Source organism: Eubalaena glacialis, chromosome 2, assembly GCF_028564815.1.
Source record: "Eubalaena glacialis isolate mEubGla1 chromosome 2, mEubGla1.1.hap2.+ XY, whole genome shotgun sequence".
Classification (NCBI taxonomy): domain Eukaryota; kingdom Metazoa; phylum Chordata; class Mammalia; order Artiodactyla; family Balaenidae; genus Eubalaena; species Eubalaena glacialis.
The window spans coordinates 34,389,199-34,676,812 of NC_083717.1; the positions used below are offsets into that span (position 1 = coordinate 34,389,199).

Here is a 287,614-nt window from a genome sequence, read left to right on the forward strand (position 1 = left end):
GGAATCCAAATAGAGAGGGCAATGGATTCTGGCTATGAAACAAGAATGATGAAGGCAATCTCACTGTGACCTGGCTAGGAGGGAGAACAGGCCTGTTTCTTTGGAAAACCTGAGCTGAGTCTTTTCAGTCCTTTGATCACTGACTAGAAAAAGAGCAACTGAGGGATGCTTGTTTTCAACTCTCAGAACACCCCTTCTGGGCACGCAGGAAGAGAAATGGTGGTGGAGGGAAGGTGTAAGGGCGTGAGCTATGCTCCCGTGAGTGTGTGTCCCAGCACATTGCAGGCTACTTCCTGGTCTTAGATCAGTACCTGTAATGGGGGACCTTGGAAGGATGGGGCCCTGCTCACCTAGGGGAGTCATCAGTGAAGCTACAGAGGTGGTACTGTCCCAGAGGTCCAGGAGACCTAGAAGGGAAAGAAGGATATCCAACAGCCTGCCTTTAGGGTGTGAGAGCAGCTAACCTAGGTTTCCAGAGACGTGATTTCTGATCCTGTTTGTCTGCTGTTTGCATCTTCTGTAACCAGTTCCCCCCTTTTTCCCTCCTGAACTATTTAATAAACTTACTTTTGTCCGCCAAATTTCAGCAGTTAATGGGAAACGATAATAAGATTGACAATTACAGAAGCTAAGGTGGCAAAGCCCTTTCAGTTCAGTTTTTATAACTTGATGTAGGTGGTTTATATCTGCTGGAAGCAGCTCATGTTTTCTGACTCCTGACTCTTTCCCCAAAACCGGGGAGGGGGTTTTGTCTACTCTTTCGCAGAGTTTGACGTGGGGACAGCCTTTCTCTGAGGATGGCGTGTGTGATGACAGTGGGAATCCCAAGAGAGACCCCATTCATGACAGTTTCAGATTACAAAACATACTTAGTACTGAACCTGAAAGATTGGCCACTTCTGTTTTCTGCTGTAAGATGGACTTGGGGTGAGGACCAACTCTCCTTGTGGGGGAAAAAAAAAAAAAAAGCAAAAACAAACTAGCACTACTAAATAAAATGGAAAAATCTTAGACACATGAACTGGTAAGAAAATAAAGACTATGTAGGCCAAACACTAGGTAAAGATGAGGAGCTTTGAAGCCAGTTTTCTCTTGGAAGGAATTTCCTGGACTAGGTTAACCTGAGCATTGGTTTTCCAGTCTGGTGGAGCTCAGGGGACAGTAAACAAACCCTACAGCGCCCTCCACGGTGGGGAGACTAATTGGAAGCTTCCCTTTTTAGAGGAAAATCATATGATCATCTCAATAGACACAGACAAAACATTCGATGGAATTCAATATCCCATTCATGATTAAAAACCAAACCAAACTCTTATCAAACTAGGGCTAGAAAGCAACTTTATGAACAGATTATCTCAAAACAAACTGAAAAAACAAGCATTGTACTGAGTGGTAAAACAGTGGAAGCATTATTCCATTTTAGATTGGAAATTAGCCATAGTACTATTCTCACTTCTGCTCAAAATTACACAAAGCCCCTAGCAAATGCAGTAGAGTCAAATAAATAAAAAAGGTATAAGACATGGAAAAATAAAAAGGATGAATATGTTCTAAAGGCAGATTATTGTGGCTGCACAACTCACTAAATTTACCAAAAATCATTGAAATGTACACTTAAAAGGGGTAGATTTTATGATATGTAGATTATACCATAATAAAAAATGTTTAAAGAAATGAAAAATAAATAAAACTCAGATTATGATGTCTGGATGAAACACCAGACAGCTACACCAGAAAGTATCTACAAATTATTAGATGTAATAAGAATTTAGTTAGGTTGCTGGACACAAAAATCAATATAGAAAAGTCAATCTTATTTCTATAAATCAGTTAAAAATGTTTTAAATTCAATTAAAAACAAAGATACCATTTACAATAGCTTTTAAAAATATTGAGTAACTGGGAATAATCTAACACACATGTTAGACATACTCGAGAAAATCATAAAACTTTTTTGAAGGACATTAAAGAAAACCTAAATTAATGAGGGCCATACCATGTTAATGAATAAGAAGGTTCATTTTTAATATATTCTTCCCAAATAGACCTATAGGATTAATAATGATTCCAGTAAAAATCCCAACAGGATTTTTTTGTCAGGAAACTGACAAGGTGATCCTAAAATTTGTATGGGAGAACAAAGTGCCAAGAATAGCCAGGGCAACTGAAGATGAAAAAGATGCAGACACGTGCTTTACCAGATAGAAGAATTCCAGGTGGGAAGTCTTAAGACTGAAAAGGCTCAGTCCTTCAGATTCTAGAGTCTAGAAAACTTTTCATGACCCTGACTGTAGCCCCGGCCAACAGCTGCTTCAGTATTCTGTACTCACCTGACCATAGCTATATCATTACTGCTTGAAACCACAAAGGAATACATTTCTAGGTTTGATTTATTAAAAATAAAAAGCTTTCATAGTAAAAGAAAAAATAGCATAACCTAGTGACAAACTGGGGCGACATTATAAAGCATAGGACATATAATGTAAAAATATATTTAATAATCAAATGATGAGGCACTCTTTATCAAAGAGCACAGGATGTGAAGAGACTATCATAAGAGATTATTGTCCATAATAATCACATATAGATTCAATCAAATAATCAAATGACTATATCAAATATATATACATTTAAACAATGAAATGCCATTTTAAATTATAAACTTGGTACAAATATTTATTTGAAGAGGTTGCTCAATATTTATTTGAAGAGATTATTGCCCAAAATAATCACTTACAGATTTAATCAAATAATCTAATAGATATATTTTAAAATACATTTAAATAATTAAATGCCATTTAAATTATAAGCTGGTATAAATATTTGAATTATAATACCCATTGGTGGTAAAGGTTTGGATAAATAGTTACTTTAAAATTATATTGCTAATTTTACACACCAAGTTGGTAAAAATGTTCTAAAGTATACTTTGAATCAAAGGCCTAATCTAGCAATTTGGCTTCTAGGAATTTATCCTTAGGAAATAATCAAGGAGTTGACGTGGGCTTATATGGGATAATCACTGCTACACTGTTAGTAAAAGTGAAAACTTGCAAACAATCTAAGTTTCCAGCAACAGGGATTTCGTTTTTATTATGTCTGTACAATTCATTATTCTGTAACCATCATAAACGATGCTATAGAACAATATTTAGTGGCATGACAAAACTGCCAAAATACGTTATATGGTAAAACTGATCACTAAATAGCTCCCGTGTATGATTCTCCTCTTCACTCCCCCCGACACATTCAAACTTGGACAAAGAGCTGGATATGCACTGAAATGCTAATAGATGGACATCTTTGTTGTTGATGTTTAATTATATTGTCAATAAATCCTTATAAAGAGGAAAGCCCAAACCTTCTTTCAGAATTCATGCGAAGTGGTTATAAAACATATCATCAGTAGGATCTTCTGTTAAAATAATTTGTTTTGGAATCCATTGGATGGCACTGTCTTACTCCCCAAGCTAGAAAGAACAAGTCATCCTCAGTAGATCTCATTCCCTCATGTGTGAGGGTTACTAAGCCAATAGACGAAGTTCATATAAATATCACGTCCCATGCCGTCCAGCTCTGATGCCTCCTCTTCCCTGAGGCCTTGCCTACCAGGATTTCTGCAAAGAAGACATAGTCGTGCCTGCAGGAGCTTGCACAGAGCTTGCCCAGGCAGAGGGCCTGGGACGCAGCCCTTGGAACAAGGAGGCCTGGCCCTATTCCTTCCCAGCCAGAGGAAAATATATGTAACATAAAATTCACCATTTTAACCAGTTTTAGGTGTACAGTTCAGTGGCATTAAGTACATTCACACTGTTGGGCAGCCATCACCACCATCCATCCCCAGAAAATTTTCACCTTCCCAAACTGAAACTCTGTACCCATTAAACACTAACCCCTCATTTCCCCTCCCCTGGACCCTGGAAACCACCATTCTACTTTCTGTCTTTGTGAATTTGACTCCTCTAAGTACCTCATAGAAGTGGAATCACACAGTATTTGTCCTTTTGTGACTAGCTTATTTCACTTAATAGAATGTTGTCAAGGCTCATTCATGTAACATTTCATTCCCTTCCTTTTAAGACTGAATAATTTTCTATTGTATGGATAGACCACATTTTGTTCATCTATTCATCCGTTGATGGACATTTGGGTTGTTTCCACCTTTTGGCTATTGTGAATAGTGCTGCTATGAATATGGGTGTGTGTATACAAACACACACACACACACACACACACACATATATATTTGGAGACCCTGCTTTCAATTCTTTTGGATATATACCTAAAGGTGGAATTTCTGGATTGTATGGTAATTCTATTTTTACTTTTTGGAGAAAACACCAAAATTGTAATACTTGATCTGCAATTCTTGACAAGAGTCTTGGGGTCTGTGGCCCCTTTGAGATGTCTGTACCTATGGGCATTTTTCTGGGGAGAAGGTCCACAACTTCAGCAGATTCTCAAAGGTATCAGTGATTCTGAAGGATTAAAATCACTGAACTAGACAGTAATGTCTACAGCTTCTTTTAAAGCCAATATTTTTGAATTCCAGGAACTGTGAGTACGGATTTCGGGGAGGTTAAGGAGCTTGAATGTATTCTGCAGGGAGGGAAGGGCGTGGGCTGGTCAGCGCTCTCTGCGTAAGGAGGGCATCTCTGGATGTGCGGGAGTTGAGTGCAGAAGCATTCACAGACCCAGAAGGGGCTGAGACCATTGGAAGAATCTTGGAGACAGCAGGCCTGGCTGTGAGTTTTTCTGCCATGATACCGTGTGATCTTGGGCAATTCTCTTAACTGCTCTGAGCCTGTTCTTCATCTCTAAAGTGGTAGCAATCCCCACCGCAGTCCTGGTAGGATCAGATGAAACTCTGTAGGTAGAAAAGCTTTGTAAGAGGTAGTGGGGTCTTAGACCCACTCATTAAATGGCTGGCTGAGTTTGGGTTTAGAACAAAACAGAGAACACTTTGAAAACTCTAGTTTAAGACAGTCTACCCTGTCATAGCTTAATCATTACTCTGCTGCTAAATGATTTACCATTTGGCCCGACACAACTTGTTGACACCTGGCCCTGTCTGGCTCTGCTTCAGGGTGGGAGGGTCCAGGGCCTTCCAGACATGTGCAGATACTGTCTCCTGTTTCAGTGCCCTTCAGATCTCCCTTCCCTGGACTTCCAGATGCCCCTTAGATGGGCCTGGGAGGCACATGTAGATCCCGAGCCCGTCCAGAACTTTCTAAGGTGGGACCTGGAGTGGGCCAGGATTTCTGGGATAAAAAAGATCCAGGTGGGTAGAGCAGTGGATCCTCTTGACTCTGACTTCTTAGCAAAGGCAGAGAAAACCAGCTTAGAGGAGAGCAGCAGATGAGGTCTCGGAAAGGGTGGGATGCCTTGAAGAAGGCGGCTCAGAAGAACGGATATGAAAGATGCCCTCTTAAAACATTTTTTAGACTTTAAAATTTTATCCAAAAGAGTGGATAAAACTTATTTTTATAGTTTAAGGGGGAAAAATGAGCACCCATATTTCCATTATTGAACCTAAGATATAGAATATTACCAGGACCTTAGAAACTCACCTTCTCCCTGCGTCTCCTCCAATCACATGCCTTTTCCTCCCTCACCCCACAGAGTAACCACTATCCTGAATTTTCTACTAGTCATTCCTTTGCTTTTCTTTATAGTAAGAATGTGTGTGTGTGTGTGTGTGTGTGCATATGTGTGTGTGCGTGTGTGTGTGATCTACTATTGGTAGACATACTGGTTATCTCCCAGATTTTAGCTATTAAAGATATTTTTGTATTTCTCATGATATGAGAGACGTCTGGTTGCTGCTTCTTAACCCTAGTTACATGTTGAAATTACTCAGAAGCTTTTTTAAGTGCTGATGCCTGGGTCCCACCCTCAGAGATTACAATTTAGCTGGTCTGGGTGCCACCTGGGCATCTGGACTTTTAAAAGCTCCCCAGAGGCCTCCAGTGGGCATCTAAATGCAGATCTTGACTCAGTATGTCCAGGATGGGGCCCCAAATTCTGCATTTCTAAGAGGCTCCCAAGCGATGCTGCTTGCACGGCCCCATTTTGAGTAGGGGATCTGTCTGTTCAGCTTCACTCGGTAATGCCAAGTCATTTCCAAAGTAAGACACTGATTTCCCTCCCATCAACATTGGATAGAAGTTCTAGTCACTCACACTTTTTTTTTTTCAGCTGTGCCGCATGGCATGCAGGATCTTAGTTCCCCAACCAGGGATCGAACCCGCGCCTCCTGCAGTGGAAGTGTGGAGTCTTAACCACTGGACCTCCAGGGAAGTCCCTAGTCATTCACACTTGACATCGTCTGACTTTGTGAATTTTTGCCTAAACAGTGTATGTGAAATATTACATCCCCGATTATGCATGGGAATGAGCAACTTTTCAAAAACACACGGGCCTTTTGTACGTTCTTTCGTGTGAAATGTCTGTGCATGACTCTGGCCCACTTTTCTGATAGAGTTCTCTCTTTTTCAGGTGATTATATATTCTTGATATTCAAACTAATCTTTTATTTTCACGTGCTGCAAATATATTCTCCCAGTTTGTTCCTCGCCTTTTTATTTTCTTCGTGACATGTTTTGCGGAACAGATATTCTCAGTTTTACTTGGGGAAACCCTAATGGGTTTTTGCTTCATTATTACTTTAATAAGTAGACTCAAAATACATTAAACTTTTTTGCAAAACCACAGGAAGAAATCGATAAACACCATCAATTCCAATAACACCAAATATCTAGATTGCCTCAGTATCAAGCTCCTTATACACAAATCATGCTTACTATATCCCTAATGTAGTAAAACTTACATTCTGGTGGCAGTGGGGCAACAGGCAATAATCAGATAAATGTGTAATATGTCCAGTGTTACCAGATGCTCTGAGTGAAAGTCAAGTACGGTGGTCAGCGTAGTTGTTCCTGAGTCTTGCAGATATCCCGACAGATGTTTGTATTTCTAGAAATGCTAAGAAAGGTTTGTTTTTTTAGCTGAGCAATTATCTTATATTCTTTGTATATGCAGAGAACATAGCCGTTGAATAAATTAACAAGATATAGCCAGTGGTTACCTTCCTAGTAGGCAAAAAGAACCCAGTTCTGTTAATTGGTTTCACTAGGTCTCGTTTCTATGGGGGGGAAAAAAACCTATAAGGAATTTAAAATAAATTATTTTAGATCAAGGGTCAGAAAATGTTTTCTATAGAATGTCAGAGAGTAAATATTTTTGGTTTTGTGGACCATATGGTCTCCATACTCAAACTCTGCCACTGTTGTACTAAAGCAACCATAGATAGTATGTAAAGGAAGGGATGTGCTTGTGTTCCAAGAAAACCTGATTTATAAAACAGGTGGCGGAGCAGCCGCATAGCACAGGGAGAGCATAGCACAGGGAGATCAGCTCGGTGCTTTGTGACCACCTAGAGGGGTGGGATGAGGAGGGTGGGAGGGAGACGCAAGAGGGAGGAGATATGGGGACATATGTACGCATATGGCTGATTCACTTTGTTGTACAGCAGAAACTAACACAACATTGTAAAGCAATTCTACTCCAATAAAGATGTTAAAAAAAATTAAATTAAAAAAAAAAAAAAAAAAACAGGTGGTGGGCCAGATTTGGCTCATGGGCTGTAGTTTGCCAATCCCTGCCTTACAAATTCTTCTTTTTATATTGTCTATTGCTTGTGTTTCATTTCAGAAATAACACATGCTTATGGGGGGGAGTGGTGAAATTCAAATAATACAGGAATATTTAAAGTAAAAAGATGAGAGACCTCCTCTTTGCCTCCTCTTTCCTACTTTACTAATCCCACGCACCAGAGATGACCCAGGTGACATAGTAGAAGGAAGCTTGGGACTTCCAATACGGAGCCATGCCACTACCTTCTGGGTCTCAGTGCAACCTAAGGGAAGATGTACATAAAGGGCAGATGGATGTAGCTGGGCAGTGCTTTGTCTCTGCACTGCCTGCTGTCACCTTAAAGATGACCTCTGTTCTTTTCAGTGCAAGACCCAGGTGGGCTTTTCTTTAAAAGCAAGACCGCTCGATGCATAATTAGTGGTCGATAGAAAAAGAATATAACAGGCATTCTTTTCATCAGACCTCATTTATCAAGCTGACTGATACTCAGAATTCCTCCCTCCCTCCCTCCCTCCTTCTTTCCACAAATGTTTATGAGCCCAAACACTTGGTTCTGGGGATGCAGCAGTGAAGAAAGCCCCTATCCTCTTGCAGCTTATATGCTAGGAGGAGAAACAGACACTAAGGTGAACAAATGAAAAAATCAAATCATTATGTGTTCTAAAGGAAACAACACACAAGCCGAGAAAGTGATTAAGGGGATCGAATCTTTAGGCTTTTGAGAGGATTATGACCTAGCGGTTCAACATGCATCTGGGGAGTCCCTCTGCCTGCGCTTGAATCTCAGCTCCACTGGCTACTCCCTGTGTGTCACAGGGACGCAATGTGACCTCTCTGTGCCTCAGTTTCCTCACCTGTAAAATAAGGGTGACTTAGTACTTACCTCATAATACTCAGGTGAGGATTGTATGAGCCTAGAACATACTGAGCTCTCAATAAAAATACTAGCTATTACCACCTGTAGAAATAGAACATTGTGGTCTCTACTGAAAGAATTTTCCAATGAACCCATTAGTAAAAGCCTCTTGGGAAGATATGGGAAAATGGCAGCATTCACTCCCGGCACCGTATCACGCAGAGCCATGGCTTCTGTGTGTCCTAGTATCCCTTGGGGTTTTTTTGTTTAATCAGAATTTTCCTTGTAAAAATTTTCTTCAGAAACACAAAGTGTTTCCATTTCTCTTCCATACATTTACACGCAATGGCCCTACCTCAGATTGTCACAGTAGAAACGCAGGGGCGTGCCAAACTTTCCTTCTGAGGACAGTGTGTGTCCTGCCTGCAACATGGTTTATCTTCAACGGACCACAACAATCTGATATCACCCAGCACTTCCACTGATATAAAGAGGGACAGTTTTCCTTGGTGATATGAAGGAGAATTTCTAAAGTCAGCCAGCCTCTCTCTCTCTCTCTTTCTTCTTCTTCCTCCTCCTCCTCCCCCTCCCCTCCCTCTCCTTCTTCTTCTTCCCCTCCTCCTCCTCCTCCCCCTTCTCTCTTCCTCTCCCAATTGTCTTGTAAACTTCCTTGCCTCCTGTATTTTCAATTTACATCACTTTACTAACATGGCTCATACCTTGACCAGAAGTTCATGTGTTAAACCACGATCTGCCGCAAACATAGAATCACAAACCTGGGAGGTTCCTTGGGAAGTACCTGGTCCAGGATTCCCCAGGACAGGATGCGTCACACATTATGAGGGGGAAGGTGGGAAAGGAGGAGGAGGGGAGGGACAGGACAGAATTACTACAGTATGTCCTGGAATTCATATTTTCTAGTCATGAACTTTAGAAGGAGTATTATCTTTCTCCTATATATTTACCATTATTTTTCAAATGTATATAGATGTGGCTGTGATTAATAACTATTTTACAAAATCATTTACAGAATTCTTAGACTCATCAGTAACTTATCGTGTTAAATATATATATATATATATATTTTTTTTTTTTTTTTTTTTTTTTTTTCCTGGCCACGCTGCACAGCTTGCGGGATCTTAGTTCCCCACCAGGGATTGAACCCAGGCCCCCAGCATTGGAAGCACGGAGTCCTAACCACTGGATCATCAGGGAATTCCCTAAATATTTTCTTAACAGCAAATAATTAACTACAAGTCCTAGGATGCTGGACCAGTAGTTCTCAAAGAGTGGTCCCTGGACCAGGAGCATCTGCATCACCTGGGAACTCATTAGAAGTGCAGATTCTTGGCTCCCATCCCAGACCTACCTAATCAGAAACTCTGCAGGAGAGGGGCCCAATAGTCTGCTCTAACAAGCCCTCCGGGTGATCTGATGTGATTCATGTTAAAGTTTGAAAATCTCTGAGCTGGATTATTTGACATTTAAATAAAAAAGGGATCCTACCGAGAATCGTTCCTATCCTCCCGTTCAAGAAAAGACTCACTGTTCTTTGGCCACTGGAACAAGTAACCAGGAGAACAGGTTTTCAGTCTGTCCCAATTCATCAAGGACAGCTTCCTCTGGTCAGTACACGTGCTTCTGAGGGCCAGCCAATCAGCAACAGCCTTGCTCCAGTGACCAAGCTGCCTCTGCTAAAGGTCACTTAATGCCTGAATACTCCTACTGTTAAGAGTCTACTAATCCCCAGCCCCACACTTCCCAAATACTCTACAGGAGATCCGCAGTCTGCCGTGTTTACTGCCTTGCAAACGATGAATCCAGCTTTTTGCTTCAGATATCGAATAGAGGCCTCTTCCTTCAGCACCCCATGCAGAAAACTGGATTTAGTCCGAGATGACAGCCGCTGACGCCTACGGGGGAAGAGGGCATCGTAAATGCATAAAGTGGGCCAGGTGTGAGGCAGTACTGAGTAAAGAAGTGGTGACATGGAAAGGCAGTCACATTTTTATGACACATACACCACCCCTTCTTTTTTTATACAAGAGGTGATCTAGGTAAAGGAAAATGCCCAAGAACAATTGATTTAGTGGCAGTTTGTTTATTTATTTATTTTTCAAGAAAATGTGTTATTTTATTAATGCAAGCTTAAGAGCAATTATATAACATTATTTTTTTAAACTTTTAAAAAAAATTTTTATTGGAGTATAGTTGCTTTACAATGTTGTGTTAGTTTCTTCTGTACAGCAATGTGAATCAGCTACATGTACACCTATATTCCCTCCTTTTTGGATTTCCTTCCCATTTAGGTCACCACAGAGCACTAAGTAGAGTTCCCTGTGCTACACAGTAAGTTCTCATTAGTTATCTACTTTATACATTAGTGGCAGTTCAAATACAGTTCATTCCCACACTGCTGTACTTTCTATACTTTTGGAAAGAACATTTCATGGCATTACAAAAAAATATCAAATGTGTTTATTATGTTGCCACTGAAACCATGAGGTATCCAGGTTCTGGCTAAGGGTATTGGCAATAAAAACAAAACAAAACCCTTCCTCTTGGCTGTCTAGGAATTTCATGGAGTATGTAAATACCATTTCGCTCATATGTATTTATTTCCCATGCCAGGAGTTTCTCTTTGAGAGTACAGTATAAATCTCAGTGGAGAAATGTTATTTATCCATTAATGCATCTATTGAGCATCTACTCAGTCTCTCATTGTGCTAGGCTGGGGACAGAGAGATGGGTAAGATGCATCTCTGTGCCACAAAGCTCACAGTCGGAGGTGGGTAGGAGGGGGAAGAGAGGGGCGCAAACACACACAGTGCTGTGATTTTACAACAGAATTCTCTACAAGCTTCCATGAGAACTCAGGATGCGGGAGAGCAGAAAAAGTATCCCAATGGCAGCAACATTTGAGTCTTTTTTTAAAAATAAATTATTTCTTTTATTTATTTTTGGCTGCACTGGATCTTTGTTGCTGCGCGCAGGCTTTCTCTAGTTGCGGCGAGCATGCGGGCTTCTCATTGCGGTGGCTTCTCTTGTTGCGGAGCACAGGCTCTAGGCGCGCGGGCTCCACCAGTTGCTGCACGCGGGCTCAGTAGTTGTGGCGCACGGGCTTAGCGGCTCCACGGCATGTGGGATCTTCCCGGACCAGGGCTCGGACCCGTGTCCCCTGCATTGGCAGGTGGATTCTTAACCACTGCATCACAAGGAAGGTCCCATAAACGACTATATTTCTGATCCACTGGCATTTACACTCCAGTGGTATTGGGACAATAGGTAATAAACAACGAATAAAAGAAAAAAAATAAAAGGAAGATAAATCAGGGTAAGGGGATGGGCTAGAGAGTGATGGTGATGGAGACTATGTTTATAGGAAAGATGGGAAAGACCTCTCTGAGTGTGTGATTTTTGAGCAGAGACTTGAATAAAGTCAGGGATGGGGTCATGCAGATAGCTGAAGAGGCATCATTTCAGACAGAAGAAACAGCAAGTATCAACACAAAGGGCCTCAGGCTGGAATATATTTAATGTGTTGAGGAAGCAGCAAGACGCCAAAGGGGGCTAGAGTCAAGCAAGCAAGATGTCTAGTGACTGTGGTTGGAGTGGCAGCAGGTGGGCCCTTGCCCATCACGTCTCCAGATTTTGCTCCGGGTGAGAAGTAAATTGGACGGTTTTGAGTAGAGAAGGATCATGTTTTGACATCTGTGTTGGAAGGAAAACCCTAGTCATAATTCCTTTGTAATGCTTCTTTTTTTTTTTTTTTTGTAATGCTTCTTTTTTTCTTTGTAAGTTGTGGTAAAATTTACCATCTTAACCACTTTAAAGTGTACAGTTTAGTAGTGTTCAGAGTATATTCACACCGTTGTGCAACCAATATCCAGAACTTTTTCATCTTGCAAAAAGGAAACTCTACCTCTGTTCAACAACGGCTCCCTGTCCCCCCAGCCCCTAGCAACCACCATTCTACTTTCTACGCTACGAATCTGACTACGTACTTCATTAAAGAGGAGGCGTATAGGGACTTCCCTGGCGGTCCAGTGGTTAGGACTCTGTGCTTGCACTGCAGGGGGCCTGGGTTCGATCCCTGGTCAGGGAACTAAGATCCTGCAAGCCATGTGGCACGGCCCACCCCCGCAAAAGGAGGCATATAGTATTTGTCTTTTTGTGACTGGCTTATTTCTTTTAGCATAATGTCCTCAAGTTTCATCCAAGTCAGGATTTCATCCCTTTTTTAAGGCTGAATAATATTCTGTTGTATGGATATACCACATTTTGTTTATCTCCTCATCAGTTGATGGACACTCAGGACTTTCTGGCTATTGTGAATAATGCTGCAATCAATATGAGTGTACAAATATCTCTTCAGTACCCTGCTTTCAATTCCTTTGGCTATAGACCCAGAAGTGGGATTGCTGGATCAGATCGTAGTTCTATTTTTAATTTTTTCACAAATGCCATATTGTTTTCCATGGTGCTTACATCATTTTACATTCTCACCAATAGTGTACAATCTCTCCACAGCCTCGCTAACACTTGTGATTTTCTAATTTTGTTTTGTTCTGTTTATAGTGGCTATCCTAATGGGTGTGAAGGAATATTTCATTGAGGTTTTGATTTGTATTTCCCTAATGATTAGTGATGTTGAGCATCTCTGCATGTGCTTGTTGGCCAGTTGTATATCTTTGGAGAAACGAGCAATGCTTCTGTGACCTGCCAGGACACTGTCTAATATCAAGGCAGTTTAGAGCCCTCACTGCAGCAATTCTTCAGTAACATCTACTAAGCTCACAAATGCTTGGTGTGATCGGCCCATGATATATTCTCTTCCGGAGCAGACAACTTCCAGAGGAAGAACTAGAAAAGCTCACATCAAAGTGTTTAACTAGAAGCAATGAAAACTAAAAGTACAATGAAATATAATATTTTTCTACTACGTTGGCAATGGGTTAAAAAAAAAAAAAAGAATACCAGGTATTAAAAAGGATTCAGGGAAAGAGGCCCACTCATGTGTGGATTGTTGGAATGGAGACTGGTCTAACTTTTCTAGAGGGTAAGTTGGCTTTAAGTTGATGCAGGAACTTGCCTGGTGGCCCAGTGGTTAAGAATCTGCCAGCCAATGCAGGGGACACGGGTTTGAGCCCTGGTACGGGAAGATCCCAAATGCTGCAGAGAAACTAAGCTGGCGAGCCACAACTACTGAGCCCACATGCTGCAACTACTGAAGTCTGTGCGCCTAGAGCCCGTGCTCCGCAACATGAGAAGCCACCGCAATGAGAAGCCTGTGCGCCGCAACAAAGAGTAGCCCCCGCTCGCCACAACTAGAGAAAGCCCACATGCAGCAACGAAGACCCAACGCAGCCAAAAATAAAACAAATAAATACATAAATAAATAAGCTGATGCAAATTTAAACTTATCCAGAAGAAATAATGAGAGAGAAGTACAAAGATGTTCAAAATCATAGCCTTATTTAGAATACTGAAACCAGTATTAGGGGATTGATTATATAAATTATGTCCATATTAGGAAACAGTATACCATTTAAAGATAATGTTGAAGGAGATTTAAGACTTGGGGAAATGTTTACGGTATATTATTAAGTGAAAAAAGGCTCATTATTATATATGGCATATTTTTTTTGCCATTTAAAAATTTATTCACTTTTTTTCTAGGTAGCACATTTACTTGGTTCAAAAATGAAAAAGCACAAAAACATACACAAGGAAAAGTCTATTTCTTATTCCTGTCTTATTCCATCATCCTACAACCCCACCAAAACCATCACCAGCAACACACAGGAAATCATGTTATTGGTTTCTTGTATAGCATTCTAGATGATTTCTTATGCATCTATAAGTAAATGCAAATATACATCCTTTTTCCTTTCCCCTTTTGGACAAATGGTAGCTTGCTGTATACATTGATTTACACTTTGATTTTTCATTTTAATATATAAAACTGATCCTTATTCTTTTAAAAAAAATAGCTGCATAGTATTCTATTATGTGAATGTAACATACGTTAGTTAGCCCTACCACTAGGCATTTAAGCTGTTTCTAATTTTTTGTGATTACAAATAGGGCTGCAATGTATAACCCTGCACATGTCATTTCACACATGGTGCAACACTATCTATAGGATAAATTCCTATAAGTGGAACTGCTGAGTCAAATATTATGTACATTCTCAAAAGTCTTTGCAGACTGCCCTCAGAGGTTGTACCAAATGGAAATTTCACCAGCAAGGTATGAGGCAAGGCTCTGTTCTCCAACCTCACGCCATCCCCTAACAAAGGTGGTATCAGCAAATGTTTGGACTTTTGCCAATCTGATAGGGGTTTCAATGTAGCATTAGTTTGTATTTCTTTGTTTATGGGCAAAGTTGAGCCTCTTTTCAAATGTTTATGAACTATTTGAGTCTCTTTTTCCATGAACTTCATGTATATATCATTTTAATTAAAAAATGCTCATCTGGGGAATTCCCTGGTGGTCCAATGGTTAGGACTTGGCTCTTCCACTGCTCTGGCCCGGGTTCAATCCCTGGTCGGGAAATTAAGATCCTGCAAGCCATGCGGCGCAGCCAAAAAAAATGCTCTATCTGTGTATTCATTTATTTATCATGTAAACGCTTCCTACACACCAACTCTCTGTTGGACATTATAGGCGCTACTGTAGGTAAAGGGGTGAACTTGGGAGACTCTGCCCCTGCTCTCCCAAAATGTGCGAGCTGGTGGAAGAGAAGGATTTTGAGCTAAACATTGAACTACTTATGGAATACTTACATACATGTACATATTTGTGCATCTGTATATGTAATTTATACATGGAAAAATACTTGGTTATACACTATGAGTTAACAGAGATGATCTTGAGTAGAAGTGATATTTTTCCTTTGTGCTTTTCTATATTTTCTGAGCTTTTTGTAATGTACATACATTATGTTTGCAGTTAGTTGATTTCTCCTTTGTTCATTTTCTGAATTTTCGAAGTTTTTTTTGTTTTTGCAAAGAACACGTATGATTTTTGCATTTAGGAAAAAGAACAAAGTGATATGAAAACATCATGTACAGGCACACAAGTTTACATGTATTTTAGACAGAAAAAACACACGAAAGAACGTTCTTTCTGTATGGTAATGAGGACACTGCAGAGAAAGATGTAGAAATCTATTTTCAGAGCTCCTAAGTGGCTGGCCAGTGTTCTAGGACTTCCCGTCCCAAATTCCAGTGCAGACCTCCACTCACCAGAAAAACTGAGGACTTGTCTCTCCTCAGTTGGGCAACCTCATCTGCATCCAACAAAACAGGAACTGAGCGGTTCTGAGTCTTGGAAATCTGGCCCCAGGGCCCATGGCTGGGAATTTCCCTTTTCCGATGCCAGCTTCAGGCTTGGTGTCCAAGGGCGACCCCTGTTGGTGGAATTGAAATATGCCCATTATTTGCGAGCTGCTATTAGGATTGGCATCCCTGAGGTTTTATTTTTTTGTGGGGTCTGCTGGAAACCTTAAAGCCAACAGCCACTCGCTCCTTACCCCAGCTGCTTCCCAACTTTCCATCCCCCCCCTTGCCCCAGGTTTGCCTGCTGTTTGCCTGGGAAAACCAAGTCTGGGGCTTGAAGGATGAAGCCACAGTTGTGGCCAGCTTTTAAACATCACACAGGCAGGCTACTATAGGGGCAGGGGGCTGGCTTTGCTGGCCAGAGGGTAGAGTGCGGTGACTCTTGCTCTAAGTGACAAACTTGGATCCTGCCAGCCGACTGAAAACACCAGACTTGGGCAGCTTATGGGAGCAGCGAGCAGGTAGGCCATTCTACTACAAGGATGTGGTTGAGGGGGGCAGCAGCTTACCTGAGGAAGACAGGCTGGAGGCAAATTCACATGGAGGAAAAGGGCAGGCTTTCTGGGTGGGGTCACACCATTTAAGAATATTTCCTCTCTATCTGGAGATTCTGCCCAAAACCAGAAAACCCAATGCAGCTTTTCTTGACCAGCTCCTGTGTCTGCATGTATAAGAGCAAGACCCTGGCTTGAGGAAAGTATGGGTAGTAATTATGCCAGAGTCATGTTGCCAACATTCATCCAAAAAAAGAACTACCCACGTACCCCGTCCATCACTGAGTGCTGAGTGGAAGTGCTGAATGGAGCTCTGCCTGAAAAATCTGTTTTTAGACAAGCAGAGCCTGTTTGTAATTCATCAGCATTGCTCTTTTTCCCCGGGACACTGGTCTGTGATAAAGAAAGCTGGACACCAAGGAACGTGCTGGGCATTTCTGTGCTTTGAGAAAACATGACTAAGCACTTCTCAGAGCCCATCAGCAGACAAGAATCCTTCTTTACTATTTCATCTCTCAGACGCCTGTGATGCAGGCTTCTCTCCAGAGACCTCATTCCCTGCAGGCCCCAAATCTACTCTCTCCTGATGGGAGAGAGGAGAATCCCACCTAGCCCTCTCATTGCTCTAAGCAAGGCTAATTCAAGGCTGACCCTTCTCCACCTGTACCAAATGCTCAGCAGCCTCCAAATGCTTGTGGGTCCTGGAATCTGGGGGGTCCTCTTAAGAAAGAAATCAGGAATTAGGGTACGGCGTGGGGCACTTGGGTGGGTTCCTTCTAAATTTGCTGGAAAGGAAAGGCTGGGGAGGGAAACCTACCATAGGACCCAGCTCATTACCTCCCAAGAAGTCAAGAAAGTCAAGAAGTCAAGAAAGAGAATCCCGATAACAGACCTAGTGACGGTCAAGATCAGCTTTCTGAGAAAGGCCTGGAGAGAGAATGCATTGCTTCCCCAGCTTAGCCAGGTAATCAAGGCTTCTGTCCCAGTGCAGAAAACATGGACACAGACTCCAGCAGCTTCTGTCTGACTATGGCCCCAAAGCCCAGACATAGATTCACGAAGCGGTGTGTGCTGCCTAGAATGAGGACTGTCCCCGCCGGGTCGGTTCTCACACGGCACTGGCTGGAAGGGAGAAAGGAATATACCTCCTAGGAGGACTCCAGTTAAACAGGTGAGGGGCTGAGTTGTAAGCTCCAAAAAAATGGGAGGGAATACAACAAACAGAGGAGGAGAGTAGAGGGCTCCAAATCACAAAGTGAGTTAGTGGCGGAGTTGAGAGGAGACTCCACGTGCCCCAGGGACCTGCTATGGGCTCTTTCCACTAGTACTGTTTCCCCAGTCAGGGGAATATCTAGAGCAGTCATGCCTTCTTGCTCTGACCCTTGAGGACCTCAGTCTGTCCAGTTAGAGAGGTACAGAGCTCTCTCCCACGTACGGGAAGGATTCTAACTTACTGAAGACCTGCTGTGTGCTAGGTACCTGTACTATTGTGACCTCACTTAAATCCTACCAGTCTGAAGGAAGCATCAGAGAACGCATTTTCCTGATGAGGAAACTGATGCCCAGGGAGGTTAAGATCCATGTGGGCAGTCACATACCTGGCGTGTCTGACTCTGGTTTCAACCCAAGGCCCCACGCCTTTTCCTCTCGGAGGGAATGCTAGGTCCTAGACCAGGATCTCTTTCTACGGCCACTGTCTCCTTACCAAATGCAAGCTCGTGTACCCCACGCACAGTGAGGCCAAACAAACCGAAATGTGGGAATTTGGAGCAGAGAAAGGTTTATTGCAGGGCTATGTAAGGAGACAGGTGGCTTGTGCCCCACCAAACCCAGAACTCCCCAAAGGGTTCCAGCAAAGCATTTTTAAAGGCAAGGTGAGGGAGGGGCGTGGTTGGTTATTGCAAACTTCTTGGTGTAGGAATCCTTTGTTCCTGCAGCTGTCCACCTAGGTCAGGTCACCATGTTCCTGTAAATCTCCAACAAGACAACTGTTATTCTCTGTTCTGCAACTTTCTATCTCTTTATGCATGAAAGAGTGTCATACTCTTAAAGGTCAGAGGTTTATCACGGGCTATCCTGTGTATTTCAGGATACAGGCAACAATGTTAACTCGAAACAAAAGCAATAGAATAGGTTAAAGTAAAAGAAACATCTAATATTGGGTCAGATTTGTTCTTCCCTATTACAGCCTAAGTTAAAAAAAGACTCTGAGGCTTAATAACCCTGAACCTTATCTCCCCGCGATTCTGCTCCAGACGCGGGACTTTCTCCTCCATAGCCTCTCCTACCACTGGACGCGAGTGGGGTTTTAACCCTGCGCACCGGCGACCCTAAGGCCTCTGAGTCCGGAGAACAGGCTCTGGGCGGCCCGCTACGGCTGCTCCACCCGAGTCCTGGGCTCCAGCGCCCTCACCTGGCTGCTGCCGCTGGACTCCGCGCGCCCGGGTTCCGCAGGCTCGGGTCTGCGTCTCCCAGAGCGGCCGCCAGAGCCCGCCCGGGTCCGGCCGGGGCGCAGGGCCCCCGCCCCACTTGGGCAGGGGGGGAGCTTCAGCGGGGGGCGGGTCGGTGGCGCGCGGGCGTCAGGGGCCCCGGGGAGGAGTCAGCCCGGCGCGGCCGGCTGAAGCGGCAGCTCGCTATAAAAGGCGCCGCTCTGGCCGGCGGCCGGGGAGCGCGGGCGAGCGCAGCGCTTTGCAACCCGGCTGAGCCTGGCGAGCGCAAGTGGCGCGGCGTGCGGCGGCGGCGGGGCGCTCGGGGCCGGAGGAGCTGAGAGCGGTCAGGGGCTGAGCCCTGCTTTCCCAGACGAACTACCACTCCGCTTGCCCACGTCCCGGGAGATCGCAGGGCCCGTCAGTGTGCCACCCACCGCTCCGGCCGCTGCGCTTCTGGCCCGCGAGGCGTGCCACTGTCTTGGCTACCGACCGGGAGGTAAGAGGGCCGGGCTCGGCGCGCCAGGGCTGCGCGTACTGCCCAGCCTCAGAGGGGAGGGCAGATTGGGGGTTCGGCGCCTCCACCAGTGATAGGGAAAACGTTACCCGTCATTGGCTTCTGTTTGTCCACTCAGTGCTGTGCGGTCCGCCTCTGTCTGTCTGTCCACGTGTCTGTTAGGGGCACACGTCCTTGTCTCTGTCCGCTGTGGGATTTCTGTGAGATCGTGTGAGCCTTTGCAAGCAGCAGGTGCCAGGGGCTCCAGTGTCCCCGGAGCGCATCCAGCCGGGGGCAGATACCCGTTTTCCTTAGAGTTCCCCCGTTCTGAATGTCTCGGGGGGGCTTGCGCCCCAAACAGTGTCTTGCCGAGGAGGGACTGCTCCGAGGGTCAGGTCGCGGAGTCCAGCCCACGAGGAGCCGGCTCACACTGTGCATGAGTGGGCATGCATCTGGCAACAGGTCTGCGCCCTGCTGCTCGGCCTTCAGCACGGTCTTCCTTCTGGTTTTCCCCTCCGCCTCCCGCTGCCTACACGCTCGCGCACTCCCCGACGGCGCTAGGCACCCAGCATCGCTCTGGCACGCGACGAGTGGAGGCAATTGAATGTTAGATGACACGACTGCTGTTTAGGCTGAGATCCCCAACCTGCCATCGCTGCAAGAGGGTTCGGCGGTCCCTGGCAAGGGTCGTCAGCTCCAAGAAAGGTCATATTAGGTTGGGAAGAAAGTCAGGGACCTGGTGGAGCGCAGGCCAGGGCCGTGGCCAGGTCTCCAGCTCGCCGCTCTGGGAACCAGGGCCAGAGACATTCTGGAATGGACCCGGCCGGACGCATGTGCTCTTGAGAAAGGAGCTCAGTGCGCCGAGGTCCTCCGCTGCAGACTCGCTGTCCGCGTTCTCAGAGACGGCCGCCGTTCCCCAAGGGTCCAACACTGCTGCCGTCCCCGGCGCGCCGCCAGGAGCCGGGTTTGAGGTCCTGAGTCCTGCTTCATGCAGCCAACGCTGCCCACAGGTGAGAACTCCCTTTTTAAACTAACCTTTTGATGTGTGAGCCAGTGCCTGGCTGCAGCCTGGGAGCGAGTCTCTCTTTCCATTCCGGCGGTCTGGAGCGTTATCCCGGGCGCGCCCGGGGGCGGGAGCCGGCGGCTCTGCGTGCCCAGGCGCGGAGCCACCATGGACAGCTCCCAGCCGCTTCCTCCACTCCCGGTCTGTGGCCCTGGGTCTCCCGGGGAAGTCGCGCGGCTTTCCTCCCAGACTCAGAGTAGGGGCACAGGGCAGGAGGAGAGGGACCACTAGTCTGCGGGAGCCCTCGGTGTCCGGTCCCAAGGAGACGTGAGCCACTCAAAAGGAAGATAAAGGGAGCCCGCGTGGTTTGTGACCGGCTGCTAGATCAGCCTGCAACTGAGCTCTGTACAGGACCTCCGGGATGGTGTCGCGGGTGCGCTTCTCTGGCTTTTCAGCAGCCCCACGGGGCCCTCCGAGGTGTTATGACTGTGTGACGCCTGAGCGCTTGACTGAGGCAGTGACATAATGCCAGACCTAATTGACCTCCCTCAAACTGTTTTCTGCGCATGATATAGGGTCATGTTCCGTTTTATTAAATTATTTAGTAAATATGGTACTGGGAGGCGATATTAGTTTCACAGTTACAGTGACAGAATGGAGAAGAATCAGACAGAACACGTGCACAGAGAATGAGTTTGGATGCATTTGCAAAAGCAACTATGCTGTTTTCCGATCCTAATCATTTCCTCCCAGATCCATAACACTTTTAAGAAGCTTCCATTGGTTCCTCTTTAGCCCAGTAGAGGATTTTTCAAGTTGGTTGCTTGGAAACAGGGTGGAGAGAACCTGTAGGGCTTAATCTGCGTAAATTAAACATCTCCCTTCTCTGATAAGAAATGACATTGGCTGGGGCTCTTCTTTTTGTCATTTTCACCTATACAGATGATGTATCTTCCTTCATTTTAAAATTGCAAGAAATTCAGAAGATCTGCTTCTGTTTGTGACTGGCGAAGGCCCATGGAGAGTAAAAACAATTAAGCATCTTTATTTATTTACTTTTGGAGCAGCATGTGTGACTTTTCGAAAGTCACTTAAGTTCTGTGTCTGTTTCCCCATCTGTAAACTGGGGACAACACAATCTACCTTGCAGAGTTGCTGATGAGAATTAAGTAGCACAGTGTAAAGCACTTATACCGGTGCTGAGCACAGAGAAATCTCTTTAAATGGTAGCGATTATAGGTATATTTTAAAGATGGTTGTGCACTGCTTTTGACTTATGTTCACCAGCCCTCTATTCTCTTTCCTAACCTAGTAATTGTTTGATAGGGACTCCAGCTCCACTTTATATTCATGTTCGAGAACTTGTTGATGGAACTGATGAAAGTGCTGAAGTTGATCACAATGCTGAAACAAACAAAACAAAACAAAACAAACAAAACTTGTTCACCAAAGAAAAATGGAAGAATTTTTGCATGAAACAAATCAGTTGCCTGTTTTTCCCACCTGTACCACTTGGAGAAGAGATAAAGTAAGTAATTTTCAAAATCTTATCACAGCCCTCTCGTTGAAATGATCAATTCTTCCTGATTCTTCTCTCAAAAGAATGCAGGATCTTCCGAGGCGCCTCTTTGTCCTCTTGAAGGTGAAGTTCCCTTGGGTGTTGATGGAGATTGGCCTCCACAGCCCCATTTCTGGATTCCTGCAGGATGAAGTGAGGGGTTGCTGCACTAGGGCAGCACCTGGTCCAGGAAACCCCTGAGTGGTCGTTACCAGGCAGGAAGCGCATTCCCTTGTGCTTGAGCCTTGCTTGGCTGTGAGACCCTGATCAAGACACGCACTCGCTCTGCCTGGTGCATTACCACTTATTTGTTCTCAGATAGATTTGAAAATTTCCTCCAGCTCCACCTTCGGGGGTCTGTGTGGTAGAAATCCCTAATATGTGACACACCACAGAAGTTTGGATAATGGAGTTGTAGTGGGTCCAATCTTACAGTTAGATTTTTTTTTCTTGCACAAAATGTATGTGTGTATGTGTGCGTGGCTGTGTGTGTGTGTTTCTGCCAGTTTCACGTTCTGGGGCTCTTAGATTTTCCGTATTTTTTTTCCTTAGTAGATCAGAAGTAATCTTAGCTCCCTCCATCTGAAAGGAGTGGAACTGAAGGATGCAGTCCGCAGATGCTGGGAATCTTTCTGTGACTTTTGTCTACCCGGTAATGTGAATGGAGCAGGACGACGTGGGCCCTGGCTAACCTTGAAGTCCCGGTTCTCTTCTCTGGACTCCCATGCAGTTCCAGTTTCCAGCACACAAGACTTTCTGGTAGGAAAACTATTGAACTACAGAACACTTTTGGAGTATAGGGGCCAAAGAGGGGAGGGACTGGCGTGAGAGGCAGAAAGGGGCGCTTCACAGATCCTGTGACATTCTGCCTGTTGCAGCAGTGTCTGTGTGGCTGGGATGGACGGATCAAATGGCAAGAGTGGCATTCAGTGGGGAAGGCCGGGGGGATGACAGGGGGTGAATTCAGTTACTCTCAGCCTCCTTTGAAGCCCGCCGCTTAAGTGACCCCCTTTTAGTACCTTCTGTGATATTGACAGAGGAGCACAATTTGATGGGATAAAAACATTTCGCGCTTGTAGTTATAAATCAAAAGAGAAATACAAGCATGTGTGTTGGGTTCCTAAAAGGAACAAAGTTGTGTTTATGGGTTGCATTCACAAGAGCCTATATCCATGATCAGTCTAGGCTACACCTCTCATTCCACACGACGGCAGATACCCAGATGGACCATCTCATCCGAGTAATGCATCAGTTGTCTCCTTTTGATTGGTTTTTATCATTACATGGAGGCAACCCAGTTTCCTCTGAACAGGGAACAGGAAAGGATCGCATTCTTACTCTCGTATCTGGTTAGGTTAGTAGGAGGTTAGGATGGTAATGGGTTGGAGGGAGACTTCTCAGTACTGAGTTCCCTTTTATTGTTTTGCCAGCTGATAGCTGGGCCCTGAGCCTCCTTTCCCAAAAGCCTGGCATGTGGATATTTCGTTAAATTGGATAGGACTCTGGTGCCTATCATAGTGACTCTCATTATCTGCACTTCCAGGGGCCATCCTAGTCTCTCTGGTAGGTTCCCTATCCTTCTTTTTCCTCTGTCTGCTTTGGTGTGAGCCTTCGTTCAAACCTGACTCTTCAGAAGAGAGGCTGCATGCAGAGAAATGTCATCAAATATACATTTGCTTTCTGCTTAGTTCCCTCGGTGCCAGGAAACACACTTCCCCACCCGGAGGGAGAGGAGTTGCTGCTCTCCCCTGCCCCTGTTATTTTCCAGGGCCCCTCTCTAGGCTCAGCTTGGTTCCAGGCATCCGAATCCATCCTGCACTTCCCACCCCCTGCAGGTGTGGGAGCCTTCGGTAGGGGAGGGTGAGTGGGGCGCACGGGCAGCCGGCCTCCCCCACTGGCGCTTTCTCAGAACAGGTTTCCTCTCTCTAGCTCCGGACAGTCTGGCTCCTTGCGTGGGGATATTGCTGAGGCATTATCTTTGAATCTTCTGCAAGGACAGCCACATGATAGATCTAACTCGGGTTTAAAGTGCTTTGACCAGACAACTGCTTTTGAAAACCCTGTGTGTTTCTTTCCCTCAGCTGTCCATAAAAGAGCTTAGCCACGAGGCATTTTGTGTTACAGGGAAGGCACGTCTAGAAACTGGTCCTTCCGGCATGTAAAGTATCTGTGCCAGACTTTTGCCTCTCCTGTTTCTAGACATCACTGGAGGAGGGGGCAGGAGGGCTGCAGACTTCCCCAGGAAGCTGCTGCACTCTGTGGCCTTTTCTGGGGTCAGGAGTTCATGCTGTTGGCCTGAGACTTTATGGCTATAAGGCATGGACCCAGCCCATGGGACTGAGGAAAGTACAGTGGGCAGGACTTTTCAGACTTTCATAGGCAAACAAATCACAGGGGCGCTTGTTAAAATGCGAGTTCTGATCAGGTAGATCTGGGGTGGAGCCTGAGCATCTGCATTTCTCACAGGCTCCCAGGTGATGCTGCTGGTCCGTGGAGCTCCCTTTGGGTCGCCAGGGCTTACATCACTGCTGACCTTCTGTGATGCCAACTCAACTCTTTTTGGTATAATTTAAGTCTATTTCTGATGTCCGAGTAGATGGGGCCCAGCTGGCCTGTGTCCTCCTAATGACCTTCTAACGACCCTTCAAATTCTTGGAGATAATTGTTGTCACTCCTAAGCTGTCTTATCAGTAGACTAAATATCTTGAACCCCTTTGAGTTTCCCCTTTTCCTGGTCATAATAAATTTTCCAAAGCTCTCTGGACCGAGTTACTTTTAAGTGCAAGACCATTGTGCAAATGGCAATTTATCTTTGCCTGGCAGAGGCATTTGAATGTAATTTTGGTGGTATTAAGAGATCACTTGGGGAATTTCATCTCACTCTGGTTCCAGACACTGAGAATGCCTGTTTACATTTAAACAACTTTACTTGACTCTAAAGATCACAACTTTTTTTTTTTTGGAACCTGAAAATGGAATTCAAGGCTCAATTATCTTCCTCAGCTGCCCTCCCTGTAGCCTTCCTGTGGGGATGAGCTGGTAATCAGAGATGCCCCCTGCAGCCCAAGATGCAAGGGTGCAGTTGCATTCAGTCACCCACTGCCGCATCTGGAAGCAGGGAAGAAACTGAGTACAAGGTTTTGAGCATCTTCTACGGGGCAGACCCTGTGTTAGCCACTGGGGAGACAGAGCTGAATAAATGGTCTCTGTCCTCCAGAGCTAACAGTCCCGTGGGGGGGAGCAGACATCAATGTCAGCAGTTGCCATGCAGTGTGACCGAGGCTAGGACAGATGGGTCAGGAGGTGTGGTGGGCAGGGGGCCTGCTGGGGGGAAGGCAAAGCCAGGGGACATCCCAGGAAGCTTCCCTGAGAAGGGGCATGAGAAGAGGTGCGTCTAGAAGGATTAGCAGGAGTTTACAGGGATTTTTCTGGTGAGGCCAATGTGGGGAGTGGAGTTCAGAAGGCATTCTACACAGAGAGGGGGACATGGGGAAAGATCCAGAAGCATAGACAGGCTTAAACCTTTCACCTCTTGCAACCCCTCAGTTGCACAAAGCTCTGTACCTGAACTGCCCAGACCTTGGGCCACACCTGACCAAAGAGAGAGAGTCCTACCGGGCAGCTGTAGGTCTCTGGGGCCTTTTGTTTCTTGGGCCAGTGGTTTAAAATTACTTTAACCATATTTTTTCCATAAAATCTTACCAAATCCTAATGTACAAACCAGAGGAAATGTGGCTGCGGCTGGGAGTAGGGGCTTGGTTTTTGTCTTGAGGTCCCCAAGGGATTCCACGGAGCTCTATGGGCTCCAAGGAACACAGTTTGGAAACCTATGTCCTGGAGCATTTCCTTTTGCTTTTGGCAGTCACATTAAGAGTGTTATCTTAGTCTTATCGTGGTTTGTCTTGCTATGTCTTCTTCACATTCTAGATGTCTTGCTGGTTGTTGTGTCAACAATTTTCAATGAAAAGAAACCAGAAGTATCCTGTGTGACACTCTAACAAACGTTGGGTATATGGGGTACGGGTGGGGAAGGAAACGTGGCAGGTGCTGGTTCAAAAAACTCCAGCCGTAGAGGACCACCGGAGGAGGAAAATGGAGCTGTGAGCTTCTTGCAGAAATGGGCTTTTTATTTTCAACTTGTTACTCAATCTTTTGTAATCTTACAAGGCTTTTCAGATTCTATAAAAGCTGACAAGAAAAAAAAAAGCATATTTCTAGGGTATAAGACTCAACAAATTCTTCCCAGGATCTTGCATCCCTTTTCATTGATGTAGCCAAGGGTGAGTTTTGAAAAGGGACTGTAAGCCAGAAATATAAGAATGGAAAAGTTCCACTGGCCCAGGGTGAGGTGGAAGGTTTCAGTTCGAGCTGGAGCTCCTGTGGGCATCTTACAAAGCTCTCTTAAAGGAGAAAATTGATACTCTAAATGGGACAACGCCCAAAGAGAGCCCCACCCCTCACTGATGGGTGCTCCCAGTCCTTAGAAAGGGATCTGAAGAGCTCCCTCTGTTCACAGAGCCAGCTCCAAAAGCACCATCATATGCCTGACTTAAGGTGATGAAAGTAAGGCATGTTCAGTCTGGAGAGCTCCACTGGGTATGTGAGGAACCCTGATGGAGGGAAGGGGCAAACGAGGGTTCCCTCCAGTACGGGCATCTGTAGTTGTCTGGGGCTTGTTCTGCTGCCAGACCAGCAACCCATGGAACTGGGCAGTGTCAGGAAGGCCGGAGAGCTGGTGATCAGCAGCCTCTGTATCCAGATGGCCTCGTGTCCAGAGGTCTTGGTATCAGCCCCCATTGCCTTGGAAACTGGAACACCCGGAACTATGGGCTTGACTCCCAAACCATGGGGATTCAGCTTCCCCTTGCTTCCTAGGGCGGGACTTAGGCTGGGACGGGTGACCAAAGACACTGGTTCCCTAGATCCCACAGGACTGTCTGATGGGTGGCCAGTGATGAGCCTGAGCTGTCCACTTGGATGCAGAGGCTGCTGCCCGGCTCTCACCACACTGCATGCCCTCCTTCCCTCCACTCCCCTGAGGGGGCAGTGGGGCCTGCATGTGGGCAATGAGGACACTGATGCCCAAGGTACAGAGCTGGTACAGGATGACATCTTGGGTGTCTGTCTAGCTCTTAGTCCAGTGCATCACTCACCCGCCTTCTTTCCAGGGCTCTTGTCCTTGCTGAGTGGTGCGGGCCGTTGTTCCCAGCTTGGTCTCCTCGAGTCCCCCAAATTGCTGGGTCTCCAGAGCCTCCCAGGGGACAGCGGGCATGCCAAACTGTTCTCCTTCCTGTAAAGAACAACAACAATGAACCTCAAAAGGATTGAGCCGGGGAGCAGATTTAGGCAGACTGTTAAATTTTTTCGTTTTAAAAACAAACTGGTGGTTTATGACGAACTGTTGGAAAGCTGACTGTGTTACAGCCCCTGAGTAATTCACTCGTATGCTAATTTTCCAAAGGTTTGGGTTCAGGAAAACCTCAAACATAGTGGCTAAGTACTTTTCCTTTCCTTTAAAAATTGTGTTTATTTTGGGAGGAATTTAATCCATATGTTTCAGATCTATTTCCATGTTACTCAGCAAAAGGTTGTTATTTGCCCAACATTGCTAAGCCATGAGCGTGCTTGGGTCCTTTCTGTCTCCTTCCCACAGCCGTCCCCAGGCTCTACCCAATGGGTGCTCACAGCTGAGCCCCGGGCTTGTGGCTGGTCAATTCTATAGCCTTCTATGAGACACAAGCAAATGTAGGTACTAGAGGCAAAAAGAAAAATCCGTAATACTGGTTCTGTCTTTATTTAACATTTCAATTTTTGATTCACTATAGATTTTTTGCATTAATTTCAATTTGTTAAATATTGCATTACAATATCAGCTATAGTGATGACTGAGTTCTCACCCTTCTCCTGACCGACCCCCTCTAGGGCTCGTTCCTGTTGGGAGGTCAAAGTCCTTACCGTCAGTGCTGGTTCTGTTCTGATATTTTCTGATGCAGACATTGGTGCCAGCGACAGACAAACAAGCTTTGGGGATGCTAAAGGCATCTCTGGCTCTTAACCTACCTGTTGATCTGAACTGGGGGTGTAGAAGTCTTAGGGAAAGTGGAGAAGAGACGTATGTGGGTCCTCTTTAGATGTCCATGTGGTCTGAAGCCGATATTTTCCCTTCTCCATTCCTTACCTTCCTTTTTGGAGAGGGAAGGAATTGTGGTGTTCCCTTGTAGAATGTTTTGCCAGTTATGCTGGGCGGATGTGTCACTATGTCTGTGACTTCTTAAGAAGACACTGAGTTTACCAGATTTCTTAATTCAGTTCCTGGTAACAAAAGAGAAAGCAGTTGTGGGATTTGGGCTTTGGAACTTTCACATGCAAGGATTTCTTCTCATTTAAGTGATTTTGTAAAAATAAAAAGGCACAGCAATCTCGGTGGTGTCGATTTGGTTCACAGCTTTGAAGAAGCTGGGAGTTTCCTTTGGCCACCTAACTGTGGGCTGTGCTTACACTTGAGCTTTCCAGGTGGCTGAGCTGAAATCTGTTTTCAGTTTTAAAATGGTTGGGCAATGTTGTTACAAATGGTAACATATAAACATATCCCAGGATTTTCTGAGAATGACCAGGTAGTGAAGTTCATTTTTACTTTAAACATTCCCCGCATACAGTTACTTTAAACAAGAAGCTATTCTTAACATGGAAAAAAGATGATGCTTCTATTGAATCTTGCTTAATAAGCATGAACTTGAGCTTCTGCTCTGCTGAGGTTGCTTGAGGACATCACCTCTCCAAGGTCAAGGGGAACAGAGAGGGGTAGAGTCACACTTTGAATGGGGAATGTCCGCTTCACACAGGGCCCTTTGGTGGACTTTCTGGGAAACGTGGGGCAAGGCGAGGGTTTCCCCTCAGTGTGGAGCACGGGGCTGGCTCCCATCTCAGCCGCTCCCAGGATAAGGCAGTCATTTCTTCATTCAGGGCTCAGAGGCAGACTCTTTTATGTTCTGTTCTATTCCCAAGGACTAGCACATAGTAGGTACTCAAATGTGAATTAAATGTACAAATGCATGAGCCCTGCCTCTGAGTCCCAACCCGCGTCCCCCACGCTCCTCCCCCCCCCCGCCCCCCCCCCCCACAAGCATATACTTTTCTCGGTGGAATAGAGTTGATGCTGAGTCTTGTGTATTCTGCTCTGGGAATTGAATGAACCCTGAGCCTGCCAATCACCTTCTCGGAAGTCTGTACTCTGGTGGCCCTGTGGTTATTCCCATCATGTTTATTCATATCCAGTGCTTCTTGAGCGCTTACTAAGTTCAGGCACCATGCAGAGAACTTTACATACATCACCTCAGTTAATCCTCCTGACAACTCTGAGGCAACTCAAGGCATCAGGTGGAGGAGACTCTGTGAGATCCACCTGAGGTCACTTGCCTGGATGTCATGGAGTTGACACAGGTCTGTGTGAGTCCAAAAACCCATGCTCTGAATAGTGACTGATGTTGCCTGAGTCTTAAACTTGGAGAAAGCACGTTTACGGGAATATCGTAATTCATAATAAAGCAGTCTGAGAATAAGGGCAACCCAAACACACTTGCCGATTCACCAGTTCTTTCCGGACACCTGGGATTCAGAAACGACTCCGTGGCATCTCCCTGCCATGGAGAAGCTCCCAGTTGAGGAGATGCACAGACAGGCGTTCAGGTACCTACAGTCTGTGCTGTAAGGCAGGTGTGGACAAAGTGGAAGCACTACAGATTGATGAGAAATAACTGCTGGGGAAAGAGACAAGGCATCATGGGGAACTGTTTTTTGATTGGGCCTTTTTTTTTCATTAAAAAATTTTTTTTTTCTTTTATTTTTGGCCGCACCGTGCAGCATGCAGGATCCTAGCTCCCTGACCAGGGATCGAACCCGCTCCCCCTGTGGTGGAAGTGCAGTTTTAACCACTGGACAGCCAGGGAAGTTCTGATGGGGCCTTGAAGGAGTGTACAGTTTGCTGGCCGGAGAAGGGAGGGTTAGGAAGGCAGGAATAACCTGAACTAAATTTAGAGAATCTAGAAAGCAGATATTTGGGGGAAGGTCTAGGAGTTCCCTGGAAATGAGACTGTAAAAGTGGGGGCAGGTGGTGGTGGTCCTTAAAAGCTGAGTCAGGACGTTTGGCCTTTCATGTAAGTGGCTTTGACGAGGGGAGGGGTGTCATCAGTAGTTGGACATTAGACCATTGTTCCTGGTGGCAGGTGGCTTGGGTTGGGCTTGTGTTCCTCAGTCCTAAGGGTGGTCTTGGCAGGAAGTGCATTCCAGAATACCAGTTCTCACTTGAGAATGTAACTCCTAGGACCCAGCAAAGGCAATTAGGAAAACTGCACTGCCTACGGTGAATTATTGGTGCCCGGACAAGAGGGCAAGAGGGAGAACATTAAATTGGAAATATTTCAGGGATCTCGTGGCCCGAGACCCTGCCAATGTGAGGTCTGGTCCTTCTGCAGGTAGAGCTCCAAGCCTTTGAGAAAAATGTTCTGAGACTCATGAGTCTTCGGGATTATCCCTCCAGACTGATGCATGCCTGCTTTCTGTATCCAGTCTCACTGTGGGGTCAGAGTGTTCTAGTCTTCATCCCGTGGCCTTTGTGCTGACTTTTTTGTAAGCACCTTCATAATTCTTCACAAATTCTTGGGCAAATTCCTAACTGCTTTGTTTGACTGACCTGCAGCAGAAGTGGTGGAAGGAATGTGGGCAAAAGGGACAGAATTTTCACGGGAGGCTCACCTTGAGGAAGGAGAGAGCAGTCACTGCGAAAGATGTTAGTTCAGTTCAAATAGTCCAGCTGAAACTGGATGAAACAGATGCTCTGAACGCTGTCTGGCCTGCAGAGGTGCCAGGGTGACCTGTCAGCCTTCATCTCTTTCCTGCCCTGTAGCCGCAATGAGACATTCAGGTGGGTGATTTCAGTGAACTAAACCCATCCACAGATATTCTCTTAGTGTTGCTCCTGTACCCAGGACTGTATTTTGTCCTACAGCAAATCTAAGAGGGCCCATCAAATGACCAGAGGAGAGAGAGGTCACAAGGTCTGGGGCTCTGCCCTCTGACAGAAACATATTAGTTTAGATTCAGATCATCAATATCTCCAAGATGGTTCTAATCAGATGAACGGAGAGAAATATTAAGGAAGTATTTCAGGAAAGACTCCTTTAGATTTTGCTGACTACAGAATTAATTGTTTTTTATATTCCTTCCTCATCATGTTTTCAAGCTCTTTAGCTTATATTTTCCTTGATTATAGGATGTTAGAGATGGTGTCATGAGCTGAAAAGGGGCATGAGCTTTGGAGCCTCACAGACCTAACTGCAAATCTGCCTCCGCCACTGATGAGCTCTGTGAGCTTGGACAAGTTACTTCACCTCTTGGTGCCTTCGTTGTTTATTCACCCCCTAAAACGGGATGATGGTGTATTATTCTGAGAATAATCCATGGCAAATAATAGTGAAATAATACATGGCAAACTTCTTAAGAGTTGTGACCTGGTACGTACGAGGTATATAGAATGGCATTTCTCTTCCATCTGTGGACAGACTTGATTGAATTAGTAGACATTTTAAGTGGAGAGGGCAGTGCTGTAACTTCTGGGGGCATTTTCAAACGTTCAGACTTCAGTAAACTCGGGGAAGTATCCAGTCCTGCAGACACCATCGGAATGGCCCAGGCATGCGCTCCAGAGGTCGAACGCAGAGGAAAAGATTGTGTGCCAAGTTCAGCATCCGTGGGAGCAGGGGACCGGGTCCTCCTGGCTCACCACTGCCTCTCCAGAACTGAGCTGGTGCTTAACACACATGTATGAATGAATGACATTTTAAATAAATTTAAAACATTTTTACTGATGTATAGTTGATTTACAATGTTGTGTTAGTTTCAGGTGTACAGCAAAGTGTCAGTTATATTTATATTCTTTTTCAGATTCTTTTCCATTATAGGTTATTATAAGATATTGAATATAGTTCCCTGTGGTATATAGTAGGTCCTTGTTGTTTATTTTATATATAGTAGTGTATATCTGTTAATCCCAAACTCCTAATTTATCCCTCCCGCCTCTTGCCCCTTTGGTAACCATAAGTGAATGAATGATATTTAAAATTTTTTTTAATTTTTAAAAATTTTATTGAACTATAGTTGTTTACAATGTTGTGCTAATTTCTGCTGTACAGCAAAGTGACTCGGTTATACATATACATATATTCTTTTTCATATTTTTTCATTATGGTTTATCACAGGATGTTGAATATAGTTACCTGTGCTATACAGTAGGACCTTGTTGTTTATCCATCCTATATATAATAGTTTGCATCTGCTAATCCCAAGCTCCCAGTACTTCTCTCCCCTACCCTCCTCCCTCTTGGCAACTACTAGTCTGTTCTCTATGTCTTTGAGTCTGTTCCTGTTTTGTAGATATGTTCATTTGTGTTGTATTTTAGATTCCACATATAAGTGATATATGGTATTTGTCTTTTTCTTTCTGACTTACTTCGCTTAGTATGATAATCTCTAGGTCCATTTCCGTGTTGCTGCAGATGGCATTATTTCATTCTTTTTATGGCTGAGCAATATTCCATTGTATATATGTACCACATCTTCTTTATCCATTCCTATGTTGATGGACATTTAGGTTGCTTCCATGTCCTGGCTATTGTAAATAGTGCTGCAGTGAACATTGGGTGCATGTATCTTTTTGAATTATGGTTTTCTCTGGATATATGCTCAGGAGTGGGATTGCTGGGTCATATGGTAGCTCTATTTTTAGTTATTTTTTTTAAATAATTAATTAATTAATTTTTGGCCGTGTTGGGTCTTCGTTGCTGCGCGCAGGCTTTCTCTAGTTGTGGTGAGCGGGGGCCACTCTTCGTTGTGGTGCGTGGGCTTCTCGCTGCAGTGGCTTCCCTTGTTGCGGAGCACGGGCTCTAGGTGCGCAGGCTTCAGTAGTTGTGGCACACGGGCTCAGTAGTTGTGGCGCACGGGCGTAGTTGCTCCGTGGCGTGTGGGATCTTCCTGGACCAGGGCTCAAACCCGTGTCCCCTGAATTGGCAGGTGGATTCTTAACCACTGCACCACCAGGGAAGTCCCTATTTTTAGTTTTTTAAGGAACCTCCATACTGTTCTCCATAGTGGCTACACCAGTTTACATTCCCACCAACAGTGCAGGAGGGTTCCCTTTTCTCCACACCCTCTCTAGCATTTATTGTTTGTAGATTTTTTGATGATGACCGTTCTGACTGGTGTGACGTGGATGGACCTAGAGATTGTCATACAGAGTGAAGTCAGTCAGAAAGAGAAAAACAAATACATAATATTGCTTATATGTGGAATCTAGAAAAACAGTACAGATGAACTTATTTGCAAAACAGAAATAGAGATACAGAGGTAGAGAACAAACGTATGGATACCAAGGGGGGAAGGGGGATGGGATGAACTGGGAGATTGGGATTGACATATATACACTACTACGTATAAAATAGATAACTAATGAGAACCTACGGTATAGCACAGGGAACTCTGCCCAATGCTCTGTGTGACCTAAATGGGAAAGAAATCCAAAAAAGAGGAGATATATGTATACGTATAGCTGATTCACTTTGCTGTACAGCAGAAACTAACACAACATTGTAAAGTAACTATACGCCAGTTAAAAACAAAAAAGTCGACCAGTTTTTATTCTCAAAGTTCTTCTCAAAGCCTTTATAAACCACTGTGCAGCATGGATCTCCAGGAGGGGAGTGGACTACCCAGCACTTCCCGAGAGCGTTCTCCGTAGAGGACCTGGTGAGACTCACATGCCGGGGAGCACGTGTTGGGGAAATTCTGGGCTCGATATTGATTAGTGGATGAGAATAAAAAACAAAGACTGAGTGTAATTGGGCCCCTCTGCCCCCAAATCCTTAATTGGTACTAATTACAGTTGTTGTTTTTTTTAAAGTATGTGTTTCTTTATTTATTTATGGCTGTGTTGGGTCTTCGTTTCTGTGCGAGGGCTTTCTCTAGTTGCGGCAAGCGGGGGCCACTCTTCATCGCGGCGCGCGGGCCTCTCACTGTCGCGGCCTCTCTTGTTGCGGAGCACAGGCTGCAGACGCGCAGGCTCAGTAATTGTGGCTCATGGGACCAGCTGCTCCGCGGCATGTGGGATCTTCCCAGACCAGGGCTCGAACCCGTGTCCCCTGCATTGGCAGGCAGATTCTCAACCACTACGCCACCAGGGAAGCCCCCCTAATTACAGTTTTATGAACACAGGTGTTACCTTTGAATTTGAGCAGGAGGCTTTTGTCAAGTTATCTTTAGTATCTTTATCGTTTTGTTTTGGGGACAAAATGTTGCCAAGTGGGTTCCTGGCTTGGGGGATTTGAACAATGGTCTAGCCAGGGGTCAAAGACCCTTCAGAAGTTTATCTCTGCTTTTCTGCTATCGGTGACTTTTCTCTGGTTTAACCACTGATGGTCTATTAGCCCTACTTCGCTTTTAAGAGGGGGGTCCTACCTTGTTGTTCCAAACAGTTCCTAATCAGAAATGTCTCCCTCTTATTACCTGACACAAAGTAAGAGCAAGTTTACAGACTTGCCGTAACTACATCCATAGGACTGTCTTTTCAACCACAAGTTTTTTCTTTGCTTACCTGGATTCATTCGCTAGTTTATTCATGCACTTAGCAATTCACTGGAATCAGCTCATACTATTCCAGATGCTGTGCTAGGCCCTGGGGGATGCGGCAGTGAACAGAATGGGCTGAGTTCTGCCTTCACGGAGACTGCAGTCTAGAGCAGTGCTGTCTCCAAAACAAATGTGTCAGGTGAGCCACATGTGGAATTCTAATGTTTCTAGCAGCCCCATCAACACAAAGTCCAAAGAAGCAGGTGAAATTAATTTTAATAACATACTTTATCCCAACACATCCAAACTGTGGTCACTTCCATGGCTAATCAATATAGAAAGTATCAAGGTAGTTTACAGTCTTCTATTCATACCAGGTCTTTGAAACCGGTGTGATTTTACACTTAGAGTGCATCGCCGTTCGGACTAGATGTGTTTGAAGTGCTCATTAGCCTCAGGTGGCCACTGTATTGAACAGCAGAGGTTTAGAGAGACCTATAAGGAAATGCACATGCATATGTGATTTCAAACCATGGTAGGTGATACGAAGCGAAGTTAAAAGGTATCAGGAGAGAAAACAGTCAGGGCATCTGGGGAGCTGGGTGGTGGAGGGGGGAATGGAAGGAGTTGGGGGGGGGAGGAGAGTCTCTTTGAAAGAGCAGCATCTAGGCAGAGCCTAGGAGGATGCTGAGAAGGTTTAGATAGACCGAGAGTGGGGCAGGAATGCCTCTGGCAGCAGGAGTGCGCGGAGGCCCTGGGATGAGACCTGAGAGAGGCCCAGTCTGCCTGGGGCAGGGAAGGAGAGGGGCAAGGCGAGACTGGAGTGGAACGTAGGGGAGAGCAATGGGGCAGAGGGAAGATCGTTGCAGCGTCCTTCAAACCATGTTCAAGACTGTGAACTTCGTTTAAATGCGATGGAGTCATTAAATGGTTTTAAGCAAGGGAGTTACATTGTCTGACACTTGTTTTTCAGAAGGACCCTCTGGCTGCTCTCAGATGACTTCCTGTGGGTAGGGGGTGGCAGTGTGGGGGGCGGTGGGCAGTGGTTGGCAAAAGCAGGAAGAGCACAGAGGAGGCTCTGGTGCTGGGCAAGGGGCGCAGAGATGGTGAGATGGAGGTGGAAGGAGAGCTGCGGGTGGATCCAGCTGGTGTTTAGGAGACACAGTGGACAGAACTGGATGGTGGTTTGGACATAGGGTGAGGGAGAGAGAGGTGTCTAGGGAAACTCCCAGGTTTGGGGGCTGAGTACCTGGGTGGATGCTGGGAAGACTGGAGAAGGTTTGGGTTGGAGATACACAGTCACGACACCAAGGGGCATGGCCAAGCAAGAAACCTTGCATCTTTTCAATAGGGGTTATTCATTGCTTTCAAAAAATCAGTGACTTGTAAATGCTATGGAGTGTTTAATGATTATCTCTGAGGGTAAGTTATGAAATTGCTTCTGTTCTATTTTGCAATTTATTATTGCAGTTATACACAGTTTGCACCAGAAAGTATTTCCATCAAGAGATGCTTTTTTTTCCCCCCTACCACACTTTTAAAACACCTTGGAACAGACCTTAGCAAGGATTTTCAACAGAGATTTGGGTTAGCTTCTCTTTGCTGATTACACTTAGACCACAGAGTGCTTTGCAAATGGATAAGATCTGCAGCAAAATTCAGTGTCACTAATGTGTATCCTCAGTGGGTCCAGTTTTCGTCTTGGATAGCTCTGATTGAGAACTTGAAACCCAAAGTTGTACTCAACAGGAGCCTGCCAGGAAATGAATGAGCAGGCTAAAGGTACTCTGGATGAAATGCTCTTATCACAGGACTTTTGGTGCATGCTCTGTGTCCCACTTACATGGGTGATAAGTCAGCAGTGGTTTTATCAGTCTGACTTTTATCGAAACAGATACCAGGGCCTTGAAGCTTTGAGTCAGTGCCAGGTGAATCAATAAAACCAGGGGATATTGCATTTGCTTAGCCAGTTTACTAAGCAAACACTTATTAATCAACTACTCTACACCAGACACGGAGCGTACAAAACACAATAATTCATGCCCCTACCTTACAATTCAAGGTGGGGTGGTCATGTGAATAAAGGAGAATAGTAAAACATTCTATGTTCGTGCAAGGCACAGAGGGGGCAGAAAAGTGAGAGGACTCCATTATTCCTGGAGGACTTAATGCTTGATTTGAACCCTACGACATAGTGAGAATCTGTCCGTCAGTCAGAGAAGGGCTCTTTGGACACAAGGAGATCAGACAATGTGTTTCATGAAAGGAGCTACCAGCAGTTCAATATGGCGGGAGTGTTTGGACAAAGCCAAATGGGGCGAGAGATGAAGCTTTGGAGTGAGAGATATCCAGAGACAGTTCTCTCTCCCTGTCTTCCTTTTGGGTGATTTTGTAAAATATGTGAAATCTTTTCATGTAGTCCAATCTGTTGATCATTTCCTTCTGGATTTCTTCAGTCAGTGTACAATTCTAGAGTCTTCTGGTGGTCCTGAGGATTGATTTTTAAGCTTCTTGACCTGCGTGGAATTTATTTCAGTTCGTGGTGCAAAGAGAGAGTCTAACTTAGTTTTCCCCTCAATCAACTAACCTGTTATCCAAGCACAGTTTTCTTGAACAAGCTCTCCTTTATCCATTGGTTTGTGCTGCCAGTGAAAGCTTAGCTGATCCAGTTACCAGTGTAGAAGATGGCAGAAATGTGATAAGGCTAGTGTGGCAGGAATTCAGCCAGACATTTGATCTGACCATCTGGGCGGACTTCAGAGATTCCATCTCAGTGGACCAGGCCCATCTATGTCTCCAAAGCTCTGCAGGGACATGGCCAGCTCTGCCGGCTGTTCTGCTCTAAGAATTTAGCCAAATGAGGATCAGTCTGGTGGCACACTGGGCTGCTAGCCGGCGTGCAAGCTCTACATCTGGGCAGTCCCTGGGCAGCGCTGCCTGGGGAGAGGAGCTGGATAATTCCTCCTTGGGTTGGGTGGTCATCTCTGTGCCCCAGTGAGTCAAAGCCTGAGAGAGACCACTCACTGGGGTGCCCATGCTTACCCAGACTATGGAAGCCTGGTCCAGAGGGATGCCAGCATCCTGGGTGCAGTCTCTTCCACGAAATAGAAAGTTTTATGCACAAATAGTGTAAGGAAATTTGTTCCTAGCCTATGTTGAAGAGGCAGCTGAAATCCCCTCACCATCCTCTGGGTGCCCAGAGTATCTCTGTTATGACAGACCCCGTGAGTTATATGGTTGGATGTCCATTCTCCCCCTCTGCCTGGGAGCTCACCTCTTATTTATTTATAGAGCCTCGGGGCCTATTGTAGGTTGTGACAGAGTCACTGCCTGCTACCTCTATAGAATGAATGAATGAATGAATGAATGAATGACTAATAATTGAATGTGGCTGGCTTTTCCATATCTTCCCACAGCTGGGTTAGTTAACATTGGTGGTGGCAACTCCTTTTAAACTTCTGGTCTTTCTCTTTATTAAAGTCCTGGGAAAACCTTGACTGTAATGTCATCGTACTTCAGGACTTCTTCCTCATCCAAGGCTTTATTTTTCATCGAATACATGTGATAGTCACACTCTTGGGGTGTCTTTGCAAACCATATTTTCAAAAAACTTACTTTATATCCAAGTTAGAGAAGAGATTCATATTCTAAAAAGATTTGCAAAGTAATTAAGGCTCCTACTATTTCTGACCCTATTGAAAAGATGTGTAGGGGCAAAGACATTGAGTTTACCTCTCCTTTGAACTTTCCAAAAACCTGTTAGAAAGTGGAGCTGATGGTCTAGAGGTTTGGGGGCCAATGGGGATACAGCTCATCCAGGTGCACGGGACCTTCCATGGCCGGACTGCACCTGCCAGCCAGCTGGCTCATCTGTGTCTCGATTCAACTGGCAGAACGGCTGGAGGCTGGCTGGTCTAGGATGTCCTTGCCCACATGCTTGGCGTTGGCTGACTTTCTTCTGAGGGAATAAGGGGCACTGGACCATGTATCTCTTATCATCCAGCAGGCTAGCCTGGGTGTGTTCTAAGGTGACTGATCCGGTTCTGAGAGACAGAGGGAAAAGCATGCCTGGATCTCAAAACTCAATGGCATACCATCACTTCTGCTTCATTCTGAAGCAAGGCCAGCTCATGTTCAAGGGGAGAAGATTTTGATTCTACCTTGTGATGGGAGAAGCTACAAACCCATATTGCAAAGGACACAGAGAAGAGCAAAGGGGTGGGGGGAATGGGGCCATATTTGTAATCAATCCACGACACTTGCCTTGGATAGAATTGCTTCCTCCATAGTAATATTGCACTCGGATGTACTTATATGGTGACACCTTGCATGATTTCTCTCTGAGCCTTAATTGTGCAAACATGTCCTGGTACTTGCATTCATCTCAGCTGGCACCTGGGTCATCAGTTAATCTTTGGGGGATGTGTTGACCATCCATCCGTCCTCCAAGTACAGTAACAAGGACAGGCCAGCACCTGGGAGTGGGAGTACCCAGGAGGTAGGGGACCCTGTGGTGGGAAGGGGACCATGCAACACAGGATCTTGGCTGCATTTCATGAAGGCTGGCTTAAGCCATCAGCTGCTGCAGGGCAGGTCCCAGAGCCCTTGCCTGATGCCCTTCCTGATGCCCTTGCCTTTAGCCGGGCGTGGGTGGGCAGGTTCTGCCAGCTGAGGTTCCAGCCCTTACCCACCCTGTCAACAATGCAGCCCCCAGAGGACCTCCTCCAGGTCCTGCCCACACACCCGGATGTTGACAGGGGCATGGCTCCAGCACCAGCTTTCATGGATGGTCTCATCGCTTTTAAAATAATGACCATGGGGTGTGGGCTGGCCAGAGTGGTGACATCACTTTGCTGCAATTCTGGGTCAGTTCCTGCTGCTTTTCTCCACATCTTCGAATGACTGAAATAAATCTACTGGTTGGGTACGTGTCCTGGAAGGTTTCTGGCATGTTGACACTTCCATCTTGTGATGTGATCAGGAGGGCGATGGCTTTGAGGTCAGAGGTCCTGGGTTCAAGATTCTGTCACTGGCTGGCCGTGTGAACTTGGACCACCAGCTTCACTTTTCCAGGCCCGAGTTTTCTTATTTGTACAATGATGGATGCACCCCTGCTTTTGTAAAGGAATGGTGAGGTTGAACCGGGATCTTCCATCAGAGCCGCTGGGATGTGTGAACTGCATGAAGGTGCTGGAACAGGGGGGAAATGAGAGCTGAAATTCTCCACCACTCTGCTCACGAAGCTGGGTGCCCTGGTAGGGGGGCTGTGTCTGCTTCGAGGAAGGGGTACGTTTCTCTTGGCACAGAGGTGCTCCCAACTTGCCGGACTGTGTACTCTTGGGGCTGCATCAGCCCAGAGGCGTTGCCTCTTCCAGAAACTCACATAGATGCCCATGAGATGGCCCAGTCCTGCCTGTTTCCCCTCTGGATGTTTTCTCACTGGACCCAGGCTCACTGCTATCAGCTAAAGGTTTTTCTCCCGAGGATAATTTTGGCTTTCAGTTGGTTACTATTTTAACAGACCTTTAAATCCTAAACCTATAAATAGTAAGAAAGGGTCATTCCGGGGTCACAGATTAGGATCATGGAGACTGGAGTTGAGTGTTTCCATCCCTCCCACCTTGATTTTATCTTGAACGATACCTTGTGGGTAAGGGATTGTATCTTCTCAATTACGAAATTCTGTTGAGTTTCCCCGACCTTCCACCCACGAGAGCCAACATTCCAGTCGCCTCTGAGGCCTATGTGGTCCTGGCAGGAAGGAGAAAATCATTTGCACTTGCACTGGGTACAGACTTACCACGCAGAATGGCTTCTCAACACCATTGTTCTCCACTGATGTTTCCCAGAGCCCTAAGAAGAGGGTGATTCCTGAACCCCATCGTGAACCGCCCCTGCCCTGAGAGCTCATTCTGTATTTCCTCACATACCTTCCTTGCCCAGTGCAGAGGTGGATGACTTCACACAGCTATCAGATGACCAGGCAGGAGCGGCACCCTCCCCATAGATGTATGAACAGTATTCAGGTCAATTTTTTAAAAATAAATTTATTTATTTATTTTTGGCTGCATTGGGTCTTCGTTGCTGCATGCGGGCTTTCTCTAGTTGCGGCGAGCAGGGGCTCCTTTTCATTGTGGTGCGCGGGCTTCTCACTGCGGTGGCTTCTCTTGCTGCGGAGCACAGGCTCTAGGCACGTGGGCTTCAGTAGTTGTGGCACACAGGCTCAGTAGTTGTGGCTCGCGGGCTCTAGAGCGCGGGCTCAGTAGTTGTGGTGCACGGGCTTAGTTGCTCCGCGGCATGTGGGATCTTCCCGGACTAGGGCTCGAACCCGTGTCCCCTGCGTTGGCAGGCAGATTCTTAACCACTGCGCCACCAGGGAAGTCCCTTCAGTTCAATTTTGACCCAAACTTTTAGGCCAAATTGGATTAGGAAATGAGCAACCAAAGGGGTTTAATTTTAGGATTTTATGTAAAACAACAAACGCAAAACCAAAAAGAATCTTGCAAGAAGCAAATCTAGTAATGGAAAATGCCCTGGGCTGGGAAGCAAGGCAATGAAGGTGGTGATAATGATGGTTGTGGTTTGTTGAATACCTGCTATCTTCCAGGCACTATGACCAATATTTGCGTGTCTTGCCTCATTTAGGTCTCCCAGCAGCTCCACGAGGTTGGGTCTGTGCTATCCAGACCACCTAGATGAGATAAAAGAGGCCTAGAGAAGTTAAGCAACTGGCCCAAAGACACACAGCGAATCTGTACGCGTGTGCGGTGGGGGGTGGATGGGGAGGCCTGCCGTTTGAGCTCAGGTCTCTTCTTTGCTTCTCACTCATTTTCTGCTGTGGGGAAGTGACTACCTTTGGCCCTCACAGATCCCATCTGGAAAATGAATCCGTTGGACCCCAAGATCTCTTTTCAGCTCTGAATTAGTCTGATCTCTGTGACTTGCGTCTTGCTGAAGATAATGGTGCTTTGGGGATGCTCTGTTTGTAAATGATGTTGCTGCACCACCAGAGAGCATGTGAGACAGCGTCGAGAGCGTAACGGTCATTTTATGGCGAGAGTTCTGGGATAAGGAATAGGAACCCCAAGTTTCATTTTCGGCTTCCACACCAAGTGGCTGTGTGGCCTGAGGCAGGTTGATGCTTCTGAGCCTCAGTTTCCCCACCTGTAGACAAGAAGGTTGAGTGGGATTTTCTCCAGGACCCTAAGAGCCCTGGAGGAGGATGCCAGCCCCTTTCCCCAGCTTCTCCAGACATCCGAGGGCAGATTTTCATTCAGGATCAGACTTTTGAAGCATCTGTGTCTTTCCTAATGGATGACTGGGATTTCTGCACATCAGGTGAACATTTCAAAACTTCTGGAAAGGACTCTGACATGAGAGCAAATGGATCTTCCTTTTGGGATAAAAACCAAGATCTTCGCTCTGGTGAGAACAAGCTGAGACAGATTTCTTGTCCTAGTACCTAAACCATGGGGCAAGCAGAAGGGCCGGGTAGAAAGATTTTTGATGTTGCTTTTGTCGTTGTTGGGAAAAGTTTTAGTTCCTCTCTAACGTGGGAGGTAGCCCAGGCCTGAGTTTCTTGGAGAACCAAGGCCGGGAGCAAGTCACATGGCTGAGCCATCATTGCTGCCCCGCGAGTGTACGTTTGTCCCTGCAGGCGTTCAGCTAGTACGAAAACCCCAATTTCTGTGTCAATACCCATGCCTCCCCAGCTCCCACAACTGCATGAAAGCAGGAGAGGCAGACTGATACCTCAAGAGCCCAAAGAACAAGCTTGGCGCGCTGATAAAATCAGCTGAGAGATCCTATCACCCCGGGAAAAACCGGTCAGCTTCATCCTGACAAAGCTGCTAAAGGCTGTTTGCATTCTGTATGAGTCAGGTCCAGAGCAAAGGAATATACAGAAGATGATGATTATGGGTGTTTTGAAAATCTGCCTCTTCCTGCCCAGCCCAGGACAATATTTACAAAGCAGACATGCAAACAAGAAGCCCTTCTTTTCAGGTTTAGATGGCCTCGTGAGCCAGGCTCTCCCCATGCTGGCGTCCTTGCCCAGCACCAAGGTAAGTGTTTAAAGAGCGCCTCTGCCAGCCCCCTGAGCCCGCCTGCTCTGTGTTGGTTACGGTGTGGTTGGTAAGTCCAGGGCAGTGTTGCGCTTCCTTGAATAAGACACAGACCCCTTTTCAGGAAAAGCATTCTCAAGGATGTCCAGTGTTGACTTAAATCGCCTTTATTATTTTGTTATTTAAATATGTACAAACGTAACACCAGGTATAAATTCCTTCAGCTTAGAGTTCTTATACAACTATAAATCTAAAACAAATTTACAAATGATATGCAAACAAAACTCTAACATGAATGAAATTCAGGTCATCAACATTAACTCGACATGCTGCCTCTCAGTTTCTGATGCTGGGCTTCATAGGAAAAAAGCTTTATCGCTAATGTCTCATATTTCACTTGTTAGTGTCTTGATTTATTTGGTTTTGTGTATAAAGGACCATGGTTGGAGTTATCTTGTGTCATCACCTGCCCCCCCACAATGTGGTAACACTGAACTCATTTGGAGCCACAAAGCCATTATTTTATTAAGCCAGTTTCTGTAAAAGGAAATCAATATCTAACATGGAAAAAAATGTCAAATACTGGTTAATGGATGTTCTTCATGGTGCGTTTATTGACTGCTAACGAACAACTGAATGTTGGCCTGGGCAAAGTCAGGGTCCGAGTAGTGCACCTGCTAGCAGCCTTCACAATATCCTACAATTTGGGGGAGATTGGCATGCCCATACCAACATGTGGGGTGATGACTCACTTCTCCTACCACTTATTCTAATTACTATGAAAACTTCTTAGAGGGCATCTAGACATCGGTTTGGTCATGAGTTGATCCCGGGTAATGCAAATGTTGGCGCTGAGATTGTGTGCAACACTTCATTGTAAGGTACTCATCTGGATGATCCTGAATATACTTACGTTGTAGAGCCCCTGAGATGATGTCCATAGGGGTCTCTGAACCCCAATTTTGAAAAATATTCTTCCGGAGACAAACCCATGGTGCTCATAGAGGGTAAAGATATCTCCCCAACAGTGAAGGATGGTCCAAGAGAAGAGTTTTCTCCCAGGAACCAGGAAAGAGCAAATAGCATGAATTTACCCACTTGATCATTTATTCACTACGTATTTTATGGAACTCCATCTTTTTCATGTACCTAGCATAGGGGATATGAGAAAGGGCAGTGGTAAAATTAAGTACATCTGCTCCCTTAGACAGTGGCTTGGAAGAGTTTGAAGCTCTTTGGAACTGCTCTCTAAACTAGACTATAAGCCCCGGAAGAGAATTCACGTCTAAGCTTTAGAGTTATGGCACTTATTTTGCACAATAGTGTACTGTTTGATCATATTTACTTTCCGCTTCTCTTTTCAAATGATGTCTGGCCATTTCCAGGAATTGAATCCTAAAAAGAGTAAAAATTTGCCACTTTTAAGAAGTGTCGAGAATGTGCTGCAGCCTTCAAAGGCCACTCCCTGAAGAGTGATGTTAGCATAAGTCCCCAGTCCCTTCAGAGGGTGTGTGGGATGAGATAATGACCATCCGGATGTCTAAGTTCTGGTGTGTTTGTTTAAAATAGAAGAGCCTCAGTTTACGACACAAGAAATAGCCCATGGAAGTGAATTGATGATTACTAAGTGACCATCAGAAACACAAAGTACCAGTTTTCGTGAGAGGTTTGGATTGCGGGGTGGACGTGTTCAGGGCAGCTTTAAAGAAGTGATCAACTGATCTGGGACCTTAATCACATCTGCAAAATCCTTTCACAGCAGCACATATGTTAGTGTTTGACTAAATAACTGCGAGCAGGTGCTGGGAATCTTGGTGGGGGAATCGTAGAATCCTGCCTACCACAATTGATAAATTGAGTTCTTTCTTAATAGTGATATGGATGTACAGCATGGTGACTTTGTTGAGACCACCCTTAGTGTCTTATAGTGCAAAAGAAGTCTTACAAATATAGCTTACAACTGGTTTACCTTTTGATTTGGGTAAGATTCGTTTTGGACTCTCCTGAAAAGCAGTTTACCATTTTTTTGAATCATGTGTGCTCTTTGAACTTGTTCTTAAAATGGTTCAGTGACTTGGCTTCTTGGGAACTTGTCTGTTCCTTGTTTATCCACCTACTTTCCTTGCCCATTCATCTACCCATCCACTAGTCTCTCCATCTACCAAATCACTCACCCGTCCGTCTGTCCATTCATCCATCCACCCATCCATCCATCCATCCACCCGTACACCCACCCATCCGTCTGGCCTTCTATCCATCTGGCCACCTCTCCAACAGTCTATTCAATTATACTTCCCCCATCCGTCTGCCTACTCAACCCCCCATCTACCCATTCACCTATCTATCCATCAGCCTACCCATCACCCAGACATCATCTTTGTTATCAATTTGTTAGAGCTGTTTTAACACTAATTACATGCTAGGCCCTGCAGTGGGCACCAGGATACTAGGATTAAAATCTCTTCCTTTAACTGGCTTATACTCTAGTGGGGAAGGGAGACAGAAAAGTAAACGGATAATTCCAATTCAACATGAAAAATCCTTTAATAAAAGAATATGTTAGGTGGTTTAGTAAGCCCAAAGCAGGTAGGAACTAATCAAGTCTGGGGAACTCAGGCAAGGAGAAGACATATGAGTTGGCCTTTGGAGGATGAGTTTTCTCACCCTGAGTGAGAGCCTGTTGCCTGCTTCCCCACGTCACGGAGAATGCAAGTGCTCTAATTCCTTCCGAGTGTGTTGTTTCGCCCAGGGTGATTGATGTCCTGCAGGAATCCCAGAGCACAGCCCTGGAGGGCTAGATCAGTGGCATTTGCTTTACTCTCTCCTGGACACGGTCAAGTGTAGTACTGACATGAACACTTGAGTCATGCCAGAGGCAACCTTGTTAAACCGACAGTGAAGAGTGTCTCATCCTGCATCACACTCTCTGGGAGCCTGATTTAAACACGGCCCACAGACACCTTGATCTCTCTGGCGTAATTTGTCCAGCTGCTTTGAGTGCCAGAGAATTCGTGTCATTGTGCTTGAGGGCTCACAGTCGGCATGGCTTTCACTTTGATTCCACGTCCTCTGTTTTAACACAGGTGGTTTGTGGCCAACTTTGGCAAACCCCTTACTAGTGTATGTCGTTTAGCAGTGTTACGATAACCTGGGTGGCCAGTTCTGGGAACCACTTAGATGCTTTTGTCTTCAGGTCCATCTGAGGCTAATTTTGATTCAAGGTTTCAAGGTCATTTTTTTCCTCTTACCACCCCCGTGCTAGTATTCCAAGCTGGTATAAAAGAGCATGACTTCTGTAGACAGTTAGAGACTCAGATTGAAATCCTAGCTCTGCCACTAGTTAAGTGCATGGCCATGTGTGAGTTACCTTTCCTTCCTGAACCTCAGTTTTCTCACCTGTATAGGGAACCTAGTGACGCCTGCCTGTGGGCTTGTTATGAGGGTTATGCGGGGTAAGGCATGTGAAGTGCAAAGTCCAGAGCATAGGAAAAATACTCAGAGGAGGGGACTTGCTTTTGTCCTCAGTTATTGTGGTTATTTCTAGGGACATTTGATATTTTCCAGTTGTGTTGTGAGAATTCTCATATTTTTCCACAGGCAGACTTGGCTCCCTGATCAGACCAATTAGCTTTATGGTTAACCATCCTCATAAAAAACATTATGTCAGGTTTTGTTTAATGCAGCAGGATAGCAAATTGCTGGGTCTAATTTATTAGGCCGAGAACACACTGAAATGAATCGTGCAGTTAACAAACACTTAGCTTAGGCCAGGGGATAATCATGTGCACTTTATCTTGAAAGGTTAACATGCCCTGTCGTGAACAGGGATGGGGCAGAGGCCAAAAACAGTTCATACAAGACAGAGTTGAGCTCAGAGAAGCTTACACCAGAGCCAAGCTGAAATCGAGGAGGACGGGCTTCAAAAGAAATTCGCTGTTTTACATCCCTACGCGTTTTTCCCTTTACAGCGCATGATGCATTGTAATTTTATGAGTGCTTTTGTCTCTTGGAAATAAAGCTGGACTATGAAGAATAGAAATGAGAGGCGATAATACCTATCCCCACTTGACTTTGAGCAAGTTACTTGACCCTTCTGTGGCCAGAAGCAGGTCACTTCTAGTTCCAGAGGGGTTAATAAAGTGGGAGCAATTTAGCACTTCCTTCAGAAGGTGGTCGTCAAGACTGAATGGGTGAACGCAGATGTTCTTAGGACAGCGGTTGGCACGTCGTGAGTGTTCTGTAAGCGTTAGCCACTATAGCATCATTTGTGATAGGAGCAGTGGTACTGTTTTAAGAGTAGGCACCAGAGGCACCAGAAAGGTGAAGTAACTTGCCCAAGGTCAGACAGCAAGGGGCCCCCATCTGGATTTGAACTTGGGCAGGTGATTTCAAAGCCAGCGCTCTGAAGTATGCGTTTCAGAATAATTTTGCTATCTTACAAATATGAATTACAAATATCTTTCTCAAAGGCCAATCTGATCGTTTTCTCTCTCACTTAAAACCCACTAGTCTCCTGGCTTCTCAAGGAGGGGAGGGTGTGTTTCATTTGCTGGAGTATCTCTAGGACCTGGCTTCTTACCTGGCAGCAGGAAAGGTTTACTGATCAAAGCTGAGACTCTGCCTCTCATCCCTAGCACCGTAAAGCACACTGTCTCTGGCATGGCGGTCAGAGCAACTCAGGGCTTGGCCACTGTTGCCAACCCTGCCTGCTTCCCGCAGTTCCCTCTAGGCTCCAGCCAGGGCGGCACGCTGGCCCTCAACATAATCTCTGGTCATTTAGTCCTTTGCCTTTATTTATTTATTAACATCTTTATTGGAGTATAATTGCTTTACAGTGTTGTGTTAGTTTCTGCTGTATAACAAAGTGAATCAGTTATATGTATACATATATCCCCATATCCTCTCCCTCCCACCCTCCCTAAATCCTTTGCCTTTAAAGGTCCTCTTCAAGTTCCTTATGTCCCTGACAATCTCTTGTTCGTCCTTCAAAACCTGCTCAAGGTCACCACCTCTTACCTCAAGGCAGAACATACGGGTGCCTTAGAAGATGTCCTCACCCACTGAGGCCCTTTGGTTGGACCTCAAATGATCGGCTTTGGGCTTGTGAAGATGGGAAGGGTACCTGAGCCTGAGGGAACAGCATGGCAAAGGTACAGACCTGGAGCGACTTCCCTGGCGGTCCAGTGGTTAAGACTTAGCGCTTCCACTGCAGGGGCTGTGGGTTCGATCCCTGGTCAGGGAAGATTCTGCATGCCACGTGACCAAAAAAACCCACAAAAAACCCAAAAAAACCCAAAAGGCACAGACCTGGAGAAATGCATGGTTCTGAGAGAGCCATCCAATACTTCCTCCAAATCATTATTTTCTCCAGTGTTAATTCTATGATTTTTCCCCTCCCAATGCAGATTTAAATTCTACCATTGCATTTTCAGTTTCCTTATAACTTTACACGGTCCCCCTTTTACCTCTGTTTTCAGTGGCTGCCTTGCTTTTGCTCGCCTTATCACCTTACCTTGGGTTTTTTGTTTCATGAAGCCCATGCGTTCCTTTTTTTTTTTTTGGCTGTGTTGGGTCTTCGTTGTGGTGTGCAGGTTTCTCATTGCGGTAGCTTCTTTTGTTGCAGAACACGGGCTCTAGGCGCATGAGCTTCAGTAGTTGCAGCATGCGGGCTCAGTAGTTGCGGCACACGGGCTCAGTAGTTGTGGCTCGCGGGCTTAGTTGCTCAGCACCATGTGGGATCTTCCCGGACCAGGGCGCGAACCCATGTCCCCTGCATTGGCAGGTGGATTCTTAACCACTGTGCCACCAGGGAAGTCCCTCCATGTGTTCTTAAAATTTGTTGAGGTTGTGAATTAGACGCGTTGTTAAGCTTATCCTTGTGTCTGGCCTCTGGTGAGATATTCATCTTCTTTTATGTTGGCAGAGTTTTTTCATAGGATCCTTTTAAATTTGTCTTGTTTTTCACTCATTTTTAACAATGGGAGGTTTATCTAGGCCTGAATAGCAGTGAGCTGTGCTTTGCCCGCACCTCTCATTGGGTATGGGGTGTGTCCAGTGACTCACAGGCTGCATGGAATGGGAGTCATGGTGCGGGAGCAGCCTCCACCAGGGAAACTTCCCTCTGCAGGGGGGCTCCTACCCTAAGGGACCAGATTTCTGTATCCTGCTTTTGGTTTGGTCCAGCCTCCTTAGCAGGTACAATCTCTGAATGTCAGCCCCTTCTGTCGGGTGCTTATAGTACGTGTCTGTGTTCTACTTGTTGCATGCGTTCAGCCTCCAGGGCCCCTCAGTCCTGTGGATTCTCAGGGTAGATGTTTGGTGCATTATCTTACTTGGACATTATACAGAGGTTTTTAAGAGAATGACAATCATTTGCATGGGGGAAAAAAAGGCAACTCTGGTGGCAGAATTCTAGACTATGAGTGGGGGATAGTCAAAGACAATGGCATTGATTTTCTGTTTCCTTCTCCCCATATGCACACTCATGGGTCTGAACCAAGGGCCACAGGCCCTGCACAGTGGTGAGGTCTGCTTTATACCCTTCCTTTGATAACTGGCAGGTGGTCAGTGCAAGTGGACAGTTCCCCTACTCCTCTCCCTGAGCCCTGAGAGGGTCTTTCCAATGAGATTATAGTAGCAATTCACTTGTTTGGGAGAACGAGGCAGAAAGGGGTTCAAGGAAATATCCAGATAACTCTTCTGCCTCCCTCAAGACTTCTGTGGCTTCAGAGCTTTCCTCTCCCTGGAGAATGGTCAGGGGTATCTGGTCTACCCTCTCCTGCCCCATGGAAGGGAAAATCCACCACCCATAGGCTCATGTGTAGCACTGACGAAAATACAGTGGGCAAATGTTGAGAGAGCTGGGTTCTTATGCAACCTCTGCCACTCACTAACTTCGTGACTATGGGCAACACCCCCGCCCCAGCCTCTCTGCAACTCAGTTTCTTCATTTGTAAAGTGGGAATGATATTGCTGCCTGCTCCATCTCCCAGGGCTGCGGGGATAGCCAGAGGAGCTAAGGGATGGACAGAGCTGATCACTTCGCTCTGCTGTAGGCCATCGTCTCCTGGACAACTCGGTTGCTCCCCAGCCCTGAGCTGGGAGTTCAGGTAAAGACAGCATCTTCAAGCCAAACAAGAATGTTGCTGACTGAGCCTGGCCTTGAAGAACTCATGAATACGCCAGACATTAGAATTTAGACTACATGTCAAGGAGGTTACTTCTCCTTCTTGCTCTGCCCTTATCTAGTTGTGTAACCTTGGGAAAGAAACATGGGGAAACATTGTACCTCAAATTCTTTGATCATGGAAATAAGGCCACGAATACTTTCCAGATAGTTTGGTTATGAGGATGAAATCAGGTACCACGTGGAAAATGCACAGTACAGTGCCTGGAATGGAGGAGAGACTCAACGAGCCTTCTTTCCCTCCTTCTTCCCTCCCTCCCTCCCTCCCTCCCTTCCTTCCTTCCTTCCTTCCTTCCTTCTTCCTTCCTTCCTTCTTTCTCCTTTATTTCTTAGCTGTAAAAATGAGGAGTTATATATTCTCCAATTAAAGAAACTGAGTCTGTCCTGTTTTAAAAGTAAAAGACCATGTTTTATTAGTGAGCTATAACTTAGAAACCTCAAGAAATATGATTTTTTTTCCAAAAGGAGGGGAAAAAGTCCAGATCTTTTCTGCTCTGGGAGCTCCAGGAGTTAAAGGAAAAATGATAAACATGTCAGAATGACTTCTTTATTTCTATTTATAATCTTTGCCATACAGCTCAGTGGAGATTGAGGTGCTTTTTCCAGCATAGAAGCTTTCCTTGGCCAAGGAAAGGCAAGAATAAATACTTTTCCTGGGATGAGTCCATCACTGGTGCCCTCTTTCCAATGTTCTTCCAGATTGAAATTTATGCTTAAAATTCAAGTGAGTTAAGAGAGGATGTGACTTGCTAAAGCAAGTCTTTTCCATTTATATTCCATTCTTTTTCTTTTTTTGGGGGGGGGTGGTGGCCACGTGACACGTGGGATCTTAGTTCCCTAACCAGGGATCAAACATGTGCCTCCTGCAGTGGAATCTCAGAGTCTTAATCACTGGACTGCCAGGGAAGTCCCCTGTAAAGCAAGTCTTTTGCAATGCTATTTTGCAGTGAAAAGTCAGTGCTATTTTTTTTTTAAAGTGTGATGGCTGCATGTGGATTTTGGTACAAAGTGTGCATATGGTCGTCCTGAAGAATTGATCTGATCTAGCTGGCAGGAGAGAGAGAGTGAAAGAATCCTGCCATACTTTCCCATCTCAGCAGGAACCCTTAACCCTGAATGCTTCCCTTCTCCGTATCACCATTCAATGGTGGTGAGGCAAGGTAGGCCAGATAGCCCTCACCGTTCGTTCTCCTGGGAGGGGAAAGCTCTGAAGCCACAGAAGTCTTCAGGGAGGCAAGAGAGTTGTTTGGATATTTCCTTGAACCCCTTTCTACCTCGTTCTCCAGAGGCTCCCTGGAGGAGGCTGAAGTCCATGCCCACCGTCATGGTGTGACTGCCTCCCTCCTCCTAATCTGGTTTCTGCTTCACCTGGGCCAGCCCTCCCACTGCCCCACAGAGAAGTCAGGCTTCGCAGCCCAGTTCAAGCCGCAACTCCTCTGGGATGCCTCCCCCGGTCACTCCAGATGTCAAAATGTCCTTTCCGGACTCCTTCACAGCCTCCACTGCAGCCAACTCTGAGACCTCCTCCAGTGCTCTAACCTGGCCCCATCCACTGGGTTTAAACTCTTCTCATTCTGTTTGTGTGAGGAAGGGAGGGCATGGGTCTTGGGACAGGGCGTTGGGAGAGGAGACGGGGTGAACTGGGGGAGAATATCGTGTCCTGTATCTGACCAGCCCCAAGCGCAGAAGAGTGACCAATTAATACTTGTGATTAGGAACCTGCCACACACCCTGACTCCAGGAGAGGAATTACAAAGCAAGTGAAAGAGATGGCCTCCCCTCCCCATGACTTCACCACATATTATTTATATGATTGAAGAGAGTAAGGAGGAATCTATGATTATTTTTTTATGTTGGTAATATATACTCTGCCTACTTCCAGAAAAGAATGGAGCTGGCTGACGGTAAAGGGTTTACAATAAGCCTATTTATGCAGAGACATAAATTGAAAGCCATGTAAAAGGAGGAAGAGCTAAAATTACGATGCATTAGCTAGTGTAATTATTATGATTATATATAGCTTGGAACTGGGGATGTGGAAGGCCAGGGGGCAGGCTGCCCAGGAACGTGTAGTATCTGCCATTTGAGAGAGATGAAGTGGAGGGAAAGCGGTTTAAAGAATTGGATATTGCTTACAGGAAAATAGGATTTCCATAAATAATGTGTGAACAGAGGCAGGGAGCATTATGGGAACATTCAGGGGTTAGGTGTGGCTGGATAGGAGGATTTGGATGACAGTTGCAAAGATGAGTGAGGTTTATAATTTAAGAGGTTGTGGTGGCAAATTCTTTTTTTTTAAAGACAGAGTTTATTACTATTATTGTTTTTAATATTTATTTATTTGGTTGCGCGGGGTCTTAGTTGCAGCAGGCAGGCTCCTTAGTTGCGGCTCACAGGCTTCTTAGTTGTGGCTCTTGGGCTCCTTAGTTGCAGCATGCGAACGCTTAGTTGTGGCACGCATGTGGGATCTAGTTCCCTGACCGAGGATTGAACCCAGGCCCCCTGCATTGGGAGCATGGAGTCTTAACCACTGCGCCACCAGGGAAGTCCCTGTGGTGGTACATTCTGACTTTATTCTTAAACGGTTGTGTTGGGTCATCTTGGAAATAATTTTGGTGTTTCAGGGTCAATTTTCAGATAATGTTTAATTTTTCAGTGAGATCTATGACTTGCTTACATGCCCCACCTCTTGGGAAATATTCTGAGTAGAGTATATGAATTTCAGCAAGGAGGGACTGCCCATTGCAGTCACCCAGGGCCCCAAGCCGGTAGAAGCTCTATCTCAACACGGGTTTCAACAACCACCAGGCGGAGGGAAGGGAAGATGGTGACCACACACTGGTTCCTAAAACTTCACATGTGTGATGTACGTCACTTCTGCTCACATATGATTGGCCAAATGAAGTCACATGACTAACTTCACAGGGGGCAGGAAAGCCCAAACTTACCCTGGGCCCAAGGAGGGGCAAATCAGGGTGTTTGTGGATGATTTTGTTTGTTTGTTTGTTTTTGTTTTTATTTTTTAATTTTATTGGAGTATAGTTGATTTACAATGTTGCGTTAGTTTCAAGTGTACAGCAAAGTGATTCAGTTATATATATATTCATTCTTTTTTAGATTCTTTTCTCATGTAAGTTATCACAGAATATTGAGTAGAGTTCCCTGTGCTATACAGTAGGTCCTTGTTGGTTATCTGTCTTACTATGTGGATGGTTTTAATTGGCAAAGTGCTTTATACTAGAAAGTACTTATTATTTGACCCCCAGACAAATATGAATGTTTCTATGCTTCAACCTGCTGTGTTTGTATCACAACAGAAACCCTGACCTGTAAGCTGGGGGCAGCATCTCCCTGACGTCAGAATTTCTCAGCTATGTCCACAGGTCAGCCCATACATACAGCGGGGATCCAAATGGAAGCCAGTATGCAGCTCACTAGCTATTGCAGAGAGAGTGAAGGAGTGTCACCTCATGCCCCCTCTTAGTGAGTTCTGGTGGCTTCTGGAAGAGTTGTGTGAAAGGACTGGGTCAGGTGCTCAGAGAGAAGGAGAGCTGGGATTGATTAGTAATGTCTAACATGGGAACAGAAAGTGGGGAGTGGGAAGAATCGCCAGGCCTTTATCATTCTGGATCAGTTGTATCCCTCTGAGGGCTTCACAGTGGCTGGTGAAGACTGTTGCCTGCCGAGATTCACCAGAGGATGGCTTCCAAACTCCACTCCTTAGTGTGAATTCCAGAGCCGGTCCAGAGTTTATAAAGGATCATCCTATGTCTGCCTGGTCCCAATTTAAAATGCCTTTCTCTAATAGTTCAACCCCACGTGGGCATCTTCATTCCTCTTTGGTGACACTGGGTGGCACATCTTTCTAGAGACCCAGAGAGAAAGCCATTTTCTGAGTTTCCACAGGCTATCCAGAAAGGCGACTCTACAACTCAACCAGCCAGTTTTCTCCAAAAATACACACTCTTATTTTTAAAAACAGAGGATTATATAATCCTCAAAGTGTCCTCGCCCATTTCCCCTCTTGCATAGATGCCATGTCACTGTATGGTTAGGATCTCAGGAAGCCATGGAGCAGCACAGGATTTGAACTCTGCAGCCTCGTAAGCCAGGAAGTTGATTCCACTCCTGGCAAAGTTGGGTCCCATCTGGAGTGATGGTCACTCTTAGGGATGGTCCCAGATGTCTTGCTGGGTTCAGCTTGCCTATGATTGCTTTGTTCAGGAGGCCAGTGGCTGCAATTCAGAAATCGCTTTTCATCTGGGATCTTTGCCATACCCGTTTATGTCTTGTTCATGACAGGATGTGACCTGGAATGGGAGCCCTGGTGTGACTCCTCAAATTTATATTCACCAAGGCTGTTGAAACACACCCTGTACATTCCCTCCTTATTGCTCTATAGCATTCATGACAAGAAATTGGGGCATTGAATAATTGAGAATTATTGGCTAGATTTTTTCAGCCTATTTAATTATTTTATGGGGGAGAGAAAAGTATCTCCTCTGACACAGAGGGAGGGGCAGAGAATAAATGAATATTTATTGAGCGCTTACTATGCACTAGGCCTGTGCAAGGCACTTCTTTTACATTATTCACTGAGCCTCACAACAATCCCTGAGGTATAGGTCTCGATTATCCTATTTTGCAGATGAGGAAACTGAGGCTCAGTCAAGTCGAATGACTTGGTCAACTCGGTCACATTAGAGGAGGGTCAGGATTCAAAGGCAAGTCTGGGACCCCTGGGCTTCTGCAGGTAGCCTGAGAATTGGATTGAGGGCATCCCAAACTGCAGAGCATGATGAGGGTGGGAGAGGGAAGCTTAATCAAGCCTTTCTCTTGCTCATTTTTGTTTTTTTTTTTGGGCCACACCACGCAGCTTGCAGCATCTTAGTTCCCTGACCAGGGATTGAACCCATGTCCCCTGCAGTAGAAGCATGGAGTCTTAACCACTGGACCGCCAGGGAAGTCCCTCTTGCTCATTATTCATCCTTCATTCTCCCCTAAAGTCTCAGCTCCTGCTCTGGACCTTTCCAGACATCTTTGGAGCTGTGCAAAAACATGCCACCTTTTCTTCTGCGTGTGTGTATGTGTTTCTTCTTCCTGATTGATTTTCTTTTATTTAACCCGGAATTCTCTTGGGCAGTGGTATTCCATGGTAGTGCTGTTACCCAGACTAGTTGGAGGAAAGTGGGCAGCCTGTTCCTTATAAATACCATGAGTCACGTGTCTCCCCAACTGCCAAAAATATTCATGCAGAACCCAAGTCCTTCTTCCTCTAGCTTGCATAAATTTCCCAAGGGCTGATGGAACAGTGCATCCTTTGTATTCATAGATTCTCATGTTCTCCTATGTTCTCCTGGGGTCTTTTTATCTTAGGAACCTGATTTTCAACTGGTCAAAGTTCTTTCCTCAGTCTACTCAAACCTCAGCTCTGATCACCAGATAGAGGGAGTGGTGGTGGCTCTCAGCAAGGGATATGGAGTCAGGAGGCCTGGCTAGGCCACTTACCAGCCATGTGACCCTAAACAACTCCCTAAACTTTCTGAGCCTCGGTTTCCTCATCTGTAAAATGGGATGATAATTGTTACTAAAGGCATAGGCTATAGAAGCTGATGGCTCTGGATTTGATTCCCAGGGACTTGAAAACTAAGGAACTTTGGGCAAGTCCCTCACCCTTTTGCAAGCTCAGTTTTCCCATCCATAGAGTAGAGATTACAGTAGTACTTAACCCATTGGGTTGTTGCACACGGTAAATGAATTAAAACATAGGAACACTTAGGACAATAGTTGGCACTGGCAATGCTCAATGAATGTTGGATATGACCATTTTATTGTTATTATTACCTAGCTTACAAGGTTGCAGTGAAGTTCAAATAAGCTAATGATGTGAAAGTATCTGATATGGAGTTTGGAATATAAGAGGTGCTTCAAAATAGTTAAATTAGGGAATTCCCTGGCGGTCCAGTGGTTAGGACTCGGTGCTTTCACTGCTATGGCCCGGGTTCAATCCCTGGCCAGGAAACTAAGATCCTGCAAGCCACACGGTGAGGCCAAAAAAGAAAAGTTAAATTAGGTCTTCATTATAAGGATGTGAAACCTTCAAGAAGGCAGCTGTCGGCAAGGACCTGTTCAATTTCCAGAGTTCTGTTCAGCCAACATGTACTGGATGCCTGCTGTGCCCTGGGCTCTGTGCTAGTTGCTCAGAACTTAGAGATGAACTTCACTGATCCCCTGGCCCCTTGGAGCGCATCCTCTCACAGGGAAACAGCCATTGACTGTGTGACGTGAGGATGGAGGTGGCCAGAGCATGGAAGACCATATTCTTCCCTGGCTTATTGTATTCAGGAAGTTTGGTTTCTATTTTATTCCTAGTGGTTTCATTGACTAGTGTTGTGAGTGACCAGAAAGGGGAGCAGAGGCCAGTTTATAAAGGGTCATGCTAACAAGTTATGACCCATAAGCAACTGAGAGCCATGGAAAGAGTTGGAGCAGGAGACAGGCATGGGCACATTTGCATCTTAGAAAGACGACTGTGGCAGCCACATGGGTTGGTTGGGAGAAGGTCGATAATGGTAGGGAGCCCCACTTGGAGGCTTTTTCCACCAACCAGGTAAAAATAACAGGGACCCAAAACAGGGAGACAGATTCAAGAGGTCTATAAGAAATTAAGTTAACAGGTTTTATCCAAGAAGACAGGTGGACCGGGGTGCCACTTAATCAAAGTGTGAGATGGGGAAGTGGGGGGGAGTGAGGATGAGAGCTTGTGGGGAGAAGAGGGGCACTTACATCCCTTTGGGTCTCCTTTCTTTCCATGGAATTTCCTCTCATGGGCTCCCTCTGACATGCCCTTGGGTCATGGAACAGAGTTGGGGCTGAGAGGAGGCGGAGAAATAACTCGAGGTACAGCTCCGGGGTCCCCTGAAGGGGCCTCTGCCAGAAGTCCCCAGGTGGGATTAGAAGGGCTACAAGTCAGGAGGTCCTGATAGCTCTCCAACTTTCTAGAGACCACCATGTTGGAAGACTAATGTCTCTTATTGGGCACAAGAAGAGTGACATAGCTGGTTTCCCTTTCCTCCTGGTTGTTGCAACTTGAGACTCTGGTCCAGTGATTGGATGGTATTTCATCCTCAAGTTGAAAATAAACGAAAGTCTACCAACTTATCCAAATCTTCCCTGTCTCTGATATTTGGTGGGTTTGATATCCCCTGAAGAAGCATCCAGGTGGCTTTGACAGATACTCCCAGACACGGCCGAAAACTTGATGCTCCCTGTACTCGGCTACCCGGCTCCAGGGAGGTCCTTTATAAAGGTGTTTCCCTTCAGTCCCAAAGCCGAGCCCGGGCCTGGCTCCCCGCGGGCTCTCAAGGCATGGTTCCTGGCTGAGTATACGCGGCTCCTTGCTGCCCGCCCCTTGGAGCCTCCACCTCCGAGCCCTTGCAGGAAGTGAGGGTGATTGGTGTTTGTAATGGCCTCATGCTGTTTTGACGGTCTTCTTGTGTGTGCAGGCACAGTTTGGCTTTCCAAGCCAAACCCAGCCTGTGCCAGCCATCAGGTCTCTGAAACGGGGGCCAAGTTCCCCTTGGCGTGGGTATCACGAGCTCCCTTTAAGCTCCCGCTGACCGGTTCTCGTGGCGATTATTTGCACAAGCCCCTGTCTCTATCCTCAGTTTTCCACAGGAAGGACAGAAGAGATTGTGGACAAATCCAGAGCAGAAAGCTCTGACCCAACATTAGCAGAGTCAACACCACGTTTAAAGCAGTCACCTGCTCAGCCACGACGGCCATTACAAGGGGCTCAGTTTCTGCAGAAGGGAGCACAGCTGCTTGGAGAACGGTTTGGTTTATTTCTTCCTGCCTTGTTGTTTGTGGTATAAAGTAAGGACATTCCCAGTTTGATAGTGTCCCTCCCCACAGTGTGGTGCCATTTGCTTTCTGTGCCTTGACTGACTTCCATCTGCCGCCGCACAGGGCACCTCACTCTTCAGCTTTTCAAACAGATGGTCAGGAACCAGAGCCAAGTTTGGGAAATTGTCAAACCCAGAGAGAACATGGTGCCTGGGAGTCAGGGGGCCAGAACCCAGTCTTGGCTGGGCCACCAACTGATGGTGCGATCACGGGAAAATTGCTTACCCTCTCTGGGGCTCCACAATCTTGCATATGAAAATCAACAACAACGACGATGACAAACCACGAGCCTTTCTTGCACACATTTGAATGGGAGACAGCAGGATCCTGGGAAGGGAACTGGAGAAGGCAGTTTGTTTGAGTTCCTTGCTGAAGCGAGAGTATGCCTGTGTTTACGCCCCTGGGGAACGTCAGCCTGTGGGGTTTTCCAGACGTTTGTATGTGTTAATTCCCGCTGAGTTAAATACAAGTCATTCCATCGATGGCAGCCAACTTCAGACGCGGTTGGACTCCCCAGAGGATTGGCCGATAGCAAAGCATCTACCTATATGAGGGCCTTTGGAGAAGATGCCATGAGCCAGGGGAATCCAATCTTGGCATCCCAGGGCCAGGATTACTCAGGATGGGGAAGGGGACTCAGGACCCCGCTGGCAACAACAGAAGGCCCCTCGTGTGGCCCATGCAGGACTTCTCAGTCCCAGGCTGACTCTCCAAGAGGCCCCCTTCCTCCCACGGGCCCTGGAGATTCCGTGCCATGCCCTCTTCTATAATCTGCACACACCCACGCCATCACCTGGGGTCTCCTGTTCTGAGACTAGACGTGAGGAGTCTCAGTTTTTCCATCTCGGCCCTTGTGGGGTGCCCCTGCTAAGCCGTGTCTGGGTAAATCATAGCAGACTTAATAATCATTAAGAGAGGGAGATGATAAGGCTGTTCCATGAACTCTGTATTTGGACTGAGGTCAGGTGAGGGAGCCTCCAGAGGGGACATGATGGATACAAGAAAGGAGACAGCTGACCCTCTTTCAACAGATCCCAGGGGCACGAGCAGCAGGGCAGGTGTGGGGATTCTCACGTGCCCCCGGGATGTACCCTGATCTCAGAGATCGGGAAGGGCCCGGCTGTGAGTGGCAGAGTTGAAATTTAACTCCCAGTGTGCAGACTCCAAGACTCTGGTGTAGGCGTAACACTGATGAGGCTGACATGACCATGGACTTGGCGAGTCCAAAGCATGGAACGCTCCCTCCTGTGAGGTCTTTCCTCTACGCCTGGGGTAGCAATTATGTTTCGTCTTGCCTATTGACTCTAGGGAGGACTGTGATGGTGGGGTCCCTGGGAAAGGGTGTGGTGTTTGATTCGTGATGTCTGCCAGGCGCTTGAGGAGGGAAATGAGGGATGTTTGCTTTACCTCTGGCTGACTCTGGTCTAGCAACCCGGACAGCCCTGTTCACAACTCTGGCTCAGCCACCTCCTCCTGCTGGTGTTTTTTCCTCTTGCGCCCATTCACCTACTCTTGGCCGCTGCAGGCATGAGGCCTTTTCTTGTTTGGGCCTCAGATTCCCATCTCTTAAGCTTCTGGTTGAAACTGCCGCCGGGCAAGGCACCTCCGTCTGACTCAGCTGGCATCCCTGCCGTCTGCCCTCAGAATTCTGTGTGTCACTCTCAGCCTCTCCTCCTAAGACCCGAGTGGACATCCCCAGCATCCTCTGCTCCAGGCCAGCAGCCTCTCCCCGTGGGCACTTGGAGCTGGCTGTGTCCCCAGCCACTACATCTGGAATTGCTGGCTTCTGTTTGTGTTGGGGGCGGGTGAGGTGTCCGCACCAGTCTCCCCCTCCATCCTGTTCTGACATCAGCAGCCTGGCCAGCTTTCCTCGACAGGGCGGCAGGCCCTCTTATCCTGTCTCACTTCACTGATTTATGCTTCATTAATAGTTGAAAGACCATTACTACATAGGAAGGACTCACTGTCTTTTTATTTATTTATTTATTTATTATTTATTTTTTTAATGTATTTTTGGCTGTGTTGGGTCTTCGTTTCTGTGCGAGGGCTTTCTCTAGTTGCGGCAAGCGGGGGCCACTCTTCATCGCGGTGCGCGGGCCTCTCACTATCGCGGCCTCTCTTGCTGCGGAGCACAGGCTCCAGACGCACAGGCTCGGTAGCTGTGGCTCACGGGCCCAGTTGCTCCGCGGCATGTGGGATCTTCCCAGACCAGGGCTCGAACCCGTGTCCCCTGCATTGGCAGGCAGATTCTCAACCACTGTGCCGCCAGGGAAGCCCAGGACTCACTGTCTTTTATCTTTGATTCTTCTGACCTCTTTGAGCTGGGGGTGGGGGCAGTTCCTGTGTGGTAAGCAGACCACGTAGGGCAGATGGAATCAGCCCACCTTTCTCCAGCTCAAAAAGTGACCTCCCTGGACCTGTGGGAGAAGGAGGTTGGTCCTACCTGTGGGCCCAGCTTTCATCCACTTGGGTTGGGACAAGTAGTGTTCTGGAACATTTTCCGAGTAGCTGTTACCAGGTAATCTGAGTGAATTGGACACTTTGACCTCCATTTGGGTTTGCTGTGATATGGGTTTGAGAGGCCTTGGTATCCCCAGTTGCAGATGAAGGCCATCACTGAGTGTCTGCTCTGTACCGTGTAAGTACTGATGGTGTCACCATGCTCTGTGTGTGTGTGTGTGTGTGTGTGTGTGTGTGTGTGAGCTCATTCAGTGACTCTCACAACTAACTCACGGTGGCATTCCCTTCAATCTACATATGAGGAAACTGAGGCTCAGGGAGTTAAATAATGTCCCTAACGACACATGCTAAGGGGACATACCTGAACCAGGATGAAAATGTAAAATTCCTAACTCCAAGGCCTGAGCCCTTTCTCCCACCCTCAGCAAAGCAGGCATTATTTTCTTCTCTTATTCTTGGAAATGTTAATAAGAATTTCCAGGACAGGGCTGGGCTGGGAAGGCCTCTGTCTGACCTGCTGTTTAAACCACTCCAAGTGCTGAGAGCCAGCCAAGCCACAGCATAAATGGCCAGGGTTCAAACAAGTAAGCAAGGCCATCGCGCCTTCTCATTAACATCTGGGAAGGAAACAGAAGTAAGAGAACCCACGTCTCCATCCGCCATTGCATGCTGGAGCCAAGCCACAGGTGTCACTCGGGTCGAAGGTGAAGCAGCAGGACACACGGCTGAACCTTCGGCTTTGAGGGTCAACCTTAAAGCCTCTCCCTGCACTTCGGAGCCTGCAGACCATCCTCCCCCAAAGCCCTGCTGCACTTCCCCACTTCCTGACCCCGCAGGCCACCTGAGGGTGCATCCAAGCCTGTTATTATCCAGGCCACTAAAACATCTGTGATAAAGGCAAAGACGACAGTGACCTGGTCTTCCTCCCTGCTGCTGGGAAAGGCAGAGGCTCACCTCTTAGACTGTCCTGCCTGCGAGTGTGTAAGTCATCACTTGGGAACTCCACGGTCTGCATGTCTTTCCTTTTCCCCAGGAATACCTTTCAATCACTTTCATTCTTCTGCAGTTAACAAGCACCTTCTGTGAGCTCAGGCTGCCTTATGCATGGTAGGAGAATTAAAAGTATACATATGATCCCGCCTTCAAAGAGGGAACTCTTTTTTTTACTTAATAGCACATTTTCTTCAGATGCTACAAATTTTGCGTTATTTACAAAATTCATCTGCCATCAAGTTACCAGTGGGATGTGTTTGTCGTCTCCTTGGGTCGATCTCTGCGGGCGGCTCTTTACTCCCAGCATCTCCACAGCCTTCCTGCTGCACAGTCAGCGTTGGCCAGCCTGGATTCTGTGGTGCTTCCCAGCCTTGTCTTAGGACTTTAGTATGGCCCGGTGAGCACCGAGGTGTGTGTGTGTGTGTGTGTGTGTGTGTGTGTGTGTGTGCTGTAACACTTTATGGTGAGAGTGAGGGTAGTCCCAGGTGATCCGTGTGTAAACTGAGTTGCTGCTTTATGTCCCAACTCATTACCTGCTCGGGGTGAGACTGGCAGAGGACTAAGGCCTGACCTTGAGCTGTGGTCTCTTGGTTTCTGAATTATGTGGATCTCAAGTCACAGAACCTCTACCTTTGGCTAGTATTACTAAAGACATACTGTATGCCAGAGTGGGGGACGGAGGTCACAGTCCCAGGCAAAATCTGGCCAACAGAAATAATACCTTTGGGCTTTGTTATTATAATTTGAATGTCTTTAAGTGTGGCCTTCAAGCTCCAGGGTGCTCTCCTATTGGCCACAGTCCCTACCACTCCTTATTGCCTCTCACCCAGTTTCCCTCCTTGTTTCTTACCTACCTGTTCCCGGATGGGTTTGAGTCTCCACCTCCTGATTAGCATAACATTCTCATTTAGTCCTTTTAATAATTTGATGAAAAATATTTTGTAGATGAGAAAACCGAGGCCCATCTGGAGGTTATGTACCTTACCCAAAGTCCCACAGTAAGAAGCAGGACTGAAGGTGGGCTTGGTTTTCCTGCTGTCACATCCCTGCTCTTCCACACAGCTGTGCTGTTTGCAACCTGTTCATTCATCCATTAGACAGGCTGTTACTACGTATGCACAGTAGTAGTGGGCCAGGTCTGACCTGGAGACAGGGGGATGGAAAGACATGGCCCCAGTGATGAGTTTTTCCCATGACCTGAAGCATATGATAAACTCAGTTCTCTGTAGCTGAGTGAGAGATGAGAGAGAGAGAGAGAGAGAATATGGCCCTGCCTGGCTAAGGCCATCGCTGGAGAGAGGGGAATAACAGAAAGGAAACTGAATATAAACAGAGACCATTGTATAGCCTGACAGTTTTCAGCCTGAAGACAGTGATCTGAGAAGAACTTTAAAAAACTCTCCCTAGAGTTTGGGATTGACATGTACTCACTGCTATATTTAAAATAGATAACCAACAAGGACCTACTGTATAGCACAGGGAGCAGCTGCTCAATATTATGTAACAACCTAACTGGGAAAAGAAGTTGAAAAAGAATACTGTAGATACATGTATACGTATAACTGAATCACTTTGTTGTACAACTGAAATTAATGCAACATTGTTGATCAACTATACTCCAATATAAAATTAAAAGTTAAAAAAAACACCTCTCCCTAGACAAATCCCACTGAAACAACCAAACAAATTATAATGGGAAACATCACTTTGCCACTGAGAATTAAGGTGGCTGTGCACACATACCTGAGACCTGGAGAGATTTTAGTAAGATATAGTGGAGGTCTCCCTCCATCCCCTCCACACAGCTGAATCTCTAAATCTCTAACCTGGCAAAGTTCATTTGCTATCAGTTGAGTGTTGCGCGTTTCTACGATAAATCTAAATGGTCCCCATCTCTTCTTCCCTGTCTCTAAAATGTTTGAACAGAGGTCTACACCATCTCCGTGAGAATCCCAAATAGACGGGACCAGTTGAGATGTTTGAATGTGAGGCATAAAGGAGAAAGGCATTACTGAAGGTTTTTAAAAAAGGATTTCGTGCAAAGAAAAGCACGTTGGTTTGCCCAAGACTTCTTCAGAACACCGAGTACCAGAATCTGGAAATAAATGTTCTGGCCCAAGTATCAAATTGTCCAAAGTAAATAAGGCTATGAACAATTTGAATGATTCAATCACTGAGCTTGCTTTGAAAGACATATCTTGAACACTGGACCTTACTCTTTAAAGGAACCCTATGCTAATCACTGGTAATGTGACTCCCCTTTTTGTATAGGCAAACATTTTCCTGAAAATGTACATATATTCTCCCTAGCTTATTGACGAATTTCACACACGGGGTTTCCTCAAAGCAGGATGTAGCAGAATTGGATCTGCTAAAAATAGTAACAGAAACTTTGAGATGACAGGTGATGGTTTTCTTCCTCTCACTTTCCCCAGCCTGGGTTGCAGGTTCCATAATTACAAATAAGCCTTTGGAGTAGGTGACACCAATGAGTGGGTCTCCGTGGGAGTGGTCTTTGGTAGACTCAAAAAATGGCACCCACGTTTCAGTGCCAGTTCAACCTATGTGAGCCGGGAATTGGGTAGGAATCTAGCATCTGGAATTTCAGTCTGGTTCTTGATTCTTGTTTTACTGGAGAGCAATGACCCAGCCTGCCCTTCTCCGTCCACAGGAAGTGGTTTATGAGATTAAAGTGGAGAATGTCTGTGAGGAGCCCACACTGGGGCCCCACGGAGGAGCCCACACTTTATGCACCCAGAGGGATTCTCAAGCACAGCCCGTGGCTTCTTCTCTGCTCTCCCAGTGCCCTGCCTGCCCCGATGGATGCCTGAGCCATCTGCCCAAGTGCCCTCAAACTTCCACCTTGAAATCCCTGTCATGGCCCATATCCCTGTCCTTCCCTCCGGTCTCAGAAGGACTTGTCCTTCCCACCTGGGCCCCTCCCTCCACCTCCTCTCATCAGGTGGGTTCCTGACATCTGAACACGCTCGTGGGATTCCTCCTCCTTCTCCAGCTGCTGCCCTTTTTACGCTGATGCATTTGGGAATGAGAGGCCTGCATCTGCCACCGTCAATCCCACATCACCCTCATGACCTCCTGCTGTCCCACTTTTACCTTCACTGCCCGACTGAGATGCTTCTTTCAGAAGCCACCAATGTTTTTCATTCTTCTAGACCACCCTGCCAGGTGGGACCCATTTTAGATCAGTTGTTCCGTAGAACCCTAGGGTTGACACACATGTCTCAGGTGTTTTGAGGAGAGGTGTGGCCAGCTGGCTCCCATCCCATTTCATCCGGGACACCTCTGTTCTTACCTGTAAGTACCGGGATTTTGTGAAGAGGTTATGAGAGTTGGGCCTTGCCGCTCGTGCTCACAAATAAAGTTTGAAAACCATGGTTGTGTCCACATGAAATGCTCCTCTCTTTCCCCCAGGTAGACCCACGTGGAAGGCCCGCTCTGGGGCGCTGCACTGCAGATGCAGGGGTTTCTGCAGGTTGACCAAACACCCCAAGGAGTATTAGGTTTTTGTAGGGAGTATGGGAAGGCCGGCAGGCCAGCAGTTCCTTTATGAAATTTCCTCAAATCCTACTGTGCATGAATCCCCTCTCACAAATCTCCAGGCTGTTATCTTTTATTAAGAGCCTCTTGTGAATTAATGCATCCTGACACAGCACAGCAGAAGGGGTGTGTGTATGTGTCTGCGTGAGTGTGTGCCTGTGTGTGTGCATTCTTCCAATGGGTAGCCAGGCTCCAGAGTTCTGGCCACTTCTGAGCTGGTTTTAGTGTTCTGAGGGGATCTGGGGCAGCTCTGCACAGAAGCCTATTTGTCTTACAATCCCACGTGGGCCAGGTTTCCTGGTTTGGGCTGATGGCTGGTCACTTTCACATCCACCCATAAACTTTCTTTGTTCAATATTTCTACTTGTCATTTGCTCCGGATGTGGTAATTTCGTTCTTTCATATTCATCTGTTGGCAACAAATCACAGTTCGGTTTCCTGCAGTAATTACTGCAATCAGCGTGAAGCACCAGCCCATAACTAACTATGATCATGACGCCTGTACTAAACACTTTTTATGTCTTGTTAGTGTCACAGTGTTGGAGCCACACTGCCGGGAGGAAGCCCCTCCTCTTACTTAGGGACCTCCCTCAAGTGTCTTTCTGGTTCTAGAACTGTGACTTTTCTGACGTCCCCATTCTGCCCATGGCTGAGGCCAGTCTTGGGGGCCCTGGAACCTACCAGGACTAACCACTGTCCCCTCCCTCCTGCCTAAAGGGCAGTGCGGACAGGGAAGGGGCCCCATGGAGTTGCCTTATGGATGGATGTCTTTGGTTTCTTTGAGGAGATTCCTTACTGTTTCTTTTTTTTTTTAATAAATTTATTTATTTATGTATTTATTTTTGGCTGCATTGGGTCTTTGTTACTGTGTGTAGGTTTCCTCTAGTTGCGGCGAGCGGGGGCCACTCTTTGTTGCAGTGCGCGGGCTTCTCATTGCAGTGGTTTCTCTTGTTGTGGAGCACGGGCTCTAGGCACGCGGCCTTCAGTAGCTGTGGCTCGCGGGCTCAGTAGTTGTGGTTCGCGGGCTCTAGAGCGCAGGCTCAGTAGTTGTGGCGCACGGGCTTACTTGCTCCGCGGCATGGGGGATCTTCCCCGACCAGGGCTTGAACCCGGAACCCCTGCATTGGCAGGCAGATTCTCAACCACTGCGCCACCAGGGGAGCCCCTTACTGTTTCTTTCTGCCATCTGTGAACTCTTTGGAAGGCTGTGTTAACTGGGAACAAAATTATCTTAATTTTTTTAGCTTCATTATCTAATCAAGACTCTATAGGCTGGGACTTCCCTCGTGGTCCAGTGGTTAAGACTTCGCCTTCCAATGCAGGGGATGCGGGTTCGATCCCTGGTCAGGGGACTAAGATCCCACATGCCTCATGGCCAAAAAACCAAAACATAAAAACAGAAGCAATATTGTAACAAATTCAATAAAGACTTTAAAAATGGTCTACACCAAAAAAGATCCTAAAAAAAAAAGACCCTGTAGGCTGAGTCATGTTACTAGGTAGCAAGGTGGGGTGGATCCTGATGACCTAGTTCAAGCCATGGTTTTGCTCCCTACTACTGTGTGACTAGGCTTGTCTGTTATCTTCTCTGAGGCTCAGTTTCCTCATCTGTAGAATGGGGGCAATGATGTCTGCCTTGTGTTTATTAAGTCATTCAACATTTATGAGTGTTTTATGCATTTTTGTGTGTGTATACTAACCATGTGCGAGGCCCAGAACTGGGCCCTCATGGAGTTCATATCCAGAGGGAAGTAAATCAAGAGGCAGTTACAATACAGGGGGGATTATGTACCATTAGGTTTGAGAATCACTAGTCTAGAGGACAATGACCTCCCCTTCCAACCCAGAGGAATTGGGAGGTGTGAGAAATCGGAGGCCTTTGCTGATGGGGTCTCTGTGTGCTTGGGAAAGAACTTTACATGCTTGGTCCAGGCAGGAGGTGGAAGGAATGTTCTGTGAAGGTGCTGAGGTTTAGGTCAGGTCGTGAATTACAAGATGGAGCTCCAGAAGGCACCACGGGGAGAGGCTCAGAAAAAGCATGAGGCAGCTGGGGGGGGGGGTGCGGTGGGGAGTGGGTGGGAGAGGACAGAAAGCTTACGGGGATGCCTTTCTGGAAATATCCACGGTTGCCAACCAATGAATGAAATGGCGGATTCAGCTGATCACAGCATTTCCAAAACAATCAATACCACTAGTCTCCTGGGGGTACTGGAGTGTGGGTGAGAGGTAAGTCGGGGGGCAGGATGTGTTGGGGGGTGTTGACTCAGGATCTTGGAGAGGAGGCAGCTGTGGCCTGGGCTAATCACGCCACTTTGGGAACCAAGCAGCAGGTGATGGGTAGGGAAAGACCGACCTCTCTGAACGGGGATCCCATGTAGAGATAAAAACGTACGCAACTCTGAACACTCCATGCATTGATGGTTCCAAAGCCCAGGCGGGACTTTCTGGGCTCCCTGATCTCCCTGGTTCTTGATCGCTTTACAGAGACCTGCAGTTCTGGATGTCAAGAGGGTTTCATGCTGGGAAAGCTTGGTGGTGAGGGTCAGGTGTCCCCAGGTTGACCACCAGTTACAGCTTGCTGTCCCTCCTCTCAGAGGGCCTCTGGGCACAGCTGCTGGCCGCAGGACTCTTCCAAGGGCTGCAGTGCCAAATTTCTCCTCCCTGGCCTTCCCCACTCCGCTCTGTATAGAAACGGAGCTCCGGAGGAAAGGTGGATTTAGAAACGGAGTGACCGCAAGGGTGACACAGGTAGAAAGAACCTGTTGCAAACATTTCCCATTGATTGTCATTCAGATGAGTCCTGTTAAGCATCACCTGCTCTGGCCCAAAGGGACAAGAATGTGTTTGCAGAAGCAGCCCTGCGTGCTGGGCGTACACCGGAGCGAGAAGCAGTCTTCCAAGTCGGCCTGCCTGTTTTGCAAAATCATGTTCAAAAACTTTGCCCTTTCCGCATTTAGCAACATTTCAGTGAGTGTGACTCATGATAGTCATAATCGTGAGTAATTCACTCTTTGATCTAAGTTGCCTGAAATTTACCATATCAGACACTCCTTCGGGTTTCTAAAGCATTGGTTTAAAATAAAGCTTGGGGGGTGGGTGGTTGGAGGGGTGCTTCTTATAGTAATGAAGTGTTGTTATTTTTCAAAATAGGGATCTATTTGTGTTTTCAAAGTTTATGTTTTTTGGACCAAAAAATATTCTGAATCCTCACTGCAGAGAGAGAGAGCTTGGCATTCAGTGGGTTTGGCAATCCAGCTCCACCCTTCTGCCTGCCCTTCCTTATCCCACCTATGTATTAATTTTTTTTTTTTTTTCGGTCTTGTGAAGCTACTCTAGATTCCCTCAATTCACCATGCCTTTGCTCAAGCTGTTCCCTCTGCCTGGAATGTCTTTTTTCAAGGTGGCCCCCTGATAAAATCCTGCTTGTATTTCAAGACCGAGGTCAAGTGTTCTGAGCACCCCCATCCCCAAGCAGAATGAATTGCTCCTTCTTCTGTGTCCCCTAGCGTTCTTGTCACACCACCCATCCTTGCGTTTGTCACTGTATGTAGGGGTTGGTGGCGTCCTAGTCTGTCTCCTCCTTCGAGTGTCGGATGGGACTATGTTGGCAAACATTCACACATTCATTCATTCATTCACTAATCGTATTCTGAGTTTCTTCTCAATGCCAGCCCCTGTGCCGGGCTCCTGGGTTATAGAGAAGACTAAGCCATTCACCCCACCCTCAAAGAGCTAGCAAACACACAGAGACAACCCTAGTACATGTGGTACGCCTGGCGATACAGGCGGGCACCGAGGAGGAGCATTTAACGCTGGACGTAGCGTTAGGGCTGCGGTGGGCGGTGTCAGGGAAGGCTTTGAGGAGAACGTGGCACCAGTGCTGAGTCTTGAAGAATGAGTAGGCGTTTCTAGGCAGAGAAATGCCTAGTGTCATCAGCACCTAGCCCGAGCGCAGACAGGGTGGGAGCTCAATCAGTATTGGCTCAACTGTGACATTTGTAATGTCCTGGGTCTGGGTGAAGGCCAGAGCCCTGCATGGCCAGCCTCACCCTCCAGGGACAGCCAGTCTATGCTTGTCTGGCCCACAGAAGGGCCCAATTTGTCTCAAGCATGTGGAATCTACCAGGCTCTCTTTGGGGGTCTGAATCTACAGGGTGTCCACAAATTCTGGGAACAGATCATATTATTTTATTGTTTTATAGATGGGAGATATCGATGAAGACATTGTGCATGTTCCCTTGTGTTTCCAGGGTCTGTGGACACCCTGGATTTCTCTGGCATTCCTCCATCCCAAGGGACCTTGGGCGTGGTGCTACACCCTTTGCTGTCTCCCTTCTCTCTTCCTCTCTGCCTCACCCTTGACCACGGCTAGTCTAGACAGATCAGAGTCTTGCCCCAACTGGAACCATGGAGTTTCTTTTTTTTTTTTTTTCGAAAAAACATAATAAATACCTAGGTGAAAATGGAAATAGCTACATGTTTATTTTTGTGTCCTTTTAAAATGTTAAGTCCCTTTGTTGGTTGGGAAACATCAAAATAGATCAATGTGTAACTTGGTCTGCTCATAAAAAGAGGCTCATACTAATATATTTAGAGAGGAGAGAGAGAGAAGTGATTTTTCACATTGAGTTTTTCTCTATTTTTCTTTTTAAACCAAAGAGAGCTTGGAAAATTTCTCCACCTTCTCCACCGCTTGTGTATTTTCCTGGCTTCACAGTGCTGGTGTGGTCTTTCGTTTCCTGAGCTGAAGAGTTAAAGATGCGGAGCTCTGTTTGACCTTGAGTTCTGCTACTCTCTTTTAAATGGAAAAAGCATCTTTTCGGGGCAGGTGTTAGTCATGAGCTGAAGGCAGGGTGCGGAAGAGCAGGAGAAGGACTTTCTCTGTGGGAAATGAAGGCAGTGGTGAAAAAAAGTGTTTTTCTGACATCTACCTGTCTCTGCAAATCATCTGTTTTTTTTTTTTTTTTTAAAGAGAATTTTCCCTTTTTTTTTTTTTTTTCTTTAAATTTTATTTATTTATTTATTTATGGCTGTGTTGGGTCTTCGTTTCTGTGCGAGGGCTTTCTCTAGTTGCGGCAAGTGGGGGCCACTCTTCATCGCGGTGCGTGGGCCTCTCACTATCGCGGCCTCTCTTGTTGCGGAGCACAGGCTCCAGACGCGCAGGCTCAGCAATTGTGGCTCACGGACCTAGTTGCTCCGCGGCATGTGGGATCTTCCCAGACCAGGGCTCGAACCCGTGTCCCCTGCATTGGCAGGCAGATTCTCAACCACTGCGCCACCAGGGAAGCCCTACCTGTTTTTTTAAAATTTTTATTTTGTATTGGAATATAGTTGATTAACAATGTTGTGTTAGTTTCAGGTGCAAAGCAAAGTGATTCAGTTATACATATACATGTGTCTATTCTTTTTCAAATTCTTTTCCCATTTAAGTTGTTACAGAATACTGAGCACAGTTCCCTGTGCTATACAGTAGGTCCTTGTCGGTTATCCATTTTAAATATAGCAGTGTGTACATGTCAATCCCAAACTCCCTGACTATCCCTCCCCCGACCCCGCCCTTCCCCGCTGGTAACCATAAATTCATTCTCTAAGCCTGTGAGTCTGTTTCTGTTTTGTACAAAAGTTCATTTGTATCATTTTTTTTTAAGATTCCACATATAAGCGATATCATATAATATTTGCCTTTCTCTGTCTGACTTACTTCACTTAGTATGATAATCTCCAGGTCCATCCATATTGCTACAAATGGCATTATTTCATTCTTTTTTATGGCTGAGTAACATTCCATTGTATATATGTACCACATCTTCTTTATCCATTCATCTGTCGGTGGACATTTAGGCTGCTTTCATGTCTTGGGTATTGTAAACAGTGCTGCAGTGAACATTGGGGTGTGCGTATCCTTTCGAACCATGTTTTTCTCTGGATATATGCCCAGGAGTGGGATTGCAGGATTATATGGTAGCTCTATTTTTAGATTTTTAAGGAACCTCCATACTGTTCCCCATAGTGGCTGTACCAATTTACATTCCCACCAACAGTGCAGGAGGGTTCCCTTTTCTCCACATCCTCTCCAGCATTTGTTGTTTATAGATTTTTTTTGATGATGGCCTTTCTGACCAGTGTGAGGTGATACCTCGTTGTAGTTTTGATTTGCATTTCTCTAATAATTAGCGATGTTGAACATCTTTTCATGTGCTTCTTGGCCATCTAAATTAACTGTTTTCATTCACTTACAACAAAAGCATTAGTGAGCGTGGTGGAAATTTTACTGAAGTTTTCGTGGGGAAGGAGGGTTTTATGACACATACTTCATAAAAAACAGCTTGAAAACCGTTCTCCAGCGTGTCTGGATTCCCTAGTTCCTGCTTCCTCATCGTCCCACCCTTTTAAGCCCTTTCTCTTTTCTCTTTCCTCCTGAATATTCTGCCAGCCAATCCCCTTCCCACCTCCCCCATCAAATCCAAAGGCCCCCCTCCTGTATCATGCAGAAAAATTTGGTCTGGTGTCAAATTCCATGCCCAGATGTTCATTTTCCAACCAACAGGGATTTTAGCAAAAGGCCATTACCAGAACCATAGCAGTAGGAAGTTTTAGATAATCTTTTTATAACAAGTCAGAACAATAAGGCAGTACTGGAAAGACTATGCAGAGAAGTCCTAGAAGAATGTCTGAGCCCCTGGCTGCACTGAGCCCTATTCTAGAAAGGTTATTTCCAATTTCTCCCAACCCCCAGCTCCCATCCTGCAGAGCTGGCCTAGGAATCACCCTCCCCTTCTTTGGGGACAGACCCAGCCCAGCAGTCTCTTTCTATCTGCGATCCTCAGCTGAAAGTGGTCTAAGGCAGTGGTCCCCAACCTTTATGGCACCAGGGACCGGTTTCATGGAAGACAATTTTCCCACGGACGGGGCGTTGGGGGGATGGTTTCGGGATGATTCAAGTGCATTACATTTATTTGCACTATTTCTATTATTATTACATTGTAATATGTAATGAAATAATTATACAACTCACAATAATGCTGACAGGAGGCGGAGCTCAGGCAGTAATGCAAGCGATGGGGAGCAGCTGTAAACACAGATGAAGCTTCACTCGCTTGCCTGCCGCTCACCTCCTGCTGTGTGGTCCAGTTCCTAACAGGCCACAGACTGATACCGGTCTGTGGCCCAGGGCTTGGGGACCCCTGGTCTAAGGGATGTGTCTGGCCCTAGCTGGGTCCCGCAGCCTGAGGCGCAGGTGGAGATGCTAAGACCTCAGAGCAGTGCCAGGCCCTCCTGACAGCCTGGGTCCTCAGGGAATCTGTGGCTGTTCAGCAGGATTCGCTTCATAGAAACAGCAGAACTTTCACCAGATACTTCAAGATGCTGCCAGTTGTGAGAGAATGTTGCTGTACCAGATTCCATGCTTGACAGAATGATAGATAGATGTGCAAATGGAATGGACCGAGAGACGTGGGAGGGGTATAGATAACCAGTGGTATCGTCCAGAATCAGGGAAGCAGAGGGTTTCCCAGGTTCCCGGGGAAGAGGCATCCAAAACGGCAAGACTTGAAAAAATCCTTTATACCAAGACTTGAAAGCACTTCTCTATACCAGCCCGGTACAGGGCGCATCCCAGGTACCATCTGTGTCCATCCTCACAGCTTCCCTGAGAGGTCGCTGGAGCCTAGAAAACTAAGGGTTGCCCAAGGTCATGCAGTCAAAACTCAGATGGAATGACAGAGTTCACAGTCCTACACCCCCCGCCATATTGTCTCCAAGAGGTTGCCCCTGGTTGGCTGGAAATCTTGTGCCAGATACTATCTGATAATGTTTTCCTTCTTTCCCATCTGCCTTCCATCAGGAGGAAGTGCCTCGATATTCCAGAGCATCTAAACTGAGCATTCTTGCATTTATCTCGGGGACGTCATTAGCGCTCATTTCATTTCATTCAAGATGCCAGCTGGCGGGAGCAAGGTTGCCCCAGCTGAGCTCATGGTATAGACACAGAGAGTTGCTCATGGGAACCCTCCCCACCTGGAGGTTTCACCTTGCACCCTGTGCAGACCGTGGTCTTCGTGGCCCTTCGCTGTGCCCTGCATCCGGGCATGCCAACTTCTCTGTGTCTAGGTGAGAAGACTCTTTCTCCCACCAAAGTCTACAAATGAGTTTTCCCTTCTGTCCCCTCCCACTGTTCCCAGGGCATCCTCTGTGCTACAGCACCCTCAGGTTTCAACTCTGCTCTCCCCTGCCCCGGACTCTCTGCTTGTCCACACCCTCCTCAGGTTCAAGGCCAGGCCAGTGCCACCTCCCCTCATGCCCAGATGCATTTGGTCGGACTGACTTCCGGGCACATCCCCTGGACCCTCTAAGTAGCCTTCTTTCTTTCTTCTACATTTCTCCATGGTTCTCACCTACCTCACTAGTCAGGAGGTCCTTTAGGGCAGAATCCCCACGTAGCTTATCCTGGTATTCCTAGGATGCATACCAATGTCCTATTCGATGGGAACCTATCTTCCCGCAGCTCTTTAAAATTCACAGAGGACTCCCGCCTCCTTTCTTTGGACATGGGGCAGGAATTCCCATTTTACAGAGGAATACACTGAGGTTCAGATAGGTTGGGCAACTTGCTTTAAATGACTCAGTAAGTAAAGGCCAGAGCGAATGTTGGATTCTGGGCCTGCCTGGCTCCAGGACGTGTGCTCCCTGCTCCTCCCTGCTCTCTTGGGGCATCCAAAGTGGTCTGTGCATCTTTGGTGCCCAGGTATTGGGGCTCCGGTTAAGAGTGTCTGGCACTCAGGAGCTGAGGCATCTTGGTTTGCAGCTGAGCCCTCGGAGGGGGGAGGGAGTGGAGGCTGCAGCGGAGGCTGTGCAAGTGGGAGGAGGCGGAGGGAAGCAGCTGATGGGCGGTGGGGGCAGCCACACCCACTCACACCCACTCAGGTAAGAGGCGCCCTGCCCAGGGGCCCAGATGCCATTTCTCCTCAGTCAGCGGGAACCGCATTCCACAGCACAGGAACCCTCTGTTCAAAGGAGGCCCCGTCAGGAGCCAAGGCTCCTGTGTGTGTGTGTGTGTGTGTGTGTGTGTGTGTCTTCTCTGGAGGCCAGACTTAAGAATGAGTTAAAGGGACTTCCCTGGCGGTCCAGTGGTTAAGACTCTGCGCTTCCACTGCAGGGGGCGCGGGTTCCATCTCTGGTCGGGGAGCTAAGATCCCACATGCTGCGCAGCACGGCCAAAAAATTAAAAGAAAGAAAACTGAAAAAGAAAGAGTGAGTTAAAGAGACAAAGAAGGAAAGAAGGGAAGCTTGTCCCTAACTGAGGGTGAGAGAAGTATGGAGCTGGAGGATGTGAGCGTCTGAAAAAGTCAAGTGCAAATTCACCAGCGGCTCTCTGCACTGCTTCCCATCCCACATCTTTGCCCCAAGCTGGGCCTGCAGGCGGCCAGCTCCTTCTTAGGCTGCAGAGCCGGCCAGACCACGCGGCCTCCCTGGGCAGCAGAGGGCTGTTCCGCAAGGCGTCAGGCTGCTGCAGCCTGTGCAGGGCCGGGAGGGCGGCCAGGGGAGGAACGCTGGCCTTCATGGCTTCTGCAGCGTCTGTGTGGGGTGGAGAAATCAGAGCTTGCCCGTGGGGTGCTCGGGCTGCTCCAGATCACCAGCCTGGGGCTGAGCAAAGGGGGACGAGGATGTAAACTGTAAAAAGAGGGGCGGTGATGGGTCCCAGGTTATGTAGCTGGTAAGGGTGGGGTCTGGATTTGAAGCTGAGTCTTTTGGAATTTCCTCCTCCCAAGGGTTGCCCAGGCCAGCAGGGAAGAGAAAATCATAAACACTCAATTCTGGTAGAAGGTGGAAAGTAGAAAGGCGGGGTTCAGAGCTCAGAGAGACTTCAGAGGGGGTGAGAGGCTGGTTCCAGAGGGCTGGTGTTTCCCAGGGCCCTTGAAGCGGAGGGGATGCCAGGCAGAACCTCTGGGACCGGCCAGACCTATCCCGACCCTCCTCCAGGGCCAGACCCCTCCAGGCACGTTGTCTGTTCACTGTGCCTTTGTGCTGCCTCTAGGACTGTGGAAAGACAGCCATTTCCAAATATTTGTTTGGGTTTTCTGGAAGCTCCTTGAAGTGGAAATGAAATATCTGCCTGGTGGCTCTGAAACGGGCTCCCCCATCAGCAGGCCTGGCTTTGGCATCACTCCCTGAGGAAGCAAACAGGCCAGAGCCCTGGGGAGCTGCACGGACCATACAGCTGGGATTGTTGGGGGGCACCAGCCTGAGGCATGGGGGCCCTGGGCCCTGCAGCCCCTGAGTATTTGCCCAGGTGCCCTGGACAGAGCAGCTGGGGGCATGGGGGCCTGGCTGCCTGAGAGGGAGCTCCAGGGGGTGCAGGCCAGGAAGCCAGAGGTGTTTTAGGTCACATTAGAAATAGCAGCAGGCTTCCTGGAGTGGACTGAGTCCAGTGGTCAAGAAACAGGCAGGCTTGGAGGCGGCCTGGCTCCCCACCGCGTGGCCAGTGTGCCTCAACTCCATTAGCTGACAAAGCCGCTCTCTGTCCTCACCAGCCGCAAGTGCAGGAAGACACAGATTTTGGAAACATTCAAGCTGCTAGCCCAGAGCATGGAGTCATGGCCAAGGGTGGCTTGAGGGCCCCTCCCTTCTCTTCCAAGAAGGGGAGACTGTGCCCGATGTGAAGGGGCGACTGTGCCCGACGTGAAGGGGCAGCTGCAGCTCAGTGCCAGCTGATTGTTGCCATGTGGGAATTTGGACCCGAGTTGCCAGATCTTCCAGGAAAGCTGAAAATCTAGATATTGTGTGAAGTTTCTCAATTTTTGAAATTCTTAAAGATGCTATGCAGGCTGAACTACACATCTGCAGGCCAGACTTGGTCCCTCGGCTGCCAACTAGTGACCTCTGCTCTTGACCTTCAGAATCCAAGGACTGCCTAAGCAAAGGGTCCCCATACAGTTGATGGGATGGAGGTGGGATGGCGAGAAGGTTTGAAGAGGGGACCCAAAGTCCATAGGCGAGAAAGGCATAATCCTGCCCCCACTCCCCAAAAAGGGGAGGAACTGCTCCAATTCTTCTTGGTTCTCATCTGCCATCTTGGTGCAAATATAGGGGCAGGAGGAGAGGGGTATGATTTCCAGAACTTGGACCTTGTTTCTCTCTCAGGCATTTCCAGTTGCACTTGACCTGACCTCATTCTGTTGGCTTAGCTGATAAAGTTTGCCCACGAGGAGGGTCTTTCTCCCACTCTGCTCCCCTCTCTGTCCACGGCTTCCCCCCCATAAGTCCTTGTGGCCACCAGAGCCCTCCCCCTAGGAGGTTTGGCCAATGACGAAGCTGGGAGGCTGGTGGCCAACCAATCAGAGCAGTTGGCAATATTGGTGGGAATTAATGACAGTTTAGCATAGGGGAAGAAAGCACAAAATTTAGGATCAGACAGATCTGGATTCAACTCACAACTCTTTCTCCAACTGGCTCTATGACTTTGAGACTGTTATCCAACCTTCCTGCAACTCTCTTCCACCATCTGTAAAATGGGGATAGTAATTTCTCCCTGGAGGCGATTAAATACAAAGGTTATGGAAAGTGCCTAGCACAGTACCTGGCACATATATTAAGAGCTAATCTATAGCTGTCATTGATCTCCGACTCTTCTTGATTTGAATTTCTAACAGAAGATACAGTGCCAGGTTCTAAGCAACCAACTTATAAACACACTCTTGGAACAGAAGAAACAAGTTGGATACCATCTGCCCATGTTTTGTAGATGTATTTCCATTTCATCTTTTACCTTCATCTCCTCTAAACAAAACCGTGGTGGACCGAAAGGTAATAACTTATGTATAAAGTAGCCTTCCACTTTTCTTCTCTTCCTACTTGGCCTCTCTCCACCCACCAGGACCTTTACTCCAGTCTCCGGTGTTCACTGACTCATCAGCCCACAAATACTTATTGAGCACACATCTTGCTCCCTGCTCTCCTGGGGCCCACAGCCAGTGAGGGTGGCAGGTAGGCAGACGGATGATTGTAGCCAGGATGGGGATAGAGGGAATCTCATGGTGCTGGAGGGGCCAGGGGCAGGGAGGACGTCTGGTGAAATCTGTAGTGAGGCTTCAGAAAGGATCAGAGCTGTGGAGGCAGGAATGGAGAGGAGACGGAGGCCCGAGACCTGCAGAGGGAGGATGGGAAGGAGGTACTGGATACTGAGATGCCAGGGATGAGGCAATGGGAAGAGCCAGGAGGAACCCCTGTTTCTGTTTAGATGGCTGGGTAGATGCCACCAACTGAGAGTGAGAGCGGCAGAGAAAAAGTGTTGCCCTGAGAAGTGTCAAGTTAGACTGTGCAAGGTGGCCTTCGAGATGTTGGTGGGACATTAGGTAGAGCAATTCTGTAAGTGATAATGGTTAACCTGCCATGAGCCAGAATACAAAGTGTCTTCAATGCTCTCTTTTATTTAATCTCCACAATGGCCCCAGGAGGGCCAGATTCACTTTTCTGGTGAATATATATTGAGACTCAGAAATGTTAGGTAATTGGGATTGACATACATACACTACTATGTATAAAATAGATTAACTAATGAGAACCTACTGTATAGCACAGGGAACTCTACTCCATGCTCTGTGGTGACCTAAATGGGAAGGAAATCCAAAAAATAGGGGATATACGTACACGTATAGCTGATTCACTTTGCTGTATAGCAGAAACTAACACAACATTGTAAAGCAACTATGCTGCAATTAAAATTTATTTTAAAAAGTGTTCATGGCTAGTATAAAGTCAGTGATGGCTTTCACTTTTTCCTTAAAAATGGGTATGTTTCTAAAAAATCTAAAATTCTATATAGTCCCCCATCAAGTACACTATGGTTTTTGTTTTGGTCACTCAAGATCTAAAAACACTTAAATTACCAACTTGTAAAACAATTCTTCCTCATAGAGATCTATTTTCTTAAGAACAGCTTATAATAAATATTTTTTAGATTTAAAAAATAAAAAAGAAATGTTAGGTAACCAACTGGTCCAAGGTCACACAGTGAGCCAGTAGTGTGAGTCTGTCTCAGACAGCCTATCTTCCCACCCATTTGTTCATGCATTTGTTCAACTGCCATTTATTGAGCACCTACTATGAGGCTGGCACACTTTTGGTGCTTTGGATTTATCAGTCAAGAATATCTGCCCTTATGTGGGTCCTCTTCTACAGCACACGCTGACTCTGCTCAGAGGCGGCTGGGTGTGCAAGACGGTGTTTCTGGGCTGGAAGAGCAGGCGGGTGCTGTCAGCACACCAGGGACAGCCGATCCTGCAGACTCTCGCCCTGGGTGCTTTCACCCGGCTCCCAGCAGCCCTGCCAGGGCTCAGGAGAGAGGCCTGCCACTCACTAGGGAGAAAATCTACGATGATGGTGGCCTGGCACCTGGGAAAGTAGGAGACCTCCCCTTATTTTACAGAGAGGGAAACTGAGGTAGGGAGGAATCAGGCATGGCCCAAGGCCTCCCAGGGAATCAGGGACAGAGCAGATGGGAACACAGCCCTGTGTTCGCCTGGCTTCCCCTCGTTCAGGTCATTGACTCTCCACGGGGCCTGCCCTGGGGGAGCCGGCCTCACACACTCAAATCCCAGGAAGGCAGGGCCCCAAGGCTCCCACCAATAACCACTGCGGCAGGTCCGAACAGCCCGAGCTGGCCTCCCTGGGACCCACGCCCAACTCAGGAGCAACTGGTCAGTGGGCGTGGACTTCCTGCTCACGTGCCCCCTGCCACCCGTGTGCCACCCTCCCCTTCCTGGGGGTGAGCTGCAGCTGCCTGAGCCCCCAGGTGGCCTGTGCCCCTTCCCTAATGGCTCAGGGTATCCTGGGGAGAAGAGCTAGCAGAGCTGGCCGGGAGCAAAGGCTGTTAAAGAAGCCAGATGCCAGGATGCAGGGGCAGGAGGGGGTGGAAACAGCTGCAGGCCCCTCTTCCAGATTTAGCCGGGCGACTGCTTTGCCCTGCTCCTTCCTCTTTTTGGGTGGCCACTGCCTTCACGTGGGAGTGTGATCCCGAGAGCCACCCCCAGGATGACTCATGGGCTGCAGCGGCCCGGAGAAGAATGCCTGCTCCTGTCGGTGGAGGCTTTTTTAAGCCAGTTGGACCTGAGCAGCTGCTCCGCAGGGGGCTGGGGCTGCCCCTCATTTCCTGTGTCCCCACCTCCCCTTCAGGGCCTCCCAGCCCCAGGGAGCCTACATGATGACAGCAGAGAGCAAGGGATGCCAGAGGCCGCTCTGGGAACGCAGCGAGGCTGGGGCGAGGAGTCGGGCTGGGCCGGCCCTGGGTGGGAGAGCAGGGGAGGTGCCAGACCCAGCTGCCCTGGTCGGCAGCGCCCAGAGCCCCAGAACCATCACATACCACAACCAACTTCTGTTCATTCTTTAAAAAGAATGTCCAAATCAGTTAGTCCACAATGTCCCAAATATGAACGGTTTGTGAAATGATTTCAAACGTGGACAAATTAAAAAAGTTTTTTTGAAGTAATGAGTGATTTGACACTGATTTATTAGAGGATGGAGCTACTATTTGAGGAGGAATACATTTAAGACATATATTAAGCAGGACGTCCCTGGCGGTCCAGTGGTTAAGACTGCGCTTCCACTGCAAGGGCCACGGGTTCAATCCCTGGTCGGGGAACTAAGATTCCACATGCCGCACGGCCCAAAAAAAAAAGAAAAAATAAAGGACATATATTAGGCAAATGTTGTGCTACAGCTAGTATATAATCACGTCATAAAGAAAAACACCTCAGGGATATGTAAATGAGTAAAGATTGGAAATGCTGATTGCCACCTCCTTCTTCATTCTGGTTTTCTGGTCTTTCCCTCCCCTGCTTCCCCTGGTCTCCATCCAGGGAAGACAGGTGTCTGAATGTCTCTATGAATTTGACTTTGGTTTAGTGGGACCAGGATAGCACTTATTACAGCCTTCAAGAGTTCCATGGTGACTTGGGCTGTCACCTGGGATGGGGTAGGTGAACCATCATGAGATAGAAAGTCCTGTTGGTGAGGTAGATCGAGTCACTGGGCGGGGCTGGATTAGAGCCAGGAAAGTGGGAGAAGGTTGTGATCCTGGACGCTCGTGTAGACGCTGATGACTGGGGAAACCAGTAGACGTTCCAGGGCTGGCCCCTCCTGCCTGCACCGTCCAGATCTGGGTGAGCCCTTCTAAAACACTTCATCCCACCCACCCCGGTGACAGCTCAGTCCGACCCTGTCCTGGGTGGGCACGCCCTCGGCTACACCCATCCCACCCCGAAACCACTGCTGGAGGGTAATGGACAGGTGTTTCCTCTCCCCACTCACTGAGTCTGCATCTCCATACAAACCTTGTGCTTTGGGCCAGACCAGGTCCTACAGGTGGAACCAGAAGGATGGGCCTCGGAAAGGACAGCTGATGGAGCATTTTTTGCCTGACCCTTTTGCTGGATCAGTGCATGCCTCCCCGACCCACCAGCTCACGCACACAGTGGGTGTGGGACCCACATTCACATATTCACGTAGTCGCTCAGCCTGCCAGGAGCACCCTTCCCCTGCTTCCTCAGGCAGGTCACATGCATCTTGCAGGTCTGAGTATCCTGAGGCTCTCCCTGCCCACCCCCTTCCCAACCTACATTTACTTCCCCTCTTGTCCTCCTTCATAGCATCCCGTGTTTTCACTGAACGTAACTCATTATGTTGTGCGTCATTATGCATTTGGTTTTGTGACTCTTTGATAAATGTTGATCACACCAATAGATTGTAAACTTCAAGAGGATGAGGAACAAGGTTGTTTTGTTGAGTATTGATTTCCCAGTGCCTGGCTCAGAGCTGGACTGTTGAATGAATGAACGAATGAATGAATGATAGACTGGAGTGAGACAAGTCAAGATTTGAATCTTGATTCAGCTATTTCCTAGGTGAGGGGCCATGAGCATCTTTCTGAGCATCACCTCCCTCTGCACCTGTCAACAGAAGCAAATTGTTCCCCAAGCTGTGCTGTTGAAAGGATTATGATACTGCATGTAAATCATGTAGACCGAGCCCAGCTTCATATTCTGATTCTTATGATAATAATAAGATAATAATAATGATAGTTCTGGTGTTTAATGAGTGCACATATGTGTCCCATGATTTACAAGCATGCTCTAATTTAGAGCATTCTCATCCCTATTTTTAAAAAAATTTTATTTATTTTTGGCTGCATTGGGTCTTTGTTGCTGAACGCCGGCTTTCTCTCCCTGTGGGCTGCTCTTCGTTGCGGTGCGCGGGCTTCTCATTGCTGTGGCTTCTCTTGTTGTGGAGCACGGGCTGTAGGCATGTGGGCTCCAGTAGTTGTAGCTCGAGGGCTCAGTAGTTGCGGCACACGGGCCCTAGAGAACTTGGGCTTCAGTAGTTGTGGCTCTCGGGCTCTAGAGCGCAGGCTCAGTAGTTGTGGCCCATGGGCTTAGTTGCTCCATGGCATGTGGGATCTTCCCGGACCAGGGATCGAACCCGTGTCCCCTGCATTGGCAGACGGATTCTTAACCACTGCGCCACCAGGGAAGTCCCCTCATCACCATTTTATAGATTAGAATATTGAGGCTCAGAGAAGCTGACTTGTCCAAAGGCACATGGAGAGCAAGCGACAGTGGGGTTTTTTTTTTCTAACAGCTTTATTGAGATTTTAATTTACGTACCATAAAATTCATTCTTTTGAAATATACAATTCAGTAGTGTTGACGATATTGACAGAGCTGTGTAACCATCATCACCACCACTATCTATTATTTTCAATTTTTAAATTTTTTGGCCATGTAGCATGTGGGATCTTGGTTCCCCGACAAGGGATCAAACCCGTGACCCCTGCATTGGAAGCGTGGAGCGTTAACAACTGGACCACCAGGGAAGTCCCTCCACCACTATCTATTTTTTAAACATTTGATCACCCCAGTTAGCAGAGACCCTACCCATTAGCAGTCACTTTCCATTCTGCTTCCCCAGCCCCTGGCAACCAGAGAGAGCATCTACTCTGTCTCCGTGGACTTGCCTATTCCGGACATTTAATATATATCTCACATATTGTATGACATCATATAATAAGTGGCCTTCTGTGTCTGGCTTCTTTCACTGAGTGTAATGTTTTCAAGGTTTATCTGTGTTGTAACATATATCAGTATTTCATTCTTTTTATGGCTGAATAATAGTCCGTTGTATGGATAGACCACATTTTGTTTATCCATTCATCAGTTGATGGATATTTGGGTTGTGTCACTTCTTGGCTGTTGTGAATAACATTGCTATGAACGTTCATGTGTAAGTCTTTGTGTGGAATATATTTTCATTTCCCTTAGGTATATACCTAGGAGTGGAATTGCTGGATCATCTGGTAACTCTATGATTAACCATTTGAGGAACAAATAGACTATTTCTCAAAGCTGCCTTACCATTTTACATTCCCAGCAGCTATGAATGAGGGAGCACACAGATTTAAACCTAGCCTGTGCTTTGACTGCTGGGTGGATTACTCTGAGTGGTGCCTTATCCTGCACTAATCATGGCTGTGGGTCAGGGGCCTTTGGAGCAGATATTCATGTGCCTGGCCAGCTGGGCCAATAAAACCGATGTCCAAATAGGATGTGTCCAAACTCGTCTTCTCCTTGGAGTGGTGGTGTTCATGGATACTGGCTCCCCTTCCTCTCCAGTGGTGTTCATGGATACTGAGACCAGCATATTTGGCAAATGCATAATGGCAACAACCAACACACAAGCTAACAATTATTGAGTGTGTACTATGTTCCAGGCAATGAGCTGAGTATTTCATGAAACTACCCTGGCTGGCAAAGTCTCTGTTTGGTGACTATCGGCAGCTTGGAGATCAGCTCATCTTTTTTTTCAGACACTCAGATGGAAATGAGGGAGGCTTGCCTACCAGAGGTTCTGATGCCATTGGCTGGGGAAGGATTGGGGTGGCAAGCTTAAAATCTGAAAGATCACAGGCAGCTGAAATGAAAAGGAAGCTTCCTAAGCATGAGTGTGAAGCCCTGTTTCTTGGTTCAACAACTCAGCTACAAATATTAAACCTAATGATCGTCCTTGTTCTGGTGAAATGATTGGGCAGGGGGATGGGGCTACAGGTAATTCCCATTTTCTGGCTGTGTATCCAAAGCCCTGAAGGCATTTTTTAAAAGATCGATTCCTGGGTCATATCCCAGATGTATAGAATCAAGATCTCCAGGAAAGGGCTCAAGTATTTGTATATTTTAAAGTGCCCGAGGTGGTAATTATGTAGCTTTTGTGAACCAGTGACTAGTGAACTTCAGACTCTGTGCAAATAAAAATACTATCAATAAAGCTAACCTGAGCCAACAGAGGCTTCCTAGGGTGAGGTGGAGCCTGGGCGCTCCAGCATCCCCAGCAGCAACTCAGGACCACTTTATGAGGAGCCAGAGAGCTAAGAAGCCACGGCGGGTAGCGATCAGGTTGGTCACACTGTGAGACCCGGGCGTAGGACCCTCAGCATCAGATAGTTCCTCCCCTTCCTCTCCAGCAAGATGCCTTTGATCATCCACTGCAGTTGGTGGCTGTGTGATGATCCTGGTTGCCAGGGGCAGCGGCCAGCAATGCTACTGAGAAGACAGGTTCTACTCCGTGTGCTCGGAAGACCCACTCAGAGACCATCTTCTCCCAGCGTGGCAAAACCGTGGGCTTGTTCAGAATGTTACAGAGTGACAGGAGGCCGAGGCAGGATGATCGCCGGCCAAGCGGCAGATGCTAATCAGCCTGTCTGCCCAGACAAGAGGGACCCGAAGCAGCAAGTGCGTATCACGAGCCGCAGAGACGCATGACTCTTCCTGGGATGCCCTCCGTGACTTTCCTGAGATGGTGATGCCACAACGCAGAGCTCTCCAGCCTGTGTCCCCACCTCCTGCTGGGACAAAGGGGACTTTATTCCCAAGAGGGGGCCATAGAGCTCTCCAAATGTTGAACAGGATGATCTTCAGACCTTTAAGAAGGAGATGACCGTGGTAAAAGAGAAAGTGGATTATTTAGCAGCAAGTTTGGAAAAAACCTCCGAGAGAGCCCTGTAGGATACTACAGGGTCTGGGAGGGCTGATGGGAAGATCTCTGATTCAAGCCACATGAATTCCTTCTACTTCTGGCCTCGACACCTGGCCTCTGCCAGCCTCTTTCCTCTAGAGAAACCACACATAACAGGGGCTGGATCCATGTATAGGCTGTGGTTCTGGGAAAGGCGCCCATGAGAGATTCGGTTCCCGGGCAGCCGCCCCTCAGCTCTTCCTGCCCTGTGCTCAACACCTTGGTTTGGCCTCACACAACCTGCACGACACCTTGTAACACATTAACAAGCCTGTTGGCTCAGGAACAGCTGGTGGGGAGGCAGAGCCTCAGCCTGTCAAGACCTAAGCCCACGGGGCTGTTTCTCCTGGGCCCCAAGTCACGCGGTGGCTGGCATTCCCAGGGAGAGAGATGAAGTTCAGTTCACACCCCCCGAGCTGTGGAGAATCTCTCCTGGGGTTGCTCTTTCAATGGGCATCAGCAGGAAAGGAAGGAAACCACCTCCTGATGTTCCTGGGGGGGTCTGAAACTCCTCAGAGAGTCCCAGCAGCCTGGGGCCGCTGGGAGCATAGCCGAGTAGAGCTGAGGGGAGGCGGGGCACCTGACCGAGCAGGTGGTGGGCCTGGCTGGCAGCCAGGTGCTGGCAGCTGGACCGCCGGCCCTGCATGCACCAGGTGGGGACTTCAAATCCTCTGACGGCTTTGCTGGCCCAAAGGGCGCAGACTGCCCGTGGGTGGGAAGGGGGGCCTGGGCAGAAGGAAGGGCTGGAGGAAGCTGTTGCACGGAAGCAGGGTTCCCAGCCTCCGAAAGCAAGGCCAGCCCTGCAGTGTGGGCTGCAGCCACCTAAGAGGGGCCCAGGCGGACTTTGCAGGGTCACCCCAGCTGAAGCGCGCTCTCAGGGCTCTCCCAGTCGATGTGTCCCCTGATGAGTTCACACCCACAGCCCTGTGGCTTCGGGGACTTTTTAAAACTGCATCTGCTGCCCATACCGCTCTCCTGATCTCCAGACCCACCCACGCAGCTGCCTGGTGCACATCGACGCTTGGACGTGAGGGCATCTCAAATCCAGCAGGCCCTTCCAGCCAGCGGAGAAATCTGCTCCCCATTCTTTTGGCGGGGGCCCACCCTCCCTCCACCCTCCCTCCACCCTCCCTCCACCCTCCCTCCACCCTCCCTCCCTCCACCCTCCCTCCACCCTCACTCCCTCCACCCTCCCTCCACCCTCCCTCCACCCTCCCTCCACCCCAGCTACAAACCCCTGAGTCATCTTGATCTCCTCCCTCTAGTTCACCCCCTTCATGCAACAGGATGAGTTACCGGCTCTGCCGGTGCCCAGCGTCCGTGCACACCAGAGCCAGATGAATGTGGCGGAAGAAGGTCACGAAGGATGTGTAGGGTGTCTCTTAGTTTGCAAGTCACGTTTGGTTAAGGGGAGTGAGCAACAGAGAGAGAGAGAGAAAGTTTATCAGAAAGCAAGGTGTCAATTAGGCTCACCGGGAAGTCCTCAAAGTCAGGCAGAATGGAAATAGGCGGAAGTAAGCAAGATATGTGAATAGGTGGGGGGACTTCCCTGGCGGTCCAGTGGTTAAAACCCCACGCTTCCACTGCAGGGGGCGCGGGTTCCAGCCCTGGTCGGGGAACTAAGATCCCACGGCCAAAAAAAAAGAATAGGTGGGAAGGGCTTCCAGGCAGGAGGGACTGAGCGAGCAAAGACACAGAGGGAGATGCAGTCAAGGACCACCTAAAGACAGTGTGTGACCCACGAGGCTGCAGATTAATTGGCACAAAGTGTGATGCGTTAGGTTAGGGCTGCGCTCCGCTGAGCCATCGAAAGTTTGTAGGTCGTGTTGGGGTGGCGGATGGGGCAGGACCGGCCGCTTCTGAGCAAGACGGACACATAATAAATATGTGTTCAAGGACGATTCTGGCGGCAAGATGGGCCGGGGAGAGAGGGGCCTGTTGTGGCTGGGCAGAGCGTGGACCGTGTCAGGGTCAGGGGGTCGGCAGGAGTGGGAGGGGCGGGGGAGTTTCGGTGGGCATTTGCGGGGGGAGTGATTCTAAGAGAGAGTGGGGCAACTTCTTCTTTTTTTTAATTTTATTTTTTCAAATCAATTTTCATTGGAGTGTAGTTGCTTTACAAGGCTGTGTTAGTTTCTGCTGTGCAGCAAAGTGAATCAGCTCTACGTATACATATATCCCCTCTTTTTTGGATTTCCTTCCCATTTAGGTCACCACAGAGCACTGAGTAGAGTTCCCTGTGCTATACAGCAGGTTCTGGGGCAGCTTCTTTATCGGTGTCTTCTTTGCAGTCCTCCAAGGAGACAGACAGGTGCTGAAGGGTAGGGTGAGGAGAAGCCATATTTTTAGGAACTTTGCTGATACTAAGGGGCGAGGGAGAGCAGGGGCGGGGAGGGAGGCCCACAGCACCTCAGCGGGGCCATGGTACAGTGCCTCAGCCCAGTTTTCCTCCAGGTCTGTCCGTTCACCTCTTCACTCATCAGGGCTCTGGGGTTGCCAGTGACAGAAACCCAACTTGAAGTAACTTGCACCAAAAGATTCTAGGTAGCATTGAAAGAGCAAATGGTAAAAAGAGTAGTAGGGGGGTCACATCTCAGGGACAGCTGGGAGCAGGGCTGAAATGCTGTCAAGACTTTGACCTGTCCCCCCTCGTTGCCTTTTGGGTCCCTCAGGGTGGACTGATAGGGAACCAGGTCACTGCCAGGGCTGTTGCCTTGTATTGAATAGCTTCCCCCATAGCAGCAAGGTTGTCCTCCATCTCGATTTCTAGCCCCAAGTCCACAATCCCAGGGAAGTGACCTTTTGGGTGGCTTGAGTCAGGTGTTGACTTGTGGACCAGTCAGCTGGGGCCAGCATTGGAGAGGTGCTGACTCATAGGAGTCCCTGTAGTGACCACATGGAAGAGGGAGGGCCAGGTTTTGGAAGAGAAGAGGTGGGCAGACAACTGTGGGGTCCACCACCCCTTCACAAAAAAAACAGGGAGAAATAAGGGAGGATAAAGAAGACAATGAGATGGGCCAGTGATTGGCTGACCGATTTAATCCCTCTCTGGATGAGGTTCTTTTTCAAGTTAAGACATTTGTTCATGGATCTGTTGGTGCATTGATTCTGTTATTCGTCCAACAATCATTGACTGAATCCTTATTCTGTGCCAGACCCTGGACCAGGCATATAGAGGTGAAAAAAAAATAAGATTCCCTTCCCACCAGTAGCTCACATTTTAGCATGGGAGAGACATATGATAAATTCTATAATAATAATAATAATAATAAATAAGTGCTAAACAGAGATGGGAAATAAGGAAGAAAGTAGTGATTAATTCCCTTGGAAATCCAATAAAGGCCCCAGGAAGAGGTGAACTTTAAGTTGCCCTTGATGGGCGGGGTAGGGATTCTCTAGGCAGTGATGCAGAAGGAGTGGTATGAGGAAAGGCACAGACCGTGAGAGTGTGTAGGGCATTGGGAGGGGGGTCTTCTGGTGGTTTAGGATCACCAGAGTGTAGGTTAGAAGGTTGGAGATGGAAAGTGGCAAGAGGTAAGGTTGACTAGGCGGCTAGGGACCACTTCACGAGGGGCCTCAGACATCACAGGTTTTGGAAGGGTGTGAAGTACAAGATGCCATAAGACTATTCTGGCAGCAGAGCAGGGGATGGATTAGAAGGAGGAAGAGACTGGAGACGGCAGGCTGGTCAGGAGGTCACCGTGAGTGTCCAGGAAGGCAATATAGAGGTCTCATGCTCGTGATTGGAGAGAGGAGAAGAGGAAGGAGGTCACTGCAGAACTTCACCGTGGGCGGGGTGACTCCACAAGCAAGACAGGGAGGAGACAAAGTTTGCTGGGGCAGAAGCGCCAGTCTGAGAGTTCCCTGTTATTCTCCTGAGGAACTATCAGCTCCTTATAATAATGGAGCAGCCGGAAGAAAAGCAATGGCTTGCAAGCCAGACAACTTGCACCCTAAAAGAGACGTATCACTTACTGATTATGTGAATTTGGACAAATCGCTTAACCTCTGGGATATGGGGGGGGAGCCAGATAGTGAGTAAATAGCCCAATGTCTGGCACATAAGAGGCGCTCAACATGTGTCATTCGAATCAGAATCGGAACCTTTTGGGATCGATGGCTGTTTTCAATATTGTTTTTTGGAAATTGGAGAGGTACAAATGACAACTAATAGCAGTAATGGAATGAGTTGAGTCTCGAGGACAGCAATTCGTTTTCATGGCACGAGAAACATTCTGACGGGCTTACAGGTCATTTCCTCTGGCACCGTCTTCCTTTGTACTGAAGCATATTTTAAAAAACTCTTTTGCCCCCATTCAAAGAAGGGTCTGACTCCTCTGCTTTCATGTCACGACACACTCTGAGGGATGCTCTCACCCCCTTCCTTTTACCCTTTTATGCCAGGGCCCTGGAGGAGAGACAAACAAGGTGGTGCTTATCTCGTTTGCAGTCCTCAGAGAGAAAGAAGACAAAGCGTGTGCTGTGCTAAGTGTCTGGAAGCTGTTTATTTGATTTTCGGCTTGTTTTTTTTCCAACATGAATTGAATTGTAAGCACACGAGAGCAGCTCCTAATAGGTGCCGAAATAGCCAGGTGGTGAAATGCCCCCAACACCCCTCACTCACGTGTGCAATCTCCATGAGTCCTGCTCAGCTCAATCCTATCCGGTCTCAGGATATGGAGTGAGTCGGGGGCATCACATCCTCTATCCTAACAAAGTCGTAGCTACCAGAGAAGGGACTGTGTAGCCACATAAGAGAGTCAATAAGAATAGGGTAGAAATCCATGAAGAAAAATGTGTTGTGTCTGAAAGTACCAATGCCCATTTAAGACATTAAGAGAGCAAGGCCAGATCACTCTTTTATGGGCTGAAGAGCTAAGACTCTTTTATTGCAAGTAACAGAAACCAAGTTGCGTTAAATTTAGCAAAAATGAAAAAAACATCAGAAGGTTGGATTTATTATAAGGACACAGAGGTTGTCTCTTAGAATAAAAAAGGCAGATATAAAGTCAAGTCTCTGGAAGGGACTGGAACAAGAGAAAAGGAGTCAGCCTAGCTTTGGTCAGTTGTCCCCCCGCCCCGGTCCAACCAGTGTGGCCTAGGATCCAGGACTTCTATTGAACAAGCATGGCTCCAGGAGGGCCCACCCTGTGAAAGGGGATCACGGAGGGTCCGGAGCACAGAGTAGAGACCTTGGCTCAAGACAGAGATTTGGAAGCCTCAGAACATGGGGGTCTTAAAATATGATGAAGTGATGTACTCTGCATATGGTGTTGAATGATTCTGCAGTATTCATTTAGGAGTTTATTCATTTAGGAGTTTATTTATTCATTTAGGAGTTTAATTTTAACATAACAGATATATATGAACTAACAGCTGTTTATCATTTCAAAAGAGATTGTACCCCAATGCTTCATATTCAAACATTCATATTATAAATTGTTGCTGATAAATGTTTTATAGATGATGTAAGATAAAATTGTACATCAAAAAAAAAAAAAGAACATGGGGGTCTTTGAAACTCTGAGAAAGTAATTGACCCAATTTACATGGTGTGGATCTCATTGTAAGAGGTAAGACTACTTAGGAAAGAGATTGCAATGGAGAGTGTAGATTATAGACACCAACATAAACTCTATGGGAAAGCACTGTTGCCTCATCTCTGGGCTCCCTACTCTCACCTCCCCAACTCAAGGACAGCAGTGTACACGTAACAGGGGCTGGATACAAGTATAGGTTGAATCATATGAAACTACTATTTCTAAGGTTCAAAATGGTTGAATAGCAACGATTTCATATTGTTCAACTAAATACACGATACACGTATGTTGAATCGCACGGGGACCTGGCTTTGAATCTTCATTATGGTAACTTGGGCAAATCATGGGCTCCATGGTTTTGAAGGTCCTTCCTTGCTCCAAGGTGCTGGAAATACAACTTCCAGATTTAATCCTAGGGGCAGACTGACAGTCAGAGGCAGGAAAAAGCTGGAGTCAGATAGCTCTGGGTTCACATCCCAGCCAGGCACCACCCCAGCTTCTGCAGGCCCTCGGTGAGTCAGGCAGGCCTGCCCCGAGTTGATAATGCCACCTCCTATCTGAGCCAGCACTCTCCCATTTAATGGTGAAAAGCAAGTAATAACTTTTTCCAGCTGAAGCCTCTGGAAGATCTTAGGCAGTACAGCCAAATTGGGCTGAACCCAGGCCAGCATCCTGGGCCGCAGCTCAGCTCAGCTCAGCTCAGCAGAGGAAGCCAGAGCCTGAGGTGGAGGCTTTGTGAGCTGCCCCGTAGCTATTCCTGGCTGAGAACCAGGTGTGGGCGGTAGCCTCCAGGAGATCAAGGGCCTGGGGGACGCTTCAGGCTCTGTGCAGTCCCTCCTCTTGAATCCCATCTTCAATAGCATCTGTCGGGCAGGAAGCCCAGGGCTGACCTGCACGCATGCCCGGTGTCCTGACTTCTCAGGGCAAGACTTTCTCAAAAGCATTCCTTGAGCATCCGCTGTTTTCAGCAAATATGAATCAGTCGCTGTTCTGCCCTGTCCGAGAGCGAGAGCACGGCTAGTAATGGAAGGTAACTTTTATAGCGTGCTAACTGCATAGCAGGGGCTCTCCTAAGCTCTTTGTGTACATTATCTCTTTCAATTTTCTCAAAATCTCCCTTAGATGGAAGATACTAACAGCTTTGTGTGCTGGAGAGGAATCTTAGCCTACAGTGTTGAAGGGAGGTCGTTTTAAAAAGTTGAATGGGAAAGGGAAAAACAGAAAGAGGAAAAATAAATCCACAGGATACTATCATAAAATATTATTAAGCCACTACTAGGTTAAGAAGAACCTACGGAAATTTCCCAGAATTGCAGAGCCTTTTAGCAGCAAGGTTAAGATTCAAACTCACATCTGAAAATCAGATCTCCTTCTCACCAACACAGAGTAACATTTAGAACACTTACTATTTGTGCCACGGGCTCTGCCCATCCCTCTGCATATCTTGTCGCAGCCGTTTGAGGAAGTTTCCATTATTACCAGCATCTTACAGATGAGGAAGCCTGGAGAACAGGGAACTACCAAAACTTGCCAAATTTCACACAGTTGCTAAGTGGCTAAGTGGGGATTTGACCCAAGGACACCCGCCTCCTGTGCATCTTACTGGGTTTGAGGACAGTGGCAAACATAGCATTGTCTGGCTGTGTTATAGTAGCAAAGTTGTTCCTCCTTTTTTCTCCCAAGCTCCATTTCACTTGGGGTTCCCTAGAACAGAAATATTAAAGCAATTATGGAGACTTCCCTGGTGGCACAGTGGTTAAGAATCCGCCTGCCAATGCAGGGGACACAGGTTCGATCCCTGGTCCGGGAAGATCCCACATGCTGCGGAGCAGCTAAGCCCGTGTGCCACAACTACTGAGCCCGCGTGCCACAACTACTAAAGCCCTTGCTCCTAGAGCCTGTGCTCCACAACAAGAGAAGCCACCGCAGTGAGAAACCTGCGCACCGCAACAAAGAGTAGCTCCCACTCACTGCAAGTAGAGAAAGCCCACGCACAGCAACAAAGACCCAACGCAGCCAAAAACAAATAAATGAATAAATTTATAAAAAATAAATAAATAAGTAAACTCTTAAAGCAATTATGTAGTGTAGTATATTCATGCAATCAATTACCACTCAGCAGTCATAAGAAATGAACTATCGATACAAGTACCAGTATGGATGAATCCCAGAAGCGTGCAGAGGAAAAGAAGCTTGACATAAAAGACTACATACTGGATAATTCCATTTCGATGATGTTCTAGAGCAGGCAAAACGAATCTATGGTATGGTTCTGATATTACTCAGCTAGAATAGTGGTTGCCTCTTGCAAGAGGGAATTAACTGGGAAAGGGCATGAGAGAACTTTCTAGGGTAATGGTAATGTTCTATACCTTGATAGGTGCTTGGGTTACACAGGTATATGCATTTGTCAAAACTCAGCCAACATACACTGGAGGTTTGTGTGTTTCATTACATGTAAATTTTACCTCAAAAGATTTAAAAAATTAAATGAATGTTGAACGTTAGTTAATAATAAGCATGCTGAAGCAGTTAGAGGGAAGGGTACTGGTGCTTACAATTTGCTTGGAAATGCAACCAAAAAATAAGGTTGATTTCTGGATGGATAGAGAGAGAGATGAATAGATAGTTATGTGATAAAGCAAATGCAACAGAATGTTACTGGTTGTGTTTAGGTCGTGGGTATGTTGGTGTTTGCTGTGAAATTCTTTCAACTTGGCTGTATGCTTGAAATTTTTCATAGTAAAGTGTTGGGGGAAACAGTTATGTGGAGCCCTGGGGTCCCCTAGTGGTGAAGCAGGGGGTCCCCAGAGCTCAGAGCTGTTCCAGGAGCTTCTCCCAGCAGGCACCGTCCATCCTTATTCACTTCTGTTACAGCCCTTGTGTGGGACCCAGTTCTGAATAAGCGTGAAAATACATATTTCCCTGGCTCTTCCTTTACAGAAAATAAAAAACAGAGGCCTGGAGGAGCCTTGCTCAAAGTCTCCCAGGATAGCCAGGACTGCTGATTTCTAGTCACTTCTGGTTTATCAGAGACCGTTTTTCCCCCCAAGACCACAGGCTTTTGTTTCATAGCCCAAGGCTGCGAATCACACCTGTGGGCAGGAATACAGGTAACTGATCCCGGGCGCAAGGAGCCAGTGGCACACAGGGCCGTAAAACAAACCTCGGTTGGGACTCTGCCTGGTATTGTTTCCTGTAGGTGTATTTGAAGTAGTAGGAAACCAGAGTGGTTTCTACAAATAAATAACCTGGGAAAAGACAAGCCCCTCAGATCAAAGGCGGACTCTGGCCTAAACCTGAACCAAAATTGAGCCTGCTCTTTCAACTCTGATCTGGCGGGCCGAGGGAGGAGTGGAGAAAGTCTATCTGCTGTGCAAACACTCTCTGTCTCTGCCCTTCCTGGGTTTGTATGAGCCTGAGAACGGGAGTGGGGAGGAAGGCTGCGCTCTCTGAACTTCTGCCAGGCCCTGCCTCATGACATTCCAGCCCGGCTTCCAGACACAGCAGGTGCCAGCATATTGGCTTCTTGTTGTGTCCGAACCCAGGGGGCTCCCCCGTGGGCCACACGCTGGTCTCAGGGCTCTCACGTCAGCCCTCTGGGGCCCCCGGTGCTTTGAGGAACGTTTCACAGTCTACCTCCTTTGTCCTGAGTTTGGTAGCCCTACTGGTTAATGTTAGTGCTCCTGGGGGAAGAGGGAGATGCAAAGGGATGCACAGAAAGCAGCAGGTCTGACTCCGCGTGGCTGACGTGCTCTCGGGTGACGCTGATGATGCTGGTCCCTGGACCGCACTCTGGGAAGCATCACCAATGGTCCCAGTCCCTCCCTGCAGGAAGCTTACGGGCAATAAGCAAACTCACAAGCAAATATATGATTATAAACCGTGGCAAGTGGAGAGAGGACACTGTGAAGGGCACTGTCAGAGGGGACCTTCTTCAGATGGGAAGAAGGTGTCAGGAAAAGCATCTCTAAGAACAGGGCTTTTCATGGATGGTTGTACTGCAAATAGTTGTGATTTTGGTGTGCTCGTGAGAGGAGGTGAACTCAGGGTCTTTGTAGTCTGCCATCTTGGCTGACTCCGTCTGGGCTTTAACTGAGACCCGAGGATGGCTGGAGTGGAGGAAAGCATTCCAGGGACAGCATGTGAAAAGGTCCTGGGGCAGGAAGGAGCTTGATATCTTCAGAGGAGATGATAAAGGGGCCAACGTGGCAGGAGTGGAGACTGGTGTGAGAGGATGCTGGAGAGGAGGCCAGGCTGTGCAGGGCTGGATGAGGAGTTCTCACTTCGTTCTACATGTGATCGGAGCCATTAGAGGGTTTGAAACAAAAATGTGCCATGATCTGGCAGACTGGCTGGTCTGTGGAAGATGGATTGGGGTGGGGATGGGGAGTAGGCCACTAGATGGTTCTTATGGAATCCTACAGGAAAGTCCTAGACCATGGTGGTGGCAGTGACTTTCTTTTTTCCTAATGTGGGTCACCTTTCCAAGGGACACACATGTTTGGGGGACCTGCTACAATTGGAGAAAGGAAGTCTCTTTCCCCAACAAAGTAATTTGAGGCCTCATTGATTGCAATGGACATCTTATGAGAGCAGAAAGACTTGTAAGAACTAACCTCCATCTTGCCCTCCCCTTTTGGTTCCTTATGAGTCAGGATTGTTTCTATAGCAAATGTCAAAGACACAACTCAAATTGGCTTAAACAAAAAGGAACGTTATTGGCTCAGGTAGTTGAAAAGTCCAGGGACAGCACTAGCTTCAGGCAGAGTTGGATCTGGGTGCTCAAGTGTCATCTCTCTCCATCTCTAGGCTCTGCCTTCCTCTGTACAAGCTTCATTGTCAGGCAGGCTCTCCCAGCACAGAGGCCAAGATGGCCCCAGCAACTCCAGGCTTGCCAGCCATGGCAGGACGAGAACCAGCTTTCCCAATAGTTCCATGCCCTCTTTCTTTGTCTTGGGTCACGTGACCATCCCTGAACCAATCACAGCAGCCAGGGAAAGGAACATATTCATTGGCCAGGCAGGGTCACATGTCTACCTCAGGAGCCAAGGTGGGTGAGTCAGCCCCACTTGAAGCAGGGGGACTGAGATTGAGGGAGGATATAGTTCTCTATGCTGTACAGTAGGTCCTTTTTAAGCCAACCCCACCTGATTGGATAATTGATGAAGCACTGAGCCATGTGGGCCCTCCTGTGATGAGAGGCGTGGTTTTTCTCATCACCCCCGCCCCAGCTGTGTGGTCCCCTGCCATCCTCTGCCCTCCCCATTAAGCTCCAGCACCTGGCCTCCTGCTCCCGCCTGGCATCCTTCCCCTGCTGGGTCCCTCTGCCTGGATGTCCTCACAGCACCCCTGCCCTGTCCCTTCAGGTCTCTGCTCATGTGGCACCTTCTCAGTGAGAACTTCCCTGACTGTCCATATAAAATAGCAGCTTCTCCCGGCATTATCTGCTTGACTTTTCTCTATAGCTGTTAACATCATCGGACACATACAGGGTGTGTTTATTTGCTCTTTATTCCTTCTCTATTCCCACCCCACCGCCACCACTAGACTAAGCTCTAACCCAACCCAGGGCAGGGTCTTTACCCGAGTTGTCTCCTCTGTGGCCCAGTGCCTAGAACCAGCGTACAGTAGGCACTCAATAAATATGTGTGGAATTAATCCAACCCCAGCAGAGTCCTCCGGGCTGCACTCCCATTCTTGCCCGTCCCTCCCCTTCGTCCCTGCCAGCAGCATCTTTATAAAATACATGTGTTCCCCTGGCTCCTCCACTCTGCCAGGGGCCCCCCAGGCTTTTAGGATAAAGTCCAAACTCCTTAACTTCACACCGAAGGTGCTTCAGGAACTGGATCCTGCGCTCTGCTCGTCTCTGCCGTTCCTCAGCTCTGGCTGCACCCTCACTCTTATTTAGCTGGGGAAAATGCTCTTTGAAATAAAGCTATTTGTGGGAATGAGCCAGCACCCCTTAGTGTGGAGGATGGGTCAGAGGGGGCCAGCAGAAGACCCCAGGAGGTGGTGAGGAAGGGGCTGGAGCATTTCACAGGAATCTTTCTGGAGCCTCAGACACAAGTGGGCACATATAGGGCAACTTCAGGCCAGGAGAAGTGCCAAGCCAACTGCCGATGCTAGTATTTTCAGTTAAAAAACACAACTGATGAAGTGTTTATTGCTACAATCACCTACCCACTAGCAGATCACACGAAATGAGCGGGGAGGGTGTGTAGCCAATGGTTCGACTTGGGCAGCTCCAAGTTCTGACTCAGTTCCGGGAGAGGCTTCCCTCTGAGGGTCGCTGAACTCTGTGATCAGGCTGCTCTGAGCATCAGTTGATTTTTCAGCTGCCAGCCGCGGGGGGCACGGGGCTCTGATGGCTGGGCTTCACGGCGTTTGCCCAGGACAGGGTGCAAGGGATAAAAGCCCCGTAGCCGGGCAGCATCCCGGGCTCCCTGACAAGCTTTCCCTTGGCAAGGAGAGGAGCGCCAGCCAGTGGGGCTGCTGTGCCCTCTGCAGATCATGCCCCGCAAAGCCAGAGATGGGACCCAGGTCAACTTGTCCTTGAAGTCAGGTGACAGCTCCTGTCCCCAAAGACCTACTTGCGTCCACTGATGTGTAAGGAGGCTAAAGAGGTTGAGGAGGCTGGAGTGGACCGGTGGAACGTACGTACTCTGTCTCTCCAGATGAGGCTCGCTTATCTGTGGACACATCTGATGCACTGGGAAGACCAGACATATGCTCAAAGGCAGGGAAGGGCAGTGAGGCTCCTGGGAGAAAGCATCGTGCACCCTGTAGACTCAATGTTGGGGCCAAAGGAACAGGGTAGAGGGGGACCCAGCTGCCCTAGCAGAGGCCTCAGCCCAGACCTGTGTACATTGAAAGAACCGAATACGTACCTCGGGAGCCTGGTCAGCTGGCTGTGGGAGTGTGACAGGGCGGACTCGTCCTCTCTGTGCAATGAGATGGGCAGCTCCCGTGGTGGGGACTCGCCCCAGCGCCATGCACCAAGCTGGCAGCAATGGGCTCGCCTCCCCTGCGGCAGGGGGGTAGGGGGGCAGTGCAGGGCTCAGCCGGCGGGGGGCAGAGATGTCGCTTGTTGCTCAGCTAAGCCCCGAGCTGAGTGGCTGGGGCATCCCGGGGCAGACAGGACCAATCTGTGGATGCGTGTAGGTGGCCAGGAGGAGTCTCAGGTACCCTGGAGGAAAGAGGATCCAAGCAAGGGGCCAGACTTCCCCTGTGAATAAGGAGGCTCGGGGGTGTTAGGTGTCTAACGCCTGGGACTAAGGGTAGGGGGCACCGGGACACTTGGGTTACCTTGAAGAGTAGGCAGTGCCCTCTCCAGAGAGCGCTGGGGTTGGTGGAAGGGGCCAGGACCCTTCGCGGCAGCCTCTGGTCACCTCAGACAGCGGCAGAGGCAGGCTGGCCTTGGACTTTGTGAGTCTGGGGAGATGCACCCGTATCAGTCATCTGACTTCCCCTCTTCCTTCGTGATCTTGGGGGAGAAAACCAGTTTTAAGAGGGAAGTTACTCTTTTTTCCTCAATTGAGGACTTAAAAGATTTTTTAAAAAAGAGTTATAATGTAAAAACTTATCAGCTTGTTACATGCCTCCAGTTTCTGTTTCCATACTCCCACCTGTTTTTTTCAGAGAGCATTGGACACAGAGACCAAAAGTTGCAGAGCAGGCAAATAGCCAAGTGGGTTGCTCCTCCAGCGATCGTTGGGCAAACCCATTCCCTCATTGTCTACGTCCACTGGGCAGCCACCGTGTGTTGGGCTGCAGGAAAAGACAAATGGGTTTACGTAGAGGCTGCCCTCAAGGAGCCTGCAGCCCAGTGTGGAAAACATTGAGGCGCTCCAAAGAGAGAAGGAGATAGTTCACAGAAAGATTTGATCAGTAAGCTGTGAATGCAGAGGAAGAAGCAATTGCTATAGACTTTAGGGCCACAGGGAATTCCTCAGGGGGATTAGAAATGGAATCTTAAAACAAACTACCAATTTCCAAAGGTCAGACGTGGCAGCTGGGAGGACCGTGGCAGAGAAAGAACGTTTATGTCAAGGAAGCAACAGAGCATGCGGGGGGCCATTGGGGGGCCAGTAGGAAGTTCGTGTAACAGTCTGGGACCAAGAATGGATCTGCTTTCTGGGTACTGTTTCCTTCCCCCATTCATCACCTTTTTAACATCCCCCCTCACCCCACAGGTGGCATGTCTTCATCCGTGGAATCCCCCAGAGAAGTGGTCATTTAATACTGGGGTGTGTCCACGAGTCATCTTTTATTTATTTATTTCTAGCTCCCTCCTCTTCCCTTTTGGGAGCTCTGTTTTGCTTCAACGTTAGGCCAAGGCCAAGCCCTCGTGGAATAAAACAAGGAACCAAATTGCCAACCGAAAGGACTTCCTCCCACCTTCCCCCTGGGCCTCAGAGGTGGCAGCCATCTCCTCCAGCCTCTCTGTACTCTTTCTAATAAGAAAGCTTCCTATTTCAGGACCCAAGACTCTGGCCTGCCGTGTCTGCCACCCTTCACATTATCCAGGCAGGACTTTTTGCCCAGAGCCCAGGGTGGGGCTTCCATTAAGTCATATTTGTGTCTCTTCCCCCACTACAAAAACACATTGTCCCACTGGGCGCAAGTTCCCTGTGTAAAGTCCTCTAGGTCAAGCTTTTGAGAAGGCATCTCTCGTTTTGCGGTACCTCTCAGTGGATGGCATAGCGCTACAAGTCTGTCAGTGAAAGAGGTTAAAAATCCCATGTAGTGAGTGAGGCTGGTGATCGGCTGCATCAGGCAGTGAACAGAAACCAGACAGGGATGATGGTGATAAACCGACATCACGGCACCTTACAGCCCAGCGGACCACTCACTGTGTCACACACACAGCATGCATCTTTCCATCCCATCCAGGAGTCCTAGAAGGCAGCTGGAAGGATTCCGCCATTTTACAGCTGAGGAAACAGAGCCTTGGGCTGTTAAATGAATGGACAAGTTCATACACGGCTCTTTTTTTTTTTAATTTTAAAAAAAATTATTTATTTATTTACTTTTGTCTGCACCAGTTCTTAGTTGTGGCACAAGGGATCTTCATTGTGGCATGTAGGATCTTTAGTTGCAGCATGCGGACTTCTTAGTTGTGGCATGCGGACTCTTAGTTGCAGCATGTGAACTCTTAGGTGTGGCATGCATGCAGGATCTTAGTTCCCCGACCAGGGATCGAACCGGGGCCCCCCTGCATTGGGGGTGCAGAATCTTACCCACTGGACCACCAGGGGAGTCCCCACACATGGCTCTTAAGTGGGAGATCTGAGACTTCAACTTGGATCTTGTGACACAGCCTGCATGCTTAGCCAATGAGCCGTCAAGTATTCATGAGTGACACTTAACTGGTGGTTGACAAGTGTCTCTGGACTGAAGTGACTCTCTGAACTAGTGGTTCTCAGATTTGAGCAACGTCAGAATCACTGGAGGGCTTGTTACAGCACAGGTGGCTGGGCCCACCCCTGGAGGCTGAGTCAGTAAGTCAGTAGGTCTGGAGTGGGACTGAGAATCTGAGTTTCTCACAGGTGGAGTCAGGGACGCCACCATAAGAAACGTTGCTCCGAACTGTCTCGAAGCTCTAGTTTGATCTTCTAAACCACTCTGAGTATTGAGGCTCTAAATCGGAAGTTTCTACAGTGATGGAAATGTTCCAGATCTGTGCGCCCAGCATGGTAGCCACGAGCTACCAATGGCGATCGAGCTCTTAAAATGTGCCTAGTGTGACCGAGGCACTGAGTTTTTAGTTGTATCTGATTTTAATTAAATGTAAATGTCCATAGCCACGTGTGACTAGCAGCTACTGTATTGGACAGGCATAGCTCTAAACAAAAGGGCAAGTTAGATATGTCATTGTCGCTAAACTGTTTACTCCAGTGTTTAACCTCAAGTGAGTAAGTGAGAAACTCTTCCTTAGGAAACAGGTTTGCTGGGAGGGTCAGCCTCATCATTTAGACTGAGATGCCTGATGCAGAGGGCAATGGGACCGGGGGATCTCTTTGGGGACAGGGATCTTACCTTCCTTTTCCACCAGGACCAGCACAGTGCCCACTCATGGGAGGCTAAGACCACGTGTGTTGCATGAACAGGAGGGGAGACTGGTTTCAGAGCTGCCTTCCTCCCAGCTGCAATGGGTGAAGGCTTTGACGCTCCCAGGCCCGGAAGCTGATTCGGTGATGAGATGAGAGATTTGGATTTGATGGCACAGCAGGACCTGACAGGATTTGTTCAAATATGCTTGGGGATGGGAGTGGTCCGTGATGGTGAATTTCTCATATCACGGGGAACTGCAGTGTCTCTCCTCCTTGGCTCTGCAGGTGGCTCCCCACTGGGGATTTCCCCTATCAAAGGAGGTATTTTGTTTGGGGAAGATAATTTAAGGCTCTATGGAAGTATAAAGTGTTCCTGAGGCTATCCAAACTGTGACTTAAACCCTCAGTTGAAACAGGGGCAGGAACAGATGAGCCCAGTCTTCCCCCCTTTTCCCCTTCCTCCCAGGCAAGCAGGTTGGCAGGGAAGGCGACACATGTCCCATAATTTGGAGTCAGATGGCAATTTTCCTATCCATTTACTGCTCCTGATCATGAGCAACAATCTTCTGCCCTGTGGGCCTCATTTTGCCCATCTGTAAAATGGGGAGGGTGGGGTTGCACGAGATCCTTGCTACTCAAAGCATGGCCCACCGCCCAGCAGCAGCAGCCTCACCTGAGAGCTGGTTGGAAATGCAGAATCAGACCCCACCCCAGACCTGTGGGACAAGAATCTGCATTTTAACAAGTTCTCCCACGTGGTTCAGGTGCACAGCCAAGGGCTGGCTGGAAAGGGTCTCCGATTCCCATCAACTCCTGCATTCTGTGAGCCTGACGCTAACTGGGAAGTGGCTTAGTCTTGAGGAATTAGAAGCCCAGTTTCTGGAGAAGAGACCAGGTTTTGGAATGTCCCTGGTCTTTGGGGAAGGTTTTTGATCTTTGCAGCAATGAGAGAGGTCAGGGCAGGTATGTTTCCAAAAGAAAGGAGTAGCTCGTGCCAGCGGAGCACATATCATGGGGTACCCTGGGAGATGCTCTGATTTGCAGAAACCAAGGGTCTTCTAAATGCTTCTCTCTGAGGAGGGGGATGGGGTCCCTGTCCCTGGGGTCCCCAGCATAGCAGCCTCACACTGAGAAAGGGCTCGGGGCTGCCAGGGTTCTCCAGACTTGGGACTCTTCCTGTGTTCCTCTGTGATCCAGAAGGATACTTGGGCTGCCCTGTCTCCTGCCTCCTCCTTCTCCCTGGGGATGCTGCATCAGGACCAGGTGACGAGAGAGGTGCCTTTCTCTGCCGGGGGGAGCTGGGCCTGGGCTGGGATGTGTGGCCGGCAGACCAGGGAGTTGGCTGCCCACTGCTTGGTTCAGGAGAGGAGGGGGGGCCCCTGCTAGGGAATGTTACGAAGGGGTTTCTGCAATTCATCAGGGGAGCTTTCTGTCGAGAGGGAACGAGCTCTTGGGGCTCTGCCTTCCTGTTTCCATGGTTTCTGGTAGCCACTGAGGTGGACCTGTGGTTTCCTATCCAGAGAAGGATCTGAGTCGAGCCTGTGCAGGTGACCCAGCCTGCACCAGCCCCGTTGGGCCCTCCAGGAACCATGGCACGGATTTTAGGGCCTGTGAACAAGAAACCTAGGTCATAGTGAAAGGGAACACCAATGCTTTCCTGACCGCAAGAGAGCTGGAGGGAGATTCTTGCCACCTTCCCCAAACTTCTCCCCGGTTTGCTGTCAGGATCATTAATCTGTCCACACGGCTCAAATCAAACATTGCCTCCTCCCCGTGTGCCTGGCTGGGAGGTAGGTGGGGGTAGTGTTATTGTTCCTTTTTTATGAAGCGTGGACTCTGGAGCCAGACCTCCTGGCTTCAAATCCTGGATGGGCCCCCTGCTAGCTCTGTGACCCTCAACAGAATCCCAGGCCCCGCCACACACCTACTGAATCAGAATCTGCATTCTAGCCTGCTCTCCAGGGGAGGTCTGTGTGCAATAAAGTTGGAGAAGTGCTAGCTGGGTTCTCTCTCACTATCCTACCAGCTCCTACATTCTCTTAGTTTGAGATGACATTGCAAATCATTTAATCTTTAGGAATTGGAAGCACAGTTTCCGAAGGAGAGAGCAGGCTTTGAACTTTGCCACCTGCTAGCTGTGTACCCTGGCTACCAAAAAAAAGTTACACTCTTTGTGCCTCAGTTTCCCCATCCGTAAACTAGGGATTAATAACGACACCTAGCTACGAAAGACTAAATTAGCCAGTAGACGAAAAGTGCATAAAGCAGTGCCTGACACCTAGAAAAGGCTGTGTTAGTGTTTGCTATGATTATCATTATTGGCATTGCTGGTGAGAAAGCTGTGAGCTTCAGACAGATTAACGAATTTACTCAAGGATGCTGTGTTAGCTTCCTGGGGCTACCATAACAGAGTACCACAGGCTGGGTGGCTTAAACTACAGAAATGTATTTTCTCAGTGTTCTGGAGGCCAGAAGTCCAAGATCACAGTTTCAGCGGGCTTGGCTTCTTCTGAGGCCTCTCTCCTTGGCTTGTAGGTGGCATCTTCCTCCAGCATCCTCACATGGTCTTCCCTCCGTGTGTCTGTGTCCTGCTCTCCTCTTCTTATAAGGACACCAGTCATACTGCATTAGGACTCACCCACGTAACTTCATTTTACCTTCATTTCCTCTGTCAAGGCCCCTTCTCCAGATACAGTCCCATGCTGAGGTACTGGGGGTTAAGACTTCTGCATATGACTCTTGAGGGAACACAGTTCAGCCCGTAACAGGTTCAACCATTAAGTGGCATAAAAGTCAATCAAACGATGTCCAAGAGAATTCATGAGGGTGTGTTTGTTCCAAAGCACCGCCCCCCCGTCTCAGCAGGAGACAGAGTGGCCTATATACACGTGTGTCATCATAAGGGAAGTGTCCAGATCCATTAGGCTGAAATCAAATCTATCCCCTGAGCTCCGCTCAGTGAGGCAAAGAGGGAATGTCCAGACTGTTCTGTCTGGACAGTGGTACCATCTCTTTTATCTCCCTTTGCGCAGGAAGTGAGCAGCTGGGCATTTTGGAATATAGTGCCTCGTGTGCTTGCCTCTCTCTCCTCTTGACAGTAGGATATTCCAGGCTTGGGGGTGGGGGGCAGGATTCATATCTGATTCTTTTCTGTATCACCCACAGGACATAATCTGGAGACCAGGATAGATGAGCTGAGGTTTTAGAGCCAGCCGATCTCAGCTGAGCCTCATAACAGTAACTCCTGGTTATGGGTAGTATTATTGTTCCCATTTAAAAAATGAGAAGGCTAAGGCCCAGAGAGTTTGAGTGACTTGTCTAAGGTCACACAGCTGGTGAGGGCCGGAGTTGGAACTCAAACCAGGTTCTCAGATTCCATCTCCCAGGCTCTTTCACCCATCGTGCTGTGCATCCTTCATACCAGCAGCTCCCACAGCTTGAACACTGACCACCGCTCAGGCCCAGAGCTTTACGATCTTTGTATAGAGCATCTCGTTTGATCCTCACAATGACCTTGGAATTTAAGATGCATTATTTCAGGGTTTTTTTAAAAAATTTATTTATTTTTGGCTGTGTCGGGTCCTCGCTGCTGCGCGTGGGCTTTCTCTAGTGGCGGCGAGCGGGGGCTACTCTTCATTGCGGTGTGCGGGCTTCAGTTGTTGTGGCACGTGGGCTCAGTAGTTGCGGCGCACGGGCTTAGTTGCTCCGCGACATGTGGGATGTTCCCGGACCAGGGCTCAAACCCATGTCCCCTGCATTAGCAGGTGGATTCTTAACCACTGCGCCACCAGGGAAGTCCCAATTATTTCAGTTTTACGGATTAAAAAAGCGAGGCCCAAGTGGTCAGACGGTTTTCCCTGATGTGAACTGCATGGCTGGGATAGAAGACTCTGGAGCCTGTGCTCCTGGTCACCACGGTGTCCTGCTGGTCTGAGCCGAGCCTCGTCTAGGTTTGCATGAAATGAGAATTGCCTTAGTGCGGGTGTGACAGGGAGAGTGACGGCTGTCACTGTGCTGTCTCCTCCCCCAAACTGGCTTCCGGATCACCCTGCAGTCCCATCTCACCCCCAGCCTCAGACCTTACACTGACCCTCCCCACTACCCCCTACTCCCTTTCTTTCTTGTTTTTTTTTTTTTTTTCACATCTTTATTGGAGTAAAATTACTTTACAATGGTGTGTTAGTTTCTGCTTTATAACAAAGTGAATCAGCTATACATATACATATATCCCCATATCTCTTCCCTCTTGCATCTCCCTCCCTCCCACCCTCCCTATCCCACCCCTCTAGGTGGTCACAAAGCACGGAGCTGATCTCCCTATGCTATGCGGCTTCTTCCCACTAGCTATCTATTTTACATTGGTAGTTTATGATAATCCCTGAAGAAAGTTCTGGCTTCTGCAGGCTCTGCAGGCATCAAGAACCCGCATCCCCCTGGGGTCGGGGATGCCAGGGGGCGTGTACTTGCTAATGCTGCTGCCCCAGAGATGTAGGGGCCTCTCTGGAGGCTTGAATAACACTGCGCTCCTTTCTCTCTGCAGGTGACAGGTCCTACCGCAGGGCAGCTGAAGGAAGAGCAAAGCCCCAGCCCCTGGTGTGTGATGGCAGCAGCGAGGAGACACAGAGACAGAGGGTAGCAGGCGACGCCTCTTGTCCCTGCTTTTGCTCCTGCCCCTCTGCGCCCCTGTGAGGCCTGGCAAACACGGCATGGAGCTGCAGCTGGACGGGAAGATGCTGAGCTTCTGGAGAACTTTAGCTTGTTCTTGTGAAGCCTTGTGGAGTATCCCGGAGTGCCGGCCCTTCCTCTTCCAAATGGCTCTGCCAAAGGGGTTCACCGCACCCTGTAAGGAAGAGGCCAGCTCAGGACCATTGGGACCCAGCAAGGGCAGCCTTCAGCCAGCCTCCAGCCAACAGCTTCCTGCGGAGCCTTCTAGCGTTGTTAGCCAACCGTGCACTCCTCGCAGGCCTTCAGCAGCTGGGCACCCTTTCAAGACTGTATGTTGCCAGCTGGAGAAGCTGAATCCTAACTTGTGTTGCCAGAGAGCTTTTAGTGGCCAGCTGAGAAAGCTGTCCTCTCTTGGTGAAGAATTCCCAAGTGAAATTTGAGAAGCTTTGGGATTCACAGCAACAGAATGTTTCTCCAGGTTTCTGTACTCAGGCCCTGGAAGCCACTCACGGAGGACCACCCCCAGCAATGTGGGGTCGCGACCTCTTTGGAGCAGGGGGACATCTCTGTATCCAGTGGCACTCAGATACAGCAGGTCTCTCTCTTGAATGTTGGGGAAAAGAGGTTTTGAGCATTATCCTGCCGGGGGGAATTGTTTTTACATCCATCCCGAAAGTGATTACTTTTTTGTCTCTGAAATGGTCAGAAGATGTCAGGGCCACAAATTCCCTGTACCCCAGCCTTCCACTCTGCACACAGGAAGTCGAGGCCCAGAGAAGGGAATGTCTGGATGAGGGTCACCCGGCAATTAAGGCAGGAGGGGTGCCCGCACCCAGATTGCCCCCCGCACCCGGGTACCTCCACCCTGGGTGCCGGCCACATTCCTCTGCCAGCTCACGGCTCAAAGTTCAGGTTCTATTCATGGAGCCCCAGGATGATTTGGGGCTTCTCAGCAGCAAAGAGCAAACTACCTTTGGTTTTTCTAAACGGATGGAGACTCGAGAGCTGGGCTCTGGCTTTCCCCGAGGACCACAGAGCACTCCTGTCCTGGTGTCCCCTTCTTTTTATTGCAAAGAGCGTGAAAGCAGACACTCCTCTTCTGGGGGCCATGGGAAAGGCGCCATTCCCAGATGCTGTGACGCCTGACTTCAGCGGCCCTGCAGAGGCGACTAGAATGGGTCCTGTTGTTCTCGGCATATCAGGCCAGGGCCAGGCAGGGTGCCCGCCAGGAGGACACTGCGGGCATTGACGCTGAGAGTATGGTTTCCTCCCTCCCCCGGCCTCCCCGGCGCACCTGTGCGGGAAGGACCAGGCACAGGGCCAGGGTGCTCTGTTTCAGACCCTCTTGCCGAGCTCGCATAAAGTGCTTCACCAGGAGCTGAAAAGTCAGGAATGATCAGATTTGTCCCTGAGCTCGTTCAAAGGGAGGAGCCTGTGTGGGATGAGAGACATTTGGCCCCTTTCTCAGTGTGGGAGAATATCTGTTTGTTTCCAGGCATGACTACAGTCATGCTCTGGGGAGGACCTGGGGATGTGGGCATGGAAGCTGGAGCTGGCCGCTCCCCAAGCCCCGCCTAAGCACTCTTGTGCGGCACACAGGACTTGGAGACAGAGATGTTTCTCCAAAGACGTTATATTATGAAAGGGGAATTGGGCATCTTTTTTTTAAAGTTCCTTTCTTGAGGTTTATCTAGACAGGTTCCCGTATTCACCTTCTGTCTGAGTACAAGGGGGGAAAAAGTGGCTTTCATAAAATAGAAATGTAATAAAATTAATTTAATTCCGTCACACATAAAAATAAATCCACAGTCTAGGGCTGTTTCAGTTCTCCACAGGGTCAGAGCCTAGGTTCTTACTCTCTGTGTTGCCATCTTCAGCACATGGCTCCCATTACATGGCCAAAGATAGCTGCTGAAGATCCAGGCATCATATCCATATTCCAGCCAGCAGGAAAGAGGGAAGAAAGTCTTCCTGCTTTCCCTAAAGACATATCCTGGAATTCACACACTGTACTTTTGCTATATCGGCCAGAACTTAATTGCAAGACCACAACTAACGTAAGAGAGACTGGAGAAGGTAGCCTTTATTCTAGGTGGCTGTGTGCCCAGATAAAAACCCAGGGGTTCTTTTCCAGGGAAAAATGGATATTAGGGGACAATTAGCTATCTCTGCCCTGCCTCCCTCTTGGATGGGTAATATTAGAAGGGTTTATAACACACAGGCATCATATTTAGGATCTCAATATTATCATCAAGACTTGTTTTAGAAGCACAGACTGACATTAGAAATCAGCTAGTCCACATCCTCATTTTTCAGATTAGGAAACTGAAGCCCAGAGAGGTTAATCAAATCAGCTGAGATCACACAGCAAGTTGGTGGCATCTATTTTCCAGCTCATGTTCAGTGGGAATATTTTTTGTTTTTCTCTGTTTTTTAACTTAAGGGAAAAAAACCCCTTCATTCTGGAGGGTAGTGAGCTCGCGCGCCAAGGATGAAATCCCATCCATCACCGGGTCTCTGAGCTGCAGGACACAGATGGGACAGTGATAGGGCTGTCATGCCCTGATCTGCCCAGCCCTGAGTCATGGCAGCTGAGGACTTTGCACTGGCCGACTGGAGTATGCTCATACTGGCACAGCCTCTGTGTGTGCGTGTGGCCCTGTCTCTGTGTGTGTGTCTGCCCCACACACCGACTCCAGCCTGGGGAGGCTGCAGGTCTGACTCAGTGTGCCTGTTTATTTCAGGGAGCGCTCTGCCAGAATGAGAGCTGCTCACAGTCTGGACGTCTCCTTTAAGGTGATGCTGACAATCGGCTGGTTCGTCCTGGCCCGCTTTCCTGGTGCCACATCCACAGGTGAGCCACTGCAGAGCAGTTGGACCTCTGCATCTCAACGAGGAAGGCCAGGAGAAGGAGCCGCAGGGTGGGGTCAGGGTGGCTGGGCTCTGGCCTGCCCCTGCTAACTCGTTGATCCTGGGCAAGTCTTATCCTGGTCTTCAGTTTCGTCATCCACAAAATGAGGGGGTTAGACTAGGCTCAGGGGTTACAAACTCAGTGTCTACAGGAACCAGGCACATGACACAAAGCAGTGAAGCTGGCCAGGTAGAGATGTGGTCACCTGGGGAGTTCAGGCCCCTCTTCAGGGACACCCACTTCTCAGTCCCGGCCAATTGCTGCCACATGGGGAGGCGGGGCCCCTGTTGCAAGACCTATTGAATTTTTAAGAGAAGTCAGAAATCTAGACTTTCATGTAAAAACTCTCTACTTGTTAAAGGATGGCAACCAACTGAAATTTTACCAAACACTCAGGGTGGTGGTGGAGCAGAGCAAAAAACACATATCTGCCAGCCAGCCTGCCGCCTCCGAGCCACCTGACCTCAGTGTTCTCTTCCTGCTTTGCCATCATAAGATCTGGGTGCATTAAAGTACCTTGTTAGCCATGATGCTCTAGGTGAGGTTTAGATCTGTTTTTCTGATCTCAATATCGTCAACTTTTTCTTTCAGTGATTTTTGAATTAAAATCCAGAAGCACAAGGCAAGTTTGTGTGGGCTACAAAAAAAGCAATCAAATAAACCAAGCTTGGGGTAGAAGTTGAGAGATGGGGACAATTTAAAAATTTTGAATAGAGGTTGAGTAATAATACCATCACCATGGATTGCTTTTTTAAAAATGCTATTATTATCACTTGAGCTGAATGCTTTTCTACAATAAGAATAAAGGACCTTACATTGTATTATGTCTTGTTTTTCTCAACCCACTGGTGCAAGGAAGTCATCTCTAATCATAACTAGTGAAATCCCTTCAATGTGATTCCTTGTAGAATCTTTTTGGTCCTTAGGGGACATAGCAAGCAAGCAATATTTTCACTCTCAATGCAACAATTGTCAATATTACCTGAATTCATTCATTTAGTCCTTCCATCATTTATTCAATTAATAACCACCAAGGGGGCACTGACCCTGTGCCAGGAACTGGGTTTAGGGTTCTCTTTTAAGGTGAATCACCTCGCGGCCTTGGGGAGGTCTCTGGGTATTTCCTCTTACATCCTGGGTCTCTCTCTTCTGTTTGACTATAAACCATTTGGAAAGGAGGCTGTGCCTTTGGTTCCCTCTGGTCCTTGCTTTTCTCTGACATCAGAGGGAGGCAGAAGCCAACCCCCTGCCATTCATGCTCCACGTAGGGCTTACATCCACTCTGAATCCCACTTCCTGCAGCCCCTCCTGGGAAGGGTGGCTGCTGTGGTGATATCTCAGCAAAGACCTTGACCGTTGCCAGCTACTCACTGATTCCTACAAATGAAGAGCCACTGAAACCAACTTTTACCAAGAGCAAAATCTCCAGCTCCAGCGAAGGGGCATTCATCCACGGCCAGTCTTGTAACAGCGGTGCTTATGCTGTGGGGTCAGAGCTGCTGGAGCTCTGGGAATTGTGCTCCTGATGACAGGAGAGCCTACAAGTGTCAGGCTGACCGCCTCCACATCCAGATGCAAAGACTGACGCAAACGCGTGCAGTTGGAGAATAAAGGAGCAGTTGGGATTCTCCTAGGAGATGTGGGCGGTGAGACCCTGGGCTTTGTCCCGTGGAGTTGGAACGATTCCTTCTCGGCACGCTCATGGCTCCACGCCTGGATCACTGGGCTCGCCAGTCACCACATGCGTTCCCCGCATGGCTGAGGAGTCACCACCTTGGAAACAGACACTCCAGGTCCAGAACTAGGTGGAGGGCAGCCCAGGGCCTCTGATTGACCTCTGCTGAAAGCCAGCCAAGTGCTTGACCCATCTGAAGGCAAACCCAGGGTTCGGCATTGGCCCTCAGAAGTCCCTCAGCTGGATGGAGGCTCCAGAGCCCTTGTGATCATCCTTGGCTACTGAGTGCCCAGGCAGAGGCCCCCAGCCCCCGCCCCTACCTCGGCCCATCCTGGCAGCTTGCTGGCAACCCTGCTCTTACATTAAAATGAAAAACCACGGATGAGTACATGCCACATTTTTTCATTGTTTTGCCACTATTTGAGTCCCATGGGGTTTACAGAATCTTGGAAGAGCTGCTTTAGCAAAACTCCAAAAAAATATGAAATTCTCTTCTTAATGAAAAAGATCCAAAACCTGAGTTAGGGCTGACAGTGAGGCAGATGGGGCATAAAGGAGGATGTTATGGAGCAGGGGAGGGGAGGGTGGGGAGTGAGACTCAGGAAACATGCACCAAGTGCCTGCACTGTGCCTTGCAGAGAAGAGAAGGGCCAGCCGCTGCTTTCAGATGGGCCAGGACGATGATGTGATGTGGGCTTCCGGAGTCCACATCTGGCAATGCTGAGTAGATAAAGGAGCAGCGCCCTTCCAGTTCTCTTGAAATATATAAACATGGGATCTTACCCTAAAGACAGCTGCATCGAAATCAAGTCACATTGAGAAGTGACATGCTAGTAATTGCACTGAAGCCAGAATTCCTTCTGGGGTCCCACCCAATGTCATGGATATTGTCCACTGCACCCACCTGGCTCAAGAGACATGGCTTCCCTTAGTGGCCCTTGCTCGGTGCCCAAGGGTGGAATTTGCATCCATTCCTTCCAGTACCTTCCCCAGGGTCTTCACCATCTGAAACCTTGTCCCTGCCGTGGGTTTACTACACCTCACCTTCCTTCTCCTCCATCCCGCTCCAGTTATTTAAAAATCTACTATTTCATGCTTGCTCACAACTTTCTAGTGAGAGAAAAAAAAGGTGGGCATTGGGGCTCCATCTCTGAGGCAAGCCATTCTCATTTTGTTTTGCCCGTTGCCTCTTCCTGTTGCTTTCCCTCTGGGTTTTTCCCTGCTGTCCAGGGAGATTTTCCCAATTTCTGAGACAGTCCTCCTCTGTTCACCATACATGGTACCCCACTGGGGTACAGAGCCTTCTTAGCCATAGGAGGAGAGACTCTTCCCGGTGCTTCTATTTGCATCGGGGAGAAGTCTGCAACACCCACCATGGGGGCTTTGAGTTCAACTAAACATTCAGACTCATGAGGCTACCACAGGCCATGCTTGGCATCAGGATAACTTCAAAGGGCCTAGGACAGAAATACCGCCCACCATCAGAGCAGCGTCAGGCGTTTCTCTTCCGTGAGAGTGGTCTTGGAAGCATTCTACAAGCCTCCAGAAGCTATCTTCTTTTGTTCCCCAGGTGAGACAGCTCCTTAGGTGAGAGGAAACAAGACTGTCATTGGACAGGTGTAGGGATTGCCCCGTCAGAGCCAGTATCTCTTATAGCAACTCCATAGATGTAACTTTCAGAGCTGCTGCGTGGGATTTGCCCAATTACGAGAGTCCCTGCACTCAGGGAAGCCTCCAAGCAAGACATCTCCACCAGGATCATTATAAATTTTGTATAGTTCCTCCCAGTTCAGATGCCATTTACTAATCAGGGGTGACTTTTGTTATAAGATGTTGCTTGGTAACATGCTTTATAGAATACCATCTTTCTCAGGTTTCCAGGGAAACAGAGAAAATTAACTGAAAGTCAAATTCTCAGGCAGAAGGGGAAAAGGCTTTGTCAACTTTTTAAACAATGCTTTCCAGGGGAAAGGATGCCTTGGAATACAAGTAATCTGGGTAAATCATTGCCTAACTTTAGATCTTGGAATGTCTTGAGGAGTCATCTGGTCTACCCTTCATTCTATAAAGGGAAAAACTGAGTCCAGAAGAGGGAAGTGACTTGTTCACAGATAAAGGATGAACTAATGAAGGGCATTCGACTAAATCCCAGGCCTCCTGGCTCCTATGTCAGGGGTTCTCTTTGTTTTCTAGGGCCCTGCTTTGAGCTCTAGTAGGGAGAAGGCAAGGGCCATGAAAATTCATGATAGACTCCCCACCCCACCCTGCTCGTGGTCTGTGGCAGTCCTTGCTTGGGGAGGTTGGTGGGTGGTAGCAGTGACATCTCTCTGTCCTTGGCAGTGGCGGCTGAGTGCCCTGATCAGTGGCCTGAGCTGCAGCCCTGGAATCCTGGCCATGACCCAGACTACTACGTGCACATAGGCCAGGGCAGAACACTGCTGCTCATCTCTTCTGCCACGGTCCATTCCATCCGCATCTCAGAGGGAGGTAAGCCAATCTTCCTCCCCTGCCCCATCTCTCTCTGGTCCGCTGCCTCAGAGCCTAGCAGATGGGATGCAGGTTGCCATAACTGTAGATGGACAGAACAAATGTCACATGCTTTGGGTTCACGTCAGAGCATCTGGTTGTTTGAGATAACCATCAGCTTTGAGCACTTAGGAATGGCTTGTCAGAGGTCCAATCTTAGTGAAAGAAGCATTTATAGAGGAAACTTCTTATTGGTGCTCTGAGCATTCCTGCTTATCTGACCTTCAGATGCTTGCTCATTGAATGCAGCACATGCAGCGATAGCAGTAAACCGAGGAGGCATTATTTACACATCACAAGGCAGAGAGAAAGGTAACCACCGTAAGCACAGCAAGCATAGAAGTATTGGAAAGACACACCTCTCTGCCTGCCTGGATGACATGAGGGGCTTAGGAGGTCTGCCCTTGACTCTGCTGTAATCTCACCACTAAGACTTGTCTTCCTAAACCTCACTCCATTCCTACCTCTTCAGGAAAGCTAGTCATTAAAGACCAAGATGAGGCAATTGTTTTGCGTACCCGGCACATCCTGATTGACAACGGAGGAGAGCTGCATGCTGGGAGTGCCCTCTGCCCTTTCCAGGGCAATTTCAGCATCATTTTGTATGGAAGGTGAGTAGACAGCTTCCATGAGTCACATGATACTCTTGGATCTGACGGGAAGGAGGTTTTTCATGGAAGAGAGGGAGGTAAGACAGCAAGGCTTTAGTGCAAGAAAAGAATTATCATTAGGTCCTGCCAGATGGTAATCATGAACGAGACAGACAGTGGTGATTTGGGTGAGCTGGAGGAGTACATGAGGCATTTTATTTATTGTGGCTCAGGTCCAGACTTAAGTTACAGAAATCCCTGCCAGCCTTTCAGCTGCCTTCTAATCATGTCAGGGCTGAGGGAGTCTCTGTGAATGTTTATTAATAGGTTATGATGGACAAGATAAAGAAAAATTCCATGCAGTATTTGCCTCTGGCTGTGCTCCCTCTTCAAGCAATTGAGAGTTCTCAGAATCAGTAGCCAAGAATACACAAGGGTGTGCAGTCCAGGTCCAGGTGATCCCACATCTGATATGGACCAAAATATAGCATACTTAGAACTGGAAAGAAGTGCCAACATGTTAACTATTGATAAGTATTTCTGCTTGGCCTGTTGGACTCATTTTGGTCTGGTGTGGGACAATGTTGGTTGCCAATGCTATGTCTACTGACCTTGAGCAATCACCAGGTGTAACTGGGTCTAAGGTGGCCACAGTGGGAGTCAAGAGCAGTGCAGTCCCCTCTGGGCTTAGCATCCAGTAAAGAGAGGTGTCGGCCAACCATGGAGAGCTGTTCTCTCTTGTAGGGCTGATGAAGACGTTCAGCCAGACCCTTACTTTGGCCTCAAGTACATCGGCGTCGACAGAGGAGGTACCCTTGAGTTGCATGGACAGAAGAAACTCTCTTGGACATTTCTGAACAAGACTCTTCACCCCGGTGGCATGGAAGAGGGAGGTTATTTTTTTGAAAGGAGCTGGGGTCACCGTGGAGTCATTGTTCATGTCATTGACCCCAAATCAGGGACAGTCATCCATTCTGACCGGTAAGGTTTGCCTTCACGTAAACACATTCATTCATTCAACATACACTTACTGAGCATGTGTCCTAGCCAGACACCGCTCAGGGTGCTGGGAGCACAGCAGTGAGTGAAACAGACAGAAATCCAAGCTGAATTGAACAGGAACAGGCATGTTTGCACACACATACACACATGTAAGCACAGCATAGTTTTAGGCTGTGATCATCGGTAATTATGGGGAAGAGACATAGTGAGAGGGTAGAGGGTAACTAGAGGAGACCACTTTGCATCATGTGGTCTGGAAAGGCCAGTGCAAGAAAGCGGCATTTGAGCTGAGGACCGCTGGGTAAGGCTGAGTCAGGGAAAGAGTTTTCAAGACAGAGCGGCAAGTGCAAAGGGCCAGAGGTGAGAAAGGGCGTGATGTTCTCACAGGGAGGAAGGGCCAGCAGAGATATGGGAGGGCAGAGGGATGGAAATGAGATGCCATAATGCCAGAGTTTTAGGCAGGGGCGGGTGTGGAGACCTTGGAGGCCCAGTGAGGAGGTGGGTTTTATTCTTAGTGGGATGCAAAGCCACCGAAGGGCTTTAAGAAGGGTACGATCTGATTGAAAAGAACTGGCTGCTGTGTAGAGAGTGGTTTGTTTGTGGAGGGCAAAAGTAAAGCCAGCAGAGGTGGTTAGGAGGCTTCTACATGGTCAAGGCAAGCAAGGTCGCTGGCGAGGACTCAGGTAGAAGCAGTGGTGACAGAAGTGGATGAACTTGAGAGATATTTAGGAGGCAGATAGGGCAAGTCTCCCGCTCCCTGCCCCTTGCCCTGGCTCAGGTATCAGCTGGCAGATTCTGCAGAGGCCTGACCTGTCCTGTAGGCTCCCGGGGGCTCTTGCCCTGGCCTTGCAGAGGCTGTCCCAGGCCACTCAGAGAGAAAGATCCACTAGGAAGGGCACAGCTGGAGTAGGCAAGCAGACACAGCTTTCCTGGTGCTGCTGGAGGATGGGGATATGGAACTCCTCAAGAACAGGGCATGAGCCGTGAGCATCCACAGGAAGGCAGCAGGGAATCAGCTGTGATATGGGCCAGGGTGGGCAGAAGCAGGCAGGACAGCCAACCTTGCCCTCTGGTGGATACTAGTAACAATAATACGATCACTGGACTTTGTGCAAAGCCCTGTGTTAACCACTTTATCTGCCATCTATAACTGAATCTTCATAAACCCCGTGTCAGGTGGGTTCTGTTGTTATACAGGTGAGAACACTGAGGTTGGGTGAGGCTAAATTTGCTCAGAGTCACAAGGCTGGGGAGTGTTGGAGCTGCGATTCAAACCCAGATCTGCTCAGGCCCTAAACCACTATATTGTCCCCACGGGGGCTGACAGCCACCTGCTTGGCCTGGGACGGAGCAATCCTCAGACCACAGTTAATGAAGCCAGGCTGACCTTGATTGACACAAAATCTATCAGAGAGCCTCTGCCTTCACAGGAGAGAGAACAGTCTTCTCGATTGTGTTCTGGCTCCTTGGTGCTGCTGCTTTTTTGTTTTGAATTTTATTATATTATATTCAATTGGTTTTTTTTATTATTAATTTTTATTGGAGTATAGTTGCTTTACAATGTTGTGTTAGTTTCTGCTGTGCAGCAAAGCGAATCAGCCACAGGTATACATATATCCACAATTTTTTAGATTTCCTTCCCATTTAGGTCACCACAGAGCACTGAGTAGAGTTCCCTATGCTATACAGCAGGTTCTCGTTAGTTATCTATTTTATACATAGTAGTGTATATATGTCCCAATCTCCCAGTTCATCCCACCACCCCCCTTCCCCCCTTGGTAACCATAAGTTTGTCCTCTACATCTGTGACTCTATTTCTGTTTTGCAAATAAGTTCATCTCTACCATTTTTCTAGATTCCACATGTAAGTGATATTATACGATATTTGTTTTTCTCTTTCTGACTTACTTCACTCTGTATGACAGTCTCTAGGTCCATCCACGTCTCTGCAAATGGCACTATTTTGCTCCTTTTTATGGCTGAGTAATATTCTGTTGTATATCGGTACCACATCTTCTTTATCCATTCATCTGTTGATGGGCATTTAGGTTGCTTCCACGTCCTGGCTATTGTGAATAGTGCTGCAGTGAACATCGGGGTGCATGCATCCTTTTGAATTCTGGTTTTCTCCGGATATGGCGCTGCTTCTTAAGTAGTACAATATGGTTACTTGCAGCAGCCAACCTGAAGTTGAATTCATTACTGAAGTGCATAACGAGATGTTATCCCAATAGCTGATGTGGGGGTTCCAAAGACAGGATGCCTGCTCCTTCCTAACCTCCTTCGGGTAAAGTATGAGTCAGTGGGCTCAAGAATCTGAGAGCTGAATGTGTGTGAGTAAGGATAGTAATAAACCCTGAACACACACAGAAACGCAGGCTGTGGTCACCTGAGACCTGGTTACCTGGAGGTTACCTGGAGAAACAGGAACTTAGGTCGGCTCTTGAACGGTAGTAAGCATTTGATTGGCTGGAGAGAAGGTAAGGATGAATGAGTGAAGGCAGGAGTGGGCATGGCGTATGGTCATGGGACCCTGAGCTGTACTAGCCTCATAGCAGACGATTCCTGGGGCAGGGCAGTGGAGAAGGAGGGGGCCTAGGTGGGGTCAGACCAGGTTATGGGAACAATTAAAAACAAGTTTGAGGACTCAGGAGCATCCATACATTCCCCCCCACTCCCCGTACCACCACTGTTTTCCTTTTCCCAAATCTTGGCTATTCATGCTGGTTTATTTTTCTAGACTCGTTTTGGAATTATTTTGCTTGTGAAGTTCTAAGACAGATTCTTTCAAAATTTCCGTTGTCATTTTACAAAATGTTTATACTTAATAAGTTCACTTTATACTTAGAGTTGGGATCATTACACAACTGGGTCTTTCCTTTGTAAATTCTTGTCACCTGTGATATAGGTTTTTTGAGATCTATATTTCATAGCTATTGTATGTGGATGAGGGTGGGTTATCTTTGTTAAGTTTGAGATGATCGATTTTTGCTGCAATGAAAGCTTTTTTCTTTAAAAATCACAGCCCTTGAGATCTTTGGATGGCGTGTTAGTTGTCATACCACAGGTAGGTGCTTAGAGTTCTCTTTTTGGGCCGCTGTTAGGACTATTAAAATCCCCTCTGTCTGCCCTTTTTAGGTTTGACACCTATAGATCCAAGAAAGAGAGTGAACGTCTGGCCCAGTATTTAAACACAGTGCCCGACGGCAGGATCCTTTCTGTTGCCGTGAATGATGAAGGCTCTCGAAACTTGGACGACGTGGCCAGGAAGGCGATGACCAAATTGGGCAGCAAACACTTCCTACACCTTGGATTTAGGTATCGCCCATCACTTCCACCTCCCCAGGGCTCCAGAACACTGAAGCACGCTACCCCAGGCGGACTTTACCTAACTTCCCTGCTTGTTTCCCCAGGCGACATCACCCTCAGTGGTGACCCTGGGGGATGCAGACACGTGATCCATCCGCATTGGACATGTTAAGGCTTGTTCTTAAAGGGAGCCTGGTTTTCCTTAGAAGCATATTCCACTCTTCAGCTCCACAGGTCTCTGTGCATATGAGCTCATTCATTCAATCGGCCACTTACAAAATATTAATTGAGCATCTACTGTGTGTAAAAGCCGTGCCTCAGATGTACAGCTAATGGTCATTTTCCCTTTCTTTAGCAACGGGGTCAGAACATGCCCGAGGGCGTTGGCAGACATCTGTTTAGAGACCATATAAAGTGCGTCTGCCCAGCCAAGCCCCCCGGCAGAAGGGGCCCTTTGATGTGCTCCAGGGCGTGTTTTGTTTGCCTTGGATTGCAACGTCATGCCTGACTTTGGCATGCTCACCTGTTGGCACCAAGAGGAAGCCGTTTACCCCACAGTAGCCACACCTTTTAATCATGTTGAATCAGATCTCGGTTCAGTGGAAAGTTGAGATCATCTGTCCCGTGGCTATTGGAGATAGGGATGCACCTCCCTCCAGCTCTGTAGACTGTGGGCAAATTGGGGGCAGGCCAGAGCCTTTTCTGGGCGCTGAGCAAAGCAATTTTACTGCCTGGGCAGAGGTTCCCTGGGCAGGGACAGGACTCCGGGTTCCAGGGTGCTTTTTCTGACTGCCCATGGGCTGCTCCTTCTGGAAGGGTTTGGGCAGGAAACTCAAGCAGCCAAAGATGACAGTGACACTTTAGTATTGTAAAACTCCTTTGTTAACAAAAACCAAGGGTGCCGCTATTTCGTTGTGTTATAAGCCAAAAGGCCAGTTAGTTAATTTCCAATAAGAGGCAGAATCACAAAGGGACTGGCTACGTAGGGCCTCAGCAGAAGGAGGTCCAAGATGCTAGCATCCGATTTGGCCTGAATCTGAGTCTGGGCTGCACCTCCTGCTAGGTGACTGCACAAGTGACTCACCATCTCTTTGCGGGCTTCCTATGTCTGTAAAATGGGATATTTGAGGAGCCAGCTCAAAGGACTCTGGGGAGGAGGGTAAATGTGATAATATGAGCAAAATATTTGCCACTGTGTGTAGCACAGAATAAGAACTCAGTAAATGTTAGCAACTATTCTCTCCTTATAAACAAGAGCCACGGAAGGATGGGTGCTATGTTCTGTAAGTAAAGGAGATAGGTAGGCAGGAATTACATTTTTACCCTTCATTTGTATAGACCCACTTTGAATGACAAACTCAAAGCACCTAAAATCAGTAGAAGATCTGAGACTTGGACCCATCATTGGTTCATTCACCCAGGAAGGGCAAATATTGGCATAAGGCACTAGGGCTGGACTAGCTGTACTGAGCTCTCATGGGAAGTTCTGACCTGTCTCGGGAAGTACTGAGCTCTCGCCGGGAGGCAGATATTAAATGGGAATTGATGACGGGGCGTGAAAGTACAAGAACAGGAGGGGTGAGAGATGAAGCTGCCAAGGTGGGCACAGGAGGGCCTCTTGCTTTGGGCCAAGGAGCTTGATTTTTATGCAAATGGGTAGGCACTGAAAGATTTTAAGCAAGGGTGACACAGTCAAATCCCCGACCTCAGTGAAGATTTACTTTCCAAGATAAGAGATCAAAACAAAAATAATCAAAGTTATTGAGGGCCAAGACCTACTGACATCTCACAGTAAGCGAGAGGCTGGGTTAGGTATTAGGGGGAAGACAAAAATGGATAAGAAAACCTTCCCACACTAGAGCAGTGCACGCTTCAATGGAGAAAAGAGGAGTGTATAACTTTCCAAAATGGTACCCCTTCTTCTTCTCCTTTGCTTCTCATTAGGAAGAAGAGGTATTTCTTTCCTTCCCAAGGCCCAATGCCGATTCCTGGGTACTCAGTCACATCTGCCTGTGGCATTTTCCTCGAGATTAACTCATGAGAGAAATAACCTTTCTCCCTTGGAGCATGTTTCCTTGTTTTCCTAAAGGAATCAGAGCACTTGCTTCAGAACCTAATTGAACCTGGCAGGTGGTACGTAGGTCTGTGGGCTTGTTTGTTATTTGTGATTCATACCCTGTCGACTGCCAGCATGGAGTTGCAGAGGTTCACGGTCCACAAACATCAGGCCAGCCGAGTGGTTCGGAAGGCCAGGGCTTACAGAGAAAGGCTCTTTTTCTTCTGGAGAAAGGGAAGCCCAGCCTGGAAACTAATTTCCCCAAACAGCCTCTGTGTGACACTCTGCATCAACTCAACCTCCAGTACAGGCTCAGACGTGTGAAGAACTTTTTTGTTGTTTTTTTTTTTCAGACACCCTTGGAGTTTCCTAACTGTGAAAGGAAATCCCTCTTCTTCTGTTGAAGACCACATTGAGTATCACGGTAATAAATGGCGAGAGGCCAAATTCCCTCCAGTGTCTCTCTGACCAAGAGACTCAGGGGCTTTTTGAACCACCCTCCACCCTCAGAACATGGCTGATCCACCACCCAACACCCTGTTGAGTGACTAGCTGCTTAATGGCCAAGTTACATGAGTGGCAAAAGTCCATACTGATTTAAGGCCAATCGCTAAGATAATATTTACATTTGCAAAGAAATTGTCATTGGTTTAATCCAAAACAAGTGACACAGGAAAGATGAGAACGGGGACAGAACCAGCAAGGGTAATATTTTGAGCTAAAAAGACGCTTGGGGAAATTCCCTGGCGGTCCAGTTGTTAGGACTCCACGCTTTCACTGCCGAGGGCCGGGGTTCGATCCCTGGTCGGGGAACTGAGATCCCACAAGCCTTACGGTGTGGCCAAAAAAAAAAAAAAAGATGCTTTGGATGGGCTGTTAGCACATAGCACCAGCCTCCTCTGCCCAGGGAAGGTTTCGGAAGGTACTGCCGGTTCCAATCCTAGAGAGGAATTCACATGAGAAACGATGGAGTTCCAAAGTATAGCGTTGTTGGAACACTGCAGTTAAGCTTGCAAAACTGAAGCAAAAGAAGGGACAATAAATAATCTGCTCTGGAAAGATTGGCCTGAAACTTTTTTTTTTTAACAAAATGACTCAAGATCCATGTGTGTAGGGGGCTTTCTCTGCATTAGCATCACATCCTTCTGAATTTGGGGGTCGGTCTGGTTGCTGACGCCTCTGATCTCCTCTTTGACAGGACACCATGGCTCAGCTGCTGCCCGGGTATTCAAACTCTTCCGGACGGAGCATGGCGAGCTTTTCAATGTCTCTTCATCCAGCGAGTGGGTTCAAGGTGAGGAGTTTGGGACACCTTGGTAAAATTTCACAGGGGGCTAAAAGGCCAGGGCTTTGCAGAACGAGGACTTTTCTTTTGCACCAATAAAGACCACTTGACTGTGGCAGTGTCGACTTAGTTTGCAACTGAGAGCTGTCTTTAATTAATCAAGGCTCCGTGGTGAATAGCCCAGAGGGATGTTTTCTCTCAGGGAATACGTCTTCTGTGCCAGGCGATGAACAGAGAACACAGGAGGAGTAGGAACCGGCCCTCAAGGAGCCCACACACACGGGGACGGGGGCATGGAAAGCAGCAATCCTCACTGCCATCCTCGGATAATGGGTTCATGGGTGGATTTCATCTTTCTCCTTTTGGCAGTAGTGAAGAATATCTATTGCTTTTATAAAATAAGATAGTCAATAAGAGGCACTTTTAATAGAAAGGTGGGAGAGGTGGGGGAAGTTGACAGATGCTTTAGAAGCCTCTGGTACCCAGCCTGGTGAGAACCTGGACAGATGGTATTCAATTCCCATTGTGCCGAGGCTGCTTGGGGGCTACACCGAGTGTGGCTGGCTCTCCTGCGCCCTGCTCTTCTGACTCTGCTCTTTCCTTTCTTCCCAGATGTGGAATGGACGGAGTGGTTTGAACATGACCAAGTGTCTTACACTAAAGGTGGGGAGAAAATTTCAGACCTCCGGGCCACTCACCCAGGGAAAATCTGCAATCGCCCCATTGATATACAGGTAACCAAATAGTTATAAAGGCTTTGTCTTGAAGAAGACTCTGTAGATCACAGGCTTTCGTGCCATTTGAGTGGTGTGAGTCTCACGGCCCTCCTGTGACGTTGGTAAAGCCAGAGAGGACCGTTCTCATTTTAGAGACTGACGTGGAAGCTATGTATCTGCTCCAGGCCTCCCCACCAGTGAGTTTCAAAGTAAGGCCTCAAATTCTCTCCTGGGTCCTACTGCTGAGTTCCTTTTCCTTCTCCCCAACTGCTTCTTCAGCCACAGCTGAGGGTGCCCAGCGTGGGGTTGGGTTTGCCCTACTCAGCTTCACTGCTCCGTTGGTCTCCTTCGGGGCCTCGAGTGCACAGGATCTGGCCGGGACTTGGGTGCAGGCTGAGCCTGGCCCAGGTGGAGAACACCTGCAGCCTTGTTCTCCACTCAGTTAATGAAAGCCGGCGTTTGCAGAACGGACGGTGTTTGCTCGGGATCTTCACTTGGAGTTAACTCTGTCCATAGGGGACCTAGACTTTCTCAGCTGGCTCCATCATGAAAGTGTGGGGTGAATAGGCCGCCCTCACGATTCAGTGGCTCAGCTGGTGAGCTTCCGAGCTCAAAGGACCATAAGAAAGACAGACACATGGGCAAGGAAATGGAGTTTATTTCCTTATGCCTGGTCTTCTTCCAAAACAAGGTTTGGGGCCACTTAACTGTTTGATAGAGAATTAGGAGTCATTTGAGAACGACCATCCCTGCCCATTGTATCCTCTTTCAGCCAATACAAATAGCAACATTTGTACACCACCTTCTTTCAGATTATCTAACCGCAGGTCCCAGGTCATCTGACTGCTTCCACCCCTCCACCCCCTGACCCCCACCCTGAGGCAGGACTTCTGCCCTCTGCCTTGCATCGTAGAGGGGCTGTGGGACAAAGGACCACTTTTCCGAGAGAGGACACTCTGTTCTGCAGTTAGCAAAGGCCAGGGAAACCTTTCTCATTGTTTGGCTAAGGCTTTCCGTTCACATGGCTCCAACGTTACTGAGAAGGATTTACCCAGATTCAGTTACACGTTGGAGACTCTTCTTGGGTCCAACAGAATCAAAAAGTGCTGACTCCCCCAAAGCACATACTTCCCAGATTTAATTTTAATTTTCTCTTGCAACCCTGAATGTTCCAGCTCTAATTCTGAAAGAGCCATCATTTTTTTCCTCCAGTTCACTTGGCTACAGGAAGTCCAGTCTTGTACCAGCACTCCCTCCCCAAGTATTTCTGGAAATCCTCGAGGAATGCTTCCATGCTCTGCAAATCCCTCCTGGTGTTTGCCCTGCCAGCTGCCTGGCTCCAGATCACTGTAGTTTAGAAGACCACTTCTCCATGCTAGGAAAATAGCTTTCCTTAGGCATTTCCAGCTCTCAGTAACTTTGCTCCCAGCACAGATACGGGCTCTACCCTGAGAGCGTCAAAGCACAACTAATCCCAGGCTAACACAGTGAATGAAACTTTACTAAAGGCTTGGAGATAGCGGAAGAGACTGGAGAAAGTATACATATTTTTCCATATGTTACATATATAATCATATGTGACTGCTCACCAACTCCGTAATCCAAGACCTTCCACGGGGACCCAACCCCAGACTCTGTAACCACCAGTCTGCCGCCATATTGCAGGGCCCAGTTTCCTTCCAACAAAAGGAGTATCCTTGACAATGAATTCCCTGAGTTCAAGGTCTCAACTATTCGAGGTCCAGAGAAGAATAAAAGACCCAACAACAGTTTTCCCCATTACCCAGAAGCTTGGGCCAGCCTTCCCGCAAAAGTGCATTCTTTGACAATATTTTGCTGAGCATTATAACCCCTTATTAGTTCAAAACTCTCAATTCCAGAATAAGATCTTGGCTTTTTTTTGGCAAAACAAAGGTTCCTTGAGGCAGTCATCTGAAAACATGTCACGTGCCTCCAAAAGTGAATCAAAGCTCCACCTCTAAAGGAAAGGAGGAAGTGCTCCATCCTGGAAATGCCAGGTTCACCCCTTTTCTCCTCACCATCAACCTTTAATCAGTAGTGGCCCCAGACTTAGCCAGAACATCTCTTTCTAGTCATAAAAGACAATGAGGTAGAATATACTCCGGGTTTTTCTGAAGTCAGAAAAGCAAAGCCAGGCTTGTCCTATGTTTACCACAGGTGAGAAAAGCAAGATTACATCCTCTTTATAAATAGAGTGCCAGACACATCAGCCAGGAGCTAAATGCCCTACTTAATTAACCCACCAGAGAGACTGAAACAAAACTGAAATGCCCATGTGCCCATTTTTGCCACTATGGGAAATAACAGGTTACTGTGGTCACTAGCCACCTCTGACCACCGTGCAGGCCCCAGTGCACCTGAAGACTCTCCAGGGCTGTGGCCGCCCCACACAAGGGGTCCCCCAGATACCTGCTCTGCCCTGACACGGTCAAATCCTCTGCAGGGGGACGGGGTGTTAAGGACATTTGTCACCTAGGCAGGATGGCGAGTTGGAAAGAAAGGGGAAATAGTTAGGACTAACACAGTTGACCTCAACTCAAGGAAATTTTTTCCAGATCTGATAGCTTGTGATTCTGCAGAATCAAAACCAAAACCACAGTCCCCTGTTCCCATGTCATCACCCTTCTTGAGGTTCTCCTGGATTGAAATCTCCTCTCCTCCCACCTTCTCCCTTAAAACCCACCCGCCCTTCAAGGCCAGTGGGACCTACTGGACTCACACATCCTTGGGGCTGAGACCATATTGGGCAGTCCCCTCTTCCCCCTCATCCCCGGCACAGTGGCTGGAGGTCAGTCTGGTGGTTGGAAGATGTATTTTGAAACCAGATAGCTCCTAGTTTGCATCCTAGCTCTGCCACATGTGAGCTATGGCCTATCAGCAGTGACAGGACTACGGTTAGATGTGTGAGGTGCCCAAGGCACAAAATTTAAGGTGGCACTCGCTCCCAGGTGCCGACTCTTCACTCTCATGGCCCTGAGAGTGAGTGCTGCCTTAAATCTTGCACCCTGGGTCATCCTCACTCGCAATCCTGGCCATAGATATCAGTCAAGTTATTTAATTTAGTGTCTCAATTTCCTCATAAGCAAAAATGGAGATAATAATTGTTCCCTCATGGGATTATTTTGTGGATTTAATGCAACAATACATGAAGTGTCTGACCTATAGTGAGTGCCCATAATTTTTTTTTTAATATTTTTTTAAAATATAAATTTTTAAAATTATTTTCCTATGTTTTTGTTTATTATGATATTGCTAGTTATTTTATAATTATTATCATGAATAACAATCACATTGTGTCTACTTAAAGTGAAGATCAGTTTCACTGGACAGTGGTAAAGCCCTTTTTACTCTTCTTACCCAAAGCTAAGGTCGTTCTTATGGTTAGGAAAAGGAAAAAAAGAAAAGCAGCAAAATTGAGTAGATGTTTTCCTGAAATTTTTATTGGATGTTGCACCTTAAAAAATGTCCAGCTCCATTGGATGATATTTTCAGGCTCAGTTCTCAATATTACGGGGTGTCTTACTGAAAAACATGCTGGCCTCAGGGGAAAAGATCCGGGGGTCAGAGGCATGGGCTTGACAGTCAGGTGACCTTGAGCTTGCTTCTAAAGCCCTCTGAGCCTTAGTGTTTTCCTCTAAGAGCAAGTCTGCAATGCCTGCCTCTCTGCTGCGGAGACCACCCCAGATAATGGCTGTGAGTGTGTTGCTTGCATGAAAGGGCTGAATTTTCATTCTGGCTGGACTCACGTCTCCATAGCTCTCCTTCCAAGCCAAAGACAGCGGCTATCTGCTGGGTTCAAAACAGGGTTTCTTAAAAGTGCCCCCCACCCTGCTTTTTTAGATTGACTATATTTTACCTTCCTATTTGCCCAGCCCTGGTCCCTTTGGTTTCTGTGCCAAAGAGGACAACAGCTGCAGCCCTTGCTCTAAATTGCAAGTCTCTGATGACAGCCACAGTCATGATGCAGACATACCCCGGCCCTGGGATGAGCCCCAGCTGGCAGGGATCATGCCCTTCTCTGAACCCACTCCCTAAATTCTCTACCTGGCCTTGAAGCTTCTCGTCCATCAGCTCTCATCAGCTGAGACTGTGCTCTGTGCCAGGCCCTGGGCTGGATGCTGGGATCAGGGAGAGAGGCAAAACCTGGCCTTTCCAGAACCCACCAGCCACTGGAAGGAGACAGACACTGAACCAAGGGCAGTAGGCAGTAGTGCCTGAGGGCAGCAGTGGGAAGGGCTGCGAAGCACCAGCCATATAATTGGATGCATCCAGATTCAAACGGGCAAGTTACCCAACCTCTCTGAGCGTCAGTTTCCAAATCTGTAAAACCAGCAACAATCTCATAGACCTCATAGCCAAGAAGAGGGAATGAAATAATGTATGTAGCTCCATAACTACAAGAGGGGTTCTCAAACATGACTTCCCATTGGAATCACCTGGGCAGCCGTTAAAAGTTCTGATGCCCAGGCTGCCCCCTGGACACAATCAAATCTGAGACTCCAAGGATGGGGCCTGGGCATGAGTTTTTTTTTTTTTTTTTTTTAATGATTTTTAAATTTATTTATTTATTTATTTAATTTTTGGCTGTATTGTGTCCTCCTTTCTGTGCGAGGGCTTTCTCTAGGTGCGGCAAGCGGGGGCCACCCTTCATCGCGGTGTGCGGGCCTCTCACTGTCGCGGCCTCTCTTGTTGAGGAGCACAGGCTCCAGACGCGCAGGCTCAGTAATTGTGGCTCACAGGCCTAGTTGCTCCGCGGCATGTGGGATCCTCCCAGACCAGGGCTCGAACCCGTGTCACCTGCATTGGCAGGCAGACTCTCAACCACTGCGCCACCAGGGAAGCCCTGGGCATGAGTATTTTTAAGGACTCCCCACAGGATGTGGAGCCACATTTGGGCACCAGTGGATTGATCATAGTGAGTCTTCAATAAATGTTGGCCACTCTTGATGGTGCTGGTGGTGGTGAGTGGTACAAGTTGTAAGAAAGCAGCCAGCTCAGCTCCTAAAAGAGTGTGTGCTTGCTGTAAATGCTCCAGAAAATGTTCACCAGGGCAGTCAATCACTGGTTTGGGTACCAAATACGGTAGGACCCTGGGCAAGATGTTTATCCATCCTGTGACTTCATGCTGTCTTTCTTATACAAAATCGAGAAGGGGAAACGTTAGAATAATAATGTAAGGCCATTGTAAATAAGTTTTGCAGCAGAAACAATTTTAGACTCGTGCGTATATGTTTATAACATTAATCATCACCTTCCTTCTTTACAAAAAGAAATGACTTTGCTCTGTAATTTCCATGCTGTTCCCAGGCCACTACAGTGGATGGAGTTAACCTCACCACCGAGGTTGTCTACAAAAGAGGCCAGGATTATAGGTTTGTGTGCTATGACCAGGGCCAAGACTGCCAGAGCTACCGTGTGCGGTTCCTCTGTGGGAAGCCTGGTAAGCAACTCCTTGCTGGGGACAGAAATGCAACCGTGGCTCGGTTCCTTGAGCTGGCAGCTATGCATTGGGAGTTTTGATGGCTGGGTCAGCTGCCTCTGGGCATCTCAGTGACCCCGTGCTCCTGCAAAGCTCGCGATGGAGAGCACTTCTGTGACACAGGAGCCGTGGGAGGGTCCTCGGAGTTGGCAGGAGCCAGCAGAGCCCCACCCTGCCCAGATGCCTTTCAGGAAGGGGAAGGGCCTGGTCCGAGAAAACCAGGGTGCAGTGGACAGAGCTGACCTTCCTGCAGCCCTCCCCTGCATAGACACGCAGATCATGGCCTCTTTGGGTGCTATTATTTTAAACCCGCTTCTCAAGGTGCTCGTTAGAAGGGATTGGAAATGGTCGGTTTGTTCTCGGGGGCACTTGGCCATCTCCAGAAGGCAGTCATTAGTGATGGAAGTTCTTTGGAGGCGCGGCTTACAGCTACTGAAAATAATAGTTGAGAGGGACTATATTTGTTTCACATCTTTTGCAAAGCGGGTGTGGTGAGGCAGCCACATTTAACTCCAGCTAAGGAGTTAGTGGAAAATTCCCCTGCCCAGAGGTAATGAATGGCTCTTTTCTGGTAGGGTTTTTGTTGACTTCAAAAAACCTGTACCAAGACTGGGATGGGGTGAGCCTGGTGATTTGGGTTTTGGATAGGCAAACCTGGCATTTACTGATTTAGGGAGGGGAAGGGAAGAGGTGGGGAGTCAGAAGTTTGCCAGGAGCAAAGCTTTATCTCTCAGTCTCTCCTGTTTTGGGTTACAGTGAGGCCGAAACTCACCGTCACCATCGACACCAACGTGAACAGCACCATCCTGAATCTGGAAGACAATGTACAATCATGGAAGCCCGGAGATATCCTGGTCGTTGCCAGTACCGATTACTCCATGTACCAGGCAGAAGAGTTCCAGGTGCTCCCCTGCAAAGCCTGTGCCTCCAAGCAGGTCAAAGTAGCAGGTAGGACATTCCTTCACCCCTCCCTAGGCCTGATGAAACTGAAAATTGTTAGGCTTAAAGTTGACTGAAATCAAAACAAATTTGTGTCAGTCAGCTATTGCCATAATAATGCTGCATGACAAAAAAAATCCTTAAAATTCCACGGCAAGCATTTATTTCTTACTCATGCATCTACAGGCTGTCTAGGGTTCAGCTTCTCTACACTAAACTTGGCTCCAGGCTGAGAGTTGGGTTCAGGTCAGCTCCATGTGAGTCTCATTCTTCCCAGGACATACTCTTCTCAGGGGGGAGAAGTGAACTGAAACATAGGAGGACTCTTAAGGCCTTGCGCTCAGAACTAGCACCCTTTCACACCCACTTTCCACGGACCAAAACAGATCACATGGTCCAACTCAACATGAATGGGGAACTCTATTTTTCCCATTAAGATAGAAGGGAGGGAATGAACATTTGCTAGGCAATAATTAACCTACCACAAAATTTTAAATCTCTTCTTTCTGTAACTTTCACATTTTCCTTTTTCTTCTCCTAAATCTTGACTTCGATGCCCTGTCATTTATGTTGTGTGAGGTTACTGGAATTACAGATCGTTAGAGGTAAAAGAGACCTCAAGTATAGTCCAGGTCAGTTATTCTTAGTTGGGGGAGTTATGTATCAGTTAGAGTTCTTTGTTGTAAGCAACAGAATCCAACTTGACTATCTTAAACAAAAAAACGAATTCATTGAGGCTATTCAATTTAGAGAACTAAGTAAAAGCTGCGTGGCCAAGCTGCAATAAAGGACCAGGAACAGGGCAGCTTCAGGGGTCTGGGTAACAGGAACAAATGGGCAGCATCCTTAAGGCATCACTGTTTGCACATCCTGGGACATGGTGCTCAAAATTTACCTTCCAGGGAGATGGCACTGATTGGGCTGGTGTCTCATGTGCTCACCCTCTGGCTAGGGCACCTTCAATGACTGTCCTTCTAAGACTGCACTGCATGGACAGAGTCGCTCCCCAAAGAAAAATTGGGATGTATTACCAGAGAAAGGAGAATCAATACTGGGCATTAAAAATATCAGCTGCTATATGTGGAATCTAAAAAAAAGGGTACAAATGAACTTATCTACAAAACAAAGAGAGTTACAGATATAGAAAACAAACTTCTGGTTACCAGGGGGTAAAGAGGGTAGGGATAAATTGGAAGATTGGAATTAACATATACACACAACTATATATAAAATGGATAACTAATAAAGATCTACTATATAGCACAGGGAACTCTATTAATACTCTGTAGTGGCCTATATGGGAAAAGAATCTAAAAAAGAGTAGATATATGTATATGCATAACTGAACCACTTTGCTGTACACGTGAAACTAACACAACACTGTAAATCAACCATACCCCAATAAAAATTAAAAAAAAAAAATATTGGCTGCCACAGAACCATTGCACCTGGAGAAGTATTAAAATTTGGGGGGTAGAAGGAAGACTATGAATTGAGAAAGCATTACCAATATATTCAGAATATATATTATTTTAGAAATAAAACTACAAAAGGTAAAATTCAACAGAATCTTTTTGGCTAGTGGAAGTGTGCTTGAGAAAGAATTTGGGGGCACAAAGGTTTAAAAAAGTGAGAACCTGTGATGGAGTCTAATGCCATTATTTTATTTCTGGGGATGGGGACCCTGGAGGGCATGTAGCTGAGGTGGTCCACAGGTGCTGCAGCTGTGATCCTGGGGCACCAACTCTAGACTCAGAACTGCAAAAGGAAGGCTGTAAATGTTTCCAGAGATGGTGATGCGGTGGGTGTGGCGAGAGAGAGGGAAGGAGGAAGCAGTTTGTGGGCAGAGGCTGAGATGACCAAATATTTGTTCCTTGACAAGGTAACAGAATGATACCTTAAATGATAATTTGTTTGAAACCCCTACCTTCTTCAAAAAAGGTTTCAGGGTCTCTTAGAATGAACACAAGTCCAGGTAGATCTTCATCCAGGGGGGAAAAAAAAAAACAGAGTGAAAGATACATGTCTAAGTAATGAAAGACTGATGAATGGAGAATAAAGTCAGCAGAAAGGGGGGGGGGGCCGAATGAAGTTAGCAGAAGCTACTGAGATAGACCATAACATGTATCTCTGAGCTTCCTGGCAGCCAGAGCAGAGAAAGGAACTTCACAAATTACTTAACTAATATTGTCTAATAAAAGGAAGGTGACCGGAAGCCAAGAGAGGCAACTTTCCCTTAGATCTGGGCTACTGGGGAATCTGTCATAGGGCCTTTCATGTGATGGATACTGCACAACAATGTGAACCGTCACCCTGGAAACTGTTTGATGCAAAGATGCTCTCTGTGTGTGGCTATTTACGGTTTGATTTATCATGTTAGATGGAGGGTCATGCTGTTTGTCACATTTTCTGAAGACATTTTGAGGAAGACTTTTTTTTTTTTTTTGTAGAGGCAAAATAGTTTAAAGAGAATTCACGTTCTAGGAGTGGCAGTTATTAGCCAAAGGACGTTAGACAATTATGCAACTTCCCTTCGCCTCTGTGTTCTCATGTATAAAATGGAGATAATGATCACAACTACTTCAAAGGGCTGTTGTGACGATTAAAGGAGTTAAAGAGATACTTAAAGAGATACTTAAAATAGTGCCTGGCACGTGGTAAGTGCTCCATCAGTGTTAGCTGTTACTAGTAGTAGTATTAGGTGCAATAGTTTAGCAACTAAACTTAAGGATGGAAAGGAAGGAAGGGGCATGAGCCACAGGCCAGTGGTTGAAACCTGTATATTTTGTAGCTTATCGATTCTGCTCTTTGGGGACATGCAGTTTAAAGGAAGTTATAGAGGGAGAGAAGCAAGCCATTTCTGTCATTATTAGTAACAGACACACGAGGTCTGCCAGGCCTGCAGCTGTCCACGTGTCCCGATGCTTCTGGGTATGGAGGCTCTTCCTGTGAATGTGCATGCCCCGCCCTTCCTCCACCCTCAGACCGGACAGGCATCCTCACTCCTGCATCACAAGGACACCCGCAGGGAGGTGGCAAGGAGCAGGCCATCATGGATTCAACAAACAAAGAGCACATATTCTATGCCAGGCAATGCTCCAGGCTTTGGGAAGCCATGGTGAACCACATAGACAAGTTCTCTGCCCTTAGGCAGCAGTGAAAATGGATATCCAGCAAAGAATCATCCCAATAAAAACGAAATCCCAAATGTGAGAAAGGCTGTGGAAGAGGAAGATGGGGGATTGATGTGAGCATTGGAGAGGGGGGTTTGGCAAAGGCGCAGAAGACTCCCCAGAGGAATTAATGATTGAGCAGAGAGGTAACCAGGAAAGAGGGGAGGGGCAGCAAAGGCCCTGTGCCGGGTAGAGCAGGCAGCGCTCCAGCTCCAGAAGAAGACCCAGGTAGCTTGAGAGGGAAACGGGGGAGCTGCGTGCGGCTGGAGGAAGAGGAGACCCCAAATGGCACCTTGGGGCTTTCTTCTGAGTACAATGGCTTATTAGACTTCCTAGATCCCCACTTACAGGACAGCACCAAGAGAAGCAATTCCTAGTGAGTGTTGGACCCTTGGGTCTTCACTGGGTGACTTCTGTGTCTCCTGAGGACAATACATGTGGACAGGCCTTCTGGGATGCCAGGTGTCCTCTGGGACTCTCGTCAGGAGTGGCATTCAGACCGTTTGAGGTGATGTCACTGCTCACTGTTAAGTGACCCATGGAGCTGGGGCTGCCCTTGTGGCTTCTGGGAGGGTGAAAGCTTGCCTTTAAGGCCTTGCCTGCAGGGAGGTAGAAGGAGGCGCACCCCTGGGAGAGGCACTTTGTTCACACCAGCCCTCATCTGCACCTCAGTGTTGAGCACCCTAGGCCTGGAGGGGAAATTTCATCTTGAGCGGGTCCTAACAGGGCAGCGGTGTGTGCCAAGAGTGACCCTGAGAATGAGGAACCCATGCGATACTGGGGCACGCCCGCCTCGCCCAACGGCGTGGTTTGGGTGTGAATGATGGCGCATTGCTGCAGGTGGCAATGTTTGGCCAACAGCTCCAGGGGCTTCATGAGGGCTGTGCAGGCTGGACAGAGGGTGAGATGGGGCTGCTCTGGGCCCTGACTACCAAGGGAGGAAAGGGTAAGTGGAGAAGATGATGCATCCCCCTCAGGACCCTCCAAACGCCCTTGGTTTAGGACTGCCTGTGTCTGTATCTCCACCAGCCCCGCAACCCTGCCGAGCCCCTCCCTCCTTAAAGTTACTAGGCTCAGAGTGGACCATCTTGCTCAGAAGCTTTAGGGCTTACATGAAAACAGTGCCTCCTGGGGGACAGCATCGGAAAAGCCCCAGGGAGGGGTATCTGGGAGGGGCGTGTGTGTGTCTTTCTGTTTGTCTGTCTGTCCTGGGGAGGCTCACATTTCTCCTCTTCAGCTCCAAGCCCATTCTCTGGCCCTCCATCCCCCATTGACATGGAGCAAGGACTCCACCTGCTTTGTTCTTTTCCAAAACTGTGCCCCCATCCAATTACCAATTAGTGTTCTCCTCCCCAGGCTGGCTGCAGAGAGGGACACAACCTTCCTGGATCCTCCTTCCTCACTGCCCCCAAATTCCAGTAAACAGGCTTTTTTGCATGTTAAGGATTTTCTGACGAGAAACAGATGGGGGTAACAAAGTCATGAAAATGTGTGAATCATCTAAAAAAATATTTCAAAGTTTTGCCAACCACAGTGTGATTTTCAACACCTCCTGACATGGCAATTAGATATCTCCTCTTTATGATTCTTAAGCTGAATCTTATGTAATGGTTTAAAATAAATACATCTTTCGTCAGTAAAAAAAAAAAAAAAAAAGAAATCCCCTCAATTTTCTACCCTATTTTCATTCTCAACTTCCCACTTTGTTTGTAAGCCCCCCATCACACACTTTTAAGTACTACTATTAATTAGTATTAACATTGTTTGCGTTTCCTGTGATACGCTAAAGCACTTTGCGTAAACCATCTTGCTAACTCTTCATGACAACCTAACAAGGTGGGTGCTACTGTTTTCTCCATGACACAGATGAGGAAACTGAAGTCCATGGGAATTAAACGTCTAGACTCATGCTTTCCAATATGGTAGGCAGCAGCCACATGTGGCTGTATAAATTTAATTAAAACTAATAAAATTAAAAATTCCATTCCTCAGCCCTGCAGGCCAGATTTCAAGAGTTCACTGGCCACATGTGGCTAGTGGCTACCATATCGGACAACACTGAATAGAGCATTTCCATCATCTCAGAACTTTCTAGTGAGGGCTGCTGGTATAGACCAAGCAAGTCTACTTGGTCGATCTGAGCCAGGATTCAAACTCAGAGCTCTCTGGCTCGAAGGTGATATGTTCCACTTCGTCCTTCCTCCAGGAAGGACCCTGTTCCCAACATCTTCTCTCAAAGATGACTGGACTGGAGGAGGAATCTGGGAGCTCTGTAGTTTAAATTTGCCTTTCTGGGACCCTCCAGCCTAAATCCCTCTGGGCTTGTCCTCGTGGTCTGAGAAGGGCAGGCCCCACTGCCCCCTCCTGCAGAATCCCTGGGCCCTGCTGGGTCTGAGCCACACGTACAGGGGTCTGTTTCTCCCACTGGAAGATCTTTGATGTTTTACTCTTCTCGACCCCAGAGTGTTTCGTGCCATGCTTGCCCTGTAGAGAGGGCTCGGAAGAGGGCGGATTGTGGAACCGGGCCAGCCGTAGGGTGAGCACTTGGAAAGGTTGATGTTTTATTCCTGTGCGCGGCAACTGTGCAGAGTCCTTCTGCATCCCATGCCTTCCCCACCCCTCATCCGTGCTCATGGCCCTTGTGGATTATTCGGGACAAATCTGGCTTGGCCACATCTGCTTTCCCCTGGTTGGCCTTCCTGTATCAGAGCCTGGAGACAGAAGGGAGGGGTGAAGGCCGCATGGGAGAGTTCCACAGACAGGATGGGATGCTGGGAAAGCGGGGTGCACAGCTTCCCTGGGATAGTGGCCTGGGAGTGGGCTGTAAATGCAGCAGCGGGACAGATAAACTGGCTGTAAGATGTGTAAAATCCTGATAGGGAGCTCCACACAGGGGAAGGAGGCGGTGGGACTGGAATATTCTTTCAGCTCTCAATCTGTCTTACTGAGTCTGCTCCCAGGAGTCTAATCAGCACAGTTCGTCCATCTACCTGGAAGTCACCCCTACCCCCTGGCTGCTTTCCCCCGTGGAACAAAGAAAGCTGTCAAACCTGTTATCTTCCAACTCCCCATCATTATAGGCATGAAGCTAGTGGTGGGACCCCTGGGTTCCAGCCTTCACTTGGGGACAGCTGCATGTGTCACTTCTGTCACACTAGCCCCCTACCGTGCCCTCGGGGCTGTTCCAGGCACATTCCATGGATTAACTCATTTCACAACCATAGCTACCTTTCGAGATATGTGCTATTGTTGTCTCCATTTTAGAGATAAAGGGTCTGAGGTTCAGGAGCTTAAATAATGTGTTCAGGGACTCACGGCTAGGATCTGAGTCAGAGTCGCACCTGGACAGCCTGGCTGCAGAGCCACGGTCCTCCGCATCCACTGTGCCACCGCTCCAGTTGTGTTGAGACTGGATCCCCGAGGAAGGCCCTCTGGCCACCCACAGGAACAGAAGCCTCTGGTCAGCATCCTGCCTGGACACCATTTTTTTTTTTCATGCATTGCACGGCATGTGGGCTCTTAGTCCCCGACCAGGGATCGAACCCACACGCCCTGCATTGGAAGCTCAGTGTCTTAAACACTGGAACCTCCAGGGAAGTCCCTGGACACCATATTTTACGGGGGGATGCTGACAAATTGAGAGGAGCCTCCTGAACTCTGAAATGCATATACTTTGAGGGATGGTTGGAAATCTGGAGATGCATAGCCGAGAGATGGGGAGGTTTGGCCTGGTTTCCTGGCTCTCCCAAGCACTGTGGAGACCCCAAGATGCAAAGGCTAATGCTGAGGGTAGTCAGGGAAGACTTCACTGAGAAGGAGCCATCAGAGCTGGATCTTGAGGGACAAAGTGATCCGCTCCATGGACAAATGGAGGAGGCTCTCCCAACTAGAGAGAGCAGCTTCGATAAAAGGTCTGAGATGTAAACGAGCAGAAGCTTGCTCGGGGAATGATGGGTGGTCGGGTCTGGCTGGAGCGGAAGGGGACGTGTGGGAGTGATGGCGGGTAAGCCCACAAGAGTTTGGGTTTTACTCTGCCCATCCTGCGGGCGGCTAGGCAGCCGCTGTGCTCCCTGGAGCTGCATGGTAAGCTCCTTTCCCGCGCCTCTGGCTGGTAGGACAGAGCTTGGTGCTCCCTGCAACCTCTTCTGTAACGTGCTCAGCCCCGGGTGGCGGGGCTCGGGGGAACATCCCTTTGGGAAGCATGCTCTGTGCTGTGCCTCTCGGGACCAGACCCTCAGGCCCCCATCACTTGCTTTGGCAAGTTCACCTCTGAACTGCCTCTAGGGCACGGGCAGGCCCTTCCTTCTGCACCCCAAGAACAGTCCCAGGTGGCTTTGCTTGGTTGAGGAAGCCTTTGGAAGTTTTTCTGGGCGTTGCCAGGAGAGCTGTTCATTGGGGTGTCCACTAGTGAAGAAGAGGTCTGGGTCCACTGTGCCCAGAGGCATGAGGTCCGGAAGACCAGGAGCCTGCAAGTACTTAGGGAGAGATGCCCAGCTCTGGGAAAAAAGAAGGGTCCATTTCTACTGACCCACTTACCTGCAGGGAGTGTTCTGAGATGGGTGGTTCGGGAGACTAGGGAAAGGGGGGGCCTCCGAGCACAGCCTGCCTCTCAGGGGATCCTGCGTGGGGAAGCAGTGGCCAGGCTCCAGGACCTCGGCTGTGCTTTAGTCACTGGGAGGAGCCCAAGGAGAGCATGACCTTGGAGCAAACACAGGTGGCTCCTGAGCTGGAGGCCGTCTGCTGACTACCCCCTTGCAGGAGGTTCTCCCCGCGAGAGAGGGAAGGCAGTGCACCCCCAGTGGCTATCATGAGACATCACTGCTGCCTGGACGTAGGTGACATGCTCAGCCCTCCAAGTCAGAGTCAAGGGTCCACGGAGAGTAAAGAGGTGCTGGAAAGACAGGTGTCACGTTTCATGTACTTATGGGGAAGGTCCAGCCTCATGGCGCTCACTGGGTCCCAGAGCCGGAGCCTGGTGGTGAAGAGAAAGTGCCCCCAGCACCAGTCATAAGGGCTTGAAAGGGCATCCTTTCCTGGGGGCCGTGTCCCCCCATTCTCGCCCTGTCTCCACCAGGCCGGCCCTGAGCACCGTCTGCCTTCCATTTCCTCAAATGTGAAGTTAGGGAGCTGGCTTAAGTGACGGCAGAAAGCCATTCTGGATCCTTCCGGGTCTGACTGTCTATCCTTAGATACAATTATGATCAATGCTCAGTATATCAGTCACTGGACTTTGGGTGCTCAAAGCTGGCACGCATGGGAGTCTCTTTCCTTATCAGCATCAGACGCTGCTCTGGATGCGGCTTTCTGTCCAGCTGGGGTCACTCAGAACCCAGGGAAAATCTCTTTTTGCAGAAGACCCTAACCTCCCCCCGACCCGAGGGCCTCGTAACTGGCTGCTTGTAAAGGCCCCAGAGCCAATGGGCAGAGGACGAGCCAGGAATGGGAGAGAGGTTCCTGCATGGGTGATAGAGGGGACTCTGCTTCTGGACCTTAAAACTGGACAGACTCGTGGCCCTGTGACCCAAACTAGAAGCCACAGTGGGATGTGCTGGAGGATGAGGCACCAGTATTCTGCAGCACTAACTTGTTTTAAACTCTTTCCACTGGTTGATGTCAGGACCCTGGATGAGACTGAAGGCCTGACAGCCCCTATCCGTGGCATCCCTTTGACAGGGGACACAGACCTTTGGCTCAGGGGATAACAGTAAATTACAGTAAATAGACTCTTTGAAAAATTAATTTTCTTTTATTACCTGAGACTTTTTAAAAGAAGGACTCTGTTATAGACTGACTAACAGTCCTCAAAGGTGTCTATGTGCTAATCCTTGGCAACTGGGAATGTGTTACCTTATGTGGCAAAAGGGACTTTGCAGATGTGATTAAGGCTCACGAGATGGGAGGTGAACCCGGATTATCTGGGTGGGTTCAGTGGAATCAAAAGGGTCCTTAAAAGGAGGGATACAGGAGGGTCAGAGTCAGATGTGATGACATAGCAGATTGGAGGAAGGGGCCACCAGCCGAGGAGTGCTGGCAGCTGCGAGGGTCTGCAAAAGGCCAGGAATGGGTTCTCCCCTGGAGCCCCTGACGGAACCAGCCCTGGCGACTCCCTGACTGCTGACCCGGTGAAACGGATTTTGGACTTCTGACCTCCAGGACTATCAGAATAGAAATTTCTGTTGTTTTAAGCCACTAAGTTTGTGGTAAGTTGTTACAGCAGCCAGAGGAGGCGAATACTGATTCCAAAGGGAATATTTTCTCAGCTTTGCCGTGCACCCGTCTCACATCTTAAACTGAGATGCTTCAAAGAAACCACCGTCTCCCTGAGTCTGCAGAATTCCAAAACAACAAACATCCTTTGAAAGGCTGCAGACCCACCCACGGGATGTAAGCTGGGTGAAGGGGTGGGCAGGGAAGCCAGCCCTCCCCGGGGATGAGAGAGCAGGGTGAGGTCACCATCAGTGGGTGCTGCTCAGGGCTTTTATAACCACAGCCTTTGCACGTGGGCACCAGTGGTGTCACGGGGCTGAGCTGTGCCCTGTTGCTCAAGTCAAGTGAAAGCCAAGTGGTGTTTGTGGTGTGGTTCAGGCTGTGAATCAACATGAGAGGTTGTTGCTCTCTTTACAGTTGCATCCTCAAAAAGAAGAGAAAGCACCTACGAGCCAGGTCAGCAGTCTCAGTGACCAGCTGAATCTAGAGGCAGCCTGAGGTCTCTTTATTCCAGAGAAGAATTTGGGATTGTTGTGGAGGCGACAATCAAAGACAGTTCCAAAGTTCCAAACTCCTGTCACCCTGCACCTTTCTTAAGGTGCATTTGCTGCGCAGGTGGAGGAGGAGGAGGAGACGGGAGGGAAAAGCAAAGTGGATTTGACAAGAGATTGAGTGGAGTGGTGGGTGGGAGAGAGACAGCAGAGAGAAAACAGAGGGGCAGGTACAGACCAAAGTCGAGGGACCCTGGCGATGGCTGGAAGGTGACCGACAGTAACTAGAAGGGGCAGCAGAGTCTGGCAAGAAGGTCTTTGGGGAACTTCCCTGGTGGTCCAGTGGTTAAGACTCCGAGCTGCCAATGCAGGGGGCACAGGTTCGATCCCTGGTCGGGGAACTAAGATCCCCACATGCCGTGCGGTGCAGCCAAAAGATTTAAAAAAAAAAAAAAAGGAAGAAAGTCTTTTGATTGTTAGTTTTTAAAGATAGGAAGGCCTAATTGTAAAGCAGCTATACTCCAATAAAAAAAAAAACTTCAAAAAAATTATAATACCAAGAAAAAAAAATAAAGATAAGAAGGCCTAGACGAGTCTCAAAACAGAACATGAACCCAAATGAGGGATGAAATGAAGCTACTAGAAGGGGAGGGCTATTGGATTCAAGGCTCTTGAGCTTATGGGAAGGGCTGGGGCTGAGGTCAGTGGTACGAGGGAGAGAGAGCATCCTCTCCTCCAAGGCCAGTGGGAGGGAGGGAGGTCGTGGTGAGGTCAACACAGGGTGGGGTGCAAGCTCTCCTTCATTGTTCTATATGCTGCCATAGTGGCATCCAGAGCCCGGCAGTGCTGGACACAGAAGCTCCAATCTAGTTCTTTCTAGAAAATTCAGTTGTAGACACACACTCTACAGGAGGTTGAGGAAAGTAGAACATAGATTTGCCTACTTCAGCAGAATATGGATTTGCACCGCTTTAAAGCGAGGGTTTGTTTTGTGTCTGTAAGACTCCCAACTGGTAGGCGGTCCAGGGCGTGAGCTCTGTGGGATCATCCAGAGACCGGGTTTCTTCTCTCACATTGCTGTGCCATCTTCAGGGTATGTTCACACCCACATGGGCGAGGCTGGCCCACCCACAGCGTCCATATCCCAGCCCTATGGGAGAGCAGGAGCCACCTGAAGGGTGCACACATTCCTTCTGCTATCCTATGACCACACTGACCTGCAGGGAGGCTGGGAAATGTGGTTGTCCCGGGGAGCCTTGTGTCTAGCTAAGATAGAAGATTCTAGTATGGACAAGCAAGAAGAGGGGACAGAAATTGAGGGACAAATAGTCATTTTTGCCATGGGCTTCAGACATAAGCATGCAAGGCTGTGAATCCTGCCTCTTCATTCAGGCAAGTAATTTCACCTCCCTGGGCTTCATTCTTCTATAAAATGGGACTCGGGGCCACGGGGACCACCATGCATCATGTAAGCAGCGGAAGCACCTGGCAGGGCCCTGGAAGACAGTGGGCACACGCAGGACCTCTGATTTCCCACTTTCCCTCCTTTCTGCCCTAGGGAAACCAATGTACCTGCACATTGGGGAGGAGGTAGATGGTGTGGACATGCGGGCCGAGGTTGGGCTCCTGAGCCGGAACATCGTGGTGATGGGGGAGATGGAGGATGAATGCTACCCCTACAGCAACCACATCTGCAACTTCTTTGACTTCGACACCTTTGGGGGCCACATCAAGGTATGCGTCTGCCTGGCTGAGGCCATCAACCCAACCAGGAGGATTCCAGTGATGCCAGCCTATAGGCAGGGATTCTTGGTAGGGAAGGGGATGGAGAGGCAAAGGGTAGGACCAAGGGAAGGGTACCTTTCTGGAAATTGGAGGAGTCTTATGTATTATCCATCTGTGTGCAATTCCATCTGTCAATACTTGGGAACAAGAGAGATGACAGAGGAACGCCTCTTACCCTGCAGTCACATGGTACGTGTCACACTGCCTTCATGCTCCCTGCCTTCATGATTTTCAACTTTCAGTCGTAGCCTTCATTCCCTTTCTTCATTGTTTAACCCTGGCCACTTCCTAAAAGAACGGGCATTTAACTCACAAAAACTTGCATTTGCAATAGATCCATTAAAATACAGATAAGATGGGGACTTCCCTGGCGGTCCAGTGGTTAAGACTCTGTGCTCCCACCACAAGGGACGTGGGTTTGATCCCTGGTTGGGGAACTAGGATCCCGCATGTTTCACGGCGCGGCCAAAGAAAAAAACAAAAACAAAAAAACAGAGAAGATGATAAGCAGGGGAGAAGAACTAGAAGTTCTAGCATTACATTTACCTGTGAGTTTCCTGGTGGAGACTCAAGACAGAGATGATGAGCTGCAGAGTTCTCATTGCGCAGTGAAGGAAAATGGTATCAATTCATTGGAGCTCATGTTTTCCTAGCATTCAACTCAAAGAGGAATTCCTTTTGCATCTCTCTGTAAGGTGCCCTTATCTGGCATATTAAATATCATAAGACACCCCAATGTTCTTCACGAGGCCATTGCTTCCAATGATTTGAGATTAAAGCTGGTAGAATAACAATATTACCTTGGTGTTTTGTAAAGACAGTTCTTTAGAAGTTAAACTCATATGCTTTAAGGATGAGACTTTTTGGTAATCTAACTGAAAGGAATAATTGAGTGAAACTTACGGAGTTCATAATGGGGGCCCTACTGGCATAGGTAAGACCATTTTTTCTGTCATACGGGCCTAATATAAGATTTCTAGCATCCCTGGCCCCTGCTCATTAAATGCTAGCAGTGCTTCCCAGTCATTGCAACCTCCAAAAACACTTCTCCATATTTCCAGTCAGTTTCCAGGGATGAGATGGGGACAGAGGTGGTGGTATAATCTTCAGCTGAGAAACTCATTAGGGAGACTAAAGCAACAATAGCAGGTTTATGTTACTCAAGCTGCTGCAACCCCATTTCCCATTTTGAGAGTAATCCCTAAGTGATCAGAGCGCTCCTTCCCACTTTGCCCAAACTAGGCCTCAGAATCATTCTTAACACAGCTCTCCAGGGCAGCCACTACTGGAGTTGGCATTCCAGCTGACGCCTATTTTTGGAAGGCATGGTTAGCATGTCCTTAAGGCATCCTTCTCTAGTAGAAGTTAGCTGAGCTCAGCTTGGGACAGGAATCATTTTTGAACTGTGCTTTTATGGTGAGCTCCTGGAGTGTAGACACTGAGTGTGATCAGGTGGTTTGTTTGGAATGTGTAGGAATGACTCTGGGTGTACTATGACGTGAGCATGTGGAGCATCCCACAACTCACACGCACGCTGCCAGAGTCACGGGCTGACAAAGACCCCGAGCTCAGCATCCCCTTCTTACAGCCAGGAGAGGGCCTCAGATGGTGGACCAAGCACGGGCTCTTACTGCCCCAAGGTCCAGCCTGTCCTGGATTCCCCAACCGTCCTAGGGCATGCTGTTTGCCAGTCTCCCCCGGATTACCTCAGGGTTATCCCTTTCTCATAACACTCAGTGGCTTAGGAGTCAGGAAAAGAGGGTTGAGGCAAGCCCCAGCCGCTGCACGGTCCCACTGCACCTCTTGATTCCAAGCAGTTCATTGCCTTGCAACATTCCTGTGTTATTAGCAGCAGCCTGTCTCCCTTGAGATGGGAAGAGTCAGGCATCTTAACCCGTTTGCAGAGAATGTCTTTGATTCACTGAGTACCTGAGGTGGGGATCAGCAAAGCACGTTGAAGACAACACGTGTGCATTTCTGGAGTGTGGGCAGCAGCGAGGGGTATCAGGGAGCATCTCATGGACTCCTTCTGACTCTGGGCTCTCCTCTCCCAGTTTGCACTGGGGTTCAAGGCCGCACACCTGGAGGGCGTGGAGCTGAAGAACATGGGCCAGCAGCTGGTGGGTCAGTACCCAATTCACTTTCACCTGGCGGGCGATGTGGATGAAAAGGGAGGCTACGACCTGCCCACGTATGTCAAGGACCTCTCCATCCACCACACGTTCTCTCGCTGCGTCACTGTCCACGGCTCCAATGGCTTGTTGGTGAGCACATCCTTCCCGGGGAAGCCAGGGACCCAGAGCCCCTTCACCCTCTCATCCCTTCCCTGCATGCCAGTCTGCTCACTGCTGGGCCCAGGGACCGTTAGCAATGGCAGTATGCTTAGATCTAGTCACTTGGTCCAGGGCCATTGGTGGTTGAACCATCCTTAGCTCAGATTTTTAGAACAGTATCAATTGAGAACAGGTCACTGACCAAAGAAGAAGGAGAAAATAGGGGTGTATCTTTGCCGAAGGCACCAAGCTACAGAGATGGGTGAGCAATTAGTGGTCACTGGGAGTCTAGCTCTTGCTGCACCTAGGTTTCCCCAAGGATCATTCCATGATTGTGTGCCATGGCAAATCTGTTAACTGCAGACAAGGCAGGGGTCACGCCAAGACTCTGTACTGTGGCATCTGCCTGACAGGCTTGAGGTAGTGGCAGCAGTGGGCCCTTTTCCCTTTTCTTCTGTTGAACCAAGTGTCATCAGAGCAAGCACTGCTGGAAGAAATGCCTTCATTAGTAAATTGGTGTGTGTGTGTGTGTGTGTGTGGCTTGTCTTGATTTGCACAGATAATTTATACACTAAATTGATCCTTCTTTAAATGAATTCAACTTATATCCTCCATAAATTTTTCAAGCTGGACATTACAAAATGTCACCCTGCATGCTGAATCCAGCTTGTGTTTGGTTTGGCTTATATCATGTTTAGAGAAACATTTGATAATTTTACACGAAATGGGACTTTCTTTCAATGCACTAAGCTCATATCCTCTATGAACTTTTAAACTGGATGTCACAAAATGGCACCCAGCAAACTGAACCTGGTGGCCAGATGTGCTTTGTTTGGCTTAAGTGTTTCAAGAAACATTTGAATTAGTTTTCATCATTCAAAAGTGTAGAGATTTCACATAAAACTCTGGATTCTTGGCTTCTCTTGAAAAGTAGATGGAATTGGCAACACTAGACCCACATTCCTGCCTGGCAGCAATGGATTCAGGCAAAGTCATAGCACCCCACCAAGCTGGGCTTATGCTCTCTGGTTTACGCCCTGCCCACCACTTCCTAGTACCCTACAGTAAATGCCCTGGGCAGGGCCACTCACCTCGTTGCCTGTTGGCCTCCGTGGGCATTTGAGTCTGTGACCCCTGCTTTAATCCACACATAAGGAGCCTCCCATCACGCATGCGGGGATAGGAAGAGGAGGAGGCCTGTCAGTGTCTGGCGGGTGAAGACACTTGCAGTTCTCTCCAGTGTGCTCTTACAAAGGAATGCCTGCTGTTTCTGTATTTCCAATGCTCTGACTTAAAACCCACCGAGTATAAAGAAGAGAGCATGGGTTTTGGGGTGCAGTCTAGAAGGGCCTGGTCCACAGGTCATGGGCTGTGGACCTCGGGCAAGTTGCTTACCCTCTCTCAACCTCAGCTCCCTCCTCCATCAGGTTGGGGACATAACACCAAACACATAGGGCTCTGAGGGGCCAGCGCCACGAGGGAGACCCAAGACCCGGGGCCCTGCCCGCTGGGCTCACGTGCGAATGTTGGCTAGGAACCAGGGCCGGTTCCCCCAGCAGGGGGGTAGAGGGTTGCAGCTGGAGTAGTTGCTGGGAGACATGGGATTATTTTTCGGGTCTAAGAAAGAGGCAAAGGAAGATGTTTTCTGGCAAAAGCAGAAAGTTAACAGGATTTCGAATAAACTCGGAAGGTTAGGGATGCAGTAGAAGACACAGGATGGACTTGGGCTCTGGAGCCAGACACTGTGGGTTCCCATCTGGCTGCCACTTCCTAGCTGTGTGACCTGGGTCAGGTCGTCTCCATGCCTCTGTTTCCTCTTCTGTAAAATGGGGAGCAAAGGACATGGACATGCTGCGCCAAGGGCCTGGCCCAGGTTGGGCCCTGGGAGCAGGCGTCTGGTGGTCCCGTTCGCCCGTGCGGTGTGCTGAGTGAATGCACTGAGGGCAGTTGGTGACTAAGCTGAGAACGCGTGCTGAAAAGAGCAATGTAGAATTGGTGAGGAAACATCACAGGGCTGAGTCTTAGGAGCTTGACCTGCTTTAAGCATTTGTTCTAAAGTTTTGTCCTTAAGTTTAACTTAAATTCGACTATGTCTAATGTTCCTCAAGAGAAAAATATGAAGATCACAAGAAGTCTGTAATTCCAGATCTGGGCTGATTTGAGTGGAAGCTTTTCTGAATCTCTGGGCAATCACATACGTGTGCACACACACACGCACACGCACAGACACACACGTACTTGCCCTGTGGACATATGGCTGTGCTTTCCCACCCACTTGCTGTGTGATCTCAGGCAAGCTATTTAGTCACTTAGGTCTCCAGTTTCCTCATACGTGCTGTGCAGAACAGGATGGCAAGCCCCCATGGCTGTTTGGTTAGAAACTATATATGCGACATTTTGGGCCGTCTTAGTAATACAGACCTTCCTCTGAGCAGTGATCCCAGGTCTCAGCCACAAGAACGGGCTCATGTAGGGGGAGGCCGGGCAAGAAACGTGCTGTGGGTGGAGCCAGAGGGCCCGTTCTCGGGGGCACTCATCATGGCAGCGCTAAGAGGGAGCATCTCCGTGGACATGCAGGCTGGGGAGCGGTGGGGAAAGTTAGCACAGGCCAGGCGTCCAAGTTCATGGATATGGGCAGCAGACGGAGAACAGTGTGCGGTGGCATGGAAGGCAGGAGGCGAGGAGTGGCCGCGGAACTGGTGCCTTCGGAACAGCCAGATGGGTGAGTTGTACCCACGGCAGAGAGAGATTTTTGGAGCCAGAGCTTTGGACAACTCAGGACCCGAAGACCCTGCCTACCAAAGCCTTCCTCCTTTCTGGCCGCCAGGGATGCCAGTCACCAGACTGGGAGGGCGCATCCATCAGTTCCCTGGGTGTCATCCAGACGCCAGGTGGCCCAGGTGCTTTGCACAGGCCTTGCCGAGGTGCCAGCACGGCCTTATCTCGATGGCCACACGGGGCTCCAACCACACTCCGCTCAGGCCCACGCTTGACAGCCAAGCTGGTGCTTAGGATTTGGAGCCTGCAGATCTCTGTGGCCTTTCAAGGGGAAACCAAACAGCCGTGGCTTAGAATCTCGACGATGTACAGGCCTCTACATCTCTGAGCCAGAGAGGCAGCAGGATAACGGAGGGCATTCTGTGCGCTTCTCTGAGAGCCGCACCCCTGGACGGGAGTTGGGGTTTTATGGATTAGCACCTCACCCTATAAAGGCTCCATCACTGGGGCAGACAGTTCCAGGTTCAGAAATGCTGCCTTGGCAGCTGCACTCCCTCCACCGGGATTTCACATTTGCTTCCTTCATGTTGGCTCTAAGGATTTACCAACGGCTATGTTTGGAAGGATGTTTTTAGCTGATGGGATGAAAGGAGGCCAACAGCAGACAAAGACTTTATTCTCATTTAGACAGCAGAGGCCACTCAGTAACATCGTGAATGCCTTTTCCCTCACGCCATCCCCAATCTGGAGGTGCCCTAGACCCCAGACAGGCAGTCACTGGCTTGTTGGAAAAAGGGGTTCCTATGTGTGCCCAGCTGGGAGGTGCTGCCCCTCCCTCGCCACTGCTAGACACGCCCTGGTACCCCCATCCTCAGAGAACAGCTTCCCTCATCCCCACCTCCTCCTGGGGCGGCCCACCTTTGGTCTTTCCCTTTCTTCACCACCAACTTTTGGAAGGAGTGGTCTGAACTTAAGATTTCTGCCAGCATCTCTGAACCAACAAAAAGGTGGGCTTCGCAACTTTTGTCGCCCTGAGCCCTGGTGACGGCTCTCAGTAATGTAACTCCACACACTAGCACTCAGCTCTTGCTCTGCAAGCCCACTGCCCCCTGCTCCCTCCTCATCCGACTCCTTACCCTTTCCCATCGTGACAGTGACTGCCGGCATCAGTCAACTAGCGAGGTTAAAAGGATAGAGTCGTAGCAACCTGTGTTCTAATACTGCCAGCGTGAACTTGACTGATGGATACTGTCTGAGCCTGTGTCCTCCTGTGTAAAGTGAGGGTAATGATAGAACCCATCTCAAAGGCTTTGGGGGAAGATTAAAGCAGATAATGCATGTGACATACTTAGCAATGATATTAAATAGTATTGTCACTCTGCCTCTTTCCCTGTGTTCTGTGTAAACCTCACTGGTTCCATGAGATAGTAGTAGGTATCCCTCCCACACACAGAGTAAACCCAATAATTAAATGACCTTGGCAGACATTGAGTATGTGTCTCTCCTCCCCATTTTAGGAATTCACCGTGCATGCTAGCATTGTCAAGGTTGCAGTAAAAATGCACTTAATGCTGAGGATCCTAGCAATGTCAAAACTCATTTCACTGCAGAGCCCTTTCTTCATACAACCTTTGCCTTTCACAGAGTTAGTGTTCTACAGAACAGAGCCTGGAAAATGCCTTTCGTGATACTGACACTGTTGATGGTGTCCTTCTTGAAACTGGGGGGTTTGCACCAAAGCTCCAGGATGCTGGCAGATGGGGGGCAAAGCCTGCCTTCAAAGGAAGGGGCTACTGCACATTATCTGCGGGGTGGACAGCTGTGGGTGTAAGATGGGCTCACGCTACATCTTACTGTGTGTTTCTGAGCTCTGCGGCAGGACACGGGGGTCACCTAAGTGTTCCTTACTGGAAGACAATGAATCCATTCCAGTTGTCTTGAGGTAAAAAAGGTAAAAAAGACTCCGGTATGGATTCTGCCTGTTTTCTCCTCTTTTCCTTTTTTACGGCAGAGTGGATGGGAGAAGTAAACACGTCCTGTCTTTCTTTCTCACCTCATTCACTGCTCCAAATGTGTTACCTTTGCTATAAAGGCCTCCAGTAGCAACCAGGATGTCCTCAACAGGCTGCCACGTTGACTATGCAGGGGGCGCCCTACATTCACTGCAGCCAGCCCTCAAGCCCTCCAGCCTTAGGGAGACACCTTCCCTTTGGCGTTCCACTAAAGAGGACTGGAGCTCCTTTACCTCTTTGGTGGGGAACTCAGTGCCCTCTGTCCCAGTCTCAGAGCTCTGGGGATTGTGGGCGAGGCTTCTGTTTTCCCTGGTTTCCCCTTTTTCCAGTTTCTTGAATTCGGTCTCACTCATTTCTTGCTTCATGAGCTGCTCTCATCTCTCCTTCCCTCTTGAGGCCAAATGAGGAACCCAGACTCCTGGGCTCGTTTTCCCCCAAAGTTTCACTGGCCAGGGCTTCTGCTGGCAGAGTGGGAAAGAGATGGGAAGGAGGTAGGGGTGCATCATAGATCAGCACAGAAATCAACTGGAAATGGAGAAACAGGTCCCTCTTCATAAACCCTCCCCTCCCCTCCCCTCCGCTCCCCTCCCCTCCTCTCCACCTGGCTGCGGGGGTCCTTCCTCCTCCTCCCCCACCGCTCCTGGGCCGCCTTAGAAACTCATTCTCGGGACTTCCCTGGCGGTCCAGTGGTTAGGACTCTGCGCTTCCACTGCAGGGAGCATGAGTTCATCCCTGGTTGGGGAACTAAGATCCCACATGCCATGCAGCGGGGCAAAACAACAACAAAAAACACATTCTTCTCCTTATTAGGCAGAGTGATTGGGTTCTCTGTTTCCTTTTCCAGCTTCTATTTGCATATTCAGAAACTCATTAACACACCCTGCAAAGCAAATTACCACCTACTCCAAGGCTCTTTTCTTTAGCAGCTCAAAAAAAAAAAAAAAAGAAAGAAAAGTAAACAGCAAAAGCTCAGAAGTTACAGTCTTTCTTTTAATAGGATCCTATTTGTAGCCAGGTTTCTCACTAAGATGAATTATATCATACCCACCCTAGAAGGCAGAATCAGAGATATAGTTCATTTCTGTGTGTATTTGTTTTAAACAGTAATTTCTTTTTCGTACTGTGTACAGGTTTCAGGGGGAAGTCATCACTTGGGGTGACTCTATGCCCTGATTTGCAAAGAACAGTTCCATTTTACACCTGCTATCCCAGATTAATGACTAACGGTACCCCCTTTCACTCTCGATAATGTCCTGGTTCAGACAATAAACTAAATAGTCACCCTAATTGAAGCAGTTCCTGAGAGCTGGGGAGTTTCATCCTTCACAATGTCATGCCTAGACTCCACCTAACAACAGCTGAAGACTTAAAACAGCTCTCAGGAATCGCTTTCATGATTGTCAATCATAAGGGAATATGTCCAGAAGAACAAAGGGAAAATACAGTTTGTGCAAGAGAATGGCAGGGAGCTTACACACTGCTTCTGGATAGCATGCATGGGGATTCAGTGGGCACCCGTAAGTCCATACGTATGTGTCTGTTTATCCAGCTACTTACTATCTACCTATCTATCTGTCATCTCTCTCTGTCTGTCCATCTCAAGCTATGTCACAGTTTAAGTACCTAATTCTGGGAAATGTTCTAAGGAAGAACAATCGTACAATGTCAGAGCTGGAAGGGATTTCAGAAGTCTCCCTAAGGACACTCAGGCAAATTACACCGCAAGTTTGTGATGAAACCAATCTTGAACTTGTGTCTTCTACTCCCAGCCCAGGGCTTTCTTCGACCTTATCATGCTTCTCTCTGGACTCTGTATGCCACCTCACCCCACTACTAACAAGAAGAAAGAAATGCAACACAAGATGGGAGGTTTCTTTTCTGGTGCTGTTGAGAATTGATTAGGACACAGGTTTTGGATCAGACAGATGGAGAAGCAAGTCTCAATCCGTCCTTGCAAGAGAAGTGACTCAGGCAACTTTCTAAGTCTCGGTGCCATCAGTAGAAAGGGAATAATAGTTTCGATAAGGATTAAATGACATAATGTATGTAAAACATTTCACACCCAGTAAACAGTAGTTATTTTTATTCCTTTCCAAAAGGGTTTTTCTCTCCAGAGCACAACTCAAGGGGCCTGGAGGGAATTTCTTATTCAGGCATTTGTTAGAATAAGAATGTACCCAATTCATTATTCACTTGCATTCAAAGAGGACACCCAAAGTGTGATCCAGACAGCGGGCAACTGGGTGCGTAGGATTTACGAGGAGCTACGGGCCCGGGTCTGGACATTGCTCCATGTCCCTCCTCTGGCCCTGAATGTCCTCCTCTGTAAAGTGAAGGCATTGAACTTGCTCTTGATGCCCCTGCCAGCACGAGCAGCCCAAGTTTTCTTGCCTCTTCCTCCCATGCTTGTCTTTCCAGGCTATTTGCAACAAACTTTCCTGGCTCACTAGGAGGAAAGGAAGCAGTCCCATTGCATGACCTTGGTATTGACTAAAATGCTAATTGGGGGACTGAGTAGCATTCAAGATCACGCCCTTGCCTATTACCAAAGATTAAGGAAGCGATCCTTGTTTGAGAAAACGAAGAGCTTGCCTGGAATAGGGCAGTTGTGCCTGTGCTCCGTCCTCACGGGTGAATGGACACAGTCAGAAAACTGGGGTTCCAGCCCTGGCTTTGCACACGTGGGTTGTGTGACCTTAGGCAAATCACTCAACCTTTCTGAGTCTCATTTTCCTCATCTCTGAAAAAAATTAGTACAGGATTGTGTAAGATTTCAGCAAGATTAAAAGATATAAGAGCCCAGGCCATTGCTGGGACATAAAGGATCTTAGTTCTGGATGCTGCTAGAGCATGTCTGCCTGGGAGTTGGGGAGTAGGTAAGATTTGTCATAGAAAAGGCTCTGGAGGGAATTGGGGTTTTACCCTCGATTAGTGCTTCTCAGTCAGGGACAGTTTTGTCACCTCCCTTCCCCAATGGAATACTTGGCAATGAATGCCTGGAGACATTTTTGGTTGTCACAACTGAGAAGGTTCTGCTGGCATCTAGTGGGTAGGGGCCAGGGATGTTGCTAAACTTCCTACAATGTACAGGACGCCCCTCGAAATGGTAACAGTGCTGACGGGGGAGTTGTTTGGGGATGATGTATGAATTTTCCAGGGCCTGGTGCAGCAGTGGGTACTTAATAGGTGTGGGTAGAATGATGTCATAGGGGAGCAGGAGCTTCCCTGGTTGGGTGACATCATTGGGCCGTCAGGACCCCGGGGGTGGGCATGAGGATGGAAGATCTCAGACAGCTAGTGAGGTGTTTCTCACCATCCTCATGCCCTGCTGTGGACAGGGCACCTTGGGAGGTAGCGAGCATCTCACCTGTAGGGTGTTCAAGTGAAGCAGGATGCCCGTTTGTCAGGGATGCTCGTGAACAGAGTCCTGCTTGAGAAAGGGAGCTAGGGCTCAGGCCAGAGGCCCTCTACCCACCTTCTCGTTCTCAGATTGATGAGTTCATAGAGATTCAGACCCGGGAGGGGCCTCGGAGATCCTGGACTTGGACTCCTCCATTGTGTGGTGGGGAAAGTGTGTTGGCGAGAGGTTGGCAGACTTGTCTAAGAGCCTGTGATGCTTGTGGGCAGCTAAGTACAGCTAAGACTGTACTCCGCGTCTCTCCATGTCTTCAAGTGGTTTCTCCACTTGGCCCACTGACTCTGTGATTCCAAGAAGAATACTGAAGAGCTGGAGTTTGCAGCATTTTCTGGTTTTCTGCAAGTGTGGCTTGATGTGGTTGCGGGCTTCGAAGCTGGCTTGGATCCACGGAGAGGGCGCAGTGGGGAACCAGTCTTACTAAGAAGCCCCCCTGGCCTGGCTCAGACGGAGCTCTCCCTCCCCCCATTTCTGGTGGGACCTCTTGGTGAAAGCCTCCACCTAAAGTCCTTGTGAGACATGTACTCGCTGTGTCCTCACCAGATTAGGCTCACAAGGCCTTGTCCACGGTCTCCAGTCGGGCCCACTTCTAGCATTTTGTTCTTCTCCCCACCCCATGAAGGCTCAGTTGCAACACCTCCAGCTGGAAAGGACTTTAAAGTCACGGCTCCGTCGTACCCATGTCAGGTCCATCTCCAAACCCCCAGATCCCCTCTCAGAGGCTGGTGCCTGGCTGAGGCTGTCTAATGTTTGTTGAATGGATGAATGAGCCCATGAGTAACGACGCTGGGTGAACTGTCGCCCTGTCTTGACCCCTGCAGGTCAAGGACATTGTGGGCTATAATTCTTTGGGCCACTGCTTCTTCACGGAAGATGGGCCAGAGGAACGCAACACGTTTGAGCACTGTCTCGGCCTCCTTGTCAAGTCTGGAACCCTCCTCCCCTCCGACCGCGACAGCAAGATGTGCAAGATGATCACAGAAGACTCCTACCCGGGGTACATCCCCAAGCCCAGGCAGGACTGCAAGTAAGCACCTCCCTCTCCCTGCCCTGCACCGCGCCGGGCCCGTGTGCATGTGCTCACACGACTGCCCAGCCCAGCATCCGACTTCTCACTCCTGGGCTCCTGAGCGGCTTGGACCTCACGGCCCTTAGGCACCTAAGGCTCTCAGCTGCTCAGACAGAGGGCAGGAGTGTGCTTTCTACTTCTCCCTTCTCAGTGTGCCTCACGGGCATCGTTTTTGGCCAAAGAGAACCACTGCTGTCATCCTCAGGCTTTTCCTGAGGCCACACCGCGCTCCTCTGAGGAGAGGAAGCAGGCTGCCTCCTCGGAGCCCACAGCGTGTACACGTGGGCACCAGCTGCACTGGTCTGTTTCTTGACATGAGAGAGTCAGAGACAGAGAGAGAGAGAGAGAGAGAGGGAGAGAGCAAGAGAGAGAGAGCTTCCTGTACAGTCAACCTTCTGAGTCCAGGGCCTCTCCCTCAGAGACAGCCATTTTTCTGGGTTCTCCTGACTTATATTTCTTCTAGGGTCCATCTCAGATTTAACCCACAAACTTGCTTATACCTTCAAGAGCCATGCCCCATTCAAATTCTGAACGTGTTCAAGGCATAAATGCACCCCAGTTTAATGAGAAAACTGGGTTTCAGATCAACAAATCAAGAGCATCTCAAGTCACTGATAAGAGGCTCATCAAAGCAATGTTAGAGTCCCTGACATGGGCCACCCCTCCGCCCCCGGGCAGCAGGATGGGAACCAGTAGCCCTCTGTCTGACGCCATTCAATCTCTGCCCCCTGCCCACAGTGCTGTGTCCACCTTCTGGATGGCCAATCCCAACAACAACCTCATAAACTGTGCTGCTGCGGGATCCGAGGTGAGCAGAAACATCCCTTTTTTGGGTGGGGCTGGGGGAGAGGAGACGGCTGGGGCCAACCCTGAAAGATGTGTGCCCTGAGCCCCCAGTCTAGGTATCCACGCAGTCAGGCTTAGCGTGAAGAGGGAAAAGCCAGCTTGGGAGGCAGATGGACTTGCTTTTAAGTGATGCCTCTGGCTCTTTGTCACACTGGTGAGCATAGCTAATGAGTAATCAGTAGCATTATTAGATGCCTGGCCCATCAGTGTTCTAAGCTCGAATTTTTTAATTATATTTTTCACACTTTATTTATTTTTTATTTTTTGTGTGTGTTGGTGTGTGCACAAGTTCATTTATTTTTATTTATTTATTTTTGGCCATGCCACGCAGTATGCGGGATCTTAGTTCCCCATCCAGGGATTGAACCTGTGCCCCCTGCTTTGGGAGCATGGAGTCTTAACCCCTGGACTTCCAGGGATGTCCCATAAGCTCCAATAATTTAATTCTTGTGTCAACCCTATGAGGTTTGTACTATGGTGGGGAGGAAAGTAAGGCAGGGACATGCACAGGATACAAACACGGTATTCTGTCTACACAACCCCGTCCTTACCCACCCTTCCGTGCTGCTTACCTTCCTGGGGAGCAGGTCAGGTGTCGTCTCTGGGCCTTAGCTTCCATAGCTGCAGAATGAAAGGGTAAAGCCAAGAACACTCAGGAAATCCTCCCATTATGTGTCAGGAGGGGGAGATTAACCCTGGCAGTGACTCTGAAATCCAGCCATTTGGCGCCCATGGCTGATACAGTAGGACCACTGATACAGTAGGACCACAGATACAGTAGAACCACAGAAGGGTTTTAACAGTCAGGATGGACGCCCACCTCCCAAAATATATTCACCTCAAACTTCTCGCTGTTTCCCGTGGGTGTGTTTGGGAATGGGCGTTGGGGCCATTTGGGTGATAGCGCTAGGCCCATCCCTAGTTTGGGCCATCCAGTCACCCCAGCAAGAAGCTCCCTGGTGCTGAATCCTGTGGCTTTCCCCCCATGTCCTCCTCCACCAGGAAACTGGATTTTGGTTCATTTTCCACCACGTACCGACGGGCCCCTCGGCCGGAATGTACTCTCCAGGTTATTCAGAGCACATCCCACTGGGGAAATTCCTTAACAACCGAGCACACTCCAACTACCGGGTAAGTCCTTCCAGGCCTCCCCGCCCGCCCACTGGTCCTCCTTCCCAGGCCTGCGCATGATTAGAGCCGGAAGAGCCACAGCTCCCCCTGGCAGCCCCGGAGCTGGGCCCCTGAGTTTGATTTCGCAGTTCACTTGGTGGGGATGGGCGCGGTGGTGACTCCAAAAAGCCAGGCCTGATGTGTGAGCTGGGGAAGGTCAGGACCTGGTTCTGCAGGAAGATGCAGGCAGCATCAGCATCCTCTCCTCTGGCTGCTTTTTTTTTTCTGGGAAGCGGGTCCTCCATCCATGCAGTGCCAAGGAGGCAGGTGGAAAACAGAAATTTCTGTCATCTTCGTTTGCTCATCAGTAGTTCTGTGTGTCCAGCACCAAACCAGGTGCTGGGGAAAGGGACCGGGCTCTCGGGCGTGTCAAGGGCCCCCAGTTGAGGACAGCATCCAGACCAGAGTCGTGGGCACGTGGGAATGGAGCTGGGGAGGGAGGCTGAGACCAGAGACGCCGCGCTGGGGACAGAGGTGGTCTTGGGGACTCCGGGGCAGTGTGCAGGTAGAGGCCCGAATGTCAAGGCTGTTCTTCTGGTCCACTCCCTAGTGGTACAGATGAAGAAACAGAGGGTCCTGGAGGAGAATGGATGCATTCAGGGTCAAAACCAAAGAGACTCAACTAGGGAGAAGCCCATAAAGATGAGAAGTAATCTCAGAATAGACCTGTGTATACAGCTAGGGGGTGGGGTGGGCCTGTGACGAGGACTGGGCAGTGTGGGCAGAGGGAGGACCCCAGGCAGTGTCATGTCTTAGAAGCCAAGAAAGAAGAGTCTCATGGGGCAGAGGGTGGAGGCAAGAGGGCAACAGTGTCACCTGGACAGAGGAGAGAGTTAGCGCAGGGCGTACCTGAGGCTGCCGTGGGCCTGGGAGAGCCGTCTCCATGCAGAGCAGGTGCAGAGGCTCTGGGGATGGTGGGGAGCAGGGGGCAGTGCTGCTTGTCGAGATCCCTTCCTTGAGAAGCCTTCCCATGAGCCGCAGGTGGGCCACGCAGTACCCGGACGTTTGGAGAGGTTGGAAAGGGGAGGAATACGTGAGGGAGGATGGTTTCCAACAGGGAAGTAGGCAAGGACTCCTGGCCACACACAGATGGAGGGAGGGGCCCTCGGGGGTGGCAGGGTGGGAAGGGAGCCAAGAGGACCCTCGAGCCGGATGGATTCCGCTGCCTGAGCCAAGGAGGATCCCCGCGCATGGTGTTCACCCCCGGTGAGCCCTGACTCCGTGCCACCGTGTAAGGGTCCTGCTCCCTGGACTCTTCACCTGGCTTCTCTTATTTGGTCCTCACAGCAGGAATTCAGTGTTATCATCCCATCTTACAGAGACTGCAACTGAGGCCCGAGAGGTGAAGGGATTTACCCAAGGGTCCTAGCTCATGAGAGAGAGCTGGGAATCAAGTCCCACTTCTCCTGACTCACATCACCACTGCTTAATTAGAAGTCAGTTGAAGATCACAATAGCCAGTGTCCTCCAGTTCTGTAAAGAAGAGATAAGGAGCCCAAGCCTCCCTAGGAGGCCAAGGGAATCCAGCCCTGAAGGCGGACTGAACGGGGCCTCACTGGGCAGCCTCACTCCCACTCACCCATGGCTGACAAAGTGGACACCTTTGAAGCCAAATAAGAAAGCGAGGGTCTTTCCTTGGGTCAGGCGAAAACCAAGACAAGACTGGGGAAGGATCCCAGACCCCTGCCCCAAGGTAAAGACAGGACTTAAGTTCAGCATTTTCTTTGCATCACTGCAGATACATTTCCCAAGAAAGCATATCTGTCATCCTTAATTTGGGGCCTGGGCTTATAACTGCCCAATGCAGTGTGAGTTTGGGGCATGGACTTCGCTGTGTGGCCTTGGACAAGATACTTAACCCCTCTAAACCTCAGGGTCCGGGGCTTCCCTGGTGGCGCCGTGGTTGAGAATCCGCCTGCCAATGCAGGGGACGCGGGTTCGAGCCCTGGTCTGGGAAGATCCCACATGCCGCGGAGCAACTGGGCCCGTGAGCCACAATTGCTGAGCCTGCGCGTCTGGAGCCCGTGCTCCGCAACAAGAGAGGCCGCGACAGTGAGAGGCCCGCGCACCGCGATGAAGAGTGGCCCCTGCTCGCCGCAGCTGGAGAAAGCCCTCGCACAGAAACAAAGACCCAACACAGCCATAAATAAATAAATAAAAATAAATTTAAACCTCAGGGTTCTCGTCTGCACCTCCGAGAGGACACCTTATTCCAGATTTGACTTGAGCAATGCAGAGCAATGCAGGTTCTTCACCTCCCTCGTTGCAGACCCCCTACTTCTATTAATGCATCCTGAGAGCGAAGCTGGTTTCACTGGAGCATTCAAGAGTATGCAGTGAGGCTGGGTGTGAGAAGATGCCTGCAATCTGCTGTCCAAGCTCATGTGTCCCTGAATGTCCCCTCTCCCCAGGCTGGCATGATCATAGACAACGGAGTCAAAACTACCCAGGCCTCTGCCAAGGACAAGCGGCCCTTCCTCTCCGTTATCTCCGCCAGGTAATTCTATGGGCACGTTCTGTGTGCTGCACATTGAGCTCGTTGCTGTGGGTACCGTGGTGAACATCTGAGCAGGGCCAAATCTGAGTCAGGGTTGAGGCTTCAGCAGTTGAAGGGAAAAATAAATTCCGAGAGGTTTCTAAAAAAATCAGCAGAATCCAATACCTGCTTTTTGATAAGTTGGCAGGACTGGCCAGGGCCACAGCAGGTTGGACCAGGATAAAAAGGTGAAGGGAGGAATTTCGCTATCAATTTAATAGGAAGGAACATTCAGGTTGTACCTATAAGTATATCTGGAGCTCAGCCCAAGGCCAGGAGCTGCTTTTAAGAGATGCTGTCAAAACCTCAAAGTAGTTAGGAAAATCAGTACCCTTTAAGGAGACCAAGTGCTTGGTCTCTGTCAAAAGTGGGTAACACCAATGACATGATCGTGTCCATGGAAGACATGACATGGAAGACTTTTGCTGGCCTGGACATCAGGAGCATCCAGGCTCAGTGCTCCATTTGGTGGCTAAGATGTAGAAGCCCAGGAAAGGCACCAGGTCAAGGTTACCCCCTAGGGGAGTAGAGAGCTGGGCACCTCAGACTCCCCTTCCCGGCCACAGGGCTGCATTGCATGCCAGGTTTGGGACTGGCTGTCTGAACTTCCTTCTGTGATTTGACCCCTCCTTGGGGCGGCGAGGTTCCCCAGTGGTGATGATGAACAAGAGAAGTGACATGTCTGTAGGATGCATGGGGCTGGGCCCTGGGGAAAAGACCTCTGACTTCCGCAGCAAGCTCAGGAAATTCACTGCAGAGCCCAGGGGGTGCAAGTTGGTCGCTGTTTAGCCCGAGTCTTCCGAGCACCATAAGCAGAGAGAAACTCACTGCCCAGAAGGGAGTCAGCTCAGGGGTCCCCGCAACACGGCCACCTGTGCCTCCCCGTGCTGTGTTCCAGATACAGCCCCCACCAGGACGCCGACCCGCTGAAGCCCCGGGAGCCGGCCATCATCAAGCACTTCACCGCCTACAAGAACCAGGACCATGGGGCCTGGCTGCGTGGCGGGGACGTGTGGCTGGACAGCTGCCGGTGAGTGTGGCGTTGGCACAGCGTGGGGACGATGCTCCTCCCCTGGGCAGGGAACAGACACGAGCAAGACAGAGAGAGGAATCCAGACATACCGGTGTTTGACCTTCTGGTCGCCCACCCAGGCAGGAGAATGGAATGGCAGCGGGCAGTGACCCAGAGAACCCCCTAGAAGCAGCATGTGGCTTCAGCCCACCATGCCAGGGGCTGTGGGGCATGACTTGCCCCCAAATAGTCACTGGGCTTGGCTGTAAGTCACATAACCAGTCAGCGAAAGGAAGGAAGGAAGGAGGAAGGAAACCAGCACTTTCTAGGCACCTACCGTGTGCTGGATCCTTGGTTGCATTTATTTCTTACCATGTTTCTTGGAGATATAAATTCTCATCTCCATCTTAGACAATGAGGCTCAGTTGAATGAATTTTCCGAAAGGTGAATAGTTGAACTGGGACTTGAAATGTCAGCACATCAGACTCCAAGGCGCAAAGGAAGAAGACAAGGAACCCCGAGTTCTGATACAAGGTCCCCATGGGGAGCCCCGGCCCACACTGGACGAGGACCAGAGGGCGAGGCAGCTGAGTTGGGACTTCCTCTAAAGGAGCAGCATGGAATGTTCTCCTCATCTGCCTTCGGTGCTAAAAAATGGGAATCAGAAACTCTACATGGGAAATAAGTGTGTTTCTCCATTTTATCATGACCAATTAAAGGAGAAATGAAGGGAGACTTGCTCGTGACAGGAGCAAGAGGAAGTGAGAGTGTGTGAGGAGAGAAACAGAGACAGATTTCACACACACACACACACACACACACACACACACACGCTCACACATGTAAAGGCTTCTCAGAAAAGCAGAGGCCTGGGCAAGACAGACACTGACTCATGGATGGACCCCAGAGAGAGCCAGACACGCACAGGGATGGAAAGGGAATGTTGCTGGGGCGGGTGTTTTTGTGGGGTCAGAGAAGAGAGGAAGGGAAAGAAGAGGATTTTGAGAATTTTGAGGAGAGGGGAAAGGGAAGAAGAGAGCCTCTTCTGGGCTTCTGAAGGGCATTTAGGGTATCAGACGGGAGGCAGGCTTGCTCTGATTGGCTCTAGAGAGCAGAAGTTGCAGATCTGGGCAGATTTCCACTCAGTAGCAGGAAGAACTTTCCCGCAACACAAGACGCTAGTCAATGAGATAAGCTGCTCATCCCTAGAATAGAGGCCCAAGGACACTTGAGAGAGAAGTTATGCAAGAGGTGAGTGAAAGAGAAAACAGATGGGGGTCAAAGCTAAAATTCTCTGCGGTGTTCTGCAGCCAATGAATGTCCAGATTCTGGCTTGTTGGAAGTTCAGGTCCCCATAGAGGGAGTGGATGCCAGACTTGGGGCCGAAAGCCAAATTGTGAAGCACGCCCCTGCCAGTGGGGGTGGATCTTCTAACCCTTCACCAGCCTCCTTCCAAGGTAGCCCAGAATCTGGCTGGTGCAGAGGTTGTCGTCCCATGAGTGGGCACAGCCAGGGGCTGACAGAAGATGGGGATCCCTTGAGAAGCTTTGAGCATTTGGCCATTGTGTCCATTTCTTAGAAAGGTCACTCCAGCAACCACTCCGTGGGTGGAGGCACTCCTAGAAGTGGGAGGGACAACTAATAATACGGCAGTAGTCCAGAGGAGAAGGAATTATGGTGAGAACTTAGGTGAAAATGTGCTTCGGGAGAGTGAACAGGCTTAGGTGGACGATAGCTGTTTTGTTTTATGTGCGTTAAGTTTGAGATGCTTTTGAGATACTCCATGGAAATACACCAAAGTTTGGCAGTGCAGGGGGGAAGAGTGGCTGATTTTAGAGTCACCAGCAGACTGGTAGGGGTGGAGGCTGCGAGTCTTCATGCCGTCCCCAGGGGCACAGTGCAGAAGGAGAGGACCTTGGGCAGAGCACTGGGGGACAGCGGTGGTAAGGAAAAGCCATGAAGAGACTGGGAAACAAAAATCAGGGAGTCCTGGGAGAGAACTAGAGAGCACAGGGCCCTGGAAGATGGGCCTTGAACGGTGAATTTGAACTGGATGGGCTTCAGACAGGGAGAAGTGCACGCGTCCCGGAGGACAGGGAACAGGGTAAGCAGAAGCAAACCGGGAACTAGGGAGACTTCAGGCGGCCGGGACCCTCCCTGGAGCAGAGGGAAAGTGGATTCACTTGGGTCTGAAGCATGAGGGCAAGGATTTGGCTTAGGTTTATGGATGCTATGAAGCCACCAGAGTTTAGGAAGCAGAGAGTGGCACTTCGAGGGGATGTACACCCCTGGGACAAAGGAAGTGAAGGCAGCCGCCATATTTGGACCCACGGTCCACGGCAGCGCAGACCCAAGGCTCGGCTCAGATTCTGTGGGACCCCTTATCACTCACAACCAGACTCCCTCCAGAAATGTGCTCCTCCTGACCCTCAAAATGGACAAAGGCAAAAGGGAGCTGATGAGATCGCTACAGTGTAATTGCAAACTTACTTCTCAGGGCCAACATCTGCCTGACTTCTGGGAAACTTAGAAATCAGCTATTAGTGGTCCTTCCTGCTGTGGCTGAAACAGTAGTGAGGATGGCTACGGGCAATGGAACTGCATCCATGTACCCCCATCATTACCCAGGGCGGGCTGGTCCTGAGGGTAGCAAGACCCTCCACGTCCCCTTGGTCCAGTATCCCACTGAGCCCTGGAATCACAGATGGGGGTGGGCTGGAGAGGGAGGCCCATGGAGTCCAGTCTGAATGCTGCTAATGCAACGTGGCATCAAACGCTGAGAGCCCCTGCATTCACTCTTTTCTCTTTGGAGTCAGACACGGAGTGGGCGGCGATCTAGGCGATCCCATTATTACGCAGAATGTGTGAGCCACAGCTCCCTCAGCAAACCCTGTGCTTATGCAAAGACCCTTCCCCTACACAGGATCCACGGTATGACACCAGGGCAGGGAGGAGTCCTTCCCTCCACGACTTCACTGACTGTCTCCTCTTGTCCCCAGGTTTGCTGACAATGGCATTGGCCTGACCCTGGCCAGGTAAGAGCCAGGTCATTGCCCTTGGCACCCTGTGGGTTGCTGTCTCTGGACATCTCATTCCAGACATCTTCTCCCTACAGTGGTGGGACCTTCCCGTATGATGATGGCTCCAAGCAGGAGATCAAGAACAGCTTGTTTGTTGGCGAGAGTGGCAATGTGGGGACGGAGATGATGGACAACAGGATCTGGGGCCCAGGTGGCTTGGACCACAGCGGAAGGACCCTCCCCATAGGCCAGTAGGTTTGCAAGCATGGCAGCTTCTTTGTTCTGCGTGGCTTAACCTAAACGACAGCAGTGGAAGGAAAGATGCTAGGATGTGATTTCTACCTGTTGACTATGAATTCCTCTGTCCTCTACTGGTCAGAGAAATCACTGAAACAATTGAGATTAACCAGCACGGGGGTGAAATCTAGAATCAGAGAGAGACGTCAAACAACCGTGTTGAATATGAGTCAACAGGGAGACACAGCTGTCAAAACGTATAACGTGGTTCTGAGCTACGTTAACGGGAATTTAGTGTCCAGGATGGGCGACCGTGGCTTCCTCTCTCCTCGGACAGCACACCCACTCGGACCATCTCTTCCACCTGATGGTAGTAGAGTGATAGTCACACACAGATTGGGATCTTCAACCAGAAGCTGGGACCAGACTTGGGGGAACAGCCCGGGAGATGCTGTCACACATTCTCAGGGTTGCTTTGCGCATACAGGATGAAACTCACTCTATGTTAGGGTTAGCATTGGTTTTGTGCAGGAAAGAATTTTCTAGCAGTCAGGTTTGTTAAACAGCAGAATAGCATGCCTGTCCTGGAGGGTCACGGGCTCTCTGTTGCTGGATGATAAGCAGGTGCTTGGAGAGGGAGGGGGTGACTTGGAGAGCTGACGCACCAACAGAGCAAAGGGACTTGGTTAACTCCTCGGAAAGCTGCAGCTTGGGTCAGTGGTGAGGAAGTCTCTCCTTCTCATGGTGTTTCGGCTTAGACAGGAATTCAAGCCAGAGAGCAAGACTCTGAGCCACAAGCAGCAGAGGGCTGAGATTAGCCCTTTCTGCCCCTCTGAGCTTTCTTCTCTTTCTCTAGGAATATGTCCTTCCTGCCTCTACAGGTAGGACATAGGCCTAAACTCCCAGCGCTAGTGGGATGGGTATCTTTGAAAAGATTTTGCAGAGAGAACCACAGTCTCCTTTGGCATGAGTGATCCAGAAGCCCTTGTTTCTGTCTAGCCTAAGTGGTGTAGCAATCCCTTCAGATCATTTTTATGAGCAACTCTGGGTCTGCATATTTGGGTTTCTTCACTGAGGGTTACCAGCCTCCCCAGGGCCAGAATGTTCTGACGACTTCCAGAGGTGAGTTTGTTTATGGAGGCCTGACAGCTTTGTCAGACTCAGGCAGGTCCCTCAAACTGCATTGGTGAGCAGGAGCCCGGGACCGCACGGTCCTGATCGTGAGGGATTCATCCCGTATGGGCCTGAGTCGGGGTCCAAGGGTAAAGTAAGCACACAGTTTAAATATAGAGCTAGTGAGAACGGGCTGTCCCTAAAATACCTTAAATGGAAAAATGCATGGAGCCACTCCATGAGAGCCAGGATTCAAGGCGATGACATTAATCAATTACAAATATAAAAATACAGAAATACCAGAAGCCCTTGGCATACCGTGTGCTGAAGGCGCATTGCCGAGACTGGTGCTACCAGGCCCTTCCTCAGGGAACCGTATCTGATGAGGGGAGCTCAGCGCTGAAGATAGGGACCAGCTGGAATGTGACTTCTCCCCATAGATTGCCTTTTTCTGCTTTCTTGTCCCTCTTTCTGCCCTTTCTTCTTTATGTTCACCATGGAAGGAGAAGGCCCTGACCCAGAAGTAGAGATACCAGTAAAAGCATAAACATTGGGCTTGAAGAATGAGCAAGCCTAGCTTTGGGACCAGGCCCAAAAAGGATCAGCCCAGCCAGCCCCTCCTAGGCCCTTGTTTCCCACGCCCTGCTCGGGAGTCCGTGGCAAAGGAGAGAAGCATCTCGAGCACCCTGCCCCCTTGCTGGGCCGAAGGCAGAATTTCCAAGTCCCCAGTTCTCCTCCAGCCCCTCCTAGCTCCAGCTCCAAGCCTTTTGCCTCTTCCTCCATCTTTCCCTGCCTCTGGGGTATCAGGCCCTTCTTGGGGTCCCCTGGCAGTTCACAGTCTTGCCTCCCAGGGGGGCCTGCCCTCCCTTCTAGGGATGCTTGAAACATCACCGGGCAGCTATTTTTCCATTTCATTATCACCTTCCATTCTGTGTCCTTCCTCTCCCTAGTTTCCCAAACCCAGCATACTGCCAATCGAAAGGCTTACTCACAGAGAGGAAGCTCATCTGGGTCTTAATCTAATTAAATTGTTATAGCAACTGAGACCAAGGCGATACTGAGTAATGGCTCTACTCTCCCAAGGGACATGATACTGGCTCTCTCCAGTAATATTTACAGTATTTATCCAATGACTCTTCACAGGATGGGAATATGTGGGGAAATGTTTGTATAGAGGACCATCTCTCAAACCCCAAGCCAGCAGCTAGACATCCATCTCTCCATCCATCCATCCATCCATCCATCTAATAATTCATCGAGTAATCATTTATTGACATTTACTGTGTCCATAAATGCTTTCTCAGTGAATTAATTAATGCATCAATAATGTTCTGTTATAGGGGGAGTTTTGGGGGTGGGAATCAGGAATGGTTTACCCAGAAGGTCTCTTACCATCCACCTTGGAGGGTGTAAACAATGTGGCGGCACGACATGGCAATCAGCCTGACATCTGGCTTCCTTAACTCCATAGGAATTTCCCGATCCGAGGAATTCAGTTCTACGACGGCCCCATCAACATCCAGAACTGCACTTTCCGCAAGTTTGCAGCCCTGGAGGGCCGGCACACCAGCGCCCTGGCCTTCCGTCTGAACAACGCCTGGCAGAGCTGCCCCCATAACAACGTAACCGGCATTGCCTTTGAGGACGTCCCGGTGAGTCCTCGAGGCGCCAGGGCAAGCTCCCAGCAAACCCAGACTTTGGGCGGTGATTCACAAGTCCCTGGGGGGCCTGGAGTTTGAGCCGTTGCCACCACCGCAGGGGTTGAACATTCTCCTTCAAGCAGGCTGGGCCACGTCCCAGGTCTGTCTGCATCCAAACTGGAAAAGTACAAGTGTAGGCTGCCCCACAGGTCAAGTCTGGGTAAATGCCCCCTTGCCCTCACCCTGCTCAGAACCCACCCAAGCCTCAGAAGGAACTTTCCAGTGCCCTCAAGGTTCTGAGGCTCTGTTCCTCCAAGGCTCTGGGGTTCGACCTACCGAGTCTGGTGACCGGGCCACTTCAGTTAGCACAATTCATCTAAAAAAACCCCCCAGCAATTCCCAAAGGAATCGTCGCTGAAGATGCTCTGTTTAATTTCTCCCACCTAGCCCTCGGCAGCCAACAAGTTAGGAGCCGGGGCTGAGGAGGTCAGGACAAAGGGCTGCGCTTTGAGACGAGGCAGGTCCAGGGCTCCTGGTGCCTTTTGTCTGGGTTACAGCTTTCCCAGACCTCCCCTCCTCCTCCAGCCCTCTGCTCCTGCCCTTTGCCTGTGTGCCCAGTTCCTGGCAGGCTGAGGGAAAAGATGTGAAACTCAAGTTACTGAATTTCTTTACTCAGGCCACGGAGGGCCTGAAAGAGGTCAGCCATGGAAATCTCCAAGGGCTCATGTTGAAAGACTGTCTTCCTGAAACACACCGCACACTCTCACACACGTTCTCTCTCACACGTATCCATGCGACGTGTGTGTGTGCGTTTATTATACATGTATATGTACTTTCTCATACATTCACTGCCACCTCAGCCTCATTCCCTCTCCACATACACACACTCATGCACACACACTCACACCCACTCATGCACACACGCGTGCACACACACGCGTGCACACACTCACGTACACACTCTCACATTCACACACGCACACACGCGTGCACACACATTCACTCGCACACACTCACGCACACACACCCACTCACACACACCCACTCACACACACTCACGTACACACTCACACACACGCGCACGCGCACACACACACACTCTCACACACACACTCTCACACGCACACACTCCTGTGCCTGCCTCCCCATCCCTGCAGTGTTTTGAGCCGCGTATTAGAGCTCTCTCCAGGGTCACACACAGCAGCCAACCCTCCAGTGAGCAGAGGCCAAAAGAACGTGCTGGGTCTGAGAGCTGAGGCACAGAGAACGTTTGGCTGTTTCTCTGGCTCCATCCGAGAGGTCAGCCATGCGCTTTCCTATGCTGCCCCAGAGCATCTTTGGTTTGGCTGGTTTGTAACGTCTGGAAATCGGAAACTTCGCCCTGGCCTGACGACAGCTGCTGCTTCCCCTCACCTTCTGGTCCAGCCTCACATTCCTGGGCTCTGTTTAGATTACTTCCAGAGTGTTCTTCGGAGAGCCTGGGCCTTGGTTCAACCAGCTGGATATGGACGGGGACAAGACATCAGTGTTCCATGACGTGGACGGCTCCGTGTCCGAGTACCCTGGGTCCTACCTCACCAAGGACGACAACTGGCTGGTCCGGCACCCAGACTGCATCAACGTTCCAGACTGGAGAGGCGCCATCTGCAGCGGGCGCTATGCACAGGTGGGGATGCAGGGCATACCTCCTCAGTGTCACCAGTCACTCACTCACGGGACAAGCATGGAGTGAGAGCCTACTGCATGCCTGCCTCTGTGCCATGCCAGAAAGGGACATAGGTTTCTTCTTCATTCTTCTTTCTTTCTTTTTATTTTTTTCTGCTAACCCAGTAGGATTTTCAAAAAGTCCAAGTGAAAACACTTTGTAAGCAGAACGCTTAGAAAAAGAAGTCAGGCTTTGGCACCTACTAACTGTGTGACCTTGGGCAAGTTACCTAAACTCTTGGAGTGTCAATTTCCTCATCTGTAAAATCAGGATAATAGTTGAACCCTTTTAATGGGCACATAGAGTGCTTTACCAGCCCTCTCCACCAGAAATACAATGCAAGCCGTCCGGGTGATCTTAAATGTTCTAGTAGCCACGTTAAAAAGGCAAAAGAAATGGGTGAAATCTATTTTAATAATATACTTTGTTAAACTCAATATATTCAAAATACTATCATCTCAACATGTAATCAGTATAAAAAAATCATTAATGAGGCACTTTACATTCATATTTTTTTCCTGTTCTAAGTCTTCGAAACTCCCTGCATACTTTATACTTATAGCCCACTCAATTTGGATTCGAATTTTCTACAATTAAAGTAAAAGCTAGTCCTACCCAAACAATAAAGCTATGTTTAACTATTTAGCTGGAAAACTATTTTACCCGCTTTGGGTTTGAAATTTAAATTAATTAAAATGAGATTTAAAATTCAGGTCCTCAGCCACACCGGCCGCATTTCCAGTGCCCAGTGGCCACATGGGACAGCAGGCTGAGTCAGAGCTTGGAATGTGAAAACATGAGTTACTGTAGTGTTGTTACTGATGTTATTTGGAAGGATAGCTGAGGACTAGATAAGCAAGGGGAGAGAGCCCCCGAGGAAACGAAGAGCTGTCAGATCAGGAGGGAAGCACATGAGCCCAGTGACCCCCAAAGGGGCAGGAAAACGTAGGAATGAGGAATCCTCACAACCATCCCACAGGCAGGCATTACTCTCACCACTGTGGGCATCAGCATCCCGGGCATTAGAAAAGAGATAAAGGTGGACTTCCCTGGTGGTCCAGTGGTTAAGATTCCATGCTTTCACTGCAGGGGACCTGGGTTCGATCCCTCAGGGAACTAAAATCCCACAAGCCCCGAGGCACGGCCCCCCCAAAAAGAGAAAAGAGCTAAAAGTGATTTCAGGTCTGGGGAGGGATGGGGCAGGGGGCTAGTGCCAGTGAAGGGGAAGGGCCATGGGGGGCAAGGTGGGCCCCTGGAGGCGGGGCCATGCTGGGAGCAGGTGCCAGCGGAGGCGGGAGGGGCCGGCGTTAGCAGGAGGGGGGCACAGAGGAAGGCAGGGGCCAGGGGCAGGGAGGTCCAGGGTATTTCTTTCCACAGTAGAAGGGGAGGTCATGCACTGAGAGGGCAGAGAGTGGGCCTGAGCCGGGGGGCCTGCAAAGAGCGATCAGGTTGGGAAGAGGTGCCGTGGAGACTGGAAAATGCTGACAGAGGCGTGTGGAAGGAGTGCCAGGTGGTGCTGCAAACCCAGTGGAGACTGCAGACGGAGCATGGAAGGGGCACCGTTCTCCCTGGCTGCAGCACTTTCTCAGCCCTGCTCCAGAGCCCTGCAGAGGAGGTGGACCCGTGGAATGATCCAGGCCGAGGCATCTGGATGGGTGGGCAGGGCAAGGGATTTGATGCTATGGGAGCGAGTGGTTGACCTGATGGTCTAGGGCAGATAAGAAGGGAAGGAGAGTCAGAAGGAGCTGACAGATTGGGGTCATGACCTGAATAACTAAAGGCTGACCAAACCCTTAAGGCTTGCAGGCACACTGCGGGCATTATAGCATCCCTGATTCAAGGGCAAGACATCCCATGTGGAGCCTTGATCTTGAGCTTCCCTCCCACCCTTTCTTTCTGATACATTGCTTATTTTCTGCTGAAAAGGGCTGATTGTTAGTTAGAGCTTGGAGGTTACCATACCTGGCTACTGGTGAATTATTATTAATAATCTCCTCCCTCCACTTTGCAGCTTACAAAAGGCTTTACTATACCTTTAAATTCTTATACCCACGACAACGCCATACTAGGACAGGGTTGAAGTTTCTCTTCCCATTTTATATGTGATACAACTAGAGAGGAAGATAACCCCTTCTTTCCAAAGGCACAACATTATTGCATCTTGATGTGATGGTCTCTCTTGGCCACAGCTACCAGGATGTCACCTAATGAAATGGGACAGGTCCTAAAACAGGACACAGTGTTTTATTTTTTTTAACGAATTTTTTATTGAAGTAGAGTTGATTTCCAGTGCTGTGCCAATCTCTGCTGTACAGCAAAATGACTCAGTTATACACATACAGACATTCTTTTTTTAATATTCTTTTCCATTATGGTTTATCACAGGATATTGAATATAGTTCCCCATGCTATACAGTAGGACCTTGTTGTTTATCTATTCTAAATATAATAGTTTGCATTTGCCAACCCCAAACTCCCAGTACATCCCTCTCCCTCCCTCCCTTCCCCTTGGCAACCACAGGTCTGTTCTCTATCAGGACACAGTGTTTTAAACCAAGGGTGGCCCAAATCATCCAGGCTCTTTTGTTTTGTCCCTTGGACTCAGTGGCTGACAGTCTTGCTTTCATATTTGTCTCTGAAATGAGATGCCATTCATCCCCCGATGTGCACTGATAGCCACATGGACTGGCCACACAGGCCAGACACTGAGAATCGGAGGGAGAAGTAGGCAACACATCAGGCTCTTTCTCAAATACAGACAGGATAGCAGCCGGTTAAAGGGGAGTTGCATTTCCAGCAGAAGTGTAATAAAACTCTCTCCCTTCCTCCTCCTTCCTGATACCCCTCCTTTTCCAAAATTCGCTGACTATTAAGCCGACTCCCCTCAAGTTTACACTGGTCTCTCCTCTACACTTTTTTTGAAGATGTACAGAAAGCGTTAGCTGGATTGCACAGTACGGCTCAGGCTGCATTCACCAGCAGAAAGAGATGCCCCCTTATTTGGCCTTCTTTCATTCAAGCTTTCTAAAAAGGGCTCTGTGAAGAGAAAGTGCTTTTGAAAGTGTAGTCTGTAGTCAGATGCTAACCAGACGCTCTTGGAATAATCCCTTGTCATTGCCTCGTTGTGTGTTTCCTCTCTGGGCTTTAAAAGATGTACATTCAGGCCTACAAGACCAGTAATCTGCGAATGAAGATCATCAAGAATGACTTCCCCAGCCACCCTCTCTACCTGGAGGGGGCCCTGACCAGGAGCACCCACTACCAGCAGTACCAGCCAGTCATCACCCTGCGGAAGGGCTACACCATCCACTGGGACCAGACGGCCCCTGCCGAGCTCACCATCTGGCTCATCAACTTCAACAAGTGAGTGGGTGCCTGGCCAGGAGCAGTGTGACATGGGGACAGCTGCTCTGGCTGAGCTCAAAGCAGCAGTGGTAACGATGCCTCGTTGCAAAGCCCCGGGCTTCCCGCTCACAGACCCTCAGGCTCGCCCACGCCATCCCTGCACGAGGGTGGATCTAGATGTGACATCACTCGGTGGTTAAGAATCAGAAGACCTGGGCTGAGCCCTCGTTCTGGGCGTGGGTGACCTCGGGCAGGGCATCTCACCCCTGGGAACCTTAGTTCCTTCATCTAGGAGATGGGGATAGTCTTACTCTGCAGAACTGCAATGGGGATCGAGTGGGACAGTGTTTGGCAGGCGTTTCACCCAGGACCTGGCTTTATGAAGGGCTCAGTATATGGTCAAAAATCCCTGGTGGCTCTTGTTACCATTTTATGGGGGGAAGGGGGTGGGAACAAGGCTCTGCGAGGTAGAGGGATTAAGCTGAGGGCATCTGGAGAGAGCTTCATGTATTTACATTCACATATTTTCTATGCACATCATTAACTTGTCACCGTAGTCCCGTGAGACAGACACTTATCAGTTGCAGAAAATGATACCCAAAGAGTTGAAATGGGCCCCACAGTCAGGCTGGACCAGGAAGGGGCTGAATCCAGGTCTTACAGATCCCAGCTCTTTCACTCCAGCCCTATTGAAAGAACGTTCATTTTTATTCCCCCCCCAGCCAACGATCCACATAGAGCACCCAATGCAGGCCCTGGGGACGCCCCACCGACCCATTGCAATGATCCCTCTCATTCACTGCAGTCACCGTTTCTCCCTCTCTCCTTGAACACTTTGTGACGCAGTCATTACCAACAGCAAGCCTTCTTCCAAAAATTCCCAATGAAAAGTGGAAGTGCCACTTGGTGGAGAATGCTTTGGTCTCTGGCCAAGGCACACCGAGGAGGCCCTGTGGCCTGGACATCCTCGCTTGTAACCTGACTGCACTTCCGGTTCTAGGGGCGACTGGATCCGAGTGGGGCTCTGCTACCCCCGGGGCACCACCTTTTCTATCCTCTCGGATGTTCACAATCGCCTGCTGAAGCAAACGTCCAAGACGGGCATCTTCGTGAGGACCTTGCAGATGGACAAAGTGGAGCAGAGCTACCCCGGCAAGAGCCACTATTACTGGGACGAGGACTCGGGGTGAGGAGCCCCCTCTTGGCTGCAGGAAAGCGGTCATTCTCATGCTGTCCCCCGGCCTTTCCAATAATCCTCAGACCTGCCATGCAGTTGGTGCCGGTTAATGTAGGATCGTTTCCTAGGCACTTCTATTCTCAGGCAGTTTGTGCCATCCACCAATGACATTTTTAAAGCTGTGACGCTTTGGGAGTAAAATAAGCACTCGATTAATATACACATGGATTGTAGTGAATATACCTATTGCAGGGGAAAAAAAAGTGAAAACGGTGAATCTTAGTTAGAACTGAGAAAATGTGGTACAGGACCTCAATTCCATACAACTCAATTGGAGCAGGTGATATTATCCCTAATTTAGAGATGGGCAGGGACTTCCCCGGCGGTCCAGTGGTTGAGACTCCCCACTTCCACTGCAGGGGGCACAGGTTTTGAGCCCCGGTTGGGGAACTAAGATCCCACATGCCGCGCAGTGCGGCCAAAAAAAAAAAAAAAAAAAAAAATTAGAGATGGTCAAGGAAGGCACAGGATAAATAGGAATGACTTGCTCCGGGGACACCGCACAAACTTGGCATGGCTAGTTTTGAGCTCACACCTGTCTGTAACCAAAATCCTCCCCCTTTTGCTGAACTGCACTAGGTTCTATTCAGCAGGGATCTAATGGGGACAGAGTACTGTTCCCAGAGACAGTGAGCTATTTGGTCGCCTCCCCTAAAAAGAGAGTATTCTAACATCTGCAGAATGCCAGCACGTCTCCAAAGCGGTGAAGCTGTTGCTAGCCAGCCCTCCGGGGACTAAGGGTAAAGGATTGTTTTATGGCCATTTTTTCCATTCTTGTAGTGAAATCAAGGATAATGAGATAGATAGAAGATGCTCAGAAATATCTATAAAGGTAGGGCTTTATCGGTTTGATTAAAGGAAAATTCAAATTTGAAAGTCAGAAGCGTAAGTAAAAATGTTGGGGTTAGGGGAAGCAGCAAGTAGCACCCCTCTTCCCACATCAGTTCTAAGCCAGTGGTGGAGCACGACAGCAGGTGAAGAAGGAACTGTCTGTCCTACTGATGATGGAGCTGCTGGGGAACGGAGCTGCTGGGGAATAGATCTTCCCAATGCTGTCCCCGAGTGCACCTACCCAGTCCCAGGCAGCCCTGAGCAACTGGGGGGCTCCCCACTCAGAGCCCAACTCCCAAAACTTAGGGGTGCAGGGGGAGCAGACCAGAGTCCGCCTCTCTGTGGGCTGACCTATGTACCCCCATCCAGCCACCACACGAGTCACTCCACTTCCCCTGGGAAGACGTCAGTGAGGGGATGGGCCGGGTCCAGGGGTGTTTAGAAAAACCCTTCCATGTGAAAACCAGAGGGGGAATTAAATGTCCTTCATACAACAGCAGAAATGATCAACATTATGATTTTAGAAATGGTAATAAGGTAAAAGTCTTCATAGCACCACCTGTGCATAATTTCTTCTTTTATCGATAGGATCGTGAGAATTGGGAGGTTGCAAAGGTGTGAATTTTTCAAACGGAAACGGCCACTAAACAAGTTGAACCTTTTTGATCAACACATTTAAAAATTTGCGATTTTTCCCCTTCAAGCAGATTTTGCTGCTTAATTCAACCTTTTTGTTGGTAGCTTAGTTAATCATCATACCTATTGATTATTATGCTGTGCTTTAATTCAATGATAGCCTTAGGGACTATGAGATGGGTTACAGGATGTCTGTTGCCTGTGCAAAAGCCCAAACTCTTGGGCTTTTTGAATTCTTAGGGCTGTTTTCATGATCTTTCTGCCTTACAAATGTGTTGCTCTTTCTTACATTCAGAGCACCTTCTATTCTGCTATGGCCTAGGACACTTGATAACCAGCTTGTTATAATTGGGGGTAAAATAAAAAGTAAGTAGGCTACAAGTGAAGGGGTCCCGAAGTGTGAAATATATTTCACACCCTGAATCACCTCTGTAAATCCTTCGAGGTTAAAAAAAAAAACACTCAGGTGATTTCATCTGTGTCCTGGAGTTTGCCAGATGCCACCTAAGCGAGGTACTGCTAAACTATACATAAGTGTAGTATTCAGGTGCACGGCCATCAGTAGGGCTACTCTGAAATACTACCTGGTCACAGCCAGGATTTGAGCCCAGGCTTACTGACGCCAGGGCCTCCCACTCCAGCTGACTAGGACACATCTATGTCGAAGGTGAGGGTTAGAGAGGGCAGCTGCTGTCTGGAAAATAAGGAGTGGAAGCTAGATGGTCTTCTAGGGCCCTCCAGTTTGGATAATTTGCTATACCATGGCAGCGGGGAAACCTGAATACTGATAGTCTTGTGCAGAGGCCCTAGGAACAGAGTCTCTGGGTCTCTTTCCGGGATTTTGCTCATGACCTTGTCCCCTGGGGTGGTTTCTGACCTTGTGTGGGAGCCTCTGGTGGAGAAATGACGACAGGCAGCACTGAACTGCCTTCCTCCTAAGCAGCTCAAAGCTTCCCCCGCCCCATGCAGAGCATGGAATGCAGAGGAAGAAGGTCTGTTCTCAGCCAGAGCGATAGATTCCCCCAGCAGTTCTTCCATATGAACACTATTCTATTCAGGGGTTGCTTGATGTCAAGAAACGTAAAGCCACTCAAGTGAACGCAAACAAAGTGGAGGTGTTCCTGAGAGGGAAGCAAGGCATCTTCAGGAAGTCATCCCAGCTGGGCTTCCTGGGCTCCTGTGCTGAAAACAGCCGAGCCCTAGGGACCAGATGGCCCGCCCAGTTCTGCTTCCCTCTTTCTCCTCACATTCACACACATTCCCTTGGTGAGCATTTTCCTCACCAGGCACAGGGTTGGGATGGAAAATCCCAGCTCTGTCCCCTTCGTGCTGTGTGGTCCTGGCAAGTCACTTCACTTCTCTGAGCCATTGGGATCTGAGAAATTGGGATGATAACAGTGCCTGCTGGACTGGACTGTCTGAGGATTAAATGAGATAATATGTCAGTTTACGGCATGTGCATAGCATGGCATAGAGTACGTGCTCAGAAAATGAAAAGTGTCAGTGTTAGCTTTTTCTTCAATGCATTTGTTTTTAATTTCTCCAACCACATAAAACCTTGTGGTAGGACTTCCCTGGTAGCGTAGTGGTTAAGAATCCACCTGCCAATGCAGGGGACATGGGTTCGGGCCCTGGTCTGGGAAGAGCCCACAGGCCGCAGAGTAACTAAGCCCATGAGCCACAACTACTGAGCCCGTGCGCCACAACTACTGAGCCTGGGCCCTAAAGCCCGCGAACCACAACTACTGAGCCCACGTGCCACAACTACTGAAGCCCACGCACCTAGAGCTCGTGCTCTGCAACAAGAGAAGCCACCACAATGAGAAGCCCACGCACTGCAACAAAGAGTAGCCCCCGTTCGCCGCAACTAGAGAAAGCCCATGCGCAGCAACGAAGACCCAACGCAGCCAAAAATAAATAAAATTAAAAACAAACCACAAAAAACCTTGTGGTAGACACAGATCCATTTTGTAGGGCCCACCGGCTCTAATCACTGTGGCCGGCACGTTGTTCTGGGTAAATGCCTTTGGGAGAGGAGGGGTGGGGGAGGAGGGGGAGGAAGAGGAGGACGTGGACACCGAAGGGAACCAGCCCGCTCTGCTCCTGTGCGCAGGCTGCTTTTCCTGAAGCTGAAAGCTCAGAACGAGAGAGAGAAGTTCGCCTTCTGCTCTGTGAAAGGCTGTGAGAGAATAAAGATTAAAGCTCTGATCCCAAAGAACGCTGGTGTCAGCAACTGCGCGGCCACAGCCTACCCCAAGTTCGCAGAGAGGGCCATCGTGGACGTGCCGATGCCCAAGAAGCTCTTTGGTTCTCAGCTGGTGAGTGGCCGACAGTGAGCCCGGGCCTTCCGAGGGGGCCCAGACCCCACCAGGGTCCCCTCCAGGCATCTGCTGTGCTCCTCAGACCGTTTCCCGTGACCGGGGGGTACGGGGCGGTGAGGGGGCTGACCACCCATCGGGCAGTGCACTTGAGTCCACAAACCTGACAACCGCACTGGCTTTTGTTTATTTTCCAGAAGACCAAGGACCACTTCTTGGAGGTGAAGATGGAAAGTGCCAAGCAGCGCTTCTTCCACCTTCTGAACGACTTTGCCTACATCGAAGTAAGCAACCCTCACCCCTGCCCAGAGGGGCTTTGCTCACTGAGACGTGGTGTTAGTTTCCTAGGGCTCTTGTCACAAATGACCGCAAACCCGGTGGCTTAAAACAACAGAAACTTATCCTCTCACAGTTCACAAGCCAGAAGTCCCAAGTCAAGGCGCTGGCGGGGTTGGTTCCCCCTGGAGGCTCTGAGGGAGGGTCCATTCCAGGCCTCTTCTAGCCTCTGGTGCTGCCGGCAGCCCTGGATGTTCCTTGGCTGTAGCTGCGTCCCTCCAACCTCTGCCTCTGTCTCACATGGTCTCTCCCCCATGTGTCTGAGTCTTACACCTCCCTCTGTCTAGTCCTTATAAGGACATCTGCCACTGGATTTAGGGCCCATCTGAAATCCAGGATGACCTCATCTCAAGATCCTTAATTACCTCTGCAAAGGCCCTAGTTCCAAATAAGGTCACTTTCACAGGTTGCAGTAGATGTATCTTTGGGGGAGGCCATCATTCAGCCCACTACAGAGGTTTGCAAGGAACTGACTGAAGTGAGTTTTATGCTTTGAAGAGCCGCGCCGGCGACCTCTGTCTTCAGAGTCTGCGTGGGAACCCCCCGGGGCAGAAGAATCTTGGGGCTCTGCTGCCTTTGGGACCCCCTGCATCACACTGTGTGCTGCTTGTTGTCTGCAGGTGGATGGGAAGAAGTACCTGAGCTCGGAGGATGGCATCCAGGTGGTGGTAATTGACGGGAGACAAGGGCACGTGTTGAGCCAAGCCAGCTTCAGGACCGCCATCCTGCAGGGCATCCCGTGGCAGCTCTTCAATTACGTGCTGGCCATCCCCGACAAGTGAGTGTGCACCTCTGCTTCGGGAACTGGCCGATGGCGCCGCAGACCCCTGCCCGAGTCCCCCTCCCTGTCCCTGAGACCTTCAGCACAGTCCGGTCTGAGAAGGCTTGGGGAGTGTCCACGGTCTGCCCACACATCATGGGTGCTGGCTGGGAAGCTTCCCTGCCTGGTGCCTCTGCCTTTGGAGCCAGGGCCATGGTGAATGTAGGTCAGGCTGAGGCGGACGGTCTACCCAGCTACAAATGGGAAGCCTGCCCTGGCCCTGTGCCCCCATCACGACCCACTCTCGCGGCATGAGCTCATCCCCTCCCACACTTTCAGTATGATCCAAATGCTGGTGGCTCTTGAGAATCTCCAGCCCAGATCTCCCTCTGAAACACCAGATACTTTTAATCCAACTGCTACTTGGACCATGCCACCTGGATGTCTCTTATGGAACTGAATTCTCATCATTTCTTTTTTTTTTTTTTTTAATCCCCCAAACCAGTCACTCCTCTTTTCCACGTTTCAGTGGGAAAAACCCTCGAGTCTGGGCATCATGCTGGGCTCTTGTCTTTCTTCTGTTTCGCCACCACCACGCTCTATAACCACATCCTGTCAACGCTACCTGCATCGTTGCTCTCCTGCTAGTTATCCTGCAGCATCCTCTGCATCGCTGCTCTGTCTGGGGCCTCCCTGTCTGCCACCCACACTGTCGGCAGTCACCCAGCAGGCTCCCTTGTCCAGCCTCCCCCTCTCGAATCCACCCACCATACTGGGGGGTTGAGCTTCTTAAATACATGTATGTCCTGTCCCCTTCCTAGAAATCTTTGGTAATTCCCCCACCACCTTCCAAATCTAACTCACATATCACCTCTTTGGTGAGGTCTCTTCCAATCCAGCCAAAAAGTTCTACCTACCCCCCGCACCCCGTAGGACCAGTGGACATATCTACTCCCCCATCTAGGGTATGGACTTCTTGATGTGGGGACCATATCTAACTCATATTTACATTCCTAGTATAATGGGTGGAGAATTCACTCCAAAGCCACAACCTGGCATAGCAGACAGTCTAAGTGCTTAACGTGGTACCTGTCATATAGGAGGTGCTTGGTAAATATTTATTGACGAAAACAAATGTACTTCCGAGATGCCGCATGATGGGCATGACTTGAACTAGATGCTATGTGAGATTCCAAAGAATGGGGTTTTGCTTAACCCTTTGGTCACCACTCTCTTCCCCCATCACAAGCTTCTTTAGCATGACATTTTCACGTGCAGAGTCATACAGAAGGACCAGATTTGCCAATTTGGGGAAATACATGATCATCTAGAGATTTTTAGTTTTCATGCCTTTTGGGGCCAAAGGACTTTTTCTGGAAATGAAACAGGATGCAGAAGCCTGGAATAAGAAACTGAAATGCGGAGCTGCTCTGTTTAGAACCAGGGGTGAGAGGCGTGGGGCTACCCCATGCAGGGCTGCTTTCAGCCCGGGCTGCAGCCCTGGTGCACCTTGCCAAGTACCTGGTGTGAGCCGTGCCCTGGGTTGGCACTGGGTACCCAGACAGGAATTGGGTACCACCAGACCCCGCTCTGACCTCCGGGAAAGTGGCAGGGGATGGGGCAAGGCAGGTCCTGCCCCACTGTCACCGCAGGCCCAAGCCAGGCCGCACCCCCTTCCCACCCCCTCCACAGGGCCAGCCTTGCCCCAGGGTCCCAGGGAAAGAAGGAGGCCACTGCTCACACCCGAACCTTCAGGGATGGTTCTCAGGGGCTGTCTCTGCCCAGCCACCCCGTGGGGACCTCCGTGCTGTCAGGTCAGGGGCTTGGAGGGCATGAGATGCCCACATGAGACAGAGAGGGACACCTGAAGTGTGCAGGCAGCTTCTGGGTGCTGTCAGGAGGCTGGGCGCACGAGAAGCTCTGTCTCCCTGTCCCGCTCCTGGGAGCCCCGTCTGGAGGGCATGACCTTTGTCTGAGTCCAGCCCAGCAAGAAGGCCTAACTGAGCCAAAGGGATGTTAGCTTTTCTTCTGAACGGGAACAGAGCCCGAATCCAAAGCTGAGGATGTGTTTGCGATGCTCCCTGTCTCCTAACAGCCACCAATCAATCCCTCTGCTTTCCCGAAGAGCCAGATGCAGTCCCAGCTCCCCTCCCCTCTGCCCCTCCTGCACACAAGCTCTTTGCATTTTAAGAGCTTGCCTTCTGCTCCCAATGGGACACAAATGGGGGTAACAACGGCTTCCAGAATCCTATACAGTTTTTCCATGTCTGGACTGTGGTCTGTGGTTACAGGATTCCTCTGAGCTGCAAACTAGAAGCCCCAGTCGGGCCTCTGCCCCTGTTTCTATTCCTGGGGGAGGTGTGCACTTCCTGCCGTCTGGTCCAGCAGGCTGAGTCTGCCCCCACGACGACGGCTGTTTTCCCAGCATTTTGGCCTGAATGCAACCAGGGCAGGGGAATAGAGATTCTCTGCTCCCAAGCTGGGCTTTTGCAAGTCAGGACCTTCAGGCTGGGCACGCCCATTGCTCCAGGCCTCTGCCTCCGCCCAGGCACAGCTTCCCCTTCGGCAGGTCCTCTCAGATACTCGGTAACTGTTTGCCTCCATCACCCCCTTTGTAAAATGGAACAGTTACACGGTCCTGCCTGAGCGGAGACGGAGGATGTGAACCTAAGGTGTTAACCCTCCGCTGAGCACCGGGTGACTCCGCACTCTGGCTTCTTCCGGCACCACGTCTCCATCCAGTCCTGCTCAAACAGGGTTCGCATATTTAAGTTAAGAGATGCGTGCGGCAGTCATTCGTGTGCCCAGCCCCGGCGTAGGCGCTGGCCCCCAGATGGTGTGTTCTGCGTACCTGCTGTGTCCCCTGTGGGGACAGACAGGGAGCAGCAGTGAGCTGAGAGCAGGCGCAGAGAAGGCCATGGGCACCAACTGCAGCCAGATGTGTGGGAGGGTGCGCAGGATGTGGGTCATCCCATGGAAAGAGCCGGTCAGCTCGGCACGCGGGAGAGGCTGCCCTTCCCCAGTCCCCGGCGGGCCTCTGGGCACTGCTCGCTCAAGTCCCACCAGGCACAATCCAGCATCCCTCCCAGGGAACCCCCGACTCCAGCTTGTCGAGTCCTCTCATCCATCCCTTCTTGCTCAGCTCCATAGTTCTCATGGCATCGAAGGGAAGATATGTCTCCAGAGGCCCGTGGACTCGAGTGCTGGAAAAGCTCGGGGCAGACAAGGGCCTCAAACTGAAAGGTAAGGGGTGTGGACGGGGCCTTACCCCGACCGTGAATCCAGATGCCCGGTGCGCAGGCTGCTGCTACCCGCTGCTGAGACCAGACCACTTTCCCCCCAAACCTGGGTGGGGTCTCAGAATCCTCAACACAACTAGTGGTCTGCAGGTGTGTGTGGGCAAGAGGCCACCTCGTCACCATCCCAGCCCCGCAGCAACAGCATTCCAACTTGTGACCAGACACCGGAAGGAAATTGCTCGAGTTGCTCACCTAACGACTCAGCAGGTGGCCCTTTTTTTCCACAAAAGTATCAGCAGAAAAGTGGCTCGGTTTGACCCTCCTACCCAGTTCCTGCTACTCCAATCGGCCAGGGGCCCTACGTCTTCTGCAGCTTTCCAGCTGATGGCCAGCATTTGTACAGCCCTTTGCAGTTGGCAAAGCTCTCATTTGAGAATCTATGTGGCTTGTCCAAGGTCACACAGCTCTTCTGCCATAAAGCCTGGCACAGACCCCTTAGGGAAGAAGCCAGCCAGGACAGAAATGTCAGCATTTCATTATCGTCATTACAGACTGTGTGATGGGAGAGTCCTGGGGGAGGTCGAGAGGGGAGGCCGAGCAACACTCCAGATAATAATGATAATGTCCATTGTAGTTACCATGTAATGCTCAGCCTTGCACCTTGCTGAACATCCAATAATGATCTCAGTTATTCATTAACAACCTGTGTGACAGGTACTGTTATTTCCACTTAAGGTGAGGAAACAGAATTAGTTAAGTAATTTAAGGTTAGAATTTGGATCCTTATTTTTTCTAATCCAAAGCCAGCCATCCTTAGTGGCCATGCCATCCTGACTGCAAAACACATCAAAGCTAGCAGCCTATCATATGGGACGCTTATCCCAGGCAGCTCTCAGAGAAAAATCAGGAACAGTGAAAGTCCTTCAAACGAGCCAAAAGAGAACACAAGGAAAATAGAAGCATCTTCTCCAGCCTGGTCCTGAAAGCATTTGGGGGCCTCTGTCCCTTAAATTCAGACCCTGTTGCCAAAAGTTGATGAACATAAAGGTGACATAAGTCAAGGGACACTTGCCCAGTGGTGATGGGTGTGTGCTGCCTGCCAGGCCGGGCCGTTCCTGAGTGTAGACATGGATCCCCAAGTCCCTCGGACGGGGTCGGGCTCTGAGCTGTGAGACAGAGGGCCCTGCGTGGGGCTCGGGAGTCTAGAGTTCTGGTCTGGGCTGCACCATCTACTCGGTGCCCTTGGGCAAATTCCTCCACTTCTCAGAAATCCCTTCTAAAGCCACAGAATGTTGGAGCTGGGGCAGAAATCTCGTAGATGAATGCCATTATTTGACAGATAAGGACACTGGGCTTCAGAGACTCGCTGCTAATTGTAGGGTGAGCTCAAAGGTGGCTGGGGTTCCTGGGAGGTCTCCTGTGGGAACCAGAGCCAGCACTCTGCACAGGTGGCTGGGAGGCTCAGGTGAGACCCTGTGTGCCCCGTACAAACCAATGCCGGGTACCACCAGTAACCGGCCACAAAGCTCTTCCCGGAGGGGGACAGTCCAGTGTGGCTAGAGGAGGGGGTGCCTGGTGGGGGCAGGGGAATTGCGATGGGGAACCCTGGAAGGTGGTGGCATATAGCCATGCTCTCGTGAAGTTTCTGCTCATGTGACATCACTGCTTTTCAGAGAAAATGGCATTCGTTGGCTTCAAAGGCAGCTTCCGGCCCACCTGGGTGACTCTGGACACCGAGGACCACCATGCCAAAATCTTCCAAGTTGTGCCCGTCCCCGTGGTGAGGAAGAAGAAGCTGTGAGGACCGCTGCCACCTCAGCGCCGCCCCACAGTGGACTCTGACGGTGGACTCCCGGCAGCCGCCTGGGGCAGCCTGGCTGGTCCCCCAGCCCCTGTTCAGCAGCTGCCGGGGAAGGCCACATGTCAGCCCTGATGGGCCAAGGGGAGGGTATCAGAGACCCCCGGTGCTGCCACCTGCCCCCACTCAAGTGTCTACCTGCAGCCCCAGGGGCAGTGTTGGCTGATGCTGGAAACCTTCTCTTTCCTGCAGCCTCTTGGGTGCTTCTCTCCTATCTGTGCCTCTGCGGTGGGGGGGTGTGAGGACCGTACGAGGAGACCTGCGCTGCGCTGGCAGCAAAAGTCCACTTTGGCGGGAGCTCTGCCCCAGCTGGGAGGCAGCCTGGAGGGGGTGCTGGGTCGTCCACAGATCCCCATGCTCTCCAGCACGCACGTTAGGGTGGTCGGTGTAGGAGGAAGAGCCCTGGTCCTAAGGAAATCTTCATAACTGTGAGCAAGAACCGACCTCCGCGGGATTCGGAGCTGGCGTGTAGACCGGGATTCCGTCTTCCGTTCACCAAGATGGAACCGGCTACCCTCGGAGAAGGGCGAGCCTGCCTCCGGAGGGGTTCAACCTCTCAGGAGACTATGGCACCCAGGTTGGGAGTTGGACTAGGTGACTTTTAAAGGTCCTTTCAGTTCTGAGATGCCAGAACTGCGATGCTGTGGCTTTTCACATTGTGCCCGGAACCCAGCAGTAGGTGAGAACGTCCCTTTCAGCCAACATCCATGATGCTGGGTGCTCCGGGCGTACAGGATGGAGCGGGGAGAAGCACTGCCTAAGGCAAGGGGCTCGCAGTCTGGTGGAACAGGTGGTCGGGTGTGTGGACCTCTGATGCCAGGCGGAGAAAGCCAAGAGAGGTAAAGAGGAGGCCAGCGCCAGTTCCCGGAGGGAAAGAGCTTACGCGCTCGGGTGGTCAGGAAGCTTCCTGCAGGAACGAAGTGGGGGGAGCATTTGGGTGGGTGGAGATGAGGCAGCCTCTGGAGTGGTTCCTGCCCACATCTGCTAAAGATGGGTGACTTCAAGGTCGCCCTTTGCCCTCGACTTGCTGGCCACCCTTAATAGAGAAGCGGGCATCAGAGGGGGTGATGGGCTGAGCTCATTATAGCCAGAGCGCTGAGTCAGCCGGCCCACCAACCACTCCAAGAGAGGGCGGAGTCAAGTCGAGAAAGGGGAGCTCCTGCATCGGGGGCCCTGAGAGCCCTCGCGGAGCCCCACACGGACACGCTCACACCTCAGTGAGCCTGGGGTTTCAGAGCTGGAAAGGACCTTAGGAAACACCTAGTCCAAAGCCTTCGTTGTATGGATGGGACACATGAGACCCCAAGCTGGGGAAGAACCACACGGCCAGGGCAGGGCCAGGACGGGAGCCCCACTCCCCGCACTTACTGCCACACCACGCTGCCTCAACAGCCGGCCTGAGTGGCCTCGCGAAACGGGGGCAAGTCCCCTTGAAGGGAAAAAAGATCAGAATAGAAAGATAGTTGGCCGATGACTGTTTCTCTCCTGGTCCTCCGCTCGCACAAGGGCGCCCTCCTCTGGGCTGTGGAGGTCCTGCAGCCTCCGCTTGGCTCCAACTACCTGCCCTCCCGAGCAGCGCCCAGCAGCTGCGGTGACTGCACTGGTGCTACCTGCTTCCGTAGGCCTGCAGGCGCGCTCAGCAGACACGTTTTCGGTGAGCCAGCTAGGTGGCTCCGGGGTCTGAAGAGCTTTGGGTCCACCCCAGGCCCTCTCAGCCACTGCCTAATAACCTGCTCTCTCCCTTGCCCACCTTGGAGAGAGCCAGGAGAGCTTCCAGAGAAAGAAAACTCGTATCTGTGGCTTATACTCCCTCGTGAGACACCAGGGTCGCTCTGGGTCTCGTCCCCTTTCCTGCCCCAACCACAAATTCCTTCCTTCCTTGGCTCCATCTGCCCAGCGGCACCCAATGAGACTCGGCCCAAGAGTCCACTCCCCAGGTTGAGCCAGTTGCCAAAGAGGTCTTCCCCACTAAACAGGTCTTTCGCTGCTAGCAGGTGACAGTGGGACTCTGCCGCTTAAGACTTGGCAGCTTCAAAGGCCCAGGTCCCAGGAAGGACTTCTTCCAGGCAGATCAGAGGCCATGGGGAGGAGAGTTCAATGACCTCATGTTCTTCTTGTCTATAGTTCCGTTGAGTTCTCCTAAACTCTTAATGCAAGGGTCTCATACTGTGAACCACTTAGGATGTGATCACTTCAGATGGCCAGGAATGTTGACTGTCTTTGGTTCAGTTCATGGAAAAAAAAAAAATCTATTTGAAAATCCTCAGAGTTGTACATATGTCTAACAGTGCAGGATCTGTGCATAAAACTTTCCTTCCTAAACCATTCACCAAGAGCCCATGTCTGGGCATGTTCTTGGTAGCACAAATTTTCTTACTGCTTAGAAAACTGTTCTTGTTGTTCTTTCTGTTTGTAAGCCTCAAAATGAGTTAGGCCTTTAAAAAACCAAAAAACAAAAAAAAACACACTCCTCTGAAATGCTTGTCTTTTTCCTGTTGCCGAAATAGCTGGTCCTTTTTCGGGAATTAGATGTATAGTGTGTTTTGTCTGTAAACATTTCTTGTAGGCGTCACCATGAACAAAGATATATTTTCTATTTATTTATTCTGTGTGCACTTCGAGAAGTCATTGTCAGAGAAATGAAGAATTGTCTTAAATGTCATGTTTGGGGATGTCCTTTGGACCACTTGAAAGGGGTGTACCCAGGGCCTTCTGCTTGCAGCAGAGGACATCGGCTCTGGTTTGGAAGATCTTGCTGTACCATACATAGTAAACATACAAAGGATGTCATCCACCTGTCTGCTTGTTTTTTTTTCCATTAAAGTGGGCCTCATTTTAAACCAGAGAGCTAGAGAAAATAAGATTGAGGACATCTCCCTTTGCATCTGCCTCTCACTTCCAAGAACTATTCATGTGTCAGAGTCCTACCTTGTCCTGTCCCAAGGGGGCACCCACGAGAGCAGGTGGAGATGGTCCTAGGAGAGGAAATATGTCGTTCATGTGGCCGGCCGCATCCAGGATGGACTACGTCCTTCTTACTCCTAAGCCATCAGTAAGCTGTCAGGGCAGCACCCTCCCCGAGGGGAAGCCAGGGGTCAGCAGTCTGGACTCAAAGCCAGACTGTTTCTTCCTCATGGGCACAGTTTGGTCAGAGGCCAAACACGGTATCTGAGAAGAATGTGGAGACTGAGGTTGGAGAAATAGGAGAATTTGGAGAAATAGGTCCAAATCAAGCTGCCAGACAACAGGGGCAGAAGCACCTAGGCAGAGGTGAGAGGGGCTCGGGGGGCCTGGAGAGGACAAAGTGAGAAGCTTAGAACGGGGTGAATGGGAGGGTCTTAGAGCTGTCCTCTCCAGTAAGGCAGCCACTGGCCACGTGAGGTCACCTACATTGAAATGAAGTAAAATGAAATACAAATAAAAGTTCAGTTCCTTGGCCGCACTAGCCACATTTGAAGCGCTCAACAGTTCACATGTCTAGTGGTTACCATACCGGACAGGGAAGATGTAAAATATTTCCATCAACAAAGAAAGTTCTTCTCTTAATGATTTCCAGAAAGCTTCTGGGGCTCATACACTGGACTTTTAAAAAATCTATGCTCCTAATATATGTGTGTGTGTGTGTGTTCAGTCCACTTAAAGCGGCTGGCACCAGATTGGTGCTATCAAATTGTCAATAAACAAATACAGTCTTCTCTCGGTAACCGCAGGGGATTGGCTCCAAGACCTCCATGGATACCAAAATCCGAGGATACTCAAATCCCTTACAGTCTGCCCTCTGTTTCTGTGGGTTCTGCATCCGGGAATTCAACCAGCCTCTGATTGTGTGGTATTTTCCATCCACGGCTGGTTGAATCTGCGAACACAGAACCTGCGGATATGGAGGGCCAGCTGTCCACCTGGCAGAGCAGCCTGAGCATCCTAGGTCAGTGTGCAGTGGAAGACACATGGCCCCTGCCCTCAAGAAACTTCACCTGGAGGGAGAGATCACATTTGTACACTCATTCAACAGCTATTGTTGGGCACTTGCTCTGTGCCGGCGCAGTACAAAGAGGAGCATAAAGGAGCGCCGTGGGGACCCTGTAGTCCTCACGCCCAGTGAGTGGTGTGGCAGAGCTCCGAGGGCAGGGAGGAATTATCGGCTGCAGTGGTCAGGGGTCAATGAGCAGAGGTGGGAGTGGAGTCAGCCTGGGAGACAGGGTCAGATGAGGGATGGGACCTTTTCATAAGAGGCACAGCCTGCGGGCCGGGAAAGTAACCAGAGGTGTGGACTTGAGGGCGGCCGGGCATAAACCAGAGAGCAATCCTGAGAGGGAAGGTGGGTTGGCCAGACATTGGGCAGGTTTTAGGGACCCCTGGATTTGACTGTGGGAGGGGGTCCCTCGTGACGCCTCAGCCAGCAGTTTCGCTGCTTGAGTGAGTGCACAGCCCACTGGTTCAGTCGGTGAAGTCGAAGGGGCATTTGGGAGGATTGGGAGACCAGGCTCAAAGGAAGTGTTGGTTGAGCAACAGGAGACTGTAGCCAGCTCAGCACAGGGCTCACGGAGCAAGAGACAGCCCAGAGTGGAGAGACAGGATGGACTTGGGGGCCCCTCCCACACTTGTCTCTTCAACAGTCACCAGACGCCCAGGGGAGTCACTGCCAGGCTGTTACGTGACAAGGTGAGCACACCTAACCCCTGTCTGCATGGAGACAGCCATAAAAATATGGAAGCAACCTAAGTGTCATTGACAGAGGAATGGATTAAGAAGATGTGGTACATATATACAATGGAATATTACTCAGCCATAAAAAAGAATGAAGTAAAGCCACTTGCAGCAACATGGATGGACTTAGAGATTATCATACTGAGTGAAGTGAGTCAGAAAGAGAAAGACAAATAGCATATGCTATCACTTACAGGTGGAATCTAAAAAAACAGCACAAATGAACTTAGTTACAAAACAGAATCAGACTCATAGACACAGAAAACAAATTTATGGTTACCAAAGGGGAAGCGGCAGAGGGATAAATTGGGAGTATGGGATTAACAGATGCACACTACTATATATAAAATAAACAGCAAGGGCTTACTGTATAGCACAGGGAACTGTATTCAATATCTTGTAACAAACTATAATGGGAAAGAATTAAAAAAGAATATAGATATATACATATACATGTATAAACAAATCACTTAGCTGTACACTTGAAACAAGCACAATATTGTAAATCAACCATACTTTAATTTAAAAAAAGAAAGAAAATAGAGGAAGATAGGAAATTCAGAAGAGTGGAGTATGCTATGGGGGTTCCCCTCTCTTAAGGGCTCACCCCTAAGCAAGTGAGGGGGGCCAAGAGAACCCCTCGTGGGGAGATTGGGAGTATCTGCAGGAAGAAGAGACTGACATTTTACTTCTCAGTGCTTACTGAGCCCCTAGACTCACAGGCCACCCGACCACTGCCGGAGCTGGGGATGAGAATTCTCTGGCGTATAACTTCCCTGTCATTTGGGAGAGTAGAGGCTGAAGGTGCCTCTGCTCTCATCCTGGGGTGACAGAAGGTGGATGCAGGCTGGAGCTGCCCAAGGTTCCCAGGAGAACAGCCTCTGGGTAAATGCCCCTCCACCCGCTGGCTGGGTAAGGATGCATGAGGTTTCCATGCATCAAGAGCACATCATGGAGGGACTTCCCTGGCGGTCCAGTGGTTAAGACTCCGAGCTTCCACTGCAGGGAGTGTGGGTTCGATCCCTGGTTGGGGAACTAAGATCCCACAAACCGTGCAGCCAAAAAATGAATAAATAAAAGGTTTTTTTTGTTGTTTTTTTTTTTTCTTAAAGAGCACATCGTGGAGCTTAGCACAAGTGAGCTAGCTTGAAGGGACCTTGCCCCAAACAGCTGCCTGCTCAGGTAAAGTGATACCTGGCAGAAAGAGGCTATGGGGCATCGCCAAAAGCAGGAGCTGAAAAAGGAAGAGGCGCCACCCGTATTCAGCTGGGAAATGTACTGCTCAGATCCAAGTGGGTAAGGGAGTATTTGGGAAGAAACCAGAAGACATCCGGTGCCAAAGAGCCATAACACCTGCCATAAGAGAGAGCACTTAAGGACAGTTTGCAATAGCACAAATTACTGAAGACTTTTTACCCCTTTTCCTCTAATCCCCCCCTCTGTGCCCCAAACCGGTAGGAGCCAGCAGGAATGGGGAATGATGGGAGAAGTGGAGTGGGAAGCAAGGCGGAAGAAGAGAAAAAGAATAGCCCCACTTCTCCACCCCCATCTCCCCTGCAGGGTCTCAGACAGGGCCCAAGTAGGTGGAGAACAGGTAAACTCGCTTTGAGGGGCAGGAAGAGAGAGCCCTGGTTTTTAGCCTTTGCTGATGTCCACAGTGTAAATACTCTCATCAGCCAATTTCCATCTACAGTGGTTTAATAGCCAGATCCCAAGATTCCTGTCTATTTAACCACTGGTTCTGCAAGCTGGTACTTGCTGGCTTCAGCGAAGGCTCAGTCGACAGAGGGGAGTTGAAGGCAGCGCTGAGAAAAAATACCGCTCTGCTAGTTTGTATTCTTCAAAATCATCTCCTTCAACAAAACAATTACAAGGAGTGGAAGGGAAAAGTATAAGGATTACACTCCCCTGGAAAGTATCATGTCAACTCCCTTAGAGGAAGGAAGCTGCTCAAATAGAGTTTTGCTTGTTTATAGCTTTTAAACATATCTTTTTTTCCCCTTCCGGCTCTAGAGGGAAAATACTACATCAGGTTGAATAATGCTACAATGTTGGGTATGGAGAACGCTCTCCTAAGCAAAACCCCAAAGGCGAAATCACCAAGATTTGTTCATAGGATGACATAAAATTATTAAAATTTAAAATTGTAAATAAATAAATTGAGGAAATGAGTTTAAAAAGACCAAAAAACCCAACTGCCACTTTTGAAGAGCCTGGAGCAAAAGCAGGGTACTGCGCATGCCCCCTGCACACAACACCACCTGAGGGGTGGGCAGACTACCTAAGCCACCCCCCTGGCCTGACCCCTGGACACACCCCTACCCTCACCCCATATAAGAAAGAAGCTTGCCCTCCCTCGGGGAGCGAGCAAGCAAGGGCACCTGTTGTTTGTTCTCACTCCCCAGCCGCAGCAGGGCCCCAATAAAGCCTTGCCTGAGTTGCTTGTCTGGCCTCTGATCAATTTCTACTGTTTGGGGAAGGCCAAGAACCCTGGTTGGTAACACGTTTTCAAGCCCAGGATTATGGCAGGATTATGCTCCTTGTTGGGGTCCCTAAACTTTATTCACATAATTTGCAAATGGTCCCTTCATTAAAGGATTGGTACGATGCCATCTGCTTTCTACTGGGACTTCGCTGATATTTTGTATATGAGACACTCTTACAAAGCAGTAAAGGGAGGGTGGGGAACACCAAAAGAAAACAGGAAGGTGTCAATTCACAGAAAAAATATATAAATGGGAAATAAATATATGTATTTATATAATTTTCTTTATATAATTTATAGAAAGAAAGAAAGAAAGAAAGGAAGGAAGGAAGGAAGGAAGGAAGGAAGGAAGGAAGGAAGGAAGGAAGGAGGGAGGGAGGGAAGGAAGGAAGGAAGGAAGGAAGGAAGGAAGGAAGGAAGGAAGGAAGGAAGGAAGAAACTTTAGTCCGGGGTGGAGGGGGGGGAAATAAAAAAATAAAAGAGTCTCTAGTTAGAAAAAAAAAAATTCAGCCTCATTGGTAATTATAAGATGCAAATTGAAACAACAGGGAGATACTATTAATCACCTATCAAACTGAAAATATTGCAAAGAATGCTACAAGGCAAGAAGAAACAGATATTCTTAGATGAGGACAGAAAAATAATTTGGTGCATCTTTTCCATAAAGCAATTCTGTATTATGTAAAAGTGAATTGAAAATGTGTGCAGACTTTGGCTCCAAAATTCTGCCCAAGAATTTATCTCAAGAAAGAGCTGGGACTTCCCTGGTGGCGCAGTCGTTAAGAATCTGCCTGCCAACGCAGGGGACACGGGTTCAATCCCTGGTCCGGGAAGATCCCACATGCCGCAGAGCAACTAAGCCCATGTGCCACAACTACTGAGCCCACAAGCCACAACTACTGAACCCGCGCGCCTAGAACCCATGCTCTGCAACGAGAAGCCACCGCAATGAGAAGCCCACGCACTGCAAAAAACAATAGCCCCCTCTCGCCGCAACTAGAGAAAGCCTGCGCACAGCAATGAAGACCCAACGCAGCCAAAAATAAATAAATAAAATAAATTAATTAATTAATTGATTTTTTAAAAAAGAGTTTACAGTAGTGCACAGCATTTGTGACAAGGATATTCACTGCAGCATTTTATATGATAATGAAAACTTTGAAACAATCTAAATAGTCAGCAATCAGACTGGCTACATCGAGATACAGTCCCTTTCCCAAAATGAAGATTAAAAATGACTGTTGAGGGCTTCCCTGGTGGCGCAGTAGTTGAGAATCTGCCTGCCAATGCAGGGGACACGGGTTCGAGTCTTGGTCTGGGAAGATCCCACATGCCGCGGAGCAACTAGGCCCGTGAGCCACAATTACAGAGCCTGTGCGTCTGGAGCCTGTGCTCCGCAACAAGAGAGGCCACGATAGTGAGAGGCCCGCGCACCGCAATGAAGAGTGGCCCCCACTTGCCGCAACTAGAGAAAGCCCTCGCACAGAAACGAAGACCCAACACAGCCATTAATAAATAAATAAATAAAATTTAAAAAAAGACTGTTGAAATGTTGATAATTATGAATGCTGGGTGATAAGGAACGGGAATTCATTATACCACTCACTCTAGTTGCATGTTTGTGTGTACATTTAAAATACTTCCTTAATAAAAAACTTCTGAAAATTGGAAATAACTATTTAGAAAGTACTTAGCATTATGGATCAAGAGCCTTAAAAATAGTCCTTTTCATTGACCTACTAATTATTTATCTGGGAATGTAGCCTAAGGAAACAAAGCTTAGGTATAAAGATGTTCTTTATGGCATTATTTATAATCATTTGACACGTTCAAAGAACCTAAACGTTTGACTCCATGGGAGTGACTAAATAAATTACAGTCTCATTTGATGAACTATTACACCTCACTGAAATAATATTGACAAAGAGCTTGTAATAACAAACTGCACATTTGCAAAGCCAGTTGCAAAATCGTTGTGGGTTCTGTAAGTCACAGAATATTACAGGCTAAAAGACCTTGGAGCTCAATTGGCCTGGCATTCTGCACGTGAGAGATGTTCTCAGACATACACACACACACACACACACACACACACGCACACACACGCACCCCTCCAGCCCTGCCACCTCCACCAAGCCCACACTCACATTCCTTCTGAGGGTACCAGTGCCACAGCCTCCACGCTGGTCCCTCCAGCCTTTGTACCTCCTCCTCCCTCCCCTTCTCCCTCCTTCCTGATCCTGCCTCTCAAAAGCCCAAGGAACTAGCTTGCGATAGCAAAGTCCTCCTCGGTGGCCGCTTCCCTTGGTTAAATTCCCTTGGTGAGAGCTGTCTGGTCCATCTGAGGTACAGAGAGGTGATCCATTCTAGCCCAGGGCATACATTGATTTAAAACTAGAAGTAGGAGCCCAAAGGCAGAAAACACCATCTTTGCCCAAGAGAATTTAAAGGAGGAGCAAAGATCTTAGGGCATTTGGAAAGAAGCTTCTCTACTAGGGGTTCAGGGACCTCCTTGGCGCTGGAATGAATTCCTCTAGTTCAGTTTCTTCCAGACCTTGGTATGTGGATTCCAGGCCTGGCAGAACTTGTCACCCCCGTTTATAGAAGAGGTGAGGCCCAGGGACATCAAATTGGCACTCAAGATCATCCAACGTGGGCTGCAGCAGGGGGCCGGGATCAAAGGGGCCTCAGTGTTTCCAGGCCCATCACTGAAGCCTCGCTCCCCACAAGGAAGAATGCCCGTTGGCAGGCCCAGCAGATGCAAAGCAGGCCAGATGTCCCTGGAATTCCTGACATTCCAGGAGGGCAGCCCTCCTTGCGGCCCCAACTCCAGGCCTCAGATTTGTGGGCTCAGAAACTTCACCCTGGCAACTTCGGCAGACTTCTCTGGAGGAAAAAAAAGAAAAATTGCTCTGAGTGTGCTAGGGCACTGTGCACTAAGATCTAAAAATCCTGCAAGGGGGGCTGCTCAGATCCAGGGTTTGACAGAACTTGAGTGATGGGCTCATTGACAGGCTTGAATCAATTCAACAAGATCTAGGGAGAGTTTACCACGTGGCCCCGGCTGCCAGCTCAGATTTCCCCAGATGCTGGGCCAAGTGGAGAAGGCCCCGGAGTTTCTGGCTTATGACACTTGGATGAGACCTGAAATCTGCCCCCCGGAAATTTCCTTGTCCTAGCAAACAGCACAGTCAGCCTGCAGTCCATCCTGGACTAGGGCAGCTCTGCCCCTAGTCATTTTCAGGGTGACGCCACAAGACCTAAGCGTGAAGGTCCTCAACCATGCAAGTATCTGGGAGTGCAGTGCCAAGGAGGTGGGAGCGGTGGATGTTCCCACCTGAACAGAAGGAGACCCACTCTGCTCTTGCATACGCTGCACTGGGCAGATGGCCACTCTTCCGGAACAATCTCTGCAGCCCATGCAGACTTCTATCCCATTCCCCTCCTTAGGCTGTGGTGCTCCAGTGAATAGAGCACTGCCTCCAGAGGGGAAGGATGCCATTCCTTCCTTGCTAGCAGTGACCTTGGGCCAGAGGCTTAACCCTATGAGTCTCTGTTTAATCATCTAAAAAAACAAACAAGGGCTTCCCTGGTGGCGCAGTGGTTAAGAATCCGCCTGCCAATGCAGGGGACACGGGTTTGAGCCCTGGTCCGGGAAGATCCCACATGCCGCGGAGCAACTAAGCCCGTGCACCACAACTACTGAGCCTGCACTCTAGAGCCCACGAGCCACAACTACTGAGCCCGTGCACACAACTACTGAAGCCCGCGTGCCTAGAGCCCGTGCTCTGCAACAAGAGAAGCCACCACAATGAGAGGCCCGTGCACCACAACGAAGAGTAGCCCCTGCTCGCCACAGCTAGAGAAAGCCCAGGCGCAGCAACGAAGACCCAACGCAGCCAAAAATATAAAGAAATAAAATGAATAAATTTATAAAAAAAGAAAAATACAATAACAGTTAACACGTACAGGATGCTGTGTTAAGCACTTCACATGGATTCACTCATTTAATCCTCACAACATGTCTATGAGGCAGGAACTTTTATTAGTGCCCATAGCCTTAAGCGAGGAGCTTAGATGATGTGCCCAAGATGATACAGCTCCTAAAATGCAGGACCTGGCAGTGCAACTCCAAAGCTGTGCTCTAACGTGCCTCACACTAACAGCTAACGAACTGCAACCCTGCAGGGCTGTGGAGAGTAAATGAAATAAAGTATGTAAAGAGCCTGCACACAGTGGATGCTCAATAAACGGAAAGGGACATTGAGCATCTTTTAATGCCATTTGTAAACACCAGGAGGGCAGGGGCTTTACTGCCTTGTTCGCCTTCACCCCCATCACCGGCTCAATTCCTGGAACTTGTAGGTGTTCAGTAGGTACATACTTGGCGAGCGGGTGTGCAATGAGGCCAGATGGACAGGAGCAGCCCTCTTCCCAGGCAGAGCCCCACGACCTGAGTTCAAGTGCTGGCTTTGACACTCCCTAGTGGTGCGACCGCGGAAGAAATACTTAACTTCTCTGTGCTTCAGTTTCCCTGTGTGTAAAATGGGGATACTATAGTATCGACTGCACAGGGTTGCTAGGAGGATGACGTAAATTAATTTATGTAGAACAGGACACACGGAGCAGATAATCTTTTAGGTTTCAAAGAGAAATCCAGAGAGAGAGGCGTATGCAGATGTTCACAAATATTTGGCAAGCACAGATTGAGTGATCTGTTCATTAAAATAATAGCTGAAGAATTCTGCCTGAAGGGTGGGTGGCAAAGTCAGAGCTTCGAGCAATGTGGATGCCGTGAAGCATGCCGGTCTCTGCTGCCCCCTAGTGGGCATGTCCCTTAACTTTTTTTAAATTAATGAATAAATGAAAATGTATTTATTTATTTATTTTGGTTTCTTTGTTTTCTTTAACTTTTCATTTTATATTGGAGTATAGCCGATTAATAATGTTGTGATAGTTTCAGCCATACATATACATGTATCCATTCTCCGCCAGACTCCCCTCCCATCCAGGCTGTCGCATTAACACTGAGCAGAGTGCCCTGTGCTATACAGTAGGTCCTCGTTTGGTATCCATTTTAAATATAGCAGTGTGTACATGTCAATCCCAAACTCCCTAACTATCCCTTCCTTCCACCCTTCCCCCCTGGTAATCATTAGTTCATTCTCTAAGTCTGTATGTCTGTTTCTGTTTTGTAAATAAGTTCATTTGTATCGTTTCTTTTTAGATTCCGCATATAAGGGATATCATACGATATTTCTCTTTCTCTGACTTACTTCACTCAGTATGACAATCTCTAGGTCCATCCATGTTGCTGCAAATGGCATTATGTCATTCTTTTTTATGGCTGAGTAATATTCCATTGTATATATGTACCACATCTTCTTTACGCATTCCTCTGTCAATGGACATGTCGATGGTGTCCCTTAATTTTTGACTTATTTTCTTTCACAGGAAGATGCTAATGGTCTCTTCAGGGGGACCCCTGCTCTAGAGGGTTCTGGCCAAATCACTTTCCCCAGCTGTGCCTTGGTTCTCTGGACGGTGAGGTGGAGAGAATGAACATTTCTACCTCACCTGATAGGGGTTTTATGAAACAGGCAGAGCACTGGCTGGTCCTGTGATCAGGGGCAAACCCCCTCCCCCCTCCCATTTCACCTGTGAACAGGGACCGCCCACACCTCCAAGGCAGAGCAGGTGTGAGGTTCACACGAGGTGGATAATAATGGGAGGCCGGTGGAAGTTCTCAAGTCCAAAACGTGTTTGTTGTAGTCATTACCATCCACATCTTCCTCCTCTGCTCCCCAGCTGAGTTCAGCCTGGCCTGTTCTTCGGGACTTTCCTCCCAGACGTCCACCCTCAAGGACCCCCGAGTGAAGAGCCCAAGCTTTGGCTACTGTAAAGGCCCCTCAGCTTCAAGCCCTGGCCTCACCCAGCCTGGTCAACAAGGTACCTCACAGCATCATCACAGGAAAACATTTTTTTCATCAGCTTTCAGTCAAAGGGTTAATTTCTATGTTCAATAAGGAGCACACACATTACAAAAACTGGAGTTGAAAAAAAAAATTGGAGTTGAAAAAAAAAATTGGAGTGGACAAAGACGCCCTCCTTGAGCAAACTTGAGTCAGGTTCCTCTGAAGCCTCATCTCAACTAGGCCTCAACCTCGGCCTGCTGAGCCCAGTTTAGCAAAGAATCCTCCCAGGTCAGGTTAATCCTCCCTGCCTTGAAAGCTCAGCCTTGGGCCAGTCTTTGGTAAGAATCCAGTGAAGCCAGTTTAGCAAGCATCCCTCTACCCTTGATAGCTAATCTAATTCTCCATCCACTGACCCTCTCACTCTGCTCTTTGGCTAACTGCATTCAGACTTGAATTCAATCTCTTTCCCCTTTTGCAACAGTCATAAATAAAATCTTCCTTGCCATTTTTAGCAAGTGTCTAGTACAAATTTTTTCTTTAACAGAATCCACCAAGAGATTGAGAAGCATGCAAATTAAAATAAATTAACATTTTATACCTCGAACTATGCCTGGCATGTAGGTGATCAATAAATATTTCTGAATGAATACATACATCAATGAATTAAAAATAATGCCCAATTCTAGTGAGTTTTTGGCAGAATGGATGGGTCTGCTCATATACTGCTGGTGACCGTGCAAATTGATATAATCCTTTTGGAAGTAAAATGACAACGTATAATAAAAACATGTCCTTTGTTCCAGTAATCTTGAAAACAATACTAAAGGAGTCATCTTAAGGCAGGAGAAAAACTAATTTCAATGAAATTGACAATTGTGGGTAACTAAAAAGAACTCAAATATTCAACAATATAGGAAGAGGTCAAGAGAGCGGCGATACAGCACAGAACGAGGGTCCTGACATCTTTGCTTTGTTTCATACCTTGTTTAGACAGATAAAAACAGAGAATAAAAAAAGTTAGAGTGGGGAGATCAGACCAATTGCAGACACTTCTTCAAAGTAGTTCTAGTGAAAAGCTCATAAGGATCTAGAGCTCTCAGAATCCAGGAACAACCAGAATAATCAAGACCCAGGAGGTCAGAAACTCAGGGCAAGTCCAGAAATTTCACCAACAGAAGTTCTGAAACCTTCACTCTAGTTGTCCCACTGTTGATAACTCAGCTACCAAATCATTCAATCTCTGGCCGAGAGGATCTGATTTGCCAACCAGGTGTGTGCCCAGGGTGAGGTGCCCACCTCTGGTCCAGGTGACTGTGACCATCCAAGGTGGGTGGGATAGGGGAGTAGGGTCACTCCTGCGAACAGGGCAGCCTTGGGATGAAGCAGACGCTCCTGGAAGGGGATGCGGATGAGACACAGATTAGACTCATGCCCTTGTAAGTAGCAGCGCCACGTCTGACACTGCGGTCTGGCCCAACTTTCTCTGCAGGAAAAGGATGGGACAGTTACACAGCCACTGAAATGTTAAATGTGAAGACCGTATAGCAACAGGGAAGCTTCATTATGATACAAGGCTGAGTGGAAAAGCCGAAAACAAAATTCTGTTTCTGCTATGATGACAACTACGTGATTTTAAAGTTCAGAGATAATAACCTGAAAGGAAGCTTGGTCAAATGAACAAGGCTTGAATAGCTGGGAGGCTGTGTAGGAGGGTGAATTTCTTTCTTTCATGGAGATCTTGTAACATCTGTACAATAAGGCTTTCAAGTCTTATTCTGAAAGCACGAACCTGGTAAGTCAGGGAATATGAAGTCTTAAAATATGAAGAAATACTACTTAACGACCGCTGGCTTAAGACCTTAGATTCGACTCCATACCTGCATAGCCTCACTGTCTCACCCTCATCCTTGCTCTGACTGCTCCTGTCTTTAACATTTTCATCTTTTCATCATCAGTTTTTTTTTAACATTAACTTGATTTTTTAAATACAGAATTAAAATATTATTTCTCTTTACTGAGTTTTGTGATGCCCCTTACATCACGTGCCTATAGCAAGTGCTTCACTGCCCATGCCTAGCCCTGCCCTGGCCAAAAGCAGCATTTGGCATGGCCTTTCCTCCTTCTACAGGGGCGGGAGAAACATGGTTATTAGATAGAGAGGAACACTCCAGCCTGACCCTCAGGGCAGCTAGGGCTCCGAGGTCCATTGCTAATCAGAGGGACTCTCCGAAGGCTGGACAGGAAACCTTCTAGGAAGAGTGTTACCCACCCCCCCCCGGGACCCCACCAAGGTCTAGGACATTTGGTAAAAATCACAGGAGGGCACAGCCTACTCATCAAGCAAGGCCACACAGCCTGAGCCCCCTCCCTTTCCTGTTAGGTTATAGAAAAGCTGAGAAAAAGCAATACTCAGGCCTTGATTTGCAGCTCCAGGAAAACAAACAATGCTCAGATAAGGAGGGAAGGGAGTCAGGAGAATTCACCAAAGATAGATGGTCTAGGCCAAGGTCTGGGAAAGGCTGTGTCTACAAAGCATGAACAAGAGGGGAAAAAACAAAGACGTGGTATCTATCCAAACATGCTGCAATTAGAAAACAACCACCACAAAAGAATATATGTACAAATACAGAAAAATATTCTATTCTGGGAAAAAATATAACACAAGGTGTAAATCAACTATACTTCAATAAAATTTAAGAAAATAAATAAAAAGCAAACATGAAAAAAAATGAGATACAAAAACAAAGTTGGCAGTTTCTTGCAGAAAAGCAAACAAACAAACAAACAAAATCCGCAAGGTACAGAGTCTCCATTTGGACTTCCTGAATTCACAGAATTTAATAAAAACTTGGTTTCTAATAAAAACAGCTCAATAAAAACAGATTAAAAACAGAACGAGATTTTAAAAAACTCATTTCAGAGCTAAGAAAAAAATTGGTGCCCAAAACACCAACACAAAGCTGAAAATAAGTTAACAATAGAAGATAATTTTTTTTTCACATGATGGGAAAAAAACCACCTAAATTGCAGTTGGAAATGACACACCATATTCTAGGAGAATAAAAAAAGATTTTGAAAAATCTTTTTAGCAAAATTACTGAATGATAGGAATGAGGCAGGATCCCCAGGATCTGATCGAAAAAGCAGTCGCTTCCAAGACGAAAGATAAGGCTGGCCTCAGACCACTCCAATGGATGTGTTACACAACTTGTCAGTGTACAAATAACACTCTTAAAGAAGAATCAGGAGACGGAAGGAAGTTTGAGAATTCCTCCACCTTGATGAGGGATTAATACATACTAAGTTGGTTTAATTTAAAAAGAAAAAGAGGTTTAACATTATAAAGGAAACAAGTACTAAAAACCACAACCTAACTATCAAAAACCAGGGTGGTGGAAGGATGTCTAATTATTAAGTTCTCATGTTTCATAGTTGATAGTCAAAGATGTCATGTGAATGTATTAAATCAAGAGACATGAAAACAAACATGAAAAAGTAAAATTGGGGACTTCCTTGGTGGTTCAGTGGTTAAGACTCCACGCTCCCAGTGCAGGGGGCATGGGTTCGATCCCTGGTCGGGGATCTAAGATCCCGCATGCCGCGCAGCGCGGACAAAAAATAAAAAAATTTAAAAAGTAAAAATGAATTTATATATGTGCATGTGTATATGTATTATATACCCCCCGCCCCTCCCTTAAACATGACATTTCTCTTGTTCATGAATCTGCAGATTGGGCATGGCTTTTCTGCTTCCTGCATGGCTGGGACATCTTGAAGGCTGGAAGCATTTGAAGGCTCACTTGCTCACCTGTCTGCGCCTGGGCTGGGATGACTCCTAGCTGGGGCTGGAACAAGTGGGGCTCTCTGAGCTTCTCTCTCTCTGTGTGGCTCCTATACGTGGCCTCTCCACTAGGGTGGCTTCAGGGTAGCCAATGAAGATGTGGTTTTCACATCTATTAAATTGGCAAGTGTAATGCCCAGTGCTGGCCAGGATTTGAGGTCTACTGTTAGCAAAGCTAAGTTAACAAAACCACATTGGAAGGTCATTTGGCAGTCTACATGGGAAGGTTAAAATTTGTTTCTTCTAGCAATTCCACTGCTAGGAATTTGCCCCTCAGATATAAACACAAGTTTACCAAAATAGTTGGTAATATCTGTTAAAATGTCCAGTGCAGCACTGTACGTGCTAGTGAGACCCTGAAAACTCAACGTGCATCAGCAGGGACTGTGCAGGGGAACCGTGGGTCAAACCTCACCACCACCCAGCTCATCCTGCGCCACCTTCAAGCAAGGCCTGCACTACTGAAAGACCCTCCCAACTTGCCCCTCACAGCAACCACTGCCCGCTTCCAATCAATTCTCTGGTGTAGCCAGTGCAAATCAGATTACCGCTCAAATCCACCCCACCACAGCTAAAATCCTTCAGTCCTCCTGAATCTCTACCACACCCTGTGCACCCCACACAGATGCTACAGTTCCAGCTTTCATCCTCATTACTGGAACATACAAGGTCTAGGGCTTCCCGGGGGGAGGGGGGGAGGATAGCCAGGGAGACAGGAGTCAGGACAGCAGGCATTTAGCTTTATCGCCTGGTAAGACAGTTCTGTACCTTAACAGCTGGCTTGCAGAGGTGGATTTTCTAAGTGAATGGGGCCCTCTTACACAGGAATCTTCCAAATAAATCTTCACTTTCATAATTCTTATTCATAAAGGTGTACTGTTTCTTTAAGAGATCCCACAGACTTGTATAAGCTCTCGGCCCCTGTAAAACCTCCAAAACTCACCTGTCCAGCCTGGTCCTGTGCTGTGCCCCAGCCTCTTCATTGGCCTTCCTGCTGTCCCTCCTCTGTTCCGTCTAACCACAGGGCCTTTGCATGGACTGTTTCCTCTGCCTAGGTTACTCCCTCCTCCTGCCTCAGAGAGATCCCCTCTGACTATCCCAAGATTCCTCCACTTCTTGGCACTGTACTTCTTTCCTACTTCAACGGTTGCCATTTCACTTTGTATAGGATTAATATTTGTCTTTCCCCACCAAATCACTGTTTCACGATGGCAGGGGCTGTATCCACACTGTTGCTGGCATCTAGTGGTGCCCAGCATGTAACAGAAGCTTAGTTAATACAGGCTGATGTGGCCGCATATCCCATAGGAAGCAATGAGACAGACGTGTACACTGTGACACGGAAAGCCAGCTAAGTGGAAACACAAGGTCCTGGGCAGGGTGGAGGGTGTGCGCCCTTCTGTTTAATGAAGACAAGCATCCAATCAGGACGGCTGCCCTATATATGAGGCCATCATGGCTACAGATGACAGAAACCCAACAAATCGCCCAAGTAAAAACTGAAAAAACCCAGGGACAGGGCTGGTTTCAGACGAGGCTGGATGCAGGGGCTTAGGCGATACCACCAGGACTCGGCTCTCTCCCTGCTTCTCCCCACTGCCGGCTTCATCCTCAGACAGCCCTCCCCTGGAGGGGGCAAGAGGGCGGCAGCAGCTCCAGCCTCACTTCCCTGGGTTCAGATTGTATGAGAAACACCGAACGCCTCTTCCTGAGGTGGCTCAAGCAAACTCACCCTGGGATTAATTCCTCCCTGGAGTGGGGGGCCTGCAGGGCAAACATCCCCTTACAGCAAAGAACAGAAAACGAAGAGGGTGTGGATCACCGTGGGGAGATCTGAATAGTTACCAAAAGAAGGGGAAATAGAGGCTGTAAGGCCAAAACAAATACATATCACTATAAACGAGTAACTGTACCTTTCTTTTTTTTTTGAAAACAAATTAACAGTAGCTTCCACTGGGACAAGGCAGTGGCAGCAGGGGAGGCCAAGGCTTTTTGCTTTGTACCATTCTTTAACGATGACGTTTTCTAACCGTGTGCATGTTCTTAATTTGTTAAAATCACAATGGAAGCCTTTTTGAACAAATAATTTTAGTTCTTAAAAATGACACCTGTGTATAAATTCTGTAACTCTTAAGAGTAGGCTCTGACGTATGAATAGCAACATCAGACAGTAACAGGTAGCACATCATATTAGTACCACACAAAAACACCACAAATTTAGGCACTTTATCAAAGAAAAATGTTTAGAAGTGAATGAGGTTATTGAGTCTTCCGCTACACTCTGCAAAGAACTCTGCTGATGCCCGATTTACACCCTTGAAAATCATCACATTAAATGGAACACACAACTCTCAACACCGGCATTATTCTTTCCTAAATAAAGTTCTATTCTGACAGAACCCTTGGCCTTACAGACCACATGAAACCTGACAGATACCAAGAGTTCTCTATAACTGACGAGAGGGATTCAAGTCCAAGAAACTCGAAGTGAATACTTAGGATTTCCAAGTTGCATTATTTTCTGTTCTCTGCATTTTCTGCACAGATTTGGGGTTTACGCATCCTGGCGTCCTGATTGTATGTTTAGATACCGGAGCTCTGTGCGGTGCTCCTGTGGAGAGTTTTTAATCTCACAGTAATGAAGTGATGTCTGTGGCATGGAGAGCCTGATTCAGTTAAGTCAGGAGTCTTAAGTTTGTCCGATGAGAACCTGGTATCCTTTTAGTGAACAGAAATAAAAAGCATGGATACAGCAGGCTGCCGGATGAGAGCAGGTGCAGCGAAGGGAGCAGTGCCACAGTCCGGCCAGAGACTCCCCACATTTATGGGAAAAAGCAACACCGCCAGGTTTCCATTTAAAGTGATTTTATAGTAAACGTGAATTTGTCAGTGTCCCATGTTAATTACAAAACCTCTGTCTTCTGACTTGAAGCCTTTTAAACAGTAATTCTTACACTGACCAGAAACTGGTCATGTGGCAGACCTTTTCCAGCAGAGAACTCATGGTTTCCCACGCCCGCCCCCGGCCCAGGCGCCCTGGCTGAGCTCCCCGCGCTCCTCTGCAGAGCCCGCAGCTGCCCCGCTACAGCTCTTCTCTTTTACTCCCAGCTCGATTGCCTTCCTTCGAAGCCCGGGGTTTCGGCTCTCCCCCCTCCTTCTTTTTGCCTTTCTCTTGCTTGGTTTTATTTTTCTCTTTGCTTCCTCTTCCTTTGCCAGGGTACACCTGTCCCTCCAGAGTTACATCGGCACACCTGTCTTGACTGACCAAGAAGTCCTTGATCTCCCAGGCGTAGCTGCCGTCACGCAGCATGAAGATGGCACGGTCTGACCCCACGATGAACCTTGACAGAGAGACGGGACCACAGTCAGCTCACCGCTAGTACAGGGCTAATGGGTCAGAGCGGTCCTGTGGCACTTAACCCAGAAAGCTTTTTCAAATTCTACATGAATACAGAACAAAACATTCTATTTTCGAAGGTCTGACAGTCACTGTTTGAAAATACTAGCTGGCTGAACTATTTAACACCTCGGCTCAGATCAAAACAAAGGAGAACCTGGGGTGGGGGGTGTGATGTAGAAGTGGCTGCTCACGTGAAGGGCGGGATTAGGAAGAGGGCCTTGGGAGGCTGCAGACAGGGCTCAGGGCCTCCGCCGGGGCAGCGAGGGGGAGGCTGCCATTTGGGTCTGTTTTACATCCTGAAGGGCCCAGCTAAGTTTTCATTTGACAAAAGGCCTCTTCTGATAAAGGCTGAAAAACACCAGTTTAGATCAGGTCATAAGAGGCCCATGAAGGGCTCAGGAGGATGCTCGGCTACTGGACAGAAATCCTAACCCTGGAAGTTAAAGCAAGCATCCAAGTACGTCCACACTCACCAGGCCCCAAGGAGCAGAGAGGAACAGGATGGAGCCTGGGTGGATGGACCACTAGTGCGGCCAGTGGGCACAATCCTTCTGTTCCCGAGGGGCTACACCTACGACACCACCCTTCCGTTTGTAACGCCCCACCACTCCAGAGATCGGTGAGAGCTCTGGACCAGTAACCACCACAGCACTGATTTGTTCCCCTAAGTGTCTACTTAAGCTAACAAAAGCATTCTGCCATCCTAGACACGCTCTGAGTACTCCTTCACTCCTTTTCATTCCTTTTACATTTCCCGAACTAAGATATTTGAAGACCCTAAATTTCAGAACTGTTATTGGGGAAGAAAAAGGAAATTCCTTAAAATTGCATCTTAGGAGTATATTGACCTCTGACAACTGGGCTCCTTCACTTTAAAGTAACAGTCTAGTCCAAGCTTATGTGTAAACATAGCTACACAGAAAAGCATTCTCTGACAACCAGAGACTTCTAAAGGAAGAGGCACACTACCGTCAAACTGTAACTAATTTGCCCCCCACAGAGGCTAAGCTATACAGCTTCTTACTCAGATAAAAGAAAAGTTAAAGATACAAAGATAAATAGCTTTAGGATCAAATGAGATATTAAAACAAACAAATAAATAAATTTACTGGCTTTGACCAAAAATGAATGCTCTTCTTCAAAGAAAAAAAAAAGGTAAATAAATAAATGTAAAAGAAGACAGACTACATAGGAAAGGTCCAGAGCCCTTATAAGTACTGCCAGGAAAGATATGCCATTACACAGACACAGAAAAAGCCCCAGCACAGCCCCCATTTTCTCGGCAAGGCTGTTGCTGCTTTACCTCTGGACGTCGTAGTTGGCGTTGAAAAGACTGCCCTGCCAGAGGCTAGTGATTTCCTCCGTCTCCTTCTCCGTGGGGCTTCCTGATACAGTGACAAACATCATGAGAGTCTTGCCCTTCTTTGTCATCTTCAATATGCTCTCAGGCTTGCCCGGGTCTATCCGTGAGAAGTCTATAGGTGCAGAGGGTCTTTTGTGCTCTGGGAGATCTCCTTCTTCTATGTCGTCATCTTTCTATAAGGATGGGGGAAAAAAAGCATCAGACAAAGTGTGCATTTCAACTGGCAAAGGCAAGAACATCTGCGTATGATGTCAGGTGCAGGTTTATGATCTAAATTATAACAGAAAGAAGTAAACCCAGGGGATTCCCTCCTCCACTTGACTTTCAAGCAAAGTCTAAATTTCAGGCAGCACTCATCACTCCAGGTCACCAGTCACAGAGAACCCCACATGATGGGTTTCTAAAGCTTTTTCACCCTCAGAGAATCTACCCAATATGGTAGATTATAAGAACGGCCACATTCGGGTTTGGTCATACAATTAAATACTACACAGCAATGAAGAAAAACAAATACTGATACATGCAACCAATCTCAAAAATACTATATTGAGTGACAGAGCCAGGCACAAAAATCAGACACGTCATACAATTCATTTAATTGAAATTCAAGAACAGGTAAAATTAATCCAGGACGTCAAAAGTGGGAACAGTGGCTGCCTCTGGGGGAGAGGGTTACAAGGTGGGACGGACTGAGAAGGGACACAAGGGTACTTTCTGGGGTGATGGGAATGCTCTGTATTTCCACAGGGGTGTGGATAACGTAACAGATGTATCCATTTGTCAAAACTCATGAATTTTCACTGAATACTGAAAATCTGCATTTCATGTACATCAATTCCACCTAAAAAATAAGAACCATAAACAAATATTCAATTCTAGGTAGTAGGTTTGGTTGTTGCAGTGGTGTAAGCTAGCAATTCTGAACCACAATCTGTGAATTCTAGGCTTGAGCAAAGGAGTAACTGTATTGAGGCTAATGAGAACCAGGTTCCTGCCTTTGGGGAAGGGAGCTACAAATACAGAAGGGGGAAGAATGCACCTGAGGTACTGGGTTGGCATTGGAGGCAGCAGAAGGAACTTACGATTTTTGATAGACAGATAGATAATAATATTTAAAAGAACCAGGGTTCCGCAGAGAAAAGGCTAATTCCAGCAAAGAAAACAGAAGATGAGTCTGGAATATCTTCTTGTATCAGAAAGTGAGAAAGTGCTTGGAGAATTATAGAATGTGTCAGAATGACACAGAAGCCAACATGAAACAGAGCTCATGGGCCTAATCTGGAATAATTTGAAAATCAAAATAATTACAGAATGATTTATAACTCCCAAATAAAATAAGAACCACTGAATCCAGACCCACATAAACAAACAAGTGAGTTAATTGCTAATGGTAGAATGCCAACCAATAAATAGAAGATAAATGAATTAAAACCACGTAAAAGAACCTGTGTTTGTTGGAGAAAAGGCTACTCCCAGCAGCAAAAAGAAATGCAGGGACTTCCCTGGTGGCGCAGTGGTTAAGAACCCGCCTGCCAATGCAGGGGACACGGGTTCGAGCCCTGGGCCGGGAAGATCCCAAATGCCGCGGAGCAACTAAGCCCGTGCGCCACAACTACTGAGTCTGCACTCTAGAGCCCGCGAGCCACAACGACTGAAGCCCTTGTGCCTAGAGCCCGTGCTCCGCAACAAGAGAACCCACCGCAATGAGAAGCCCACGCACCGCAACGAAGAGTACCCCCACTTACCACAACTAGAGAAAGCCCGCGCGCAGCAACGAAGACCCAACACAGCCCCCCCCCCCAAAAAAAAAGGAAGTGCAGTACTGCTCAGTGTTATCACATGGATGATCCTTGACAACATTATGGTAAGTGAAAGAAGCCAGACACAAAAGACTACATACACATTGTATGATTCTACTTATATGAAATGTCCAGAGCAGACAAACCTATGGAGACAGAAAGTAGATTAGAGGTTGCCTAGGGCTGGCTGGAGGGCTGGGAGGAACTCAGGGAGGGGTGACTGAGACTACGGAGTTTCTTTTTGGGGTGATGCAAATGTTCTAAAATTGACTGTGGTGATGGCTGCACAACGCTCTGAATATTATAAAAACCATTGAAATGTACCCTTTAAATGCAAACTATATGGCATGAATTATATCTCAATAAAGCTGTTATCAAAAAAAAGAAAAAAATCACACGAAAAAACCCAACCTAAAATGAAACAAAAAGCCCCTATATACTACTTGGGCCTCTTGACAAATCATTGAAGGGCCAAGGCTTAAGACACAACAATAATGTACTGTAGTAAACATATTTTTAATAAAAGATGAGAATGAAAGAATTCTGAAGCAGTGTTTGAAGGTGATCCATATTTGTATCAGACCTAGGATCTGACTTCAGCTCCACCTAACTAACCTGTGTGGCCTTGGACAAGACTCCATAATCCTCGAGGCCTGTTTCCTCGTCCGTAAGAGGAAAAGCAGAACTAGGTGATCTCCAAGGCCCTAGCAGTGTGAGGCCAGCCTTTTCCTCAGCTCCGCCACCCTCTCAACTGACCCACTTCTTCCTCATTTTGCTCTGAAAGAGCTGCTGGTGACCTGCAGGCTGGAGCATGGGCTGCACCGTCACAGGGACCTGGGTTCAGCTCCAGGTCCCACCCCTATAGCTGTGTGGCCTTGGAGAAGTGGAAAATCACTTTCCTCACCTATAATGGGGGCAGAGGGTAATGACGGCATCTCCCTCCTAAGCTTGTTTGGGGGATTTAATGACACAAAGGCAAGCAGTAAATACTTAATACATGTTGCCTATTACCACCTGGCCCTCTGTAACCTGGCCTCCAGCCGACTATGGAAATCACCCTCTCAAAGTACACAGGAGCTCCCGGTGGCCAGATTCACAGGCTGTTCCTGACTGTATTCTCTTCTATTTCTCCATAACATCTGTTACGGTTGCCTTAAAATACTTTGAGACATCTAGTTGGTTCAATTACCTAGAATATTTTTATTTTTCAAGCTGATCCTACTAATGGTCATGACATTAACTCAGTAGGTCACAAGCACCATTTCTTTTTCATGAAAATATAATTAAATAATCAGAAGTCTAGTGCATACAGCCAAGGTAAGGATCGTTTCAAGAACTTTTAATTTCCATTTTATATGTTTGAGGGTGAGTTTCAGTTACAAAAGGAAAAGAAAACCAGTACCCTAGATGCAAGCAATTGTCCAGGTCTATTCTTAGTTCCACCGCTTCCCTGAGTAAGCTTACCTGTTCTGTCACTTTCCCTAAACCGAAAGCAATCAAACGCTTACCCCCAAGCAGGGCTGGGGGGGGACGACCAAGCGGCCCTCCCCACACCCTACCCAGGCTTGCCTCTAGGCCAGTCTTGCATTTCTGACCGGCTTCACCACTTCTCCACTGCTGTTTGTCAAATTAAACAGCTACAGAGCTGAACTCCCTTTTCCTGTAAATCCTTTTCTTCCTCCCAGGGTCCTTGATAATAATACCAGCTACCATCTACTGTGTAGCTACTGTGTCTCAGGCATTTGTTATTTCCCACCTCAGGACAATTCTGCAAGATCCCCATTGAATAGAGAAGTGCATGAGGCTCAGAGAAGGTAAGTAACCTACTCGAGGCCACAGGCTTGAAGGGGTTGATGCTGAAGTACAGACTCACAGTCTGGCTCTGGATCCCTCCCCACCTACCCCTCCGCGGCACCTGGTTACAGTAATGTAAGAAGGAATCACCTTCGGTTTTCCTATACCAACCGGGACTCAGCAGTAGTTGCAACACGGTGGAAGTGGAAGGAGTTCTCCCCTTCCTGCCCCACTCCACACCCGAGGCAGGCCTCTCGCTGCGGGGATGATGCTCACACTAGCAGAGCAGTGCGGGAAGAATTCAGGGATTGCCGGCAGGGGAGGAAGCACTGCTTTCTTCAAAAAAGCGACCAGAGATGGATCTGCTCTCCCACCGAAAAAAATCACTGCTACTGGGGAAGGGCGCTCATGCTTGCAGAGCGTCTGCAAACATTAGCTCATTTCATCTGCAAGGAACCCTGTGAAGTGGGATGTTCTCTGGCTTTATGGATAACGAAAATGAGGATCACACAGTTACCAAGGGTTAAGGCTGAGTTCAAAACCTCTGTCCTTTCACTGCATTATCCTTGTCACCTTCCTGGTTATGCAGTCAATCAACTGCCAAGTCGTGTTAAGAGCATAAAATCTCTCACATATCTTTCTCCCTTCTAATCCATTACTGCAGCTTCTAGCTTAACCCAGGTCCACCTCATCTCCCTTCGTTTGCACTCTGTTCACCAGTCTGTATGGCAGTGTAGTAAAGTGGTGAAAAGAACAAGCTTTAAAGTCAAGTGACTGAATTTGAAATTAAGCTAATTTGCTGTGTGCCTTTGGGCAAGTTACTTAACCTCTCTGTGCCTCAATATCATCATCTAGAAAACAGAGATAAGTACCTCCCTCCACAAACAGGTAAGAGGATTAAATGAGATAAGAGTGTTTAGCCTTGTTAGCTAATGAACACTCAATAAATATTAGGCTGTCTCTGCCTTCAGAGTTTCTCCCTGCCCATCCATCTTAAATTTTGCTGACCAATTAATTTTCCTGAATTTTAGCCCTAATCATGATATTCCACTATTCAAAAACGTTCGACAGCTGAAACAACCACTCTAGGGCATACTCTGAAGCCTTTAAAAAATATTACAAGGATTATGCAGTAACCTGGGGAAATGTTTAATATATAGCAAAAGAAAAAAAGAACAGCAAAAATTTCTATTGATGCTATGCTTTCAGCTGTAAAAACTATGTCTGAATACAGAAGGGGAACCAAAAGACTACAACACATGTTCTGGGATGAAGTTATGGATGATTAAACATGCCAGTATTATAACATTTGGGTAACACAACTTTTCAAACTCATCAGGGACTACATTTTTCCTTCTAAATAAAGTCCAAACCCCACAGGATTCAAGGCTTAGCAGGGCCTGGTTCTCACTAACCTTTCCGTCCTTACCTCTCACTATGTGGCTTCAGAAAGTCTGTTCCAGCCAACCTAACCAATTTATTATATCAGCGTAGCTAATAGTTAGAGCTGCACTATTCTAGGTTCTTTCCAAGTTTTCTCAGTTAATCCTCACAACAACTCTGAGGTGGGTACTAACACCTCTATTTTGCAGGTGAGGAAACTAAAGTCCAGAGAGGCTCTTTACCAGTCCAGATTTCCAAGCTGAAGTGGTCTGAACCCAGGCAGTCTAACTCCACAGCCTGGGCTATTAATATTTACACCATTCTGCCCAGTCCCCTCACGTCCCATCCACCTCAGCTCATGCTACTCAGTTAGTAATGCCATTCTCCCACATTCCCTGGTCTACCTAAAACACCATTTCCTTCCTGAAACCCTCTGAGATTCCCACAGCACTTTCTTTTTATAGCACTCAGCCATTTCTACTGTGTACTGCAGTTATTTTTACTGTTAACTGCTATTCCTGATGGTTGGATCCCTTGTACACCTCTGCAGCACCCTTTTTTGTCTCGCTCAGGGTCTGAGTATTTCCAGGCTAGGGTTTCTGCATGAGATGCGATTCTCACTTTGGTGGATCAAAAACTGCATTTGCCAGAGTCCAAAAAGAGATTGGGAGATTGCAAGGGAGATGGAAAGTGGGGAAGGAACTGCTGCACCAAGTTCCTTTTTCCTTAGTGGTTGGCAAACACCCAGATCGACCCCAAGCTTTCCTTCAGCTGCAGGTCAACATGAAAACTGCTTTCTTCCAGTCAAATGCATCAGACGGTACTTTAAACTCATGTCTGAAAGCCTCTATCCAATACAAACACACACAGATAAACCACAAAATAACAAAACATCAGTGTTGAAAGAAATCATCCAGTAAAATTTCATTCTGCACATAAGGAACCAGAGGTCTAGAGTGGAGACCTACTTGCCCAAGGTTACACAGTGAGCAGAACCCAAGCTTCTGACTCTGGTTCGCCAGCTGTGCAAAGGAACCAGGACAAGACACCCACCTCTGGATGCGAAAGAGGCAGCAACGTGGTTTTGGTTAGTCAACCTTACCTAAAAAGGTTATTACCCACTCCCTGTAATGACACACTCCAGTGCATTCAAGTAACAAATCAGAAAACTGACTCTCACAAAAACAAATCATTGCTCCCTTAAGCGAAAAATGTGAGCTCCATGAGAGAGCGCCACTAGCCTCTGCTACCGCCTCCCACACCACTCCCCCCTCAAATTAAAGCCACTCACAAAATTACAAAAACTCTCAGCAGGGACATATAACCAAAATGGGCACTCTGAATTCCTACTAATTTAGAACACGGGAGAACTATGAAAGCTGAAACGGCCCTCTTGAAAGATAATCCTCACCATGCCCCTCTCCCATCCACTCGTCCCATTCTTCAGGAGTGTAATGGAAAAGGTCTCCCTCCCCATTAGCAGGGCGCACTGACCACGGCGAGCAACGCGGCGGCGACCAGGGCACAGAAGGCAAAGTAGGGCTGAATAGGGAGAGGCTGACCCGTGATTGGAGTGGCCCGGGGAATGGTGGAAGAGGACACTGGGATGAATGGCCTGGGACGGGGGTCGGCAGGGTGATCGGGGGTCAGAGGAGGCACTGAAGATTAGCGGTGGCTGGAGTGGGTCAGTAAGGGCTCATGGCATGCGTAGAGAGGCGGTTAGTGGGTCGGAAGATTCCGAGACGGAGGTCTAAAGGGTCCCAAGACGGAGAAGGTAAGAGATCACTGGGAAGGGGCCCGGCACAGAGAAGAGCCTAGAGGGTGTGCGCGCGCCGCGGACCTCCCACTGTTCCAAAAGACGAGCCATGTCCGCATCATTGTAGTCGCGAATATCCTTCTTCTTCTTCCGGAGAGGTGGGGTGGCCTCGCCGGGCGTCTCGGCTGGGCCCTCAGCGGCGAAGGCCCTCAGCGGCAGCAGTAGGAGCAGCAGCAGTTCAGAGGCACAGAGAAGGACCACGGCGGCACGGGCCCAGCCGGAGGCCGCCATCTTCGTCGCGCAGCGCCGTGCCGCCGCGGGGACCGGACCTGCGCGAACCGCCGGCCCCGCCCCAGGCCACCACTTTCCCGGGCCCGCCCTCTGCCGTCGCCTGAGCGGGACACGCCTCCAGCCCCGCCTCTACAGGCTGGAGGCCCCCGTGGCTCCGCCTCCCTGCCCTCGGTAGCCTACCAGGCCCCGCCCCGGCCCATTTCCTCCAGCCCGACCTCCTGAAGCCCCGCCTCCTCCGCCATCTTGGCCCCGCCCCGCGGGTTTCTCCCGCTGGTCCGGCTGAGGCTTTCTGCGCGGGCTGGTTCGGACCCGAGTGCTCGTCTTCATTTTCTGCCAGAGGCCGACGTTTTTCTCTCTAACGCGCACGCCAGGTCCAAGAATTCCCTCAGGGCCTCCAGGAATCCTCAAACAGCGCCTCACGAGGCCTCAGGTTTTCGCCTGTGAAATGAATTAGAGCTGGAACTTCTAGGAGCTTCCTTTGCTCTAAGAAAGCCGGTTTCACGAGGTCACACGTTTCCTCCCAGTCTCCTGCAATTTCCTTTGAAAACAGCCTGTTGAAAAGGAGTGAGTGGCAGGTAGAGCAACTTTCTCAGGAGATCGTAAATAGATCGGGCCCAGGGCTTTGCTGCTCAGCAGAGAGTTCAATTCGTCTCTCAATATTACTGTCATATCTTGAACTTGAAAAAGCTTTTTAAAAAATCATTACTTCTCGTCTGTAAAACAGCTTCAGTATCTCTTCTGATTTTAACCTAATACTGTCTGCTCTGTTTAATCCTTTTCAAGGTTGAATCATTCTGTTTTTTGTTTCTTACTTAAAAAGATTCAGCCCAGAGATGCTTTAAAATATCACGGATTTTAAATGGCTGATCTGCTGCCTTCTTTTAAACTTACTGAAGCTGTAAAATATTCGACCATTGTACAAAAACATTCTACTCTATTCCACACCAGCCACAATTCTGTTTCACACCAAACAGTTATCACTGTCGAATACTGTATACATTTTTCTATATATTTACAAACATCAAAGTGTCTCTAGAAATGGTTTTGTTGCATTTATATGTGTGTTTATGGCAGCACACTACAAATCGGTATGCGTATTAGCTCTTTAAGGGTTTTCCACTTACCAGTATGACGTGATGAACTTTCATTCTTTATACTGCAGTACAGTATGTTTTGGTATTAATATGCCAATTTCCTTATTACCCTACTGATGGGCATTTACTACCAATTCTTCTGCTATTACCAAAAGAAAAAAAAAAAGAGCCATAATAAACCTCTTTATTCATGCCTTGTGTTGTGGGCTGAATTGTATCCCCCCGAATTTCATATGTTGAAGTCCTAACTCCTCAGGACCTCAGAATGTGACTGTATTTGGAGACAGGATCTTTAAAGAGGTAATTAAGTTAAAATGAGGTTGTTAGGGTGGACCCTGATCCAATATGACTGGTGTCCTTGTAAAAGAAGAGGAAATTTGGACACAGTCATGTATAGAGGGGAGACCATGTGAAGACACAGGGAGACGATGGCCATTTACAAGCCAAGGAGAGACGTCTCAGAAGAAACCAACCCTGCTGACACCTTGATCTGGGACTTCTACCCTCCAGAACAGTGAGAAAATAAATTTCTGTTTAAGCCACCTGGTCTGTACTTTGTTATGGCAGCCCTAGCAAGCTAATATATCTTGCTTGGATAGGATTACAGGCTACATATAAGAGAAAACTGAATTTGCAAAAAAGTGGCTTAAACAAGGCAAGAGAGTGTTGTTGTTATTGTTTGATTTTTCTTTCACAGAAACAGTTGGATACTAAGCATCTAGGGCTGGTATTTTGGCTCTTTGGTCATCTGGCACCTAGTCTCTTTCTCATCCTGTTCCATCATACTGGCCTGTGGCTTCCATCCTCAAGGTCACAAGTTCCTAAATAGCTACTGGAGCCCTAGCCATCAAGATGACGTTCATCCAGAGGAAGGAGGAAGGAAGGAAAGCCAATAGGAGCACACTTTTTAATGGAGTCAGCTTCTTTTAAGCAGCCTACTTGGATGTTCCACACAGCACTTCTGTTTACATCTCATGGGCTGGAACCTAGCCTTCTCAGGGAGGCTGTCTTCTGGCTGTCTACATTGTCACTCCAAATAAAACTGGGATTCTGTTATTAAGGGAAAAGAGGAAGTGGATGTTGAGCAGGTAACTATTAGTTAACAATGTCTGCCTCACCTTCAAGCTTAGGACCACTGAAGTTTAAAGCTCTCCCACTGTAGGGTGGCTGATATCATGCATACATCTATATGTATACACGCTGTGCCATTTCCTATTGACATTGAGCAGAAACAACTCATAAGAAAAAAATCGTTTTTTTCTTCTCTTTTCTTTTCTGAAATCATAGGGGAAATGTCATAAGCTTTCTCCCCAGAGCGCATTGCTCCACCCAGTGGCTCAGTGCCCTGTCCTGGTGCAGTCATGCTAAAAAACATGCACAGCTGTGGCCGATCATGTGCTCTGCTGGGAGGGGTCACCCTGGTCATTTTGCCAGCTGCCAAGTTAAGGTGCAGAAGTGCTGGGATTCCTGGTCCATAGTATATAGTGATACAGAAAAAAAAAAAAAGGCGTTTAGTGTTTTACAGAAACTGTTGGAGTTGTGTAAAACAAAATTCCAGGGCTCCTTTCATCTAAGGAGGAAATCAATTCAGTTTATTATCCAGTGATGTGCAAACATCTGCATTGATTGCATTTTCACCAATTTGAGGTTTGGAACTTGATTCAGTTCAACCCTGCGAGAGTGTAGTTTTACTAAGGGTCTACTGTCAATCAAGAACCACATGGGGGCACTGATGGAAAGATTACTATAAGAAGGTCCCTGCACTAAAGAGCCTGCAAACTAGCAGAGGAGATAAACAATACACAGTAAGTATAATGCAGATTGCAGGAGGTCAGGACCTGAAGGGATAATACGATGATAATAATATCCTTATTTTAAACAAGAGGAAACCCTGGTTTTGGAACGGCATCATTTGTCTGAGGTCACACAGCTTGTGAAGTGGCAGGCAAGAATCCTAGCCCAGGTCTATTGGATGAGGTGTATCTCTCTCCCAGCGTAGCACCAACTCCATCTGGGTTAATCATCGAGGCACTCAGGAGAGTTAAAGTGGAGGCCAGATGGAAGACCCGTTGAAAAGGAGCCTGGAGGCGGGAATGCTCAGATGGGATGAGATAACAGTGTGAACCTGATCTGAGGCCCTGTAGTAGGGCAGGAGAGGAGGAGACAGAAGTGAAAGAGATTGTGTGGTCATGGCTTAAATGCGGCCACTACCGCCCCGGGGTTTAATACTAACCGGACCTCTAAGTGGTTCAGTGACTGCAGATGGTAAAATCAAGCCCCCATCTACTCTCCATCTTAGGTGGCCTCAGCTGGGCTCCTCCTGGCTTGTGTCATGCCACAGCACAAAAGGATGTCTAGCAATATGTGTAATCAAGCAGGGATGATATTCAAAATACTGAAAAACTGGAATGGCACAGTTTCCAGCTATTCAGGACCGAGTCCTACGACCTGAAGGGTACAGCTCGGTTCTGGAGGCTCTGGGGTGCCAAATATTAACCCTTTAAAGACTGAATCATGGGGAATCATGGGAAGAGGGTCCTGAGCTTGGGGCTGAGGCGGAGACAGGGGCGGCCATGACTATTTATCATTCTTTACTTTAGTACTTTTTACCTCGGTGCAAGAAGAGTCACCACCTATCTCCTGAGCTTTATATTTACTCACATGTAGCAACTAATTGATTATCTTTTGACTACAATTACAGATTTCCAGGAGAGGATGTGATTGGCCCAGGCTGGGGTGGGTGTCTGTTCCTGGTCACCATCATTACTTGTGAACAGGAGAACAGGACCCGTATCATTAAATTTAACATTTAAAACTTGTGTTTGCAAGAGGGAAAGGGGGGGTGGGGTGGGAGGAATTGGGAGACTGGGATTGACACATATATATTATTGACACTATGTATAAAATAGACAGCTGATGGGAACATACCTATAGCACAGGGAACTCTAGTAATGCACTGTGGTGACCTAAATGGGAGGGAAATCCAAAAGGGAGGGGATATCCGCATGTGTATGGCTGATTCATTTTGTTGTGCAGTGGAGGCTAACACAACATTGTAAAGCAACCATACTCCAAAAACAAACAAACAAACAAAAAAACTTGTGTTTGCCAAACACCATGAAGAAAAGTTAAAAGGCAAATGGTAAATTGGGAGGAAAACTCCAACATGGCAGAGACAAAAATAGCTTACAAATCAGTAAGAAAAAAATGAACTCCTTGATTGAAAAATGGGAAAGGAGATGAATAATATTTTTATTTCTCCAAAATAAATGAACCTATTTATACATAAAAAAAAGTGCAGAAGTGATATCTCACGAGATATCAAAGAAACGCAAATTCAAATAAGATGTAATTTTTTGCCTATCAGTGGGGCCAGAATAAAAATAAAGATACTGTACATTGTTGGCAAGGCTCAGTAAAAAAGCATTCTCATTCACTTATGGGGATGGGGACTTTCTGCGTGAAAATTAGGTGAAATGTATCAAAACTCTAAAAAAATGAGTAATTCCACTGCCAAGAATGATTCTGTGGAAATAGACAGTGAAAATAATAGAAATGGTAATAATACAGAGCACTTACTATGTGCCAGGCACTCTTCTGAATGCTGTACGTGTATTTCTTCATTTACGCATTGTAACAATCCTCTGTAACACTCTCCATAAGAGGAGAAAGCAGGAACCACCCTAAATGTTCAACCATAGTAGGCTGTAAAATCCACATTTACAATGCAAAACAATGCAGTCATTAAATATGATGTCATAGATGTATATTTGTTGATATTAAAGATGTTTATTTTATATTATTAAATGACAATGTTATAACATGGTATTAAAATGATACAGATATGTATGTATGGGAAAATAGCTGCAAACATGTACATCGTGGCTGCCTCTGAGCATGGGATTTCAAATCAGTTGTATTTTAAAAGGGGTGGGGGACCCACATAAATGCACCGATGTTCCTAAAATACTGATTGATACTGTTCTCTTCACCAACATGTAAGAAAAAAAAGTCTAATTTCTACTGAAATTCTCAAAATAATACACTTAATTCAAATTGTCTATAATACTGCAATTGCCTTGAAAATTTAGGGAAGTGATTTGAATTCCTCTCCTAAGAGGAAAAGGTAGGAATTTTATCTGTGTTATCTGAAACATCACCTATATGTTGCAGCACAGATACATGCAATTACGTTTAGAGAACTCACAATCTCTGTTTCCAGAGAATTAGCTTCCTGGACCCTCCAAAACAAGCTGGTAAGAGAAATGGGGTGAACACACTTGCTAAGCAAAGGCCAAGCATTCAATCTTAGAGCTGTGAGCGGTAGATCATGATCACACACAGGCCGCGCCCCTGCTGTGGGTTCATGAATGTCCATGACTCTCTGTTCATTACTGAGTAAGAGCTGTGGGCAACAGGAGTTTGGTTCAATGAAAGGATGCCTTCCTTGCAGAGAACTGCAAATGAATTAATTCATTAATTTATTACTTCCACAGACATTTATTGACAACCATGCAATGCACTGGGTGTGGGGAAGAGATGAACAGATCAAATCCTGTCCTTAAAGAGATGACAGGGTGGTGGGGAGAGAGTTAAGCTGACAGTTACAAATACACTATGCTCATGGCCACACTGAAGCTGGGCACACAGCACAGTAGGCACAAGGGGGCAGAAATGCCTGAGTATGTCTGGGGGTCAGGGAGGCTCCATGTAAAGGAGCAATAAAGTTAGTCAATCTGTAGCTATTGACTAATTATGTGCTAGGCACCATGAGAGATATCAAAAAATGGTTAGGCATAATTAGTGTTAGAAGTCTGGGGAGCCTAGATCTCAGTACTTATTTTTTCTCCCCTACAGAATTCTGAAAAATGGAAAATACATCCAAAGACCATTAACCAGTAGGGAAATGGGGTAGAGAATTTATCTGTGAAAGCAACCTTCACCCCATGTAGGGCTCCCTGGTAAACTAGATCGCGGAAAGTTCCAGATCTCCCAGATCTTGGGACCTGAAGGCTCAGGTGTGCCTGCCATGCTATGACTGGCCCTGCACACAGGCCTCTCTCACACACTCAGCTTCAGGTGAACAGAGAGACAGCACGGAGGGAGGGAGGGAGGGTGGAAGGTGGGGGAGTGGGAGGGTGGTATCTGGGAGTGATGGATGAGATCCTGCCCAGGTGCTCTTATTGTATGGAAACAAAATACACCAGAGAGAAAGAGGACATGCTGGGTTAGGAGAGTGACCTGTCACACAGTGATCCTGCTTCTTAAATGAACTGTGGTCCAATGTATGTCAGACTGTCATTCATCACCTGTAGGGATGAGTGAATCAGGGAAAAGGAGGGTTAGGGGTAAATTTTTCCAGATATAAATTTCTCTCCTTTAGAAGAGACATTGAAAGGAAGATATTAAGGATGATGCTTGGCCACGTGTAAGAAAGAATGCCTGAGAATGAACTGGCCCACCTAGGAGCACAAAAACAAAACAGAGCAACACTGCTGCAAAGGAAAGATACATTAGGGGAGAGAATGCCCCTTACTGACCACCGGGTGGCACTGTAGACCAGACACAGCTTGGTTGTTAGTCTGCTAAAGTCTGGAGTGCAGTGTGAAAGTTGGGTATCAAAACCCAATAGGGCTAGATACATACAATGGAAAATTATTCAGTCTTAAAAGGGAAAAAAATTCGGACACATGTGACAGTATCAGTGAACCACGAAGACGTTATTCTAAGTGAAATAAGCCAGACAGAAAAGGACAAATATTATATGATACCACTTATATAAGTTACTTAGAATAGTCACATTTATAGTGATAGAAAGTAGAATGGTGGCTTCCAGGGGAATGAGGAGTTATTGTTTAGTGGGTTCAGAATTTCAGTTTGAGAAGATGAAAGGTTTCTGGAGATGGATGGTGGTGATGATTGCACAACAATGTGAACGCACTTAATACCACGGACCTGTGGCTAGGTTCACAAAAATGGCCAAATGGTAAATTCTATGTTATGAATATTTTACCACAATAAAAAAAAAAATCAGAGGCTCATACTGTTGTCTTATACCTGCTTAAAGTCCAGGGGGAGGATGCACCTACTGGAATAGGCAAAGAAGGAAGGAAAGGATGTTTCCCTAATCTGGCCTTTGTCATTTCCACCTTTCCTCCCCAAATCCTCAGTCAGCTCTCTATTTGCATCTTGTTCATTCATTTATTTATTAAATGCCTACTACGTGTTGGCCCTGAGCTGGGCACTGAGAATACATTCTCCAGTGGCCAAGCCATTTTCTGTACAGCCCCCAGCTTCCTCCTGTCTGTTCCATTCACCTTCCCCCAGCCAGTCCTTCAGCCCACAACTTTTCAGCTTGCTTCTGTCAATTTTCACTTTAATGAAAAATACTTTGCACGGTACCTTTGGTTCATATCATATTTGAATTTTAAAAGGGGATTAGAAGAAGTACTGGGTGGCGTTGTCTACAGAAAAAGCCCTTACTGCTGTGAGTCTAGGGATAGATGCTGCCTTCCTCTGTTAATCCAGTTAGACGAAAATATGCTTCAGCAACAAACAACCCTCAGATCTCAGTGGCTTCACAGTTGAGTTTACTTTTTGCTCATGTTACATGTTCCACACAGTGAGTAGAGGGTCTGCTCCATGGTCACCTAGGCTTATGGAGGCTCCGTCATATTTCAGCTGCACCACCTAGAACAGTCTCCCGAGCAGCTGCAGCAGGGGAGGAGAGTGGAGAATTACGGATTGGCTTTCCACAGCCTCCATCCGAGATAACGCACATCACCACCACTTACATTTCATTGCTCAGAACTGATGACGTGGTCCTGCCTAATTGCAACTGGACTATCTGGTGAGCACCCCTCTCTCGACTCTAGTTTCTTGACTCTGTGCTCTCACTATACCAATAGTGAAGCTGTGATGACCTGTTTTCCCTGTTGCTCTTTCTGGACTCTACTCTTCAGAAGGGGTAGAGCCCTCACGTTACTTATTCTCTAACAGGGCCTGGCACATGGTAGGTGCCCAGTGTTTGTATAGTGGATGAAAGATGGCAGAAAGTAAAGGTGACCTAGAGGAAGGTGGAGTCAGTATCTGGAAGGATTAGTTTAGGAAGAGATGCCATATCTGAAAAATGAAGCAGGGAGGGCCAAGAAACCAATCCTATCCCATTTTAAAAGCTAAACCAAACGTCACTGAATATAGCGAGACATTTTACGTGTCACACAGCTCATTGTTGGGGTACAAGACTTCCAGCAACACCAACCAAAGACAGTGCCTATGTAGAAGAAAAGGAAAATAGGACCCCAAGGGCACCAAGTGGCTTTGGAAAAAAAATCCCCTGATCCCAGAGCAGTTTCATGAGTAAACTAGGCATGGAGGGAAGGGTCTGACTTTCTCATAAGTTTTCAGAGCTAAGTCGGACTAGGATGCTATTCCTGGGTTACCATGGGAAGACCTTGACTTATCCAACTGTTTTTCTCTGGTAGAAAAATAAAAGGGATTAATCCTACAGGAATTGCTACTAGTTTAGAAAATCAGCAGTATTATTGGCCTTGGTTTGCAAAATAAGTGGGTTCATTTAGATTTTAAAAGATATATAAGGACCCTTTAAATTATTGATATAAGCAGGGTGACTATCCATTTAGGTTTGGATCTGTTGTTACCGGTTAATTTATTAGTAACATGTCTCACAGGCACTCTCGAAACTGTTTCGGGTTGGACAATAAATTGCAAGGTCATCCTAGTTACAAGTGACATTTACAACGGGTTGAAAAAAGGTGACACCAGGTCCGAGGAAGGGGCAGAAGAACAAACATTTCCGTTGGCTGAACACACCCAGCTTGTGCTGGGCTGGGCACCTAGAGGTGTTTCAGGACTAAGAGGTGGGGGGACCCCTGGGTGGGGGGAATCCTAGATGCTTCAACCACTTCCTGAAGAGTAAGGACTGGGTAAAATGAAAATGAGGTTGGCGGTTGGCTCCCTGCTCATGCATTTGCTCTCTTCTTGACCTTAGAAAGGCACTTAAGGCACCTGAGCATCACTTTCCTTATCTGTAAAATGGGAATAATAATGTTTACCTTCAAAGGCTGTTTCTCTTATTTCACTGTGGCCACTATCATTCCATTATACAGCTGGAGACACAGAAATTATGAGAGGGCAAACTGTGCCGGTGAAGGCTCACAAATCTAAGAGCTACATTTATGAGCCAAGTACTCAGGCGGTCAGTGCACAGTATCTGATTTCGAACGGAGAAAACGGAAACTTGGAGAGATAACTTGCATAAGGTCACACAACTCATAAATGGCTGGGGGAAGACTGATCCCAGGAAGTCTGGTTCAAAGTTCGCGCTCTAACTATACAAGGGCTATTTAGTTAAAGGACGGAAGCGGGAAGCGTCTAGCCCGGCTCTGCGGGCTCCATCTCCAGGGCTCTTTTCTCATCCCGCACAGCCCCTCCAGAATCCCACCGTGGAAGAGGAGCAAACACGACAAAGGGCGGGGGAGAGCTTGGCAAACCGGTCGACGTCCCGCAAAAAGCGATGACCGGACCCCAGCAAACCTCTAGGGGATGGTATCCAGTATCCTCCTCCCTTCGGTCCAGAACACAGGCCACCTTTTAGACTTGCTCCCTGGGCGGGGAGGAGGCGTGGAGCCCCTCGGTTGGGCTGAGAGTTTACGTATGGCCAACTGGCGGCTGCGCCCCGGTCTCCCAAGGGTGTGCGCCGAGCCCCCGGCCCGGGCGGGCCTGCCTCCGGTCCGCTCCCCACGCCTCTCCGCCGGGGACCACCGGCCGGGCGCCGCCGGCGTCCGCGTTGGGCGGGGGCGTCCCCCCGCTGCCACCCAGCTTCCCGGGGGAGGAGCAGCGCATCGCGCAAGCATCCGGGAGCGGCGGAGGGGGCGGGAGGAAGGGCGAGAGGAGGAAGCGGGATTTAAACGAAAGGCGGTGACGCCACACAAAAGATTTCTATAGGCTCCAGGGAGGTTACGGCCGAGGCGGCGGCGGCGGCGGTGGCGAGCTGGGGGGCGAGGCGCGGCCGGGAAGAGGAAAAGCCTCCAGCAGCCCCGGCGGGCGAGCGGGCGGTGGCGCACCCACGGCCGCGCTCAGAGGTGAAGCCGCGCGGGGAGGGGAAGCGGGTGTTTTCCCCTCTGCTTTTCGGCCCCCGCCCTTCCTTTCAGTTTCTCCCGGCTCGCTCGGAAGTTGGAGGTTGACAAAAATGGCAGGAGCCGGGGCCCGGGCGAGTTGCCGCAGCGCCGCGGGGACCTTCTGAGTTGGCCGGGCCGCCGGGGAGACGCGCGCGGCGACGTCCGATGCGCAGGGCCCAGGGTCTCGGGAGAGCTCAGCCGCTGCGGGCCCAAGGCGAGGAGGAGGCGACGGGGATGGACTCGCGCCGACAGCCGGCGGCGGGCCGCTGGGCGCGCGGTCCGGGAGGGCGTGCCGCCTCGGCGCCGGGCCGCGCTCTGTGAACCGGCGAGGCGGGAAGGGGCCGCCGCGGCTCCCGGCACGCCCGGGCGTGGCGGGCGGGCGAGAGCGCGAGCGGGGCGGCCGCTGAGCGCAATCAGTGCAGGCTCCCGCCCGACTCTGACTCGGCCGCGCCAGCATCGGCCACACCCTCGGCCCTGCCGCCGCCGCCGGCGCCGCTTCCCGAGAGCGGGAGGCAGGAGATGCCCACGGGGTGGCCGCGCGTCCCAGAGGGCCAGCCCCGGCCGTCGTCGCGGGGAAGTGCCGCCTGGCGGTGTCTGGGCGCCTGAAGCCCACGTGCGCCGCCGAGCCCGAGGTGGCTGACAGCAGAGCCCGCCTGAGACGCCGCCCGCGCTCCTCCCCGAAGAAAGGATTTTGATTTCAAAGGAAGGAAGGAAGGACAACTCCCAGCTTCCCTCCCCCGCCCCACTCCCCCCCCCCGCCCCCCCACTCGGGCGGTCGGACCGGGCCATGCCCAGGAAGGCGGCGGCGGCGGCGGCGGCAGCCCAGCAGAAGGGACTTTCCTGGCAGTCCGGCGACGAGGAGCGCGGTCTGTGAGTTTGGTCTGCTCCGGTTCATGGTTCCTGCAAGCCCTCCAAGAGGCCGAACGCTGCGCCCCCTCCCCGCGCCCCGAAGAGCCTCCTGCGTTCTCTGGCCCCCGGGCCCGCTCCGCGCCGCCCGGGCTCCGGCCGCCGCAGCCCAGTGCCCTCTGCCCGCGGCGGTGGATGGCATGATGGTGCGGGGAAGGCACCGCGGCCTTGGCCAGCTGAGTCGCGACGGCCGCGGGGGCGGCGGCATCGGCAGCGGCGGTGGTAGCGGGCTCCCCAGCGGCATGCCAGTGCCCCCCGGGCGCGATGGCTAGCGGCAGCGCTGGGAAGCCCACTGGCGAGGCGGCTTCTCCGGCTCCAGCGAGCGCCGTCGGCGGGGCTTGCTCGCAGCCCCGGAAGAGGCTGGTGTCTGTCTGCGACCACTGCAAGGGCAAGATGCAGCTGGTGGCCGACCTGCTGCTGCTGTCGAGCGAGGCGCGGCCCGTGCTCTTCGAGGGCCCCGCCTCCTCTTGTGCCGGTGCCGAGTCCTTCGAGCAGTGCCGGGACACCATCATCGCGCGCACCAAGGGGCTCTCCATCCTCACCCACGACGTGCAGAGCCAGCTCAACATGGGCCGCTTTGGGGAAGCGGGGGACAGCCTGGTGGAGCTGGGCGACCTGGTGGTGTCCTTGACCGAGTGCTCCGCCCACGCGGCCTATCTGGCGGCTGTAGCCACGCCGGGCGCGCAGCCCGCGCAGCCGGGCCTGGTGGACCGCTACCGCGTGACACGCTGCCGCCACGAGGTGGAGCAGGGCTGCGCAGTGCTGCGCGCCACCCCGCTGGCCGACTTGACCCCGCAGCTGCTGCTGGAGGTGTCGCAGGGCCTGTCGCGCAACCTCAAGTTCCTGACGGACGCGTGCGCCCTGGCCAGCGACAAGTCCCGGGACCGCTTTTCGCGCGAGCAGTTCAAGCTGGGCGTCAAGTGCATGAGCACGAGCGCGTCGGCGCTGCTGGCCTGCGTGCGCGAGGTGAAGGCGGCGCCCAGCGAGCTGGCGCGGAGCCGCTGCGCGCTTTTCAGCGGGCCATTGGTGCAGGCGGTTAGCGCACTGGTGGGCTTCGCCACCGAGCCGCAGTTCCTGGGTCGCGCGGCGGCCGTGAGCGCCGAGGGCAAGGCGGTGCAGACCGCCATCCTCGGCGGCGCCATGAGTGTGGTGTCGGCCTGCGTGCTCCTGACCCAGTGCCTCAGGGATCTGGCGCAGCACCCCGACGGGGGCGCCAAGATGTCGGACCACAGGGAGAGGCTGAGGAACTCGGCCTGCGCCGTGTCTGAAGGCTGCACCCTGCTATCTCAGGCTTTAAGGGAGAGGTCTTCGCCCAGGACTTTACCGCCAGTGAATTCCAATTCTGTGAATTAGCACCCTCCCACCCTTATCCCATTCTTCCACCCCCCCAGGCTAAAGGAAGATACTTATTCTCTGCCCCTCTCCATTTATACCAAAGAAATCAAAAGTGAACTCCCCCACCCCATGTTAAATGCTCGAGAGGAATCTTCCAGAAGGCAGGGCCATGCAGACCATTTACACGCGCACTCGCACTCGGAGGGCCCCCGGTGCCCAGCAGCCCACGCCGGGAGATGGAAGATGTGTCATCTGCTGGGTGCGGTATTACCCCTGCCCCCTACCCCGGCTCCTCTTCCGGAATTCCTCCACTAAATTTTATTATTAATTGGGCAGGAAGGAGGTCATGGGTTCATTTCTTTTTTGGTCTTTTTTTTTTTTTCCCCTAATTAAGAGAAAGGTTACCTCAGTTTTCACTCCTTAGACATGGATGTAGCTACCTTTTTTGTATGTTGTTTTTTTTTTTAAGCAATCGTGATGGGTTAGGCGTATACTTGGTGTGGAAAGAGTATGACTTTGCCATGTGATTTGCAAATGGGGGGAAAAGCTACTGTGAGTGTGTGTTTTATATTTTAATTTACACTATAGAATGATTTCCCCCCCGCCCCATGTCAAGTTTTTACCTTGCATGTACTGGAGTATTTATTTCATCTATTAATAAAATGTTATGTTTCTCAGATGGCTTTTTGCAAGTATTGTTGATTTTCAATCATTGTAATGTTGCAGGCTGCATGTCATCTATGGAAAGGCGCCCTGGGAAGTTTGCCTGGGAGCAATGAGGTGGGTTCCCAATCTTCAGCCCTTTCTGCTTTTTCCTCAAGAGTTAACTTCTTTGAGCAGACTAGAATTCAAGAAGAGAGAACTGTGTGTAACACTCTCCTTGTAGAGGCAGGGGACATATATATGGTTGGATTACGTATAGTGCTAGAGTGGGGTTTTTTTTCCTGTTTCTCCTGGAAAGTAGTTTTGCTTCCTTTGTCCCCTCTGATTTTTCTGTCCTAATGAACAGGGTTCAGACTGACTGCAGTCTGATTTGTATTCCGCCTGTCTTTTTCAGGGTAAGGCTCTTCCTAATCCTGTGTGGAATGCCCGCCTTCCCAGGTCAGAGAATCTGTGTATGGACCTGCAAAAGTACCGTATATCAAGCGAGAGTATGTAGACAGGTCTGTTCAGACAAGAACCAGTTGCTCATGATTTTAGGAGAAAAAAACAACACAAAAACGAAGAGTGTTCTAGACTGTTTTAATAGAGGGAGAGGTATTCTGGAAAGTGTGAGAAGAACTTTCTAGACCCACAGCATGATTGCAGGCAAAGGGCTTATTTTTGTGACCTTGATCTGATATGCCCCGGTTGATTGTATGTTGGAAGGATGCTTTGTTCAATGAAATTCGGAGTTATTTTAAGGTAGTTGGTCCCTTTTGCAGACAATTTTAAGAAAAAAATCTTTTGGAGGGGGGCTGTATGGTTTTGCTGACCCTAGCTGAGTTTTGAACATTTTCCCACTGAAAGAACAACAAATGTATTTGCCGTGCTTATCCTGAGAGAGCCACATGGATAAAACTCATACATGCTTTAAATTTGCTCCGTTTACATTTTTCTTGGGATTTGTTGTGCCTAAGCCTTTGCAGTTCGCACAGATCTGAAAAGAAAGGTTTTTCAACAGTGATATGTCGGAGAGGAAAGTTGTAGTGACTGGTTTTACTTGAATGGCTGTATTTATTATATGAACATCATGTTCAGCCTATAGAACCTCTTAAACCTGTGTTGGGTTTACTACAACTGTTGAGCTCTGAAGTTTGAAAAAGTCTTCCAAGTGGTCGAGTGTATACATTCTTAAAACGGTCAAGGGAGCAGTTGTTTTGCTGTCTTAGGTCCTGGTAGATTTAAGTTTCTGAAGTCTTTAAAAGATGAAAATGATCTTGCATGTTTATTCCTCTCCCCCTGCCCTTCTTTAAGTCTAGATCAGTCAGGTTCAGGAAGTATTTGAGGGAAGGAAACCTACCTAACCCGTGTGCCAATGACAATCCTGCTTGCATATAGGAATTTTTACTTATTTTTATCCATTGAATTTACATAAGTAATGCTGAAGTTTATAATTGTATGGTTCCTTTAGCCTATGCAGATCACAAAGAGTCAACTGAAAGGAACAAAGTAAAATACAGTCAGAGCCAGAAATCTGCAAATTTGGTATCTGATTAGGAAAAAAAGAATTGCCAATTGTTTCTTGGACTCATTCCTTGCAGAAGCAATTTTCAGGACAGTGCAAGCCAAAAAAATCACTTTTCCTATCTACTTGGATGCAGTTAACTAGCTAGTCACCAAATTAATTTTGAAACTTCTCTTCCTCTTAGCTAAGTGGTAGTTGCTTTTAACATTTCTGTATATTAAAGGTTTTTTGACTTGTAGTCAAAATCTCTGTCCTCTGAAGTTAAAAGGTTCAGTAATGTGTTGACCTCTTTTTTCCTCCTTCTGTCTCTAAGATAAAGCTTAGGATTTTTCATCCAGCAGGTGGCTTGAAGTGAATTCTGCTTGTGTGTTTTCAGCAGGCTTCAGGAAAGCAGAGTGAGGAGTGCACAGTGTTTCTGTGTGTATCACTCACTTAGCTGGGCACAGGTCTTTGACATTTTAACTTTTCTGCCAGTGTACCAGGTGGCTAAACTTGTTTTTGAAATAGCCCTGATTTTGTAAAAGGAACATCTCAGACCTATTTCATTGGGTTTAATAAGGGCAGCAGAGATACTGTTTCCAGGAATAAAATCAGAGTGGCCTGATTTTTTTTGTTGTTGTTGTTAAATTAAACTACATGGGTTAATTTAAGACATCTATCCTTGGGCTCTTCTGACTTCCGAGGGCAAGTTTTCTTACATGGGCTTAATGGGCACCATCCTGACCAGGGATGTTGAAAAGCTTCCTCTGAATGGTCATGAGAGAAGGAAATCATTATGGCTGTGTGTTCTTGGAACAAAAGCCATTATTTATGACAGTCCACCAAAGTCAATGGGACAAAAGGCTTTCAAACACAAGGCTTAGCTAGAAAAAGCACAGCTCTGTCTTTCCTTGGCTGTTTAAGCTTGGCCTTTTTCTGTTATTCATTCTGGGTTGATTTTAGGAAATGCAAAAATTATGTGTGTCTGTGTGTGTGTGTGTCTGTGTGTGTGTCTGTATGTGTGTATGTTTCTCCCTCATCCTCATCTCCACCCCAGTTTTTTTTTTTTGTTTGTTTTTTTAATTTCAGGTCATGTTTCTCAAAAAATATCTAAAGAGTTCATAATTCTGGAAGCATCACTTACACCTGATTGGTTATTTTACAAATACTTTTTTTTTTAAAGCTGGCATAGGGATCTAAAATATTTGACAGTTTGAAACGGCTAATTTTAACAGAAACACCTGTTTTTGTCGGAATGAATGTGACTATGGTAACATGCCAGTCAGGCAGAGGATTTGAAAAACGCCTGCCAAAGCCCCTTCTGAGCTTTGCTTGGTAAACAGGAGTTAGAGAAGAAATCTGTGAAGCCTTAGTAGTACTTTCACCTATGGGGTGGTGCACTGGCTCCTTGGTGCCTAGGTTTCCAGCTCCTGGAAGAGCCCTGAAGGAGGCCATCTCTGGGTTTCCAGCATGGACACAGATATTTGTGTTCCCTCCAGGCAAATTCTTGTCTTGATGAAAAAAAAATATTTTTTTTTGCATGAGTATGTGTGAAATGAATTGGCTTATTTTACTGAAGTAGGGTTTTTCTTTAGGGTCGTTTGGATAGGTGAGTTGTCTGGCTCCACCTCAGTGGCAGAGGCTCAAAGATTGAACTGTTCCGATAGTATAGGGGAAAATTGTGTTACTTGTATCTATGATTGGAATTGACTTAATTGAACTGTAAAGCCCCTTCAGGTCATGGGCTGTCATGCCTTTCACATGTGTAGTTTTTTTTAAATGAATGTGTGTACAAGATGCCTGCAGCAAGTGTACTAAGCAAGTAGTCAAATTGTTTCTGGAAGTGAACGTTATAATGGGCATTCATTCAGCAACTATTGATTGGGTGCCAGCCACTGTACCAGGCCCTGGGGTCCAGATGTGAGGGGGTCATGGTTCCTCCCCTTGCAAAGACTCGGTGCTGCTCCAGACTTGGTCAGTGGTCTGGCAGTAGCATCCACAGCATAATCCTGGACCCTACCTCAGGCCTATTTCTATCAGAAACACAGGGTGTGGAGCACTCTGAGTGTCATCCAGCTCTCCCAGGTGATTCTGCTGCAGACCCAGTCTGCAGAACCACTGGTCTGCAGGGCCTGCTGGTTTCTTTGTACTCCCTGCTGCCTCTGTAAGACCAGAGTGCTTCTGTGCCCAGAGGCAGCAGCATTTCTGCAAGTTGCTTGTTTGCTCAGGTGTTTTTTTTCTCCTGGATATTTTGAGCCCTTTTCTTCAGTTAGAAAAGATAATTTAGTCTCTCCTGCCAATTTGGAATTGGCAGGTTTTTCTTTTGGGGGTGTGTGTGTGTGTGTGTGTATTTATAAGTACAGTGTCCTCCTTCTCTTACCTCCTTTTTGAGATGAACTGAAGTCATATAATAGTAAACTGGCAACTTAGCTTTCTATGTTTTTGCAATGCTGTTGACTCTTGTCCTAGAAAACTGGAACTAGCAGACAACCTAATTAAAAACCAACCCTTTAGCTCTTTGGCTGCCCAAGAAAGAACACTTTGCTGTTGAGTTTGTAAAGTACTCTATTCAGATCCAAATGAAGCATACAGACTTATTTGCTTATTCCAAAGGTCATTTTAGGAATAACCAAAGTTTGTAATATACTCAGGAAATATGTCCTGTAAGGCCAACCGTGCACCAAGAATTAGGATGGTCTTTTAGAGCCTCCATACTCACGAGGGTGGTTCCGGGAGCTGGCATTGGCATTGCCTAGGAACTTGGTAGATAGCAGAATCTTGGCCCTATGCCAGACCTACCTAATAGAATTTGCTTTGGCAAGATCTCCCTGTGATTTCTGGGCACACTTCACTTTGAGAAGCACTGTTGGAGGAGATGCTGTGTAGTAGTTATGACCAAATCATTGCTTTACTCTTTACTGTGGGAACTTAGGCATTTATTATGTTTATTTAGATCTTTTCTGTTTATAAAGTATGTTCATGTATGTTATGTAATTGGGTCCTTAGAGCAGTCTTGTGAAGTAGGCAGGTCTTACTCACTGTGCATGTCATCTAAACATTTGTACTTCTGTTTTCCCATTGTAACAAATATTTATGATGAATTCCCATGAAGTGCAAGACCTTGTGATGAGCTCCATAGACTAGACCTATCCACTTACAAGATCATCAAAAGTATTATCTGAAACACTTTATGTTAAAGTCAGTTTCCCCTAATGATCTTGCTTTTACCCTTCCGGTAACTTGACACAGCAGCTGTATTGTGATATCCTCAAGGATGGCCCAAATAAAGGGCATAGCCCTGTCTTCTAAGTCTTCTGTTATTCTACGTGGCAAACCTATCCAGGTTCTTGGAAACATTGGATGTCTTAAGTTCTTCACAATGTCAAACTTCCGGGAAGCGTTTAAATGCTAATTTAGATTTTTTTTTTAAACTTTTTTTTTTTTTAATTTTATTTATTTATTTTATTTATGGCTGTGTTGGGTCTTCGTTTCTGTGCGAGGGCTTTCTCCAGTTGTGGCAAGCGGGGGCCACTCTTCATCACGGTGCGCGGGCCTCTCACTATCGCGGCCTCTCTTGTTGCGGAGCACAGGCTCCAGACGCGCAGGCTCAGTAATTGTGGCTCACGGGCCCAGTTGCTCCGCGGCATGTGGGATCTTCCCAGACCAGGGCTCGAACCCATGTCCCCTGCATTGGCAGGCAGATTCTCAACGACTGCACCACCAGGGAAGCCCCTAATTTAGATTTGTTAGCATAGTTTAAAAATGAATCCATGTACTAATTTCAAACTTTTCTAAGTATTCACTAGTAACATACATGTATCCTGATTTATGCTGAAGTGGGACACAGGGAGCTTTAAAAAAAAAAATCCTCTGTTTCGGGAAGGGAAATATATATGCTATGCATGCAAGGTTAATGAGCATATTGCCCTGAAAAACTTCTGCCACAATTGCAATGCATCACCTCAGTGTTAATATTTAATAGTTTCTGACTTTTTTCTAATTTGCCTAAGTTTTAGATGGCAGTCAAGATACTGATCAAGTGAAAAATCACAAATTGGTGGCCTTGGGTATAGGAGACCTGGATTGATGTCAGACCTCTAGAAATCAGTAGAGAGATATTGTAGGAAACCTAGGTCAGTTTAGTGCTTACTGATGCCCTTTCCATTTCAACTTTTTTTGATGACCATCAGCTTCCTGTTCTAAAATGAATAGGTAAGTCATTCCAGTACCTTCCTTCAGATAGAATTTTGGTATAAAAATTTTCCTAAAAGTTTCCTTGGAGGCTGGGTTTTACTTAAATATTCCTTCTTTGGTAAGTTCCATGATAAAGATAGTTCTAAAAACATGAATATGATTCTAGTTTTATTATCACTTGGAACTTAATTTTTAAGGTGTGTAGGCATTTTGTGTCAGTTAACGCTATGGAAAGTTGTCCATAGAACCGACAAAAATAGATCATCTGCTATTTCACCGGTCTTGATGGCGTCATATACTCCATACCAATTTCCGTGATACCTTCTGTAAATTTAAGTGGAGTCTCTGCAATGGACATTGGGTAGATGAGGCCAGTGACCAAACATAGTCCCATGGAGATGGCTTTAAATCCAATGTGGCTCAGCCACAATGCTCTGATAATTCAGGACAAAATAGAAGTTTTTCCACCTAGATTACTCACATAACTGAAGTGGAACTGAATGGATATGAAATCTGAGATAATTTGAAACATGCATCCTTGCAGGTGGCTCAAGTGTTCTAGTTCCTTCGTCCTTCTCTTTGTGGAGCTCAACTCAAACCTTGCCCACCATGGTTTTTAGAAACAGGCAGTTCTTGACTTCGCTAGGACTTCTTGCTTCATTCCGGACAACGACAGAACACCTTATAGAGCCGCAGTAATAATAGATGAGGGTGTGAGACCATTGTCACATAGGATCAAGTTGTTGATGATGACACTCTCATTAGTTGGGTCTAGAATAGTGTCAGGTTTAGCAAGTCTGATGGTAAAACATTCCTGATTTAGTAGACATTGACTCAGCATCTGGGACAGTATTTAGGCACATTCTTTATATTACCTTATTTAAGAGGAATGACTCAAAGCCACACAATGTTAGAAACAGACCCAGAAGCCCCATCCTTTGTCATCCTCAATAAAATCTATTTGTGATGTGGTTTGTCTTCCAACAGAGATGTTTTCCAAGTACACCATCCTTTTGTGTTACATCTATATAACTGCAAAAGACAAGCCTGAGAAAGCATGGCTTTCAGAGGACTCATTGTTTGGATGACTGAGGATTAGTATGTAGGTGCTGCTGTGATTCACCAGAGCATCTTCCCTTTCAGATACAGTAAATGGTTTTGGTATCACGGGGGATGATTCCTTCCTGGGCATCTGAGGGTTATTCACTTTAAATGCTCCAAGAAAAGGTTTTAAATACATATTAAAAATGAGAGGCCTTTTGATCTTTTCCCATGTAAACATGTTCATGAAATTCCATATGGTGTGCATGTCTATGGATTGTTAAATCTCAGGGCTGAGAGACTTTAGATGTTTCTGTCCTCCTAATACTTTGAGAAGTGAATTCTGCAGTGTCTATTGGGAATTCATTTAGATTTTTTGAAGCACTTCCTAATTGCCTAACCTAGATTGTTCCTCCTACACTGTTTTGACCCATTTTTTTCCGGCTGAAAAGAGAATGGCTCACAAACTCCTCACAGAGGACAGGACATTAATTGGTGCCTCAGGGGGATGTCAAGATACTGGGAGCCTTTCCCTGGATTTTTCAGCCATCTCCAGTGGACATTTCTTAAGACTGATTCTGTACTGGGAGCTGGGAATATGGAGATGAGCTTAAAATGTAGTACAAGTGATAGAAAGGGAGAACAAATTACATGAGACTGGGATAAGCATCATAATTAATGTTAATGAGGATCCTCTAGTCTAGGTCTTTGGCTGTTTGGGACCTTTGTAGTTTCTAGAGTTGATCAAAATAGATATATTGTCGTGGCGACGGGGGAATGATGTTGGCATCAGAACTGGTCTTTCCTACTCTCGGGTGCCAGGTGACTGAATATAATTTAAGTGGGAATTTCATTGAATTTATTTTTGGTAGTTTTCACCAAAAACTACCAAAACCGGAGGGTAGTTTTCAGTTAGAGATTGCAGGTGCCTTCAAGAGTGGGCCTTATTCCAAGGCTTAAGCATCATATTCTTTTTCTGCTCATTAATTTTGAGTAGTGTTGATGCAGGGTGTAGGGCTATTCCTGGACTAGCTCTGCTGTACCGGAAGCAGAACAGCTTTTTCTCTCTTCATTCAAGCTGCTGGCCTGGCCTTGGATCAGGAGCCCTGGGTGGGGCCGCTGGGACCAGCTTACCTGCAGAGAAGTCCTGGACCTGGCTGCTTATCACTTTTGGGGATCACCTAGAGCTCAGATGGGGTACCTGAAGATGTATGTGGCCGGGAGTGGGGGCTGGCTGATAGATTTGGGAGTCTTCCAAGGCAAGAACCGGGACTTTTTCATCTCTGTCGTCCCTAGCAGGTGGCCAGCGTACTCAATAAATGTTTGTTCAGTGAAAGAAGAGCAATAGCCAACATTTTTTGAGCCCCTGTGTATGCTAGGAACTTTACGTTGTGTCTCTTTAAAGCAACCCTTTGAGGTATGAAGAGTTGTTCTCATGTTACAGTTGAGAATGCTGGACTGAAAGCACTTGCCCGGAGTCCCAAAGCTAGGAAGTAGTGGGATAAGGGTAAAAATCAAGGTCTGTCTCATGGAGCCTAGCATCCTTCGCCACTTGGCTACAGTGAATGAATGAATTTCTAGGATGGAGTCCCTCTGCCTTTTGAGGTTGAAATGCTCCCCTCCATTTTTTTTTAAACTGTATGAATGACAATTTGTGCAGGTTTCCTCCTGAGCCTTTGGTCTGAGCCCTTCCTTGGCCTTTTGCAGTGGGCCCTAGATGCCCACAGCTCCCTCATAAAGCCACAGACTTTCTACCTGCCGCATGATCCTGGTGTCCTAGAGAATGCTTGAAGATCGACCTCTGGTTTGTCAAGTAACCTCCACTTGGATTTCTAAAATGCAAATATCTTTGTTATTTGCCCACTTGCAACGCTCCATGGTTTCCCCACTGACTTTAGGATAAAAGCCAAACTCCTAATTGAGGGATTTCTAGCTAGTCTGGTCCCTCACAGCTCCCCGCATACTGCATTGCACCCGTGATGGCACCTGCACTGTCCCTCCCGTTGCCGTGCTTGCTTTTTCACCTGAGCTCTTGCACAGCTGTGTCTTCTTGGGCAGCTCACCCTGCACCCAGCTTTTCTCCCCACCTCCCCTGACTCCAGCCTGGGTGGCAACCCCTCCCATGGGTCCCTGTAGTACCCCTTACTTCCTTTATATGAGTACTTACCAGGTTCTTGTAACCCTCTGTTTACTTACCCACATTCCCAGTCTGTATCCTCATGGGGGCGGGGGTGGGAGAGTCATCTTTTTGTCTCCAGTGACTAATGGAGTTGCCTAACACATAGTAGGCCCTAATAAACATTTCTGCATGAACAGATGTAGTGTTCATGAGTCATATCAAGCTTTTAGAGGGGAAGAGCCCAGAGGTAAAAGATATCATTAGCCTTTCCCTTTGTCTAGGTCCCCTTAAGTTAGTTACCAAGTTCATCCAAATTCTCCCTTCTAGTACCCTCAGTTTCTGTTCCTTTCCCCCAGTCCAGGTCCTCACTGGCCTCCATCTGGACGATGCTGCAGAACGAATCTCACTGGAGATTGGCTACAGCTTGGACCGTGCAGCCAAATCGGGCCTGCTTTTCCTCATCTCCCTGCCCATCATTCATGCCTTTGGTGCAGCAAATTTAGACCCTAAACTGCACCTTCAAGTAGCCAATAGCTCAACACATTTCTTGAGTACCAATGGTGCGCCACTGGACGGCTCCCACAGTGGATAGGACCGGGCCTTACTCAGGCTGTGGCCCTCATCTACCACCCCCTACTCAAGCCACTGTCCTAGCATAAGGCATCTCAGGCCATCCCATGCACTCTTATTCCTAGCTCTGTGCTTTTGCTTTTGTTGGCCTCTACGTGAAATGTCTTTCCCATCCTTCTGAACAGTTACTGACCCCTTGAGTGCAGACCGCTTCCAGGGTCCTAAGATTGGTACTCTTGACTGCTGTATGGGTTGGCCCAGACATATCTGGCCTTTTGGAGACCCTCCAGGGATTTGCGTGGATTCCAGAGGGGTGCTTGAGAGGCCCTGGATGGACCAAACTCTCTTCTCTCTCTTACCTCAGAGCCTTAGCTAAGTTTGGGCTCTGGTTTGTGAGAGGCAGGAGTGGGTGCCGACCTGGTGAGGATTCTTGGAAGCCTCCTCAGGGTGGTGCTGGGCCCAGTGGGGATGTGGAAATGAGGCACCGCCTGGAGAAGTGAGTTTGTTGTTTTTTTTTCCCCCCACAAATGGACTTAGAACCATATTCCCTGGGGAGCCCTTGAAGCCAGCGTGAGAATTGACTGAGGGAGTGGGTTCTGGCTTTCAATCCCATAATTGTTATAATACAGAAATTACTCACGGCTTTCCATAATCAGGTTTGGGCTATAATAGTGTACTTAAGTAGAGCTCTGGGGTGAGCGGACTCTCAGCAGCATCCTCTGCCTACGTCTTTCCTGCCCAGGCTCTTGTGAATGGAGAAAAAAAGCTGAAGCCTTAGGGAGGAAAAAGGAGGTGCTGCCCCAAAGCCCCCTGGAAATGGGGGCCACTAAAAGCCTCAAGGGCCTCAATGTCAGCAGCAAACTGGCACTTGGGCCTTGGGGTTGAATTGCTATTTTATACCTGCCCTTTGAGTAGCTACATTAAATTTGATTTGTTTTGCATTTGATTGTTGACACTACCTAAAAAATATAAAATGATGGTTGTCTTATCAAAATTAAAGGAATTGCTTAAAACAAAGGCATTACATCTACTTACTTAACTTTTCCCTTCCACCATTGACATTCCAGTTTCAGTGGAGTAATAAGCAGGGAGGGTTACCGTGACCACAGTGAATTGCCATGACAGTTTCCACAAAAACTGAACTGAGTTGCTCGTGTCCCCTTTCTGGTGACGTGACACGGATCATAAGAGCATTGGGCATGGCTGGACACTGGGGTGTGCCCGGAAGCCTTGCTTTTGTCACAAGCTGAGCGGCTGTGGTGTGGAGCCATGGTGTGAGGGTCACCAAGTGACCCTGCTTGTCTCAGACGGTGGGGTCAACTTTGAAAAAAATGCTGAGAAGACTAAGTGAAAAGAAGAACGATTTTAATGGTCCCACACACAAAAACTTACCAGAGGGCTCAGGCACAATCTAGGGTCCTGTTCCCCCAGCCAAAGGAGGAATCACGATTCACAGTATGAAAGCGTGATTGCGATCGGTGAAGTCTGTGCTTTCTGTCTTTGCACCGCCCTGCCCACTCCCCAGACACTCCAAATATTTCCTATCCTAGGATGCCTGCATCCTGATCCTTAGAGATTAGCTCCTAGCAGCAGAGCCAGGCTCACCGACCTTCTCAGAACAACCCCGCCTTTAATTTCTTGGAGGGAAGCTCTTCTCAGCTCACTGCCTGACTACCTAATACATGACTGCCTCTCTTTCTATCAAGCGGGTCCTTCTAATATACCAGGCGCCTCTCCACTGCCAGCCTGGATCTGCTTGAGTCATGTCAGCCAGCAGCTCCCAGAAACCTACTCTGGGGTCAGGCATCAATGATACAAAAGTAAGACTCACTCCCTATGCTCAAAGAAGAATGAATGCTTGTAGAACATAACTTGCATTTTGGTAGCGATCCCTGAAACGCTCAAATCCTGCAAGGCTCAGAGGAATAAATCTGAGGTGGTGTTTTTGGGGGCAAAACATATTGGAACGGAAATCTGGACTCAGCAACCCTTGAATTGCTCAACTGAAATCTCTCTGCCCTCCCTTTATACTTACAAACTCATCTCTGAGCATCGATTTCAGGGCCTGACCCCCTCCCCCCGCCAAAAAGGAGGATGTCATATTTGGTTCCCAGACAATCCACCAACTCATAACTGAAAGTGATAAAAGAATGATTGAGATTGTACTTGGTGACTTGTCCCCTAGGAGAGATGTCCTCTGTCCCTTTAGTGGTGGCGTCTTCCTGGGGTGGCAGTGGGGAGTTGGACTGAGCATAACTTCTGTCTTTATAAATGGGCCTTACTTATGGACATTCTTATCAACATGCTCTGACCTGGTCATTGTTTTCAATATTGAAGATTGGGGAAATATGTGAATTATGCCATGGATGAAATAGCTAAGCTTTGAGGCCTGCATAGAACAGGGGCATGTGAAGAAACAAGAATTTGAGAATTGTAATAATTTAATGCTGAAGGTTACAGCAATGCTTAGACATTTCAACTTCTGGTACCATTTGGAAGGCTTTGGATGTTACATAATGTCCTGAGGAATAGAGAGTTGGCCTTAATTGTCTCCTAGATCAGTGGTTCCAAGATACTGGTTGAGGAGCAGAGCCTGCCTGTGACAAAGATTTCACCAGTCTGAGCAAAATGGAAAAAGAGGACAGTGAAATGTAAGGTTCCTAGTAGGACTTCCATTGACTTTTCTCTATTCTGAGATTATATCCTTCCTTTGTCTTTATTGTCAAAATGTCATCTTATGAAAATAATGGTGGTAGGTGGTGGTAGTTGCAATTTTAAAAAATATTCTTGCATTGTGAAATTAGCCATTAACCTTATTTTGGTCCTCCCAACATTAAAAAAATATATATTGTGTGCTCAAAAATCTCAAAGTCTGAGAACCACCGACCTTGACCACCCATGCAATATTTTGAGTTCTAGGGTTTTTCTTTAGTAACATGTTTGAGTTAGCGCAATCATTTTTGAAAAAGTATATACAAAAACACTTTCAAAGGTAAACCCAAGCAAAGAAGCACTTCTGAAGAGCCACGGCATACCTTGTTATAACAAAACAACTACTTCATTTTATTAATACATTTATTGTCATTTAACCAACTTGAGGAAATATGACTATATTACTCAAGACCAAGGGAACCAGGCCACTGGTTCTCAAACTTGGGCATGCAACAGAGTCACCTGGGGGGCTTGTTACACATGAGTTGTTGGACCCCGCCCCCAGAGCTTCTGAATCAGTAAGTTCAGATGGCGCCTGAAAATCTGCACCCATAACTAGTTCCAAGGTGATGCTGATGCTGTGCTTGGGTCCACATTTTGAGAACTACTGGAGCAGGCCCCTGATTCTCAACCTTGGCTGCACATTGGATTCACTTGGGGAGTTAAAAAAAAAAAAATAATAATGATGCCTGGGTCCTACCTGCAGAGATTCTGATTTAATTGTTTGAGATACCTCGGGTACTGGGATTCTTAAAAGGGTCCAAGTGATTGGCCAAGTTTGAGAACCACTGGACTGGGTAACATGTAACTCTGAAAATCTTTGTGACTTAACCACAAAAGTTTATTTCTCATCCTATGCATCCAAATAGGATGTAGAGAAGAGGGAAGTGTTCTGATTCACACAGTCCCTCAAGTACCCGGGCTAGTGTGGTCTACACCACCGGGAACTAATGCTCTCTGTCCCCGCAGCAGAGAAAGAAGTAGGCTGCTAGTTCCTCGGTGATTCAGCCCAGGAGTGACACAAAGCGGCTGAGCAGAAGTCATCATGGGCCCTAATCGTAAGAGCTCTGGGAATATAGAGGAGCACGTGGCATTTGGGCAGGAGGAAGTTTCTCTGGTGCATTGGTAGTTCCCTGGTAGAGTGAGACCTGATGCACATACTCTTCTAAAAGCTGGCTTCTCAATTGTTACTTTTACAGTGACTTTTTTCTGTCATAAAATGCTTACTTACTGTAGACAATTTAGAAGACACCAGAAAATCTAAGGAAAAGAAATCCCTACAGCCCACTACCTAGGGATAACCGCTCTTTGTTTCTGGTGTGTATCTTTCCAAGAATTTTTTTCTATACACATTCTTTAACACGGTTAATTGTTTTAAAAAAATTATTTTGTAACTTGGTCTTTTAACTTAGCATTTTCCCATTTTGTTAAAATTAAGTTAAATAAAATATGATTTAAATACACTATCATTGCTATTGCATGGATATACTACCATATAATTGGTCGTTCCCTCATAGTTAGATATTTTGGTTATTTTTTGTCAATAGTGTACAATTACAGGTAGTACTTGCATGGACATCTTTATGAATGACTTTTTTTCCTTCATCCTTCTGGTCACTTGGATAGATTTCTAGAACTAAATGAACAGCTTTATTTTAATGATCTATTATTGTACAGAAACTGTCTCTACACTTAGCAACATGTATTTAGTCAGTACCAGGCATTGGTGGAGAAATTATTGAACTTGCTTCCTGCCTTCAAGTAGCTCAGGGTCTAGGTAGAGATACAACCAGCTCTGATCTCAAAGAGAAGGAGAACTATAGTTACCTCTACAAGCGGTTTCCGAAAAACCTTCCTTCTTAGGGCACATGAACACCTAGAAGAAGAATTCAGGGCTCCCTGGGAGTCAAAGAGAAGGGTTCTAATCAGGGTTGCCTTCACAAGACTACGTGACCTCGGGTGAGTTGTCTTTTCTAGGCTTTGGTTTTCTCATCTTTAAATGAGGTCATTGGATTAGGTCACTTCTAGAGATGCTGTTTTAGGCCCCTTAAATAGTTGAATGGTGTGGGTAAGCATGAGTGTATACTTTCCTTTTTTAGGTGTCTAATTATGTCTAACAATCTGGGACAGTTTCCATGGGACTTGCTGGAAGGCATTGAAGTTGCCCAGGGTCCATTGCTGACTTGGGCTGTCTAGCATGACACCTTTGTACAAACCAAATTACTGATGAAGGAGCAGGGTCCAGGCTTCTTGCAAAGAGGAGCTGAGAAATGAAGAGCTTTTAAAAGGAGGAGTTTTTTTTTTTTTAATTTAATTTATTTATCTATCTATCTATCTATCTATCTATCTATCTATCTATCTATCTATTTATTTATTTATGGCTGTGTTGGGTCTTCGTTTCTGTGCGAGAGCTTTCTCTAGTTGTGGCAAGTGGGGGCCACTCTTCATCGCGGTGCGCGGGTCTCTCACTATCGCGGCCTCTCTTGTTGCGGAGCACAGGCTCCAGACGTGCAGGCTCAGCAATTGTGGCACACTGGGCCTAGTCGCTCCGCGGCATGTGGGATCTTCCCAGACCAGGGCTCGAACCCGTGTCCCCTGCATTGGCAGGTAGATTCTCAACCACTGCGCCACCAGGGAAGCCCAGGAGGAGCTTTTTAATGAGGAGCAATTTAGTTGGCATTGGAAATGGCTATTAATGGTAACAATATAGCTCTTACCAGCTGTGTGTGAGGTATATCCAAACTCATTACATACATTATTTCATTTAAACCTTCTAAAGCTCTGGGAGGTGTTTTTTTTTCCACATAAGGAACTTGAAGCTCAAAGAGGAGACATGAACTGCTTTAGGGTGTTGCCCCAGGGAAAGTGAGGTCATGGCCAAATGCAAAGAAAAGCAATATAAGCTAATTTTGGTGTTCTGAGTCTGAAGGCTTAGGTCAAGGTCTAATAAGGGTATTTTATGAGATTTCTTTAGAAAGATAATTGTGTTAATAAGAGCTTTAACCTTGGTGTTGTGTTTATAAAGTAAAAACCTCCCCCACTCCCCTACCACCTCCTCTTAACACCAGTACATTTTTTTTCTTCTGTCACAAACTTGTATCTTTTCCCTCCTGCAGTTTTTTGTTTTCATGGGGATGCTTTGGAGTCTCAAGTACATTTTGCCTATGGAAAATGTACAAAAACAACTGCTAAGGATCCTGGGGCAACCCTACACTCTTTTTCCCCCAAATGTAACTGAGCTGTAGTAGAGGAGCCCTTCCCTGTGTTGACAGCAAAGAACTATGGAAATGGAAATGGCCAGGTTGCAGGGAGGAACAGTGATTCTGGCCAGGCCCCAAGTTTGGAAATGGAAGAAATTTGTCTTTGGCATCATCTTGCTTGTCCCTCAGTATCTTTTGCCCCATATTCCCTAATTTCTTAATAATAACCAATCTGTCTATGATACTTACTATATTCTAGGCTCAGTTCTAAGCATTTATATATAATAACTCATTTAATCTTCATGATAACCCTATGATCATCATTCCCATTTTATGGATGAGGAAACTGAGCTCCAGAGAGTTCAAGTAGCTTTCCCAAGATCACAGTTGGCAGTGATGAAGTTGGTATTTGAACCTGAGCAGTGTGGTTCCAGAATCCACAGTTTTAAAAATGCTGCTACCCAAAGTCATTCAGGGCAAGCCCCATCTGGCCCAGTCCTACCTCTCTGAATGGTCTGTGTTCCTGAATTAACCACAGCCTCCAGCTCCCAATCAAAACCCTGAGTCCCTTATTGTAGCAGGTTGCTAATTTGCCACTGGTATGTGAGTGATGAATACAGAGACTTCAACTTCACAGAAGGGCTTCTATTTATTTATTAAAAACGTTTAATTAAAAAAAATTTTTTTTAATATTTATTTTTATTTGGTTGCACTGGGTGTTAGTTGTGGCAGGTGGGCTCCTTAGTTGAGGCACGTGGGCTCCTTAGTTGTGACAGGAGGGCTCCTTAGTTGTGGCATGTGAACTCTTACTTGTGGCATGCATGTGGGATCTAGTTCCCTGACCAGGGATCGAACCCAGGCCCCCTGCATTGGGAGTGTGGAGTCTTAACCACTGTGCCATCTTCACTTTCCACTGAACATCTGAACCACTGAAACATCTTCACTTTCACCTCCCAGTTTTCATAGGGGCTTCATCGTTTGCAAGGATGCAGGGCAAAGGAAGCAAAAAGTATGAGGGAGGTTTTGTACATAGAGTGTTAATAAATTAAAGATATCAGGGCTTCCCACAAGCCCATAGGACATAATAGCTATTTATTGAGCTCTTGCCTTGTGCTAGGCTCCTTATTCTCATTCTACACAACACCTGTATGAAATATGCACATTGTTATCACCATCTTTCAGATGAGCAATCAGAGTCTCAGAGACTTTAGGCAACTTGTCCAAGATCACACAGCAAGTGAATAGCAGAGCCAGAATTGTCCTGACGCCAGTGTTTGCATACTTAAGGACCCTTTCTTTCACTGTCCTTTTTCTGGCTTGTGGATGTTAATTACATTCTGCGGAGGAGCATCTGTGCAGGATCAGAAATTCTGTTTTGACTCCTATTGTTTGCATGCAAATTACGGCTTGCTGCTGTAGATTTGCTTCCTTTCAAGCTCAGTGCTGTGACTGCAACCGGGACAGAGTTTTTTTCGTTGGCTTCCTTGGCAGCTGCCCTGCCAGCGTTGCCTCATTCGAGTCCTACTGCCGCCTGACCCGGGAGGGAGGGCTGAGAAGTGCCCAGCCCAGCTCCGCAGGCCAGGAACTGCCTGGGCAGTGACTCCAGCTTCGGTTCTCTGAAAAAGCGGGGTTTTCTCAGAGAGGCTTAAAGACCCAAGAGGAAGGAAAAATATGGCAATCGAGCTTCAGCTGCCCTTAAACCCTGTGATCTTAGTCCCTGTCATTTAGTGAATTCCACACATTACTCAGCTTCTCCATTGTGTAGCTGGAGGAAATACTCATGCTGTGTCATCTTTAGTCGTCAGTGGGCAGTTTTCTCCCTGCTGAGTTTACTTTTTTGTGTAGTTTGAGGTTTCAGGACCAGATTCGGTGTCTGGGTACAAAAACAGTTCAGAAACTGTTTTCTCTCCAGCCCCTTTTCAAGGAGTAGCCCCTGAATGGTTTGGGCAAGTAAGTGGGGATGGCCGACGCTCAGGGGAGAGAGGGATTAGATGAGGCTAAGGTCAAGTTCTCACCAGGAAGGTTAAAGAAATCTGAGTTGGTGCTTCTGGGAAGAATGAACAAGGTTCTGGGCTTTCTCGCCTACTTGGAATGTAGGCAGCAAACACAGGAGGTGGGGAGACAATGAGGAAACCGTTTGGCTGCAGAATTGGTTCATTAGGGGGCAGAGGGTGGACTAAGTTGGAAGGGACCTCGTGGCCTGATTTTATAAAGAGGACGGACTTGGGTGCCCTGCAGAGGGACTGGGTTTTATCCCAGACTCGATGGTGGCGCGGGCACCGCAGTTTTGAAAAGGAAGGGTCGTGATGAAAGCAGGGATGTAGAACAATCACTTTGGAAGTTGCTGGAGGGAGAGACAGGAAGCTGGGAGGCTAGCAAGGCAGCGATTTCATTCATAACAGGTCCGAGGGGCTGAGGCCCCGGCGGGGGAAGTGGCTGTGAAGTAGGAAGCGAGGAGACAAACGCCAGTCACATGGAAGAGTCCACAGAGAGCCGGACTGTGGTGAAGGCAGGGGAAACAGGACTCGGATGCCTTCCAGCGGCTGCTTTGAAATCATTCACAGAAAGGAGGTTTTGATTTAGAGGGGAATGTGCAGCTTTTTCTTCTTTAAAGTAAACTTTTAAATTCAAATATAACATCTGTCCGTGAAAAGTACACATCCCGTGAGTATACACCTTGATGAATCTGCACAGTGAACACACTTGTGCAACCAGCATCCAGATCGGGACCCTGAGCATAGCCAGCACCCCAGCACCCTTCCCTCTGTGCCCCCTGCCTTTCCCCCTCCCCTTCTGCCGAGGAGACCACCATTCTGACTTCCCACATCTTCAGTTACGTTTGTCTATCACTCCATAGTTGTGAAATCCATTTATATGGTTGCATATAGTTATGGTTCACCCAGTCCCAATATTCCACTCTGTAAATTTAGCTCAGGGACTCCCCTGGTGGCGCTGTGGTTAAGAATCTGCCTGCCAAGGCAGGGGACACGGGTTCGAGCCCTGGTCCGGGAAGATCCCACATGCCTCGGAGCAACTAAGCCCGTGCGCCACAACTACCGAGCCTGCTTTCTGGAGCCCGAGAGCCACAACTACTGAAGCCCATGTGCTGCAACTATTGAAGCCTGTGCGCCTAAAGCCCGTGCTCTGCAACAAGAGAAGCCACCGCAATGAGAAGCCTGCGCACTGCAATGAAGAGTAGCCCCCGCTCGCCACAACTAGAGAAAGCCCGCGCACAGCAACAAAGACCCAACACAGCCAAAAAAATAATAATAAAAATTAAAAAAAAAATAAATTTAGCACAATGCAGTTAGCTCATCTACTGTTGCTATGTCGACGTCTGAGTTGTTCCCTGTTCAGAGCTATCAGGACTAGGGCTTCTAGGAGCAGCCTTGTTTTGTGCACACGAACACATGACTTGCTGGGTCATAGGGCGTATAGGTGTGCAGTTTACATAGATGCTGCCAAACACGTGCTTGGGTTTTGACAGGTTGAATTTTAAGTGGCAGCTATAAAACAAGTTGGGAGGTGGCATTAAAGCTGCAGATTAGAGATGAGTTCAAATGTAGTGTCATGAAAGAAAGCCATAGCAACATCTTACTTTTGAGATGCAGCTCAAAGCCACTTTTGTCCTTGAGCAGAGTATTGGAGCTGTCAGGAGAGGGGACCACACCCATCCCAGCAAAGAACTGCCAACAGTCCTTTTAGGTTTCCTAGACTCTAAGCTAGGAGTATCCCTAGGCCAAGTTTCTTTGCCCACCCCACCACCCGTCCCCTCTGGAATATGTGCCCAAAAAAATTTTTTTTTTAATTTTTGTTTTTCCTGAAAAGTTGGACTTTTCCCTGGGTTTATGACATGTGCTCCATTGTACTAATCCATTCCTCACAGTTCCACCTCTCAATTTGCATAATTGCTGTAATTTTAACATTTTGGAAATCATGCCGTGGGGGAGGGATGTGAAGATATCAGACAGTTTCTGCTACAGCTTAGCTGATGACTGACTGATGTGGGTGCCCACAGATCAGTGCGATGACACGGAGAGCTGGGGAGTGCAGAACAAGCTCTGGAAGAAACAGGGTCCGGCAGGAGATGTCTTCTGTCTCCAGGGAAGCTTTTGCTTTCAGACCAGAAAAGGAATTTTCAAACTCCTTTGCATCTTAGGGAAAAAAAACCAAAGAGTTGTGTTCTGTACAACTAAATACTTATGTAGCCCAGATGTTAGCTGGAGGCCTCCCTACCCCACAAGAGCTCTGTAAAATTAGCTCAAACCTCCACCAATTCCATGATCCACGAAAGTCAAAATCCCTCCCTAAGATTGCTCCTAAGTCTTGAGGAACCGAAACTCTCAGGGCCACGTTGTCCCCTAAAGTTTTGTTATCCAAGCTGGATCTGGAGACAGGCAGCATCGACATCACCTGAGAGCTTGTTATGAATGTGGCCTCAGTTCCAACCCTAAGGTTTAGACCTACTGATTCAGAACCTGCTTTTCCACAAGGTCCCCAGGTAATTTGTGTGCATGGTACAGTTTGAGAAGCCTGGCTATAGGGGAAGAGAAGGGGCTCTGGAGTCTAACAGATCTGGGTTCAAATCCTACCTCTGCCATTCACTGTTAGGTGACCTTGACCTTGAGCCTGTCACTGAGTTTCAGCTTCCTCCTGAAGGAAAAGGAGGAGCATGATGATTCCACCCCCAATGCCACAGCATATGTAATTCACCGGATTGCCAGTTGTGCACAAAGCCTGGCACATGGAGATTCTCCAGAAACATTCTCCCTGCTTCCCAGAATCACCCGGCCCCAGAAACAATGGAATGCCTTCATTCTCCCACATCACAAGGCTTCTAGTGGAAATGTTTTGGAATATGACCCAGAGATGCCCTCTTGCCTGACTTCAGCAAGGCAGGCGTTTGAATTGTTCTGGAGATGGTGACAGATGTGCAAAGCTGCTCACACACTCCTGCTTCCCCAGCTAGCTTGTCTTGGTATCTAAGATTGGAGAAGGGATAAAGCTTTTCTTCCCTTAATTTATGGATGGGTTAATCCCAGTACTAGCATCAGCATATGAATGCAGGTTGTCATGCTTCTAATTTCCACCGTGTTTAAAATGTTCCAATAATATCACATGTTATAGTGAGGCTAGGGGCCTATCCAGAGAGGAGTGCCTAAGGAAGGAGAGGTGAGGCCTTAGAGAATTACTTTGGTCTCTGGTTCCAGGCAACAGAAACCAAGCTTGAACGAGTTTGTACAAAAGGGGGTTGGTCTCTTAAGAAAGGGCTGAGTCCAAAAGCAGATGGGTAACTAGGCCGCAGGAATGATACAATCTTGGAGCCTCGAATGTTAAGGAACTTTCTCTCCATTGTACGCTCTGCATCTTTTGGTATGTTGGTGTCATTTTCTTTTTTAATTTTGGCTGCACCACTCGGCTTGTGGAATCTTAGTTCCCCAATCAGGTATTGAACCGGGGACCATGGCAGTGAAAGCGCCGAGTCCTAACCACTGGACCACCAGGGAAGTCCCGGTGTCGTTTTCACTGAGCCCTGGATTTTTCCACATGGTGAGAAACATGACCACCATTTACAGTCCACATAGTGGGAAACATGTTCTATATCCATGTATGAATAAATATCTATATCTATGTCTATATTTATATCTCTACCTATGACAGTATAAAGTTGTTCTTCAAACCAAAAAATGAAACAAGCCTGGCAATTAGAAGTGCAGAGGGCAGCCCTTCCTTTGAGAGAAATCTGTTTGCCTTTCATCTGTTCATTTGGGATTTGTTCCCAAGTTGCCCATGGCTCAGATGTCTCTCAATGCCATTAGAAAGTAACCAACCCAGTGAAAGGGTGAAGAATAGTTTGTAAATTTGGGGTTGTGATCTCTTAAAATGAAGAAGAGTGATGGTACTGAGACAAGGGCCACCTGTGCAGTGTAGAGAAAGGAGACCTGGGGAGTTGGCAAAAAGAAAGTTTGGAATTTGAAAGTGACAGAACAAAATGCTATAATCTCTTCAACTTCAATCAGCTAGAGCAGGATGGATAGTTTGATCCTGACACCTCCAATGGTAATTTATTTTTATTTTAAAAAATATTTTATTTATTTACCTATTTATTTATTTTTTCATTTTTGGCTGTGTCGGGCCTTAGTTGCGGCACATGGGATCTTTGTTACGGCATGCGGGATTTTTCATTGCAGCGCGTGGGCTCTTCATTGTGATGCACCGGCTTCTCTCTAGCTGCTGCATGTGGGCTTAGTTGCCCCATGGCATGTGGGATCTTAGTTCCCCAACCAGGGATCGAACCAGCGTCCCCCGCATTGCAAGGCAGATTCTTTACCACTGGACCACGAGGGAAGTCCTGGGAATTTATACTTAAGCACGTAAGGGCTGAAGAGGCAAGTGGACCTTGGGAAGCCATTCCAATATTTGCACTTTTACTAAAATGCAACACTATTTTAGGAGAATGTCAGTAACATTTGGCACACGTCATAATCAGCAATGATAAGTGTTACATAAGTAATTCCCGTTGATTTTTTCCTTACTTGGTAAAAACTTTTCAGGATTTCTTTCCTCCCTGGTTTTAACAAGGTGCTTGTAAATTCATTGTGTTTTGCTGCTGAAAATATGTTTATTATGCCAGCACCACTGATAGTCTTCATACCCTGTGACTGTTTAATACCTCTTTGTTTTTGAGGTATGGGGTTGTTGAATTCTGTCTGCTAGTTCTCACTGAGACTCAAAGATCTTTTCCAAGGAATTCCCTGGTGGTCCAGTGGTTAGGACTCTGCTTTCATTTCAGAGGGCACGGGTTCAATCCCTGGTTGCGGAACTAAGTTCCTGCAATCCGCACAGCACAGCCAAAAAAAAAAAAGGTCTTTCCAGGTCTTTCCTCCCAGCAGGTGAAGTCCTGGGGAATATAGTTAAAATGCAGATTCTGGGACTTCCCTGGTGGCGCAGTGGTTAAGAATCTGTCTGCCAATGCAGGGGACACGGGTTTGATCCCTGGTCTGGGAAGATCCCCCATGCCGCGGAGCAACTAAGCCCATGCGCCACAACTACTGAACCTGCGCTCTAGAGCCCGTGAGCCACAACTACTGAGCCCATGTGCCACAACTACTGAAGCCCACATGCCTAGAGCCCGTGCTCCGCAACAAGAGAATCCACCACAATGAGAAGCCCGTGTGCTGCAGTGAAGAGTAGCCCCCGCTTGACGCAACTAGAGAAAGCTTGAGTGCAGCAACAAAGACCCAACGCAACCAAAAATAAATAAATAAATAAAATTAATTCTTAAAAAAAAAAGTAGATTCTGACTCAGCAAGTGTGGGGTGGGGCTGAGATCCAGGTAATGCAGGGACAGCTGGTGCAGGGACCACTCTTTGAGCACCTAGGCAGGGCTCCAGCATGACACTTTCCTTTCCTTAGTCTGCTTTCTCTCTCCCCATCCTTCAGCAGAAGCCTCTACTTCTTTGCCCTCTGCATCACTTCTCTTCCTAGCCCCCACATTCTTGTCTTCTAGTTATCCCCAACAGGGCCATCTTGCTTGAATCAAATTTCACTCAAATTTACCCAAAAGGATATTCAGGAATAAAGTCAGAACAACTAGAGTTTCTCACCATTGAGGATAAGGAGTGAAGAAGGGAAAGTCTGGGAGTAACTGGACATAGAACACAGCTCTTAGAAAAGGAGAGTCAGCAAGAAATAGGTGTGGTCCTAGGGTCAGGGGATCTCAAGTGGTCCAACTGCTTAAGGACTGGGAGGGTCTGAAAAATGAAATTCTAATTGTGTGATTGTGACTCAGCTTGTGGTATGAACTTCTTGCACTCACCTGTAACTGCTCTCTTCTCCTTGGTACTCACTCCCCCCCACCCCACACAGTGACATGGAGCCAGGTGGCAAGTTCTGGCTATCGGTGTGTGAGTGGAAGTGATGTGCATGCATCACACCCTGCTGCTGCATTTACCTACTGGCGTGAGACCCTCAAATGTTCTCCTCCCCTGCTTCATTGACGAGAAGGCCACATTGTCCCAGTGGTGCAGAACAGGACAATGAACCTTTGTCAGCCTGTTTTGCTGAGTCATCCTTGGTCCAGTGGATAAGAATTAAACCATTGCTTGTTGTTGCTTTTAGACATGGGTGGTGTTTGTTACTGCAGCAAAAATGGGCTTAGCCTGACTAATACCTGTCATAGTAAGAGAGGAAAGGGAAACTAGTGGGGGGCACAGAAGCTCTCCCTAGACATAGATTTAGATCAAAGATAAAATGTGGAAGTGGGACGACCTGCAGAAATAGAACTGGGGAGGAGCAGAGGATTGGGGAAATGCTGAACTCATCAGAAGGGGCTTTTTAAGGCTCTGCCTAGATTGCGAGGAAGAAGAAGACAAGGAAAAGCTCACTGCATAGAGGAAATGATGTAAAATGGTCAGGGGACAAAGAGGAAGCAAAACCGCTCAACTCCTACTTTGATTCCATTTTCCACAGCAGGGGGAATCATCTTTAATCTAAAAAGGATGAAACAAACGGCACGCAAAGGAAATGATGTTTATGACATTAGACCACGAGCTTTGTCTTGCCATCATCTAGCTAACACTGTACTGGCGTAGTGGTCTTACTCAAGAATATTTGTTGAATGAATGAATAAAGGTATCTGATGGCGTAGGCAAAGAGTGTCTAACTACTGTAATTGGATTCAAGTCTTTGGGCTCAGATGCATTAAATTCCAATGGCTTGAGGGGAAGTGCAGCTGTGAGAGCAGAAGCAGTGTTAGTAATCTTCCAGAAATCAAAGGCAGTGGGAAAGGGAGGGGTCACATTAGAAATTAGAAATGGTCAATGTAGCTCTGAGTTCTTTTAATAAAGGGAGAAGAAAAGGGGGAATCCGGAAACTCTCTTAACAGTCAATTACTGTTAACTTCTGGCACCTTTCTAAAAGGGTCTATAAAATTGATGGCTTATGAATAACTGGGAAATAAAATAGATATTACTGAGAGGCTACATGTATTTAGAAATTAGAATACTTTATTTTTATTGAGGGCTTACTTTGTGTCAACCAGTGTACTGTGTGGATTATTTGAGTCAATGTTCATCATAAGCTAACGAGGAGGGTACCCTTGGTCACCCATTTTTACAGTTGAGGACATTGATCATAAAGAAGACCAGGGTTGGGGCTTCCCTGGTGGCACAGTGGTTGAGAATCTGCCTGCCAATGCAGGGGACACGGGTTCGAGCCCTGGTCTGGGAAGATCGCACATGCCGCGGAGCAACTAGGCCCGTGAGCCACAACTACTGAGCCTGCGCGTCTGGAGCCTGTGCTCCGCAACAAGAGAGGCCGCGATAGTGAGAGGCCCGTGCACCGCGATGAAGAGTGGCCCCCGCTTGCCACAACTAGAGAAAGCCCTCGAGCAGAAACGAAGACCCAACACAGCCAAAAAAATAATAATAATAAACAAATGTGGGGTTTTTTAAAAAAAAAAGGGGGATGAGAGCCAAAAAATTAAAAAAAAAAAAAAAAAAGAAGACCAGGGTCCACAACTGCTCTAACTCCAAAGATAGCACTCTTTACCATGATGCCACCACCCTTCATATGTCCAAACTCACCTCATTTCCTCGGGCTCCCCAGCTGGCAGAGGAGCCTTTGGGGGAGGGGAGAAGACTGGGTAGAGGGTGAAAGTAAGTTAAAGTTTCTCCACCCGTGGCCACGGGGACCACCGTAGATGCTGCCCTAGACCTACTGAATCAGAGAGGCTCAGGAATCGGCGTCTGTATTCAGTCTCCCTCTTGACCAGGATGTTCAGAACTGCTGGAAGAGGATGGGAAAAGCCGTCCTCTCAGACCCATTTGTGTGAAAGGGGAAAAAAGGAAAATATGTTAGCTTCAAGTAGCCAGTTTCCCTCTTGTTGATTATTGTCCGTCTGTTTTCTTCCCTGTAGCCTTTTTCCATTAAGGCAAAAGCATAGGGCTTATTTGCCCAGAGGGAGGAGAGGATAGATACATAGCAGTTCATGGGGCAGGGAAGGAAGAGTGGGAAATTACTGTCAAGCAGAAATGGAGCATAAAAGCCCTTTGGTGCTGAGAGGAGAGAAAGATGGGCAAAAAGGTGAAATGCAAGTGTCCTGCCAGTGGCTCCCCCTCCCTCCCCATCCAAAAACACGACGAGGGTCTAATCCTTGAATAGCATGGTGGGGAGGGGGCAGGTAAACACAGACACAGGTTTGAGAGAATCCCAAAGCTATTTGCAGCTTCCCAGGCCATGACCTGGACAATCCCAAGCCCTTTAAGACCCACCCCTAGTTCCCCAAAGCCAATGACATATTAACATCTGGTCATATATAAGATGTATAGCAAGCGTTCCAGAAGCCTCAGTGCAGTTCTAAGCTTTAAAAACTTCAGAAGTATAAATTTAACAAACGTATCAAAGAGATGCAATGATTTACAGATGTAATGATTTAAATTTCATTTACACTTAATGAATTTGTGAATTTGGAACAATACATTTTAAAGTTAGAAATTAGGAAAAAAAGAGAGAGAGAGAGAGAGATTGGTCCTTCCTGCAGCTGGTAAGCATTGACTGAAACAAAAAATTTTAAATGCATTGTTCCAAATTCACAAAACTAAAAAGGTTTAAAGGAAACTTAATTAAAAATTCAGATTATTTTTTTGGGGTGGTACCTTTGCAGCATTTATTTACACCTCTGATACGATAAAAGCTTAACACTGCACTAAGACTTTGGGAGCACTGTGTCAGAAGGCAGTTTCTCATCTTTCATCCTGCAGTTATGTTGCAGTCTGTGTCTGGAGGGAGCTACAGGGCTGGTTGCTGTGTGTTGCTTATCAGTGATCCACCAGGACTCTGAACTTTAAAATTCTATAATTACCGCCAAAGCCTCATACGTATTTGGGCTTTTTGTTTCTCTGGCTTTTTTGTTTTTTGTTTTATAAATTTTGGGTTGTTTTGTAACTTCTTATAAGAACTCTGAGTGCTAGGTAAACCTATTCCCATAGTGAGGCAAAGGACCTTTTGGGTTTGTTTCTTAACCGAGGAAGCTTTAAAAAATACAAAAATACAACGAACCCCTGTCACCCAACTTCTATCTCCATGATCACTTTTCCTTTTCCAGTTTTTTGCTAAAGTGTTCAAAGCTAATCCTAAATGTGAGATAAGTGAAGTTTTGTTGGGCTTAAGAAGACAGCTTCAACTGGGGAAATAGAATCAAATAGCGTTAGGGTAATTGGCAGGGAGAGAGAGACAGAGACAGGGACAGAAAGAGCAAGGGAGGGAGAGAGCAGAGACTGAAATAGAAGAGCATCTAGAATGAGATCACTATATTTATCCCTGTGCTGCTCTCCTGCCCCATTTCCAGTTTTCTCTACTTCCCACCTACTTTGTTCTTTGCTTTGAAACATCAGTGACCTGGGTGACCAGAGGCATCTCTAAGCAGAGGGCTTTCTATTAGAGTAAAACAGAAGGGAGTCTGCACCCTTTCCCACCTCCTCTTCCTCCCTCCCTCCTGTCTGCCTCCCCTGCAAGTTCACAGTCTCGCTGCCAATCCTTCAAAGGACTGGGTAGCTTCCTTCTCCTTTTCTGCACAGAAGGAACTTGACTCTTAGTCCTGGAATGCAGCCATTTTTCCTTTGCTAGCAAGGCTTGGGAACACGGAGGGAAAGGAAGGGATAGAGAGAAAGGGATCTGTTACTCCTTAGGGACACCTCACCCTGGAACAGCATTTCCCCCGGACTCTCGTTCTATAAATGTCTAGAATTTTGAGTAATGAAACTAGGATTTCCACAAATAAAGGTCCTCAAATTAGTGTGGGGCATAATATTTACAATAAATATTAGCCTATTAAAAACTCTGAGATGATTTACAATGATAATAACTTGATTTAACTCTGCCTTATCCACTTTAGTAGCAGAACTTTTTTTAGATTACCTATTAATATCTCATGGGATGCCAGCATTGTATAACATGCAGTTTGGGGAAGGCTGAATGTCCTGAAATGATTCCTTCCAATCTGAAATCACAGGACGGGATATATTGCCTCTCCTAGCTTGTTGAGGGATAGCTCATTCCGTTTGGAGGGTCAGGGGAGATGGAATATCAGAAAGAGAGTCAGAGCAACTAAGGGGATGGCGGGTCAGGCTGGCAGGAGAACACATGGTTCCTGAGGGCCATTGTGGCTACTGGTTAATGCCGGCAAAGTTATCAGACAAAACAGAAAGAAGGGGTTACCTGGGTCCTGGGTGGCAGCTCTAGAGCTCATGTAAGATCCTTTAGAGACCTGAGATAGGGCCATGCAGGCCATTATTGGTGGTTTAGGGCACAGGCTTCTCAGCTAGGGTGACCTCAGACCTGCTCCTAGAGCAAAGACAATGTCACTCCCGAAAAAGGAATACAAAGACCACCAGCCCAAGGGAGTTACTCATTGGCCCAGGAGTTAGAAAAGCAAAAGGAAAAATAATCCAACATTTATATATGTACATAATAATTATTTTTACAACAAGCATCATCTTTAAAGAACTATCTCTTTACCTTTGCCAAATGTTTTAAAAGTAAATCAAAGGCAGTCTCAAAAGACAACTCAACGTTTAAGTGATTTCATTGCTCACTTTTAGTACTTTCAAACTATGTCTTTCCCATAGATCTGAACTTTGATTCATCCTCAGAATTTTGTAAACACCACTGTTCCCTGCTACATAATTTGTTTTCTTTTAAAAGCCTAGATTCTAAAAAAAAAAAAAAAAGAAAAAGAAATAAATAAAGCCTTTATAGAAGCCTCTTATAGAAAAATTAAGAAAAAATTGAAAACCTATTAAACTTTTAATTTTGAAATAATTATAAGTTCACAGGGAGTTGCTAAAATAGTACATAAACTACCGTGTATCCTTCACGCAGCTTCCCCCAATGGTGACATCTTTTATAACTATAGTACAATATCAAAACAGGACATCGACATTGCTACAATGCTGTTAACTAGACTGCACACCTTATTCAGTCACCAGTTTTTATATGCATTTGTGTGTGTGTGCAGCTCTTTGCAATTTTAGATTAGACTCCAATGTTTTACAAACCCTTTCCTTCCTTTGAGCCCTGTAATCGTTGCTTGAGTTCAGATCTCAGTGTTTCTCGCATGGAGGATTCCAGTTATCCCAGCATCCTCTACACTTCCCTGTACTCTCTCTCATCTATCATACACTCTCCTGGCAGAATTATCTTTCCAAACTATAAACCCCATTTATCTTCCTGCTTTAAAGCTTTCAAGAACTCCCCTGTTCTTCCAAAGATAAAATCTAAACTGATTTCTGATTTTGCCCTTGGATGTCTCTCCCTGGCTCCGTCTCTCTCTCACTCATAATCTGCACTCCAATCTCACTCCTTGCTGCATTCTCACTAGGTCTGTGCCTTTGCACAGGCTGTTCCTTCATCCTGGAGTGCCCTTCTTGCCTTTGTGCATCTGAAAAATTCCAACTGCTCCATCAAGATTTGCTTAAATGGTACCTCTTTCTGCGAACCTTCCTCTTCTTTGCTCCCATAACTTGCTTTTCTTGCCTCTTAATTCAGCACTTCTTGCATAGCTGTTATACTCATGTAGGTATATTTCAAGAATATATTCAAGCCATAGACTCTTGACTATAAAAAGTGGCTTAAACTAGTGGGGGTTATTTTTTCATAATAAGATATGCAAAAGCAGGCAGTTCATGGATGGGAAGTACATGCAACAATGTCATCAGGAACACGGAGACTTTCTAAATGACTCCACCATCCCCAGAGTCTGGCTTGTCCTCTCTTCCTCACAAGGTGGCTGCTGCATCTTGCCTACATTCCAGACAGGAAGCAAAAAAGTTCTGTCTGTATCTTTTCATACAATGGCAAACGCTTTTCCAGAACACTGTTCAACAGACTTTTGTTTATATTTCATTGACCTTAACTGTATTACATAGCCATTTCTAGCTAGAAGGGAGGGTAGATGAGTGAGTATTTAGCTCCCCAATCTCTATAGCAGAGGAAGGCAAAGGGAGAAAAGAGTTGGAATTAGGTGTATAGTGAGTCAACCTACAAAACAGTACCCCCAGTAGACTAAGGACCATCTCCCAGAAGACAGGAATATTCTATTAATTTTTGTCCTGAATCCCTAGTGCCTAGAACAGTATTTGCCCTTGGAATACACTTATTTGAACTCTTACAGTATTTGAATGAACACATGCATGCAACATACCAAGGATTACGGAAAACATTTAAGAGTTGTCATTTTTTTTTTTTTTTTAAATCAGGCAAAGAAGGTTGTTTCCCATCCAGCAATCTAATGCAATGCAACGCACGGGTATACAAGCACAAAGAGGCAAGGATTTGTGCTATAAGGAAGAGTTCCAGCAGCAGTCAGGGCATAAAGTCTCAGGTCCATTCTCTGCCTTTCTCTGTAGGTTACTGTGTCTTACTAGTGGGAGGAAAAAGGAGGGCAGATTATAGGGCAAAGCCAACAACGTTTTGGAGTATCCAGTGAGGGTTAGAAGCATGGAGGAGAAAGGATAAGAGTAAACTCAGAGAGGGGGAGCAAGCCTAGGAACTGGTATGAAACACTGGAAATTTCTTTCTCTACATTTTAATTCCCTTTAGTTACCCAAGCTCTTCAGTAAAATGAGCCTCACATATACAACCCTATGAGGTGGTGCTATGGGGGCCTCTGGGGTGAGTCTCTAAGGGAAGGTTGGAGTTCCCACATCAACCTCCAGAAGGCCAGCATGGTAGTAGTAACACTGCATGGACATGGATAAACCTGAACTTGCTGGGGCTGGACCAACTGTGAAGGGAGTGATAGCCAACAGCAGCACTGACAGAAGCAGGATGGTGCACCCTGCCAAAAGGATGACTAAGGACCAGACTTGGGACTTACGGCAAACCCTATCATCCCGAAATATATTGAAGAAGGGAGTCTCTGGCGTGGGGAGTAGGGGTGGAAAGAGGGATGCTAGAATTCAGCTCTGCATCGTGACCTTCAGCAAGTTATCATCCTTTCTAAACCCCACAGGACCTATATCCTAGGGTTATTGTGAGGAGTAGATGAGAAAATGCATGAGAGACACTTAGAATATATTTTGTGCTCAAGAGTTACAACTACTGTCTTGGAAATATCTTAGAAAGTTCTACTCCTATTCTTACCCTCATTATAAACAAGGGGAAACTGAATGAGAAAGGTGTAAAGGTACAGCAAAATATTGCCATAGTACTCTAGGATAGCTCTGTATTAGCCCTTATCATATTATTCAAAAATTATTTTTGTATCAGTTTCCGCCACTAAGACCATTATGTGGAGGTAGAGGGCTGGCTAAGCCATCTGGTATACCCAACACACATAGCACAGTGCACAACACACAGAATTGTCCAACAAAAGTTTGTGGAACTGCATTGTCACACAGCTAACCTCTTCACACTACCTCTCTTACTGACGTGACCTCTCCCCAACCTCCAACCTCCCTTCTGGCCATTTGGAGTGTCTTGGGAGCCCTGGAGCTGGCGTTTTCATTAAACAAGGACTTCCAAGGGACAACCACCCTTTCCCTTCCTGTCCATTCTTGGGCAAGCCAGAAATTCTCAGTTCACAACAGGAAACCAATAGCTTTGTGCTATCAGAAGACATTTCCTTCACAGCACAAAACGTCTGAGTAATAATTTTGAGCCAGGCTTCACCCATTTCCTGTGGAAGGAGGCAAATTTGCCTATCCCTGTCCTGCAGAGCCCTTACTTTCCAGTCCTGCAGTGATGCAATGCCTTCTGCACTGGGAAGATGGGCCTCCTTTTCCCTTTGCCACACCAGATCCAGCATCCTGTCTAGCAGACTCATTTGGGATGGTTTTTCAACATTCATGCAAAACAGAGTCACTGTGACTAATTTGTACTGTTGCCTGAGTATGCTTCATAGGCAGCTTTGGGAGTAAAAACTCCTGGTGTAAAGAAAGTCATCGCTGGGACTTCCCTGGTGGCACAGTGGTTAAGAATCAGCCTGCCAATGGAGGGGACACGGGTTCGAGCCCTGGTCTGGGAAGATCCCACATGCCGCGGAGCAACTAAGCCCATGTGCCACAGCTACTGAGCCGGTGCTCTAGAGCCCGAGAGCCACAACTGTGGAGCCTGTGTACCACAACTACTGAAGCCCGCACGCCTAGAGCCCATGCTCCACAACAAGAGAAGCCACTGCAATGAGAAGCCTGCACACTGCAACGAAGAGTAGCCCCCGCTTACCGCAACTAGAGAAAGCCCACGCGCAGCAACAAAGACCCAACACAGCCAAAAATAAATAAATAAAATAAATAAATAATAAAAAAAGAAAAAAGAAAAGAAAGTCATTGCTTTCTCTGAAAGTCAAGACCCAGTTTGGCAACCAGGAATTCACCGATGTTGGAGGCCATGAAACGTCTGTGGGACTGATTCTCAGTAGCTCCCTTATTACTGATTTGGTCTGTAGGGGAAAGTGACCATTAGACTGTGGGGTAGAAATTAGCTTTGTTCATCCCACTGTCTCGGGGCAGGGGTTAGAGCACCTGGCACAGATGACACTGTATAGTCTAAAACCACTAAAAGAGAAGACTCTAGTCCTCCTTCGTGATCACATTAGATCTTTTAATATTAAGGCTGGAAGAGTTGAGACATTCTTGTTCAGTTGCCCCCATTTTACAAAAGGGAACACTGAGGCCTGAAAAGGAAAATAACTTCCCCAAAGCTGCAGAGCAAATCAGTGGCCAAACCAGGTTAGAATTCAGGTTTCTTCATTTTCAGGACCATGGCATCCCCAAAGATGAATATATTGAATCCCTTTCTTCTAATACTGTCTTACAAACTTCTTATGTGGACGCCAGGGGCTCACTTACAAGGTAACAGAACTCTGCGTGTTTCTAAAAGGAAAAGCCAGCAGGAGCTCCCAGGTTCTAGAGAGAATTTAGACCAACCTCTTTCTTCCCACATCATCTTAGGCAGGAAGCAAAGGAGCAGTGGTATGGCTCTGGGCTTCTTCTGAGCATCCCTCGCTGGAGATATCTAATGTTTCCTAGGAAGTGCTAATGACAAGGGTAGTTATCAGTGAGCTCACCTGGTAGAAGGTGACCCTGTCAGAAGGCAGTGAAAGCATCCCTCCTGTCCTGATAGCAGTGGTTCACCACATTGATGGGGGCTCAAGTTGGAAAGACAGAGCAGGAGCGTCGAGCAGCCCATTTATTTGTGTGAAAATCAGCATTGGAAATATTTCGCATAGATGGCAAGGATGCAGAACCTGTAGAAATCAATTGACTTAAAGAAGCACAGTGGGCAGTGCAAAAGCGAAGGCTAAAAGTCCATGATAAGTTCCCTGAAGCAAAAAGGGGATGTCCCACACCTGGTGGGACAGTGATGGTGTAGAATGCACAGGCGATCATATGGACTAGGTCAGAACCATTCTTCCCAGACTGGTTACAGGTTCAAACCAGTCCCCTAGGGGAAGAATCTTGGGCCATGGTTGGATATAGGTATGTACATACATTTTCTCTAGTTTTCAATTCATACAGTGGGCTTCACCATTGTCTTTCTTTTTTTTTTTTTTGGCCGTGCTGCGAGGCATGTGGGATCTTAGTTCCCCAACCAGGGATTGAACCTGTACCCCCTGCAGTGGGCTTCACCATTTTCAACGTGTGCTTTTGCCTTTACATAAAGTCCAGAGATAAACGCCCATCCAGGTATTATTATTGATAAATACTTTATCAAGCAGGTTCCCAAGAGAGAACGAATGGCACACTCAAATTTGGATAATTTGAGGAGGATTTGATAAAGGGAGTGATTATATAGGGGTGGAGTTTAGGGGAGTGGTGCAGTGATCTGGGGCTTGTACAGCTCAAAGGGACAAGGAAAGGGACCAGTCACAGGAATTGGAGGGAGAGGGTCTTATACAGAAGATGCTTTGAGAGGAGCAATGACTTTTGGTCAAGAGACACAGTCAATTGCAGGCAAGTTCAAAGGGAGAAACCTGGAGTACAAATACACTGACCTCACTCTCTTCCTGGGGTCTCCCACTGGCCAAACCCAGGAGGAAGGTAGAGGGCCAGGGGGCGTATTGATGCAGTGCATACAACTCAGCTTCCTGGGCACAGATGAGGGTGGGGAAGGGTGGAGGGCAGATCAGAAGGGCCAACAGGGACTTCCCTGGTGACAGTGGGTAAGACTCCATGCTCCCAATGCAGGGGACCTGGGTTCGATCCCCAGTCAGGGAACTAGATCCCACATGCATGCCACAATTAAGGAGCCCGCCTACCACAACTAAGGAGCCCATGTGCCACAACTAGGGAGACCGCCTGCCGCAACTAAGACCCAGTGCAACTAAAGCAATAAATTAAAAAAAATAAAATTAAAAAAAAAAAAGAAGAGCCAACAAGAGGCCTCTGGCATAATCACTTGGACTGGACAGTCTCTAGCTGACACTAGCTATTAGGTGTCACATCTGCCATGCCTACAAGTCTTTTAGGGAGATTTGTGCAAGAAGGATGAGGCCAGACATGTTTCCCTTATTTTCAGTGAGGACCTTGGACCCAAATCCCTCTGTGGACCCTGGGGCCCTGGCGAGCTACCCAGACCCACATGTGAGCCACAGAACTCTCCTGGCTCCTCTGCTCTAAGCCAGAAGTAAATAAAGGCTGAGTAGCCTCTTTGGCCCCTTTCCCCAAGGCCCACACCCTAATCTTGGCCCTTGATATCTAATGGTGAGAAGAGGCAAGGCAGAACAAGGAGGAACGTCTCATTAAGGGGGAGAGAGTGTTTCATTTCTTCCTAAAGTTTGGAGCAGCTGGCCTAAGCCGCCCACTGCTGTTCTTTCCTGGGGTGGGACCCCTCCCAGGTGGGAGACAGCCCCAGGCCTGTCATACTCCAGGTGCACCAGAGTCAACTTCTCCAGCGTGGAAAGCCCAAGAGAAAGACCAGGTCATTACAGAAAGTTTAAAAATAAAAAAAAGATTGAGCTAGATTTATAAATTATAAAAGTAATACATGCTTGTTGTAAAATTTTCAAAATTAAAAATACAGAATGGTCTAAAACAGAAAGAAAACTTTTGCCTCCCCATCCTCCCGTCCCCAAGGCCCACTCACCATCCTCATTTCTTAGAGTTTAAAACTGTCCTAGGTTCTTACGTTTCCTTCTGTAACTTTATATATGATTTAAAAATTTTTAAACATTGGCAGGATCATGTTATGCATGCTCTCCTGCATATTGTTTTGTTTCATTTTAGGCACCCGACCAATATCTAGGCTGCTGTTAGGCTGCTAGAACTATAGTCACTTTCTTTCTTTTTAAATTAATTAATTAATTAATTGATTGATTTTGGCTGCGCTGGGTCTTCGTTGCGGCGTGTGGGCTCTCTAGTTGCGGCGCGCGGGCTTAGTTGGCGGTATGTAGGATCTTAGTTCCCTGACCAGGGATCGAACCCGGGCCCCCTGCATTGGGAGCGCGGAGTCTTAACCACTGCGCCACCAGGGAAGTCCCCCTATAGTCACTTTCCGAAGATGGTCCAGTCTTGGTGAGGTCAGGACTGCTGTGGTCCCCACTTCCTCATGTAGTCATCCACTAGCACCTTCTTCCTCTAGCTGACCTCCGTGGGTCTTTATTCTTTGGAACTGAAGAAAGCCCCATTGATAGAAATTCTTATGAATCTTCCATCATCAGGTACAATCCATTTGCTTACCTACTCAATCCACAAGCTTGAATGTTTGCTATGGTTCAAACACTCTTCTAGACAAGGGGACTATGGAGGTAAATAAAGCACAGTCCCTGCTCTGGGCTTTGACTGAGGAGGGAACCAGACAAGTACGGGTGACTCTAATCCAGTGTGACAGATGCCTTGATAGATGCCCTGAGTGGTCTATCACTATCTTAGTGATGGTGAATAAGATAATATGAAAAACCACATGTTGGGCACCTTATCTAGGTTGGGGAGGAAATCAAGGAAGGCTTACTGGTAGAGGTGATTCTCTGAGTTTTCTCTTAAAAAAGTAAATAAGAATCAGCTGCAAGAGGGAAGCGGTGGAAGGGGCAGCCCTGATAAAGGGGTCAGCAGGAACACAGGCCTGGAAGCAAGAAGCAAACCTATTGATGTTGGAACATAGTGTGTGAACTCAAAAATAGCAAAAATGAGTTAGAGAGGTAGGCAGGGGCCAGACCACAGTGGATGTGATAGGTCATGGTAAAGAATTTGCATTCTAACTAGTAGGTAATGAGGGAGGTATTTAGGATTTTCTGCAAAATAAATAAATAAATAAATAAAATAAACGTAATGGTCAGTATATTAGTCAAGGCAGACTTAGGTTATCCTATAGTAACAAATTAACCCTGACCAAGTCCCAGTGAGGTAACACAACAAAAGTTTACTTTCTGTTCTTGCCACTTGTCCAGAAAAGATCATTTGGGGGCTCTGTGCCATACAGTCACTCAGGGATCTAGGTAAAAAGAGGCGCCGTTGTCTCGTAGCAACACCATTTGGAACATGGTGGTCACATTGACAGGGGAAGAACACCTAGGCTTTTCAATGCCTGGAGCTGGAGCTGACTCGCATTCCTTTGACTCCCATTTTAAGAATTAAAACTAGTCACATAATGCTGCCCCATCAACTGCTGAGAAATCACAGAGGAGCAAATGGAACAAGGAGGAGAACCACCAATTCTGCCACAAAGAGAATCTGGAATTCCTAAAACACGGTGATCAGAATACATGGAAGATGGATTTCAATGGTTTAAACCCAGTGGGGGAGGAATATGTGGCAATAACCCAGGAAAAAGATGGCAATGTCCTGAATGAGGGAGGCGGTAGGAGGGATGGAGAAGAAAGGAAGGAATAAGGAAATATTTAGAAGGTACAATTGACAAAACATGGCATGTGATTTAATGTGCAAAGGTAAAGGAATTGAGGGTGACCTGCAGGTTTCGGTCCTGGGTAACTGGGATGGGAGTGAGGCCATTCCACGATGCTAGGGAACACTGAGATGGGGCCAGCTGGTGGGAAGATGAGTTCAGTTTTGGATATGTGGAGTTTGTGGTACCACTGGGATGTCTGGTGGGAGGCGGGCTTTCTAGCAAAATTGGATATATGGTTCCAGAGCTCGAAAGAGAGGTCTAAAGAGGAGCTATCTAGATGTTGAAATCATGAGTATAAGAACTGGTATAGGGACTTCCCTCGTAGTCCAGTGGGTAAGACTCCATGCTCCCAATGCAGGGGGCCTGGGTTTGATCCCTGGTTGGGGAACTAGATCCCGCCTGCATGCTACAACTAAGCAGTCCACATGCTGCAACTAAAGATCTGGCATGTCGCAAGGAACATCCCACGTGCCACAACTAAGACCCGGCACAGCCAAAAAGAAAAAAAAAAGAACCGCAATACACGACAGTGGTTGAAAAATACGTACGCACTGAGGATTTACTACGTTGCTGATCTGCATACTTTGTATGTATTATTTTATGCAAACTTAAACAATCCTAAAAGGTATGCATTATTATTGTCCTCATTTTAGACTTGAGGTAACTGAGTCAGAGAGGTTAAGTAGCCTTCGCAAAATCACCCAGCACAGCAGAGCTAGGATTCACACCCTGGCATGTCAAACCCCAGAACTTGGACCCTGGGTTTCCTGAAGGGAAGGAGATTGATCTCGGTTGTAGCTGACAAATAGAGGACAAAGAAAGGCTTTTCAGATTGGAGCAATTGCATCAATAAAGGCCAGGAGCTGGGAATGAGAGTGGCAGGGGTGGTGAGCCGGGGATGTCTGACTGAGGCTGCAGTTGAAGCTTCATCTTGATTTTAGGCACATAGCACTGCTTGGCCTGAAACTCTGAACAGGGCCTCCCCTCCTCCAGCCATGAGCTTTTCTCATCATATTTATAAGGCACGGTTCAACATCTCTATCTTGAGTGCATGTGCCAGGCAGTGTGTTAGGTGTTAGAAATGCAAAGAATGAGGTAAGATACCTAGTCAGGTGTCCTGCCTGGTATTTGAATCTAGATGCCGAAGTTTGTGTTCCCTGCCTCTCATGTAATTGGTTTGAGGCTGCATCCGGGTGTGCTACGTGATACAGTCACCCTCAGTCCAGCGAGTGCTAGGAACGGGCCAGCTACAAACTGAATGGCTGGCAGTAGACATTCTCTGCAGGATGTATCGGAGGGACTTTTAGGTTTGGAATTAGGAGATGTGGCTCCCACGAGACACTCTACTCCTCAATAATCATGTGACCTTGAACAAGTGAGCTAATTTCTCTGCCTCTCTACCTTTGAATTGGGCATAATCGCACTTACCTAAAAAGTACCGTTGTGAGTATTGGATAGGATGGTGTGACAACCAAAGCAGGGTGCAAAGAAGCCGGGGGGGGGGGTGCTTCCCTGGTGGCGCAGTGGTTGAGAATCTGCCTGCCAATGCAGGGGACACGGGTTCGAGCCCTGGTCTGGGAAGATCCCACATGCCGCGGAGCAACTAGGCCCGTGAGCCACAATTACTGAGCCTGCGCGTCTGGAGCCTGTGCTCCGCAACAAGAGAGGCCGCGATAGTGAGAGGCCCGCGCACCGCGATGAAGAGTGGCCCCCGCTTGCCGCAACTGGAGAAAGCCCTCACACAGAAACGAAGACCCAACGCAGCCATAAATAAATAAATAAATAAAAATTAAAAAAAAAAAAGAAGCCAGGGGAATCGATTAAAGTCGTTGTTCTGCTCTTTTAATTCCGTATGCAGGCCTCATGTGGGCTACTTGAGACCTTTTGCTTCTTTGGGTTCTCAAATCAACACTCTGCCCGCCCAGCTGATGGTCTTGCCTCCTAGTGCATGTCCAGGCGTGAATTACAGTTTATAAACTTACTGTAGCACCACTGAAAAATTTAATTGGAGACTGTTAAAAAATGATGGAAGAAGACAAATTTGGTGATACAAACAAACTTTATCTAAATTTCGTGAAGCAGACAGTCACCATACGGAAAACTGCAAAATGGGGCGGAGGGTAGGAAGCTTTTTACAGGATAAAGAATAAAGAACAAGGAAAAGAAAAATAGAAAATATCTAATTGGCTGGGGCCACATAGCCCACCTTGTTTGGGATGAGAAGGAAGAAGGAAATAAGCAAACGGTCCAGAGTTGGCTTGGCGTTTGGGAACTGGCTGACTGGATATCCTGTGTTTCTGGTCAAGCGGAGCATTTACAGGGACACGAAAGTCACCTAACTTTCGGTTTGCTGAAGTGGCACCCTAGGCAGGAGCGGCTCCAGCTTGGTGGTAGAAATTTATTTCAACGAGATGATGCTCAGGGCCTGCCACGATTTACCCAGAATCACATGTCCAGGAAGTGGACCAGGACTAAGCCCCCATCTGTCTGATGTCCAGCCTTTTTTAAAACAACTGAGGTATAGTTGATGTACAATTGACATCTAGCCTTATCCTTTCTATGCCTCATCTACCTTGGCTTCCAAGTCCTCAGCTTCTTCTTCTTTTTCAGAGACAAATGTGTTCTGCTGGCTCTAAATTTCATCTCCCCTTGCTGACCCAGATCTGCTGAGTAAGTCTTCAAAATCCTCGGTCAGATATTCAAGACCTTTCAAACATCTACCCTCAATTGCCCTTTCTCCCACCATCACCTGCTATTTCAAGGTACACACCCTCTTCTTTCAGGCTCAGTTCTCGATGTATCCAGGGACAGTGGCCAAGGCTGGCTTCCAAGGTGGCCCCAGGTGCTGGGATGGTATATTCCCTGCCAGTGCCCTTCAGGGAAGAGCTATGTGGATGGGCTGCCCACAACCTGGGATAGTGACCATTTTCATCTCAGAATAGAGAGGCATGTACTCCAGGCAGCTTTGCAGACCACCCATGGGCATATGAGACAGTCTCTGAGGACCTTCTGGCAGCTCAGCCAGAGGACAGGGTTGGGGTAAGCTCTGGACTAAGATTCAGGAGTGTCCCTCGGATTTGTTAATAGAGCAGCAGAATAGCAGAGCTGACAGGCCCCTCAGACTCTCCTGATCCAACATCCTTATTTTGTTTTTGGCAAAAAGGAAAACCAGAGAAGTAAGAGCCTGTTGTTTTTCAAAAGTTATTTTTGAAAGTCCGTTTATTTTTGCATTTATGAAATTGATCCTATTTGGAAATGACCTTCCTGGCCCATACCTGCCTTGGTGTTTTGTGTCAGTTAATTCCTTGGGACATTGAAACTCTTTTCTGATCTCAGAGTTTGGAGACAGACAGTTTGGTCTAGACACAGCTGCATTGTCTGTGTGGGAAGCTGAACTCAGTTCTCTCTACCCTGAGGCTTATGTTCTGGCTCAGTTAGCAGCTTTTACCATCACCAGCGTCTTCAGCTGTCTTTGGTCAGGTGAATCCTTACATGTAAGCACCTCCTAACAAGCCACCTAAGGAAGATCCTTCATGAAAACAAGTTGGGCAAATGAAGTGTTTAACTAATAACTAAACAGAACCTATTTTTCTTGGACATTTCTCCATAAAGAATTTTAAAAGGACACCAATCTGACAAACGCTCCTATAGCAATGCCTCTTTTGGGGTATGTGCATCTCTATTCTGAGACGAAAACGGTCACTGTCACAGGTTGTGGGCAGTTGACAGGGGCAGCCCATCCCCACAACCCTTTCTGAAGGGTACTGGCAGAGAATCCGTGAGGACAGCCAGTGGAGAACAAGATAGCTTTTAGAATAAATAGCTTATTTTCAGAATAAATAGCTTAATTAAAGCTTGACTTTCAAATACATTTATGGACTTTCAGGAGGCGAGAAATTTAAGGTACCTCTTAAAGAGCCAAGAAACCCATCTTCCTGTCGTTCTCTATGAATCCAGTCCATGGAGCATGGATTACCAGATGCCCCATTTTCCATTTCAGCAGGTACTTGAATTTGATGCCTGGTTATGCTTTTTCTTTAAATAGGTGATTTTTAAAAGATTGGCCAAATTATTAAACAGGATTTAAAACATTACATCTGGTACCATGCCCATATTGTTTTCTGGTGGTAGACTGTCAAGGAGAAACCATGATACAATTTACAAAAATTTGAAGACAAACTAGCCAATAAGAAGTATGCATCTCTTGGAGTTTGATGGGAGAGTCTCTGGATGGGCTCCATCAGAGGCTCTGTGATTACAATGCAGGGTTTGTCCCTGCCCCCGAGCTCCTAACATATGTGGTGTTGGCCAGAAGGCCTGCAAAGGAGGCATCTGCCAGCTGAGTTTCTTTTCTGTGAAAATGAAAAGGGAAACAAGTGCTCTTGTCAAGCAGACACCCTTATTACTGATGCCAGTAAGTAGGGGTTAAAGGAGGGTTAGCTGTCTGGACAATAAACAATTTAAGATCATGTCAGAATGTAATAGTTTTGGGGAACGGCCAAGCAAATAATAGGAATAATGGTATTGCTTTAAGATTGTTTATAACATCTCTTAGTTGTTTTTTTTTTTAATTACAGGAAAGTAGAAAATAAAAAGTATGGCTTTAGACATACCCCCCGCACATGAACAAACTCACAAAGAATAACAAATAAAAATCTCGGAGCAGATGGAAGAGTGTGGAGTATGTGCAAAGGTCCAGGGGTGGAGGTAACATTGTGAGTTTGAGGGAGTGAGATTGAGGCTGGAGTCTCGCTCAAGATAAGCCTGGTGGGGCAGGTAGACCACACTATGGCAGCATCTTATAGACCATGGTAAGACGTTTGAGTTTTATCTTGGACCAATGGGAAGCCTTTGAAGAGGTACCAAGCAGGCTGCATGTGGGTGTAAAACAATCAGAATTTTCAAAATTTGCATTTTGAAAAGATGTCTCTGGCTGCAGCATGGGGAATGGACTTGGGATTGGAGGGGTGGGCAGGAACAAGAGAGGATACATGAAGTACCATTTAGAGGGACTTCCCTGGCGGTCAAGTGGTTAGGACTCCGCACGTCCACTGCAGGGGACATGGTTTCAATCCTTGGTCAGGAAACTAAGATCCTGCATGCCATGCCCCAAAAAAGAACCATTTAGAGGCTCCTGAAAAATTCCAACCAGAGGTCATGCTGGTCTGGTTCAGGAAGACATAGTGTGAATTATTTAATCTGTTCCTTGCAGCTGGATTCTTTGGTTGTTTCCATTTATTTTGTCTTGCTTTTGCCTTGTTCTCTGTTATAACCGACAGCACTGCAATGAGCATTCTTACACACATATCTTGGTAATCTTTGGTCTGTGTAATCATAGGGCAAATTCCTAGCTGCAGGACATGCATGTGTTTCACAAATAAGTGAAATGTGATAGCTATTGCAAAAGTGCCATTCCAAAATGTTGCATCAATTTATGCACTCGTGATAGGAGTGCGAATGTTCTCACACCCTCGCTAGCATTTGTATTTTCCCCAATCTGAAGGATGAAAAGTGGCATCTCTTTTAAAAAATTTTCCTTTTTAAAAAAAAATTATAAATGAGGTTGAACACTTTTGTATGCTAATTTGGTCATTTGTATCTATTTTTCTGTGAAGTGTCTCTTCACACCCTTTGCCTTTTCAGTCAGATTGATGAGCTTTTTAAAAATTGATTTGCATTCATACTTCATAAGTGAAAAAAAATTATCTCTATTTCATATGTGCTCCAAATATTTCACCCAGTTTGTCATATATTTTGTTTTATTGGTAATTTTTCTTTTTGTTATATGAAAGTCACACATTTTTACATAATAATATGAACCAGTTTATTTTTTCTTTCTTTATGGCTCTGGACTTAGTAAGTGTTCATCACTTCGAGAATATAAGACAATTCCCAATACTTTATTTTAAATCTTACAGTTTATTTTTTGCTTAAAGCTTTGATCTGTCAATTATTTATTTTGATATAAAGAGTAAAGTAGGGATTCAGCTTAATTCTCCCCAAAGACTTAGTTATCTCTACATCATTTTTTGAATAATTTCTAATTTCCCCATTAATTTGAAATACCAATTTTATTGTAAATTAAATTCTATGTGTAAAGTCTATTTATGAACCATTTGTTCTAGTCTTTAGTAAAAAATATATATATATATATATATATATATTTATTATCATAGCTTGATAATATATCTTAGGGATAGTTCTTTCCCTTCCCTCTACCAGTCTGTTACTCTTCTTTTTCAGAAATTACCTGTGTTATTCTGCATGAATATTTTTCCAGATACATTTTACTTCTTAAGTTTCGAAATAATCTTTTTGATATTGCATTTGGGAACTCATGACCACAGATATAACTCTAAGAAAAGAATAGAAATTTTCAATCAAAGAGCAAGATGTGTCTTTCCATTTACTTGTATTTTATTTCATTATATAGGTTCTGCACAGTTCCTGCCTAGTTTATTACTAGGTATTTTATCTTTTTAGCTGGTATTGTACATGGGAGATTTTCTCCCATTATAGTTTATTATTGGTTATTATTTCCACAGAAAACTACTAATTTTTATATATCAATTATGTAACTAGTCATCAAATTCTATTTTTTAAAAAAATATTTATTTATTTATTTGGCTGCATCGGGTCTTAGTTGTGGCATGTGGGACCTTTTGTTGCGGCACGCGGGCTCTTCGTTGCAGCGTGGGCTTCTCTCTAGTTACGGTGCACGGGCTCCAGAGTACGCAGGCTCAGTAGCTGCAGCGTGCAGGCTTAGTTGCCCTGCAGCATGTGGGATCTTAGTTCCTCAACCAGGGATCGAACCTGCATCCCCTGCATTGGAAGGCGGATTCTTAACCACTGGACCACCAGGGAAGTCCCATCAAATTCTATTTTTTTAAATTAATTTTCTTATTAAGATATGGTTCACATACTACAAAATTCACCCTTTTAAAGTGTATAATTAATTCAGTACACTTTAATATTCATAAAGTTGTGCAAGTATCACCACGATCTAATTCCAGAACATTTTCATCACTCCAGAATGAAACTCAGTATGCATTAGCTGTCGCTCCACACCCACCCCTCCATCCTCCCCAACCCCCAGCAACCACTAATCTACTTTCTGTCTCTATGTCTGTGCTGGACATAATAGAATCATACAACATGTGACCCTTCTTAAAAAAAATTTTTAACATATTTATTGGAGTATAATTGCTTTACAATGGTGTGTTAGTTTCTGCTTTATAACAAAGTGAATCATCTATACATATACGTATATCCCCATATCCCCTTCCTCGTGCGTCTCCCTCCCACCCTCCCTATCCCACCCCTCTAGGTGGTCACAAAGCACCGAGCTGATCTCCCTGTGCTATGCGGCTGCTTCCCACTAGCTATCTATTTTACATTTGGTAGTGTATATATGTCCATGCCACTCTCTCACTTCGTCCCAGCTTACCCTTTCCCCTCCCCATCTCCTCAAGCCCATTCTGCGTCTTTATTCCTGTCCTGCCCCTAGGTTCTTCAGAACCATTTTTTTTTTTTTTTTTTTTTTAGATTCCATATATATGTGTTAGCATACGGTATTTGCTTTTCTCTTTCTGACTTACTTCACTCTGTATGACAGACTCTAGGTCCATCCACCTCACTAAAAGTAACTCAATTTTGTTTCTTTTTATGGCTGAGTAATATTCCATTGTATATATGTGCCACATCTTCTTTATCCATTCATCTGTTGATGGACACTTAGGTTGCTTCCATGTCCTGGCTATTGTAAATAGAGCTGCAGTGAACATTGTGGTACATGACTGTTTTTGAATTATGGTTTTCTCAGGGTATATACCCAGTAGGGGGATTGCTGGGTCGTATGGTAGTTCTGTTTTTAGTTTTTTAAGGAACCTCCATACTGTTCTCCATAGTGGCTGTATCAATTTACATTCCCACCAACAGTGCAAGAGTGTTCCCTTTTCTCCACACCCTCTCCAGCATTTATTGTTTGTAGATTTTTTGATGATGGCCATTCTGACTGGTGTGAGGTGATACCTCACTGTAGTTTTGATTTGCATTTCTCTAATGATTAGTGACAACACGTGACCTTTTGGGTCTGGCTTCTTTCACTTAGCATAATATTTTCGAGGTTCATCCATGTTGTGGCATAAATCAGTATTTCATTCCTTTTTTATGACTGAATAATAGTCTGTTGTATGGATTGACCACTTTGTTTATCCATTCATCTGTTGAAGGAAATTTGGATTGTTCTCACTTTTTGGCTATTATGAATGATGTTGCTATGAAGATCTGTGTCCAGGTTTTTGTGTGGACATGTGTTTTCATTTCTCTTGAGTACATACCTAGGAGTGGAATTGTTGGGTCTTCTAGTAACTCTGAGTTTCACTTTTTGGGGAACTGCCAAACTGATTTCCAAAGTGGCTACACCATTTTACAGTCCTACCAGCAGTGTATGAAGGTTCCAATTTTCCACATTTTTGCCAACACTTTTTATTGCCTGTCTTTTTGACTAGAGTGGGTGTGAAATGGCATCTCACTGTGGTTTTGATTCTCGTTTCTGTAATGACTAATAATGTTGAGTATCTTTTCATGTACTTAACTGCTATTTGTAGAAGTGTCTATTCAGATCCTTTGCCCAGTTTTTAATTGGGTTATTTGTCATTTTATTATTGAGTTTAAGAGTTCTTTATATATTCTAGATACAAGTCCCTTACTAGATATAGGATTTACAATACATACATGTGTCCCAAGCTAAGTCAACTAGAATCCACCTTGGAACTTTCCTACTAAAACTGTGGGGAGAGACATTCTTTCTTTTTCTTGCTACTCACCAACTTAATTAATTAATTTATTTTGGCCATGCCACGCCTTTCAGGATCTTAGTTCCCTCACCAGGGATTGAACCCGGTCCCTTGGCAGTGAAAGCGTGGAGTCCTAACCATAGGACCTCCAGGGAATTCCCTCTTACAAACTTTAAATATGAATTAAGTGAGAGCTTCTTGCAGTCATCTTTTCTAGCTACAAGGAGAAACCCACATGTAGTTGGAGAGAATGAGGCCAACATGAAGAGAGTAGAGGTAAGTCATGGCAAACTAGTCAGTTCTGACCTGTTTAAGCTCTGGTTTCCAGCCAGGCCTAAAGCAAAGATACACCTGGACTTTTCACATATGTGAGTCAATTTAAAAAAAAATTCCTTTTATGTTTTTTTCTTACGATACTGAGTTGGGTTTTATTTCTTGCAATCAAAAGTCCCAAGCAGTCTAGGAAATCTAAGCATTTCTGTTCTACTAAGGGTTATTCTTGTTTTAAAAAATCAAGAATGTATATTGGAGTGTGTCAGGTGCCTATTGGGGTAGTCTTATGCTTTCTCTCCTTTGATCTGTTAATATAATGTATTATATTAATAGATTTCCTAATACTGACTAGATATTTATTCCAAGGATGGGTCCACTTGGTCATTTAAAATTATTCTTCTAATGTACTGCTAAAACATATTTGCTGATTAAAAAAATACTTTAGGTCAATATCTGTAAGTACAGTTTGTCAGTGGGGAGGGATTGGAAAACTGATGGATCATGATTCACATCCAGGTGGCTGATAAATTTTGTTTGGCCTTTAATATTTCAAAATTGGAGGGTTAAACATAAAAATCCAGCTCTTCTTGAAAAACCAAGTCGATTCTGTGAACCTGAGTCTCTGTATGGAAAGACTGTCTGGGGATTGGAGTGGTGGCCACCTTTAAAGTGGACATCCTTTCCAATCCCTGCAGGACCCAGCACTCACAAGTGTGCGCTCCGTATTTTCAGTCAGTCAGTGTCACACATTTTAGTCACCTGTCTGGTCTGTGAAGTCATTTGAATTTGTGACTCCTCCGTTTTCTTTTTGTTCTGTCCTTTTCAGGTATTCATGGCTCTGGAACGGAATGATGTGTTCTTTGGAAGGGTGACAGAATTCACCTGTGCAAATATTGGGCGTTGGTGCTTATTATTAGTACCTCTTTTATTCTTTCCAGAACTTTTTCCCCTTCCCAAATTGTCTGAGCCTGTTGGCCTACCCATCATAGCTACAGTCTGAGAATAGCTCACTGTGTCCTCTGCCTTCCTGTGGCCTGAGGGCGCAGCGTGGGGAGGGAGATGTCAGTTTGTGGGCAGCCTTGCCCCAAGGCCTGGACTTGACTTTGATCTGAAATGTTTACTGGACCTTTCCAGGGCTCACTCAGCAAGCAGGAGGGTGTGCATCTGTTTCCTGGCGGTGGGAGACCCATCTTTGACCTTCACGTCATTTTCCCAACTCAGCTCTGCGCCTGGAGACTGTTTTGGCAGCCTTAGACCTCTTTCCAGCTCCACTGGCTGCCCAGGTGGTAAGTCAGGGCTCCTACTGGCAAGGGTTTTGCACATTTTCCCCAGGCTATGCAATCACCGGCTTAGGTGAAATTCACTCCAAGTTGGAGGATATTAGTGAGAATTCCCAAGCTTCTCTGCAACCCACCCAGCTTTCTCTCTTTCCCACCAGCTTGGAAGGCAGAGGAGAGAAGTTGGGATTTATGCCTAATTGCTCCAGCATCTTCCATTTTTTCCTTTTGTCATCATTTTTGGAAGTTTGCGGTTTCCAAAGTTAAGGAAACTGAGTTTGTGGAAGTTAGTGTAAAGGCAACAAATGATCATAAATGCTCTTCATGGCAGAGATGCTCCCTGCATTGGTCTGGAATCAGTGAAGGAACGTTGACTTGTAATCTATAGCGATGACTTTTAGTCATCCTGTAACCACCTGAAACAATTTGTTTAGATCAAAATTCAGCATCCAGACAAAGTGTTTTGTAAAAAAATGACTCAATTGTATAGATTCATGCCTGCTTGAGAAAGGACTCATGAGTCTCTGAGGATGGAACAGAGATGAAGGAATCTTGGATATTTACGAGATTGGACCCAGATCTTATGCTTCTGTGGCCACTATAGCCAGAAAGTACAGTTCAGGGACCAGTGACTGTATAAACATGGGCTGTGACTGCAGGGAATTGTAGTGGACATCTACTGCTTTTGTCTGCTCAGCGCTTTTCTTCATCATATGCTAACAGAACTTGACCTCCTGCCCAAAAATTTGAACACATGATCCAAGCCAGGGAAAACACAGTCCTCTTATGGGGTTTTTCAAATGGGATCTGGAAGAGAGAAGCCTGATTTTCTTAATGTCAGAGTGCTGTGGTCAATGTGAAAAGTGAATCAGAAGGGGATGAAACCAACATGAGAAGCCACGAGAGGAAACAAAGAGTTCAGGGTTCCACTAATTTCTGAAGCTGGCTCCACCCTGCCTTTCCCAGGATTTGACCATTGACTTGATAGATTCCAACTTTACTAAGCTCATTTGAATTGGGTTTGGAGAATCTGCAGAGTCCCGACTAATGGACTACTCCTTGGGGACAGATGTGAGGGGTTGCATGTAATCACAGATTTTTACTTTGGCTCCACACCTCTGAGTCCTAAAGGATTTAAGTCATTTCTTTGTCATGGAAGATGTTAGAACAGATTCTCTGAGTTAGAATTTCAATGTGACTCCTATTGCTTTAGTGAGCATGGTTTTTATTTTTGGTATTTGAATTTAAAAAATGGTAATTAAGGTGGATGCTTGAGAGAACAAGGGAGCAGATGAAGGAAGGATTCATTCAGAGTTCCCTTGCAGAGGAGGATCCCAACATGTATGAATGGTTGGCGGTGTCAGGATGCTGTGACTAGCAAGAGCCATGAGGAACTAGTCTGCTTCTCCTCAAAGCCTCTGCAAACCATCCATGGGGACCCAAGCCAGTCCTGGTCCTCATGATTGGTTGAGGAATCCCTCAAGGTCACTCGGGCTTGTTCACCTTGCCTTTTTTTCCTTGCCATGTGTATCTTTACTTGCTATTCCCCTAGATCTTAAGCCATGTGGACAGTAGAAGCTCATTTATTGAGCTTATCACCAACAGCATCGAGTCACATGACTGGGCAGGGAAGTGTGGATGTGGCACTGCCTGACAAATACTGTTTTTTTTTTTTTTTTTTTTTGGGCGCGCCACATGGCATGTGGGATCTTAGTCCCCTGACCAGGGATCGAACCGGCGTCCCCTGTATTGGAAGCATGGAGTCTTAACCACTGCACCGCCAGGGAAGTCCCACAAATACCCTTTTACTAGAGGGGATCTGGGAAGAGATTTCTTCCACTGCCTGATTCTCCTGACCCAGGAGTGGCATATGACCCTTTAGCTATTGGTAGGGAAGTAGTCATTAACCGGTAGGAAAGTCCAACCAATTTGGGGAAGGTAGAGTCATGCAGTCCCTCTTCTTTATTATTTGCATTTTTTAAAAGATTTTATTTATTTACTTATTTTATTTATTTATTTTTGACTGCGTTGGGTCTTCGTTGTTGTGCGTGGGCTTTTCTCTAGTTGCAGCGAGCAGGGGCTACTCTTCGTTACAGTGCGCGGGCTTCTCATTGCAGTGGCTTCTCTTGTTGCAGAGCACGGGCTCTAGGTGCGCGGGCTTCAGTAGTTGTGGCACTCGGGGCCTAGCTGTTCTGCGGCATGTGGGACCTTCCTGGACCAGGGCTCGAACCCATGTCTCCTGCATTGGCAGGCACATTCTTAACCACTGCGCCACCAAGGAAGTCCCTATTATTTACATTTATTTCTACCTTATCTCATTCTAAAAATACGCAATAAAAGTAGTAACAGCCACCATTTTTGAACATCCACTATATGCTAGGCCCTTTATATGTATATTACTACTCCTCATTATGGTCTTGAAGAGTTGTTTTGCAGTTGAAGAAACTGAGGCTTAAAAGTGTGAAAGCTTACCCAAAGTCTCACTGTAGGAAGTGGCAGAGCAGGGATTTGAACTCAAGTGGTCTGATTCCTAATCAGTGTTCTTTGTACTCATCCAATGGTTCTCTCCTTTGGGGAGCTTTCAAATAACCCCAGTGCCAGGGCCCCACCCCAGACCAATGCAACAGATTCTCTGGGAGGTGGGAGCAGGCACTGGTAGGTTTTTCAAGCTCTCCAGATGATTCCAATGGGCTAGCTGGGTGGAGAGCCATTGTGTTATGCCATGCTGTCCTCCCTCAATGCCATTTCCAGTTTCTCAGAGTCATCCTCATATTTTCTCTTTTCCTCATACCCCACATCCAACCCCTTAGCATGTCCTGTTGGCCTTACCTTCAAACATGTGCCTAGAATTGCATACTGCCCGCAGTTTCCACTGCTACCCTCCCGTATGCATCTTCTGGCTGGACCATTCAATTGCCTCCTTTCTGATCTTCCTGCTTTTGTCTTTGCCTTCCTCCAGGCCATTGTCAACACAGCAGCCAGAATGGTTCTTGTAATATATGTCAGATCATGCCATTCCTTGCGCAAAACCCTCTGATGGCTCCCTTCTCTTCAGAGTAAAACCCAAAGTCTTAAAAAAACAAAACAAAACAAAACCAAAAAAACCCAAAGTCTTTTCCAGAGTCTACAACATCCTTTCTGATCTGGCTCGGCTACTCTCTGACCTCAAGTCCTACCAATTCTCTTCATTACTTATTTCCCTGCAGCTAAATTGGATTCTTAGCTGGTGCTGAAATATGCCAACGGTTTTTTGTGATAGGGCCTTTGCACTTATTCTTTCCTCTGCTCAGATCAGTCTTCCTCCAGATAGCCTTGATGCTCACTGATTCAGTCCTCTTGTGCCTTTGCTCAAATGTCCCTTATCCAAGAGGCCTTCCCAGACCACCCACCTAGGATAGCTGCCTCTTACCACCTCCTTCACTCTGCATCCCCTCCCCCTACCTCATGACACCTGACACTACCTAATGCATTTATTATTGTTTTTTGCTCTGACTTTCCTCACTGGAATGTCAGTTCCATGAAAGCAAGGACTTAGTTTTGCTCATTGTCCCATCCCTAGCCCCTGAAAGTGTGCCTGTTCAATGAATATTTGTAGAATGAATGAAAAAAAAATAGAATGCAACATTTTCTTTTTGTTGTTGTTGTTGTTTGTTTGTTTGTTTATACTGTAGGTTCTTATTAGTCATCAATTTTATACACATCAGTGTATACATGTCAATCCCGATCGCCCAATTCAGCACACCACCATCCCCACCCCAACACAGTTTTCCCCCCTTGGTGTCCATATGTCTGTTCTCTACATCTGTGTCTCAACTTCTGCCCTGCAAACTGGCTCATCTGTACCATTTTTCTAGGTTCCACATACATGCGTTAATATACGATATTTGTTTTTCTCTTTCTGACTTACTTCACTCTGTATGACAGTCTCTAGATCCATCCACGTCTCAACAAATGACTCAATTTCGTTCCTTTTTATGGCTGAGTAATATTCCATTGTATATATGTACCACAACTTCTTTATCCATAGAATGCAACATTTTCTAATGCAAGAAATTAGAAGAGGAAATAAAACTAAGAAAAAGAAAATAAAGCTGTGGGTAAAGATAATGTCCAGAATATGTGCCTTATATCTTGTATATTTTGCTTGAAGGTTGAATGCAAATTTGACTTTTGGTCTCATAATCAACCAATGCAAAAAGGAAAACAGCATTAAATATCCTTAAGAAACCCAGAAGCCTGCTACACAGGTGGAACCCAGATATTCCTAATACTAAGATCTAAGACAAATGACCAATGCAGTCCTCATCAAAGGATACAGTGTGAGAAAGTGGACAATAGACCTACAATAAATACAAGGAACTTCACAAATTCTCTGAGCTAGAATTTCAGTATGACTCCTGTTGCTTGTTTGAGGGAAATGCTCTACTTGTTGTTGACAGTACTGAAATATTTACATTAAATCTTTATCTAGCTTTTTCTAGCTGCTATTTTTTCAAGATTCCCATGATATCCAGGCCTTTGTCCAATTAATCACCAAGCCCTTCTGAGCATCATGACGATGCCCTATCTTACTGCCAGAGGATTTTGGATCCTCCCCAGTGTGACCAACTGTCCTGGTTTTTCTGGAACAGAAGGGGTTATGGAGATGTGGGACTTTGGTGCTAAAACCAGAAAGCTCGGGCAAACTGGGACAAGTTGGTCAGCCTGCCTCGTTGTCTCCAGACTCTTGTCTGTGTTCTTCTCTTGTGAGGAATTCACAGAGTTAAAGAGGGGGTTACTTTGATCTCTGTGATGTGAGGTATGTGATGTAGGTAGGCAGAGTTGTTGTTTTCTTTTTCTGACCTAGAAATAAATAAAAAGAGCAGAGTTTGAAATGTGGGATAACATTCCAGAACTCATGATCAAGAGTTCAAGGAAGTGGGTAAACCGAAGGGGTTATCAGGAAGGTTTGAGGTGCAAAGGCCTAGAGGTCTGCTCCAGTTAAGGAAGACGTACAGTGCGTGGTGACCGGACAGCAGGGGAGAAACAAGGATTTAGGAAGCCAAGGAGGAGAGAACACAGGCCCCAGAAAAAGGGGCCACCAATCGGTTGTTGGTGGCCGGCTGGGGAGCTCTGGGGAAGGAAGCAAGCCTCCGTTTGAGGGCCTCCAGGCCATGGAGACATTGCCTTTCTTCCAGCTGTGAACACAGATCAGCTTAGAGAGGCCTTTTTTTTTTTTTTAATTGAAATATAATTGACATATAACATGATGTAAGTTTAAGGTATACAACATGTTGACTTGATTTGTTTATTTATTGCAACATGCTTAGCTTTAGCTATCCCCTCCATCACTTTATATCATTATTGTTTCTCTTTTTGTGGTGAGAATGATTAAGATCTAGTCTCTTAGCAACTTTGAAGTTTATAGTAGCCTGTTGACTATAATCTCTATGCTGTGCATTAGCTCTCTGGGACTTATCTATTAGTTGAAAGTTTGTGACCTTAAACACCATCTCCCCCTCGGCCCCCGACGCCCCTCTCCCCACCTCCCAGCTCCTGGTAACCACTCTTCTAGTCTCTGCTTCTCTGAGTTCGGCTTTTTTAGATTCCACATATCAATGAGATCATACAGTATTTGTCTTTCTCTTCCTGACTTATCTCACTCAGCATAATGCCCTCGAGGTCCATCTGTTTTGTTGCAAATGGCAAGATTTCCTTCTTTCTCAGGGCTGAATGATATTCCATAGTATATACATAGCACATTTTCTTTATTTACTCATCCACTGATGGACACTTAGGTTGCTCCCATGTCTTGGCAGGATGGGCAGAGGGAAAAACTGGGCTGTGAGTCATTCTCAAGAAGCCCCAGCCAACCCCACAGAGGCCTCTGAAGCTAGGAGGACTCTTCAGAGTTGTGAGTTGGGGTCAGTGACATACCTCTGCATCCGACAGTCATCAGACATGAGGAGCCCGAGGAAGGGAGTATGGCCTTGGACAAGGCAGCTGTCATCAGCCAAGCCTCTTTCAGAAGAGGGCTGACCACTGGTAGCATGTCCAGCGGCTAGGGAACTCAGTCCATCCGTCTTTAAGGGGGATCTGGGCTGCCTGTCTCAGCGTCCACTGCTTATCTTGTTATTTTTACTTTTCTTGTTAGTTGTCTTTTTATTTTACTGCCTAGAGAATCAAGCACTTTCTGCAATTTTCAAGGGGAACTGTGCCACGGATGGCTCTCTCCTCCAGCCCCTACTCATCCAGGCTTGGGGTGTTCGTATGTCTGCTGCAGATTTGATCCTCTTCCATCCTGGGAGTGCTTTTTCGCAGGTTCAACACGATTTGGCCCTATCTGAACTGTAGATTGCAAGAAAAAAAAAAAAAGACATTATTGGCATGTAAATTAATTGACTCATTCATTTGTTCCTTCATAAATATTTATTGAGCACCTACAGTGTGCCCAGGCATGGTTCCAAGAGTTGCAGATACAGTACTCAAAACTGACATTCTAGAGGGAAAGGCAGACAGCAAATGAACACACAAATATATAATATAGTGATAGATAAGGATACATTAAGTGGGAAAAAAGTCAAATCAGGTTAAAGAGAGAATGGGGGAAGTAAGGAAGGGAATATTATTTTAAATAGGGACCTTTTCTGATAAAGTGACATTTAACCAGAGACAGAAGGAAATGAAGGTGTAATAAATATGAGTCTCTGGGATAAGAGTGTTCTAGGCAGAGGACACAGCATAGGCAAAGGTCCTGAAAGCTTGGCATGTTCAAGGAACAACAGAAATATCAGTATGGCTGGAGTGGAGGGAGGGAGGGATGGAGGGAGGCATAGCAGGAGATTAGGTCACAGAGGTAGCCAGGGTCAGATCAGGTGGGGCCCCATAGATTCTCATAAGAAGTTTTGTCTTTCACCCTGATCAGGATGTGAGCCATCATTGAGTTTGAGGAGGCAAGTGAGATGATCTGACATGGGTTTTAGAAGGAGTGGAACATAGGGAGACCAGACTGGAGGCAGGGATGGCAGTCCAGGAAGACAGGAGACCCATCTGGGATGACTAATGCATCACATATAGAGCCCCAGGGCTGGATAGTCAGTATTGACTAGAGAGTCAGTATCGGTGGTAAAGGGGTCGGGACTGAACCCTGCAGCTCTCCAGCATGTAGAGGCTTGATTCACTGGATGGAATGCTGCTAAGAGCTCACCTTTCCCAAGGTACTACTGCTCATGTGGTATTTCCCAGATTAAAGCAATGTTTTTTGTCATTTCATTGAAATTTGGGGGAGTAGGAAAATTAAACACAAACTCAAATCTTGTTTTTTTTTTCTCATTAGTTGTCTATTTTATACATAGTAGTATACATATGTCAATCCCAATCTCCATTTCATCCCACGCCCCACTTCCTCTCTTGGTATCCATATGTTTGTTCTCTATGTCTGTGTCTCTATTTCTGCTTTGCAAATAAGATCATCTATACCATTTTTCTAGATTCCACATATATGCGTTAATATACAATATTTGTTTTTCTCTTTCTGGCTTACTTCACTCTGTATGACAGTCTCTAGGTCCATCCACATCTCTGCAAATGACAAAATTTCGTTCCTTTTTATGGCTGAGTAATATTCCATTGTGTATATGTACCACATCTTTATTCATTCCTTGGTCTTTCTTTTTATTGAAGTATAGTCAATTTACAATGTCAGTTTCTGTTGTACAGCAAAGTGATTCAGTAGTACATATATATATTCTTTTTCATATTCTTCTCCATTATGGTTTATTACAGGATATTGAATATATTTCCCTGTGCTATACAGTAGGACCTTGTGGTTTATCCATTCTATATATAATAGTTTGCATCTGCTAATCCCAAACTCCCACTCCATCCCTCGCCCAAACCCCTCCCCCTTGGCAACCGCAATCAAATCTTGGTCTTGACTGGGATGGTTAAATAAGATTGAAATGAATTGAATTACTTATTTTGAAGAAGGAGGTCAATGTACTGGGCTTTTCTTCTTTTCTTCAGACACTTCCAAGGATTCTACATGTCGGTTTCAAGGCTAGTCCCTCCCACAGCAATGCCTGCCTTTCCATTTGGAACGTTTACAGACTCTGCCATTCCTTCATCCTTCTGGCTGCACTTGTTCGTGGTGTGGCTGTTTTCCTTTGCTACGAACTACCTGTGCTCAATAACTCTGTTGTCCCCATCTTCACATCCCTCATGGCTGGAGGCCAGTTTCCCGTCCTCCGGGGACTCTCATTTTCTGCGAAATGTAAAATTTTCTATTCCTGAACATAATTTTTTACTTTATTAAAATACTGTCTAATCCAGTTTTTGGCAGAGGATGCTCTGGGCTGTATTTATTGGCAATATTATTATCTACTTAAGCAAAGGAGAAAGAAATCAGAGCTATTTAATGAGGTCCAAAGCCAAGGCAGTCCCTGGAGTTCCCTTTGGTCTCTGCCTTTTCAAATTACAATCGAAACTATTATTGTGTGTAAAGAGAAACAGAACACAGGATCCCTTTGAAGAAGGGAATTGCTGTGTTTCTTTTGGGACGTTGATTAGCCTCTGTCATGTGGGAGTCAAGAGCTCCCCTGTGTCCTGTCAGGTGTTAAGTTCAGCCCCTGAAGTATTTGGAAGAGTTTGTCTCTGTTTGGAAGCCGTAACTAGCCTAACTCATCCTAAGTCTGGGGCCTAGAGTCACGTTTATCCAGATCACCCCTCCTACAAGATTTCTTTGCAAAGAAGTGTTCCCATAAGATTCAATTTATTCTGTCTGGTCAAACTGCGTAGTTCCCTGGCAGGTTAAGAAAGGGGGAGAACAGAGCTTCAGGACATGGGGAAATTATAACATTAGACTTTGAGAAAGTGACTGAAACCCTCCATATACATATACATATACGTTACCTTATATTTTTGTAAAGCTCACCAGTGCTCTCCTGCCCTCACATTAGGAAATATATTGGTTTCCATTTAAGACAAAAACTGTCTGCCTTCTTGGAGAGTGAGTGGCATGTTTCATAAGAAGTCATGATTGGGACTTCCCTGGTGGTCCAGTGGTAAAGAATCTGCCTCCCAATGCAGGGGACGCGGGTTCAATCCCTGGTTGGGGAACTAAGATCCCACATGCCGCAGGGCAACTAAGCCCGCGCGCCACAACTACTGAGCTGGCGCGCCTCAAATAGAGAGAGAAAACCCGCACGCCACAACAGAGAGAAGCCCACGCACTGCAAAGAAGAGCCCGCATGCCTCAACGAAGATCCTGCGTGCCACAACTAAGACCCGACACAGCCATTAAAAAAAAAAAAGAAGTGATGATTTCTTTTGAGGAAACACCTTGATGAGATGAGGTGGAGAAAGACAAAGCCCCCTGAGCACAGCCTGGGTGGCAGGGACGAGTTGAAGGAAGCACCGAATTGCTCTGCCTGATCATGTGGGAGAAATTTGGGTTTCCTAAGTTATCCCCAGGAATAGAGAAGAGCAGGGGGGCTTATGTATACCTGCAGGATTCCTTTGTCTTGTTCTCTGCTTGAATGTACTTGGCACATAGTAGATGCTCAATAAAATGTTTGCTGACTCCACGGAAAGAAGGGGGTGATGTGAAGAACTCTTGGGGAAGGCCCTGATTGATTTCTCATAATTTAGGGTCTGGGAGCTCAAGCCATTCAACTTGAATATCAGAGGAATGAGGGACCCAGAAAAGTTGGAAAAGACTGGAATTGGAAACCTTTGGCTTACATTCATTTTACAGATATGAAAGCTAAGCTCAGAGAAATTAAATGATCTGCCTAAAGTTATTATGAAATTTGAGTAGGAGCATTAGGGCCTGACCCAAATCACCCTTCTCTGAGTTTTGTCCTGATTATTTATTGCACAGGTGGTCACCTTTTGTCTGTCCCTTCCTAGGCTCTAACTACCTTTTTTTCTTTTCCATTATGGTTTATTACAGGATATGGAATATAGTTCCCTGTGCTACACAGTAGGACCTTGTTGTTTATCCATTCTATATATAATAGTTTGCACCTGCTAATCCCAAACTCTCAATCCATTTCTCCCCTACCCCTCCTCCCCCTCGGCAACCACAAGTGTATTCTCTATGTCTGTGTGTCTGTTTCTGTTTTGTATACGTTCATTTGTGTTGTATTTTAGATTCCACTTATAATGATATCATATGGTATTTGTCTTTCTCTTTCTGACTTCTTTCACTCAGTATGATAATCTCTAAGTCCATCCATGTTGCTGCAAATGGCGTTATTTCATTCTTTTCTATGGCTGAGTAGTATTCTATTGTATATATGTACCACATCTTCTTTATCCATTTATCTGTTGATGGACATTTAGTTTGCTTCCATGTCTTGGCTATTGTAAATAGTGCTGCAATGAACATAGGGGGTGCATGTATCTTTTTGAATTATAGTTTTGTTGGGATATATGTCCAGCAGTGGAATTGCTGGATCATACGGCAACTCTATTTTTAGTTTTTTGAGGAACCTCCATATTGTTCTCCATAGTGGCTGTGCCAGTTTGAATTCCCACCAACAGTGTAGGAGGTCTAACCACTTCTTTTGGGGCCATAGTTTCACTTAATTGAAGAGTAAAAGGAAATGGAACCATGCGGTGGGTTCCAAAGTGACTGAACTATTGTGAAGGCTCTGTTCTCCAAGAAAACTGTATGTTTTAGAAGGGGGTAAGGTATCAATAAAGTCAAGTGGCCATGGATTGCCCAATGATCTATTTCAAGGGGACTCTTGGTATGAAATATAGATCCACACCAGCCCCTGCTTATGGTTCATTCGTCTCCCTTATAGTCTCTCAGTCTCAGTGACTGTTAGTGAATAATAGGTGTTATTTTCATGCCTGGTAAGTGATTCCACCAGATCTCAGGGCCGTGTCCTACCAGGAGAAAGGAACCAACATGCTTCTCAAAAAGTACATTCACTGGGGCAGTGGATAAGAAATGAGAGGAGTGAAAGTTAGCTGTGATTAGGAAGTTGCTCAGAGATATGGCCCAGAAACTATAAGGATGTAAGGATGTTGACTTGTGCAGTTGTCCCATTTGCCTCTGGCTGGGTTCTTGCTGGGTGAAGGAGCAGAGGTGGCAGACGCTTCGACTGGTACCGATTTGGGGCTCAGCAGTTCCTGATGAGCGAGCTGGTTGTGTGGCTGAGGACAGGGCTCCAGCAGGCTAAGGAAAGATGTGACGCCTAGTGGGAGCTCTCGGGGCCCCATGGTCTTGGTGGGAGAGCTGGTGGGAGAGCGGGGAGAGCTGAAGAGGAGGGAGAGAGTGGTTTGGAGTCAACCTGAGAGAAAAGAGACAAAGTTGGCGAAAGGGAGCAACTGAAGGGCGGGATGCTGGAGGGTGGGCACTGGAGAAGAGGCAGGAGGGAGGGATGGGGAGACTGGCCCAGAGAGCGAGGAATTCTGAAGTGGAAGAGGGGAGACGGTTGGAATGCTGCCAGATGGAACCCCATGGTGGATGCATTCAGATGGCAGGATGGCCAAGCAACACTGTGGGAGCACCCAGCCAGGCACTGGCCAGTGTTCAGATCCGCAGTGCATCCAGACAAAACTGTGGATTTCAGCGGCTTTTCCCATACCCTGAGGTAGCCTGAGAGAGGTGCAGAGAATAAACGTGGTTAGAAGATCAGAGAGGCTGGGACAAGATGGCAACAGGGTCCCTTTGCAGGAGCTTTTCGTGCGTGGTGCAGCCAAGCCATTTTCCTCCACCCTTACCGTGTCTGGCCTTCCTCTAGGGCCTGTTCTTTGTATTGACAGAGATGAGCATGGAAGAGCCTCCAGAGACTTTTTTTTTTTTTGGACTTGCCGAGCGGCACGTGGGATGTCAGTTCCCCGACCAGGGATTGGACCCGCACCCACTGCAGTGGAAGCGTGGGGTCTTAACCACTGGACTGCCAGAGAAGTCCCTTCAGAGACTCTTAAGATCAAGTACCCGAGGAACAGATATGGCCAAGCTGGATGATTCTTGTTCTCCAGACCTTTTGGCCAGTCATCAAACTGTCAGGAATAAAAATATCATGGATTCCAACTGGCTTCCTTTAATGGATTTTTTTTTTTTTTTTTAGGAGAGGAACAGATGCTTCACACAGCAAGAAAGAATGCTTAAGGTTGTTTGCAGGTGGAAAGAGATTTGCGTTTGGGCACTTAAGGGCACTCTTACAGAAACATTCACACATGTATGGTCCACCAAATTTTTGTTTGATGCTGACGTGGCGTCTGAGGAGGGTTTCCTGCATCACCAGGTTTCCCAGGTGTCCTCTGGGTGTTGCCCAGCTCTTCAGCTTTGCAGGGCTACTCTTTAATGTGATATCTGTCTTAGTTTGGGTTCCAGCAGAAGTCGATCCCGAGACAAGGATTTTGGTGCAGGTATTTTATTTGGGAGGTGAAGAGAGGGGCGTGGGGAAGTGGAACAGTGAAGGGAAGAAAGCCAGTGAAAGGTACTTTCTCAAGCCCATTGTCACCAAGAATGACCAAGACTGAATCCAGCAGGAGACTCTGGAAGCCAATGTAGAAACACACCTCAGAGTTATTCCCTCTACTAGGGGCAAGGGACCTGGGGTATTTATGCCCTGGCTCTCCTCACTCATTAGTTGAGGGTTATCTGAGGGGCAGGAGGGTGTACATTAATTCCCCTTGTTCTTCCATGCTGCTGCCATGTTGGTCACAAAGGCCGCAGTGACAAGAGAAAGCCCCTAGGCAAAAAACGCAGGGCTGGCACTTGGAAGTCAGCAGGTGGTTAGGGTGAAGGTCCCACCAACCTCTGCTAGGATAGCCAAAGAAAATAGCTGGCACCCTCCTTTCCCGCAGGCTGTGGGGAATCCTGTGGGAAAGTCTTGAGACCCTGGGGAGTCTCGAGGGTCCTGGCTGGGAGGAGGGATTTGTATGCTGTCAGTCACTTCTCACACCTGATGTACTTTCATGACTCTGTTTGCCAAATCTCCTGCAATGGGTGTTGTAACTGCTGTTGTCTTTGATTCGCTTTATCAGACTTATGGGACAGCTCCTTCCCCTGCATCCCTCAAGCCACGGATAACACCTGTCTCAACAAGAGCCATTTACAAAAGATGTGAGGATGATAGATGGGATCAGAGGACAGCACAGAAGAAGCAATAACTGCCCCACCATGCCCCCGCACCCCGGACCTCCTCACAACCATGTAACCCTCTAGATTCTGGACCGCTAGCTCATAGCTGGGATCCATTCTCCACAGGGATGGTTCTCTATCTTTCCTCTTCTCTACAACTTGGGGCCCCCATAGGCCCTGTCTCTTGCCTGAGGCAACAACCCCAAATTCCTTCAGTAGGTTATGCAGCTCAGTTTCTCTCTAGGCTCACCTTTCGTAGCTGAAGAAGACCCATCAAAGTGTTTTTATAAACAAAAAGAATCACCTTCTCCTTATAAAACACATAAACAAAAATGACTGAGATTGCAGCCAGCTTTTATTTATTTATTTATTTATTTATTTTTGGGTGTGTTGGGTCTTTGTTTCTGTGTGAGGGCTTTCTCTAGTTGCAGCGAGTGGGGGCCACTCTTCATCGCGGTGCGTGGGCCTCTCACTGTCGCGGCCTCTCATGTTGCGGAGCACAGGCTCCAGGCGCGCAGGCTCAGTAGTTGTGGCTCACGGGCCTAGTTGCTCCGCGGCATGTGGGATCTTCCCAGACCAGGGCTCGAACCCGTGTCCCCCGTCTCAACCACTGCGCCACCAGGGAAGCCCCGCAGCCAACTTTTAAGGCAAATTTTTCCTCCCCTGCTACAAGTGGCATGTTGCCGGGTGATGGGTACATTTTATCAATAATACTATTGCTATCCCTGGTCAACCACACCATGAAAGGCATCATCCTTCACTTTCTGCTTTTTTCTATTTCCATTTTTCTTTTACTTTGAAGGTTAAGTGGGTTATCATGGGAGCTACTTAAGTAAATGCTGAGGCGCAGCTTCTGTTTGCACAGTGCATGGCTTTTATACTCATTCTTTTAACATTTTCTGAGCTTCCACTCAATACCAGGGACATTGACAGGTGCTGGTATACAAATGTGAAAAGGCGTCGTCACCATCCTTCAGAGCCTACAGACCAAGGCCAAGAAGAGACGCATGCCATATAGGAATGGCCGCTAAAACAGAGGTATGCGCAAATTCATTTGGAGTTAGAAGACCCAGTTCTGAGACGTAGGTCTGCTTCTTGCTAATCTGGAAACCCTGGAGAAGTCATGCACCTTCTTTGAGACCGGGGAAAGTCTTTGCCAGAGAGGCGAAAGTTTATGCTTGACAGCCGACAGGGTAGGACCTGGAACGCAGGTGTACCAAGGACTGGTTCACCGCCCCTTTCACTGGACCATGTGGCCTCTCACTGCTTGGACATTCAAGAGAACTCCGAAAGGAGGAAAAGATCATTGCACGTCTGAACTTCCCACTATGTATGGAAGGCTTATGTATGACAAAAGTTAGAAGCACCAATTTTCTTAAGCACCATTTTTTATGACTATCACTCTGATGAATAAACCAGAGATTTGTTAGAGAAACCCTTTTCCACTAACTGGGGAACTCATTAGACCAAAGATAATAGTGACAGCTTTGTGCCAGCACATCTGTGGGATGTGGAAGAGAACAGAGAAACCTGTTAGAAGGATGATTCTTGTCCCACAGCAGATTTCCTAATCTGTTTTTCCTAATTCTTCAAGCTTATGAATAATTCACTGAACAGTCTGAACTTGCTGTAGAGACAATTTTTTAAGAACCTCCACTCTTCGCCTTCAATTGTTCTATGACAAATTTCTCATTCCTTTTCCTTAGTGGCGTATCAGGCAGATCTGAAGCCTTGGTATAAAACTTCATGATCACGTTAAATTGAACGCCCACTCCCCTCCTTGCCCAGCCTGGCTCCAGCCTGAGGGACCTGGAGTGGATGGGATTGGGCTTCTCTTTTACACACCTCTGCTCCATCTTCAGGGTCACTTTCTCCTCCAGTGCATTGAGGATTGATGCTACTAGGGCCCTCTCTCTGTTGATGGTTGTTTCTCCATCATGGCTGTCTGGGTAGCAGGTGCTCAGAGGATGGCTCCTCTGTGGGGCCCATTTGTGAGCCTTGTGGAAGGTCCTTTTGGAAGGGGCCTCTGACCTTCACAATTCCCTGATATAGGAGCTCCATTCTGGCCTGGCCTGACCTCTTTTTACTCCCCTGAGCTCCGACCTTGATGATCTATCCAGAGATTCCCACTGATGAGGTTCTTCTATCTGCTGGCCATCCCTTTTGAATGACATACAAGCAAGAAGACAGTCTTGACTGCTCTTGTTGTGTCTGCCCCTCTATGGGAAATCCATGTATCCTTGACCCTCCAGATTGTGGGAATTCAAACGGCCACTCCCCACCCACTTTCCGTCTGCCATTCCTCTCCAGTTCTCTTTCCCTGCCACTCCAATAGGCATGGAAGCATGTCACCACTACTCTGACTAAGCAACCATTCAATGGGAAGATGTTAATTTCCCCCTTTTCAAGCCCCCCAGGCACTATGCATGGTGCTCTGGGACCACCCAACATTTGGCATTGGGAGTGGAAAACCCCCAGAACTTCCCAAATAGTTCGGTGACTTCTGATTCCAACCAATTTTCCAGTTTCCTTCCCTGTCCCCTGGTCGTTGTCTGCTTGATAGATAGAGTGGGGGGAGGGTGGGTGATGGGACTCAGCTTCCTCTTAGTCATCTCTGCAGGGGGGATGATAATTATTTGAATTGCAAACTATGTTTTTCCTCAGCAGAATTTCTCAGTTGCAATAAAAATAAAGTTCCACGGAACATCCTACTACAATTAAGGTAATTAAACATTCTCACTATATCAAACAAATGTATGAATTAATTCAGAGTAATGCACCAATGAAGCAAATGAAGCTTCAGCCTCAGGTGCTCTTCCTCCCATGGACCCCTTCCAAGGCCCTAGGAGGAGCCCTGGAAATGTGTTCGCATGGTCGTATATGTTTACACAATTTAAACAAATACGACATTTTAAACCAAATTTGGGTAGAACGACTGTTTCTTTCCACTTTATCTTCCTCTCTATTCATTTCCCCTTGTGTCACTTGGCGTTGGAGTGACAGGTCTACTTGGGATCTGTAATTGACTTAGAGATACATGTAGTTTGGGTTTGGTGGGATACATTTTTGTGATTCACAGTCCTTCCAAGTAGAGTTAAATCGGTTGCTCCCCACCCTCTGTAGAAGAATGGCTTTTAGGAACACTCATTGTCTGATTCATCAGCACCATGTTGTCACCAAGTGTAGGGCCAGGCGTTGTACCCCACGTGAATATGCCCTACAGCCACCAGCACAGGACGTGTCTGGGTATCGGTAGAGAAGCAAAGTTTGAAACACACTCAGAATCGGCCTAGATTGTTTTCCACGTGCAACTGTAAAATACAGTCAATTCCAAGGGATCTGCCCAAATCAGGAAAATAAATTCCGGTTTAAACTTATGCTAAAAGCAGCATCGATTAACGAAGATGAATTTTTCTCATATGCAAAAGAAACTGGACCAAGAGGTTTTCCCAAATTTTACAATTCTAAAACTCTATGTGATATTGCTTGCTTTATTTATTTATTTATTTATTTATTTTTGGCTGCGTTGGGTCTTCGTTGCTGCGCGCGGGCTTTTCTCTAGTTGCGGCGAGCGGGGGCTACTCTTCTTTTTGGTGCGTGGGCTTATCATTGCGATGGCTTCTCTTGTTGTGGAGCATGGGCTGTAGGCGCAAGGGCTTCAGTAGTTGTGGCATGCGGTCTCAGTAGTTGTGGCACGCGGGGCTTAGTTGCTCCGCAGCATGTGGGATCCTCCCAGACCAGGGCTCGAATCTGTGTCCCCTGCATTGGCAGGCGGACTCCTAAATACTGTGCCACCAGGGAAGTCCTGATATTGCTAATAATGAGTTGTGAAGCTGAAAAAAACTTTTATAACCCATTAACAGTAATAAACAATTTTGATCAGCCATGCCGAAGGAAGACTGAATTCGTTTTCTATTCTTGCTACAGAAAAGGATACTTCATCATATGAAGAAGATACCAAAGAGCATGCAGCCAAAGACGTAGGGAAAAAGGTATTAAAGAGGGGTGTCAGGCAGTTAATGAGTGAAAACTGTGTTATTTTTTTCAGTGTTGTGAATTTGTTGCATTTTTGCCCTTTAAAAAATGATGATTTGTTTTGATTCCCACTCCTCCCCCCGTTTGAAAAGGTCACTTTCATACCTAGTTTTGTTTTGGTGATTTCATATTCTTTCTCTTAAAGATGGTTCCTTAATTTTAGCTTCAGGTGTCACGAGCCTGGATCAGCCTTGGTTATCTACTATGTGTTTGGTGTTGCAAGACATTGCTGGAGGTGCCAGACTTGGTCCTTGCATACAAGGGTTTTACAGTCTTGTTAAAATAGTCGTTTTCCTCGCCTGAAGAGTCTTATAGTGAAATGGAGTCTCCTCCTTGCTACAGGTAGGAGTATCATTGGTTGGAACTCTTTCGGGTTTGACTCAAAACACTGCCTAATCTTTGACCTACACTCCTGGAAATTATCCTAAACAAATAATTTGTAAGGAGAAAAAGCTCCACCTTCATCATTGTTTTACTACGTAAAATCTGTGAGGAATCTTAAATATCCAACCTTCAGGGAATTATTTAGAAAATGATGGTGCCTGCATTTTCATCTTCTCTTCCAAGTTGGGCAATCAACTTGGAAAAAATGCTTATACAGTTGTCCCATATATATCCTCAGGGGATTGGTTCCAGGATCCCTGTGGATACCAAAATCCACAGATAATCAAATCCCTTATATAAAATGTCATAGGGACTTCCCTGGTGGCGCAGTGGTTAAGAATCTGCCTGCCAATGCAGGGGACACGGGTTTGATCCCTGGCCGGGGGAGATCCCACATGCCGCGGAGTAACTAAGCCCGTGTGTCACAACTACTGAGCCTGTGCTCTAGAGCCCGCAAGCCACAACTACTGAGCCCGCATGCCACAACTACTGAAACCCCTGTGCCTAGAGTCTGTGCTCCACAACAAGAGAAGCCACCGTAATGAGAAGCCTGCACACCGCAAAGAACAGTAGCCCCTGCTCGCCACAACTAGAGAAAGCCCGCGCGCAGCAACGAAGACCCAACGCAGCCAAAAAAAAAAGTCATAGTAGTTGCATGTCACCTAGGCACATCCTCCCATATACTTTAATACCTAATATAATATAAACGCTAGGTAAATGATTGTAAATACAATATAAACGCTAGATAAATGATTGTAAATACAATGTAAATGCTATGTAAATAGTTGCCAGCGCAGGGCAAAATCAAGTTTTGCTTTTTGGACCTTTCTGGAATTTTTTTCTTTTCAAATATTTTCGATCCTTGTTTGGTTGAATCTGCAGATGCGAAACCCGTGGATATGGAGGACTGACTGTATCCCATATTGAGTAAACATATATTACGAAATGATTTGCACACCGTGACAACAATGTGTGAAAATGTCTACGTTCGGACAGTGATTGGAAGGGAACAGGAGCATGGTTGTTACATCAAAGTGATAGGACTACGGGGGATTTTGTTTTCTCTTTGCTTTTTCTTCAGTGCAGCCATGCTGTTTCTTACATTTGTTTTCCAAGGGAAGAGAATCCAAATGCCTTGGGTGCCTGCTGTCTGGGCTCTTCCCATTTGACTCTTTTCTTTCCTCTGCACATTCTGATCTCCCCAACCATGCCCACAGGAGCACACTCGTGTGCACACACACACACACATACACACACATTCTCATACACACTCACATGCACTTTCTAGCCACTTTAGTCTCTCCAGGCCCTGGCATCTACAGTGCTGGCTCCAGAAATGAAAACCCCTCACACCTACCCTCCCACCCTTCAAGGGCTGACTTTTCTGGCCTGAGCTGAACCGTGTCCTACTGGGCATGGCCCAGGTCTTCCCAGAACAATGAGAATGCAGGCTGCCCTTGCCAAGAGTTGCCCCTACTTCCATTATTTTCTTCCAGAAACTTCTGCCTAACTCTGCCTCATTGCCCACATAGCACCTGTACATGCTAGAAATGCTTTTCTGTGTCTAAGTTTCTAGAAGGCTCCATTCATTTCTTCAGGTTACTAGAAAGGTGACCAGCATATCTGGTATCATCCCAGCATATTCCTTAAAATGATGGCTTCATAGCTGGAGGGAAATCAGCTAAAAACATACCTTGCTGCTTGCTTCCTGGGTGACCCGGGCAAATCACTTTCCCTCAGTTTCTTCTTTGAAACATGGAAAGAGCTGGGCCAGACAATTTGTAAGATTCCTTCTGGCTCTGATTCCATCACTTACGATCCGTGAATACTTCTTATTAGTTCCGTTTTGGGATCGGCTGCCACGCTGTGCCATGTGATGACGGATGACCCTCTGGGGAAGGTTTCGGATGCTATCGGGACAGCAGTTTGGGGCAGATCGGGGGAGTGTGTATTCCTGCCTCGTAAAGTGCATGGCTCCAGGGAAGCCATTTTCTATACAAGGAGTTATTACTCATTTTGTTTCTTGAGTGCAGAGCAGAGTAACAAAGCTAGAGTTCTGCTTGTGGATAAAAATCACATGCTTAATGGAACAGCTCAGGGCTCTTGTGATGAAGGGGCAGACTTCAGGATGGAGGCAGGGATGGTGAGACAAGGAGAGGAGACTCCTCTTCCTCTTACTGAGCAATGAAGAGAACCTAAAGCATGAAATCAGGGAGCCTATGGGAAAACTGTTAAAGATACTGGGGAAGATGAGGGCTTAGTGAAACTTGCAGTTGATGAAAGGGTGCCTTTTGCTGATGGGATTATGGTTCTAGAAACAACATTAAGAAAATGGAAGATTTTCTTTAAGGAACTGACTCTTCCTTTATTTTGTGGTCAGTACAGTCCATTGAGCTGGGTATACAAAGTCAGCCTCTGACAGAGACAAAAGAAAAGGTGGTGAGAGGGGCCTCAGGGAGAACACAATTGTGATTACCTGAAAGGTGGGTACCCAGGTGATGGGACAGTTGAGGGCGAGTCTGGGACAGCCTACAGTTAAATGACATTAGACAACTTCAGTAGGTGATATTTTCCCCCTCTGGAAAAACCCAAACGAACTTTTTGGCCAACCCAATATTTAAGGTGAGGGCAGGTCTTGATCATGGGTCTTAAGAGGATGTGTCTTGGCTCAGGACCAGGAAGGCAGTACCCTGGTTTATGGGAAAGGAGGAGCCAATGCTTTGGGAGAACTTATCTCTCCTTCTTCCCCAGATGGAGTCAATGTAGCTTATTGATTAATTTATTTATTAGTCTTTTTTTTTGTATGTATTTAAAAAAATATTTATTTATTTATTTGGTTGCACTGAGTCTTAGTTACAGCAGGTGGGCTCCTTAGTTGCAGCTCGCCAGCTCCTTAGTTGTAGCATGCAGCTTCCCCAGTTGTGGCATGTGAACTCTTAGTTGCAGCACACATGTGGGATCTAGTTCCCTGACCAGGGATCAAACCTGGGCCCCCTGCATTGGGAGTGCAGAGTCTTATCTACTGTGCCACCAGGGAAGTCCCTATTTATTAGTCTTTATTGAGCCAGGCCTTATGCTGAATGTTGGGGATGTAGAAATGAAGTGTCCTTCAAGAAGCTCTTGAGAACACTGTGAGAGTTCTATGAGGTCATAGCATGAGGTACATGCAAGAAAGTAAGGCAAGACTCATTGTCCCTGAGGGGAGAGACAGCACAGGTGAGCCCAGGTGAGCCCAGATGAGCCCAGGTGAGAGATGCCCCCAAGGAGGTACCACTTGCTAATGCACACATGCTTTCCACTGGGAACAACTGAGTTGCCCAGGACACACACATGACAAGACTCAAGAACAGGACCAGTCACTGGTAGAATTAAAATTCTAACCCAAGTTAGTATGCAGCAGTTATGACATACTACACGTTCAATGCTAAATTTTTCAGAATGGATGTAGAAAATCCCTGCCCAGTGAGCTCACAAAATTAAATTTAAGGAGCTTTCACATTGAGTTACTTGCACTATCGACCAAATGTTCAACAGCTTCACTGGGGAGAAAGCATGAAGAAATGGGCTTGTGTTCTAATGAGAAAAACATTCAGGTTAATTGTAGGATGAAGACTCATTATTAAGTAACTAGAAGGTTTGCAGACTTTGTTCCAGGAGATCTGGGAAGATGGAATAAAGAACTCTTAGGGGTACCAGCCTCGCTTGTGGCAGGAAACTAGATTAAATGGCTTCTAACTTGACAATATAACAGGGATCACTGTGGCCTTGAGTTCCTTTTCCACATTGTGGGCTCAGGAGATGGAGGCTCATGAATTAAGGGTCTTTTCCACTGAGCCCCAAAAGATGAGGTCTGGACAAGAGTAATGCAACGGAAACCACCTACTGAAGGGCCTGCAATAAGCTGAGGGTTGGTTAGAATCTTCTCTGTCTCCCAGACACCACGTTGCCATCTATTTGAAGTTAAGAACCAGAAAACTAAGCTATGATGATAGAAATCAGAACTGAGGTGAGGACTCGGGGGACGCATTGGAAGTGGGGAGGGGGGCACGTGATGGAATTTTCTGGGGCCGAGGATGTGTTCTTTATCTCCATGGGGATATACATGCTTTTCAAATTCATGAAATCATATGCACAAGAGGTGTGCATTTCACTGTATGTAAATGTTACCTCATTAAAAAGATACAGAATTAGTAGGGAAAATTATTTAAAAATATGCCTGATGGCTCATACCTCAAAAGGGAAAGAATATATCCTCAGGCTACAACCTAACCTTGAGAGGGTCACAAGACAGGTAACACACAAGACCAGATG

General features: G+C 47.4%; 3 protein-coding genes, 1 long non-coding RNA gene and 1 other non-coding gene across 5 annotated transcripts; 4 read left to right on the top strand and 1 right to left on the bottom strand.

The window, feature by feature from the left end:
• The first annotated feature begins 12,544 nt into the window (after positions 1–12,544).
• TRNAA-UGC (transfer RNA alanine (anticodon UGC)) lies at positions 12,545–12,617 on the top strand. The gene has a single exon. It is a non-coding gene; the product is annotated as a tRNA-Ala (tRNA).
• A 6,541-nt stretch (positions 12,618–19,158) lies between these two features.
• CEMIP (cell migration inducing hyaluronidase 1) lies at positions 19,159–177,382 on the top strand. Its single transcript, XM_061181725.1, has 29 exons — positions 19,159–19,274; positions 106,670–106,779; positions 110,852–110,998; positions 111,510–111,648; positions 112,372–112,608; positions 115,768–115,947; positions 118,348–118,418; positions 119,193–119,288; positions 119,892–120,013; positions 125,324–125,456; positions 126,252–126,443; positions 137,864–138,039; positions 140,145–140,354; positions 149,330–149,535; positions 150,316–150,385; positions 151,426–151,554; positions 154,005–154,090; positions 155,028–155,159; positions 158,142–158,177; positions 158,258–158,413; positions 160,984–161,164; positions 162,603–162,818; positions 166,009–166,220; positions 167,203–167,388; positions 171,020–171,224; positions 171,422–171,508; positions 172,181–172,338; positions 175,463–175,563; positions 177,233–177,382. Exons 2-29 carry the CDS (start codon positions 106,686–106,688, stop codon positions 177,358–177,360), a joined length of 4,086 nt encoding a protein of 1,361 aa, XP_061037708.1. The 5' UTR covers positions 19,159–19,274; positions 106,670–106,685; the 3' UTR covers positions 177,361–177,382.
• An 18,887-nt stretch (positions 177,383–196,269) lies between these two features.
• MESD (mesoderm development LRP chaperone) lies at positions 196,270–206,210 on the bottom strand. Its single transcript, XM_061181726.1, has 3 exons — positions 205,945–206,210; positions 199,069–199,301; positions 196,270–197,706 (listed from the first exon to the last, which is right to left on the bottom strand). The coding sequence occupies exons 1-3, from the start codon at positions 206,149–206,151 to the stop codon at positions 197,448–197,450; spliced, it is 699 nt and encodes a 232-aa protein (XP_061037709.1). The 5' UTR covers positions 206,152–206,210; the 3' UTR covers positions 196,270–197,447.
• Positions 206,211–217,551: 11,341 nt separating this feature from the next.
• On the top strand, positions 217,552–219,294 carry TLNRD1 (talin rod domain containing 1). The gene has a single exon (XM_061181728.1). It carries the CDS (start codon positions 217,556–217,558, stop codon positions 218,642–218,644), a length of 1,089 nt encoding a protein of 362 aa, XP_061037711.1. The 5' UTR covers positions 217,552–217,555; the 3' UTR covers positions 218,645–219,294.
• Positions 219,295–265,662: 46,368 nt separating this feature from the next.
• Positions 265,663–279,220, top strand: LOC133084913 (uncharacterized). Its single transcript, XR_009699488.1, has 3 exons — positions 265,663–265,809; positions 277,866–277,907; positions 278,788–279,220. It is a non-coding gene; the product is annotated as an uncharacterized LOC133084913 (long non-coding RNA).
• The last annotated feature ends 8,394 nt before the right edge of the window (positions 279,221–287,614 follow it).

Bases quoted from the DNA above. Each gene is read 5' to 3' on its own strand.
- TLNRD1 (XM_061181728.1), top strand. From the start codon at position 217,556: ATGGCTAGCGGCAGCGCTGGGAAGCCCACTGGCGAGGCGGCTTCTCCG.
- MESD (XM_061181726.1), bottom strand. From the start codon at position 206,151: ATGGCGGCCTCCGGCTGGGCCCGTGCCGCCGTGGTCCTTCTCTGTGCC. The intron at 199,302-205,944 runs GTCCGCGGCGCG...CCATCCTTATAG, and splicing joins GTCTTTTGGAACAGTGGGAG to AAAGATGACGACATAGAAGA. The intron at 197,707-199,068 runs GTAAAGCAGCAA...CTCTCTGTCAAG, and splicing joins GCCAACTACGACGTCCAGAG to GTTCATCGTGGGGTCAGACC.
- CEMIP (XM_061181725.1), top strand. From the start codon at position 106,686: ATGAGAGCTGCTCACAGTCTGGACGTCTCCTTTAAGGTGATGCTGACA. The intron at 140,355-149,329 runs GTGAGCACATCC...TGACCCCTGCAG, and splicing joins ACGGCTCCAATGGCTTGTTG to GTCAAGGACATTGTGGGCTA. The intron at 162,819-166,008 runs GTGGGGATGCAG...GGGCTTTAAAAG, and splicing joins GCAGCGGGCGCTATGCACAG to ATGTACATTCAGGCCTACAA.